Here is a 246605-nt window from a genome sequence, read left to right on the forward strand (position 1 = left end):
TATTGGTGAGGCCACACCTGGAGTACTGCATACAGTTTTGGTCTCCGTATTTAAGGAAGGATATACTTGCATCGGAGGCTGTTCAGATAAGGTTCACTAGGTTGATTCTGGAGATGAGGGGGTTGACTTAGGAAGATAGGTTGGGCCTATACACATTGGAGTTCAGAAGAATGAGAGGTGATCTTAATCGAAACATAAAATAATGAGGGGGCTCAACAAGGTGGATACAGAGAGGATATTTCCACTCATAGGGGAAACTAAAATTAGGGGACATAGTCTCAGAATAAGGGGCCGCCCATTTAAAACTGAGATGAGGAATTTCTTCTCTCGGGTTGTAAATCTATGGAATTCTCTGCCCCAGAGAGCTGTGGAGACTAGGTCATTGAATATATTCAAAGACGGAGATAGATTTTTGAGCGATAAGGGAGTAAAGGGTTATGGGGAGTGGGCAGGAAAGTGGAGCCGAGTCCATGATCAGATCAGCCATGATATTGAATGGCAGAGCAGGCTCGAGGAGCCAAATGGCCTATTCCTGCTCCTATTTCTTATGTTCTTAATTAATCATGTACTATTTGAAGAGGATGGTAGATCTCCCAGTGTTCTGGCCAACACTGGTCACTCAACCAACTCTGTCAAAAATTCATCTCACTGTTTTTTTGCAACCTTCCTTTGTGAAAATTGGCTGTCATACGTGCCTGCTAAACATCAGTGACTACACTTTGAAAGTTATTTAATGACCTTTACAGCACTTCTGCAATGTTCTGGAGAATGAAAGACTATATAAATGCACATTTTCTTTCATTAACATTGTCATTGTGTGGATCAGTTTGGGCAAAAAAGTATGCTGGTGAAATTGAAGAGATGCATACCTCTCCTTTAATATCTCCTGAACTAAGTTGGAAAATCTTTCACAGATTTGCACTTCTTATTTCCTTACACAACTCCTATTTCTCATTTAACTGTAACCTGTGTTTATCCTCTCTTTCCCCTGATGCTGCTGCGGTGAGGAACTGTGTAGACAAACCTGTATCCTGCCATTTATGAGCTAGTGAAATGGGTCACAATGACAATGGGCTTTTTAAAATTGATTTGAATGTCTCATCCAATGCATTTCTACCATAATTAATCACCATAATACCGACATGTCATTGTTTACACGTAAACAGTAAAGCTCTTGTACTTTTCTTTTGTCAGAGGATGTTGGTTCAAACCCCAGTCCAGCACGTGGCAATAATCTAGGTTGACATTTCAGTACATTATCTAGGAAGTTCTGTTGGAGATGTCATATTTCTGAGACATATAAACAGTTTGTTACGGTGCACATAAAACATCACACAAATGGAAGAGTAGTAGGATGTTCTCGTGTAATAGAAGTTATATAAACGATTTGGACTGGGACTTGGAAGTACAATTTCAAAATTTGCAGACACCACCAAATTGGGGGGTACAGTTAATAATGAGGAAGAATGCAACAAAATACAAGGTGTAAGGGGGAAATGGGAAGGCTTCCTCTCCCATGATATAGAGGGTCAACGCTCGCCCCAGCCCACGTAGCAGTTCTTGAAGTTAGCAGACAGAGACGGATGGCAAAGTATAACGATCTTTATTCCGAACGTCCGGGAACACCTCTTATCACAGTCGCCTGTGAGTGGAGATGCTCCCCGAACAGCACAATCATACAACTTTTATACATTTCAAAACCCCTCTGTTCCCGGACAAGACCTCCCTAGATCTCTAATCGAACTACCTTATCAGTGCTACTTCTCTAATTGGACTACCTTATTAGTGCTACTTTGGATTGACAGGCCAAGACCCTCGTGACCGCTTTAGGCCGTGACTAGAATGACTTCATTAGGTCGGAATTTGTTATACATTTCCTTGGTGCCTGTGAGTCGCCTCGAGCCTCTTCGCAAGGTCTTATCAATGTCTGTTTAGGTTCTCACATCGTATCCTGTCGGAATATTATTGAATTGATAACTTCTGGAGCCTTGGTACAAGGCCGAAGAGAGGCCTTTTACCTCCTTATGGGCTATTACAGGAACCAGCACTTTAACCTTTGTCCCGCTGGTACCCCTAATGCCAAATTTCTCTTACACAAGGCATTAATAAGTGTGTAGTTGGCAAATTAATGTTAATATAAATAAGTGTGGATGCTGCATTTGGTAGGAAGAATAAGGAGGCCACATGCTGCTTGGATAAGAGTCTAAATAGGGTAGTGGAGCAAAGGAATCTAGCGGCGCATACACAAATCACTAAAAGTGGAGTCACAGGTTAATAAGGCTATTTGGGAAAAGAAACCCCAGCACGTGTTAATTTCTAGAGGGACAGAATTGAAAAACAGAAAAGTTAATAAACTTGTATAGAACCTTGATTAGACCACACTTGGGAGCCCTGTGCACAGTTCTAGTCTCCATATTATAAAAAAGATTATAGAGGCACTGGAGAAGGTGCAACAAATATTTACAAGGGTGATACCAAAACTGAGAAGCTATACAATTAGAGCTGCTTATTATTTTATGGCCATAGGACCCTACCACCAATTTCATTGTTTTCATTTTTGAGGAATCGGCTCTCAGTACAACATTCCTCTTTTGCTGTGTCAGGCTTCAATGCCTGACTTTTCTCGAGAGCATTAATTAAATCTATTGCCAGTGGTTTTCTACAGCAGGGTGTTTTTCCTTGTTCAATCCAGTTCCGGGAGACAATGAACCAGCTCAGGATGGTCTGGATGGCTCAAGAAAATTGACTGAAGTTGCATAACTAAATTGACTATTTAACACTATGAACATGACTACTTTTCTTTATGATGATTCAATTTCCTATTCTGTTTTTATTCTATGGGGTTTTAAAACCTTTACCAAATTGTTTTGGGATTGATTATTGCAATTTCATCAACTTTTTCATGAGCAACTACAGACCAGGAGCTTTGCCTACAGATGTTTGCCTTCAGTCTGCTCTCACTATGTTGCCACTGGTGGCCAAGACTCTGCAAGAGAAGTAGGCACAAAGAATGGACCTCTAGTAAATCATTGGTTCTTCTAATGTTTCTGTGTGGTAGGTACCCCTAGCAAAACGTGATTTGTTTCTGGGAACCTCCTGCTCTAACTGCCAAAGGACCATGTCAACAATACAAAGAAAAACAGCACTACCATTTGTATAAAAGTAGGAATGTGGAGAGGTTTAGGGTGGGATTACCAGAGATTATGGCTTGATGCTGCTGAAATCTTTGCCACAGATAAAGATATGGAAAGAAGAGTGGGTGCACAGGTGATCTGAGGCAGAGGACCTGGGGACATAACCTAGAATGCAGGACCGCAGGAGGTTGCAGAAATAGGGTGTGGCATGGTATCGGAGACATTTATAAATAAGGTTAAGGATTTTGAATTCAATACGTTAAAGGGGGTGAGCAGGATACCAAGGATGTGCACTGTCTGGTTCAGCCCGAGTGAGCAGGGGAGAGGTGGAGTTGAGAGCAAGCAAAGTTTTTGATGGGAGTCAGATAAGAAGTGTTTGTATCAAATTACTTTGACTGAAATTTTACCAAAGTTGTTGACCCATATATTTTGAATGGGTTAACATTCCCAAAGAGTTTGATAATGTAAGTTAAGGGTTTGCAGAGCACAATTTCCAGACTTAAAACAGATTTGTGCTCAATTATGCAATCAAAGAATGATATAGCAGAGAAGGAGGCTATTCCACCCACTGTGCCTGTGCTGACTCTTTGGTAGAGCAATCCAATTAATCCCACTCCCTTGCTCTTTCGCCATAGCCGTGTAAATGTTTCCCTACAAGTTCTCTTTTGAATGTTACCATTGAATCTGCTTCGACTACCCTTTCAGGCATTGCATTCCAGATCACAACAACTTGCTGTGTAAAAAAATGTTTCCTTATGTCGCCTCTGGTTCTTTTGCCAATCACTTTGAATCTGTGTCCCCTGCTTACCGACCCTTCTGCCACTGGAAACAATTTCTCTTTATTTATCAGAACCCTTAATGATTTTGAATATCTGTATCAAATCTCTTAACCTTTTCCGCTCTAAGGAGAACAACACCAGCATCTCCAGTCTCTCCACAAAGTTGAAATCCCTCATCCCGGGTACCATTCTAGTAAATCTCTTCTGCACCCTCTCCAAAGCCTTGACGTCCTTTCTAAAGTCTGGTGCCCAGAACTAAACACAATACTCCGGCTGAGTCCTAATCGATGTTTTATAAAGGTTTACCATAACTTCTTTGCTTTTGTACTCTATTCCTCTATTAATAAAGTCAAGAATCCTATATGCTTTTTTAACAACCTTCTCAACTTTTTCCTACCACCTTTAAAGATTTGTGTACATACACACTGAGGTCTCTTTGCTCCTGCCAGATAATTTCCACCCTTGCTTCCTTCAGTAACCTAGGATGCATCCAGGGAATGCGGAGTCAGGGTACATGTAGCAGAATGGATAGCTAGCTGGCTTCAAGACAGAAAGCAAAGAGTAGGGGTAAAGGGAAGCTATTCAGAGTGGCCAAAGGTGAGAAGTGGTGTTCTACAAGGATCAGGGCTGGGATCATTGTTGTTCACAATTTATATTAACGATTTAGACTTTGGAATCAAAAACACAATTTCTAAATTTGCAGATGACACCAAATTGGGGAGGATAGCCAATACTGTAGGACTGCAACAAATTACAAGAAGACATTAATAAACTTGCAGAATTGGCATATAATTGGCAAATGAATTTCAACACAGATAAATGTGAGGTATTACATTTGGGTAAGAACAATAGGGAGGTCACATATTATTTAGAAAATAAGAATCTAAATGGGGTAGAGAAGCAAAGGGATCTTGGAGTACAAATGCACAAATCACTAAAAGTATCGACACAGGTTAACAAGGCCATAAAAAAAAAGCAAACCAAACACTAGGGTTTATTTCTAGAGGGATAGAATTGAAAAGTGGTGAACTTATGCTAAATTTGTATCGAACCTTGGTTAGACCACACTTAGACCACCATATTATAAAAAGAATATAGAGGCATTGCAGAGAAGATTTACAAGCATGATATCAGAAATGCGAGGGTATACCTATCAGGAAAGGATGAACATTCTGGATCTCTTTTCTCTTGAAAAGAGATGGCTGAGGGGTGACCTAATAGAGAGGTCTTTAAAATCATGAAAGGTTTTGATAGAGTAGAAATAGAGCGTGTGTTTCCACTTGTGGGGAAGAGCAAAACTAGAGGACATCAATATAAGATAGTCACCAATAAATCCAATAGGGAATTCAGAAGAAACTTCTTTACCCAGAGAGTGGTGAGAATGTGGAACTCGCTACCACAGGGACTGGTTGAGGCGAATAGTATTGATGCATTTAAGGGGCGGTTTGATAAGCATATGAGGGAGAAGGGAATAGAGGGTTAGATGAGGAAAGACGGGAGGAGGCTCGAGTGGAGCATAAATGCTGGCATGGACTGGTGGGCTGAATGGCCTGTTTCTGTGTTGTACATCCTATGTAATCCCATCTGGACTGGGTGACTTTTCTACTTTGAGGATGGCCAACCTTTTAAGTACCTCTCATTATCTATTTTTATCCTGTCCAATATCGATACTACCTCCTCCTTTACTGCTACATTGGCAGCATCCTCTTCTCTAGTGGAGACAGGTGCTAAGTATTCATTTAGTGTCTCAGCCATGCCCTTTGCCTCTACAAGAAGATTTCCTATTTGGTCCCTAATCGGCCCCACCCTGCCTTTGAGTACCCTTTTACTATTTATGTGTTCATTAAAAAATTTTGGATTCTCTTTTATGTTAGCCGCTAATCTATTCTCATACTCTCTGTTTGTCCCTATTCCCTTTTTTAGATCTCCTTTGTACTTTCTATATTCAGCTTGGTTCTCAACTGTATTATGAACCTTATTATTGTCATAAGCCTCCTTTTTCTGTCTCATTTTAACATCTATATCTCTAGGCATCCAGGGAGCTCAAGCTTTGAAGCCCTTTCCTTTCCCCCTCATAGAAATGTGTCTACTCTCCTGGAACAATATAATCTTTGAAGGCCTCCTATTGTTCACTGTTTTGCCTACCAATTTTTGATTCCAATTCACCTGGGCCAGATTCTTCTTCAACTCATTAAAGTTTGCCCTCCTTCAGTTAAATATTTTTACACTTGATTGTACCTTGTCCTTTTCAATAACTCTTCTAAACCTGATGATATTATGATCACTGTTACCCAAATGCTCTCCCACTAAAACACATGTCCCACTTCATTCCCCAGAACTGGTTCCAGCACTGCTTCATTCCTCATTGAGCTGGAAACACACTGATCAACAAAGTTCTCTTGTACACACTTCAGGAATTCCATCCCCCTCTTTGCCCTTTACACAGTTACAATCCCAGTTTTTATTAGGATAATTGAAGTCTCTATTATCAGTACTCTGTAATTCTTGCACCTGTCTGTAATTTGCCTTCAAATTTGCTCTTCTATCTGCTTCCCATTATTTGGTGGCCTATAGTACAAACCCTGTAGCGTAATAGCTACTCTATTGTTCTTTAACTGTAACCAAATTTTTTTGGCACCTCAACGACATCATCTCTCTCCAGCGCTATAATGGCCTAGAAATCCTGGTCGGCTGCTTCCCGCAAGCGATCGGGTAAAAAAGTTAAAAAAGATGCACACTTACCTGAAGCTGCTGCGCCCACGAGAGATCCCGGTCCTGAGGCCTCTACTGACTGCGCGTCAGAGCACTTGCACGTTGGTACATCCGTAGAGCCGGAGCTGCAGTCACATGGCTCTGGGCAGCCATTCCAGATAAAGTACATACTCGTTCATAATAATGGGAACTCCGTAAGTTGGAGTTCCCATTATTATGATTGATAACCCCCCCCCTCCAAACACTAATAAAAAATAGAAAAAATACACCACATATTTTCATTAATTTAAATTAGTTATTTATGTATTATAAAAAAATATATATTTTATTTCCGATTTTTAAAAAAGTTTTTAAATTATGGTTTAAAATAAACTTAATGTAGTGGGGAGGGTTTTTAAACAATAAAATCCTTTTTTTTTTAAATGTTATTTTATGATGTTTTTGTGTATTTTAAAACTCTTACACCTGTAAAAGTAGGCTATGCACCTGCTTTTATCAATGCGCAAGAGTTTTTTAGACATCTGCTGGATAAGATATAGGTAAATACCGCAATTTTGCCCATGCGAATGTCCTGGATGTGGAGATATGGAGGATCTGTCAAGCTCCAGCTTGACAGATCAGAAAAGCCGGTTTTCAGCGCATGTGCATTGCCCACTGAAAACCGGCTTTTGCGATGCCTTCCCGGGTCCGTACACACTCCGTACACACTCTGGGAGGCCGGAATTTGTGGGCCAATAGTTTATTTGATCAACACTGCCACCCCTTTCCTTTTTTTTCTGTTCCTATCTTTCCTGAATACCTTGTAGCCAGGAAAATTAAGTTCCCAAACTTCTCCCTCTTTGAGCCAGGTTATTGCCATCTCTCATAGTCCCATGTGGCGACTTGTGCCTGCAGCTCACCAACCTTATTTACCACACTCCATAACCATCTTACTCTGCTTTGCATTTTCCCCCTGTCTGATCCCTCTTATTTCATACCTTCTAATGTTAACATGTACAGAAAATGTTGATTTGAAATTGGTTCTTTGCATCACAATCTCATCTGAAATATTTAAGTTGCTTGTTATATTTATACTTACAGGGAGCCGATACTCATTTTGAAGGCACACTATATCAATCTAAGCTCTGTCATGGAGTTTTATAACCAACACTTGATGATCGATCACTTTGTGTACAGCTGCTCTAGGGAGCAAGGTTGTGAGGACACATTTGATCAGCAAGTAGCAGCTATAACCATCTGCACTTAACTGGATGTTGAGTGGAGATCATATGGTTAGGGAGAAGTCAAGAGCTAGGGCACGGTTACCCTTTCTACGTGGCTGTACAAGCCTCAGCTCTGTATCAAGGTATATCTGCGATATGACAGAGTTCAATGAACTTATTCTTGGTGCAGTGTTATCAGTTGTTACAATGGCCTGGATTTTGCAATGGGTATGGCAGCGTACTCTCCTTTGAAATCCAATGCAAGATCGAGATTTCCGCATACACTTGTGTTGACAGACCAGGGACACAGCCCATGAGAAAGCAATTGCTGCCACAGAGTTGGGCTATTTACCCTCCAACTGGCCAGCAATTGCGTACGGAAATGTTATGGTTGATGCAAACATGCACAGGGCCTATTGGCATCAGTGTAAGGGGTCACCTCAGGTATATATTAAACATTTCCATCTCGGAAATCATACACATACACTGTATCAAACGTTTCTGTGTATTTAAGAGTTTTAATGATATCAAAATATTAGTGAAGTTGGTGGAATGAAGTTAATTAGGAATGAAATTCCAATCATGTAAATTGTAATTAAATCTGATGTCAGGATTCCATTAAATCTGATTATGGGATTCCCTTCAGAAATGCTTAAAATCTAATTCTGTTTTGTGATTGGGGGACCAGGCCCACGTGATCCCAGGTACGCTTCCGCACCGCCTGCGTCCCTGGGATCCGTGGCCATTATGCTGCCCTCCGCCTCGCAGGGTCAGACCGCAGGTTTACCAAGGAGTGCCGGCATCATGTCGGTGTGTATTCCTTACGCAGGTCGGAGTCATACCCTGGAGGCTTTGGGCCCATTGTTTAAGCAGTAAACGTAGCCTTATTAACAGTGTACAAGACAATGAATATCTCAGGTACACCAAATCAACACAGAGCATATTATTGAAGAACTATTTTTGATATTAATTTGATAATTATATACAAAATTTGATGAAAAAAGATGGAAACAAATGTTTGTCATTACTTGAGGACCTTTGATTGACCTGTTCTGATCGAACAGCTGAGTTGTGATGCCTCTGGGGGTTGTAGTGGAATTTCCAGAATTATTTTTCTCTGAATTGGCCTAGAGTTTTTTAAAACTTGTGTTTTGGTGCCTGTGGCAGGAGATTACACGGTTTCTTGGGAGCATTAATTGCAACATGATTGAATGGGACAGACTCAGATGACCAGCTCCAGTGTACAGGAATGAACTTCTGTCATACCTAACTGACAAAATCTGAATGTTTATTAGACCTGATGTCACTTGATAGTCATACCCAATTGTTCATTACATAGCTTTACGTCAATCATTATTATGATACCATTATTCAGCAGATTCTCATTTTAATTTATTTCCCCACTCCATCATCATCTCTGACACTAGTTATGTGAAGCTCTTAAATGTCTTCAGCTCCAATGTTGAGGCTACCCACTCGGTTGCCTCTGCCCCACCACCGACTCCTATCCACTAAGCCATGAAGCTCTGTTGTTTCTGTCCCCATCCCAGCTCTAAGAAGATTAGTTTTATGCATAAGACTTATCATCTAATTGCTTAATTTCCTCCCAATCCAGGTACTGACTACTCAACTACCTCTCCTCAATTCAATACTGGTAAACATGAAGCGTTGCTCATTTTGTAAAAATAAGTTTTTGTCAACAGTCATAATCTCGAATCATATAATAGTACAGCACAGAAGGAGGCCATTCGGCCCATCGAGTCTGCACCAGCTCTTTCGAAGAGCAATAGGTTAGTCCCACTCCCTCGCTCTTTCCCCATATCCCTGCACTGTTTTCTCATTCAAGTATTTATCCAATTCCCTTTTGAAGGCTACTTCAACTCATGAGTAATTTAAGATCTCAATTTCTAGCTATTGGGTATGGAGATGTGTTAGGAGTAAAACAGTCAACCATACAGGTGTCTGTTTATTGTCACTATATGAAACAGGTTGTCTGTTACTCCAAAGTGAAAATGTGTGTATTGGCAAGCAACTCATTCACATAATCTTCCAACACTCTTTAGCTTGGTTTCTGTAGACTTCCTTAACTGTGAGATTGTTTAACTAATAAATACCCGATATAAGATACATTTTCCTTTAATTAGTTGGATGCCCTTCTTGGAATTTGCTTCACTGCTCTCAAAAGTTCAGTAATGATGCTCCTTTATCAAACATGAACACAGACCAACAAATCATCAAACTAGCTAACAAAGTATAATGTATTAAGCCAAGAACTGTGGATGGTGTTAGCATGTTGAAATATAATCTACACTGATTTCTATAGGACTACTAAGATGCTTTCTTTGTTGCTGATTTGAGTGACATTGTGAAAGAGCAGTTAGAATGGTCGAAGCCACTGCCCCGGGAAGCCTTTTTATGCTGTAAAGTGCAATCACAGCAAACCTATAGTTCAGACTCTTGCTGAAATGGAGCTGGCTTTGATTGTGCTAGTAAGGTAGGATCTGAATAAAACTGTATTGATATGTATTTGAAAGACTGTTTCAATTTTGGTATTGTTTACACAAACATGCAATTTTCTTATATATCTTCTAACAAAGTAGAGTCTTAATGTATGTATTTCAGCAGTTATATCCATCATTAGCACCTGCCAATAATTTTGCATTAAAAAAGGGATCATTTTCAATTCCGTGCTCCCAGCAGGAAACCAAACTCACAAGGAGTGGGGGTCAGAGCTCGGACTACATCATTGTACCTCCAATTCTCTGATCTGCACTCTCTGTGATTGTGGCTCTCCACTAGGAGTGTGGAGTTACCTGTAGGCTGTAGTAATACCCGCCCTCCTGTACGGCTCAGAGACATGGACCATGTACAGTAGACACCTCAAGTCGCTGGAGAAATACCACAACGATGTTTCCATACGATCCTGCAAATCCCCTGGGAGGACAGACGCATCAACGTTAGTGTCCTCGACTAGGCCAACATCCCCAGCATTGAAGCACTGACCACACTTGATCAGCTCCGCTGGGCAGGCCACATTGTTCGCATGCCAGACACAAGACTCCCAAAAGCAAGCACTCTACTCGGAACTCCTTCACGGCAAACGAGCCAAAGGTGGGCAGAGGCAACGTTACAAGGACACCCTCAAAGCCACAGATCCTGACCGAGCCATCCATTTTTAGAACAGGGACGATGGGGCTTGCCCAGTCGCTGAATTCAACGGGCAAAATTATGCCCTCTTTTAGCAACCTATCCAACTCACACTCAATTTTCTCCCGCATCACATGTGGCATAGCTCTGGCTTTGTGGTGCACTGGTGGCCTGCGGCTAAAGAAGTACAAGTGTGTGTTTTTGGCCCCAGAGGTCGAGTTTTTGGGCAGGAGGGTTGCCGCAGACGGGATCCGGCCCACCGAATCCAAAACGGAGGCGATCCGTCGTGCGCCCAGGCCCGGCAACACATCCGAGTTGCGTTAATTTCTGGGACTATTGAACTATTTCGGGAACTTTCTACTGAACTTAAGTACATTGCTGGAGCCGCTACACGTGCTCCTGCGTAAGGGTTGCGATTGGCTTTGGGGGGACTGTCGGGAACGGGCTTTCAATCGGGCGCAGAACCTGCTTTGTTCTAATAAGTTATTGACCCTGTACGGCCCCTGTAAGAAATTGGTTTTGACATGCGATGCATCATCCTATGGGATTGGGTGCGTGTTGCAGCAGAGTCATGATGAGGGCCAACTTCAACTTGTGGCTTATGCCTCCAGGTCGCTCTCCCAAGCAGAAAGTGGGTATGGAATGGTTGAAAAGTAAGCACTCGCATGTGTCTACGGGGTGAAAAAGATGCACCAGTACCTTTTTGGCAGAAGGTTCGAGTTAGAAACGGACCACAAGCCGTTAACATCCCTGTTGTCCGACAGCAAAGCTGTCAATGCCAATGCGTCAGCGATGGACTCTCACGCTGGCTGCGTATGACTACACAATACGGCACCGGCCAGGCACCGAAAATTGCGCTAACGCGCTCAGCAGGCTTCCACTGGCCACCACTGAGGGGGCAGCGGAGCAAAGAGCGGAGATGGTCATGGCTGTCGATGCCTTTGACAGCGCAGGCTCCCCCATCACAGCCCACCAGATCAAAACCTGGACAAACAGAGATCCCCTCCTATCTCTGATTAAGAAATGTGTCCTGACTGCGGATTAGGCTCCCGCACACGGAGCATGCCCTGAAGAGGTCACACCATTCCACAGACTGATGGATGAACTCTCCATTCAAGCCGACTGCCTACTATGGGGCAGCCGGGTAGTCATGCCCCAGAGGGGTAAGGAAGCATTCATCAGGGAACTCCACAGCGAGCACCCAGGCATTGTGCTTATGAAGGCCATTGCCCGGTCACATGTATGGTGGCCGGGAATTGATGCAGACCTGGAACACTGTGTTCGTAGGTGCACGACGTGTGCCCAGCTGGGCAATGCCCCCAGGGAGGCCCCACTCAGCCCGTGGCCCTGGTCCACCAAGCCATGGTCACGAATTCACGTAGACTACGCGGGCCCGTTCATGGGAAAAATGTTCCTCATTGTTATTGATGCGTACTCGAAATGGATTGAGTGCATCATATTGAATTAGTGCACGACATCCACCACTGTGGAGAGTCTGCGTGCGATCTTTGCGACCCACGGCTTGCTGGACATTCTAGTTAGCGACAACGGCCCATGTTTCACTAGCTATGAATTCCGGGACTTCATGTCGGGTAATGGCATCAAACATGTCAGGACAGCGGCGTTCAAGCCGGCTTCCAATGGCTAGGCGGAACGTGCGGTCCAAATCATAAAACAAGTCATGCTCCGGATTCAAGGACCCTCCCTTCAATACCGTCTATCGCGCCTCCTACTGGCCGACAGGTCCCGACCGCACTCGCTCACGGGAGTCCCGCCAGCGGAACTACTCATGAAACGTACACTAAAAACTCGTCTGTCCCTCATTCATCCTGTCCTGTCACACATTGTTGAGGGCAAGCGCCAGTCCCAAAATGAGTGCCGTGACCGTAACTCAAAGGGGAAATGGATAGAAATTGATGACCCTGTATTTGTTCTTAATCAGGGGCCCAAGTGGCTCGAGGGTACTATCATTGGGAAAGAGGGAAATAGGGTCATAGTGGTCAGAATCAACAATGGGCAGATATGCCGCAAGCATCTGGACCAAGTAAAAAAAAAGGTTCAGCATGGACACTGAGGAAAATCATGAGATGCTGCCCACACCACTGCCAGAAACGAGCAACAAGAACCGTCAGCAGCATGCACAGTCCCTGCGGCTAGCCCAGACGAGCTGGAATCACCACAGGTGACAAAGACGCATGCCAAGGCTCAACAACCAGAGCCCCAACTGCAGCGCTCCACGAGAGAGCATCAACCGCCTGAAAGACTCACCCTTTGACCCAAAGACGTTGGGGGGAGGTGATGTCATGTTTGTAACCTCACATAACTGTAACCTTCATGTAACAACACTGTACACTGTATACACCTGAGAAATGCACACCTTGATCACAAGGGGTGAACTTGTGGGAGACACTCCTCACCTGGTCCTCCAGGTATATAAAGGGAGGTCCCACGTAGGATCATCACTTCTTGGTCCTGTGAATAAAGGTACAGGTCACAGAGTGACCTTGTCTCCAGTATGTGCCTCGTGTTGATTTGCTGTAGTGTGTAAGGACACAACAGGAACCATCCCCTGGAAAAGATGGGACACAGCTGAGTAACGTTCTATCTCTGCCTGTCCCCAGATCCATGGTTAACTTGGCAGAGGGTGGGGGAGATAGAAAGTTTAGGCCATGGTATCCATAGTGTTGTAGTTGAAATGATGTTGGATATATTTCATTACAATGGTGATAAACTGCAGAATCATAAAGCAATTGAATTTCTTTCCAGAGTGCAGAATATTGGTGTTCCTGTAGAAAAAAATCAGTATGCAAACCCTTGTCAGCAAATTTATTACATTAAAAATGCTGCCAGTCATGGAGTCCAGATAATGACATTTGACAATGAGATTTAACTATTCAAAGTTGCGAGGAGCCATCCTACAACCAAGTGAGTAAGTTTACTGTTACGGTATTAACTACACCATGTACATTCTGAAGTGCTTAAAATAAAGTTTGAATTAGCTTAGAACAACCTGTTTTTCATGTTTCATTCTTGAATTTCAAACTTTACTGCGTTGACTGGGGTAACATTTATTTCATGATTAATTCTATTGGAAGGAAACGCTGTTTAATCGATTTAACCATAACGATGTATTTGTTGCTGAGAACAGTTAAAAATGTTTCTCTTCTAGGATGGTTCTTTGCATTGGTACATTGCATTATGTTTGGAGCCTCTTTAAACTTGTGCAGGAACCTCCTGGAATTTGCAAGAAGTTGGAGTTAGGTCGGGCCAGACTAACCATCATATAATCATTACGTGTGTGAGTTTGTGTGTATGTGTCACTATAGTTTTCATGTGGGAAGTGGTTGTACTGATCCGAAGACCTGTGATCCAGCAATAGTAGATGCTCGTCTTGTGCTTAATATGGGAGTAAGTTTATATTTTATTTGATATTATTCTACCCCTTCCCCATAAATAAAACTGGAGAGCTAATAAAACAAATATACAATGGTCCATATTTTAAAATATTGGCTTCATTGAAAATTGTGACTGGACATTAATAAAAATCCTGTGCTTGTACTAGAATTTGTTTTATCCTCTGCAGGCTGAAGTTAGACATTATAATATTATTTGCTTGATATTGGAGGTGGTTTTCCTGGCTCTGATAGTACCAAAATTAAGTTTGAAGAGGTAGATGAAATAGTCTGTTCTAAAAATCTGTCTCCATAAAGGAGTTTAAGTTATTGGAGTAAGCTTGTGGAGTTTTATAAAATGTGAAATAACTCTTTAAATTATTATTGTTTTCTACTGTGGTAGATGACAGCAGTGATCAATCCTACACTGGCAATGTACTTTTCTGTAGGCTGTGGGGTGCAGATAATTGCTGATCCTGGTCGGTATTATGTAGCATCATCCTTCGCATTGGCTGTGAATATCTTTGCCAAGAAAGTGATCATCAAGGATCATTCTGACTCTGAAGGTTACTGTCTTCCAAATCTAGCTATACTATTATGAAAACTTCACATATGTGCACACCCACTACCTGTCCATCATACTTCAGCTGTCTGTTACATGCTATCTAACATTTGATAAAGAAACAAATACTACCTTTGGAATCTATAGGAAAGACTCTGCAGGAATACCACATATGGGACTCAGAATTATTGCACCTTTTTAGTTGATTTTCTCTCAAACAAAGGGCCCGAGTTTGGTCAAGCCTAGGTTCTGCCCATGTACTGTTGAAAGGACCGCTAAGATCCTGATGGTACTTTGGGCGGACGTTTGGTGGAAAAATGTGGGGGAAAAAGTAATTCCGAGGATAGAGTCGGGCCCAGGGAGTGGGGGGGCGGGGGGGGCGGGGGGGGGGGGAAACATGAAAAAAAAATTTCAAGAAATGGAAAAAAAAACTGTTACAAATCCTTCAGCCGACTCTATCCACCAAAATTGCTACAAAAGAATGAAAAGTGCACTAACCTTTTCTTGCAGGTCTTCATACTTACCGTTCAGGTAAGACCTGCCTCCATGCGGCGGTCCGTTCTGCTGCTGGAGCGGAGGACTGCCCGGATCAATCTTGTTATGTATCGATGTGTGTATCGTCCTGCGTCCTGGGGGGGGGGGGGGGGCGGGGAGTGAGATGTTATGTATTGATGTGTGTATCGTCCTGGTACATTAAATGTATAATAAGCACAATGGTACACCACAGAGGGCGCTGTGGTGGGAGACCTGAAAGTACCTGCAAGAGGTAGTATAAAAGGCTGACCACCACACCGGAGAGTCACTCTGGAGCTGTTCAATAAAGGACCAAGGTCACAGCAGTTAGATCAACACCAGACCGTGTGGAGTCAGTGATTTGTGTGCTACATACACCACATTGGCGACAAGGAAGCGGACGGATTCCACGCAACCATGGCTACTCTGGGCTCGCTAAAGGATTTTACCGTGGGCAATGATTGGAAGGCCTTTATGGAAAGGCTCGAGTACTACTTCACACCAAACGATCTGACGGAGGACACGAACGCACTGAGAGAGAAGCGTAAAGCGATATTACTCTCCAGTTGTGGCGATGAGGTTTACTGTCTAGTCAGCGATTTGCTGGCACCCGGGAGCGCCAGGGACAAGTCATATGAGGAGCTGACTGAACTCATTCGTGACCAGTTGAAACCGAAGGAGAGCATCCTCACGGCCAGATACAAATTTTACCATCACTGCAGACCCAGGGCCAGGATTTCACCAAATATGCTGCGGACCTCAGGAGACTCGTGGCGCCGTGTGATTTTGGCACACATCTTGACGAGGCGTTGCGGGATGTTTTCGTCATGGAGATTGGCCATGAGGGCCTCCTTCATAAGCTGCTAGCCACGGAACCCACAGACACCCTGACAAAGGCCATCACCATCAGCCGGGCATATATGACCTCGACTTGCAGCACAAACAAATGACCCACACAGTCTCGAACCCGGCAGGCACTGTCCACAGGATAGCGCCCACCACGGACAAAACTGCAGAACGTGGCTCTGCCCGGGGCAGAGAGCACGGACCTCGGGGTCCTGGAACTCAGAGTCCACTGGGGGGGACCAATCAAGCAGCACCATGCTGGCACTGTGGAGGAAGCCATGGGGCTCACCGGTGCAGGTTTGCGGAATACACGTGCAATACCTGCCACCTGAAAGGCCACCTTCAGCGTATGTGTAAAAGAAATCGGACTCACCATGTGGCTGAGGAGATGGGGGATGATCCACTGTTCAGCGAGGAGCAGGCAGAAGATGATGAGATCTTGGGACTGTACACGTGTACCGATGATTTGCCCCCCAGTGGTAATGGGAGTAAAAATCAATGGAGTCCCTGTGAGTATGGAAGTGGGCACGGGCTCGGGTCCGTCGTTGATGAGTCAGAGAACTTTTGATGAACTGTGGATTAACCCAGCTGCATGACCCAAGCTAGTCCCGATCACGGCAAAGCTGCGTACCTACACCAGGAAACTGATACCTGTTCTTGGCAGAGCGGAGGTACAGGTATCCCACGGGGACGAGACGCACGGTTTACCTTTGTGGGTCGTTGCAGGCGATGGGCCAATGCTCCTCGGCCGGAGGTGGATGGGGACGGACCGTGGGAGCTGGGAAAACTTCACCACTCCACATGCTGCTGCTCCCCGGGGTGCTGCCGTGCCCCGGGTTTCCAGAGAGCAGCGCCGACCGAGCTGGAGCTGCAGCCTCAATCCACCCACAATCTCTGGCTGGGGCAAACAGAGCAAGCCCCAGCCGCGGACCTCAAGCCACAGAGATCCTGCAGCCTTAGCCCCCACAGGCAAGCGGCCCTGCAGAGGCGGGCCTAGTGGTGGGGGCGGAGGGGGGGTGAGCTGGTGGGGCGCAGCGGGCGGGGTGCCAGAGATCCAGGATGGCTAGCGGATCGGAGGGGCCCACGCAGAGGGAGAGTCGGGCGGCGGCGGCAACTGGAGGTCGGCGGTCACGACGGCCGCAGAGGAGGCCGCAGGGGAGGCAGCAAGTGCGGCGACTGGAGAGGCCACGACGGCTGCAGGGGAGGCGGCTACGATGGCCACCAGAGAAGCGATGACGACGGCCGCAGGAGAGGTGGCAAGTCAGGTGGCAGCGGAGGGGGGCGGAGGCTGCGGCGGCGGAGGGCATCCGGAGCGGCGGAGAGCAAGATGGCGGCGGCCTTGTGTCCAGAGCAGCAGAACATCAAAAGGTGGCGGCGCCCAAGGAGAAGCCTCGTGGAATCCAAGATGGCGCCTTAAAAAGGAAATGCACCCGGGAGTCTTAAAAGGGCCTTACCACGTGGTGGTCCCCACAAAGTGACTTTTGTAAGGCAAGAGAGAGTCTAAAATGAGCTATGTTAATGTGAGATGACTGATTTATAATAAGAATTAATATTTTAATGCTGAATGGTCACTGTGTTTGTGTAAAATAATGGATATGAAGTACAATTAATGATAAGAGCTAATAAGGAAATCAGGGATCCGTTACCATGTCACTGCACCTCACCCAGAGGAGCTGGGATTTAATAACTATTTAATGTAACTGCTCAGTGTACCCGCAACCCGTTGACGCAACATCTGTACCAGATAACATGTACCATACAAACGCACTGTCTATGCATACCTGCCTTCCGTTTGACAAACAAGGCCGAGATCCCCGGCAACGGCTTCAGGACTGGGGGGGGCGGGGGGGTAAGTGAGATGTTATGTATTGATGTGTGTATCGTCCTGCGTCCTGGGGCGGGGGGGGGGGGTGGGGAAGTGAGATGTTATGTACCGATGTGTGTATCGTCCTGCGTCCTGGGGCGGGGGGGGGGGGGTGGGGAAGTGAGATGTTATGTATTGATGTGTGTATCGTCCTGGTACCTTAAATGTATAATAAGCACAATGGTACACCACAGAGGGCGCAGTGGTGGGAGACCTGAAAGTACCTGCAAGAGGTAGTATAAAAAAGGCTGACCACCACACCTGAGTCACTCTGGAGCTGTTCAATAAAGGACGAAGGTCACAGCAGTTAGATCAACACCAGACCGTGTGGAGTCAGTGATTTGTGTGCTACATACACCACAAATCTGGGGAATGAGGATGGGAGGACTTCTGTCGGCGTTGCACGCCGGCGCACGCTCTCCAATGGTCTTCTCTCCCCGCCTCTGTGAGGACCTCACCAAACTCGTTCGGAGGGGCGAGCGCCCAGAAAACATGGCCGGTGGTAAGGCCACAAAGTTTGCAAATTCCCATGGAGACTTTATGGAGCAGCTCTGGGCAGGGCAGGGCAGAACTAACGGCTGCTCCATGGATGCACTCCTGATCCCAGGGCTAGGAGTATTTTAATACTACTGGCCGGTGTCTGCCTAAGTTTCTAGTCGAGCTCCTGTGGCATTGCACACAGGGAGTCAAGATCAAGGGTAGTCTCAGGTGGGGCAGGGCTAGAGTGCATAAGATAATTGAGCCAAGGCGTGCAGACATAATTAAGTCTCCATTTTGAAATCTTACATTCTGTTTAAAAAAGGGGGCAGGCAAAAGGCGGGTAACTACAGGCCGGTTAGTTTAACATCTGTAGTGGGGAAAATGCTTGAAACTATCATTAAGGAAGAAATAGCGGGACATCTGGATAGGAATAGTGCAATCAAGCAGACGCAGCATGGATTCATGAAAGGGAAATCATGTTTAACTAACTTACTGGAATTCTTTGAGGATATAACGAGCATGGTGGATAGAGGTGTACCGATGGATGTGGTGTATTTAGATTTCCAAAAGGCATTCGATAAGGTGCCACACAAAAGGTTACTGCAGAAGATAAAGGTACGCGGAGTCAGAGGAAATGTATTAGCATGGATAGAGAATTGGCTGGCGAACAAAAAGCAGAGAGTCGGGATAAATGGGTCCTTTTCCGGTTGGAAATCAGTGGTTAGTGGTGTGCCACAGGGATCAGTGCTGGGACCACAACTGTTTACAATATACATAGATGGCCTAGAGGAGGGGACAGAGTGTAGTGCAACAAAATTTGCAGATGACACTAAGATTAGTGGGAAAGCGGGTTGTGTAGAGGACTCAGAGAGGCTGCAAGGAGATTTGGATAGGTTAAGCGAATGGGCTAAGGTTTGGCAGATGGAATACAATGTCGGAAAGTGTGAGGTCATCCACCTTGGGAATATTATTTGAATGGGGAGAAATTACAACATGCTGCGGTGCAGAGGGACCTGGGGGTCCTTGTGCATGAATCCCAAAAGGTTAGTTTGCAGGTGCAGCAGGTAATCAGGAAGGCAAATGGAATGTTGGCCTTCATTGCGAAAGGGATGGAGTACAAAAGCAGGGAGGTCCTGCTGCAACTGTATAAGGTATTGGTAAGGCTGCACCTGGAGTACTGCGTGCAGTTTTGGTCACCTTACTTAAGGAAGGATATACTAGCTTTGGAAGGGGTACAGAGACGATTCACTAGGCTGATTCGAGAAATGAGGGGGTTACCTTATGATGATAGATTGAGTAGACTGGGTCTTTACTCCTTGGAGTTCAGAAGGATGAGGGTGATCTTATAGAAACATTTAAAATCATGAAAGGGATAGACAAGATAGAGGCAGAGAGGTTGTTTCCACTGGTGGGGGAGACTAGAACTAGGGGGCACAGCCTCAAAATACGGAGGAGCCAATTTAAAACCGAGTTGAGAAAGAATTTCTTCTCCCAGAGGGTTGTGAATCTGTGGAATTCTCTGCCCAAGGAAGCAGTTGAGGCTGGCTCATTGAATGTTTTCAAGTCAAAGATAGATAGATTTTTAAGCAATAAGGGAATTAAGGGTTACGGGGAGAGGGCGAGTAAGTGGAGCTGAGTCCACGACCAGATCAGCCATGATCTTATTGAATGGCGGAGCAGGCTCGAGGGGCTAGATGGCCTACTCCTGTTCCTAATTCTTATGTTCTTATGTTCTTATGTATTTTTATATTTGCATTATGAATTCCTATATCCACATTTATAATGGATATTGGCTATGTAAACTTGTCACACTTTAATTACACCCTCATGCCAGTGGTGGCACAGCAGTATCTCTCCTGGATAGGCTATAATTATAGCTTGATGAATTTACATAGTCAGTTACCATTATAAAAGTTGATGGGGGTGGGGGGGGGGGGGGAGCGGTGCAGATATATGATTTTTAATATATCAATAGATAAATATAAGTCATGTCTTGCAAGTGTCTGCCACACACCAGACATCATACTTTGTAACAGATGCTTTGACCTAGAATGCTAAACTTACAAGCAGTTACAACTGACCTTTTTGTTCTCAGCAGTTTATAAGTAGCTACAATTTCTTGGATTTGCCTTCTAACAACCGTAGCTTTAAAGGCACAAGGCAGATTAACAGCTAAACCAAAACCAGGATTATTTGTGTGCAAAACCACTGGAATTCCAGTAGGTTCTAGTAGTATTCAAATATTCATCTTACTGATACTAAAGTACCTACCCTAACATGCGTTTATTTATTTTAATGAGTGTTAGTTATTTTCCTTTCTAGATGAAATGTGTGTGAATGACAAATCAGTTATGTACTATGCAAATGATGGTGTCTGTGACCAGGAACAGATGAAGCCTATCCTGTACAAAGTATGTTAATAGCAAGAATTTCATTCAAAATGCTAAGTCCAAATATACAGGAAGAGAAGATTTTTTTCATTAATTGCAAGCAAAGACTCAGGACTGTGCAGCCACCTGTACAGGAAGTTGTCAGAAACCTATCCCAGCGCAATCTGACACATTCCACCTCATAATCTGGAAATTGTTACACTGACTGGGTTCTGAAAAATCAGTTAAAATGAAACTTTTTGAACATGGCTTGGAGGATATGAGGTCAGCAGTGGGCTATGATAAATTTCTCTGAATGAAACTGAGCAGGTAACTCTCATGGGAAAGTCTTAAATGGGTAATGCCTTGGGTACATCACCAATAGAAGTTGTTCTTTCACCGTGAAATACTCTAAAGTCTTTAAAAGAACAATTTGTCTATTTCATCCCACAGGGTTACATAAATAGATGGCCCTGGTCCAATATATAGTTAGCTCAGCCGGTTCTAATTCATTAGCTGCAATTGCCCATGGAATCCCATCACCGTCCATTCCTATTAACTATTAATTTGAGAAATTACATTTGTGTATTATTGGGCCCAAGTTTCCACATGATTCGCGCCTGATTTTTTAGGAGCAACTGGTGGAGAACGGACTATTTTAGAAATCGCAATTCTCCACATTTTTTTTTCTGCAGTTCTAGTCAGGTAGAACAGTTCTACTTTGGAACAGAATTTTTTCTTCAAAAGGGGGCGTGTCCGGCCACTGACGCCTGATTTGAAAGTTTCCACAGTGAAAACGTACTCCAAACTAAAGTAGAATGGAGCCAGTGAAGATTTTTGTAGAACTGAAAAAACCTGTTCTACACATTAAAAAATCAGGCGCAGGTTACAAATTAGGCGTCCAGAACGAGGTGGGGGAGGGGGGGGGAAGGGAACTCATTAAATTTGACAATAAATCCTTATTTATACTTATACAAATATTATACAAATAAATCCAACCTGAATAAACATTTATAAGCCAAGAAAAGATTAAATAAACCATCTTCCTACCTGTGTGAAAGTGCTTCAGCCAGGGAGAATTCTGCAGCCGTTCGTGTCGCTGAGCGGGAGGGAGGGGGAGAGAGAGAGAGCGAGAGGGAGGGAGAGAGAGAGAGAGAGGGGGGGAGGGAGGAAGAGAGAGGGAGGGGGAGGGAGAGAGAGAGAGGGGGAGGGAGAGGGGGGGGAGCGGGTGTCGGGTCGGGTCTGGTTGGCGGGGGGGGGAGTGGGTGTCGGGTCTGGTCGGCGGGGGGGGGAGTGGGTGTCGGGTCTGGTCGGCTGGGGGGGGGGGGGAGCGGGTGTCGGGTCCGGTCGGCGGGGGGGGGGGGGGGGAGCGGGTGTCGGGTCTGGTCGGCGGGGGGGGGAGTGGGTGTCGGGTCTGGTCGGCGGGGGGGGGGGGGGGGGGAGCGGGTGTCGGGTCCGGTCGGGGGCGGGGGGGGGGGGGAGCAGGAGCTGGCCGTGGGAGGAGCCTTATTCACGCAGCCCCAGTGAGGCCATTGGGCCAGGGCGAGGGGCTGCGTGCTTCGGGCCCCTCCCACACAGTTCGGCGCCTGGAGCTACTGCACTTGCGTGCCGACTGTAGCGCGCATGTGCAGAGGTCCCGGCACTGTTTTCAGCGCAGGGACTTGGCTCCGCCCCCCCCACAGCGCGTGCTGCGCCGAGGGCCAGGGGACCTGTAAGTAGGTGGAGAATACCGAGGATTTTTTTAGGCGCCGTTTTAGGCGCGAAAAACGGGCGCCCAGCTCAGAGGGGCGCCCGTTTTTTTTCTTGTGGAAACTTGGGCCCAATAAGACTACATTGCATCTTTACAGAATCTTAAGTTTAACTTGATTTATTTCAGATACAAACAGGAATACAAGTTTGATCAACAACTGTATATCTCTAGCGTTTGGGGACCCACGTGTGATGGACTGGATCACATTGTTGATCAATGGAAATTGAGTGAACTGCAATGTTGGAGACTGGCTGCCGCTTGAAGAAATGGGAGCACATACTGTGGTTGCCTCAATGGCTTTCAGAAAACTGATGTAAACCATGTAATGTCCAAGACAGCATAGTAAGAACTTGATTTGAGGAAGTGTTATATTGACCAGAAATCCCAAATGTTATCCTATCTATTAAATCCAGGAATCCATTCACTCTACGTTCAATTTACAGGAGTCCGCAAGTTGCTTCTTATACAATCTTCAGCACAGTTCTTAAATCTAGTGTAAAACATTTGCTATAGCAACCTTACTTTGTTAAACTGTCTAATTTGTATAAATTAGAACTTTTTTACTGTTTCCAATTGTAGTGTTGATCTTGCATCAGACAGTCAACATAGCTGGTTGTAATACTTTTTAAAGTTAATTTTTAATGTTAAACAAATCCTATGTCAGACAAACTTTTAATGAAAAAAATTAAAGTTAATGTCAAAGACATCACTGTACCTAAACTGGTATATTAAGATTTCTAGCTATATTCTGACCATCCATTTGTAGAGTTTAAAATATCAGACTTCCACCCCTTCCAAAAATTGCTCTCATCAATTCCTACATTACAACAGTGACGACACTTCAAAAAGTAATTCATTGGCTGTTACGTTCAGAATAACTCCGCAAGACTGTATACTATAAGCTCAAATTGTTGTGACCTTGGTCTCTTTAATGTAACTCCAGAGTGAGGAAGCAGCATGGTGGACTGCCTTTTATACCTGCTTGCCCAGGGTGTGCAGGTGACCCTTGGGTCTCCCACAGGTGCGCCCCCTGGTGGCAAGTCTTACACATAGTAAAGTTTACATACATAACATTGGCTGTAAAGCATTTTGGGATGTCTTGAGGTCGTGAAAAGTGCTATATAAATGCATTCTTTCTTTTTTCTTTAACACATTGTGGTTATCATATTGGCCGCGATTTTACTTACCTCAGGCAGGTCCGTGGCGGGCAATGTCAGTGGCGAGTTGTGGCTATGCTGCTGGCTTCATCCCATTGCGTAAAATGACTTCCCATTGATAGGGCTTGTTAAGCCCGCCCAGCGCGTTACCCGGCCCAATTAGAGGAAGCGGGTCTGGTGACATCATTGCATGACGTGTCATCAACCGATTTCCTTAAAGGGACCATGATCACATTTGTCTTGATATTTGTGCTACCAGTGTTCTACAGCATTGAGGTGTTGCAAACACTGACAATGACTGCACAAAAGCACAGGGCAGTACCCAGGCTCTCCTATGACTCCTTCTACATGCAGGGAGGTCCTCTTCTCTTCCCATGGGTGGAAGAAACCACCCCAGGAGATCAACTGGTTACACATTGCAGAGGTGGGCACAAACAGGGATGTGGTCAGGAGGACCTGAGTGCAGTACCGCAAACATTTCAATGATCTCAGTAGATCATGAAACGTTAGTACAAAGCTACACTCGACCGCATCCTGCTGTGCCTTTCATCACATCCCCATCACTCTGCTTGCCCTCACCTACTCCTGCGCATCCTTACTCACACCAACTTACCTTGGACCTCCATCCATCCCTCTCTGTATTATCACATCCCCCATACTCACCCTCATTCTAGTCCAATCATACCAACTAACAACTAACCACAAGGGTACGCACTGGTGGGTTTTAGCCAATCTTCATGATTTGTGTGCGCCTTTGGAAGTGGCTTAATGAGTTGGTGGTACAGATCCAGTTGTGGCACCATGTAAGTAATATATAACCCTCGGGTAATGTATTGTAATTTAATGCTATTTGAGTATAATATATGAATGATGTAATGTAATGTAATGTAATTAATGCTGGGATCATCAAATCTTATTATAATGCCATGCAATTTCTGTACTTTCTGTTCATGTTAATTAAATGTAAAATCTGTCGGTGATATCTAATGCAGTAGTGTTGCTCCTCCTACATATGCCTGTGCAGTATAAGCGTTCTAATGTCACCTTGGCCCTCCCCTCCTCTTCTACTAACCTCTCATATTATGTTTTCTAGTTGCCCCCTGGAGCGTCGCCCCTTTTAGTTCAAGTAGTGCTCACTACCGGAGACGACACCACAGAGGAGGAGGATCGGATGGTTGACCCTCAGCTATGCTGCTCAACCCAAAATGTGGAGGAGGTTTCACTGTCGAGGGCAAGCATCGACATCGGTCGCGAGCTCCTCCAGGTGATAGGTGGGTTGACCGGCAACATTGCCATGCTTTCAACTCATCATTCGGAGGCCATGGCGCAGCTGATTGCGGTAATGCGGCAAACCGTCGATGCCATGCGGCAGATCATGGATTCGGTATATGGCACTGCACATCAAGGTGCCGTACCACCTATGCCAGCAGATGAGCATCATGAGGAAGCAGTTGCTCCTGACTCTGGAGACGGGTCTTCGGATACCCAGTCTTCTCCGTGATCCCAAGAAGTGACTCTGCCACTGTCACCCCCACCACCACCCCCCCGCCCCCACCGCAGGAGCGCTCGAAGTGCCCTGTGTTATGTCTTTAATACTCTTATGAATGACTTCACGAGGTCTAGTATTGTACTTGAACTGTTGTGACCTTAGTCTCATTTATTGTAACTCCAGAGTGAGGCACAAGCATGGTGACCCTCAGGTCTCCCACCGCAGTGCCCTCTGGTGGCACACCTTATGTGACGATACAGTTAGTATACATGGTCTACATACATGACACCCTGCTGCAAGACGGCTCGGAGTAAATGTGGGTAGGACCAGGGGCAGGGGCAACGTTATGGGGAAAGGGTGTGTTAAGGTATGGGGGGGTTGTTGTTATCGTTATTTAAATTATTTTTAAAATGTTGACTATTGGGGGGGATGGGCGTTTCTATTCTGTAAATAATGTTTGTATTTGTTATTTGTTTTTTCCCATTTAAAATTTTTATATGTAAGTCTAAAATTTAAAAAAAAAAGGTTTTTTTCAATTGTTAAATTATAAAAGATTTTTTATTACACTTACAATTGCTGGGCAGTGTCATTTACCAACAGAAGGTTAACTATCAGTACAAGAGTTGCAAACAATGGCCAGGCCAGGCAAGGATGAAACGTAATGTAATGTAACTGTCACCGTCACTTCACCCAAGCAAAGCGTTCATTTATGAGCTGCTGACGCAACTATTACAGCTGCGTAATTACCACGGGTCTTCTCCTGTGGGGGGGGGGGGGGGGGCAGGCATGGGTTCATCGCCAGGCTGATTGTCCTCCCTGAGGTCCTGCTCCTCTTCCACCTTCTCTCTCTCCTGAGGTGGACCGGCAGTTCCATCTGGCAATTCCTGTCCCCTCCTGATAGCTAAGTTGTGCAATATGCAGCACACCACAATGAACTCAGCGACCTGCTCAGAGTGGTACTGTAGGCTGCCTCCAGAGTGGTCCATGCATCTGAAGCGCTGCTTCAGCACTCCAATTGTCTTTTCGACGATATTGTGTGTGGCTATATGACTCTGGTTGTAACGATGCTCGGCATCTGTCTAGGGCTTATAGAGCGGGGTCAAGAGCCAGGTAGCAAGGCCATATCCTTTGTCACCTAGCATCCAGCACTGACCTTGTGGCTGACTGCTAAAAAGGTCAGAAACAGTGCTCTCAGCAAATGCTCCCTGGAAAATTGGCATTTACTGCCATGATTATTTGCTTGTGGTCAATAACGAGCTGCAAATTCAGGGAGTGGAATCCCTTTCGGTTACAGTAAACCTCTGACTCCTCTAAAGGTGCTCGCATGGCGATGTGCATACAGTCTAATGCACCCTGGACCTTGGGGAAGTTTGCTATTCTCGAGACCCCAATGCCCTCTCACTCTGTGCCTCCTTGGCCGTAGGGGCGTTTATAAAGTCCATCCTGCGTGCGTAAAGGGCTTCAGAAACCTGGCGAATGTAGCAATGTGGCGTGCTGAGAGATGCAGCAAATGTTGCCAGCTGAGGCCTTAAAGGAGCCTGATTCATAGAAGGAAAGTGCCGCAGTAACCTTAACCTCAACGGACAGTGCGGTCCTGATGGTGCTGGAAGGCTGCAGGTCTCCCTTAATGAGCTGGCATATCTCACTGATGACCTCTTTTCGGAAGCGCAGCCTTCTAACGCAAGTTCTATCAGACAGGTTCAGGTATGAACGCTGCTCCCTGTAAATGCGTTAGGTGTAAGGTCTCCTCCTCCTCAGCAGTCTGCCACCTCTTTGATTGGGCACATAATGCTCTTCAAAGAACCTTCTCCCATCTCTATTCTGAAGCATGAGTAATCAGCAATACTGGCTGAGAAATTACAGGCCCCATTACTATAAATGCCCCAATCTGTCTTCAAACGTCTTGAATTGTCCTTAAACAACCACAAATTTACTCAAAATTGACCATAATGTGCTCAGATGATTGTCAAGATTTTAAAACACCCTTAAAATCACTCACGAATTACTTCAATGCTTCCAACAACTTTAAGCAGGTTCAATTTCATCCGATTTAAAACATGGCGTCTATATCACCAGGTTAAAGTCAGGTGAGTGCAACATTTTCTGAGCGTTTGTTTGGGTGGACGGTAATTTGGGCAGTATATGGGCGAAATGTCGAAAGTAGCGCTCGGCGATAATTTGGGCGGTCGTTTCCATTATAAACAATCTTCTGGGCGGTACACGAGTGAGGACGTCAGATTTTAGAAAAAAAATGGGCAGGTGATTTCGCCCATTGCCGGCGGTAATTAAATGCCGAATGTACCGCTGGCGATAAATGGGCAACAGTTTCCATTTATACACACATATGGGCGGTAAAGAGCTTTTTGGTGGTAATATGGGTGGTAAATGGGCGGATGGATGCCGAAAATCGTTTTCTTCCCTGAAGGACATTAAGATTATAACAATCAACATTTTTTTTTTAATGATACCAGCTTTTTAAACTGAATTGAAATTTACAGCCATGATGGGGATTTGAACTCATATTCTCTAGATTACCTGGGTAGTGCAGTATCATATTTCACTATCCTGTACTCTAATACATATAATAGGGGCTGTTTATTCAGTATTGTTAAAACCAGTCCTTTTATATGGAAGTCTGCTTACACCAGACATTTTTATGCTGACCAGGTACATACAGTAGGACACTATTGTATGCCATTTATCAGCTGGTTGTTTTAAACATTTTTTTGCAGCACTTTGCGCCGAATTCAACTCCAGTTTCTCAACTGAATTATTTGCAATGCCTAGCACTTTCTTGACTGCAAATTTCTTGCAAAGTAGACTGTCTAGACAGAACTGCACAAGCAGATTTTCAGATTGGTTGCTTTGAATGTGTGATTTATTGTCTACATGTCCAGAGCTTGTGATTTTAATGTTTCTACTTTTTTATGCTGTTACTATAAAAACAAAGGAAATATTGAAATATACTTAAGCAGGAATCATCAGGTGTGTATTGCTGGTCCTAAGTCTCCGATGTTTTTTCTCTCCCTTTTTTCAACTCTTTCTCCTGCAGGTGATGACTCCTTGCTGGGTACAGTCCCACAATACATGGACCAAATGTCCATAACGTGTAAACTACAGAGGGAGGGGTAGATCTTAACTTTGTGTGATATTGTAAAATGGGTGATAGCGGGTCATCAGTCCGTTTTACATCTCTCCCCATTTTTATTTTCATTGAAGTCAAACGGGCTGGCGACTTGTTATCACCCGTTTTGCACAACCGCACAATTCAAGGTCTACCCCGGAGTGTTAGCAGGCTATTCTATCCTGGGATATCACAGTTTTCCTGTCCTTGCTTAATGTCTAAACATGCACACTTTTAGCAGGAGTCACTGGATAGAAATCAGGAGGTAGAGACCTTCCAAGGGGCACTAATGCCAATTGAAGCACCTGTGTTTGCCAAAATCAGCAAATTCAGTACAGAATGCCTGTCGAACCTGATATCTTCTTGGTCATGGTTACATAAGAACATAAGAAATAGGAACAGGATTAGGCCATACGGTCCCTTGAGCATACTCCGCCATTCAATAAGATCATGGCTGATCTGATCATGGACTCAGTTCCACTTCCCCGCCGGCTCCCCATAACCCCTTATTCCCTTATTGCGCAAGAAACTGTCTATTTCTGTCTTAAATTTATTCAATATCCCAGATTCCACAACTCTCCGAGGCAGCAAATTCCACAGATTTACAATCCTCTGAGAGAAGAAATTCCTCCTCATCTCTGTTTTAAATGGGCAGCCCCTTATTCTAAGATTATGCCCTCTAGTTCTAGTCTCCCCCATCAGTGGAAACATCCTCTCTGCATCCACCTTGTCGTCAAGCCCCCTCATAATCTTATACGTTTCGATAAGATCACCTCACATTCTTCTGAACTCCAATGAGTAGAGGCCCAACCTACTCAACCTTTCCTCATAAGTCAACCCCCTCATCCCCGGAATCAGCCTAGTGAACCTTCGCGGAACTGTCTCTAAAAGTAAGTATATCCTTTCGTAAATATGGAAACCAAAACTGCACGCAATATTCCAGGTGTGGCCTCACCAATACCTTGTATAGCTGTAGCAAGACTTCCTTGCTTTTATACTCCATCCCTTTTGCAATAAAGACCAAGATACCATTGGCCTTCCTTATCACTTGCTGTACCTGCATACTATCCTTTTGTGTTTCATGCACAAGTACCCCCAGATCCCGCTGTACTGAAATCTTTCTCCATTTAAATAATAACTTGCTCTTTGATTTTTTTCTGCCAAAGTGCATGATCTCACACTTTCCAACATTATACTCCATCTGCCAAATTTTTGCCCACTCACTTAGCCTGTCTATGTCCTTTTGCAGATTTTTTGTGTCCTTCTCACACATTGCTTTTCCTCCCATCTTTGTATCGCCAGCAAACTTGGTTACGGTTAGTTGCTCACTGCTTTAAACAGCTGAGCCACTGGATAGGTCTCCTAGTTTCTCATTCTCTTTCCCTGCCCTTCTGGATGCAGCAGATGCAAATTCTAAAGGGAACCAGTGAAGGGATTAATCGGCGAGGAAAGAGGACATGTGCCTTCATAGAAGATCACAAATTTTAAAAAGAAAACTTATAGAACTGTAAAAACAAATCAATTTTATGGGTAAAAAGCGGTTACTGTACCTCCCTATAACATAGTAAATGTTTTCACACATATAGCACCTTTCGCATAATAAAACATTCCAATTATTCACAAAGACTGAAAATATCGGGAGACTGAGAAATGGAGATAAAGTGAAGGATGGTGACCAACAGGAAGATGGAAGAAGTAATTTCTGAGGAGGCTTCTACAGGAGGGAAGGGAAGTAGTGAGTCAGGGGGCCAGGGATGAATGTTCCAGTGTGAGGGGGTGGTAAGGCTGATGCACTTTTTATTTTAGTTCAGTATTCCCTCCTTTTCTGCCATTCTCCACTTCTGATGAATGGACATGCTGGGGTACCATCTGGCACTGTACCCAATGGTCCATTCAAAAACACGAGGGTTAGAGAGTGTAAATCAGTGAGTACTCATGGGGGTTGCATCACAACCAAGCCCAAAACTGCCCCCAGCCAAAATTCACATATGTGCCTTTTCCATCAGGGGTCCAGATCACTGGTGGGAGAACGCTGGCTGATTTTCCATTCTTAACCCAGGGGTGCTGAAGCCTGTGGTTGCACCCCAACTACTACACACCTGCTGAGATTCAGTAACTTAGAATGGACCTGGAATTGAACCTAGAATCTTTTTTGCTCTGTATGGTTCAGTGACATGCTGCTTTTGTTTTCTTGAACACTCAGGTTAGTATCATTTCAGAGGAACCTGTAGAGTTTCAGGTCTTTGCCAATTAACCCTTTCACGCCTACATTTCAAAAGATTTGACGACTGGTATTGGTGACAGTAATTATATTTTGTTCAATGTAAGTGAGACTTATTGTTATGTATGCATGCCTACAATGTTATGATGTACTGTAACACTGAATGTACCCTCACCCTGTACATACCTTACCTGTACACTAGAGGGTACTGCTGCTGGAGACCTGAGGGTCACCTGCACACTGCAGGTAACCCAATATAAAAGGGAGCTCACCTCTTGGTGACCTCACTTTAGGAGCTGCAATAAAGGATTACAGTCTTCACAATTTAAGTACCATACCCCTGCCTCGTGGAGTCATTAACAGAGTGCCTACATACACAATAACTGGCGACGAGGTCATGAACTACACACACGTCGAATCTCAGCAACTTTCAACAATTCACCCATGGGGAAGATTGGGACGCCTTCATGGAAAGGTTGGAACACTTCTTCATAGCCAACGACCTGGATGGGGACACACCGGCTACACTGCTGAACAAGCATAGGGCCATCCTGCTTAGTAGTTGTGGGCCCACCATCCATGGCCTCGTCAGGGACTTGCTAGCCCCAGCGAAGACAACAACCAAGAGCTATGGGGAACTTGTAACCTTAATACAGGAGCAACTAAAACCCAAAGAAAGCATCTCACAGCCAGGCACCGGTTCTACACCCACCAGCGACCCGAAGGCCAGGAAATTGCTAAGTATGCTGCAGATTTATGAAGATTGGCTGCACCGAGTGATTTTGGCGACCACCTTAACGAAGCACTAAGAGACATATTTGTTATCGTAATCGGCCACGAGGGCCTCCTCCACAAACTGCTCTCTGCGGACATCACAGTCACCCTGCAGAAGGCAATTAAAGTGAGCCAGGCCAACATGATTTCGGTCAGCGACTCCAAGCGAATATTGACCCAAACCCAGGACTCTAAACTAACGAATGCAGTGAACCGAATGGCTACTTCTAAAGCCAGAAATGCTGCCCCGAGTCCTGCAACCCTGAGTCCGCCACATGGGGCAAACCGGCTAGCCCCGTGCTGGCGCTGTGGAGGAAACCACAAGGCCCACCAGTGCCGCTACAAAGACTATACCTGCAAAGGCTGCAACGCGAAAGGGCACCTTCAGAGAATTTGCAGAAAAAGCTTTACTCACCGCGTCGCTGAAGAGTTGGCTGATCACCTGGGCTCTGGCACTGATGAAGACGAAGCTGCTCAACCCCTGGAAGAAGAGTATGGAGTTTATACCTGCTCCACCGAAAGTTCCCCGTGGAAGATGGAAGTAGACATCAACAGAGTTCCAGTTTCGATGGAGATCGACACAGGGGCGAGTCAGTCTTTGATGAGCCAGACGACCTTTGAAAAACTTTGGATCAATCCCGCCAAACGACCAAAACGGTCTCCTGTCCAGGCGAAGCTGCTCACCTACACCAAAGGCAAAATCCCAGTCGTTGGCAGTGTGGACGTCCAGGTCTCCCAGGGCGCCGTGATGAACAAACTCCCCCTGTGGATCGTTGCCAGCGATGATCCAATGCTGCTGGGAAGAAGTTAGACGAAGCAGGTCCAAGTTGGTCGAAGTGACGACGGTCTCCGGGCTCCAGCAATCCACATCCCACGCAGTCCCGAACATGGATCCATCGCTGCACCTAGAAATCCTACCGTCCACCTTGACTGCACGGCGACGACGTCACAACTCCGTAGCGAGATCACCAAAACCGAACGTCCAGACTTCACCTGCCGGGCCGTGGCAGTACTCCAAGGGAAGAATATCGTCGAAAAAAGTGGATTCCCGACGTCTGTGGCTAAACCTGTGAAGGAAAAGATCACCACAGCCTACCTGGAGGAGAGTGAGAAGATGGTGGCCGCACCATGAGGCGAAGAACCTACAATCAAAATGTCCAGATCACGAGGGGCAGTGTTGAAGGAGCGGCACGTGGCACCGAGCGGCGAACCGGATTGGAAGGCCCCTTAAAGGAGACCGGTAACCCAAAGAATTTAAAGGGACAGTTTCACTCTAAAGATGACAAGGACTTTAAAGTTAAAAATGCAGTTAGCGAATGCAGGTATGATAATGTAACGTTGAATTGTGATGCCGGAGCAACTGATGAGAAAAATGAAATGAATGTTTGTGTAAGTAATGTTAAGAACAAGTTTGTAATGCTTAATGATGATGATAGAAATTTTAAAATGACAAATGTAACCATGTATGGAGAGGCCGAGATACAAGAAAGTGAAGTAAATGCTGTAAGTAATAATGTAAAGAGAGATAACAGTGTGGACGTGACTATGTATGATCGGAGCCAATGTGTCATGTATACAGAAAGTAGACTGTTAAAGGACACCGGGTTCTACAGGGACAATGTAAATGCCAGTGGAATCCCCTCGTGGGAGACACCCAGATTCAGCGGGCTACCTGACCATGTAGCCTGGACTCTTGGGACAAATGTGATGCCCCAGGAAGGGTCCACACATACCCAGTGGGAGCAGACCCACTGCAGGGACAACGGTCAATGGACAACACAGCCACCACTACTGGCAACTTGCCCCAGACCGGCCCTACACCCCCTGGCCACCAGGGCCAGCACCGGGAGCAGCCCTCCAGCTTTCCTGGCGGACCCTGGGATGACCAGACTTCCACCACCAATGGAGGACAAGGAGCCCACACAGTCCTGTGGCCCTGCCCACCACCACACACTTACCCACTCTACAGAGTGTGTACCCTACCCACTAAGGGATCCCACAACAGTGATACCCACAAGGTCTGTGTGTGGGGGGGGGGGGAAATGTATGTGGCCAGCCTCAAGCACAGGGATCACACCTGGCACCCATGCAATCCTCACCGCAACCTCCCACAGCCCACTACTGATCACCTCCCCAGGTCATGGCAATAAGGACTTGAAAAATGCTTAGGGGGGAGTGTTGTTATGTATGCATGCCTACAATGTTATGATGTACTGTAACACAATGTACCTTCACCCTGTACACACCTTACCTGTACACCAGAGGGTGCTGCTGCTGGAGACCTAAGGGTCACCTGTACACTGCAGGTAACCCAGTATAAAAGGGAGCTCACCTCTTGGTGTCCTCTCTCTAGGAGCTGCAATAAAGGACTACAGTCTTCACAGTTTAAGTACCATACCCCTGCCTCATGGAGTCATTAACAGAGTGCCTACATACACAATAGTTATGTTATAGCATCTAAGCAGTAGTTAAACAAGGTGCAATTGAGATTTATATTACAGGATGAGCGTCCCGAACTGTTTTCATGTTTTTCCGGATTTTGGAAAGTCTTTGAGGGGGTGGGGTTACCTACCGAGGAGCTGTTCCGGCCGTCCGGGGCCCGTCGAGGAGGTGTTTACGTTGGGCGGGACCCCGCTGAGGAGGCTGTCGGGCGGGGCCCCACTGGGAAGGCTGTCGGGCGGGCTGGCCCCGCAGAGGTGGTGTTCAGGCGGGGTCCCGCCAAGGAGGTTGTCGAGCCAGTGGGCCCCGCCAAGGATGTCGTCGTCGGGCGGGGCCCCGCCAAGGAGGAGTTCACGTGGACCGGTCACGCCGAGGAGGGGTTCGCGCAGGCAGGCTACGCCGAGGAAGTGTTCGCGCAGGCAGGCCTGCCAAGGGGGTTGTCGGGCAGGCCCCGCTGAGGTTGTTGGCGTTGGGCGGGGCCCCGCCAAGGAGGTTGTCGGGCCAGCGCGCCCCGTCAAGGATGTCATCGTCGGGCGGGGCCCTGCCAAGGAGGAGTTCGCGCGGGCCGGCAAGGAGGCCCCGAGGTAAGGGCAGCAAGGCAAGCGGCAGCGAGGTGAATCCCCAAGGTCAGGCAGCGGAGAGGCCCCGAGGTCGGGCAGGGTCGCCCGGTGGGATTCCGGAACATTTTACGGAATTCTGGACGACCCTGCCACGAATCGTCCCGGAGTCCAGATTCCGGAACTCCGGATTTTGGACGCTGCACCTGTACCCATTATGCCCTGGATGGAAGACGTGATCACCACGAGTCCAGCCATTGGCCCTAACCTCTAAGCTCACTCGTCCACCCGGTCTGACGTGTGTGGGTCCTCCACCAACCTGATTGCCTCCTTAGCTCATCCGGTGGATGTTTCCAAGCTCTTTGTTGAATGCCTCTACAACCTAAGTGTCTGAGAGACCCCTTCTTTCTCTCATTCAAAACCGATGGAATCCTCTTGAACCAATCACTGGCCTATATTCCAAACTCAAAATCCAATCATAAAGATGCCACATCCACAGCACCTTGGCTTACGCATGTTCTAGTCTTATGACACCTTTACATCATCTGTTTTTTTTACCATCAAGACTAATATCTGAGATAGTTATAGCAACACAAACGGAACATGTCTCCATGGTGTCCTTGCTGTTCACTGTGAAAGGCCTATGTTTTTAACGCCTGCATATATCACAACATTCCAACACAGCTACCCCTGACCTTGCTTCACAGGATAGCTGCCCTCTATGCAACCCTGGCAATGCTCTTTTTCACCCCAGACTATCTGGTTACAGCTTACTCACAGGCTTTTAATTATAAGCAAAAGGTTTACATGTTATATATCTAAAAATCAACTAACCATGATAATCTTACAGTCTCTTTGCCTCTTACCTCAATCTCTGGAATTCTATTAATTCATCTAGTTCTGTTCCCACAAACAAGCTGCCTGTTTTGTCCTGCTAGGAAAGCATCTTTAATTTGGCCTAGCAAGGCCCAGAGGCTTGGTTTCTTCCATTTTAAATCTAATCGGGTCTACCCAGGGCATATTACAACAGGATTTACAAGTATTATAAGTGCAGCAATAACATAATGAAATCTGTAAACTACAATTAATAATAGTAAATTTATTTAGTTCAGGTTAGTTAATAAGAGAATATAAAAATGGAGTCTTACCTGCATCAATATTGCTGTAACTATGTATACAGAGTTAAGTACAGGAAGTTCCTGACTGTTCCTTCAGACCTCCAAGTATTTGTATGATTGACAGCTGTAAGTAGCCTAGTTGAAATGGTTGATGAGTAAACATCACAGAGATGATTTTTATTTTCAGGTCCAAGTCAGTTCTAAATGATTAAGAATTTGTGAAAATCACGTTTGAAAGGTGTCTTGTATGTACTTTTGGGATCACTAGTCACTAGATGGCGTCACTGTTGGAGGCCATTGGGCTGCACGCACATGTGTGCAGCCCAAGTATAAAAGGCCAGCCATTTTATATATTAGTCACTTTGGGCCTTAATAAAGCAGAGCCAAGGTCCTACCGCTTGGAGTTAAACAGTACTCAGTCTAACAGTTATTGCATACACAACATTTGGCGACGAGGCAACAAAAACTTTTGCAAGCAAAAATGAACACAATTGGATCGTTGGAGCGATTTGTGGCAGGAGAAGATTGGGCAGACTTTGTGAGCCGTTTGAGCCAGCTCTTTGTGGCCAACAAAATGGAGAAGGTCGGCAAAGCAGATCGGCACCAGGCGGTGTTAGTCACGGTTTGCGGTCCAAATATTTATGGTCTGATAAAGAATCTACTCCTGCCTGTGAGTCCAACAGAGAAGACGTATGAAGAATTGTGTACACTGGTACTGATACGTCCTTACTATACTGTATAAATGCACACGAGGCCCATGCTTGAGAGAAGGTCAGTCTGTGACCTGTCCTTTATTTCTTAGCACTCAAGTGCTGTAAGTGGGTGGAGCTTCCCCTTTTATATCTGAAGGTCCAGGTTAGGAGTGTCTCCCACAAGTTCGCCACCTAGTGGTCACTGTTCTCACAGTGTACAACTTAGGTCAGATTATACATGGGTTACAATGATGGTTGAATACATGACATCACCTCCCCCCAAAGTCTTATTGGGATCACAGGTTGAGTCTCTCTGGTGGTTTACGCTCCCTTGTAGAGCCCCTGAGTTGGGGCTCCGGTTGTTGGGCACTGGCCTGAGTGTCTGCTGTTTGCAGTGCCTCAGGCCTGTCCGGACTGCCCACAGTGACTGGGCTCTCCTCCCTTTGGTTCCTGTGTTCGGTCACCTGTGGAGGAGTGAACTCTATATCGTGTTCTTCCTCTGCTTCTTCTCTGGGGTTGCTGAACCTCCTTTTTGTTTGATCCACATGTTTGCGGCAGATTTGTCCATTGGTAAGTTTAACTATCAGAATCCTATTTCCCTCTTTGGCAATCACAGTGCCTGCGAGCCATTTGGGCCCTGCAGCGTAGTTGAGGACAAAAACAGGGTCATTTACATCAATAAATCGCGCCCTCGCATTCCTGTCATGGTAGTCATATTGTGACTGGCGCCTGCTCTCAACAATTTATTTCATGGTGGGGTGTATAAGGGATAACCGGGTTTTGAGCATCCTTTTCATTAGCAGCTCTGCGGGTGGAACCCCTGTGATTGTCCTTGAGTGCGCCATTAACAGGTGTTGATGGCCCCATTACTGGCCGCATTGTCCCTTGCAATGGCGTGAAACGCCGTTCAGCTTGCCATTGTCTCTGTCGAACTCCCCCTCTGGGTTCGACTACATGTTGGGGCATGCCCGATTGCCCTTGTCTGCCTGGAGAACTGTGTGCTGCTTTAACAATGCTGAATCTCTGACCCAACCATTCCTGAACACAGTACCTCTCATTTGTTCTGTTAGTGGCCATGCTCGTGTGGTTTAAATCCCAGTTTCTCGTTGCCATTGATACGTCCTTACTATACAGTATAAATGCACATGAGGCCATGCTTGAGAGAAGGTCAGTCTGTGACCTGTCCTTTATTCCTTAGCACTCAAGTGCTGGAAGTGGGTGGAGCTTCCCCTTTTATATCTGAAGGTCCAGGTTAGGAGTGTCTCCCACAAGTTCACCACCTAGTGGTCATTATTCTCACAGTGTACAACTTCGGTCAGATTATACATGGGTTACAATGCTGGTTGAATACATGACAGGTACAGGACCACCTTAAGCCAGACGAAGGCATCATCATCTCGAGATACAGATTTTACACGCACGTTCGCTCAGAGGGCCAGAATGCAGTGGAATTCGTTGCCGACCTGAGACGTCTAGCGGGACCATGTAAGTTCGGGGCTGTATTGGCAGACATGCTGTGGGACTTCTTTGTAATCGGCGTCAACCTCGAGGTGATCCTGCGTAAACTACTGGTGGTGGAGACGTTGGACTTAAACAGGGCCATCACGATCGCTCAGTCATAAATCTAAAGCAGGTATCAGTGAAAAATCAAAACTCAGCAAGTAATGTAAATATGATTGATTTGGCGTTCGGCAGAGCGGCACATGGCAGGGCCTACCCGACTGCGTACGCGAAACTGTGGCTGCCCAAAGTCCGCCAGCGGCAATGCATCCGATTTCTCCATGTTGGCGTTGTGGGGGAAATCACTGGCACCAGCATTTAAGCAATATAGTTGCAAAGGCTGTCTGAAAGTGGGGCATCTCCAGTGCAAGTGTCCGCAGATGAGCAAGTGTGCTGCGACACACCACGTGGAGGATGACAGTCAGACTAGCGTGGATCCGGATACGCAATCTGAGATACCAGAGGAGGAAGTGTATGGACTGTACTCGTTCCTAACAAAGAGCAAACTGATAATGATCAACGTGAAATTTAATGGGGTGCCGGTATCAATGAAACTGGACACAGGGGCGAGTCAATCGATAATGAGCCTGAGGGCATTCGACAAGCTGTGGGATACTAAGGCTGTGAGGCCCAGGCTGAGTCCAGTCAATGCCAAGTTGCGCACGTACATCAAAAAACTCATAACGGGATTGGCAGTGCCACAATTAAAGTGTCATATGACAGTGCGGTTCACGACTTACCGCTATGGATTGTCCCAGGCAATGGCCCAATACTGTTCGGCAGGAACTGGCTTGAAAAAATCAGATGCAATTGGAACGACATCAAGGCGCTGTCGTCGGACAAAGATACATGTGCCCAAGTACTGAGCAAGTTCCCCTCGCTGTTCGAACCAGGCATCTGCAACTTCACGGGAGCCAAGGTGCAGATCCACGTGGACTCGGATGCAAGACCCGTCCATCATAAAGCTCGGGCAGTTCCATATATGATGAGGGAGAAGGTAGAAATCGAACTGAACAGACTCCAGCATGAAGGGATCATATCACCGGTTGAATTTAATGAATGGGCCAGCCCCATTGTTCCTGTGCTGAAAAGTGATGGCACAGTCAGAATCTGTGGAGACTACAAGGCTACAATCAACAGGGTTTCGAAACAGGATCAGTACCTATTTCCGAAGGCTGATGACTTGTTTGCAATGCTTGCCAGGGGGGATGTCGTTCACCAAACTGGACTTGACGTTGGTCTACATGACACAGGAGCTGGTCGAGACGTCGAAGAGACTTACGTGCATTAACACGCATAAAGGACTGTTTATTTATCACAGGTACCCTTTTGGAATTCGCTCAGCTGCAGCAATATTTCAGAGGAACATGGAGAGTCTACTGAAGTCCGTTCCCAGAACCATCGTGTTCCAAGATGACATCCCGATCACAGGTCATGACTCCGAGGAACATCTGAACAACCTGGAAGAGGTTCTACATCGTCTGGACAAAGTGGGACTCAGATTGAAACACTCGAAGTGTGTCTTCATGGCACCAGATGTCAAATTCCTGGGGAGGAAAATTGCTGCTGACGGCATCAGGCCCACGGACGCGAAAACCAAGGCCTTCAAGAATGCACCCAAGCCGCAGAATGTGACGGAGCTGCATTCGTTCCTGGGTCTACTCAACTACTTCGGTAACTTCCTACCTAAATTGAGCACCTTATTAGAACCACTGCACATACTGCTAAGAAAAGGCGACAACTGGGTGTGGGGTGCTCTCAAGACAGAGCTTTTCAGAAAGCCACTAATCTGCTTTGCTCTAACAAGCTGCTGGTACATTATGACCTATGTAAATGTTTAGTATTGGCCTGTGATGCTTCGTCATATGGAATTGGTTGCGTACTCCAACAAGCTAATGAGTCAGGTAAACTTCAACCAGTCGCGTATGCTTCAAAAAGTTTGTCTAAAGCGGAAAGAGCCTATAGCATGGTAGAGAAAGAAGCACTAGCCTGTGTGTATGGGGTTAAAAAGATGCATCAGTACCTGTTTGGTCTTCGGTTTGAACTGGAGACAGATCAGAAGCCGCTCATTTCACTGTTCTCTGAAAATGAAGGTATCAATGCCAATGCTTCATCCCACATCCAGAGGTGGGCGCTGACATTATTCGCTTATGATTATGTCATTCGCCATAGACCTGGCACCGAGAATTGTGCCGATGCTTTGAGCAGTCTGCCATTGCCCACACCGGAGGTGGAAATGCCACAACTAGCGCACCTATTGTTAGTTATGGATGCTTTTGAGAGTGAAGGAACCCCTGTCACGGCTCAACAAGTTAAGACCTGGACAAGCCAGGACCTGATTTTATCTGTGGTGAAGAGTTGCATCCTCAAAGGTGATTGGTCTGCCACACCCAAGCAAATGTGCGAGGAGACCAAACCTTACATTCGTCGCAAAAAGGAACTGTCTATTCAGTCGGATTGTATACTGTGGGGCAATTGTGTTGTTATGCCCAAGAAAGGGAGAGAGAAATTTGTATGTGAGCTACATAGCGCACACCCTGGCTTTGTAATGATGAAAGCCATCGCCAGGTCTCATGTATGGTGGCTGGGAATTGACTCTGAGCTGGAATCATGCGTGCATCAATGCAACACTTGCATGCAGCTCAGCAAAACACCAGCGGAATCGCCGCTGAGTCTGTGGTCATGGCCGTCCAAACCATGGTCCAGGATCCACATCGACTTTGCAGGTCCCTTCCTGGGAAAGATGTTTTTAGTTGTGGTGGATGCATATTCGAAGTGGATAGAGTGTATAATCATGTCATCCAGCACATCCACAGCTACCATTGAGAATCTCAGTGTCATATTCGCGACACATGGTCTGCCTGACATCATTGTTAACGTCAATGGATCGTGCTTCACCAGTCAGGAGTTTCAAGAGTCATGAAACTCAATGGTATCAGACATGTAAGGTCAGAACCGTTCAAACCTGCATCCAATGGGCAAGCAGAACGTGCTGTCCAAATCATAAAGCAGAGTATAAAGCGAGTAACCTAAGGGTCACTGCAGACCCGCCTGTCATGCCTACTGCTTAGTTACAGGACAAGACCACACACGCTTTCTGGGGTCTCGCCAGCTGAACAAATGATGAAGAGAGCTCTTAAGACCAAGTTATCTCTTGTACATCCTGACTTGAATAATCATGTTGAATATAGAAGACAAAGTCAGCAAGGGTACACGATCGCGCAGCTGTGTCACGTGATATTTCTGTAAATGATCCTGTATATGTTCTGAATTGTGGTCAGGGTTCCAAGTGGATCGCTGGTACTGTCATGGCCAAGGAGGGCAACAGAGTATTTATTGTCAAGCTCAAAAATGGGCAAACATGCAGGAAACATATGGATCAGACAAAGCTGTGGCACACAGACGAACCAGAACAATCAGAGGAAGAGACAATCAACGACCAACTAACCTATCCCCAGTCATCAGAGGACTCAGTGGTCATCAGTGAATCGGGACTTTCAATCACCGACATGTTCAATGAAAATGGACTTTCAATCCTTGACATGGCGATTGATACTCCCACCAGGTCAGCCACCCAGCCATCAGTCACAACAGACTGAACACTCACCCAAGGCTGGAGTTGAACTGAGACGGTCAACCCGGGAGCATAAAACACTGGACAGTCTCAATTTGTAAAAGACTGCGTAAACATCTCAGAAGGGAGTATTGTCATGTATGTACTTTTGGGATCACTAGCCACTAGATGGCATCACTGTTGGAGGCCATTGGGCTGCATGCACGTGTGTGCAGCCCAAGTATAAAAGGCCAGCCATTTTGTATATTAGTCACTTTGGGCCTTAATAAAGCAGAGCCAAGGTCATACCTCTTGGAGTTAAACAGTACTCAGTCTAACAGTTATTGCATACACAACAAAAGGTCAACTGCTAATAGCTCTTAATTTTCTGGTGTAAGCTGCTTTTCATGATTATCTACAGCAACAGGTGCAGACTCAGATGGATGTAGAAAGGGCACTAGTTGGTGGAGTCGAAAAATATATATACCCTGTACATGAAATTTAAACGGATGAGGATAATTCAAGTCGGGAGTGTCACAATAGGAAGGCAAAGATTCAGAAAGCCTACTGAGTTCCTCAAAAGACATTTCAACCCATCAGCTGCCTTTACCAAGGTTGAAAGGGCAGGAATTCAGAAGTGGCATCCAGAAAGGAAGGGAGAGGCAGGCATTTGCAGACAAGTGACAGAACAGTCTGTATGCTACCAGCTGTGTGTTGGTAAAGACAAAGTAATGCTGTTTGAGTGGTGAGAAGGCCCTCTGTGCCATTCCACAGTACCATCTCATAGATCAGCAAGCAGGTGCAGCCAAGTTTCAGGCCACATCTAATTGTTAAAGTCACTGAATATGCCAGACCTATGCTGTGTGGCAGCCACAAGTATCGTAGCAGCAGATGGCACAGCTTTGCATCTGCCTCTTTGCTGACCCAGACCCTGAGAAGACAGGTCAATCTGGTCATTGGCAAGTAGGTACTCAGGGCCTGCAGAAATGGTGGGTGGCATTTTGGGAAGTGTGGCCAATTAGACTCTGGATCACATTAGCATGCCGTTTTCATGCAGTATCACATAAAGCATGACAGATTGTGATTGGGTGCTTTTGAAGAACCATCCATCATAGTGGTTAGTCAGGCATTCACATATCCTAGCGATGCCATCAGGAGTTGGTTGGTGTAGGTTCCTTTGGGAAGAGGAACATCCACATGCACTATGTCTGCCAAAGTGAGGCATCTCATTTCTCTTTGCAGGTATGAGTGTGTGGGTACTGACATGAGCACATACAACGCTTCTCGGGCCTTGCATTCTTTTATAGGACTTCATCTTCTTTTGAACACCAGCTTGAAGCATTTCCAACTGGGAAATACATTAGTGCTAGGAAAGGAAGCTGCAGGCAAAAATTAAGGGCTACTGGCACAAAGGCTCATGAAAGATTGTACTGACGTTGATAGAGAACTGATTGGCAGACAGGAAGCAGAAAGTTGGGATAAACAGGTCCTTTTCAGAATGGCAGGCAGTGACATAGAAACATAGAAACATAGAAAATAGGTGCAGGAGTAGGCCATTCGGCCCTTCTAGCCTGCACCGCCATTCAATGAGTTCATGGCTGAACATTCAACTTCAGTACCCCATTCCTGCTTTCTCGCCATACCCCTTGATCCCCCTAGTAGTAAGGACCTCATCTAACTCCTTTTTGAATATATTTAGTGAATTGGCCTCAACAACTTTCTGTGGTAGAGAATTCCACAGGTTCACCACTCTCTGGGTGAAGAAGTTCCTCCGCATCTCGGTCCTAAATGGCTTACCCCTTATCCTTAGACTGTGACCTCTGGTTCTGGACTTCCCCAACATTGGGAACATTCTTCCTGCATCTAACCTGTCTAACCCCTTCAGAATTTTAAATGTTTCTAAGAGGTCCCCTCTCATTCTTCTGAACTCCAGTGAATACAAGCCCAGTTGATCCAGTCTTTCTTAATAGGTCAGTCCCGCCATCCCGGGAATCAGTCTGGTGAACCTTCGCTGCACTCCCTCAATAGCAAGAATGTCCTTCCTCAGGTTAGGAGACCAAAACTGTACACAATACTCCAGGTGTGGCCTCACCAATGCCCTGTACAACTGTAGCAACACCTCCCTGCCCCTGTACTCAAATCCCCTTGCTATGAAGGCCAACATGCCATTTGCTTTCTTAACCGCCTGCTGCACCTGCATGCCAACCTTCAATGACTGATGTACCATGACACCCAGGTCTCTTTGCACCTCCCCTTTTCCTAATCTGTCACCATTCAGATAATAGTCTATCTCTCTGTTTTTACCACCAAAGTGGATAACCTCACATTTATCCACATTATACTTCATCTGCCATGTATTTGCCCACTCACCTAACCTATCCAAGTCGCTCTGCAGCCTCACAGCATCCTCCTCGCAGCTCACACTGCCACCCAACTTAGTGTCATCCGCAAATTTGGAGATACTACATTTAATCCCCTCATCTAAATCATTAATGTACAGTGTAAACAGCTGGGGCCCCAGCACAGAACCTTGCGGTACCCCACTAGTCACTGCCTGCCATTCTGAAAAGTACCCATTTACTCCTACTCTTTGCTTCCTGTCTGACAACCAGTTCTCAATCCATGTCAGTACACTACCCCCAATCCCATGTGCTCTAACTTTGCACATCAATCTCTTGTGTGGGACCTTGTCGAACGCCTTCTGAAAGTCCAAATATACCACATCAACTGGTTCTCCCTTGTCCACTCTACTGGAAACATCCTCAAAAAATTCCAGAAGATTTGTCAAGCATGATTTCCCTTTCACAAATCCATGCTGACTTGGACCTATCATGTCATCTCTTTCCAAATGCACTGCTATGACATCCTTAATAATTGATTCCATCATTTTACCCACTACCGATGTCAGGCTGACCGGTCTATAATTCCCTGTTTTCTCTCTCCCTCCTTTTTTAAAAAGTGGGGTTACATTGGCTACTCTCCACTCCATAGGAACTGATCCAGAGTCAATGGAATGTTGGAAAATGACTGTCAACGCATCCACTATTTCCAAGGCCACCTCCTTAAGTACTCTGGGATGCAGTCCATCAGGCCCTGGGGATTTATCGGCCTTCAATCCCATCAATTTCCCCAACACAATTTCCCGGCTAATAAGGATTTCCCTCAGTTCCTCCTCCTTACTAGACCCCCCGACCCCTTTTATAACCGGAAGGTTGTTCGTGTCCTCCTTCGTGAATACCGAACCAAAGTACTTGTTCAATTGGTCCGCCATTTCTTTGTTCCCCGTTATGACTTCCCCTGATTCTGACTGCAGCGGACCTACGTTTGTCTTTACTAACCTTTTTCTCTTTACATATCTATAGAAACTTTTGCAATCCGTCTTAATGTTCCCTGCAAGCTTCTTCTCATACTCCATTTTCCCTGCCCTAATCAAACCCTTTGTCCTCCTCTGCTGAGTTCTAAATTTCTCCCAGTCCCCAGGTTCGCTGCTATTTCTGGCCAATTTGTATGCCACTTCCTTGGCTTTAATACTATCCCTGATTTCCCTTGATAGCCACGGTTGAGCCACCTTCCCTTTTTTATTTTTATGCTAGACAGGAATGTACAATTGTTGTAGTTCATCCATGCGGTCTCTAAATGTCTGCCATTGCCCATCCACAGTCAACCCCTTAAGTATCATTCGCCAATCCATCCCAGCCAATTCACGCCTCATACCTTCAAAGTTAGCCTTCTTTAAGTTCTGGACCATGGTCTCTGAATTAACTGTTTCATTCTCCATCCCAATGCAGAATTCCACCATATTATGGTCACTCTTCCCCAAGGGGCCTCGCACAACGAGATTGCTAATTAATCCTCTCTCATTACATAACACCCAGTCTAAGATGGCCTCCCCCCCTAGTTGGTTCCTCGACATATTGGTCTAAAAAACCATCCCTTATGCACTCCAGAAAATCCTCCTCCACCGTATTGCTTCCAGTTTGGTTAGCCCAATCTATATGCATATTAAAGTCACCCATTATAACTGCTGCACCTTTATTGCACGCACCCCTAATTTCATGTTTGATGCCCTCCCCAACATCACTACTACTGTTTGGAGGTCTGTACACAACTTCCACTAACGTTTTTTGCCCTTTGGTGTTCTGCAGCTCTACCCATATAGATTCCACATCATCCAAGCTAATGTCCTTCCTAACTATTGCCTTAATCTCCTCCTTAACCAGCAATGCTACCCCACCTCCTTTTCCTTTTATTCTATCCTTCCTGAATGTTGAATAACCCTGGATGTTGAGTTCCCAGCCCTGATCATCCTGGAGCCACGTCTCTGTAATCCCAATCACATCATATTTGTTAACATCTATTTGCACAGTTAATTCATCCACCTTATTGCGGATACTCCTTGCATTAAGACACAAAGCCTTTAGGCTTGTTTTTTTAACACCCTCTGTCCTTTTAGAATTTTGCTGTACAATGGCCCTTTTTGTTCTTTGCCTTGGGTTTCTCTGCCCTCCACTTTTCCTCATCTCCTTTCTGTCTTTTGTTTTTGCCTCCTTTTTGTTTCCCTCTATCTCCCTGCATTGGTTCCCATCCCCCTGCCATATTAGTTTAACTCCTCCCCAACAGCACTAGCAAACACTCCCCCGAGGACATTGGTTCCGATTCTGCCCAGGTGCAGACCGTCCGGATTGTACTAGTCCCACCTCCCCCAGAACCGGTTCCAATGCCCCAGGAATTTGAATCCCTCCCTGCTGCACCATTGCTCAAGCCACGTATTCATCTGAGCTATCCTGCGATTCCTACTCTGACTAGCACGTGGCACTGGTAGCAATCCCGAGATTACTACTTTTGAGGTCCTACTTTTTAATTTAGCTCCTAGCTCCTTAAATTCATTTCGTAGGAACTCATCCCTTTTTTTACCTATGTCATTGGTACCAACGTGCACCACGACAACTGGCTGTTCTCCCTCCTTTTTTAGAATGTCCTGCACCCGCTCCGAGACATCCTTGACCCTTGTACCAGGGAGGCAACATACCATCCTGGAGTCTCGGTTGCGGCCGCAGAAACGCCTATCTATTCCCCTTACAATTGAATTCCCTATCACTATCGCTCGCCCACTCTTTTTCCTGCCCTCCTGTGCAACAGAGCCAGCCACGGTGCCATGAACTTGGCTGCTGCTGCCCGCTCCTGATGAGTCATCCCCCTCAACAGCACTCAAAGCAGTGTATCTGTTTTGCAGTGGGATGACCACAGGGGACCCCTGCACTACCTTCCTTGCACTACTCTTCCTGCTGGTCTTCCATTCCCTCGCTGGCTGTGGACCCTTCTCCTGCGGTAAGACCAACTCGCTACACGTGATACTCACGTCATTCTCAGCATCGTGGATGCTCCAGAGTGAATCCACCTTCAGCTCCAACTCCGCAACGCGGACCGTCAGTAGCCGGAGGTGGACACACTTCCCGCACATGTAGTCGTCAGGGACACTGGTGTTGTCCCCGTGTTCCCACATGGTACAGGAGGAGCATATCACGTGACCGAGCTGTCCTGCCATGACTTAACCCTTAGATACACTTAAATTGCCGACAACAATGTTAAAAGTTACTGATTAATAAAGAAAAAGAAAAACTACTCACCAATCAGCAGCCAATCACTTACCACGTTGGCTGTGACGTCACCTTTTGATTTCTTTCTACTTCTTTTTGACTTCTCTCCCAGCTGGAGCTGCACCGGTACGTCTCTCTCAACTCCCGCCTCTCTCGACGCTCCCCGGACTGCTGAGCCTTTTATAGGCCGCTGTCTCTCTCGACTCCCGCCTCTCTCGACACTCCCCGGACTGCTGAGCCTTTTATAGGCCGCTGCCTCTCTCGACTCCCGCCTCTCTCGACGCTCCCCGGACTGCTGAGCCTTTTATAGGCCGCTGCCTCTCTCGACTCCCGCCTCTCTCTCGACGCTCCCCGGACTGCTGAGCCTTTTATAGGCCGCTGCCTCTCTCGACTCCCGCCTCTCTCGACGCTCCCCGGACTGCTGAGCCTTTTATAGGCCGCTGCCTCTCTCGATGCTCCCCGGACTGCTGAGCCTTTTATAGGCCGCTGCCTCTCTCGACTCCCGCTTCCCGTGACTAGTGGGGTACCGCTAGTGTTGGGCTCAGTGCTGGAACCCCAGCTATTTCCAATATACATTAATGATTTGGATGAGGGAATTGAGTGTAATATCTCCAAGTTTGCAGATGACTAAGCTGGGTGGCAGTGTGAGCTGAGAGGAGGACGCTAAAAGGCTGCAGGATGACTTGGACAGGTTAGGTGAGTGGGCAAACGCGTGGCAGATGCAGTATAATGTGGATAAATGTGAGGTTATCCACTTTGGTGGCAAAAACACAAAGGCAGATTATCATCTGAATGGCGGCAGATTAGGAAAAGGGGAGGTGCAACGAGACCTGGGTGTCATGGTACATCAGTCATTGAAAGTTGGCATGCAGGTTCAGCAGACGGAAGAAGACAAATGGTATGTTGGCCTTCATAGCTAGGGGATTTGAGTATAGGAGCAGGGAGGTCTTACTGCAAGTTGTACAGGGCCTTGGTGAGGCCTCACTTGGAATATTGTGTTCAGTTTTGGTTTCCTAATCTGAGGAAGGACATTCTTGCTATTGAGGGAGTGCAGCGAAGGTTCACCAGACTGATTCCCGGGATGGCAGGACTGACATATGAGGAGAGACTGGGCCTGTATTCACTAGAGTTTAGAAGGATGAGAGGGGATCTCAGAAACATATAAAATTCTGACGGGACTGGACAGATTAGATGCAGGAAGAATGTTCCTGATATTGGGGAAGTCCAGATCCAGGGGACATAGTCTAAGGATAAGGGGTAAGCCATTTAGGACTGAGATGAGGAGAAACTTCTTCACTCAGAGTTGTTAACCTGTGGAATTCCCTACCGCAGAGAGTTGTTGATGCCAGTTCATTGGATATATTCAAGGGGGAATTAGATATGGCCCTTACGGCTAAAGGGATCAAGGGGTATGGAGAGAAAGCAGGAAAAGGGGTACTGAAGTGAATGATCAGCCATGATCTTATTGAATGGTGGTACAGGCTCGAAGGGCTGAATGGCCTACTCCTGCACCTATTTTCTATGTTTCCATGTTTCGATGGAAAAAAATGTCTCAGAAATAGCCTAAAAATACTTATCTGTTAAATTCAATATTTTGAAATGACTGCAAGGCTGATGATCCACTCCTAGTAACTCTGGACACCAGTTTTCCTGGTTATGCTTGAAACTTGGTATGGGAGCTTGCTGTGTGCAAATTGGCTGTCATGTTTCCTGCATTGCAACAGTGACTACACTTCAAAAGTACTTCATTGGCTGTAAAGTGCTTTGGGACATCCGGAGGTTGTGAAAAGCACTATATAAATGCAAGTCTTCTTTCTTTGGTATGCCTGCCAGCTGTGAAATAGAGTGACCCGATATCTACACCACCCCCCCCCCCCCACCCCCGACACCTTCTTAATATTGAAATGAAGATTCTCCTTTGCTTTGGCCGGGAACTTTTACCTTCTATAAGGGGTCTAGATAGAGTGGATGGGAAGGACCTATTTCCCCTAGCAGAGAGGTAAATAACCCAGGAGCATAGATTTAAAGTAATGGGTAGAAGGATTAGAGGGCAGTTGAGGAGAACCTTTTTCCACCCAGAGGGTGGTGGGGGTGTGGAACTCACTGCCTGAAAGGGTGGTACAGGTAGAAACACTCATCACATTTAAAAAGTGCCGTTAACCTACAAGGCTACGGACCAAGAGCTGAAACGTGGCATTAGGTTGGATAGCTCTTTTTTTGGCTGGCACAGACATGATGGGTCAAATGGCCTCCTTTTGTGCCGTTATTTTCTATGATTCTGTCCCAGACATGACCGCAACATTGAGAGGGGCGCAAGATGGGTGGAAATCAGAAATCAGGCGGAGCCCAATTTGGTGGACCATTACGCCCCTTGAGCGGATGGAATCCCCGCTGAGGCACTAAAGTATGGTGGAGAGGCACTACTGGCACGAATGCATGACCTCATTTCTCTCATCTGGAAGGAGGAGAGCATGCCGGGAGATCTGAAATGCAGATATCGTGACCATGTTTTAAAAAGGGGACGTCCGATTGCGGCAACTACAGAGGAATCTCTCTTGTCAGCCACTGGGAAGGTCATCGCTAGAATCCTCCTCAATTGAGGAGCGCCTCCCGGAGTCACAGTGCGGATTCCGACCACTACAGGGTACAATGGACAACTTCAAGAGAAATGCATGGAATAGCACCAACCCTTGTACATGGCCTTCTTTGACCTTACAAAGGCCTTTGACACTGTTAACCGCGAGAGATTATGGAGCGTCCTCCTCCGTTTCGGCTGCCCCCAAAAGATAGTCGTCATCTTTCGCCTGCTCCGCGACGACATGCAAGCAGTGATCCTGCCCGACAGATCCACCACAGACCTAATCCATGTCCGGACCGGGGTGAAGCAGGGCCGCGACAGCGCGCCAACCCTTTTCTCGATCTTCCTCGCTGCAATGCTCCACCTCACATTCAACAAGCACCCCGCTGGAGTGGAACTAATCTACAGAACCAGTGGGAACTTGTTCAACCTTCGTCGCCTCCAGGCTAGATCCAAGACCGTCCTATCCTCTGTTGTCGAGCTACAGTACGCGGACAACGCTTGCATCTGCGCACATTCAGAGGCTGAACTCCAAGTCATAGTCAACATCTTCACCGAGGCATACGAAAGCATGGGCCTTACACTAAACATCCGTAAGACAAAGGTCCTCCACCAACCTGACCCTGCCACACAGCACTGTCCCCCCAGTCATCAAGATCCACGGTGCGGCCCTGGACAACGTGGACCACTTTCCATACCTCGGGAGCCTATTATCAGCAAGGGTAGCCATTGATGACAAGGTTCAACATCGCCTCCAGTGCGCCAGCGCAGCCTTCAGCCACCTGAGGAAGAGAGTGTTTGAAGATCAGGCCCTCAAATCTGCCGCCAAGCTTATGGTCTACGGGGCTGTAGTGATACCCACCCTCCTGTATGGCTCAGAGAGGTGGACCATATACAGTAGACACTTCAAATCGTTGGAGAAATACCACCAACGATGTCTCCGCAAGATCCTGAAAATCCCCTGGGAGGACAGACGCACCAATGTTAGTGTCCTCGATCAGGCCAACATCCCCAGCATCGAAGCACTGACCACACTCGACCAGCTCCGTTGGGTGGGCCACTCGGAACTCCTACACAGCAAGCAAGCCCCAGGTGGGCAGAGGAAACATTTCAAGAACACCCTCAAAGCCTCCTTGATAAAATGCAACATCCCCACTGACACCTGGGAGTCCCCATGACCGCCCTTAGTGGAGGAAGAGCATCCGGGGAGGGCGTTGAGCACCTCAAGTCTCGTCGCCGAGAGCATGCAGAAAGCAAGCGCAGGCAGCAGAAGGAGCGTGCGGCAAACCAGTCCCACCCACCCTTTCTCTCAACCACTGTCTGTCCCACCTGTGACAGAGACTGTAATTCCCGTATTGGACTGTTCAGTCACCTGAGAAGTCACTTTGAGAGTGGAAGCAAGTCTTCCTCGATTTCGAGGGACTGCCGATGATGATGATCATGTACACCCACCTTTGAGGCGTAACATACACAGGTGAACATTGATCCCAGATGTTGAAGTGCTTTGTCATTTGTGACCAACTGAACTTAATGACAAAAAGCGACAGGAGCCTTGAGCTGCTGGGCCTGCAGAGGGCAGGCATTAAGGCTGACTGACCTGGGTTGCGGGTTCTCTCTCTTTAATTCCTTGCTTTCCATAGTGCAGGAAATGACGAGTGAATTTGTGCCTGGTATAAAAGGCCTCTTGCTTGGGCGTGCTCTTTCTCCGTCTCCTGGCCACAGACATTAGTTAATGTGTGTGTGAGTGTGGCAAAAGCTCCAGCAGCGCGCACACTCTCATACTTCAAAAAAAAAATCAAAAAATTAAAAAAAAATTTATAAAGAAAAAAAAACCCCAAATAAAAATCGGTGGAACCAAGTTTTAAAGAGGAAAAAAAAAACGTAAATTTTTAATTTTTTAAAGGCTGTAAAGAAAAGGATAAAAGCCAAGCCACGCTCTGGGGATTTATTGTTCAGAAAAACCTTCCGAAGTTTCTGGAAACAGTATTCGAAGCGGTTTTTTTTTAATTAAAAAGAGAAACGGGAATCCTAAGGGAAACTACCTAGGCCACAGCTTAAGCGTTTGACATCCCCCCCCCGCCCGCCTCCCAAAAAGAGACTAAATCGGTTCGATCATTTCTCGAAAGTTCTTATCCCGGCGGTTTTTTTTAAAGCCCTTTCTCCCGCCCTTGTTTTAAAAGTTACTTGTTGTGGCCGGACTCTCTGGGGGTGTGTGTGTGAGGATGAATCAGACCGGCGCCAGTTACCCCATGGCCTCGCTCTATGTTGGCGACCTGCACCCAGACGTGACCGAGGCGATGCTGTACGAGAAGTTCAGCCCGGCCGGGCCCGTGCTGTCCATCAGGGTGTGCAGGGACATGATCACCAGGAGGTCGCTCGGATACGCCTATGTCAACTTCCAGCAGCCCGCAGACGGTGAGCGCAGTACTTTTATGGTTTTATGCAAACTACCCGCCGCAAATCCACAATCCCTTGGCTCCTCATCTATATTGGTCTACAAAGCGAGGAAGTGATGTCTCACCACGTTATCAATAACTAGGCAAGTGCCCATTTGCAAGCTAAGGGGATGTTTTTTTTTATTCCAGAAAGAAAGACTTGCATTTATATAGCGCCTTTCACGACCACCGGACGTCCCAAAGCGCTTTACAGCTAATGAAGTACTTTTTGAAGTGTAGTCACTTGTAATGTAGGTAACGCGGGAGCCAATTTGCGCACAGCAAGCTCCCTCAAACAGCAATGTGATAACCAGATGATCTGTTTTTGTTATATTGATTGATAAATATTGGCCAGCACACCGGATAACTCACCTGCTCGTCTTTAAAATAGTGCCATAGGATCTTTTATGTCCATCTGATAGAGCAGACAAGGCCTCGGTGTAACGTCTCGTATGAGGACACCTCCGACAGTGCAGTACTCCTCAGCGCTGCACTGGAGTGTCAGCCAAGATTTTTGCGCTCAAGTCTCTGGAGTGGGACTTGAACTCTCAACTTTGACTCTTGAGTCGAGGGTGCTACCAACTGATTCTGTAGACTTCAATTGTAACATCCCACCTTTTAAAATCATAGTTTACACAATGCTTTTCAACATTTTCTATGTGGGAAATTCCCTGTCCTATTTTCTGAAATACAGCATAATTATCCAAAGGAAGACGGTGATATAATTGCAGAAAACAGAAATAATAGGCTAGTAAATGGAAAAGTTCAGAAATCTGAAGAGACAGAAATCTGATGACCTTGGGGATCTCTGTATGTAAACGTATAGTTTACATGTATGAAAGTCAATAGTGATTTAACATTTTCCAATGTAACGGTTGGTAGTGAATTGGCACGAGACACAGTTCTTTTAAGATGTTCTAAAGAAATTGCAGGGAGAACATGGACTCGTTAAGCTGAATATCTAGTAGATGGAACTGCATTTCAGGCATGCAATAACATGTGGCACACTTAATGGGCCTTGTGTCCTTGTGGAAGAAATGTCGTAGACACCCCCCATGGCTCAGTGGGCAGATGCAGCACCTGATGTGGTACTGGACCTAACCGACTAATAAGACGGTTTGTTAGCTGACTTTAGCTGGGGTGGTGGAAGAAACACAATAGCATTGTCTTCAGTGCTCCCTGGGCTAGTGAAAGCGTCACTGCATTGTTTAATAGTGTTTCTCCTCTTCCCCCAAGCCTAGCAATGCTGAAGCAGATTATAACCCAGGGTTGAGATCAGAGAACTTGGCACTACTAGCTATTGAACCCTGGATTTTTCTGGATGTGTGGTTCACTACTATATCAGGTTATCCATTTGCCCAGTAAACAATGTGGGAACATTTTGTTCTTCGGTCACTGCACTGTTCTTGATATAACATAGGTTCTAGTATATTAATCTCCGATCTTGTACTTTTAAAGATTTTTGTTTCCTGTCTGCTGTGTTGAACTAGTTCATTCAATCTAATCTGGCATTGCTTACTTTCTGCACACAGTAATGTTACCATGTAGACCCTCTCCCTATTCCCTGATTGTTGGGTCAAGTTTTGTGTATTTGCAACAATGATGGGGATTATCAGCAGAAGGGTATTCATGTTCACTTTAGAAAGTGCAGTGTTCAGCCATTTCATATGCTACTTTGTTCCCGAATGTGACTGAATAATTGAGGGATCAGCCTCTATCCACTTGCAATCTCTGTATGATAAGGAAAGGTATTTAAAGTATTGTAGTGCACTTTTAAATTCACTTAACAACAGAGTAGCAGCAGATAATGTACACCATCTTGTTCAATAGTGCAAGTTTCAGCACATGAGTGTATATCTTGGCACAAGTTGGAGTGCTTAAAACTGTAACTGGTGTGCTGAAATATGGATAATTATACCGTTTGCTTTCATTGATGCACTTAGATTATTAGTTTCACATTGTTTTAATGTCTGTTAAAATTTTTAAAAAATCTTTTTCAGTTGTTCTGTGATCCCGCTGACATCACAGCACCAGCTCTAACACAGAACAATGAAAGGTTCTGATGCTGAGCGAAACTGTGCAACTATCGTGGGCTTAACCACAGTTCTCAGCCAATCGGAATCCTCCTTTATCTAATTCAGAAATAAATGTTCAACTACCAGCAAGCTACACGCATGGTAAGGAGCAACTCGAGCATTTACACATTATCCATAATGAAATATGAAGCAGTATTCTAATGTGCTCAGCATACAACTTTCTAGTATCACTAATTTTTATTCTCCTCTGTATTAGTGACTTTTCTTGTCACTTGATTTAGGCGAGGTCTTCCATCATGAAATCTGTTTTTATCCCCTTTCTGTCAAGTAATGTAAAAAAAAACCTGCTGCCTTCATAAGCTAATGATAGCAGAGTTGAGCCATCTCAGAAGCCACTTACTAGTAGTATATCCTGCATCAGTGTTGTCGCTAGGCTCCTTAGCATATTGATGCTAATATGCTTTATGGGGAAAAAATAATTTTAATATATCAATATACTTATATGATGCTTTTAATTCAGTTCTTCAAATTGATCCATTACAGCCAACATCTGTAACAGACCAATACTGTGCAGTAGGGTCATAGTTCAAATGCTTTCTCCAGACAACTCAAATTTGCATGACAAAATCCTAAACTATATTTTTGGGTATTTTCACAATGGCACGCCTGTAGTATAAAAAAAAATCAAAGCCACCATTGCACTGTACAAAGTCCCTTTGTGAGTTACAAAAGGTTAAGTCTTGGTCTGATACCTACATAAACCATTTGAGCCTCACTCTTTTCACAACAGATTGATTGTGGCACACACTTGGAATTGAAGTGTATTCACTCCAAGCCAACTGCTATTCTATATGTAAAAATTAAGGTCACACAAATGTCAATTTAACTTCCATACAGCATCAATGCTTTATGGCGTGCATAATTTCAACCTAAGCTTTGTCACTTGAATCACAATTTAAACATAATCACTGCCAGAAACACCGATTGCTACAGGTCCCCGCAGTGGCTCACTAGTTTTGTGAACGCTGTTCAAAATATCATTAATAGGTGAAAAAAGAACCGTTCAATTTTTTCAGTTGGTTATGACTTTGTACCATCAATCAAAGTTAAGATCTGTTGGTCTGCTTTACACTAGTTGATCTCATTAGATCAAGAGCAATATGACACATCCTTGGTAAAATAAAGGTGGACCATCAGCTTTGCTGTGACGTAGATGTTAAAAATGCTTTTTTCATTGGCATTGAAATGATAGAGGCTATAGTTAAATCCTCAAAAGTGGATACATGCTTCTTTGCACAAAACCAGCAAAATCAATAAGGGAGAGGAAAAATATGGTATTGGTAATGCAGAATGTTACAAGAAACAATAGAAATGTCAGAAAGATGAAGTAACTTCTTCCAAATTTGAATGTCCGGAAATGAAGCTTTTTAAAAAAAAAAGTATAGCTTTCACTGGCACTTTTTTTAACCTCAAATTGTTTGTGCAGCAATGTGGAAGATGAATTCTGTCAGAAACATGCAATTACTACATGTCCCCTTAGTAGCTCACTAGATATGTGCACACTGTTCAAAATTTCATTAACAGTTGAAAAAAATATACCGGTCAATTTCTTTCAACTGGTTATGGCTTTTTACGATCCATCAAAGTTAAATTCTGTTGGTCTGCTTTTTAAAAAAAATCAAATGGAATTGTATCTGCAGAGCTTTGAATGTTTAGAATTTAGGACTAAAATGTTTCCTTTTAAGGTTACTTTAATTTTAAATGTCAACTATAGAATTTTTTTCTGAGAACGTAGGTGTGGTAAACTTCAGAAGTGCCTGAATTTTGAGGCTGATTATCATTGTTTACATTAATTGCCATTATATTTTCTTGAATTGAAAGGTCAGAAATGTTCCAGTTTCCCTGGTTCTAAATCAGTAACTTAAATAGTGTCTGTCCATTGAGATTTTATTTTAGCTAAACCCCAGGAAAGGAGATTGGCTCATACCGTGTGGTGAGTGTAATGTTGATTCAGCTCTTTTGCCAGCACATGCCTTTAAAGGACCACTCGCTAAAAATAGCCAGCAATGAAGTACAAAAGAGGTTATATCGTCTATTGATGGTGCTTTTGTGAAATGGCTGTGTATTATCATTTAACTTGACAATGTAGCTTTCATTGGCTTTGAGTCTACATGTAAAGTAAAATATTGTATAAACATTACACATCATTTCAGAATTTACAAAAAGCTTGGCATGTTACAATATAGTTAATGTAAGTGTTCTCTTTAAATACTGGAAAATACAGGACTGCTAATTCTTACAGACATGGACATTTCACCAATGTGAGGAATTTGGAAGTTGAAACCAGAGCTCTTGGGAAGAATGCACATGGTTCTTAGAAGAGTTACATTTATCTATGGTTTAGTTTTCATACTCATAAAACACTAGGTACAGTATTTGTAGCACTGACTGTACTGAGGTCCTGTGCAAGAGAAAAATAGTTTATTTAAACAGGAAAAGTTGCTGCCGAAGCTGAGATTTAAAAAGTTCCAACTGATAATTTCAGGAGTCAAAAATGCTGAACTCAAATTTTAGCTTGTGCTTTTTTTTTGGTTTGAAGGAAGAAATGGAGTGGTTTTTGGCCTAATTATATTAAACATATTCAAGGAACAATACATGGCAGTACAGTTGCATTAGTTTTCTGTCTGTGTCTCTCTAATGCAATAAAACTGGTATCATAGCAATAAACATCATTTTATGAAACTGATTATCTGAAATTCATCTGGTTACTTTAACTGCGCAGAGATAACAAGTCATGAACTGGAGTGGAAGGGATGAATTTGCATGTGCTTAGGTTGCTACCAATTCAAAGTTGTTAATTCATCTTCGGAACTAATCCAAATTCTTTGAATTTTGGTGAAAAATGTTTTTTGCCGTTCAATTTTAAATTGCAATTGTTTGTGAGTTACATTTCTTTGTACTGCTAAAATATTTAAACTACTATGTCAGTGGCTGTAGTCAGTTTACTAGGTGGCTGCTTAATCCAGATACAAGTCCCATTCAATCAAAAATCTTTATAGGAAGCTGTGACTGGTAAGAGGAGGCAGCCATTCAATCAAGGTGACAGTGTGTTCTACTATCAATATGGAAAGGATGAAAAGGCAGTGTATTTACTGTTGCTATACCTAGGTTCCAGCTGTTACTACATTTGCATTATGAATTTGCATCACAGTAATGGCAGTGGAAATGTTCCTCGGAAATCCAATCAGAATAACTCTTGCTGTATGAAATGTCAGGGGGACATATCTCTGTGGACCGTGGGAATCACATTGTCCGAACATTAATAGAATGCAATTTTAACTGATAAAATATAAACTAGGTTGAATTAGTCAGCCTTGAGTGTGACGAAATGTAAGTCGCTATCGCAAGAATGCTTCTTTTGAAATGTCATTAAACTTTCCAGTGTCATTTTATTAATCTTGCTTCCTACCGAACTGTGTAAACTTTTATTTGTTGGGGGTTGGGGGTGGGGGGGGTTGATCATCAGTGGGGTTTATATGTTATTCTTCTGGTAAATGTATTGGGGAGAAAATAGTGCTTCGGAAAGTTTGGCTGAGGAAAAATTGTCGCCCACAAAATCCAATGAATTAAGCTTTTCACAGAATAATACAAAGTACAGGAGCAGCGCCTAAAATCTGGACCCCTCGGGACCGAGGCCATTCCAGATTCCGGGCTTTTCCGGGCTTTCAATCGTCTTCCTGATGTCACAAATCCGGAAACGCCTGAGCCCAGGTTCGGGTGTTTCTCCGGTTTTCGGAACATCAGAAAGGGGGCGGCGGGGGTGGTACCTGCCGAGGAGCTGTTCGGCCGTCTGGGACCCACTGAAGAGATCGTCGGGTGGGTCCCCGCTGAGAAGGTTGTTGGGCCGGGCGGGGCCCCGCCGAGGAGGTCGTCGTCGGGCAGGGGGCGCCGAGGAGGCCCTGAGGTAAGGGCAGCAGTGGTGAGGCGAGTGGTGGCGAGGCTCGAGGTCGGGCAGCGACGGGGCCCCGATGTCGGTAGGGTCGTCTGGTCCAGATTCCGGAACTTTTTACGGATTCCGAACGACCCTGCCACCGATTGTCTCGGATTCCGGAACTCCGGATTCTCGACGCTGCACCTATATTTACAAATGGAGAGCTCAGAAAAATGTGAGCTGGTTCCTTTTGCTGGCTTTCAGAGTCCTGAGTGGATGGCGTAGCAGGGGACTGGCCAATCCTATTGCAAACAGCTCATGGAATCAAAATGTGGAATATTAACATTAAGGTGATTGACTTGAAAATTTTGGCAGATCTAATTCTCCTGACTGCTATTGAAATTTTACTTGCATAGCAATTAAATAGCAGAACTGTAAACAAGCTAATGCGGGCATGTGCCAAGTATTTATTTTTGGAATTTGTTGTTGTAAAATAGAATTTTCTCTCTTGGGATATGAAGCAGTACAGCACAGTAAAATGTTGTTCAGAGAGTTTGATATACCACTTTAACACTTTGATGAGTGTAGTCTATAGACCCCCCAACAGTAGCTACACTGTTGGACGGATTATAAATCAAGAAATAAAGGAGGCTTGTAAAAAAGAAACGGCAATAATCATGGGTGATTTTAACCTTCATATTGATTGGACAAAGCAAATTGGCCAGGAAGGCCTTGAGGAAGAGTTCATAGTGTATCCGGGCTAGTTTCCTTGAACGGTATGTTGCAGAACCAACCAGGGAGCAGGCTATTTTAGATTTAGTACTGTGTAATGAGATAGGATTAATAAACAATCTCCTAGTAAAGGATCCTCTAGGAATGAGTGACCATAACATGGTTGAATTTCAAATTCAGTTGGAGGGTGAGAAAGTTGGATCTCAAGCCAGTGTCCTAAGCTTAAATAAAGGAAACTACAAAGGTATGAAGGCAAGAGTTGGCTAAAGTGGACTGGGAAAATAGATTAAAGTGTGGGATGGTTGAGCAGTGGCAGACATTTAATATATATCCCAATGGGAAGGAAAGACTATAAGAGAAGGGATAACCATCCATGGCTAGCTAAGGAAATAAGAGATGATATCAAATTGAAAACAAGGGCATACAATGTGGCTAAGACTAGTGGGAGGCCAGAGGATTGGGAAACTTTTAAAAGCCAGCTAAGAACGACTAAAAAAAATAATAGAGGGAAGATAGATTATGAAAGTAAACTAGCACAAAATATAAAAACAGATAGCAAGAATTTCTGCAGGAAAAGAGTGGCTAAAGTAAATGTTGGTCCCCTAGAGGATGAGACAGGGGAATTAATAATGAGGAACAGGGAAATGACAGAGATTTTGAGCAACTATTTTGTATTGGTCTTAACGGTAGAAGACACTAAAAATATCCCAATAGTGGATAATCAAGGGACTATAGGGAGGGAGGAATTTGATACAATCATTATCACTATTGTACTCGGTTAAAATAATGGGACTAAAGGTGGACAAGTCTCCTGGACCTGATGGCTTGCATCCGAGGGTACTAAAAGAAGTGGCTGCAGAGATATTGGATGCATTGGTTGTAATCTATCAAAATTCCCTGGATTCTGGATGGTCCCAGCGGATTGGAAAACCTCAAATGTAATGCACTTATTTTAAAAAGGAGGCAGACAGAAAGCAGGAAACTATAGACCAGTGAGCCTAACATCTGTCGTTGGGAAAATGCTGGAGTCTATTATTAAGGAATAGTAGCAGGACATTTGGAAAAGCATAATTAAATCAAGCAAAGTCAACATGGTTTTATGAAAGGGAAATCGTGTTTGACAAATTTGCTGAAGTTCTTTGAGGATGTAACGAGCAGGGTGGATAAGGGGGAACCAGTGGATGTGGTGTATTTGGATTTCCAGAAGGCATTCAATAAGGTGCCACATAAAAGGTTACTGCACAAGATAAAAGTTCACGGGGTTGGGGGTAATATATTAGCATGGATAGAGGATTGGCTAACTAACAGAAAACAGTGTCGGGATAAATGGGTCATTTTCCAGTTGGCAAACAGTAACTAGTGGGGTGCCGCAGGGAATCGGTGCTGGGGCCTCAACTATTTACAATCTATATTAATGACTTGGATGAAGGGACCGAGCGTAATGTAGCCAAGTTTGTTGATGACACAAAGATAGGTGGGAAAGCAAATCTGCAAAAGGATATAGACAGGCTAAATGAGTGGGAAAAAATTGGCAGATGGAGTATAATGTGGGAAAATGTGAGGTTATCTACTTCGGCAGAAAAAATAGAAAAGCAAATTATAATTTAAATGGATAAAAATTGCAAAGTGCTGCAGTGCAGAGGGACCTGGGGGTTTTTGTTCATGAAACACAGAAAGTTAGTATGCAGGTACAGCAAGTAATCAGGAAGGAAAATGGAATGTTGGCCTTTATTGCAAGGTGTATAGAGTATAAAAGTAGAGAAGTCCTGCTACAACTGTACAGGGTATTGGTGAGGCCACACCTAGAGTACTGCGTACAGTTTTGGTCTCCATATTTAAGGAAGGATATCCTTACATTGGAGGCTGTTCAAAGAAGGTTCACTAGATTGATTTCAGAGATGAGGGTGTTGACATATGAAGATAGGTTGAGTAGGTAAGGCCTATAGTCATTGGAGTTCAGAAGAATGAGAGGTGATCTTATCGAAACATATAAGATAATTAGGGGGCTCGACAAGGTGGATGCAGAGAGGATATTTCCACTCATAGGGGAAACTAAAACTAGGAGGCATAGTCAGAATAAGGGGCCGCCCATTTAAAACTGAGGGAAGTGGAGCTGTGTCTATGATCAGATCAGCCATGATATTAAATGGCAGAGCAGGCTCGAGGAGTCTAATGCTCTACTCCTGCTCCTATTTCTTATGTTCTAATAATGAACAATGTAGTGTATAGGTGCAAAATGATAAGATTTAGGTTTATGTTTCTGCTCCTCTGAGTGCGCTCCTGTTTCCAGGCATGTCTCTGTGAGGAGGTCCTGTGTTTAGATTAGTGATTCCTTAGCAAAGAATATTTGAAGAGGAGGGGGAAGAGAATGTTGCCCCAAGCCGTGCTTGTGTACCTCTCAACATCTGTTTTCAGAGTGTTACTGGTAAAGGTTGGGCCATGGCGTGGACAGAGAAATAGAAATAGAAATGTGAAGGTGTAAATAACTTTCAAGGGTTCACTTTTATATATAAACACCCACAAATTTCTCAGCAATTAAAATGAAAACTACAAATACTCTTTCCAAACTATATACTGGTGATAGAGCTTAAGTCTACATTTTGTGATTGGATTAGCATTTTGTGCAGGACTTGATACTGTGCTTCAGTTGTTAAGGAGAGATAAAACTACTAACTTTCTTTTCTGGCATATAAATATTTTGTATAATGGTCCAGTGAAAACTGAGGTAAAAATATCCTGACAGCAGTTAATAAGTCACATGTTATTTTAATTTTGGTGAGTGGTGATCTCAAACCCGGCACCAAGCTCATGGTCTACAGAGCAGTAGTGATATCCGCTTCCTATATGCTTCAGAGACATGGACTATGTGCAGTAGGCAGCTCAAAGCACTGCAGAAGTACCACCAACGTTGCCTCTGTAAAATCCTACAAATCCACTCACCATCTCTGTTCTCTCTCAGGACAACATCTCCAACATCGAAGCATTGACCACACTCGATCAGCTCCGATGGGCGGGCCACATTGTCCGCATGCCTGATTTTAGACTCCAGAAACGAGCACTCTACTCCCGAGCTCTGTCACAGCATGCGAGTCCCAGGAGGGCAGAGAAAACACTTCATAGGACACCCTCAAAGCCTCCTTGAAAAAATTTAACATTGCCACTGACTCCTGGGAAGCCCTGGCCCAAGTCACCTCAAAGTGGAGGAGAATCACTGAGTCTCTTCGTCGGGAGCACGCGGAAGCCAAGCATGAACAGCGGAAGGAGCGTGCGACAAACCAAGCACCCGACCCACGCATCCCTTCACCACCTGTCCCACCCGTGACAGAGACTAGATCCCGCATGGGTCTCATCAGTTACCTTAGAACTCATATTAGTGTGGAAGCAAGTCATCCTCAACTCAAGGGATTGCCTAAGAAGAAGGAGGAATAATTAGTATTAAAAACATTTTTTAAATGATATTTAGTCTTAAAACCTGCAACATTTTACTGCATTTACAGTTGTGTTCTGCTCTTAGCAGAGAAAACCCAAAATGTGCAAACTGTATTTAAACAAGATTTTATAATCCTTTCTCATAGATTTCTTATGCCACGAGTATCCCTTGTCTGACAAAGGCAGAACATGTGTCATGTTACTACTCCGATGAGAAGCCTTTTTGAATCGGACTTAAGTAGCTCTTGTCGTAATTACCCATTCTTCTCTGTACAGAAATGCCATATCTTCTGCAGATATTCTAGTTGCCAAGATTAGGAACTCATTTGTGGGGAATCTTGGATAAAACCTTGCATGATGTCTTTTGTAATACATCAATAAGTCTGCTAGTTGATCATGTTGGCTGTGGAAGTTTTCAGAAGTGAAGCAGAGTATCAACCTATCGGTTCTGTCAGATCTGTGTAATTCCTCTAAAGCATAGGTAGTGAACAAGAACAGGATTTATTATTTTTCATTCCTTGAACCGTGAGTTTGCTGATCTTGTTCAAGATTTCTGGGAAGGAGAGATTTTCTTCCAGTGTTGAAACACATTTTGTGGGTTATCCTAATGCTTTTGGATATGTTTAATGACTGGACCATCCAGCCATCTAGTCAAAAGAATTTGACATGGAAGGGTCAGGGCAGCATTTTTTTAATCTTGTGCAACCTATTTCCATATCTTGATTATAATAGACCCTATTAACTCTAGCTTTGGATGGACAACTATTGAAGTTTTCTTATTGTTGTAGCTGAACGTGCCTTGGACACCATGAACTTCGATGTCATCAAGGGGAAACCAATCCGCATCATGTGGTCACAGCGCGACCCATCGCTGAGGAAGTCAGGTGTTGGTAATGTGTTCATCAAGAACCTGGACAAATCCATTGACAACAAGGCTTTGTACGACACCTTCTCCGCATTTGGAAACATCTTGTCTTGTAAGGTGGGTTAGCAACCGTGACCGAATTAAAGCTAATCTTAGACTTCTTGCTATCCTTTTGTTCCCTGATGCAACAACCTTGTGTAAGTTTTTTGTGTTGGAGATCTGATGACATTATCAGAAAGCCACAACAGCCTTCTCTTGTGAATTCTGCCCCAGGGTGCATGACCTGCAGGAACCTTTGGAACCTGGCTAGCCATAGTAACTCCGTACCAGTGAAATGAACACTCCAGTTACAAATGCTAGCCCAAAGAAAAGTCCATTATTCCTATGGGCCAGATTTTGCTGAAAAAATAATGGCGTTGCAAATTGCTAAAGTTACTGGTCGATTTGTGCCGCTCTGCCGTTAGCTTCATGAAAACGACATCTTGCTCTTAACCGTACCGTGATTTTCACCAAGTTGCTGCATTTGTACATAATTGCCAATTATACATGCCATAAAAAGTTACGTCTAGTAATTATCAGTGTAAGTATCCTTTTAACGATGTGATAATTGTTAATAGCTGCTAATCAACCTCTCTATCCCAGAAAGTGAACAATTAGGAATGTGGAGTCTCATTCCTTGAGGTTGTGAATTGTTTTATTCAAGAAAGAAAGACTTGCATTTATATTGCGCTTTTCATGACTACTGGACGTCTCAGCGCTTTACAGCCAATGACATGCTTTGGAGTGCAGTCACTGTTGTAATGTGGGAAACATGGCAGTCAATTTGTGCATAGCAAGCTCCCACATGGGATATTTTACATCCAAAATGTCTTTTGTTTTACTTTCCTTTTCTGTCTTCTCTTTCTTTCCAATCTTTCACTTTTTATTTCTCTTTCTATACCTGATTTGACATTGAATTCACCCACTCTATAATTCACCTTCCATCTAAGTCCTTCCTCTAGTTATTTATCTGTGGCTCAGTGGGTAGCACACTTGCCTCTGAATCAGAAGGTTGTGGGTTCAAGTCCTACTCTAGGAACTTAAGCACAAAACTCTAGGCTGACACTTCAGGGCAGTGCTGAGGGAGTTCTGCACTGCCAGAGGTGCCGTCTTTCGGATGAGACGTTAAACCGAGGCCCCGCCTGCCTTCTCAGGTGGACGTAAAAGATCTCATGGCCACTATTTTGAAGAAGAGCAGGGGAGTTATCCCCGGTGTCCTGGCCAATATTTATCTCTCAATCAACATAACTAAAAACAACAGATTATCTGGTTATTATCACATTGCTGTTTCTGGGGGCTTGCTTGTGTGCAAATTGGCTGCTGTGTTTCCCACATTACAACAGTGACCACACTCCAAAAAGTACTTCATTGGCTGTAAAGCGTTTTGAGACGTCCGGTGGTCGTGAAAGGCGCTATATAAATCTGAGTTTTTTTTTTCAATCCTTTAATCTCATTGGTTAAGGTGATACCTTGTTTGCTCCGTTATTCACCAAGGTCCCAGATGCCTTGTGACCCTCACTGCGTTGTTACCAGCTTGCACTTCCAGCAACTTTGTGGGCAAATGTTTTTTTAAACCTAAATGTCCAATTGTAAGTCTAATTAACTGGGCACACTCCAGCTAAATCTGACCCAATGAGTTTTTGTTTGCATTTGTATAGATTTACTTTTAAGACCAAAATGCATTCTTGTTTTCATTTATCAAGTCCATGGTACTGGAGGTGAACTCTCAAGTTTTTAGGCCGTCATCCAGATCCTAATGCCTTTTGCATTTGGCTTTTATTTTTAAAGGCACGTGTCTACAGGAGAACCATTTAGTTCTCATCAAAAGCACATGAAAGTGTCGTGCAAGTTGTGGCTGTACTGGTATTTAGACTCCTTAACCTCTTCTCCCCTGTCTCCACCACACTCGCCTCCAACAACGAGTGTGAGGAGCTCATGGACTTCGTTGTCTCAAAGATTGAGACCATCCAATCAGTTGCCTCTGCGAGTTCCCTTCCTTCACCTAGCCCACAGGGCCAAACTTCATCTGAGGCTCCCACCTGCCCTAGCCCTAAACTCACATCTTTCTCCAGTTTCTCTTTGATTTCTCCAAGCTCATCTTGTCCATGAGACATACTTCCTGCTTCCTTGGCCCTATTCCCACTAAACTGCTGACCACCCAACTTCCTTTTTTGGCTCTCGCGTTAGCCGACATTGTTAACGGTTCTCCTCTCCTTCAAATCTGCTGTCATCACCTCTCTTCAAAAAACCAACCCTTGACCTCACTTTGCTTGCTAGCTATCGCCCGTCTCCAACCTCCCTTTCCTGTCTAAAGTGATTGAACGTGTTGTCGCCTCCAAAATCTGTGACTATCTTTTCCTGAATTCAATGTTTGAATCCCTTTAATCTGGTTTTCACCCCTGCCACAGTATCGAAACGGCTCTCAGCAAAGTCACAAATGACATCCTTTGTGACTGTGACAAAGGTAAACTATCTCTCCTTGTCCTTCTCGACCTGCCTGCAACCTTTGACCACTCCATCCATCTCCAATGCCTCTCCACCATCATCCAGCTGGGTGGGACTGTACTCGCCTGATTCCATTCTTATCTATCTAATCGTAGCCAGATAATCTCTTGCAATGGCTTCTCTTCCCACCCGCATTGCTATCTCTGGTGTCTCCCAAGGATCTGTCCTTGGACCCCTCTTATTTCTCATTAATATGCTGCCTCCTAGCGATATCATCCGAAAACACGGAGTCAGTTTCCACATGTACGCCGATGACACCCTGGTCTACACCTCCACCACTTCTCTCGACCCCCTGCTTGGTATCTAAATTGTCAGACTGCTTGTCCGACATCCAGTGTTGGATGAGCAGAAATTTTCTCCAATTAAATATTGGGAAGACCGAAGCCATTATCTTTGGTCCCCGCCACAAACTGCGTTCCCTAACCACTGACTCCATCCCTCTCTTTAGCATCAATCTGAGGGTGAACGAGACTGTTCGCAACCTAGGTGTCATATTTGACCCTGAAATGAGTTTCCAGCCACATATTCGCGGCATAACTAAAGCCGCCTTTTTCCACCTCCGTAACATTGCCCGCCCCTGCCTCACCTCTTCTGCTGCCGAAACCCTCATTCATGCCTTTGTTAGCTCTAGACTTGACTACTCCAACTTGCTCCTGGCTGTCTTCCCACATTCTACACTACCTAAGCTTGAGGTCATCCAAAACATAAATTCACGATCACCCATCACCCCCTGTGCTTTCTGACCTACATTGGCTCCCGGTTAAACAACGCCTTGATTTCAAAATTCTGATCCTTGTTTACAAATCACTCCATGGCCTTGCCCCTCCCTATCTGTGTAATATTTTTCAGCCTCACAATCCCATAAGATGTCTGCGCTCCTCAAATTCTGCCCTCTTGAACATCCCTCATTATAACTGCTCAACCATCGGCGGCCATCCGTCAGCTGTTTGGGCCCTAAGCTCTGGAAGTCTTCTTGAAACCTCTCCACCTCTCTAAGTCTCTTTCCTCCTTTAAGATGCTCCTTAAAATCTACCTCTTTAACCAAGCTTTTTGGTCATCTGCCTTAATTTCTTCTTTTGTGGCTCGGTGTCAAATTTATCTGCTTTGTCTTGAAACACTGCTGTGAAGCGCCTTCGGATGTTTTACTACATTAAAGGCGCTATATAAATAAAAGTTATTATTATTTCTTCTCTTCAGGTGGTATGTGATGAAAATGGCTCCAAAGGATATGCATTTGTTCACTTTGAGACCCAGGATGCTGCAGATAGAGCTATTGAGAAAATGAATGGCATGTTACTTAATGATCGGAAAGTGTGAGTACTTTAAAACTGTAGATTGTTAAATCATGGTTTTAATGTGTATGCTGCCAAACCTTGGAAAGTGCTGCTGATATCTTATATTAAACTGTAATTCATTGTAAGGACACTCTATCCTTCTCCAACGTCTCTCCACCGTCATCCAGCTGGGTGGGACTGCACTCGCCTGGTTTCATTCTTATCTATCTAATCATAGCCAGAGAATCACCTGCAACGGCTTCTCTTCCCGCCTCCGCATCGTTACCTCCGGTGTCCCCCAAGGATCTATCATGGGCGCTCTAAATGGAGGAGTATTACATTGTGGAGGAGAAGAAAGGGAATGAGGTTGTACTGAGCGGTTCAGTTGGGGCCTAAGCCATCAAACTGTTACAAACTAAATGATAGTTCACTTAGTTATTTGTGTATTTTCAGGAACAGATATGTGACCTCAAGGACCAATCTCTCTATGGTTCATGGAAGCTTTTGCTTGATTTTTGAAATTCACTAAATATTATATAACTCTTTAATTTAGATATGTCGGCCGTTTTAAATCTCGTAAAGAGAGAGAGGCTGAACTCGGTGCAAAGGCAAAAGAGTTTACCAATGTTTACATAAAGAACTTTGGTGATGATATGGATGATGAACGACTCAAAGAAATGTTTGATAAATTTGGTGAGTGGATCTCTGGTAAAATTGTGGTTTGAGGTGCAGATAGTATGAACAGGTCGTGCTGTATTTATATTGTCCAATCCCACGAGAGCGGTGATATTATCTACAATACTCCTCTCCAGGACTGTCCAAGTGTCATGGGTAGTATTTTCATTTATCTTTCAAATTATCTAATTTGCCTTTAAACTTTGAAGATCTCAGCACAGTGCTTGAGCATTCTTTCGTGCCAATTTGATGATCTGAATTTTTCCTGTTTATAATTAAATCCTCTCAATGGTCGTTTTCCCCGTTCTTCTGAATTCCTGATCAACTGCTATGCTGTGGGATGATGCTGAGTGAGGCCAGATGCCTTTCCACAGAGAGAATGGATGTTTAACTTCTTCCATATGTCTCCCAGTGAGCAGCATTGACAGAGGCCTGAACTCAATTGTACTGCAGGTGGTCCTGGTGCAGGACATTAGAGGAGAGAATATTGATATTCTTTCTTCAAAGAAAACCATGGAGTGATCTCTTTTTGCTGGAAGCATTCTGTGTTCACTTCAGTGATTTATACGGTGAGTGTATTTTTTGTAAGTGGGGAGAGTGATAAATATCCAACTTTAACAATCGAACTTTCATTTTTTTAAAGTCACAAGGAATGAAACTTGAATTACAATATTCAGCTTACACATTATGGTTTCCTTTATTTTCTCTTCTCATGATTCATCTTCTTTCATACTGTTAAATCTATGCTGCAATAAAACATGATCAATTTCAGTATTATTGGAGACAGTGTTTTAACCTTTTAAACACTGAAATGCAATCATATTACAATTCTTCAGTTTACTTTGAGAATAGCATAGGAAAGTGACTTTTATGCTTCCATAATTGCCACCGTCACAACCATTGGCATTGAAAACAATACTCAAAAGTTTAAAAATAAAAGGTGTTCTGTGCTGATGAAATTGACTAAAGCAACACCCTGAATGAGGCATAGATAGTGCTAAACAAAAGATTGCACACAAAATATGAAGACTTTTTATTAAAAAGAGAGATATAAAGAAAATTCCGTACCTATTTGCCTCGCTTGCCTCTCATTGAAATGAATGGGACCTATCTAAATTTTGGCATACAAGTGGTGGTCAAACATGCTTAACTTTTTCAGATAATGTAATTGCATTCTGCTTTTTGAGACCCCCCAAAGACTTTGGGTGCCTTCTGGAGGGCACGGAGAGCTAACACACTCCAGTAGCAACAAAAAAATATTGACTGCAAAATGGATTGCAGATGTTAACCACCAGAGTACAGAGAGAGGGAAAGGGTGGGCAGGACAAATCTTCCTACCCCAGAAGGAAGCACTCGTGCTGCTTCTGTAAAGGAATGCTAATTCTATTTGCTGCTTAGTTAGTTTTCACATCTGTAGTCTGCTATTCATCTATCCTTTTTCTGTTTCTCTTTGCCCTCTTAGGCAAAACCCTCAGTGTCAAAGTAATGACAGATTCAAACGGAAAGTGCAAAGGCTTTGGCTTTGTTAGCTATGAAAAACATGAAGATGCTTCCAAGGTGTGTATGGTGGTTCACGGGAGCTGTTTACTTTTTGGTCCAAGCTGGAAATGGATCAGAATATTTTTTGGCACGCACTTAGTGTGTAGCTATTTAGAATGCCATTTTTACTAGACAAAGTTAGTCAGTCACCAAAATGAATTCTCTGTGGATGAAGAACATAGAAACATAGAAATTTACAGCGCAGAAGGAGGCCATTTCGGCCCATCGTGTCCGCGGCGACCGACAAAGAGCCACACGGCCCTCGGTCAGCAGCCCTGAAGGTTACATATAAACCTATGAGCAATGACGGAAATGTAAAGAGCATCTGGCCCAACCAGTCCACCCCACACAACTGCGATACCCCGTGTATCGCAACATTTTACACTCCACCCCACCCGGAGCCATGCGATCTCCCAGGAGAGGCAAAAAAACGGATTAAAAACTCAGGCCAATTGGGGGGAAAATCTGGGAAAATTCCTCTCCGACCCATCCAGACGATCAAAACTAGTCCAGGAGATCCCTCTGGCCGTATTAGATTCCTTGAAGTACTTAGTGAAGTATTTGCGCCAGTCAACAAGAGGTTATCCAGCCAAATCCCACTTACCAGCTTTAAGTTTGTAGCCCTGCAGGTTGCGGCATTTCAGATGCTCATCCAAGCACCTTTTAAATGTGGTGAGGGTTTCTGCCTCTACCACCTTTCCAGGCAGTGAGTTCCAGACCTCCACAACCCTCTGCATGAAGAAGCTTCCCCTCAAATCCCCTCTAAACCTTCCACCAACCACCTTAAAACTATGCCCCCTCGTAATTGACCCCTCCACCAAGGGAAATAAGCCCTTGCTATCCACTATATCCAGGCCCCTCAAAATTTTATACACCTCAATGAAGTCTCCCCTCAGCCTTCTCTGTTCCAGGGAGAAACTGATTTCCCCAAACTAAAAATTTAATCTGGAAATGTAACTATGGTAAGGTGAAATAAATTGGTTTAAAAGTGAGGCTTTCCAAGATCTGCATTCTCTCAAATACTTTAGGTGCTGATAATTTTTTTCCAAATAAAATTTGAGGTTCTTTGAGAAGTAATTTTGATATTTTTATGAATTACATTCAGTGATATAAATGCTGATCTGAGAAACGGATTTTGGAATACAAAGTGAACTTTTATTAATGGGGAGAAGTGCTAACAATTCTGGTTTAACGTGTAATAATGGAAAAGAACAGCTAAAGTCAAGTGAGGCAGCCTGAGCTGTAAACATATTTGTACCATTAAATTTTACGAGCATTGTCTGATGTTAGCAAAGACAGGTAATGCAGTCCAAAGAAGGTTGCTGCTATAATGTAACCTAGATCAAGGATGTCAGACTTAATTTGATATGGACTCATATTCAAAATGATCTGAAACACCAGGGTCAGTATAATAATGCTTTGTTACAGAAGCAACGTCACTACATAAACTGTTTGGTTTGTTTTTACGATTTCACATAAGTCATTTTCTTCTCTTGCTCTCAACTCAATATTTTACTTCCTAAAAACTAATTAATCGCTGTGGACTCTTGTTGCCGAATACTGTTCTGTTTGATTCAGTGTCCCATTTTTATAGTTTTGGTGGAGAAGGCAGAGGATGTTGTGCATGGTTTGTGACTAGGTGACAATCTACGGCCATTAAACTAAAAAATCATCCAGAATATTCTAATATTTTTAATGTATGCTGGAAGGACAGTCTATTTTACTATCTTTTTTAGTATCTTTTTTTTCCCAGTTCGATGTTCTCAAAGCTTCTTTGAACGTTTCCTGTCTTGGATGCAGGAATGGCCAGTGCTAACAATTTTATGACTGTCATTGAATTAGAAGTAAGCCTTTTGGGTTGAGAAAGGGGCACATTACAACTATTGTTTGATTCACATCAAAAATAACTGGATAAAGCTTTTTTAAAAAATCATTCCATCTTTTGTAGTTGCAAGTGTAAATTACAACTTTTGCACAAAATGTGAATATTTCATTCATTTTGATGGACAATGCAATTATTTAATTACAAAAGCTAACTTTGTGAAAAGTTTATAAACATCTATTAAGTAGCTGAGCCACAGGGTCTTGGGTCAAATACCTGCACTATGCTTAGTCAGCTAATTTCAGCTAAGGCAGCAGTAGGATGCAACTATTGGCTTTAGTGCCCCTTTGTTTGGGAGGAGAAAATTGGCCAAGATTTCTACTGCTGATTGTTTTCCAGATGAGCCGCCTTGAAGTGCAGGTGAGGACTGGATTGTGCACAACCTGCAACACAGCCCATCATTAAATAACCTGACAATTGTCACATGAATAAGAAAAATAGAAAGACAGACCTTGCATTTGTATAGCGTCTTTCATAACCTCAGGACGTCCCAAAGCACTTTACAGTTAATTAGCTTGTAAAATGTAGTCATAGGAACATAGAAACTGCTAGACTAAAAAAGACCATGGTCTATCTAGTTTGCATTCTACCATCCTGATAGTCACATAATACAAAGCTAATGGAGTTGTTGACTAATCACAGCAATCAATCTTTATCAATGAGTCTACAACAGACCCAGACATGATGTAAGGAACACCCCTGTGGTGCAGAGCTTTGGGAATGATGGGCTCAAAGTCACCTATTCCTCCCAAGCATGCTACACTTGGCACATTATGTCTCAAATTACTCACACACTGTATCCTAAAATGTTATTTTTAAAGAAATCCATCTAATTTGCATAGAATGGATCAATACTAACTGCTTCCACCATCTCCCACAGAACCTGCTCCGTAGATTGACCACTCGTTTATTGAAATATTATTTTGGCAGATAATTTTGAATTTGCCCCCCCTTCAAGGTCGTGTCCTCTGATTCTACTATCTGGACTAGGTGAAATTCCTGGTCGACGTTATCCAGTCCCTTTATATCCTAAAAACGGCAATCTTATCACCCAAATCTTTCCAGTGAGCAGATGTCTAATTTACATAATCACTGTTGTATTGTAGGAAATGTAGTAGCCAATTTGTGCACAGCAAGGTCCCACAAACAGCAATTAAATATATGGACAGACCATCTGTTTTAAGTATTGGTTGAAGCCATATAGCCTACTTCTGCTTCTATTTCTTATGTTCTTATGTAAATGTTGGCCAGAACACCAGGAGAAGTCCCTGGCTCTTGTTCACATTGTGCCGTGGGATCCTTTACATTCACGTGAGAGGGCAGTTGGGCCTTCGGTCTCATCTGAAAGACGGCACCTCTAATAGAGCAGCACTCCCTCAATACCGTACTGATGTGCCAGCCTAGAATATGTGCTCACATCTCTGGAGTGAGGCTTGAGCCTATCACCTTCTGACTTGTGAGAGTGCTACCACTGGAACAAGGCTGAATAATAGCCCTTGGCTGCTGGTATACCAAGGCAAAGAGTTAATACCTTCAGGAGAATAGAGGAGAAGATTGGCAAGGAAGAGGAAAAAAATACTCCTATTATCTCTGATAATGTGGAAGTACATTTCTGAAAAAGAATAGTTGTCTTTATTTATGCTCTGTAGATTGCTCTCTGAATAGGCTTTGAGTTTAGATTTTTAAAATTTTCCTTCAAGCAGCTAATGTAATTCTTTAGAATGACCAACTAATGTAATTCCTTAGAATGAGAGAGTTTTAATGCACACTGCAGTATTTCAGCACTTGAAACATGCACTGTTACAATATGCCTCCATGGGGTTCATTTTAATCTAGCATTGTAATGTATAGTGCCCTTTGAGTAATCCTTGTCTACGTACACTGTAGTAAATGCTAAGTTTTATAAGTGTTCTTGTTTATACCATATAAATGTGTTGGTACTCTTTTCTTGTGTGTATACATAGGCTGTGGAAGAAATGAATGGGAAAGAACTGAATGGAAAGATGCTATTTGTTGGTCGTGCCCAGAAAAAAGTGGAACGACAGGCTGAACTGAAACGAAAGTTCGAACAGTTAAAACAGGAGCGAATCAGCAGATACCAGGTTTGTAATGGAGCTGTTTTGGGATGTCCTCACAATGCATAACCACTTTTGTAAGATACTCCTAACACTATTATTTGACACTTGTTTTCTGTTGAAATAAAAGAATAGAAGTAAAGAAAATACTTATTTAAAAATGCCCTGTAAGATAGACAAGTACATGGGTCATATAATGTCATTTTATTTCATTTAAGGTTGTTCTTAAGCTGATCTATCTGCTAATTGAATGAAAATCCCTTGCAATTCATTGAAGAGCAGGGAACCCATGTGTGTCAGTTTGGGGATAAAGTAACAGACAAACTGGAAATCTCTTGACTAATTTGCTGCAGGACACGTATTGCGTCCAGGAAATGCATTTCATTTCGGCTGTGTTAAAAATCAAACCAAATTATGGAATAGTTACTCTTTTAAGGAACATTAAATTACTGCTGTTTTAATTTGAGAATAGTGTGCGTGCAGCGTGCACACACACAATATACTGCTTTGTCCATATATAGATCTATATGTAATGTAGCGCCTTGTTCCTATAACCAGTTCTGATTGTACAGTGCAGACTCTGGAGGAGCTGTTGTGCCAAAGCATTGCTGAATAAATCCAGATGGGTCTCTTCTAAATTGAGGCTTGTCTCTACAACTTTGCAACAGACATTGTTACTTTTACAGAATAATTTTAGGATCTGTTTCTTTTTCTCTTTTCTTGGCAGCTGCAATTCTGTTTTTTGTGTGTGGGGCAGGCTATTCAATCGACCTATTCCAAGTTTCACAATGCATTTTGTTCCGTTCTGAATCCCATATACACATGCATAATCTATGCCAAGAGATTTGCTATGATGCACTCAATTTCAGAATATTAGCATCATCAAATTTTAAATCAACTTCTTAAGAGAGTTCCTCTTTGTACAGTTGGTACCCCGTTTGAAAATGAGCTTTGAGCTGCCAGGAACTGTAATTGTGTGTCGAGGAATGTGCACAAACCAGAACAGGACTAAAGGCACAATGAGATTTCTTGCATGATTTCCCAATATCACTCTGGCAGCTTTTCAATATTGGAGAGTTCCCAGTAAGTTCATGCCAGATTACTACAAAAGCATGCTAGAGAAAATACTAGTTTTAGAAATTATAGCTATTTAATTGTGATTTCCAGCCCACAAAAATAGTGAAGATATTTTGCTATTGTTGGCTGGTATAGAAATAGCTTTTTCAGTCCATAATTAATGTAGATTTGAAAAGTGGATCAGTCAAATAGGTAATTATAACTTAACACCTTACGATGTAATCTTCTAACAGTCACCTGCGCCATTTATTTGCAGAGCAGTTTCTGAGTTGGAATTCAAACTTTCTGGCTCCAGTTTGGTTTGTGTGTATTGGAGCAGTGATAATTTTATTGCATTAGGTTGGAATTATGCAGCATTTATTTAAGTGCATTTGTTTACCATTTATTTTCCTATTTTTCAGCTGCTAGATTTGAGAACATTAATTTGTGCAATAACTGTATGGTTACTGAACTTTATTAAAATATTTTTAGGGTGTGAATCTATACATCAAAAACCTAGATGACACCATTGACGATGAAAAACTGAGGAAAGAATTTGCTCCATTTGGTTCAATCACCAGTGCCAAGGTAAGTTTATTACTTAGTGGCTTACAAGGGTGGCCGGGGCAAGACAGCATAACAAGTAAGGGTAAAAATTGAAAGGGATGGTGATTGCCTTTTCTAGTTAAGCTTCACTTCAAAGAAAAAGTGTACTATCCAAAATGTTATGAAAGGTCAGTCTCCCTTAATGAGCTGTTCTCCAGTGCGCTGTTTTCAACAAGTCTGAGGAGCTCTTGGACTTCTTTGTTACTAAGATTGAGATTGTCTTCGGTCCCCACCACAAACTCCCTTCCCTAGCCACTGACTCCATCCCTCTTCTTGGCAACAGTCTAAGGCTGAACCAGACAGTTTGCAACCTTGGTGTCATATTTCATCTTCAACTGCCGATGCCATAAGCTCTAGAATTCCCTCCCTGACCCTCTGCCTCTTTACCTCACTTTCCTCCTTTAAGATGCTCCTTAAAATCTACCTGTTGGTCAGTAGCCCTAATATCTCCTTATGTGGCCCGGTGTCAAATTTTGTTTGATAATGGCTCTTGTAAAGTGCCTTGAGATGTTTTACTATGTTAAAGGTGCTATATAAATGCAAGTTGTTGTTGAGCAGTATTTGAAGCATAGATAGCTAGCAGGCATCTACTAAGCCATTTTTGTGTGACTCTTTGAATGCTTCCTTTAACACCTTTTCTCACACTCAAAGTTCGATATAAAAGATAGAGAATAAAATAAAGGATTCAATTAACCACCTTACTTCTGTTCTGATCCAGCCAATCAATATACTGTAAATGATTCACAATGCAAAATAATTAACTTTAACCTGAATGTGGCACCATACCCAGTACGGGGCCTGCCACACATGCCCGGCTCTTGTGCATTTAGCTGGTTCGGAGTCAAGCAAAGTGATACTGCTGCTTCTGGAGACAGAAATCATAAGTCGTTTCTGTATTAGAGAACAAGGCAGATAATATAGGTTAGGTTTTATGCGATTGAGAAAAAGGGAATGAAAGAGGGGAAGGAAAAGGGAGAATAAGTGGTTGAGGCAGGAAGAGAGCAGTGAACAGACTAGGATACTATATTTAAAACTTTTATGACTCTTTTGTCAGTATAATTTTTTGGAAGGTTGGCAATATCTCATCTACAGCAATAAAAACAAAAAATGCTGGAAATACTCAGCAGGTCAGGCAGCATCTGTGGAGAGAGAACCAGGGTTAACGTTTAAGTCAGAATGAAGGGGCATCAATCTGAAACGATAACTCATTATCATTTAACCAGCTGAGGTATTAAGGGATTGTAATGTTGAGAATGATAATTGATATTTGCCAGATACTGTTAAAGTTTTGTTTTCCTGTGAGCATTCATTCACTTTCAAATGGATTGCGATGGACCAACTTCAGTTAGTGCATGGAACACTCAGCAGCTATTTAGATGAGAGGAGACAATCATCTAACACATGCATTTATTTTAACCCAGTTCCCAACTATAAATAGAAAGTTTTTTTAACAGATTTCTACTGTGCAATATTATTTAGGCTGTTTATCTGCAAATGAAATCTAATTCCTTGTTAGAAAGTTGCAACTACTCCATAGGAAGCAGCCCAAAACTCAAATCTTTTAGAAGACAAGCCTCCACAAAAGGCTGAGATCCTTAATGCTTTAGTTTCTAAAATAATATATATATGGGCTGGAGAAAAGCAAGAGTTTATCTTTGGGATAGAATAAATATTGCTGCCTTTTAAAGTTTTTGTTTAACACAATGGCACGCCAGTCTTTTTTGAAGGGGTGGAGGAAAGTGAGAGAGTTCTGTTCTAATATTTTATGTATGCTCCCAAAATAATTCTGCTCTTTGGAAATGTGGGTTTATTTATTATATTTGTAGATTTAAGTAACTGAGAAATGAAAATATGTCAATGCCAAAAGCTGTTTCAAATTTTCTCCTTCAAGCCTCTATACACCTCAACCCACCTGACCCAAATTATGAGTGGGTGGGTGGTTTTCTCCCAAACCTCTGCCATGGATGACAATAGGCCACAAGGAAAGTATAGTCTCGGCTTTCAGTCATGACTGTTCTTTTCCACAACTATATAGCTAAGATTATAAATTTGGGTCATGCCTTTCCCTGTACTTGGTTCCTGCCAACAATTCTGTTGCTAAGATTAGAGACTCTTGAATGTTAGGAACTGCTTTGAATATTACCGCAACTTTGATTTAAGCATGTGACATTTTACTGTTTTTAAAGGTAATGCTGGAGGATGGCCGAAGCAAAGGTTTTGGTTTTGTCTGCTTCTCCTCTCCTGAAGAAGCCACAAAAGCTGTAACAGAAATGAATGGGCGTATTATTGGTTCCAAGCCATTGTATGTAGCTCTTGCCCAAAGAAAAGAGGAACGCAAGGCACATTTAACTAATCAGTATATGCAACGAATTGCAGGGATGCGGGCTATGCCAGCCAATACAATCATCAACCAATTTCAGCCAGCAGCAGGAGGCTACTTTATGCCAGCTGTACCTCAGGTGAGTTCCGGAGGGGAATTTCCATTGCCTTAACACCCCAACTCAGGGAGCTACCAGGACAGTACAGTTTGGGAAATCTGGTGGAATTTAGTTCTTCCAGATTCCTGCTGGTTTTGGGCCCTGCTGTATACCATGGTCAGGCCTAGATTGGGTGTTGAAGCTTCTGCTCAAAGCAGGATAATTAGCATATGCAAAAGGAGGCGGGGAAGAATCCCACATCATTTTCCAGCCCTTAGGCCCCCACCATCCCCAGTGAAACCTGGTGAGCAGGAGGTTAATGACGGACATACAGGTTTTAAAGGCAAGTTGCCCTTCTTGTAATCTTCTGGTGTTTTTTTTAACTGGCACTTAGGCTTCCATGAGCCTTGTGCCTGTTGCTTTTTATATTATTGTCCCACCAATACCATTGTTCACCAACAGCCTGGTGGGATGGTCTTGTGTCATTTTGCATCTCTCACACAGAGAATCCTTCTTAGACAGCTTAAAGGAGCTGGGCTTGAATATGATTCCTAATACGTCATCATACTGTCCTTCGTTGTTCCCATGCCACTGTTTTTCTCTGTATTTTACTTGTGTGTTATTGCATGTTTTTTTTTCTCTTTTCTTAAGACATTAAAACTTGCTGGGGTGAGGTTCTCTAGACACCATAAGTCCTCTGGTGCTTGACAGCCTACATAGGAAAGGGAGCATCACAGCTGAACCAGATCTGCTATGACTAGAGGTCTACACACATGTGCTTTCCAATAGGAGTTCCTGGATAATGAGCCAGTGCAGACATCGCAGGGGTTTTTCCTGTGTAAAAACTCCATTCAGTTTCTCTACCTCTTGCCAGTTTATTTGGGAGTAGTTGAAATCTCCTATGATTATTATTCTGTGTCTTTTACTCATTTCATAGATTTTCTTACATATTTCTTCCTCCACTTCCCATCACTATTAGGTGATTTGTAGAATACCCCTATTAGCGTGAGCAATCCATTCTTATCCTTTATCTCAATCCATTGGTACACAAATAGAGGAAATATTAGTCAGCTGGCAGTTACACATTTAACATACGGCACAAGAGGAGGCAATTTACCCAACACCAAGGTAATGAGTTACAGCTAAGGAAAAGCACATTTAACTATAGAAATAGCAAAGGTTTGTGCACATTGAAAATGTACTGTTATGTGGCTTTGTCCATATATAGGTCTATATGTAATGTAGCGCCGAGTTCCTATAACCAGTTCTGATTGTACAGTGCAGACTCTGGAGGAGCTGTTGTGCCAAAGCATTGCTGAGTAAATCCAGATGAGTCTCTTCTAAATTGAGACTTGTCTCTACAACTTTGCAACAGATATCAAGTTACTTTTCCAGAATGATTTTAGGATGTGTTTGTTTTTCTCTTTTCTTGGAGGCTGCGACTCATGCTGGGCTACGGCTCCATGAGTGCAGGCAGCCTTTCAGTATCTTCAAGTGGCCATTTTTTGTGTATGGGGCAGGCTATTCAATCGTGGGGCATCATAGGTGAGTCCAGTCCTGTTTTTCAACAAGTGTCATTGGAAAACACCTATAGATGAAATTTTCTTCTCCTTCTCTGGCCTTGCAGTGGTTGAGATCCACTCCTGCTGAAGACCATGCATTAAGATAGAGACCATTGTGAGTCTGTAATGCCTTGTAACACCATGCCGTGTAGTTACTTACCAGGCCAGCAGGACCCCACATTTCAGGCTGTTTATTATGGTCCATACAAGTCCATTCTCTTAATTCATAGTAGCCAAAAAGTCAGACTATTTAATGCAGGTATAGTATTGAATAATTTTAGGATTTCATATGGAAAGAATTTGGATTTATATAACACCTTATCACATCCTCAGGAAGTCCCCAAACACTTCACAGCCAATGTTTTTTATTTGAAGTACTGTCATTATTATGTACGTAAACATAACAACAACTTGCATGTATGTAGCGCCTTTAACTTAGTAAAATGTCCCAAGGGGCTTCACAGATTTGACACCGAGCCACATAATGAGATATTAGGATAGGAAAGAGGTAGGTTTTAAGGAACGTCTTACAGGCGAGAGGTGGCAAGCTTTAGGGAGCAAATTCCAGAGGAGAAAGGGAGGTTGGAGATGGGGGCGGTAGTTTGCAAGGACAGAGGCGTAAAGGTGGGTTTTTTTGAGGAGGGGATAAGGATGGCAGATTTGAGGGGGTGGGGGAGAGGTGGAGAGAGAACAGTACCAGAGGAGAGGAAACCGTTAGAATACAGCTAGCATGGGGACCTGGAAGGGAAGTTATGTGGTCAGCAGTTTAGTGGGACTAGAGTCGAGAGAGCAGGTCTCATGGATGAGATGAGCTCAGAGGGCATGAGGGGAGATATGAAAGAAATTCAAGTTCAGGGTTAGGATAGGGGGAAACTTATCAATTGTTTGGCAGATGTTCTAGAAAAGGGTACCTGAATCTGCTTGAATGTATTTGTTCTAAACCTGCTTGATATCTGCACTGCACCTGGGCAGCAAATGTTGAGTATAAAATCTGTCATTGCATGTGTATTTGACAGTAGGAAGTTTTTCCCTTTTGAGGAAATGAATACAGTGTTGACTTTGTTTTGTAGGGAGAGAAACTCAGTCATTTGCAGACGTAGCCTGATAGGGAGGGATACAACTACAGGCAAGCCAATGTAAAACACATTTGTATTGGACCAATCTTGTGAAATCCTGGAACAATTTTACAGCAGTCATTCCTTTCATTACATTACTTTCTTAACCATCTCAATCATTATGAATGTTTCACAGCCGTTACAATGTGTCTGGTCATAGTAACCTATATTTGGTTAAGCACTTTTTTTGCCCCCAAGAATCATCATCGATATATACAGTGCAACTACAGAATTAGTTTGTGCATGTAGCCTGTATTGCAGAATATAATGTCTAGAATACTGTCTAGAATATAATGAAAACATTCCATGTTTTAGGCCTTCTGGGGGGAGGGGAGTATTTTTCATACCGGTTATGATTTTTAATATTCTGCTTTTGGCACTGCATCAGTCAAATTACACTGGCACTAAGCCTGCAGTGAGTAAATTGATCAGAATTAGTAGGTTAAAGTTTATGTAACCAAGTTAGTAAAACAAAGAAACAGTGCGCTGATCAAGTGCCTAAGCAGTTGCTGAAAAACGTACGCAGTGTTAAAGCTGCAGAAGAAATGTATTGAAAGGGTAAAAAGGGTTCTGGTTTTGTTCTAGGCACAAAGTAGAGCTACCTATTACGCACCAAATCATATGGCTCAGATGAGACCCAGTCCACGTTGGCAACAGCAACAAACCAGGCCCCAAGGTAAGCATTGCAGCAGTTGCAGTTGTCATGATTACTTGCTTGAAATTTATTGTATGGTGTGTATGAAAAAGACATTGAATGTTACAAATCCATAAAATTCCAGGGACTGAAGATAATGTTTCTCACTGAAGGCTTTTTAAAAAAAAAATGGACTTTGTCACACTGCTAAGTTGTAAGAAACATTGTTTTTTGGCATTTTTAATATTAAAGCAGAGATTTTCCCAAAATTCAGTGAGTTAAAATGCAACACTTAGTGTGGTACTGATGCTTATGGATCAGGGAAATCTCACATTTGATCCCTTAGTTGATCTGAGGTAGTCTTCCCCCTCCATCCTTGTAGTGAGATTTTTTTCTAAGTTCGACATTTTAGGGTGGGGAGCAAGTGGAGGAAGGTATTTCCTGGCCCAACTCTCAGCAGCTGTTCAACGTGAGAAATGGGAACTGGTAGCCTACAGCTGGTGTGGTAGGTAGCAACAACTTGTGCTAAAAGATGCCAGCATGTTTAGACTTGCTATTGGTCTTCGGCACTAGAGCATTTGACGCATTTACCCGATAAATTTCACCTAGGGATAATGAAATCTGGAATAGGTGGGAGGGGAAGGTACATTCATTTTATTCACAATTAATTCAAATGCTGATCCCATTTACTGGTACGAAGTACATGCAAACAACTGTGTATACCTTCAAGCATTCGTGATTATTATCTGTGTTCCAATTACATATCTCTAGTTTGCAGTTGTAGAATTTTTCTAAATATAATGGCCCGGATTTTCTGGGGCCTATGACTGCGTACATGTTCGCAAGTTCCGGGTTTTCGTGCATGTGTAAACCTGGAACTTGTGATCTTGACAGATCCTCCGCATCCCTGGGAAATGGACAGTCGCTGGTAGAGACACTCTCTACCCATGAATGCCCATGAAACTCTCACGCATGGTAAAATCAGGCATAAGGCCGTTTACCAACATACGGGTGAAAATAAATATTAAAATAACATTTAAAACATTTTAACATTCAAAAACCTGTAAAATAAGTTTGGCCCGTCGAAAAATGTTTACATTTATTTTTCAAAAAATTAATTTTTTGTTTTAAATGTTTAATTAAATTGTATTTTATTTCATTTTAAACATGTAATGATTTTTTTTTAATTTCAGTGCTGTTAAAATGTATTTTTTGGGTGATCCTATTAAGCTTATGGGGATTCCGTACGTAAATGGAATTGCCATAAGCATAATGGGAAACCGCTCTCTGATTGGTTAGACCGGCTCCCTGGGATGCTTGCGAACCGCCTGTGCCCCTGGGATACGTGGGCCTTTACGCATGCGTACGCGTGGAGGCCCAGGAGCGCGAGTCTCCGTGGATCCAGTGCCATCAGGTAGATTTGTAGCAGGCTGGAATATTACAGAAGTTGTGGGGTGATTTGTAAAAATGGACACATGTTTCAAAAATAAGTTGGGAAACGCAGTTTGATGGGGTGAAAGGTAGCCAGAATTTAGTGTGGGACGGGATGTGAGAAGTGGAGGTTTGTGTAAGTTCGAATTTGTGTGGGTCACACCTCAGGAGGAGGATGTTGGGCAACTCGAATCTGGAGTGAATGAGCATGAGTAAAGGTTTCAGTGAATTAAGAGAGAAGCAGCCGTTGTTGCAGAGGTGGAATTAAGCGGTTTTGATTATGGGTAGGCTATAGGGTTTGAAGCTCAGCTCAAGTTAAACGTGCTGCAGATCTGGTATCTACTTCACATGTATTTCCCTCCCTGATTCTGCTGCTGCTATTTTGTTTTTATCCAACACAAGGAAAATAATACCCTCCTATACACGCAATTGTTAACAAAATTCTGAAATCAGCGAGGATGTAGTCATTTCTTGGACTTCTGCACGTGTGGCTGTAATTGAAGATTTTTCATTTCCTACCAAAATACAAACTTAAAATCTCTAATCTCTAATCTTCTTCATTTGTGCATGTTCCAGATGGTGCTGGGCTTCAGAAGCCTGAAGCATATATTTTTTTAAAGGTTAATTTGATTGCTTTCAATGTCAGTTCTTTGCTTCAACAGGGTTCCAAGCCATGCCAAATGCCCTTCGTCAGGGAGGTCCTCGGCCTTCTCTGCGTCACCTAACGCCAACAGGAAATGCTCAGGGTCCTCGAGGTATTCCTGGTGCACAGCGAATGGGTGAGTTTATGTAATATTAGTGCATCTTCCATTATCCTGACAAAATGAGTAAAATAGTTTGCACTGTCCGTTGAGGAATGTATTAATGAAAATGGTCAAATGTACAGACTGTAGATGAAGACCCCCTTCAGGTCTATTCTTACATTCAGGAGATGATTTATTTTAAGCAGCGTTGGATCTTATTTAGGTTCCTTCATTAATTGACTAAAATCATGGTTTTTAAAATTTGGAAGTAAATCGAACATAATATAGTAATGTCTGTCTTACTATTTCATAGGTAATAAAAAAATTGTAAAACTCCTTGCCTTACATCCAGATCTACCATTATATGTTGAGAATAACCTCCTTTGAAGTTGCTGTCCTACAAACAAATTACAATTCTGACGGCATGTAACCAATGTTCCTGATAACCTGGGGGGCCCCGCGCAGGCCGTTCTGGGGGCCCCGCGCAGGACACTCGGGGAGCCCCGCGCAGGCCAGTCACCGGCCTTTGAATGGAAAAACTGCGCACGCACGTAAATTTGAATGGGCCGCACACCCTAAAAAAGAAATTAGAGGGAACATTACATGTAGCCTGCTGCTGGGTTTTTCCATTTGCAGTTTTGAACCATTTTGCAGGAGATGCTGGACACCAGGCTAGTGTTACTTCATAGAATGGTACAGAGTGGAAGAAGGGCACTCGGCCCATCGAGCCCATGCTGACTCTCAGCTAGTCCCACTCCCCCGCCCATTCCCCTTAACCCTGCAATTTATTTCCTTCAGGTACTTATTCAACTCCCTTTTGAAAGATAAGATTGAGTCTGCCTCCACCACCTTTTCAGGCAGTGCATTCCAGATCCCAATCACTAGTTGCGTAAAAAAGTTATTTCTTGCATCACCTTTTGGTTCTTTTGCCAATCACCTTAAATCTGTGTCCTCTGGTTCTCGACCCTTCTGCCAATGGGAACATTTTCCCTCTATCTACTCTGTCCAGACTCCTCATGATTTTGAACACCTCTATCAAATCTCCTCTCAATCTTCTCTGCTCTAAGGGGAACAACCCCAGCTTCTCCAGTCTGTCCATGTAACTGAAGTCCCTCATTCCTGGAATAATCCTCATAAATATTTTCTGCGCCTTCTCTAAGGCCTCCGCATCCTTCCTAAAGTGTGGTGCCCAGAATTGGACACACTACTCCAGTTGGGGCCAAACCAGTATTTTATACAGGTTCATAATTTCCACACTTTTCTACTCGATACCTCTATTTGTGATATTCATCTGATATTCTCTCCAGAGGCACTGATTGGGGGGCCGGGGGGTGGGGGGGGGGGGAAATCACATTTTATATCCTGGCTTTGCTAAGATTGCTGATTTCACTCATGCTTCTTTCTCCTGATTGATATCCAATAAACTCCGATTTTAAAATGCAGTTAATTGACATTAAGTATCAATATCAACAACAATAACTTGCATTTATATAGCGCCTTTAACATAGTGAAACATCCCGAGGTGCTCATAAGCTTGTGTATCTCAGTGAGGCGTTAGTGTCTTCAGAGCACGAGAGAAAATTGGCAAGGAGAAGAAAGTTTCCAAACTTACTGAATGTGCTTATCAGTTAGTTCTTGAATTGGTGTACTGTTGATATTCACCATAAAAAATTGTTTACAGAATCCTGAATTAACCATGCATTTTGTTAAATCCAACTTTTCATAAACCTGACAACAGTTGCTTGGTTTTACTAATCGTGTACCCATTACCTCGTGTGGAAGTTGTCATCCTTACCTTTAGAACATATGAGACATTGATCTTCTTGTTCAGCTCCATGGAAATCTAGCTCATGGCTTTGTTGTTTCAGGATTATCTACGGCCCAGAATCTGGCTCATCGCCCTGGAATAGCTGGCCCAACACCACGGGGTGTTCCACCGTACAAATATGCTTCCACTGTCCGCAACCCACAGCAACCTGTAGTGCAACCTCAAATGGCTGTACAGCAGGTACAATACGTTTGTAAAGTTTCCATTCAAATATTGATAGTGAATTGCCCTGATTGAATACATTATAAACTGGACTAATCTAATCTGTTTTGCATATTTGCAAATTAGTCACAAATGCAATAACTGACCGGTTAGATGCAATAACTGAGAACAAGGGTTACCAAAAATAGTTATTGAATCAATCTTTCTTCCTTTTCAGTAGCCTTTATAAATTCACATAGAAACATCAGCATATTTCATTCAATAACTGCTATGAATTTGTTTGTAGATATGAGAGAGAATACATCTGAACATTAATGTTAACTAAATGTACTAATATTCAGGAAGTAAATGTTGGCTATCAAGATCTCAAGCAGAAACCAGATGTAACCGCAGTGTCTCAGGAAAGCTGGAGATAGAGAGAGTTTGTCTGTTAGCCTTGCACATTCTCTTGGTAACTGATCCAATATGGAAGCTAGTTCTGGTTGCGTGTCTATCTTTTGGTAATGGAATGCTACTGGCGGGGAGTAAAAGAGAGAGAGAGAGAGACCAATTTGACTAACTGGTGATCTTGATTTTTTTGCTTTGTTTTTAGCCCTCTCAGTCTGCAGTGCTGGTACAAGGACAGGAGCCTCTGACAGCCTCCATGCTTGCTGCAGCCCCACCTCAGGAACAGAAGCAGATGCTGGGTAAGTGAAACCTGGAGCACTTCTGCCACCTGATTGAAATCAAAATGGATGAATTAACAAGCATTGCTTTGAATTTCCAAATGTATAATATCATTGGAAATCTTAAATGCGTGACTAGTTAATACATACGGAAAGAGATTACTAACCGCTCATTCATCCCTCCCCTACCCACTGTTGATTTCCATTTAATGAAAGATCTAAAACCTGTTCTCTTGCTTTTTCAGGTGAACGCCTGTTCCCCTTGATCCAGAGTATGCACCCATCCCTAGCTGGAAAGATTACTGGAATGCTTCTGGAGATAGACAACTCTGAACTGCTACACATGCTGGAGTCGCCAGAATCGCTCCGGTCAAAGGTATGCTGATTCAGGCCAGTCATTTAATGGCTGTTGGTAAAGGCTAGTTTTAGCATCCAAATGACTGCTGTAAGTTTAAATAAGTATGGCATTGTGGGAGCTGGGTGGAGTGAGGAAAATCCTTTTCAATATAAAGTACTCCAGCTCTCTGTACCTTAAGGCTGTCTCACGATTTGCTCATTCACGCGGAGGCCTGCCTTCAGATCGTTGTTAACAGTTGTATATCAGTCCACTGGCTATAGCAGAATCCGAAGGTGATTCCACACCAAAACTTGCAGCTGTTGTTTGGGTTTGGCCAGGATCTATCTGAGGAATTGGGCCAGAAAACTCTGTGCCAGCTGAATACACAGCAATATTCAACTGGTTTTAACTTTTGATGATTTGAACTTCATGTAAGTGACATATAGTTCAACAAAGAAATCTGACTACTTTATCACAAATATTAACCAATGTGTGATTGAAAGGATTACTGCACAAATTACATAACCAATAGTGAGTTAAGGATTAAAGTCCCCCTTAAGGTGTGGGGCCGTGCAGCAAATTAAAAAAATCAGAGTGAACATTGGTGAGGACTAGTTTTGGTTCATGTTGGAAATCTGAAATCTGTCTTCTGCAGGTTGAAGAAGCTGTGGCTGTGCTACAAGCTCACCAGGCCAAGAAAGAGGCTGCCCAGAAGGCCGCTGTGGTTGTAGCCACATCCTAAATGCAGAAATGAGATATGCAATGGTAAGTATTCAAATCATTAATTGACCTGTATTCATTCAGTTGTTCATAACATAAACTGGTTGCCATAGACTTCTACTGTGGCAGTGAACCCAGTGAATTGACTATATCTGAATTGATCCTGGTAAGGAATTGGGGACTAAGTGCATCACAACTGTATTTGCAGTTGAAGGTCAGTTGGGTATAATCAGGCCACATTATTGAAATAGAATTTATAGTATTGTATATATATTAAGCGTTTCTAATGCTGAAAAAGGTAAATTTCTAGGTTGTTGGATGAAGATAGTCTGGTTGACCTTGTATACTTGGATTTTCAAGAAGCTTTTGACACACAACAAGCTACTTTATAAGATAGAGTTATGTGGGATTGGTGGGCAGATCTTGGATTCAATAAGGAATCGGTTGAATTATTCTAGGTAGAAGATTGTAGCAGTGGTTCTACCTGGTGACCAGTTACCAATGGGATCGGAGTTAGGGTTATTTCCCATCACAGTCCTTATTAATGATCTGGATGATGACATGGGGGAGCCATCTGTAATTTTGCAGAAAAGATTTGTGTGAGCATTAGGATCATAGATGAGAATGTTTTTACAATAAGATCTGGATGCGAAAGAGGAATAGACTCATCTAGCAGATGTCATTTAATATTGGTAATGTAAAGTGCATTTGGGTAAGACTAAGGCCAGGCACGTGCATATCATACAGGATTCCCAACTAAGGACTGTTGAGCGGGAAAAAGACCTACATGTTATAGTACATGAATCTCGAACGGTCATGACTGGTACTTTAGGGTTAACGAGCTAATAAGAGTATTGGTATGTGTTGTTAGAACAATCCAATATAAAACAAAGTGTACTATATTGTCTTTGTCTTAGACCTCGGTTAGGCCTCATCTAAAATACTGTGTTCAGTTTTGGTCTCCTCACATAATGGGTGATATAGAGGCCTTGGAAAAGGTTTAAAGGAGAGCCACTCAATCGATACCTTGTTTAAAAGTCCTTGGGTGCCATAATAAAACTCTGAGAGCTGGGTCTTTTTGTTTTAAAAGCTGTTTTTATATTCAATTTTTTTTTGCCACTCCCAGGAGATTATGTGGCTGGTGGTGGTTGGGATCTTGGGGATCATGTTCCTCAGTTGCACCATGACTGTATGGGACAGACAAGATGGACCAGTTGGTCTTTTCCTCTCAGTCATTTTTTATGTTCATATTTCTCCTTTTCAGTCACTCCACAACTCAAAAATAATTTGATGTTCAATTTTCACATCCAACAAAACCAGTTCCTACTGTTGTTTTAAATTGATAATTTTGTAAACATCCAAAGCTTTGACCTTGTAACAGCCCAAAATGTTGAAATTACTTTTTAAATCTCGAGTATAAAACTGTTCTATTACTGTAACAAAACACAAGCTACACATGCAGCACTTTGAACTGGTTTACTAACTGGTGTGTTACTCTGGGATTAGTTTCTCCTGGTGATTTAAGAGTAAGCAAATATTAACACTTTTAAATGCAGTTACAAGTTCATTGTTTGTCTTTTGCAGATTGCTAAGAACCAACGATTCCACAAATTTTGATTCCGATATATTAAGACTGCATGCGTGGATTGTGCTTCGCTTTGAGGAAAAAACAAAAAAAACACTGCAAAATTTAAAATAACCAGATTCTGAAACATTTTAAATGTACCGTAAGAATTTAAAAGAAATATATTTTGATAAATCAAACTATAAAATTATCAAGCAGGGCACCAGTTTGATTTAGAACTTGCTTTGTTTTGAAACTGGATATCTGTGGCCAGGATAGATTTATTTATTTTTTCCTTCTCTTCAAAGAACAGGAAATAAAAAGGTTAAGGGTATGAGAATGGAGCTAGATTTTATTTTGCATTGGGTTTTATCATTAAGGTGTGTTTTAATTTTTAAAACTCAAGTTTGCCTAAATCTGGAAGTGTGTTTCTGATTGAGGAAGGGAGAAAACAATAAAAACTCTTTCACTAAAAAGTGTCAGTTGTCTTAATTCATGTTGGAGGGATTCTGATTTTCTGTGGATGATCTATTAGTTATGACAGTATAGCAGACTTTTTAAATTATGGGAGTGGAGCTTTAGAGGTGAAGAAGAAAATCGCATTACATCACAGAAAAATATTGTGGCTGTTGCGGGATGCTGTTTGCAGCTTCTCCGTTCCTCCCCATGTAAGTAGCAGCAGATTCCAGATGTGAGCTCCAGGGGTTCCTTCCTTGCACAACTGCAGTAGGTACAGCATTATCATAGAAGTCTTCTATTGCTCCCTAGAAAACTGATCCATTTCCTTCAAGCCGAGAAAAATCTTTTCATTAAAGGTATTTAAGAGGTGTTTTTTCAAGGGGTGTTTAAAACGTTTCATGGCTATGAAGTGATTTTAGGATGTTGAAGTTCAAAACTGAGTGAAAGGACATCGTTTCTTGACCAATGTGGCTGAGTCCCCGTTTCCATCACGTGGTTGGAGGAAATATTGTGTGAAGACAATGTGTTTTCCCAAGAGGGATAAATGTAATTTGAGTCACTGTGCACCTCCTGATGGTTGGATAAGAGAACAGCATTGGCAGAGACTGCGAATGAATCATCTGGTGTGATCAGCCTGGGCAAGATACATCTGTTTCAGGAGAGAAAAATCATTTAAAATGGTGGAGGAGGAGGGGGGGGGGGGCAGGAAAGAGAACGTAAGACAAGCAAATGTGGTGAAATTGCTTTTGAATTATAATTTTTGCCTCAATAAAATAAATCTTATTTCACACAGTGATCTAATAGCACGATATGTTGGTCTACTAATATGCAAATATAGCAGAATGCATGTTGGGCTTGCATTCCTTATCTCAGCTAGCTTGTTTGGAGGTGTCCATGTAATTCCCCGAGAGAGGAGGACACTATCATTTTTTAGCACAAGAATTGTCGCATAAACAAGAGAATACTATTTTGAGTTACCTTGCTTAATTTTATTTAGTATTTTGTTCATCTGAAGAAACTAATAAAATAGTGCTTTTTCAATCACTAAGAGTCAACGGTCTTGTTCGAAACAAGGTCATATATAATTTCTCTGAGGTAGCAAAAATGGATCTAAATCCAGAGTTCTCAGCTATTGATTCTTATCCATCTCATGTGAGCTAGGAACGTACACTTTGAAATATCTTGCAAAGAGGAGACAGTCTTAGTGCTTAGATTTCTGCGCCGTTGTACGAGCTTGCTAATAATCCAACCTGTCATGGTTTTCAGCTTTATTCAATCATATAGCTACTTGCCAAAAAATAATTGGGTTATTTTTCTAACCCTCCCCTGACCCGAATCCTCACCTCAGACTCAAAATGTGGGGGTCAGTAGATAGATGAAGAATAGGGGTCTGGAGGTGGGAAGAGAAGCTAGTGTTAGAGATGCTCTGGCTATGTTTGCATACAACGTAGAACCGAATAAGGGAATCCCATGGAGCTGCACCAATGAGAAGCACTGGTGGATAGTGTAGTTAATCTTGTTGAAACTCTGGAGAGGAATAGAGAGAAAGCGTCACAGTCATAGGAAATGTTAAAGGTTTGTTTTCAAATGGACATGTTGAGTTCAGTTGAGGAAAGTGGGAGCAAATATTTATAGTGCGTAACATACACGTCGTCAGTTTAAATAGGATTTATATTAATATTCTGCTAATTTCTAGTTTTGATGAATTCTAAGGAGATTTCAAATTTAGTGGAAAACTGGGAAACTCTGAACAATTAGGTTAATTGGAACTTTATACAGATTCAACTCTATTAATATGTAATGTCTCCATTCCATAATACAGAGTTATATGGTATATTTGAATAAATAGAACATAACTATGAATTATAGTATACATTACCTCCACCCCACCCCTCTCCTGCCTGCATTTGGAAGAAACCAATTGCAAAGATGATTGTGTGGGGCATCACCATACATTTAACATAGGCTCCCTGGCTATGAATTGTAAGGCTCTTGATTGTGAGTTGGCTGCTGATAGAGCCAAGATCAAACACTCTCTTCCTCAGGCGACCGAAGGCTGCGCTGGCATAATGGAGGCGGTGTTGGACCTCGTCATCAATGTTTGCTCTTGCTGATAAGCTCCCGAGGTATGGAAAATGGTCCACGTTGTCCAAGGCCGCGCCGTGGATTTTGATGACCGGGGTCAGTGCTGTGTGGAGGGGTCAGGTTGGTGGAGCACCTTTGTCTTACAGATGTTTAGTGTAAGGCCCATGCTTTTGTATGGCTTGGTGAAGATGTTGATGATGGCTTGGAGTTCGGCCTCTGAATGTGTACAGATGCCTGAGGAAGAGAGTGTTTGAAGACCAGGACCTCAAATCTGGTACCAAGTTTATGGTATACATGGGAGGGCGATACCCGCCCTCCCATATGGCTGAGACGTGGACCATGTACAGTAGACACCTCAATGTGCTGCAGAAGTACCACCAGTGCTGTCTCCGCAAGATCCTGCAAATCCACTGGGAGGATAGACGTATCAACATCGGTGTTCTCGAACAGGCCAACATCCCCAGCATCGAAGGATGGGCCACATCGTCCGCAGGCCTGACACAAGACTCCCAAACCAAGCGCTCTACTTGGAACTCCTACACGGCAAGCAAGCCCCAGGTGGGCAGAGGAAATGTTTCAAGGACACCCTCAAAGCCTCCTTGATAAAGTGGAACATCCCCACTGACACCTGGAAGTCCCTGACCCAAAACCACCCTGAGTGGAGCACCTCAGGTCTTGTCGCCGAGAGCATGCAGAATCTAAACATAGACAGCGGAAGGAGCACACGGCAAACCAGACTCACCACCCACCCTTTCCTTCAACCACTGTCCCACCTGTGACAAACGAGACTGTAATTCCCGTATTGGACTGTGCAGTCACCTGAGAACTCACTTTTAGAGTGGAAGCAAGTCTTCCTCATTTTTGAGGGACTGCTTATGATGATGAGAGCCAAGATATCTGGAATCGCTTCTCTTTCGTTTTTAGTCTTATTAGTGTCACACTTCTAAAATAGTTGACAATTTTAAGTCTGTAAAGTTCTTCGGATTACAGAATTGGCTTCAATCCAAGTGCCTTTGGATTTAGAATTGTTTTATTTTTACAGTGAGAATACTTGTTACAAAGAATAAATTGTCACTGGAAATGAGCATAATATGACAACTATAGGCTTTCAATTTTTTAAACTATTAAAAAATATATAGCCCATTGATGCAATAACATTCACATCACCAATTACATCTTATAAATTTTTACAGGTAACTGAAAAGTTTAAAATAAAATTGAAACCACAATGCAAACATTCCTCAGTGACTAACATGGAAGACACAGAACAAAGTTTTCAGAGCAAGTTGATCAATAAATTTCAATGTGGTAAAACTCTTTAAAATTAACCAAAAAAACTCTTTCTTTTAAGCTCAACAGAATGCATTCTGATTTTAAAAAAATGATCAGTCTGTCTTCTCTTATGTTACACTGTATCTCACACTCTTCCAGTATCAGCATGGCAAGTAGGTAACCTGGTTTCCGAAGGCACAATGGTGGGGTGTTGGATTTCACTCTGCTTGTAATGCAACATACAATAACTAAGAATTGAGATTTCTCTGATTATGTGGCATAAATTGCAAATCTAATTAAACTGAATTAACCACGGCCTGTCGTGTAGCTGAGAATGAGAATTCACTATAGGGAATTGAGAGGACATAAATCATTCTGAGTCACTGTGTTGGAGCTGTGACTCACTGCACCAATCTAGAAATGAATAATTCCAATTTATGAAACAATATGCATGAAACCCTATTTATTTTTTCACAATGAACTATTCTACACAGCTCAGATTTATAAAGTGGAGCTGTCCGCATCAGAGAAATGTTAGGAATGAGATTTATGATCAAAATTGTGAGACTGATCTCAAATCCATTTACACAAATGGTTCTGTATTTTTAGGTGTGAGATACATCAAAATAAATATTTTTTTTTCTTCCTAATCTTTGTCGTTGATGTTTTTGCTGGGCTGTTGTTCCAGAGCCACTGAATGCCTTCTGGTATGTTGTCCAAGTGGCCATTATGCTGTATGAACCATATATTAGTATATTAGTAAGCTATTCGACCTGGGTAGCATCACACTGAAGCCTGATCCTGTCCTTGCCCAGTATTGATGTATACACACTTTTCAGCAGAGGACACTCCCTCCCCTCCTTGACTGAACGGCTCTAATGCCAATTGTAGCATCCCGACTCAATGCCCTAAATAAAATCAGCTTAGTGTAGATGAGGAGTTGAATCTGGTGGGACCCTTTTTTCTGGATGGCTCAACCTTAACTTGCTAGACTACTGTTCCTAATCTACATTGAGTAACTTGGATATAGAAAATAATGCAAATTAGGAACAAGAGTAGGCCATTCAGTCTCTCGAGCCTGTTCATTCAATTAGATCATGGCTGATCTAGTTATATTTGCCGATGATACTAAACTGATTGGGACAGTTGAATTGAAGGAAGTGGCTAGGGTCCTACAAACGGTCAGATAAAATCTGTAAACGGGTTTAACAGGTAGATGAAATTTAATGCAGATAAATGCAAGATAATGCACATCAAAAGGAAAAATAGGTAATATACGTATACTGTGGATGGCGTAAAAATAGCTAAAGGTGAAATTGAAAGGAATCTAGGGGTAATGGTATGTTTTACGCTTATTGATAAATTATTGTGCGGCTGTAATAAAATTAAAAGCTGAATTGTATTGCCAAATCAGTAGAGTGCTAAAATTGCATAGTGTTCTGGTCAAATTGTGGCTTAATTCATGTTTAGTGTTGGTCAAAATTTATGGGAAACAGTCAAGCCATGGAGTGGTGCAGAGAAGAACCATGAGGCTTGATCCTTGGTGTTGAAGGATTTATGGAAGACTCAATAAACTGATGTTCCTTAATCATGAAAGGATATGGCTGAGAAAGAACCTTATAGAAGTTATTAAATGATTTATCGTAAATCCGGTGCACAACTTCAAGGTACGCCAAGATATTTCGAGCTGGGGCAGCTTAGGCTTAAACTGAAATGACAATTGTGGTTTAATCAAGAAGTACTTGATGCAAAAAGTAATCAAACTGGAATGGTCTTCCAGGTAAGATTATGGAAACAAATGCATTAAAGATACGTTTGGATGATATGCTGGGGAAAGAAAAAAAGACATTAATTAAAATTTTTGAGGCCCACTGTAAATGTGCGAGTCTTGACAGGTCTGAATAAATTGGAGTCAGCAGCACGTTTCCAAAACAGAGGATTATGGAATGTTACCGCACAGAAAGAGGCCATTTGGTCTGTAAAGTCTGCACTGTTTTGCTCCAAATGAGCCACATACTCTAATCCCACTCTTGCTCTAACGTTAAAAAAGGAGGGAGAGAGAAAACAGGGAATTATAGACCAGTCAGCCTGACATCAGTAGTGGGTAAAATGATGGAATCAATTATTAAGGATGTCGTAGTAGCGCATTTGGAAAGAGGTGACATGATAGGTCCAAGTCAGCATGGATTTGTGAAAGGGAAATCATGCTTGACAAATCTTCTGTAATTTTTTGAGGATGTTTCCAGTAGAGTGGACAAGGGAGAACCAGTTGATGTGGTATATTTGGACTTTCAGAAGGCTTTCGACAAGGTCCCACACAAGAGATTAATGTGCAAAGTTAAAGCACGTGGGATTGGGGGTAGTGTGCTGACATGGATTGAGAACTGGTTGGCAGACAGGAAGCAAAGAGTCGGAGTAAATGGATACTTTTCAGAATGGCAGGCAATGACTAGTGGGGTACCGCAAGGTTCTGTGCTGGGGCCCCAGCTGTTTACATTGTATATTAATGATTTGGACGAGGGGATTAAATGTAGTATCTCCAAATTTGCGGATGACACTAAGTTGGGTGGCAGTGTGAGCTGTGAGGAGGATGCTATGAGGCTGCAGAGTGACTTGGATAGGTTAGGTGAGTGGGCAAATGCGTGGCAGATGAAGTATAATGTGGATAAATGTGAGGTTATCCACTTTGGTGGTAAAAACAGAGAGACAGACTATTATCTGAATGGTGACAGATTAGGAAAAGGGGAGGTGCAACGAGACCTGGGTGTCATGGTACATCAGTCATTGAAGGTTGGCATGCAGGTACAGCAGGCGGTTAAGAAAGCAAATGGCATGTTGGCCTTCATAGCGAGGGGATTTGAGTACAGGGGCGGGGAGGTATTGCTACAGTTGTACAAGGCCTTGTTGTACTGAGGTTGCATGTTCAGCCATGAACTCATTGAATGGCGGTGCAGGCTCGAAGGGCCGAATAGCCTACTCCTGCACCTATTTTCTATGTTTCTATGTTACTCTTTTTCCAAGGAACTAATTCACTTTAAGGAAAAATGTTTTTGTTTTTAAGCAATGTCTTTTTTCAAGTTCGTATAAAATAAAAAAACATTAAAAAAAAAGAAAAAAAAGCAAATGATGAAACCAACCCCCAAGCAAGTTGCCTTAGTGTCAGCACAGCACCTCTGGGCGAAAGGTTAGAGTTGAAGGGGGAAAGTTCGAGACAAGATGGCGTCGACCAAGCGTGTGCTGTATGTGGGTGAGTGCAGAAGTGCAACGAGCGGCTCCTCGCTCTCCTCAGAGTCCTCCCATCGCCTGATACCAGGAGTACATATTCTTGGGGGGAGGGATTTAAGGGGTTCCAGCCCGGGAAGCGCACGGCCACAATCCCGCAGGAAAGCGGAGAAGCCTGCGGCCCACGGTTCATTCACACTTGGGTTGTCCTCAATCAGTTAAAATGCGCAGATTCCCGAGGAATGCCGAGCCTGTGTATGATTTGTACAGTTTGTGTTAATATTGAAATCAGTTCTGGATAAGCAGTGACCATATTGAAACTACATTTATTTTTCAATCTGCCTTCATTTAAAAATCGCGCAAAATATGAGCTGTAGTAATTTCGTCCTTTTTTCAATATTTATCCAGATATGAAACATTATAATTGGACCAGAATGTTGAGCGACTAATCATACATAATTTGGCATCGTTAGTGTAATAATTATCAATATTGTAACCAACAATCTTCCAGATATCACAAAATCTATAACCTGGGAAGCACTCCTGCTATAGTTGTAGAAGGTGGTATTTTGACTGACCAGGTTACAGCTACTGATCCTGACTGTCCTATACTGACTTGTTAGGCTTACTGTCACATCTGGCAACTCCGGCTGTGGAGACAGAGGGACTTGCTGGATTAGTGGATGGATTCCAGACTTATAGTAAATATATATATAAAAACACACTTGTAAAATTTGAGGATATCTGAAATGTATTTTTAAAAAGCATATATTGATCTTTAAACGGTGGCATGTTCCAATAGCTGAGCAGGGAAGTATGTTAATACATTTCACCTTGGAATGGTGGGATGCAGGTTTGTGCATCAAATTGAGTATTTGATTGCAGATGGGCAGTTTGGGGAGGGAAACATTTGAAGGCTGTTAAATTCATCATAGCCATTCATCAAGCAGCCCAGGCAGATGCCTTGAAGTTAGGGAATGGTGCAGAGGGGAGAAAAATCTAAAAATGAGAGGTGGAATAATAAATGTGAAGAAAGTTTTTCATGTCTTTGAGATGAGCAAAAACTGCTGGTGATAATGCAGTCTACAACAGCATTTGGTCAAGAGCTAATGAGGTCTCCATGTGTGAGTGTTTAAATAGTACATGGCTTTATTTTAACTTAAAACTGCTGTAAACTGTAGTAAATTGAATCTTGCATCTATCTCAATGGTTGGCATACTTTGTGGGTGGTATGTTTCCTCCAAGAAGTTGGGCAATGGATTGCAGGGAATCGTTTCAAAGCTGAGCCCTAATCGTGCTACAAACTAATATTAACATTGACCTATAAAAAGTTGCTGTAATAAAAAACGAATTTATATTTAAAAGTCAAAGAGAAGCCATATGAAGGTAATGGATCCCTGTTCTTAAACAGTTGCTGAGCTCCTTGATAGACGCAGTAGATATGTCTTGTCTAAAAGAAGTGCCAGATTAGAACATTCTGTTTAATTATAGCTTGCTGCATTCCATGCACCTTTGCTGATTGCATTGCATTATGTTCAGCAGTTTTGTGTTGCAAGATGCATCACTTTCTTCTGGAGAAGGGGAATATAATGGGAGATGTATTGTTCGAAGCTAAGTCAAATATTCAGTCCTTAGCCTGTTACACTGTGACCAAAAAATAATTTTTGTTTGAGAAATAACAAATAATGAAAATTTACTATTTGTCCACATTATTTAAAAAATGTAGCATTTTCAGTTCTGGTTGGCTGAATGTTGGACATTCAAATTCAGTTGAAGGTACCATCATGAGACATTCTTGAGGTAGCAGGCAATAACTCCCTTCAGCAGCAATGGAGAGTTTGTGACTATGATTTGAGCCAGTACAGAGTTTTTGTATATACACAATGATCTTTTAAAATTTGCACTTTTCAGGATACACAGAAGAAATTATGGGCCTCGATCTTCTGGGTGCAGTATGCTGTAATTAGGGACAATTTTGTTAATCCTGGACACCATATTTCATATACAGCATATATAATGATGTAAATTTCACTTTATCAGAGTCTTGGCTTGCTCATAGAAACCACTTTTTGCTGTGAAATTAAGACTAAAATGTCGGAGGGGGGGGGGGGGGGGAACCTGACCTTTAAAAAGGACATTTATGTGAAAAGAGCAATTGCAAGAGGTTTGGGAAATCAGAAAAGACAGGGCGAGGTGAGTCAAGTGGAGATTGAAGTCACTGAGAACGACGAGTTGCTCAATGCAAAGATGAATGAGGACAGGAAGGAGATTTTATTAGAGAATGTGCCCTATTATATTTTGTGATTAACATAATACTTAGTTAAATATTTTTGTAATTTTTTAAGAGATTACATTTAAGCCGTTAGTTGAATGCTGCCATCCCTTATTCTCCTAGTGTCTAATATGCTTGTCAGCAGTCTTGTTGATTTGAGTGAGTTATTTATTACTTAGAAACCCTCGATGTTACATTGTTACATTGGATGTGATTTTGTGTTACCATATGTAGGTGGCCTTGCTGAAGAGGTCGATGAAAAAGTGCTTCATGCAGCTTTTATTCCATTTGGAGATATTATGGACATCCAAATTCCACTGGATTATGAAACAGGTGAATACTTTTAAAATTCATCTAATTGTTTGTAATTGGGCCAGATTCAGAGTAAATGCCAAGTTCTTTTTGATACACAAATCTTTGTGCTCCTTTACACAGAAAATTATACAACGTCCTAATAGTTGAGTCCTGGCACTCTTGTTTTCCAAAGTTCTTGCGTTGAAAATGTTTTCAAAAAAGAAAGGTAATTTAAAATTTGTAAAGAATTGGTAACAAAGCCTTCAGCATGATTTTCCAGATACAGTGCCAGCTACTCTGGTGTGACAACTATTGAAACTCGCTACTTTTATGTTGATAACTCAGTAATAAAGATTATGACATGAGTAAAAAAAATCTAAATTCTTTATTGTATCCTTGTGCAGAAAAACATAGAGGCTTTGCATTCATTGAATTTGAGAACGCTGAGGTGAGATGCTTGTTTTTATCTTGTTCATAGGTGAAGAAAGAAATTCAGCTTTTCTTTCACAGTGGGAGTGTAGTGAAATACAATTTGGGTACTAGATACAGTTAATGTAACAGTGAGGAACCAATTTGATAATTTTTATGTTATAATCACTGATCGAATAACATTTTATTTACAGGTGACCACATGAAAACATTATTAATAAATATTCCATGGTTGAAAGATATGAATGTCAGCTACCAAATAGTAAATTTTTTTGACCAAATGACATAATAAACTGATCTGTTTTAGTCTTTATTTACTGTTTGTGTACTGAAAGTCCAACATGGCATGTTGTGGTCTTCATCCTTTTATCTGCGGTTGTGTTGAATACTCTGAGAATATTTATGGGAAGTTTCGGAGAAGCCTGAATAACAATGAGATAACAATTGGTTTCTGGTTCCATGTTCTGAGGAGGACAATGATGAGTCATTTTTGGACTCTAAGGGAATCAAGGGATATGGGGATAGTGCAGGAAAGTGGAGTTGAGGTCAAAGATCAGCCTTGATCTTATTGAATGACGGTGCAGGCTCGAGGGTTCGTTTGGCCTACTCCTCCTAATGTTCATATGTCCAGTCAGGGCTCCTGCTTGTATTTGTTGCCCAGTGACAACAATTGGAAGTGTAGATTTTGAATGAGGTCTTGCCTGTATCATTTCTTCCTTCCGCCCCCCCCCCCCCTCCATCTATGTATCTGTAAACGCCCACATACAACCGAAATTTAAACAACACCCTCATCATTGAGTGCTGGTATTCTTGTCTTCCAAATTCTTGTGGTGAAAATTAAGTCCCTAAGTTTTTTTAAAAGAAAGGTTGAAATTTAAAATTTGTAAAGAATTGGTAACAGCCTTCAGCATGATTCTCCAGATACAGTGCCAGTTACTCTGGTGTGATAACTAAGAGAGACTTTACATTCTTTTAAAATCTGTGAACAGGGCTATGAAGATTAATTGGTCTTGATTCATTTATTTTAATGGCAATGTGATTTTTCAGATTTCTTCCTCAGCTGCACTGAGGCTGAGCCACTGATAATAGAAATAAGTCCATTGTGCTGCTTATTGATAATTCATAACTTTTCACATTTTCTTCCAGGATGCTGCAGCTGCCATTGATAACATGGTAAGTGGCAAATGATCTGCGAAAATTGTCAAACTGACAACTTTAAACCTTTTTATTATTAAAAAGTGCCATCTTTTTTACAATAACTGTTAATAAAGTCAGATTCTTAAAAACACAATCAAGCTTTTATAATTACCAAATGAGCTAAAATGTAGGAGATATCGGTGCTAAATGAAAAACAAAGGTATAAAATGTGAGTGTGCCATAAAGAGTAGTGTCCTAATTGCCCTTTATCTTCGTTCCATTTATCAGAATGAATCTGAACTTTTTGGAAGGACAATCCGAGTAAATCTAGCAAAGCCCATGCGAATTAAAGAGGGATCCTCAAGAGCAGGTGAGGAATGAAAGAAGCTTTTATAAACGGCAGGCTTTAGATGTTGACCCATAGCCTCATGCAGGTTTAGGTAGTGAGTAGCTCAGCTATATCAGGAAGATCCCAGGTCTGACCTTTGGTCCATGCTGTCAGTACTTGATCACTCTCCCAACAACCCCGACTTGAAGTGCCTGTGTGTGGGGATTAGGTGAGGAAAGTGTTGAATAGCTGTCAACACTGTGAAGGTACACATGTGAATCATGGCTACTTGAGCAAGGTACAGGAGAGTGCCTGGTGTCTGTGGAGCATATCCTAGTAAGGGATCAATGCCTTCAGGAGGGAAGAGGAAATTTGGTCAGAAGGGTAAAAGGAGGCCAATGTGATTAAAAAAAATATATATATATTTTTGGTATTTTCTGATTGCTGTTTATTTGGCTGTTTGTGAATAAAAGTGGATGTGAACCAAAGCTAACAATTTGAATAGATTTTGAACAATATTTTGAATCCTTCAAGAACAGAGCTTTTGCTTATTCGTGGGACTTCCATTCTGAAATGGGGTATCACAGAATATAAGAAAGACAATTAACTTTTGACAAGGGGCTTCAGTTGGCACAATGTGTGATTATCGTTCTCTTAACCTGTTTTCGTTCTGTGTCCAACCAGTTATAGACAGACTCTGTGTGCAACATCAGTCCAACACTAAATTGCAAGAACTTCTGCTCAGTAAGGACAGAAGTGTTGGAAACTTGAGACATGGTGTTGAAATAATTTATTGGAGGTAGCAGCTGTACATCTGATGTCATACCTTAAAGTGGACGAGTATAGTAATTGAGGGAATGAAATTTAATTCTGCCACATCGGGAGGAAATTGGTATAAAGGCACAGAGCATTTGTGCAATGCTAGACTGCAGTAGAGATAGTTTCCATGTTCCACCCTCGCAGCGTCCCATATATTAATAAAGATGATTACATCTTTTCCCCCCTCTCTACGCTTCGGTTTAGACGATGCTGCTGAGTTTTATTCTGAGGTGCCTTGTGGGTGATTTGACATTGATAGAATGCTCTCCGAATAAAGTGGCTGCCAGTTATAACAGCTGACATTACCAATTCAAGCAACATTTTTCTTTTGCAACTTTATAATATCACTATTTGATATCCATGGCATTGGGCCCCAGGAGACTAGACCAATTGCACTATTCCGGTCAAGCTGGGAGCAAGGTTCGCGGGTAGGAAGATAATTAGACCATGGTGGGGGAAGGAAGAGAGTCAAAAAGGGGTTCCTTGGGCCACAAAGGTCTGTCTGGGGTGGGGGGCGGGGGGGAATACCTGCATCCCGCCCAGGGAACAATCAACAGCTGGTGGGGGGAACCTTGAAAGATTGCAAACTACTGAGAGGGCGATAGGTGGGGGGGAAGGGAGCAGGGGGTAGAATAGCATGAAGATTTGTGGGCTGCTGCTTGTACTGTGGCTTAACATTCCTACTCTGGGAGGGAGGTTTGATCCACTGTCCTTGTGTGCAGTACCTGTGGAGGGGGTACAAACTATGGCCGACGATCTAGCGATTTCAAATCACACACAAGGAGCACTAGAATAAAACTCAGTTGCCTGGTCTAAAGTACAGGGGGAGATGATGGAGGATGTTGGGTAGGAGTTGGAGGCAGCCTGAATAAATGTCTTCATTAAAGAACAATTTATGCAGACTTTGAACTTTTACAGATTATTACATTTGTTCCATAGCTAAAAGTTTTTTTTCTACAAGTTACAAACAGGTTAAAAAGTGACCGTCTGCATTTCTGGAAAGCCACTTGCTGGCTTCAGTGGGAAACCTCATGAGACTCATTTCACCAATGTACTGTTGGGCTGGGAATTAACATTTCATGGCGGGTTAACAACAACAACAACTTTCATTTACATAGCACCTTTAGCGTAGAAAAATGTCCCAAAGCGCTTCACGGAGGTGTAATAATAAGAAAAATAGACGCCGAGACAGAGAAGAAGAAATTAGGATGGGTGACCAAAAGCCTAGTCATAGAGCTAGGTTTTACAGCAGTTCTTAACGGAAGAGAGGGTGGTGCAGGGGAAGATGGGTTTAGGGAACGAGTTCCTGAGTGTGGGGCCCAGATGGCTGAAGGCACGGCTGCCAATAGCAGGGAGGAGAGGATGCACAAGAATCGGAAAGTTTGGGGGAATTGTAGGGATTAAAGAGGCCACAAAAGGATTTACAAATGAGGATGACCATTTTAAATTTGAGGCATTTGGGGGATAGAGAATCAATGTAGGTCAGTGAGGAGGGGAGTGATGGGAGAGCGGGACTTGATGCTGGATCAGATACTGAGTTTTGGATGAGTTGAAAATGACAGAGGGTGCGATGGAAGGCTGTTTAGGAAAGTGCTGGAATAGTCGAATCTGGAGATGACAACGGTATAGATGAGGGTTTCAGGGTAGATGGTCTGAGGTAAGGGGCGAAGGCAGGCAACTTTATGAAGGTGGAGATAGGCAGTCTTTGTGATGGAGTGGATATGGGGCTGGAAGAACAGCTCGGGTGAATTAGGATGTTAAGGATGCGAAGTCGGTTCAGCAGGAGACGGTTTCTGGGGAGGGGGATGGAATCGATGGCACGGGCAAGGAGTTGTGGCGGGAGCTGAAGGCAATGGCTTCGGTCTTCTGTTTAACTGGAGGAAATTGCGACTCATGCAAGAATGGATGTCAGACAAGCAGACTGAAAACTGAGGCAGCAGATGTCATTAGTGTACACGTGGACGCTGACTCCATATCTGCATTTAGATGAGGATGGGGCTAAGGATAGACCTTTGGAGATAATGAAGGGAAGCCATTGCTGGAGATATTGTGGCGATGATCGGATAGATAAGTGAAACCAAGCAAGGGCAGTCTCACTGAGCTGCATTATGGAAGAGAGGCATTTTGAGAAGGACGTTGGCCGACCATGTCAAAGGCTGCAGAGAAATCTAGGATGAATAATGCACTACAGTCACAGAGAATGTTGTTCACAACTTTGCTTAAGAGCCGTTTTGATGTTGTGAGAAGACTCAAAAACTGATTGGAGACATTCAAACAGGGAGTTGCAGAAGAGATGGGCACAGATTTGGGAAGCGACAACACGTTCTAGGACTTTGCAGAGGAAAGTAAGATCGGCGATGGGCTGGTTGTTTGCAACAACAGGTCTTTTTGAGGAATGGAGCGATGGCAATGGTTTTGACGTTGAAACAGCCTATTCTAGCACCTCCGATAGGTGTAACTGGTGCTGTGGGTACACGTGGACATTAAATTAAATTTCCTATTGACGTTGCCTGTTAGGAGTTTTCAATGCATTTTGAAATGGAATATTGTGACCGACCTAGCAATTTTAATATATAATAGATAATTCTAGTGTTATGCTGCAACTTTTGAGTGAAACATAAGTGGTGTCTTTTTCTAGTGTGGTCAGATGATGACTGGTTAAAGAAGTTTGCTGGAAAGACTCTGGAGGAGAATGAAAATGAAGAACACGGAGGAGATGCTGGAGAAACACAAACACAGGAGGTGAGAATTTTTATCATCATGAATGGCCTGCGGTATTTCCCTACCTTTATAGGCGCTATATAAATGGAACTTGTTGATGTTGGTCAGAACTCGACTGCATTTTAATGCTAATTTTGATTCCTGATCGCTTAGTTTACTATCTGCGGTATGATATTAGGGAAAAGCCAAAGGGAACTAAGTGGTACAGTGAGTTAGACACGCCTGTGCCTCTGGGACGTGGGTTCAAGACCCACCCAGATGATGGGATGAAAGTCTGCTTTATTGACATTAATAGCCCTGTGTGAAATATTTAACCAGTTCTAGGTCCATTGTACAAAATTGCATTTATTTGGCAATCTTGCTCAGAGAGGTGTGAGACATTGAAACGTGACACTAGTGCAGTATGGGCAGTATTGTTTTGGAGGTGAGGCCTGGGCACAGTGTTAGTGGGGCAGAATAGGGGAAGCTTGGTCTGTGTCTAACTACGCATGATGCCGACACCATGTTCCTGAAATGACACATGTGCAATTTCCCCTGACTAATCATTTATTTTGACAAGCAGAAAATTCACACAAAAAATATAAAGCTGTTTAAGGCATTAAACTGTTTAATAGATTGGACTGCTGCAGAAAAGTCCGATTAGTTATAGGTGTATAAACCCTCCTCTCCTATCCCATCTACATTTTACTGTGCAGTTTTTGAATAGATACTTTTATACTTGTATAAATCTTATCCCGTTCATTACGTATAAAAATGATGCTATGATATCCTGGAATCATCGGAGAAAATGAATGCAGTACTGATTTTTAAGCTTCATTTTTTTCTGTGTTCACTGTATTTGCTGTTTCATAAAATGTGAGAGAGACTGGAAACAGGCTGGCTAGAAAACATGCACTGGAATTCTTGTTACGGGGTGGAGTCCATTTGCTCCTTGTGAATTTCAATATTTCCACTTATCTGAAATGGTTGACTGTGGGATTAAGAAAGGAGTTTTCTAAATCGATCTAGGTCAAATGGATCAAGAAAATAAAAGCCATCAAAAAAATCATCTGGGATTTATTTAAGGGAAATTAGACACTATTTTTGTGGTTTGTACTTGAGCAATACACTAAAGTTCCTCTTCAGTGAATAATAAAGGACAGTTTCTATGAAGTGAATAACCTGTTTTCCCTCAGAACTTTATTCACATTTTTCTTCCTTTTTTCTGTCAATTTTTATCTGCTCCTATCCTCTTCTCCTGAAGATGTTGACTACTTGATGGAGTACAATTCTTTGGGTACAAGCCAGCCTATGGTACATTGCTCAAACAGCCTATTCTTCATGTATTAGCCTAGATAGCGAGGCTCGCACACGTTGTTTTACCATGGGAGGCATCACAGCTGAGCCTGATTCTGATGTCCACACAACAGTTGCTGAATGGCATTTCTAAGCAGGAAACCTGGCTGTCTTCCTTTCCCAAGCCCAATCAGGTACAGTAGTCCCCAGCTGAGATCAGGCAGCTGAGCACAGACACAAAAACAAAATACTGCCGGTGCTGGAAATCTGAAATAAAAACAGGAAATGCTGGAAATACTCAGCAGCTCAGACAGCATCTATGGAGAGAGAAACAATTGACATTTCAGGTCGTTGACCTTTCGTCCAAATTGAGCACAGACCATGGACCAAACCTGGGATCTTCCTAATCTGATTGGTTCAGCTACTCACTGCCATACCTAGCTAAGCCACTGGGGGGGGGGGGGGGGGGGGGGAGATTTGTATCAAATAATCTAATATTTAATGAAATATTGGTACACATTTGTGTGTTCTACAGTTTCTTGAAGATGTGTGATGGTTTGTGAATTATACTTTAAAAAAAAAATGCCCCTTTCTATCACATATAACCCATGAAATATTTAAGATAAGTGATTAATTAGTAAGTATAAAACTGGTAAAGAGTGAAAGCCTAGCAAAAACATGAATAAATTATATTTATAAAATGATGTTCTCCCAGCTGTTCACTTGTCAGATACTCATGTCACTTTTGTGGGATCAGAAAAATCTTTGTGGCTTTAAGAATTTTTATACTTAGTTGTGTTCTTTTGCATAAACGTATGTGAATTCATTTTATTTGGGATTTTTAAAAATGTTTTCTTTTATCCTTTAAAAAAAATCATTAAAAAATAATCTCTTTGCCTTTAGGGTGAGCCACCAGCCAAAAAAGCAAGATCCAATCCTCAAGTATACATGGACATCAAAATTGGCAATAAGCCTGTTGGCAGATTACGCTTTTTATTACGAGCTGATATTGTTCCAATGACTGCAGGTAAAGAATAACTTCATACACAGGTGTGACCTTTCTAATTATTGAGAGCAAAAACCAGAAAAATCGTGTTAATCACTAATGGTTTCCCCCTTTATTTACACTTGTCTTCCATATAAGCCATCTGTCTCTGTATCTTTCATCTGAGAGTACCATGAGTGGCTTCGGCCTGGTTTTTCATTATATAATCGTGGGCCATTTGAGGCAACTCATCATATTTCTTACTTGAGACTTGTCCCTCTTGAGTTTCATGGATCTAGAGATTTGATGCCTCATTGGTGGAAAAATCCTAAATCAAAACACCAAGATCGGTTAGTATGCACAGCTTGAGATAATGCGAACATTGAATTCAAATGTATATGCGGCTCACCATGATAAACTCCAAACTAGCCTGTGAAGACAAAAAGCTTGGACGCTCCTCGTCTAGGGCAGAAAGTTATCCTGCTCCAAACTTTCTCCCCTTTTCCTGTGAAGGTTGTGACTTTATCAGAAAGATCCCAGTTGAGAAACTGATTGAACTACCGTTTATTTCCAGCACTTCCTGATTTTATTTAAGATCTATAACTATCTGGTTGTGAACTAAGCATTCTTTGTCACACGCGGATCCACTTATAACTCTGAGATCCTTAATATTGATTATAGTTTATTAAGATTACACAAATTGTTCGTATGTGGATATTTTAAAAATACATTTTTTCCAGAGAATTTCCGTTGTCTCTGTACACACGAGAAAGGATTTGGGTTTAAAGGCAGCAGTTTTCATCGTGTCATCCCACAATTCATGTGCCAGGGTGGCGACTTCACCAATCACAATGGGACTGGAGGGAAATCAATCTACGGCAGGAAGTTTGACGATGAAAACTTTATCCTAAAACACTTGGCGTCAGGTACAGTGATCTCCACCTTTTGGAAATAGTAGTCAATTCTAGATTAAAACGTAAACTTACATATAACCTGCAGCTTCCCATCCTACAGAAACAGTTGGCCACAGTTATAGCAGTGAAATATGTCGTGCTGAGCTTGGTCTGCTCCCCAGTTACTTATCTCCTCTGCCAATCCATTGATCTGTTTACCGGCAAACAGCAAATGAGAGGCCTGCCTTTCTGCTACTGAATAGTAAAGATAATGGAAAGTTATATATTATTAAAGTGGGCTTATTTATAGATGTAAGTTGGCTATAGTTGCATATCAGTTTATAAAATATATAATATATATATCTGCTATAAAAATAAATCCTGACCTTTGCATAAGCTGCCTCAGTGAGTAGGTAAAGTACTTAACAAGAATTGTATTGCAGCAGTTTCTCAGTTTGGTCAAATTGCTATTGTCCACAATTTTTCCCCCTTTAAGCTGCAGCAGGATACTGCAGGTGTGAGAAGCCCTTTGATGCTGTGCCCACGTGGCCAGTATTCAGGGTAATCCTAGATGGTCAACATTGGCAGGCTTTGATTGTGGGGAGGCATCACAGCTGAAGCTGATTCTCCTCTCGCCCAGTGTCTTCTCAAATGCGATCAAGAGCAGGAATCCGGGTTTTTTTTCTCACCTGAGCTCAGAGGACACTGCAGCCACTGGCAGAGCCCCCACCACTGCCCCAGCTGTGATCACCTAACTCAGCACAGTCCAGGGATTGAACCTGTGGCCTGTATGGCTTAATGCCACACAAGGTGGTACCTTTACCATCTTAAACTCTTGGAGAAGCCCGACATTTAGCATTTTTAATTGGAAAAAAAAAATCAACCATTCAGTTTGAGTTTTACTTCAGTCTTACTAGGTGATGGTTTTACTAAATTCTCTGAAGGATATTTTATTAGCATCTGAAATGTTATCATTCCAGCTGCAAATATCTTCATACTATAACTTTTCAATCTAAGGAGCTAATCGAAAAAAAGGACCATATTTTAGCAGATGGGGAAATTATGTTAAGTCAAAATTGCTGAATTTCAAACTCATTAACATTGTACAGTTGTCATAACCTGTTTTTTTGTTTAGGTTTGTTGTCGATGGCAAACTCTGGAACAAACACAAATGGCTCTCAGTTTTTCATTACCCTCGACAAGACAGACTGGTTGGATGGAAAGCATGTAGTATTTGGGGAAGTGGTGGAGGGAATGGATGTTGTCAAACAGATGGAAGTGAGTATAAAAAAGGAACGTGCGACTTGTTATTTCTTTCCACTTCGCAATGCTTACCTCTGCCATCCACATCTAAGGAATGTTAAATGTGGTCTCCTCCCGACACAAATTTACTTTGTGGGCAGCATAGCTGGGTGGACAGTGTCAATTTTCCCTGTGATCTTTATTGCCATTGTTATACTGGAACTGTGGCTGATGGGAGTTCACCATACCTGTGCAACAGAGTATTGGTTATTGGCAGAATTTTAAATCTGTGATCAATTAAATGCAAAATGACGGCCTTCCATACTAGAAAGTAAACCCTGAAGCTTAATTTTTAAAAATCCTAGCTGTTCATGTACTCTTCGATCTCCTGTCGCATTCCTCATGGTGAGTCAGAGGATGTGTGGTTTTATAACAGGAGCATTATACTATGTAACAAAGTATTACATGATATAGTTGATTTCCCACAGGTTACAAACATGGTGCATTTATTTCAATTTAAAATAGAACATTGTAACAAAGGAACCCACATTTTTTTTTCCATTTGAATTACTTCAAATGAATAATCTTTGCAAGAAATCTAAAAATTCATATGTAATTGAACCTATTGAGTATTTTCTAAAATGTTTTTCCAAATCATTATATGATGCAATAGAAAGGGTGGATAAGTAATACTTGATGGTAGTGAATGTGGGGAGGAAAAGGGTGGAACTTAGAAAAGACACTGGGCCACCAAAGGTACTTGGGATGGGGAGCCAAAGTACGCTCTAGCAATGTGGAACAGGACGGTTTTGTGCAGAAGCCAGAAAAATACAGCACATGCAGGCATCACGAAGGAGAGGGAGGGAGGGAGGGAGGGAGGGAAGGGCAGTGAGCTATCAGATTGCGTTTTAGCAAAGGCGTGTTGGAGGATGTGACCCAGGACCCAACTGAAGTGTCCAAGATTTGGGGAACCAAGTGGAAACTAAACCCAAAGAGGGAAATCCCGTGCAGGTGAAAATTATTGGAGGTATTGAAAAGTGACATGGTTGAGGTTATGGGTTAACTTTATGATGGTCAAAACATGTTGAATTTTTAATGTTGTTTAGGGAAGTGGGTGAGTGGAAAATCAACATTGCCACGTATTTAATTGGTGCGATTGTTCTATTCTTTAAAAGGAAATTGTGGATTTTTTTTTGAGTTGGTTGCTTTATTGTGAATGTGAAATTTGAGCCAGTCTTTATTTGACAGACATCATACCGATTTGCGCGCAGCAGGCTCTCACAGTCAGCAATGTGATAATGATCAGATATTGGCCTAGAAATTCGTGGCTGCCACAAAAGCTGCCAGTGCCACTGCGGCTGGGGATTAATGGCCACCAAAAATGGTGACGCTGTTAGGACCAAAATATTGGCCTGGGGACTAATTGTCATTAATACTTTACTCACCATAGTCCTCACCAAAATGGCAGCCGCTGAGTCCCACGGCAGAGAAGGGTGCTAGAGTGGCGGTTGCCATTTTTCGACCAGATGGCGGCGATAAATTGGTAGGAAGAATAGAAAAATACACTTTCTTAAATGGTGAGGAACTAGTAAATGTTGGTGTCCTCGTACAGGAAACACAGAAAGTTAGCATGCATGTACAGCAAGCAATTATCATCATCATAGGCAGCCCCTCGAAATCGAGGAAGACTTGCTTCCACTCTAGAAGTGAGTTCTCAGGTGACTGAACAGTCCAATACGGGAATTACAGTCTCTGTCACATGTGGGACAGACAGTGGTTGAAGGGAAGGGAAGGGTGGGTGGGGAGTCTGGTTTGCCGCACGCTCCTTCCGCTTGGTTTCTGCATGCTCTTAGCGACGAGACTCGAGGTGCTCAGCGTCCTCCCGGATGCTCTTCCTCCACTTTGGGCGGTCTTTGGCCAGGGACTCCCAGGTGTCGGTGGGGATGTTGCATTTTATCAAGGAGGCTTTCAGGGTGTCCTTGAAACGTTTCCTCTGCGCACCTGGGGCTCGCTTGCCGTGTAGGAGTTCCGAGTAGAGCGCTTGTTTAGGGAGTCTCATGTCAGCAAATGGCATGTTAGCCGTTATGGCAAGGGGGTTGGAGTACATGAGTAAGGAAGTTTTGCTAAAATTGTACAGGTCTTTGGTGAGACCACACCTGGAATACTGTGTACAATTTTGGTCTCCTTATCTGGGAAAGGACATACATGCCTTAGAGGTGATGCAACAAAGGTTCACTAGATTGATTCCTGGGATGAGAGCGTTGTCCTTTGAGAAGATATTGAGTAGATTGGGCCTATACTATCTGGAGTTTAGAAGAATGAGATTAAGATTCTGAGGGGGATTGACAGGGGAGATGCTAAGAGGTTGTTTCCCCTGACGGGAGAGGGGGTATAGTCTCAGGATAAGGGGTCGGCCATTTAAGACTGAGTTGAGGAGGAATTTTTTCACTGAGGGTTGTGTACCTTTGCAAATTCTCTGCTGTGGATGCTGACTTGTTGAGTATATTCAAAGCTGAGATGGGTAGATGTTTGGACTCTAGGGGAATCAAGAGATATGGAGATCAGGTGGGAAAGTGGGAGTTGAGATCGAAAATCAGACATGATCTTATTGAATGGCGGAGCAGGCTCGAAGGGCCGTATGACCTACTCCTGCTTCTAATTATCTTCTTATGTTCTTCTTCGCTTTACCAGAAGCAAAGCATTTATACGTATACTTCAGTTCCTTCAATGTCCATGCAAAGAAACTTAGATTTTAAGTAGTCCATCCATAATATTGTCTCTATATAGCAGATAATCTGGGTACAGATTGGCTGTTCTTTGGGGTCTGTATGATGTATTCAGAGCTTCTGGCAACGGCACCATTGCACGACTGACTAAATCAAACTTAACCATAACTGTACATGACTTTAATCCTTCAGCCTCTGCTTTAAAAATGACCCAAATTAATGGATGTTGTATTCAAAAACAGAAGAAATTGTGAATGAATAATTGAGTTTTCTCAGGATGTTTAGCTTGAAACACATAACGAATGTTTTTATTTTCCAGGCTCAAGGTTCTAAAGATGGAAAACCAAAACAGAAAGTGATAATCTCAGACTGCGGAGAGTATGTGTGACTCCAACGGCCGCTCCAGATTTCAATCCTTTTCCGATTTTCACCCTTATCTGTAAAGTTTCCTAACTGAAGAAGATTTTTGTAAATACTTTTCAACATGCAAAATAAAATACTCTTTTTAAAAAAAAAGTTAGCTTTCTTTTTACAGATACTCTTAATTAAAAATTGTTGATGTAACATTTTCTAATGCTTTTAATGTGTAAAAGCTAATAAAATATCCCAGCCAAGTTTCTTGTCAATTGGGCACTTATAAGCTACTTTAGGACTACAGAAGGGCAGTCTGCAACAATTATACATGGAGAACCAGTCTCTTGCATTTGAACTCTTCTGAGAATAGTTCTCCAGTAAGATGGCACTGTGGCCTGTGATACCCCACCAGATTCAAACAGTGTGAGGATACTTCTGTTTGATTTTTTTTTTAAGGATTATCCTTGACTGTGCAGTTTGCAAATCATGTAGAGTATTGAATTAAGAATGTGCTCCCAGATCTACCCTAAAATGTCCTTTTTTTTTAAAAACAGATCAAAATTTGTGATCTAAATTTTGTTTTGAAACATTTTTATAAAGTCAGGAACAACAAAGACTTTACACAGATAATTGAGGAAGTCTTTCCAAAAAAAATATAACAGCAAGTCAATTTGAATATGTTTATTGCTTTATTGGGGTAAATAAAATTTGAACTAACCAAAAATTCAATTAATGAAAATATACAAAAACTATAAATTGGGTTCTATAACAGTCTACTGTCAAAAGGCACTAATCCAGACCATTAACTACAAATTATATACATATGGAAGCATATGTATGGACACGGAACAAAGGACAGGATATACAAGCACAGAATACAAATAAACCAAATTCTTACAATTCCCTTTTCCTTTTATTTCCAGTCACTTTCCTGGGACAGAATATACGGAAGGGCATTTTTCTCCACTAATGTGCCATCATGCATTGCATGATAATAGTTTGTGACTCTGTCCCTGTAATGTGTCACAGATGCTTGGTTTACAGATCTGGTGTTGAGCACAAGTCCTGGATCAGTGTATTTCCAACATTCTCTGCTTTTATTCCAGTACTCAGCTTACTGCTCAAATCCACGAACCAAGCTTCTGATGAACTCCATCAGCTCTTGTCTCAGCCACAGGGTGCACTGTTTTGCAGTCGTGTTTAGAGAGAAAAGAAAAACTGATATTGGCCATCCTTGCATCTACACCCACCCATGTGTACCCCCCCCCCCCCCCCCGCAAACCCCAAAAGATCCTTGTCCTTACAAAAAGTGCACCTGTTGGCTGAGTACAGAGTGACACAGGCATCAATCACTGAAACCCATGGCTGGTTCACCTGCACTATCAATTAAAGGTGAAAGACCACATGTGGGGGGCTGGGGAGAATATAATTTAAAGGGTATTAGTAAACAGATGACGGCTATTGTTATAAATTCCACAATATTATAGACACATCAATAGCTGATAGTTCAGTAGATCAATTTTCTCTTGCATATTTTTGTACGTATGTAGATACAGTTAACCTCTGGACACAACGTAGACACTAAACCAGTGCCCTCAAGTGGAAAATAATCCAAACATTAACTATTATGGCAGTAGATTTGTCAACAAATTAGTGAACACACATTCATAGTTGGCCTTGCTGAATTTTAGTACAAGCTTAACTGAAAACTGTTTTCAAGCATATGTTGCTACAATAGTTTAACAGACACTATTCAATCTATAATTAGACTTTTGTACAATTGAAGTTTAGTTAAACAGATACAAGATGTCCTGTATTTCCTTGGAACGAAATAAAAGAACGTGTGAAAAGTTACTTAAATACAGTGCATAAAAAGTAAGAGTAATTTTAACAGTAATGATTTTACAGTGTACAGTATTTCAAAGGTTACTTAAAAATAACTCACAGCAAAATTACATGTAATGCTTGTAAATTGTACAGAAAAACATTTGGATGCTCCCCTTACACACCTTTTTAGAAGCCACGTTTCTTTTATTTTGAAAGCTGGTCTAATCCAGTCAATGAAGAGGTCTCAATGGGCATTGCTGTTACGTTGTGCTATGGGCAGTGTAATTATGCACCTTATATAATTCTCTTAAGTATGCAACTGATCTGCTACTTTTATACACTAAAACATACTGGAGTACAAAAAGTAATTTATTTAAAAAAGTGCTTTTAAAAAATATTTACAATAATTGGATGCATTTGGACTATCTTTAAAGTCCTTAGAAGTATGACATTTACACTGGCTAGACTCTTGCTGGTTGGTGAAAGATGAAGTATTACCGTTATGTTCAGATAACATCTCATTAGGGATTGGAAAGATGATGTGGGTAGCATTAATATTTTGTATATGTATATACATATATATCTTGCAAAACTATAGACTTAAAACCTGTCTTTGTTATACACATAACTCAACAGTCTTTCACAGAAATTACTAGCTGGGAGAAGCCCAAGTTTGTCTTTTAAATAACCAGACAATAAATAGGATACAAAGTTAAGTGCAATACACTGCCCACAGTACAGTGGGTACCCTTTAAGTCTGGCAGAATTAATAGAATAATACTGTACCTTTTCTATTGGACAATAGTGCAATTTTTTAAATTCAAGGTTCACCACTCCCAAGTCAGATTTCTCAATTTTTTTTTTGAATGTCAATTCTCCATGTTGATTTAATAATTCGCCAAATTTTCACGTAGGTGCTACTGTAATCTCTTACACTGTCAGCCATCTCAATTAGATGGCGCATACAAATGGATATGGTGATCATTTGTACAAATCTCACCTAAAATAAATGAAACCACATGAAGTCATACAATTAGGCATGCCATAATATGTTATTTTAACTATTTGAAAGGTATATGGCTAACATCTAATTCCCCCATAAGGTTTTTGATAGATCAACAATAGGCAGTATTCCAAAAAAAATAATGTATCTATCTACATCGTGGAAGTTTTTCTTGAAGTGCATAGAATTAATGATAAACTTCTAGTCTATTGCTATTATCACCAGTTATATTAAATTATTTTTTTTGGGAAAAAAAACACATTATGTCCACAATTTCTGATCCAGCAAATTGGGTATTTTACTCAATATTTATAATTGTGAATCTGTGGGTAGATTATTCTTAGTTTACAGTTTTAATTGTCCAAGACATTTAGTCACAAATTTTGTAGGTTGTAGATACAATTTGAAAAACTGCTTGATTTTTAAAAAATGAACAATATTTTGAACATTTAACAAATATCAACTAGAGTCATAGTGATACCATAAATCAAGATAGTAATAGTACAAACGCCTATTTTAACTTCATTGATATATGTACGTTTTTAAATTGATGTCCCTGGCTTAAAACTTTAAAACCCAGCTTCTAAGAAATGCAAACTCTACTTTCTAATCTCCATGGGTCCCCTACATGAAAGAAAGAAACAAAGAAAGATTTGCATTTATATAGTGTCTTTCAGGATGTCCCAAAGCACTTTACAGCCAATGAAGTATGAGCGGATTGTCAGCTAACCTGGTCCCAGACTTCCTCCAATGCCACGCTGAACCAGCTGCTGGGAAGTCAGGTATAGCATAGACGAGGTGTAAAGGAAAGCCCCTATTACTTTACTGCAACAATATGCTTCTGCCTGGTTTTCACTCCTTTCCTCACTGTACCATTCCAATTGTTGCTATCTTCATGCCTTAACTGAGAGATTACTCATTTGTTTTAGAATTATAGACCTATGCCCATTTATGAGAATTTATTTAAGACTGCCAATTTACATTTTATATAGGACCCTTGCACTTTTCAGGAGATTGGATATTGAGTCCACGTCCCAGAAGTGAAAGGAGATTGTGCTAATCCACTGTACTACTTCAGTCCACTGAAAATGACCGAGTCCATTTAGAAATGAAACACTTTGAAAATGGAAGTATTGCATGGCCATCTAATGGCTATGTCAGAAATGAACTAAATACACTGGATGTAGTGTGCAAACCTGCCTTTCTCCCCAAATACATTGTTCTGCAACTGCAATCCAATTAGATGAATGTTGATGAAATTATGTTCCAAGTTAAGCGGTATTTTAAAACTAGTCCTTTTCATCGATGAGAATACAGGGTATCCTCAAATGATATTGATGTATTATTGCTGCTTGATTCCAGTTGTGAAAGGTTCTGGCTTTATTCAGCCAATAGTCCCATTCCATCATCTTACCAGCAAACCCCAGTAAAAACAAGAAATTCCATTAGTTATTAAGCTGTAAGAGGAAGGATGAGCCCAGTATAATTTAACCAGAGTGTACGCATGCAGCATTTAGTAATAGCTTTTGAAAACATAGCTCGGAATCAGTCTAGACAGGGCCTGTAGACTATTCGTAATTAACAAAAACAATCAGCTGTCCAACTCAAACTCTGATTGTCCCCAATTATGTTGCCTGCAGACATCTGGAACAATTTAATGGGCTAAATTGCTTCTGGTTTCACTCACAACAAAGTGATGATTTGATTAAATTTATCATTGTAAATCAAATATGAGAAGCTTGATGTTTACTCATCCCATTACTAAAACTACCACATATTTTGAATGCCTTAGGTACAGGATCTTTTCATATCTATATGTATTCTTTTTCCACACTAACAGAATTCTAACTTACCATAACTATTGTACCGTTTATCAGGCAGCCTGTTGGCAAATTTAGTCTGGCAGTTTCTGGAAAAAGTGGCAACATTTGTCACAATACAATCAGCTCTAATCTTGAAATCAATACATCAATTCTGGTTTGGAATTTGTCTGTCAAAAACTCTGCCGGTATAACTTGCTGTATGTTGCTATTGTGTCCGACAAAACTGACATATCTATATATATATATATTTGACTGCTGTTTTTACATTACTGTGGCTCATTGATCCACTTCTAGTTTCAAGCCTGCAGCCTATTTAAACCAAAAAATAGGATATTGTGACTTGCATTTACTTATAAATCCATTGATGAGTATATATTATACTGACACATCATCATGTTCTATTTGAAAATGTTAACCTCTTTCCCTTATCTGCTCCCTTCTCAAGAGGTTGAACAAACATGTATACAATAGTCTAACAGGCTAACCTCAGATCAGAGTTTGACTTCCAGTCAGACAAGAACTGTAAGGTTCAATGATTGGAGCATACAGATTCTGATGAACCTCAAAGCATTTGAAAAATGACACATTAGTATTAAAATTTCCAAACAGCTGACATTTCTAAACATACATTTTGTTTTGTACAATTCTGATTATTCAAATGAGAGCTTTAAATCAATTCTGAAATAAACATTTTGTAATTTGCCAGAATGTGGGTTTACTGCCCTCCCCCTAGCAGAGCACTCGTGAGCTTTAATACCTTGGATCTCGAGGCTGCAAGCCAACTTTAAAAAAAAAACACAAAATGCTAGAAATACTCAGCAGGTCAGGCAACATCAGTGGAGAGAGAAACTGAGTCAACGTTTCAGGTCGATGACCCTTTGTCAGATGAAATTCGGAAGAAAGGTCATTGACCTGAAATGTTAACCCTTTCTCTCTTCATGGATGCTGCTTGACCTGCTGAGTATTTTGCAGCATTTCTGTTATTTCAGATTGCAGCTCCCGCAGTATTTTAGAAACATAGAAAATAGGTGCAGGAGTAGGCCATTCGGCCCTTCTAGCCTGCACCGCCATTCAATGAGTTCATGGCTGAACATTCAACTTCAGTACCCCATTCCTGCCTTCTCGCCATACCCCTTGATCCCCCTAGCAGTAAGGACCTCATCTAACTCCTTTGTGTTTAAAAAAAACATAGTTTTCCTCTCTCCTTGCCAAATGTAATGACTCAAAAGACTTGTTACTGTAAACTGCCTCAGGTGTAAACCTGATTCGACTTTATTCGCGCCCAAAGTAACCTGCGTGACATGGTACCCGCGCTTATATACCAGTGACCGCGCATGCACGCGTACAGCCCGATGACCTCTGACTATGGCATCCCCTGGTGTCTGGTGACTCCAAGCATAAATACATACCACTCTTGAAGTCAGGATTCCTTCAATGGGGTATTGTTCTACAGTTGGTGGTCACCCTCTGAAACCTCACCCAAGCAGCTGTTATTCATATATGAATCTCGACAGTGAATGAAATAGGCAGACTATTCCACGTTAGAGATCAACACAGTTGAGCCTGATCTTTTCCTCATCCAGCATCCACATGCACACATTTCCATTAAAGACCACTGTATAATGATCAGGAACAGGAATCAAACCCAGGGCATTGCAGACAATTGAGTAACTACTACTTACTGGCAGCCATTAGCTAACTCATCACAAACCTGGGATCAAAAACGTTTTTAGCTGCCCCCACCTGGCGGCAACCAGGGCGGGGGGAGGTTAACATAATGTTAATCATTTATCCCCTCTGATCCAGCAAGTATCCAAATATTAACCTGCTCTTTTGAGCAGGTGAGCAGCAAGCGAGGTCCTACTTTAAATATGCAGATATATAATCAGGACCGGAGCTGAAGCTTGAGTGAGGAGCAGTGTCGGGCAAGCCTGTCAGGAGCTGGATCCTCGGCCAGAAGAGGCCCAGAAGGTACGTTTTATATTAAGTTTCCCAGTGGGCCAGGAGTGCTTCCTCTCTTGAGTATTTCTGGCTGTTATTGATGTTATTTTGAGGCAAATATTGAATAAAAGGTGACATGTAACCAGCTACCTAAGTGTTAGGGAGCAAAATGGACACCATTATCCTATAGCAAGCAAACTTCTTGTTAATGGAGCATGGAGCAATGATGGTGTAGAAATACCCAGAATTTCATTTTCCTTACCATCCCGATACTTGGGAGGTGTGTCATTGAGGGGGGAAAGGCAGCTTTTGAAGTGTTTTATTTGAAAACAATAAATAGGATAGATAATACTTATTTAAAAAAAATCATTTTACACTGTTCCCCTGAATTCACTGTTTAACTGACAGCATCCTTCAACATCTTGCAGAGTAAATGTTGAGTATATGTATCTCAGTAAAATAAAATAAAGTGCATAAAGTTAGTAGTTCTAGTTAGTTGTAGTAGAACGCTAGTTGTGACATTTGAAAGGCAGTACAGTGAGTGTGTAGTTGCTTGCAGCATTCCTTTTTTAAAAAGGATAAAAAGGCAACTTATGAACTTGTTTGGTGAGTCCAGAGTTTTAAGACCCAAGTTTCAAGAAATTTTAACCCAATAGAAAAAAAAATCACCACTTATGCAGCTTCCTACAATCTTTCCTGTAACTTCAAAAATCTCTTCCTAAATAGCATCTTTCAATCATAATCAAAGTGTAACCGGGCACCAACAATTTTATTTTACATTCCAAAATGTTACTGTCACATTGCTAAAAATTATTTTCACTTAATTAAAATGTTGCTTTTTAAGCTTCTTTTTCAGTTTATAGTATGAGGAATTCCATTTGTTTTTCACTTTGTTCGAGCAGTTGAGCTTATTTTTCATACAGTTTTCTCCCACTCACTGACATCCACACACATGCGCACTTTCCAGTTTGGTTAACTCGAACCCTGGCTTATTATCTTGCCTTCCTTGGCCCGGGCCATTGAGACCAATTGTACCATCCCAATGGTCAGTCCATTTGAAATCAATTAACTAACACAGTAATTAAGTCTTCATTTCACTTTTTTAAAAACATTTTCAATTCATTAGCCAAGCACATGCATAACAGCAAACATTTCTCTTTTCTTACAATGTCGGGGACATTATAGATGTGCAATGGAGCTTTTTACAGTCCAACCACCACCAAGGCAGTGAATTTAAATCAATAAATGCCAATTGTACATCTAAATGTTGCGATTCTCGGGTTTAACATTTTAGAAGCTTAACTGCCGCTTTACTGATGTATGTAGGTTCCAATATAAAGTCTACAGTAGAGGATTTAAACAAGGCAATGGTTAAGCCACTGTTAGAGACTATTGCATGCAGTTTTGGACACCTCATTATAGAAAGGACTTTAAAGACAGAGAGCATATAGTGTAAATTCATCGGGATAATGCCAGGAATGTAAAACTATAGTTATGACGAGACTAAGAAGGGATTTAATAGATGACCATTGAAAATTTGAAGGGTTTTGACAGATAGGGTGACCGAGGAAAGACAATTTCTTCTGGTTGGGAATGACTAGGGAGCTGATTATCTCTGTCTACACCTGGCGTTAACAGGACAATCAGAGTTGTAAAATGGGTTGGCAGTCTTACCGCCCTGTTAACACCGACGATACAGCCACGCCATTTTGAACAGGGCCTACCGCTGGGTGTCTAACGCGCCCAGATGTTTTGGGCAGTAGGTCCCTTTTTTAATACGCAAACTGTAGACCTAGGACCCCGATTGCCGTCTTCGGTCATGCACATCCAACCAGTTTCACAGGGCGATGTATTCGAAGAGACTCAGCAATGGTAAGTTTGGAATTATTTCTGTGCCTTCCCCCCACCGCCCCAACCGCACTTATCTAGCTGTCGGGCGGATATTAGCCAGCCCATTTGTTGCCCTGCAGCTTGCTGCCCCGATGTAAATGAGGCCAAGGCCTCAAAATTTCAGCCGCCTCTTCGCCTCCTAGGACTCATCAATTAAAATGGTCACCGAGAGCAAGGAGAGATGTTAGAAATTTCTTAGTGCAAAATATTGTTTGAACATGGAATGCTTTGCTCCTGGGAATGATTGAGGCAGAGATCACTGCATCTTTTAAGGGAAAAGTGGTCAAGAGAAGATACAGGGCTATGGGAGAACAGCAGCAGAATTAGTTTTGGATTTCTCTAGGTAAGAGCCGGTACAGACTCAATGGTCCAATTTGTCTCCTTCTGTGCTGTAAGCATATATGGCTGTAAAATAGGGTGCGTCATTGAATAGCCTTACATGCTAACAGAATACCTGTCAATAGGAATATCACTTCCACATGGAAACACATGCTATACTTCCATGGTATGCGAATCCATGTAAAGTATAGTGGGATGGTAAATGGTTGTGCTTGCAAAATGGAAGCCATGCACCAGAGGGTGCTCTTGTCTCAATGTACTCCATCACACTTTGGAAAGAATCCTTAAAAATACACCACCAGAAGTAATGATGGCAGCTGCAAAGTTCGACATCAGTTCTGGAAGTTAACTGCAGTGCAATATGATGTACTATGACATACCTACTTATGAAATACTTATCTGTATCAGTGCAATTAAGATTAATTATCTGCTTGGCTCAGTGGTAACACTCTTATCTCCGAGTTGGAAAGTTGGGGGTTCAAGTTCCACTCTAGGACTTAAACACATAATCTAGGCGGTCACTTCAGTACAGTGTTAATAGTGACAGAGGCTCTGTCTGCCAGCTCAGATAAAAGATCCCATGATACTATTAAAGAAAGGCAAGGATGCTCTCCTGGTATCCAAACCAACATTCCTCCCTCAATCAACACCATCAAAAACAGAGTAACTGATCATTTATGGCCAGTTCTAACTAAGGGTCATCGACCTGAAACGTTAACTCTGTTTCTCTCCACAGATGCTGCCTGACCCGCTGAGATTTCCAGCATTTTCTATTTTTATTTCCGATTCCAACATCCTCATTATTTTGCTTTTGCATTTATCTTACTGTTGCTTGTGGCATCTTTCTTTGTGCAAATTTCATGCTGTGTTTACCTACAAAACAATCGTGATTGCATTTCAAAAAGTAATTGACTGCAAAGTACTATAGTATGCCTTAGGACATGAAAGAAGCTATGGAAATTTAAATTCTTTCCTTAATCATGCTGCAGTCTTTATGTCTGATAATGTTTTAGCTGCTAACAGTTATTCATTCCAGATATGCTCAGTATGCTGATGGTATCCTGTGTCTTAGCTGATAATACTGTATTTAATCCTGAACAACCTGCCTCCACCTTACTCTTTGTGACTTGTTTGTTATCTCATTGTGCCCTTTCCTGAAGACACTAACTTTAATGGTGCACAGTTCAAAAAGCGCCAGCAGCCCTTTGGGATCTCGCCCAAGTAGCAATTCTTCATACTGGCTGACAATGGGAAACCAATCACAATCAAACCTGATCCTATTTTCACCTGACATTCACAAGTATGCACTTTAATTGTTTACTTTTTTAAAGTTAGCAAGTTTCTACGGTCAAATTATTCAACTCAATTGCTAGATAATTGCTAGTACATGATTTCAGAGACCAGTGTAAATCTAGCATGTTTGTCAATGGGCCCAGGTCACACATTCTTTAATATACAAGTGGTGTGTTTTCAAAAATTAAGACCAAGTATTCTAACCCCCTCCCCACCCATCACAACCTATACATTTCCTATCTTCCGTTCAGCAGGATATCCTCACCTCTAAAGGTAGAAAATCGGTCTGATTTTTTGTTTTGTTCATCATCTTTCCTTATCAAAGAGTTTACTTTGAAACTATATAATAAGTTGTTGAGAATATGGATGGAGAATTCGCAAGCACACAGTGGGTGGCTTATTGGAAAATTACGGGAGCATTGCCTATGATTTTTTTTTTGCCCGTTAATGTTATGTGGCACGGGACTTCTCAAAGTTCCATCCTATATTTGTTTTGAACGGTGGGGGAGGAGGATGGGGAGAGACAGTGACAGAGAGCGAATTCTGTCAGCCCATCACCAATAATGAGCTAAATTTGTATCATGATCCGAAATTAGTGCCAGCCAATAGTTTCTAGCAGCACATTACTAGAACATTTTGTTCAGATTGCTGCTCCACGTAAAAACACACACTCCACATGGTGAAATTCCTCTTTTCCTCTTAGTACACAGACAATGCATTAAATGGGAACTACATCTCTGCCCCTTTTTTTGCACAGAGGAATGAGCAGTTTTACTCTGTGTGCCTTCTGGAAGTTCAGGTGCATTACGGTACATTAAAAGTAACAAATAACCGAGTGGACAATCCAAAAACACCTTTATAAAACTGCACAGATAGTTAAACCCTTTTAAATATTTCTCTATGGGTCAATGTAGCTGTGGAGCGCATAATTTCTGGGAGAAACGGAGGAACAGCACAGATAACAGAAACTACAATTTACAGATAAAGATGCGCAGATGTGAGGCCAAAGGAGAACCATCCTGTACAGCAGGCAACACTACTACCACTGTGCTAACTCTCTACAGCAGTGCCAGTGTCATCCAGACATCAGAACCAGCCGTTCAGCATATCCAATATCTATTCGCTGAAGCTCTTGACTCTCATGCATGCTTCAATGTAGGTTCTTTGCTGAAGGATAAGGGGATGCGTAGCAGTGTCAGTAGTTATGTTTCAAATGGGTAGCCTGGATCTCTGCAGAGCCAACTGTTTAAACTGTACTAATCATGGGATTTACAATATACATTAATGATTTAGACGAAGGAATTGAATGTAATATCTCCAAGTTTGCAGGTGACACTAAGCTGGGTGGCAGTGCGATCTGCGAGGAGGATCCTAGGAGGCTGCAGGGGGACTTGGACAGGTTAGGTGAATGGGCAAATGCATGGCAGATGCAGTATAATGTGGATAAATGTGAGGTTATCCACTTTGGTTGCAAAACAGGAAGGCAGATTATTATCTGAATGGTGACAGATTAGTAAAAGAGGAGATGCAATGAGACCTGGGTGTCATGGTACATCAGTCATTGAAGGTAGGCATGCAGGTACAGCAGGCAGTAAAGAAGGCAAATGGCACGCTGGCCTTCATAGCGAGGGGATTGAGTATAGGAGCATGGAGGTCTTACTGCAGTTGTACAGGGTCTTGGTGAGACCACACCTTGAATATTGTGTGCAGTTTTGGTCTCCTAATCTGAGGAAGGACATTCTTGCTATTGAGGGAGTGCAGCGAAGGTTCACCAGACTGATTCCCGGGATGGCAGGACTGACATATGAAGAAAGACTGGATCGACTAGGCTTATATTCACTGAAATTTAGAAGAATGAGAGGGATCTCATAGAAACATATAAAATTCTGACGGGATTGGACAGGTTAGATGCAGGAAAAATGTTCCCGATGTGGGGGAAATCCAGAACCAGGGGTCACAGTCAAAGGATAAGGAGTAAGCCATTTAGGACCGAGATGAGGAGAAACTTCTTCACTCAGAGAATTGTGAACCTGTAGAATTCTCTACCACAGAAAGTTGTTGGGGCCAGTTCGTTAGATATATTCAAAAGGGAGTTAGATGTGGCCCTTACGGCTAAAGGGATTAAGGGGTATGGAGACATAGCAGGAATGGGGTACTGAAGTTGCATGATCAGCCATGATCATATTGAATGGTGGCGCAGGCTCGAAGGGCCGAATGGCCTACTCCTGCACCTACTTTCTATGTTTCTATGAGTCAGGAATCCATGATTCTCTTATGTTGTGAACATTACCTTGAAGCCATCATTGATATATCAAAAGTTATTTGGCAGTGGTTTCACGCCATTTGTATGTTCCTAGAGTAATATCCCTTTTCCATTGATAAATACTATGTGACATTGCAAGGGTCATTGACTGGCAGTTTGGGTATAGTCAATGTAATCCTGGGTACAGGGTAATCCTGTACCCTGGAAATACCATATCTTTCCAAAAACCCTGCATGGCTCTGTCTCCTACTGGTGCTGAATTCAATGTAGCCCCATATGTGCTAAAAGGGGATATCTTGGTTATGTGGTGGGCCCTACCACATCTATTGCTATTGCCTGGAAATATTGTTGATTTTTCAGACACTGGCAGTACAATCCCCTAGAGGATGAGACTAGGGAAGTAATAATGAGGAACAGGGAAATGGCAGACATGTTGAACAAATATTATGTATCGGTCTTCACGGGAACAAAGGGCTATGGGGAGCGGGCAGGAAAGTGGAGCTATGTCCATGATCAGATCAGCCATGATCTTATTAAATGGCAGAGCAGGCTCAAGGGGCCAAATGGCCTACTCCTAGTTCTTGTGTTCTTATGTAATCCTGAAGTTGTTCCTTGCCTGAGGGCACAATTCATCAATGGCTTCTTTGATGAAGTATAGCCTTCTCACATCGTGTTCCTTGGTAAGGTAATTCCGTTGACTATATTAGATACAAGCCTGAGGTATGAACAGGTCCTGGTGGCCTTTCTCCTATGGCCTTGGACCTAAGGAGGCTCTCTTCTGCTGGCACACCTCCTCCAATTTGTCTCGCGAAGTGAAACCAGCTGACATGCCGATATTGCTGTGTGGATTAAAAATATTAAGTCGCTCCTTACAATATCTCTACACGACTCCATGCTGGATCTCTCCTGACTCTCCCGCTGGAATAATACATCTTTTATAGCGGGCATGAGTGGAAGGCAAACACGAGCACATCTGCCTTTAGATGGTGCTTAACAAAGTCTTAAAAAGGTAGAAGAATTTTAACTGAATTACTGCATATTAAAGCACACTGAAGCATCTTGTGGTAGCTGTACCACAGAGGCATTTTGCCCACTAGTTTAATCACTCAATGGTCTAGTCCTTGTCCTTTGGCCCATTTAATGTTACATCTCTCCGGTCCAGAACTTCAATGTTTTCAACCTCTCAAAAGCATACGGTTGATCATTTGTTTCACAGAATACCTTTTTTCTCCCTATTATCCTTTTGTGGGCTGCCTGTCAGCATATATTATCTTTCAACTGTTATGTTACTACATTCTGAGTCACAAGCTTTTCTGTGACCATTCATTTGGGGCTCACTCTTGAATCATAATTCCCACATGAACTGTAGTCCAAGAGTGAGCCAGATGTTGTTTTTTTCTCCCACCTATGATGAGATGGCTCACTATCACGTGGAATTATAGTTAACACCCATACAAGCAGCTGATAAATCTGACCCAATCAAGACAATTGTTCAAAAGACAGACGACCCATCAGGTAGCCAACCGCTTGAGTTACTGGGCCCCACAGAAAGATTAGTTTGAATTCACTTGCTCATTAAAACGTGTTATTTCTTAATTTGGTTACTTTCATAATTTATCTCAATTTATTTATTTTCAAACCAGAAGCTGCAATAAAACTACAAATTAATCGTAAGTTTGATACACTGTCAACTAAAAGTCAGAGCCCTCTAGGTTTTGCTCACAATCCAGCTTCTACTTGATGTGAATTGTTGTTTGATAGAGACCTGCAGCAGATTATTGCAGATTTCTATTGGTTGGTCTGTCCGACTTGATATGCTATTTGCAGTATCATTGCTGGTTACATGCACCAAGTTGGTCTGGTGTATGGTCTTATCATATACATCGGCGCAATGATCCTATGACATTTTTTAAAGTGACAGAATGTAGTGATATCATTGCAACATACCGGCAACATATGCACGTGCCACTGGTTGTAACTGTGAAGCAGCTTAAACAAGAATTCATGTGTGAACAGATTCAACACTGATTTCAACCACTTGCACATCCCAAAAACATAATTTTGGGGGAAGAAAAGAGTGCCTTGTGTCAATAATTTCCCATATTTGTAGGTTAGGTTCCGTAGTAGAAATGACCAAAAGAATTCTGTCATACTTTCATCCTGGACATTACTGTCAGTAGGTTATTAATGCCTCTGAGGATATAGAGATCCTACACATTAAACTGCAAAATACTGTTTTCATTAAAATGAATATGCGTGACTTCATATCTTGTGAACAACAAAGTCATGAGTTATAGGCCACCCATTCTCATTTCTTAAATTACATTTCATGGGATGATGGGCATGATTCTGTTTTACAACTTCATTAAAACAGTTTACGATTTTTTTTCCTGTGGATGAACTATGATTTCAAAACCCAGTGCCCCCAAAGTCTCACAGTACAAATATTAGTGTTTGTATGACATATCTTTGTCCACTGTTTTTTAATAAGGACCTAAGCCCATTAAAAATAAATAAATGATTTAACATGTCCTTTTAAAACAGTGTACTAAAGAATGTATTGTGGTTTCTACAGTATTAGTGGCAAAAAACATTAAGGCATTCTTTATATCATGGTAAAGGGCAACATCCGAACTATGAGATAACCAGAATATTCAATAGAAAAACAAAGATTGTTCTGTCTCAGTCCATCTCCACTATGTAAGTCTGAAGCTGATAATGGCTGTAACACTTTACCTACACGGGTGAAATTAGGTGACTCCTTAGATTAATGCTGCATAAATAAAGATCAGAATATATAGAATACTGACTACGGTAATAATCAAAATAACACTTAAAAGTTTTATCACTTTTTTTTCTGTGCCACAGGCATAACAGCCAAGCAAATTAATATATGCAACATTTATATCATTATCTTACCAGCAGTGTACAAGGACAGTATTAGGAAATTGTTAGCTTAGCAACCAGCATCATTATAGACTGGGACTGGACCAGCTTGTTTCTAGATTCTCTGCTAATTTGGCAAACCCAAGGTGGTATTGTTTTTACTGAAGTATTTCACAGGAAGTAGGAATGCTTGTGAATCTGAATGATTAATTACAGTCTAGAATTAAATCCATGGATATCTCATAGGTTTTTTTTTATATATATATTTTTTTTTAAGTTTCTGCTAGGATTAGCTTCATTCCTTTGAAGCTTTCTTCATCAACAATAGCTTCAAGGGGAACAACATTGATCTCTCATGGTGACATGAACCAGAGTCTCCAACTTTGGGTGAAGAAAAATTTGCAAAAAGATCACCAACGGCAAATTTTCCCTCAACTTTAACTTCGGGAGATGTAGAGACACTGCACCATAAGGTAAACTCCTGGCTGCGAAAGTTTTACAATATTGAAAACCCACTTATGAAGTCACTTGGGTTTCTTCTTCTGTAGGCACCCAGATTACAAATGAGCACAAAGTTTGAATCTGACATTCCTCAATACTGCCAGTGTTCACCCACAGATCCATCCCATGTACACTTTAGTTAACCTCATTAAACTAGTGTCCTCCTGGGTGGGAAAATACAGCCAGGGCGTCTTTATCTATGGGATGATATTCCTCCGCCAATGCAAGAGAAGGTAAGCTTCAGTAGCAAATTGAACTGTTGCAGCTACTTGGCTATCCCGGTTTGGCCTTCCTGGTAAACGTAACTGCTGTTTTGTTACCCCACCAATTTCCAAATAGCCAGAAGTGTAATTTTTGAAACAACACTGCTGTTTTATAGATAGTTGTTACAAGATCCACTAGCATCAGATAGAATGAAACCTATGTGTCATTGAGAACATTTCTCTAGCTGTGGGTAGATCTTCAGCACGTAGTTTGTGAGCAGTCTGCGTGTTCAGTCTTTGTGCATGACCTCTCCCCACAGTAAAACAGCTATTAAGTTACCTTTTCTGACATCAAAATTAATACTGAATTAACTTGTGTAACACACTTCACTCAGTACAAAACCTCCTCTATATAAAAATGATACTGTGCTGATACCGACCTCAATTACAAACACAATGACTGTAAGACTGATGAGAGCATTGTAAGAGTGAGGTTTTTTTTCAGATCTCATTAAATATAACCTTGCTTCTGGGGAAATGGAAATTGGCAGAATGCACCCAGTGACAGTAAATTGTCTCTTATAGAGAGCCTGTCAGATCCAAACATTTTGTTCCTTCTTAACCTGAGATGCAAATTCCAAAGAGTACTTTTTAGTTATTGTAAGTTTCACCATCTAATTGCACATACACAAACAGACATGAAGAGAGGGTCGAAGGCTCATCCAGAGAATGCTTGTAGGCTGAAGAACAACCAAATCTTCTACAATTAACTTTACAAAGAAAATTTTAAAATTAAAATTGACCAGAAGGGAAATGATTTGATCAGGGAATGGCCACAACAGGATTTGACTGTACAATGTCTACCCTAGACCTGATTTAAAAACATGCTGAAAAGTAGGAGCAAACAAACAAAGCCCAATCTGAAATACCCAATGTAAAATCTGGTATGGGTGTGTATGGAACCACCTGTTTCTCAGTTTCAACAAGTTGGAACCTTGACGAAACTGCAGAGTGAGAGTTCAGGGCCCATACAACTCCCGACTTTGGGCCAGTTTGGTCTGGTTTGACTTTTTGTTCGTACCTCCCTAATAAAAAACTAGCTATGTAAAATTTAGAAAATAGAAACCGTTTTTCTTTTGCTTCCAGCTAATAGTTTGAACTGTATTGGGTAATGTGCAGTAATACATTAAAAACATGGTTGTTGAGTTCACAGTCAGCCGTCAGCAAACCTTAGCACTAGTCACACCTGACAACTTCTATTCACTGATATGTTAATATGAGATGATCACATTGGCAGCTATAAAAATGATATGAGAACTTTTCTTTCAATTTAACGCACAGCGAACAAACAAATGATAAATATACATCTAATAGTCTGTTGCGGAACAGTACATATAATAGGGAAGAAGGTGGCTATAGTCTATAACATTATATAATCCTGATTGCCTTCAGCCTTACGTTCAATCATCGTCGATTGCTTCTGTCTTGATCTCGCTTCCACCCTGGCCGGCCAAAGCTAGGACCGAATGATTGACAGCTGCCATTTCGACAGCCAATGAGATGGGGTCGTGCTGATGGTCACTATGGCAAGTATTTTCATCCTATGGAGGGGAGGAGGGGGGAAACAAAAACTGCCATATAAGTAGCACTGGATTTAACAAAAATCAAACATAATGTTACAGGTCAGTATTGAAATATGTTGTGTGTCAGTCTCTACAGAGGTACAGGTGTGCCAGCAGTCTAACTTGCACAGCCACTCACCTATGAGAAAGTCTATCCAAGATATCCACAAAAAACGAGGTTTCCCAAACATATATTTTATAATAATAATTTCATACTAGTTCCCATCATTAAAGAGGATAGTTTTAACTGTGAATATTCTCTCAAAATCCTTTAACATTCTGGTCTGATATAACCATGTTGCACCCATTGTAGTCAGGTGTTAGAATTATCAACAGTGAGAATTTAGGTTGTCATAAAATTTCCCTGGGTATTTACTTAAAGTTTCTGATTTGAATACATTTGTTTTAAAAACAGAAAGTAATTACAGAAAATATGTCAACCACCATTTCCAGCCAGCTTTTTTTCTAAATCTCACTCGAGGTATCCTCTCGGGACTGGAATGAATGCCTCTATGAAGCACCTTCGGATGATTTTCTATGTTAAAAGCAAGTTGTTGTTCGAGACAAAGGCTTCTTTATTTTACGTAAGCCAATCAAACAATAAATATGCTTTTTTATATATAAAGAATGAACCGTGAGGCACCATTATTACAAATCTAATCCATCATTCACAGACCACCTTATTCACCAAGCACAGTACTACAAACACGGTTTCTAATGAGTACTCGGGGGTGGGTTATAAGATTGTAAACTAATCTTGCAGATTTGGACAACACATCCTCAGTTTACGAGATACTGTGTCTGTGGTGTTGTTTTATTCCCTGAAAACTGGCTTTGAATTGCTGTGCTTTGAAGGGAGGTAAACATAAGGGTATACTTGCTAAAAAATTTTTGAGGATGTAACAAACAGGGTGGATAAAGGGGAACCAGTGGAAGTGGTGTATTTGGACTTCCAGAAGGCATTTGACAAGGTGCCACATAAAAGGTTACTGCACAAGATAAAAGATCACAGGGTTGGGGGTAATATATTAGCATGAATAAAGAATTGGCTAACAAATAGAAAACAGAGAGGAGGGATAAATGGTTCATTCTCGGGTTGGCAATCAGTAACCAGTGGGGTGCCGCAGGGATCAGTGCTGGGACCCCAACTATTTTCAATCTATGGCGGAAGGGATTGATTGTAACGTAGCCAAGTTTGCCGACGATACAAAGATGGGAGGAAAAACAATGTGTGAGGAGGACACAAAAAATCAGCAAAAGGACATAGACAGGCTAAGTGAGTGGGCAAAAATTTGGCAGATGGAGTATAATGTTGGAAAGTGTGAGGGAGAAAAAAAATCAAAGAGCAAGTTATTATTTAACTGGAGAAAGATTGCAAAGTGCTGCAGTACAGCAGGACCTGGGGGTACTTGTGCATGAAACACAAAAGGTTAGTATGCAGGTACAGCAAGTGATCTGGAAGGCCAATGGAATCTTGGCCTTTATTGCAAAAGGGATGGAGTATAAAAGCAGGGAAGTTTTGCTACAGTTATACAAGGTATTGGTGAGGCCGCACCTGGAATACTGCGTGCAGTTTTCGTTTCCATATTTACGAAAGGATATACTTGCTTTGGAAGCAGTTCAGAGAAGATTCACAAGGTTGATTCCAGAGATGAGGGGGCTGACTTATGAGGAAAGGTTGAGTAGGTTGGGCCTCTACTCATTGGAATTCAGAAGAATGAGAGGTGATCTTATCGAAATGTATAAGATTATGAGGGGGCTTGACAAGGTGGATGCAAAGAGGTTGTTTCCGTTGATAGAGGAGTCTAGAACTAGAGGGCATAATCTTAGAATAAGGGGCCACCCATTTAAAACTGAGATGAGGAGAAATTTCTTCTCTGAGGGTTGTGGATCTGTGGAATTTGCTGCCTCAGAGAGTTGTGGAAGCTGGGACATTGAATAAATTTAAGACAGAAATAGACAGTTTCTTAAACAATAAGGAAATAAGGGGTTATGGGGAGCGGGTAGGGAAGCGGACCTGAGTCCATGATTGGATCAGCCATGATCGTATTAAATGGCAGAGGGGCTGTACGGCCTTCTCCTGCTCCTATTTCTTATGTTCTTATACTCAGCTCTCATCACTCTGGAAAGTTCTTCCTCTTGCTCCAAATTTTCTCTCTCCTTTCTGAAGATGCTGACTCTTGCTGAGGGATGGGTCCTTAGAGGCTGGTTGCCCTCCAGTAAGTTGCCAAACTGGTTATTCTTCATGTTCAACCCTAGACTTTGAGTGCCACGAGGCTTTCCAGTCAAGCCCAATCTTTTCATTGATCTGATGGTCTTACTCGCATACTTTCCAATAAGGTTTCCAAGATAGCAATGAGTAGAAACCTTGGCTACTGCCCCCTTCTCCTCTCCTAGTTTTCTGCTCCTTTTGAGCAAGGGAGCTGATTTTCAGATGCAACTGTTGCTCCAGAGAAGATTACAGACCTAGAATTGAAGCTGGGAACCTCCGCTCTGTATAATTTAGTGCTACACTGGAGAGTGCTATTTGGTAGCTTCTTTAAAAACATTCCTTTCACACTGATGCTTGTTTTTTGCTGCTTTAACACAACTGTAACCTGAATAAACATCTCCCCTGGATTGATAGTGAGCCTTATTCACACTGTATATTTTGGTGATTGTGAAATCTGGACAAGATAGCAGAAGAACTACTCTGCTTGAAATGTTAACCACATATTTTTAATTGCCAAGTGATTGATTGCAAAAAGCTCAATTCTAGTTAGAATCATGGAATTTGCAGCCCATCAGGCTGTTGGTCATCGTGTCTGTGGCAGCTCTTCAACTGGAACGATCCTCTCTAATTCTAATTTTTCACTAATTCAGGAGTGCCATTACTTTAATAGCAGACTTATATTTTATTAATATTAGTTTAAACAGTTTTTTTTCATTTAAATCAGATTGAAGGTTAGCATTTCATTTGCCTTCGATCTCAAAATGCAGTCTTGTGTTGCAGAAGAATCTCACTGCTGAGTACACAGTAGTAACTGGTCATGTGGGGACTACGCAGTAAAATCTCCACATCCAGTGATTGCTGAACCATCCTTTCTGAAACCCAGCCTTGTGGACTGAAATTAAGTACCTTAACCCTTAGACTGCCAACAACTCCTGGAAAATAAACTGTCCCTGGGCTGGCCACTGTGATGAAGAAACAAATAGTATTGCAGTAATAAACACACTCCAGCATCAGCAGTTTGCTACTTCAATATTAATCTCAAACTATAAAAATAACCATTCAAAATATAATTTTGGTTAGAAATCACTATCTTCCCTTTTCTCTCCATTCTCCTTTCTTCACATTCTTTTTTTATTTTATTGAAAATCTAATCTAAGCAACTAAAACCCTTTAAATCTCGCAATAACAATAAAACATATTTTTTTTGTTTCCCATTCTGACTCTCACCATGAATTTATGAGGCCTTTAATTGACTGAAAACTGACATTAAAAAGGTCAGTTTTCAGCCAATCCAGTGCCAAACTGTGATAGTTAACCTGGCTGTGTCATCGATGTGGTCAATCAGCTGAATCTTTTAGGAGTAACACCTCAAATCAGGGGCAGCTGCCACTGGACGAGTAAACTCATTGTTTTATGGCACCCGCCGTGTTAACTGATCCACCGTGCAATCAGGATTCGGTGCAGTCAAAAATGCAATTTTAAATACAGTTAAGGGAATGAACGGGGAGGTGCGAATCAGGTTCGAGGTTGCAGTCTATTGTTAATCAATAGATCTGTGGACACATTAATCAGCAGTTGCTGGATTCAGATGCAGGTTCTAATTGCTTCAATTAGAAACTTGTTGTTTAATGAAACCATGGCTGATTACTGAAAATGACCAGGGTCAGTTTTAATGCAGTTTTTATATGCTAGTGTATTTCAAGAATATATTGTTTTGTATTTACCACTGATTTAAGCAAGACTCAACCACGCCAGAGCATCTACAGCATCCCCCTTTGGAGGAGGGGCACATTAAACAAAAAAAGGATGGTATTTCCAAATTAAAATCAATATCAAGTAATTCAAATGACAATCATTAAATCCAAATTGATGAGATGGTCAGTCCCATGTGGCGTCCACTGGTTGCTGAAGATTCCAAGGATGCAAGGTCAGATGTTTCTAACTTGTTTTCTCAGTCTGCCAAAGGCTTATAAAGTCAGTGCTCTTCAACACAAAGACTGACTTTTAAAAATCCTAAACAGTGTCACTAAGTTTTTTTCAACCAACTGCTCTTTTGACAAATTCATGTCAAATTATTGAATCCACATTGGGTAACTGCTTCAATTCATTCATAAATAATACAAAAGAACCAAAAACAATGTGAAAACTGACATTCAAAAAGTATTCAGAATATTGTTACACACATACATGATACACCAGGTCTGAGTTATTTCAAGGCCTTAATTACTCAACAAGCAACCTGTGAGTTGGCACTCCTCTCCTCGAAATGGCGTATATCAAATGTTGGTGTCAATGAGGAGCTAATCACACACGGTGTTAGTGATTCAGCTGCACAAATTGAATTTATTGGAGTAAAAAGAAAGCTTTGTATTTACACAGCGCAGTGAAGCAACGCTAAACAGAATTTAATGCTACTTGATTAGTAAAATTGTGGAATTTCAGTTTTGCTAGTTAGCTTTATAGAATCATAGAAATTTACAGTTCGGAAGGGGGTCATTTTGGCCCATTGTGTCTGCCTAATCCCAATTTCCAGCTCTTGCTCTGTCGCCTTGTAGGTTACGGCACTTTAAGTGAACATCCAAGTATTTTTTTAAATACTGTACTTTTGTTTAAAAAAAAAGATGGACATGCCTACTATGTCCAAATTATCTCAAAAGTTTGCAATAAAAATGTTCTTAGTTCCTCCTTCAACAAGTCCCTCTTCCCTCATTGCCATGTCACAAGTGCCAGCAACTACTTGAACTGTGATTCCTTCATGGCTTTAATGAGCAGCATGAGGTTGCCTTTAAGAACAACATAGTGAAGACCTGCACAAATCATGTGGACACCCACCGTCAAATGAATAATTTAGACTTGACCTTAAATAGTCTATAGTGACTAATGGTTGTTAGATGGCATAGACTAGCAGTTTATAATTAACTCTGAGTTTATAACATATATATTTATTCAACACACCTGTTTTAGACAGAGAAAAAAAAGATTTAAAGAAGTAACTTTTGTCGTTCTAACCTCTAATAGTCGTGACTCACTTGCTCACAGTAGTCATTGCCCTCAATGTCGTCACTATTGGAATGTCCACCAGGACTCTGCACGTCGATCCCATGACTCTCCAGGATTGCTGCTTCTTTGAAAAGAAGATTGATCAGAAACTAACTAAACTTAAACAACCTACATCGTGTACATTTCAAAAGTAAGCCCAATTCTGTTCACACAAGTATGCTTTGCTGCAGAAGTCATTAAATAGCAATCATGAGTAGAAGTACAAGATAATGTTCTCCTCCCTATCCCAAGGGTATTGAGACCAACCACTGTGCCCTTACTGTCACCTTGGCTGAAATTAGGTAAGTGCAAACTGAACATGGAACCTTCTAATCAGTATGCCTTTACCAACTGAGCTATCGGGGGTGGGGCCCTTGGTTCTATTTATAATCTCTTTAATTTAAGAACAAATACATTCAGTATTTATTTATTTATTTAAAAAGGTTTACAAAAATTAGGCGTACTGCCAAGCAAAAACACTTTCTGCCACGTGGTCACTTTTGGCAGGATAGAGTCGGCTACAGACAGAATGGCATCAGTTCTACTCCACATTTGGTCAATGTAGCTGTGTTTTCAGCACTGTGAGCTGAATGTCTAATTCTTGCCCTGCCACAGTGTGGTGTTTCATCTAGAGGTCAGTGGAGAGCTTCTGGAAGTAGCTGAGGCCAGAGACTGAATTGCAAACAAGTTGATATTCAAATCCACAACTGTTTAGTGTGAAGCTGTAAATTTTAAAAAAAAAATCATACCTGCAGAGGTTTCAATAGGTACAAAAAACACTTAAAAACTAAAAGCCTTACCTATATTTGCTCTTCTCTTCATCTCCTTCCGACGATTAGCAAACCAGTTATACACTTTCAGAGGGGTAACTCGCTCAAACTCTGATAGCTTTTTACCTTTGTGAATAAAGAAAATACAGAAACTGTTAATAAACTTAAAAATATTTCACCATACATTTATGCAAATGTAGTACAATAAGTATCTGGTACCACCATTTTTAATACATATTTAGTATCTGCAACATGGAAAAATTGATTACAGTGAGGCCTCTCTTAATTGTGCTGTTGTATTAGCTCCAGGAAGCCGACAAAAGCAGCCCATACTGACTTGCTGGACCCTTTTAAAAAAATATATACATATCGTTTTTAAAATTCCCCCTCCCTCCCTGAAAGAAATGCTCCTGTCTTTGTTCTGTATTTCTCAGCAATAGCCTGGCTGAGATCAGCAACTTGCCATGTAGAAATACCAAGATGCAGCCTACTGCTCCATAGCACAGCATGCTTGAGCACCAGCACACCATGGCACCTTGGCATGAATACTTTCAGAAAACACAAGTGCACACTATCCAAACAGATGTGCTAATCTAATCTTCCACTCTAATATTTTAACCTGCTGTTGGCCAATTTTCCCATCTTCAACGCCCGAACACAGTACAGGCCAAGAGTTTTTCATTTTCTTCCAAGCAAATAAAACCATTTTTCATGCACCTCATAACCAACCATGCCTGACCCTTGTACATTTAAAGTTGATTCACAACTGTCAGGTTGGACCGGATACTCTTATAAGACAGGAGAATTAACTAAGCTCCTTCTTCAGTGATAGAAAGTTCTCTGTTATTTGAGCAGGACAAGAATTCATGAAAGTTGCCAACATTTATTTTTTTTTAAATAGAGGCTTGACTTGCAGCAGAAATTCACCAATTTGAGACACCAGCCTGTAATCTATTGGGGAATAGAGGATGGCAGCTTGATTGAAAGTCTTGGCCAGTCTTTCCTGTTCTTAATTTCCCCAATAAAGTAGATTTTAAATGGCTGCCCACTTTTAATTCCATAATCATTGGATTCTATAATATTTGTGTTTGAGAATGTACATTTTTTGGAGCAAAGGGGAAGCTTAAAAATACTCAAAAGGGTTAAAGAACTGCAGCTTTAGTGGTGGGAGTTCACTGCTTTTTGTGTAAAGGTTTCATAGATTAAGATACTAGCTGCTTAGTAATAACCCATGGATCTAACAACATTTTTTCCCAACATGCTCATTTCATAACTTTTCCAACAAACAATCTGTGTACCCCATTTGCAGAGTTTGAAACTTAAATATTATACAACTGATTAAATATTGTACAACAGGCACTGCTGCACTAGCCACATTTTCACTAATAAGGAATACTGTTGTATACTTTAACAGTGTTTCCAACATCTAATGACAGAAATCAGGTACAGGTGCAGCTTCAAGAATCCGGAACCCTCGGGACCGACCGGGCCGGACAATCCACGATAACATCCATCTGGTCCGGGACCTCATCCATTGTTCCCAGGAGGCTGGTCTGTCGGTCGCCTTCCTATCCCTCGACCAAGAGAAGGCGTTCGACAGGGTGGATCACGACTATCTGCTCGGAACTCTGCGCGCTTTCGGGTTCGGGACGCATTTCGTCGCCCGGATCCGACTTTTGTACGCCGCCGCGGAGTGTCTGATTAAGGTTAAAGGGTCCTTGACGGCGCCCCTTCGCTTTAGGAGAGGGGTGTGCCAGGGATGCCCCATGTCCGGCCAGTTATACGCCGTTTGCGTGGAGCCTTTCCTGCGCCTCTTGCGGACGAGGTTGACGGGACTGGCTCTGCAAAGGCCGGGCGTGGAGGTCGTCCTCTCGGCTTACGCCGATGACGTGCTCCTCGTGGTAGAGGATCCCGCTGACCTGCGGAGGATGCGTGAGTGCCAGGAGATTTACTCGACCGCGTCCTCCGCCAGGATCAACTGGGAGAAATGTTCCGGACTCCTGGTGGGTCAGTGGCGGGTGGACTCCCTGCCGGAGGAGCTCAGGCCTTTTGCCTGGAGCACGACCCATCTCCTCTATCTGGGAGTCTATCTTAGCCCCGACGAGGGAGCCTGGCCGGCGAACTGGCAGGAGCTGGAGACCAAGGTCACCGCTCGCCTAGGGCGCTGGACAGGACTGCTCCGAGTGCTGTCCTACAGGGGTCGAGCGCTAGTCATAAACCAGCTGGTGGCCGCAATGTTGTGGTACCGGCTGGTCACTTTGACCCCTCCCCCTGCGTTTGTCGCCAAGATACAGAAGAAGCTGGTGGACTTCTTCTGGAACAACAGGAAGCACTGGGTCTCTGCCGCGGTCTTGAGTCTCCCGCTTGAGGAGGGTGGTCAGTCGTTGGTGTGCGTCAGCGCCCAGCTCGCGACTTTCCGTCTTCAGACCCTGCAGAGATACCTTTACGTCGAGCCCCCTCCTAGGTGGTGCGCTCTGGCGAGGTATTTCTTCCGCCAGCAGCGCGACCTCAATTATGACACGCAGCTCCTGTTTGTGAACTTGGGGGGTGCCAGGACCGCCCTCCGGGAGCTGCCTGTCTTTTACAGGAACTCATCAGGGTCTGGAACAAAGTCTCCACCAAGCACAGCTCTCCGCCGGCTGGAGTGGCGGCCGTCCTGCAGGAACCGCTGCTCGGGAATCCGTACGGCCGAGGTTTTATGTGGCGGTCGGAAGAGAGGGCTGTGGCTGGTGAGGTGACCAGGGTCAGGGACCTGCTCGATGGCGGAGGAGCGGGCTGGATGGCGCCAGACACGCTGGCGCGGCGCCTAAATTCTGCCAACGTCCGCCACGCGGCCGATGCCATCGAGTCGCTAAAAACAGCTCTGGGCCCTGACTCCGTTAGGTGCATCGAGGAGGCTCAAGCACGTGGGGAGATCCCGTCCGAACTGACCCCCGTCCGGACGGAATTCCTCATCGGCGCCAAACCCCGGAACCTCCCTCGGGGGCCGGCGCCTCACAACTTGAGCCGCCTCGGGGAAATCCCCTCCGTGCCTTTCAGTTCCGCGTGGAGGGGTTTCCTGTACGGGCTGCTCCTGCACACACCCTTCAACTTTGCCATCCTCGCCGGCCGTCCGGACACGCCATGGCGTACCATCTTGCCGTCCGGAGGAGGCGGGGGTCCCCGATGGAGGGCACTCTACGCAGGGGTTCTCCCACTATTCATCGGGGACTTGGCCTGGAGGGTGGTGCACGGAGCAGTGCTGTGCAACAAATTTTTAAGCCGGTTCACGGACTCCCAGGCCGCCTGCAATTTCTGCGGTCTGGAAGAGTCCGTGTTCCATGTTTTTATGGAATGCACAAGGTTGCAGCCCCTGTTTTATTATTTGAAGGGGCTGCTCCTGAAATTCTGGCTGCACTTCAGTCCTACTCTCCTGATCTTTGGGCACCCTGTACGGAGGGGAGCGGGTAGGTCCGAAGGCCTCCTCGTAGGACTGCTCCTGGGCACGGCCAAGGGTGCCATCAGCCGGTCCAGGCAGCGGGCGGTCGAGGGGGTCGTTCAACCTGACTGCCTGCCTCTCTTCCGCTCTTACATCCGGTCCAGGGTGTCCTTGGAGATGGAGCACGCGGTGTCCACCGGTACGCTCGCGGCCTTCCGCGAGAGGTGGGCACCGGAGGGACTGGAGTGCATCATCACGCCCGGCAACCAAATTTTAATTTGATTTTACGTTTTAAAGTTTAATTTGTTTTAATTGCCGGTGCTTTTAGTGTCGCCCTCCCCTTTTATAGGGGGCACTGGAAAAATTTTTATTTTAGCGCCCCAAAAAAAAAACCAAAAAAAGAAAAACACAAAAAAACCCTCGGGACCGAGGCCGTTCTGGATTCCAGGCTTTTCCGGACATTCGATTGTCTTTCTCTGACGTCATGAATCCGGAAACATCCGAGTCCAGGTTCGGGTATTTCCGGATTTCGGAATGTCGGCGGGGGGGCGGTGGGAGGAAGGGGGCAGGGGGCCCGAGGACAGAGGGCCGGGGCCCCACCATAGAGGAGGTGTCCGGGTGGGCCCCGCACAGTGAAGGTGCTGTCTGGGCGGGCCCCGCCGTGGAGGATCTGTCTGGGCGGGCCCCGCCGTGGAGAAGCTGTCTGGGCGGGCCCCGCCGTGGAGAAGCTGTCTGGGCGGGCCCCGCCGTGGAGGAGCTGTCTGGGCGGGCCCCGCCGTGGAGAAGCTGTCTGGGCGGGCCCCGCCGTGGAGGATCTGTCTGGGCGGGCCCCGCCGTGGAGAAGCTGTCTGGGCGGGCCCCGCCGTGGAGGAGCTGTCTGGGCGGGCCCCGCCGTGGAGGAGCTGTCTGGGCGGGCCCCGCACAGTGAAGGTGCTGTCTGGGTGGCCTCCGCCGTGGAGGAGCTGTCCAGGTGGGCCCCGCAAAGTGAAGGTGCTGTCTGGGCAGGCCCCGCCGTGGAGGAGCTGTCCGGGTGGGCCCCGCACAGTGAAGGTGCTGTCTGGGCGGGCCCCGCCATGGAGGAGCTGTCTGGGCGGGCCCCGCCATGGAGGAGCTGTCCGGGTGGGCCCCACCACCGAGAAGGTGTTCGGGCGGGCCAGCGGCGAGGCTGCGAGGTATGGGCAGCAGCAGCGAGCGGGGTGAAGCCCGAGGTCAGGCAGCGGGGTGAGGCCAGAGGTCGGCATGCCTGGATTACGGAACATTTTACGGATTCTGGATGACCCTGCCACCGATCAGTCCGGAACATTCCGGAACTCCGGATTTTCAACGCTGCACCTGTACTTCAAGAATCATTGTCACGGATTTCTTGCTTTTACAATAAAGATCCAAACCATTAATGATTCCAGGCATTGCTTACCTGGTTTCTGTATGACTGTATTGCAGGCGTTTGCAATTTCCTCGCGCTTTGCCTCATCTGGATACTGATTTTCACCAAAATAACTAAGGCATTGAAATCAAATAAAGTTCATACTTAGTATTTAAACCACTGCGATATAACAATATTTTAAGTCACTCGTGTGTAAAATCGGGTTACACATTAACTTTAAAGGTTAGGTAGTATCAACTGGACATGAAGCTGTGAGCTAAGGCTCAACCCATGATCAGTGCAGTCACCAGCTGGGACGTAAATTGAGTTCCCATCTGGCTGTCCTGGTAAATACGAGTTCTGAGGCACGAATGATATACAGTAAAAAATGACCATGGTATTCTGACCAGCATTTCTCTGGAAACCCTCCTTCAGGCTCCAATGCAAATATGGTTTGCTGTTTCATAGGGATGCTCTGATTATTTATCTTCAACTGTATAAAGTGATAGAATCTCATTACAAAAAGGCCAACTGGTTGCCGAGCCAAAAGGATTGGTGTTAGCAAGGCGTCATGGAAGCCAGTACGTCAGTCAGACAAATGGTGCATATAGCTGCCACGTTGGTCATTTCGAGTTAGACTTTGGTGGTCAGTTGTACTATTTTATAGTCTCTCCCTCTGCATTTCCCCTTTAGCTCTCCTCTCTTGGTGGTAAGCGCCACATGCTGTTGCATGATTCCATGGGTAGTACCAGCCCTTCAATACCTCATTTCACTTGCTGTTCTATATGGAAATCTGGACAAGAGCCGGTGAAGGCAACCATAACTAAGTCCATGCCTATATTCACTCTAGTTCCAAATATGCAATCTTGTACCAGGGCTCGCTGGTTGCCAGTTGGGAGCTATTTTCCCTTCACCTCCAGCCCACCCCAATCTAGGAACACAAACTAAATGTGCACTGAGGTAAACAAGTCTTTGGAATGCACACTACCCCTCCTCCTACCAACCTTTCCATGACAGACAGGCACTCTTTGCGCCAGGTAAATCTACTTCCTCTTCGGAGACGAAAGTTTCCAGTCACCGGGCTGACATTTGACCGCCACTCCGGGTCCTCTGTTGTTGTGGTTGAAACGGGCCTCATACTTAAAGTAGCACCTAAACAGGTAAAAATATAAACTGTATTGATAGAGGGTAATGCTCATATTGGTTTTATTAGAAAATTATTTGTTTTTATCATTGAGCTATGCATTAAACTCAAGTCCTAACTCTGCATATTATTTCAAACATTGTCTATATGGGTGGGAGATAGTTAAATTAGATGTAGGGAAAAATTGGAAAGCCGAATCCATGGAGGAAGATGTAATGCAAAATAAACTGTGTTTACAGGTAAACAACAGTACTGATTCAGGTGAAATGCAAGGCTCCTACATATTTTTTCTTTTAAAAATCAATAGTATGCTTGTCTCCGATTGTCAAGCAGGAAGTGATTTTGTTTACACAATTATGGAAATACAGTTGCTTTGTATTTTTATGTGAGACTACGCTCTCTAAGTGGATGCATCTGTTTCCTATGTTTCACCCGCTGTTGCTGTCTCAATAGTCTGAGATAACACTGATTGACGAATGAAGGTCTTTGCAGTGTGCCGCTTGTGCAGGGCATTTAAGGGTTATTTCCACACTCCTATGCTCCCAGTAGAGAAACTAGTTTGAAGGAGCACAGGCCAGAGATAGCCCCAATTCTCCAATCTGCACAGAGAGCATAGCTCCCTGCTGAGAGTGCGAGTCATAGCATTAGTACACAACATACAGGTAGTCTTTTTCATGTTAATACAGGTATTTTCCTTGTGGTGGTAGAATGGGACAGATTTTCAGCTGCCAGGCTGAGCAAGCTGTGATTCTGTCCTACATGTATTCAGGATGAGCTCTCAGCACTACGTGCACCTTGCATTGGGAGTCCAACACTGTGCAGAAGGGATATCCTGTAGAGCTGTAGTGGTTCACTCACTGCAGGTGCTTTAAAGAGGCAAAAAAAACTCAGTAAAATGGTGAATCCCCCTAACCACTGCTTCGTTTCAAATAATGTTAATGGGAAGAAGCAGGAAGGAGCGGGACAACACCAGAAAGTGAAGAATATTGAAACAGGAGTAGGTCATTCAACCTCTCGAGCCTGTTCGGCCATTCAGTTAGATCATGGCTGCTATATACCTCGATTCCATTTACCTGCCTTTGCTACACATCCCTTGATATCCTTACCGCACGGAAATCTATCAATCTGTCTTGAAAACTGCAATTGACCTAGCATCCACAGGCCTTTAGAGAAAAGAGTTCTAGATTTCCCACTAACCTTTGTCTGCATCCTGATTTCACTCCTAAATGGCCTAGCTCTAAATTTAAGATTATGCCCCCTTGTTCTGGAATCTCCCCCCCTCCCCCCCCCCCCCCCCAAGAGAAATAGTTCATCTGTCTCTACCCTATCAAATCCCTTTATCATTTTAAAGATGCCAGTACGATCACTTCTCAACCTAAACTCTTCTAAACTCAAGCAAATATAAACCAAGTTTACACAACCCATCCTCACAATTTAACCCTTCCATGGCCAATATATTTTTCTTAAGGTGTTGGCCTTTTTGATTGCTTTTTGTACCTGTATATTAACTTTTAATGATCTGTGTTCATGGTCAACTAAATCTGTTTGCCCCTCCTCTCTTACCATTAAGAAAAGATTTTGATTTGTCTTTCTTGAATCCAAAGTGGATGGCCTCACACATGCCCATATTGATCTTTATCTGCCACAGTTTTGCCCACTCACTTAGTCTGTCTATGTCCATCCCATCTACACAACTTACTGTGCTCCTAACTTAGAGTCATCTGCAGACTTGGATCTACAACTCACTATTCCCTCATCTGTCAATATATATGGTTGAAAAGCTGAAACCCTAGTACAGATATCTGGGGAACACCACTCGTCACATCCCGCCAATCAGAGAACACTCTCTACTCCTACTTCCCAATCAATTACCCACCATTGTCATAAGGTTACCTTGAACTCCGTGCACTTTCAATTTTGCTAATAATCTCATGTGAAATCTTATCAACCATATATATGGACAGATGAGGGGATAGCGAGTTGTAGATCCAAGTCTGCAGATGACACTAAGTTAGGAGCACAGTAAGTTGTGTAGATGGAATGGACATTGACAGACTAAGTGAGTGGGCAAAACTGTGGCAGATAAAGATCAATATGGGCATGTATGAGGTCATCCACTTTGGATTTGAGAAAGTCCAGATAGACAACATCCATAGACACTCCCCTATCTACCGCACTAGTGACCTCCTCAATAAATTCAACGAGATTAGTCAGACATGACCTATTTTTCACAAATCCATGCACACTCTCTTTGATTAGCTCATACTTGTCCAAGTGCTCAGTCACGCTGTTTCGGACGATAGATTCCAGGAACTTCAACACAAATGGAGTAATATTTGCAATTTTCCAATGCAAAGGCACAATTCCTAAATCTAGAGAGCTTTGGAAAAAGTACAATGGATACATCTGCAATTTCCTCACCTCCTGCTTTTAATACCCTACGATGTAAACCATCAGGTGCATGGAGATTTGTCAGTCTTAAGTACCATTATTTTCTCCATTAGCATTTAAAAAAAAACTTATATTAAAGTCATTAAGTTCCTCTCCTTGACTTATTTTTAGATATCCTTGTTCTGCTGGTATTTTGTCCTCTTCCTCCACTATGAAAATGGGTACAAGTACTCATTTAACAAGTCTACCATTTCCTTATTGTTCATTATAGTCTCACCTGCATCTGTCTTTAATAATGGACCCATATTCCCATTTACCACTTTCTTTCTCATAATATATTTATAGAAACATAGTCAGCTCCTGCAATCATGCTCACTTCTCAGTGCCCACTATCAAAATAATCCAAATGCCTTATCCATTGAGGTGTTGTTCCTGCAAGGCAGAGCTGGGACAAGGAGAGGAACAGTGAATCAAATCCTGCCCATCCTCTGTCATTTGTATATGGCAAGGGGGTAAGTGGTGGGTGAAGCACTATACATACCTGAGGGGCGAGGGAGAAAGAGGTGGAGGAAAATTCTGGCATCCAATTTTAGGGATGGGATATTAGCAAATCCTTCCTCATTTGACCACTGCCTCTCGTGAAGATGGTATGCAAGGAATGTTGGATTGCGGAGGTATGATTTGAGGAGGAAAAGATGGTCATTTGCTATACCGATAAATTCAGTGTTGTGAGGGACCATTTAGTACAGAATTATAGTCTAATTGCTGCTAATATTGCCTCTGTCTGTTCTAAGTTTGCTGATATTTCTATTGAACTGTGCCTGCTTTGTTGTATTTCATTTACAGAATGCCACCTGGGTATGGAATTTATCACAAGGCTCCTAATCTAGATGCACTAAGGCCAATCGTGGTACCTGTACCACTTTTCTACTTTATTTTATTGTGTGTTGTTTAATATTTAAACAGCGAGTAGTGATGACTTCAAAAGAATTGGCTCGGTGGAGTTACTGAGGAGCCTGATCAACACATTCTGTTTCAGAGGAAATTGGTTGAAATACTCTGCTTAAAGCAGAGTTAAGTGTTGATTTTAATTCTGCTCCCAAACACTGACATGCTCATTTGTTCCTTCAGGCTAAGAATTATTTGTCATCAGTACTTGATGTTTATTGTAAGCTCAACAAGAAAAATTGAAGTTTTATTTTAACAGTACTTGACTTTGACTCTTTAACTCCACAGAATCCTAATCAGAACATTGCTCACCTGGACTATTTTTCTCTAGAAGATACCATCTATAAAATGCCCTCTTCTTGGGTTCACTCATATCAAGACCTTGCTGCAACAGCCACTGGGATATATAGCTTTGGCTAATACCTGCATTCAAGAAAATACACAAGTTATTAGGGATTTCAGAATAAATAAGTGAAGCTAACAAGGTTAATATTTCAATTTCTTTCCTTGTAAAATGTACATAAAATGTTGCTCCTGGGTACCAAAACTCTTTGCAGCTCACACTGTAAATAACACTATCGAAGCTTATAGCTCAGAAGGATGCCATTAACTTTAATGCGTCTGTGCCAGATCTTTGCCAGGGCAACCCAAAACTAGCCCTGCTGCTCTGCTCTCTCTCGCTTCATAGCCCTGTATTTATCCAATTTCCCCATAAAAGATGCAATGATCTCTGCTTAATTAAACCCAATGGCAAAGCATTCCGTGCTCCAACATCCCGCTGCATAAAGACTGACACTTAACTGCACTTTAATAAATGTCCATCTGCCCAGTTAGCCCCTTAACAGTACTGCAGGTATTTTCCTGACTGGCAGGTGGCTGCATTCTCAACGCCAACCCCATACACCACTTCATCCAAGAGTCCACTGACATGCCCCTATTTTAAAAAGCACTGTTGCATCCTATTCTCACTCTCCTATACAATGAATCCCACCCATTAAACATAGTAATAATAAACTGATCTAAGAGCACAAGTGAGGTTTACACAGCACACCTTCTCGATAGCACCTGATCAGTGTCTCAGTGCAAGGGTAGGCCATGCAATGCTGTTTAATACGCAGACATACAGGGAATGGAAAGAAGGGGAGGGGGACAAAGTAACAGTATAACGAGGCTAGAGAGAAGAATGAGGACAGGGGGAGGTGGGTGGTAAGAAAATAGAGCACAATTAAAGTGTTATCCTTTGGAAAAATGAAAACGTTTTCAGTGCTTGAATTCTGTCTTACTAGTCGAATTAATCAGTGGACACACTGTCCAGTTTCCCCCAATTATTAGAAACTTAGGATTCAAATCTGCTGCCGGACTATTTGGGTTAACTGAAGTCACACACTATTGCTTCCTTGAGGTTGCAACTTAGATTTTTGAAATTTGTTGGGTTAATGTCATGCACTGAGTAACCAATGTCGACTGCATTGTTTTTCCAAATGTCTTAATTTTTTTAATTCATTCATGGGATGTGGGTGTTGTTGGCAAGACCAACATTTATTGCCCATCCCTAATTGCCTTTGAGAAGGTGGTGGTGAGCCGCCTTCTTGAACCTCTGCAGTCCGTGTGGTGGAGGTACTCCCACAGTGCAGTTAGGTAGGGAGTTCCAGAATTTTGACCCAGCGACGATGAAGGAATGGCGATATATTTCCAAATCCCAGAATTCGAATCACTATCATCTAGGGATACAATGCAGTAAGCTGGGAAACCAACAATTTCTTTATATAGTGTTAAAAAACACTTTTGTAAACAGAATAGGGGTAGGGGAGGTGATGGAAGCAAGGGGGTAGTGCAAAGAGAAGGGATAACGGGGAAGGGATGGAGGAAGCAATGGGGAAAAAGGGGCAGGGAGGAAGCAAGAGCGACAGGGTGAGCAGGGTGTAGATGGGAAGGGGGGTACCGAGGGTTGCAGGCTGTATTTTCCTTGCATTCGTCACAGGAAAGTGTTACCTGCAATGCTGAGCAGCCCCTTGCCTCATCTCACCATACCATCCACCACCTCTCACCAGAAAGGAATGAAAAATAAGGCAGAAGAGGAGACAGAGAGTAAAGGCAACTGGAAGACAAGAGATAAGATAGACTGTATGCTCCAGCTTACCGTGAGCAACATCCAATGAGATCCACTAATATAGATACATTGAAGTCTCACACCTACTTTGTTGCCCACATTAACCCTTTAGCGGTCACATTTAAAAAATCTATATATTTTTTTAAAGTAGAAAGAAAGACAGTTATTTTGTGCTACTTTCATCTGATCTGGAGCCAGGAACTTACAAGCACCTGCTAATTTACAAACTACCACAGATCCACTAATAAGTATAAATAAAGTATATACCAGCAGTATTCGTGCTCATGTTTCTAATTTCTTAGAGACAGCTCAACAAGCTAGATGCTTTACATCAACTGGTAACAATGAACACATACCACCTCGCTGAACACCATACACACCCTCTTATTGGCTGAGCACAAAGGGCAACTGTTATTTCAAGCTGTGCTAATATCCATGGCCTATTTATAAAATTGTCAATGAAAGAGAAAAACTGAGGAAGTTCAATACAGGGGGTTCTATTCGAAATTGACAGCAGGATACCTTACCCCTAAGATAAGCAGTTAGGAGGTGAAATTCTGTTTGGGGGCAGTAACATTTGGGAGACTGGACATTTTGCGCCAGGCGTGGAAGTCCCGCCACGCTTGTAAAATTCGGGATACCACCCCAGATAGGCCACGTAGCACTGCCACGTAGGAGGGGCTCTTCCCTTCATTAAAGGGAAGGGCCCAAGCTGAAAACGCTGCAGGGATGAAACAGGTCTCCAAATATCCACCAGGGAGCGGAGGTGCCGTGCCAACAGCCGGAACTGAAGCAGAGTGCCGGGCTGATCGATCGCGTTCAGTACAGAGGGACCTGGGGGTCCTTGTGCATGAAATACAAAATAGTTAGTATGCAGGTACAGCAAGTAATCAGGAAGGCAAATGGAATGTTGGCCTTTATTGCAAGGGGGATAGAGTATAAAAGCAGAGAAGTCATGTTATAACTGTACAGGGTATTGGTGAGGCCACAGCTAGAGTACTGCGTACAGTTTTGGTCTCCGTATTTAAGGAAGGATATACTTGCTTGGAGGCTGTTCAGATAAGGTTCACTAGGTTGATTCTGGAGATGAGAGGGTTGACTTATGAAGATAGGTCGAATAGGTTGGGTCTATGCTCATTGGAGTTCAGAAGAATGAGAGGTGATCTTATTGAAACATATAAGATAATGAGAGAGCTGGACAAGTTGGATGCAAAGAGTATATTTCCACTTATAGGGGAAATTAAAACTAGGGGGCGTAGTCTCAGAATAAGGGGCCGCCCATTTAAAACTGAGATGAGGAGGAATTTCTTCTCTCAGAGGGTTGTAAATCTGTGAAATTCTCTGCCCCAGAGAGCTGTGGAGGCTGGGTCATTTGAATATATTTAAGGAGGAGATAGACAGATTTTTGAGCGATAAAGGAATAAAGGATTATGGGAAGCGGGCAGGGAAGTGAAACTGAGTCCATGATCAGATCAGCCATGATCTTATGAAATGGCGGAGCAGGCTCGAGGGGTCATAGAAACATAGAAAATAGGTGCAGGAGTAAGCCATTCGGCCCTTCGAGCCTGCATCACCGTTCAATATGATCATGGCTGATCATGCAACTTCAGTACCCCATTCCTGCTTTCTCTCCATACCCCTTGACCCCTTTAGCCGTAAGGGACACATCTAACTCCCTTTTTAACGAACTGGCCTCAACAACTTTCTGTGGTAGAGAATTCCACAGGTTCACAATTCTCTGAGTGAAGAAGTTTCTCCTCATCTCGGTCCTAAGTGGCTTACCCCTTATCCTTAGACTGTGACCCCTGGTTCTGGATTTCCCCAATATTGGGAACATTCTTCCTGCATCTAACCTGTCCAATCCCATCAGAATTTTATATGTTTCTATGAGATCCCCTCTCATTCTTCTAAATTCCAGTGAATATAAGCCTAGTCAATCCAGTCTTTCTTCATATGTCAGTCCTGTCATCCCAGGAATCAGTCTGGTGAACCTTCGCTGCCCTCCCTCAATAGCAAGAATGTCCTTCCTCATATTAGGAGACCAAAACTGTACACAATACTCAAGGTGTTGTCTCACCAAGACACTGCAGTAAAACCTCCCTGCTCCTATACTCAAATCCCCTCGTTATGATGGCCAACATGCCATTTGCCTTCTTCACCGCCTGCTGTACCTGCATGCCAACTTTCAATGATTCATGTACCATGACACCCAGGTCTCGTTGCACTTCCCCTTTTCCTAATCTGTCACCATTCAGTTAATATTCTGCCTTTCTGTTTTTGCCACCAAAGTGGATAACCTCACATTTATCTACATTATACTGCAGCTGTCATGCATTTGCCCACTCACCTAACCTGTCCAAGTCACCCTGCAGCCTCTTAGCATCCTCCTCACAGCTCACACTACCACCCAGCTTAGTGTCATCTGCAAACTTGGAAATATTACATTCAATTCCTTAATTCCTTCGTCTAAATCATTAATGTATATTGTAAATAGCTGGAGTACAGCACTGAACCTTGCGGTACCCCACTAGTCACTGCCTGCCATTCTGAAAAGGACCCATTTATTCCTACTCTTTGCTTCCTGTCTGCCAACCAGTTCTCTATCCACGTCAATACATTAACCCCAATACCATGTGCTTTAATTTTGCACACCAATCTCTTGTGTGGGACCTTGTCAAAAGCCTTTTGAAAGTCTAAATACACCACATCCACTGGCTCCCCCTTGTCCACTCTACTAGTTACATCCTCAAAAAATTCTAGAAGATTTGTCAAGCATGATTTCCCTTTCATAAATTCATGCTGACTTGGACCGATCCTGTCATTGCTTTCCAAATGCGCTGCTATTACATCTTTAATAATTGATTCCAATATTTTCTCCACTACCGATGTCAGGCTAACTGTCTATAATTCCCTGTTTTCGCTCTCCCTCCTTTTTTAAAAAGTGGGGTTACATTAGCTACCCTCCAATCCATAGGAACTGATCGATAGCCTACAGAATGTTGGAAAATGACCACCAATGCATCCGCTATTTCTAGGGCCACTTCCTTAAGTACTCTGGGATGCAGACTATCAGGCCCTGGGGTTTATCGGCCTTCAATCACATCAACTTCCCGAACACAATTTCCTGACTAAAAAGGATTTCCTTCAGTTCCTCCTTCTCGCTAGACCCTCGGTCCCCTAGTATTTCCGGAAAGTTATTTGTGTCTTCCTTAATGAAGACAGAACCAAAGTATTTGTTCTATTGGTTTGCCATTTCTTTGTTCCCCATTATAAATTCACCTGATTCTGACTGCAAGGGACCTACATTTGTCTTCACTAATCTTTTTCTCTTCAGTATATGTAGGTCTTTTTCCCACCCAACAGTCCTTAGTTGGATCTGGGTCCATGATCATGTTAAATGGTGGAGCAGGCTTGAGGGGCCGTATGGCCTACTCCTGCTCCTATTTCTTGTGTTCTTGTGTCACGGACCCCGCGACTGAAGCAGAAGAAAGTTGCCAGATTTTTTTTTTTAAATGGTCGCCGTCTCCTCTTTAAGTGTCGCCTCACGAGCGGCCTGCAGCCTGGCTCACGTCCCCTGAAGCTGTCGCTGGCAATGCCCGGCGCAGCTTATGGGGTCACTCCCCAATTTTTGTTCCAAGGCAATAATGGGGCACTGCGCATGGTGATGAAGTTGTCATTGCCGGCGCAGCGGAGCACTACGGGTTCCCGCTGCCGCCAACCCCCTGGGAATTCAGCGTGAGTCGTTAGCGGCACTGCGCACGGGCAAAAAGTCGTTTGCACTAACGGGAGTCGCAAACCTCCCAAATTTCAAGCCTTACTTAATTGTAAGTTCATTTTATGCCTGATGTCAGGAACAGTACAAAGCACAGATACTACAATACTTCATAGAATAACTGACCTCATAAGCAATTTCCGCCCTTTCTGTCTTACCTGTGACTTGCCCCACTACAGCCTGAGAAATCCTCCGATTGGCTAAAAATGCTTTGATTTCTTCTTTTACTGCATTGCTGTCCCTTCTGGAAAAAAAGGGAATATGCACATTGACTTTTAGTTTGCTTTATTATTTTTTCTCATTTACCCTTCGCCGTTTGTTCAGACTGCTCATCCCCATTTGGTTCCATGCAGCCAGCAACCGAGCTGGTTCTGTTCATGGATTCCCTCTAATATTCGGCCACCATCAACGCTGCCCCTTCATTGGCCAACAAGAGTTGCAATTCAGACAATGCCTTTTTTTTCTCCCACCCGAAAATGGCAACACCTCTTTCTGCAATGCAATCCCTCTAAATAGGCTAGCCAAGAAATGAAAAAACTCAGACTAAGATGGATAGATGCAACTCAATCAATGACCTTTTATGAGCTGGGGAAGCGTGAAGTCCTGTAACTATCCTTAATATTTATGTAACTACATGGGCTTTCCACATTACCTCATGTACTCCTCCACTTTCTCCTCCAAGTCTGCATCATCTTCTCCTGTGTCAAAACTATATGACCTCTGACTCCCACTGTTCTGGTACCGTGGAGACAGTGTTCCGCTGGCCACAAGTCTCTCACTTGCTGTGCTTTCTCGCCCTGTGTGGCTTGCATTATAGGGTGGAGGCGATGTGTCATAGCTATTACTAGGCGACGGTGATTGCGCTATACTTTGAGTCTGTGTAGCAGCAGAAGCAGTTGAAGAGGATGCTGAAACGTTGTTGCCATAGTTACTGCTGTAGTTGGGTCGCCTAACAAATTTGTCGTTTTGCTCCTGGTCGAGCCGTTCCATTGTTTCAAGTGCATGAATGATTTCGTGTTTCGTCATTCCTGATCGGCGCAGGCGCTGGAGAAGATCAATTTGTTCAATAGTGTATCGGGGCTCGTCATTGTAGTAAGACATGATGTCATCTATAAAAGAAGAAAATGTAACAGATCAGTGATCAAGTAGAGATATGGAGCCTGGGGATGTCCAATAACAACATTCTTTCCACTCTTCTTGATCAACATTTTCATTACCCAATTTCTTTGCTCTTCCTTCTCTTCTTAAGATGTTGACCTTTGCTGGGCTTTATCACTCCATGGGCGCAGTCACCTCAGCCAAGTGGATATTCTCTATATCTGAGTCCAGACAATGAATGCTGTCAGGCTCTTCGCCACTGCGGGACATTGCAGCCAAATCCATTCCTATCCTCAGCTGGCATGCGCACACTCTTACTTTCTCACAAGGCTGGGTTACTGGATAGTGATCAGGAGCAGGAACACTGACTTAACTTTCCCTTCCCAACCCAACTACTAGCCTGGCTGAGATCAGCTAACTCATAGAACAGGAATTTTATCTGGGATCTTTTGGTCTGTGTGAGTTAGTGTTGCATCTGGGGGAGCCTTCTGAAATGTGAACCTTCTGTTCTATTTGCCTCCGCAACACTTTGCCTTTATCAACTGAGCCTACAGGGGAGATAGACTACTCATTTTATATCAATGTGAAGCACACTCAGCTTCGCATCGTTGAAAGAAGTGCAGTGCAATGAGTAAAGTTTGCCAGATTGCATTCTGGCAAATGGTGCAAGTCTACTTTGAAGAGGTAGTCACACACCACTTCAGCTGCAGTACTACTAAAACCAGTGCAAAATCAGCTTTTAAACTGCAGTTTAAATTGTTCAGTCTTGGCATAGAGCCGACTGCCCCATCAGCTCTTCAAGAAAAGTTTAATTGACTCTTGCAAATAATAAGCACACACATACAGAATTCTGCTTTGCCTGGCAAAAAAGCGATGCAGAGCTGGAGTATAATTCAAGTCTGCCAGCTCCGTGTCCCTGTAAACAGGACCTGGTCTGTAGTATAACTGCACTATTCCAGTCCTCACATGGGGGAACAATACATAGCAACTAGATTGTATAAATTTGTACACCTCTGATTTGGTTCTTTTCTTCCCTTCTCTCCCCACTCCTCCAAATTTTATACCAAGAGATTTACAACAGATACTTTCTCTTTCAGAAGACATTTGAACAAATTAACGTCTGTGAATAAAGCTTAAAATGAAGAGTAGATAATAACCTGCAATTCTCCACACAGTGAGTTCCCAATCTCAGCCACAGTATCTGTGACCTGCATATTCCAACTCAGATACAAGTAACAAACCAATAAATTTCTGTTCTGATGAAGGGTCATCGACCTGAAACGTTAACTCGCTTTCTCTTTCCACAGATGCTCCTTGACCTGCTGAGTATTTCAGATTTCCAGCATCTGCAGTATTTTTCTTTTGAAACCAATAAAGTTGTTTTATCTGATATCCTGTTGCCAGTAGCTAGCTTAAAATGAAGGCTGCAGAATTCTCACACAGCAAGATCAATGGTTGATTTAAGTGACTGCCTGCCAACATAATAGAAACTACCCATGTTCCGGTACTTCCTGTATCTTCATATACAGGCGTTTGGAAGCAGTCTGCAAAAACCCTTAACAAAGAAGCTTCCTGCTTGTGGAGCACAGTGCAGCTAGCAAGCATCAGCTAGGATGCAATTACTGGCCCAGATCTAGTGAACTAATATTAAATATCGAATCAGGAAATGGGAAGGGCAGAGAGCAAGACAAACATCCCAACTCACAGTATCTAGTTGGTCACCAACCTAAAATATCTCTTGGCCATATCCTTTCAAAATAGCCTTTGTGAAGCTATTCCATGTAATACCCATTTTCATTGGTTTAATATTCATCACTTTTGCCCAATTATCATGTTAAGGTTGTCACTAGCTTGCCCTTAAAAAGTCTAAATTAGTGCTCAGGTTATGAGAAAAATCCAATGTTGGAAGTGACTCTTTGCACCTGCTGTATTCTCTAAACAAGCTACCAAGTTGTAAACTTGTCAGAGACTGTGTGCTTCTTAGCTGTTCAAACAGTTTCACAATTTTAAGCCTGTGGTTTGCAGAGCAATGCAGGTTTGATTCTGTTGTTCCCTCACTGACTTGTCCGCTTCACCAAATCCCTAATCCTAGTTACAGTAAAAGCTAGCAACTAAGCTTTCATTTTGTCTCTTTCTCCCATTTAAAAAAATGTAAGTTTCTAAGCGAATTGCACAAATAACCAAATGCAAAGAACTGAATCAATGTGTGTGTGTGTGTGTGTATTTTTGGCTGGCTGCCAATGGGGTCTTTCTACTGAAACTTGCAATATTACCGTGCCTATTTCCTAGGTTTCTCCATAAACGTAGACTACACCCACTCTCACTAAAATTGTGTAATTGCTGCACCCGCAGAATGACTCACAAAATGAGTTTAACATTAACTGTCCCTTATAACTCTAAACCTGATCAAATATGACACTCCTAAAATGACTACCTTGAAAGTACATGCCACAACTTCAGGTGTCTGTTGTAGTGGCTGCTCACTTCATAGAGGGGAAGTTTTGTCCAGCTGTGGCCACTGTTGTGTGTTACGATATACTGTTAAGTTTGAAGTGGCTCCTCAGGCCACATCACACTACTGTCCTCATACGTTTTCATGGTACAAGTCAAGGTGCATCAAACCATGCAGCAACTGATGCACTGGCCATGCTCCATTAGTAACTGCCGTAATGGTTCCGTTGAAAATAAATACTTCAGAGGAAAATGGGTGACTAACCTGAAGTGCAGGGGCTCCAGTTACTACAACTCTCCACATCTGGACCTCCTCGAATTATAATCTGCTTCTGTCCTCTTGGCCCTTCTTGTGCAGCACAGGGAAATCCACAAAGGAGGAAAACAAAATAAATCCTGTTTAAATTTGAAGACCAGTCCACAACCAGAAGTACTTGGGTCCTCGCCATAAACCCACTGCATTCTCTCCTCACCACTGGGGCTTCTTACAAACCTGACCAATCTTAAATCAGCAGACTAATGTAAACACTAGTTTAGACTAGTGTCGATTTCATGAGATTTCACAGCTGAAATTTACCAGAGAGTCTCTGTAGGAAAATCATCTCATTGAATCTATAATCTAAGAAAGAAATGGCTGGTGGATGTGGTTCACATTATTTAGTGTTAACATGATGACAGCAAAAACAGACATTACACTTTGAAATTAAACCAATCAGAAGTAACCTTCTTGCAAATGTCGATGGGGCTAGACTTTCCACTTGGTGGCTAAGGCCGAAAAAAATGGGCCTTGTTCCAGCGATGCGGGACGTATCGCCCGTGCTGATCGCCGCTCGAAGCCCATTTTTTTTTTTTTTTTGCGATTTTCCACTCGGCCTTAACCCAGCGATGTCAAATGGGCGATGTCATTTCTCAGCGATCTCACGATCGCCCAAAGAAAACAGACGTGAATGAAAAAAAAAGCTTCCCTAGCAACGCACTACTGCGCTTGTGCAGGTTGATTTTTTTTTCCAGGTTGAGGCTCCTCCCACGTTTTGAGAGGTCAAGGGTCTTCACACATGCTCAGAAGCTCTGTGTAGGTCTGGGGGAGAGAGAGAGAGATAGATAGAGAGAGAGAGAGAGAGAGGAGAAAGGAAGCAGGTATTTTGACCAAGCCTTAAATCAGATACATTTAAAGAATGGAGGGATCTGCAGGAAAGCGAAGGGCCAAGCCCTTCAGCGAGGAGGCCAATGAGGCCCTAGTGAACAGTGTTAGCGCGAGGTGGGAGGATCTGACATGGGGTGGGCATGGGAAACCTCCACCCCGTGCATATCGGAGGATTTGGGCACGTCGGCATCTAATGAAGCCCGGACACCACCAGTGCCGCAAAAGATGGAACAGTCTACTGGTGGCTGCAAGAGTAAGTTGAAATTTAAATTTGAAATCATCCATATTTATTATTTAATGATGTATGGAAATTCTAATTAGAATCTGCAATGTTATCTCATAATTTTTAAGCATGACTAAGTAACTAAATTAGGATTAAATTGTGATTACATTTATGCACCGCAACATAAATTTGAATGTTACAGTATGAAATATCTTATTCCTATGCAATGTAGTGCAAACTTGTAATTGAATTTATAAATCTGTCAGTCCTAAATGTTTTTTGCCAAATCAATCTGCTTATGCCGTGCAATGTTACCTTATCTATTACAGAAGATATCCAGCAACCAGCGAGAGCAACGCAGGACGGGCGGGGGCTGTGCCATGTTGCAGACGCTCACCGCCTACGAAGAGCTTGCAGTGGCCTTGGTGGGGCCAGAAAGCCGTTCGGTTACAACCCGTGGTATGGCCAAACCCACCCTAGAGTCACGTGAGTAATGAGAACTGTGCATTGTGTAATGTGTGAATCAATAGTAAATATTTGTTATGCGGGTAATCCTATGCAATGATACTTTAATTTGGTATATAATTGAGTTATACTATTGAGATGTATTATTGATCTTCAAATGAGGTCATGTTAGGCCTGGTGAACGCTTGTGCATATGGGTTAATGGTAATGTTTTGAGTTCTTGAAAAATTGAGATGAATTGATTTGCATTGTTAAACATTGTTTATAACTTCCATTTGTCTTTCAAAGGTCAACAAGTATTACTGGAGTCAACGGACACGTCCACTGAACAATCAGGAAACTCCCAGGAGGAAGAGCCAGAGGAGGAACCAGTGCAGACTCCTGCTGTCGCTGTGCGTGAGCAGGAGGAGGAGGAGGAGGAGGAGGAGGAGGAGGAGGAAGAACAGGAGATTTTTTTCGTGGGGGGGAACAACCTGCGACCATCTCTTTTGAGACAGATGAGGCACCGGGACCAAGCGGTGTGCGGGTGGTGACATTGCAGACGCTGACCCCACCGCGGTCCGGTCAGCGTGATATGCACTCGCCTGCCACGGAGCACCAGATGGAGAGCTTACTTTCCCTGTGCAGGGAGATGGTCGCGATCAGTCGCGACCTTATCCAGGGGTTCGCGGGTTTCTCAGCCAATTGGAGTCAGTTCTCCACAACCTGGAGTGAGTTCTGCTCGCGCTTCTCCAGCCGGTCTTCTGAGCAGTCAGACTGCTCGGGAGACGTTGGAGGCGATCAGGGAGCAGACAGCCGCAACAAATGCCCTACGGCATGTGTTGCTGGCTGGACAAGGCGCCGCACCCCAAGGTGTCGTGTCCACTCGCAGAGAGACCCCAAGCACACAAGCGAGTATGGAGGACACAGTTCCTCCTGACTCAGAAGTAGATGCTGAGGCTACTGCTTCCACTCCGTTACCTCCACCATGGCAGGAAGTCTTGCCGTCCCACTCTGCACGACGTCTTGGTGTCAGTTTGCGAAGACAAAAACGGGCAGGTGGGGTGCGAACACGGGGTTGGACAGGATCTGGAGGGAAACGTGGCTGCAGGTAGGGAGAGGGTAGTGCTTCTCAATAGTTCACTTGTTTCAAAAATGTTCACTTGTTATTATCACTTTATTATTCTCGTTATTGTTACTAAATTGGGCATTTGTATTCAATACTTAAATGTTCACTTGTTATCATTACTTAACTGTTCACTTTCCATTCTTTCGGAAATAGTCACTTGTTATCATGACTGAAATGGTCACTTGTTATCATGACTGAAATGGTCAATTGTTAGCATGACTGAAATGGTCACTTGTTATCATGACTGAAATGGTCACTTGTTATCATCAATGAAATGGTCAATTGTTAGCATGACTGAAATGGTCACTTGTTATCATGACTGAAATGGTCACTTGTTATCATCAATGAAATAGTCAATTGTTATCATCACTGAAATGGTCACTTGTTATCATGATTGAAATGGTCACTTGTTCTTTAAAACTTAAATGTTCAATTTCTTCTTTTTCTAATGTTTTGGGGATTTTGAAGGAAGGGTGGGTTGGTGCGGGGGTGGGGGGTTGGAGGAAGGGTGTTGTTTTTTTTTAAAAAGTGTTACTTAATAAAGAAAAAAAATTTCTACAACTTTTGTACCTTCTCTCTTAGTTACTTACAACGTACAGTTTTTCATGCATATTTGTTTGTTTATTCTGTTTCCTCACGGAAATGAAACTTTTGATTAACCGTAACTGTAATTGAACGTTTGAATATCAACAATAATAGTTCATGCGAAGTGTTCATTATTGAGCTGCTGACGTAAAAGCTTAGCGGCCGTGTAACTGCCACTGGCTACTGGTCTTCGGGAAAGGTGTGGTGGTGCCAGTGTTAGATCGCCATGCTGATTAAGCTCCCCTATGTCCTCTCCCGCCTGTTCCTCCTCTTCATCCTCGCTGGCTGCCTCTTCTGTCTCATCTCCTTCTGGAGGTGGACCTACAGCATGATCTGGCATTATTTGTCCTCTCTTTATAGCTAGGTTATGCAGCATGCAACACACCACAATAAACTCTGCTACCTGATCAGGGTGGTACTGGAGGCTGTCTTCAGAATGATCCAGGCATCTGAAGTGCTACTTTAGGACTCCAATTGTCTTTTCAACGATGTTGCGAGTTGCTATGTGACTTTCATTATACCGTTTCTGTGCTTCAGTGACAGGATTACGCAGAGGGGTCATGAGCCAACTTCCAAGGCCGTATCCTTTATCCCCCAGCGTCCAACCGTGACCTTCTGGCTGATTGGCAAACAGGTCAAGGATAGCACTTTCACGTAAGATGTGCGCATCATGGATGCTGCCAGGAAATGTAGCATTTATTGTCATAATTGTTTGATTGTGGTCGACAACAAGCTGCACATTTGGTGAGTGGAACCCCTTTCTGTTACGAAACACCTCTGCGTTCTTTAAGGGTACTTTCAGGGCAATGTGTGTGCAGTCTATTACTCCCTGCACCTTGGGGAAGTCTGCTATTCGAGAAACCCAAAGCCCTCTCGGTCTGTGCCTCCCTGGCCATTGGGAAGCTTATGATGTCCATCCTGCGAGCGTAAAGGGCTTCAGTCACCTGTCGAATGCAGCAGTATGTAGCGTGCTGAGAGATATGGCAGATGTCGCCAGCTGAAGCCTGAAAAGATCCCGATGCGTAAAAGGCTAGGGCAGCAGTAACCTTCACCTCAACGGATATTGCGGTTCTGATGATGCTGGAAGGCTGCAGATCATCCTTGACGAGTTGACATATCTCATTGATGACCTCCTTCTGGAATCGCAGCCTCCTCAGACAAGCATTTTCAGACAAGTTCAGGTAGGATTGCTTTTCCAAGTACCTTCGTTGGCTGTACAGTCTCCTCCTCTGTCTTCGTCTCCGTCTACGCATTACTGTGCCACCTCTTCGATTGATCCTTTCAGTAACCAGTGTGTGAGCAGTTGCAATTAAAGGCAGGGAAAGCATGGGCCCCATCACTATCGATAATTACTTTCACTAATTTTAATAATCTCTCTACTCTCCAATCACAGTAGTCTGCCCTCTCTGTACTCTCTAAGCTGTATAAGTTTGATAGGCCCCAACAATATCAGTAAATAACTTCACTATGTAAAAGCTATTTACAAAATTATTCCAATATATGAGCTCTATTTAGCATAAATAAGTTGATGATACCTATTTATATTCCCTGTCCCAAATTTCAGAGTACAATTTTCTTCAATTTTACTCTCTAAATGACTCACAACTAATCCTCCACCCTTCCTCTGAAGTTAAAAATGGCGTCCGTAGTGCCCATTTCCTTCTCTTAGGCCCTGAAAAAGCAACTATTTTTCAGCACTCTTTTGGGCCTTGCATCGGCCCAGCGAAGTGCATGCTAGGTGCCGAAACTTGGGATGGGCCTTGTGTGGGCGATCATCTCGGCGATCAAAGTGGAAACTTAGACACCAGTTTTTCTGGTGATGTTTTGGGCCTAGTTTCCACTTTTTGCTCAAAATGGTCGATAGAGGTCAGTTATGGATGATAGATGGGCCATAGATGGGCGATGTGAAGTGGAAAGTCTAGCCCCATGTGTCTTTGTGAATACTGTATTGCTACAGTAACATGCTGTGTGACAACGATAGCACATGTTAACTTAGTGAATTTCTTGCCAGCCTCAGATCTGCTCTCATAAAACATTCCTTTTGTTAACCTTTGCTGTCATTTTTTTTTTTACATTGAATAGGACAAGAATTGATTTCAAGAATATACAAACACAGAATACTTATCATTAACTGTATTCTCTTAACAAGCTACCAAGTTGTAAATTTGTCATAGACTGTGCTTCTTAGCTGTTCAAACAGTTTCACAATTTTAGGCCTGTGGTTTTCAAACTGGAATCTGCAAAAGGCTGCCAGGAAGTCCCGGGGTTATTACTCCTAAAGGTGTGAAGGTGGAGTGAGAGATGAGGCAGTGACAGAGGGAGGGAACAAATAGGAACAGTGCCTCAAATGAACCCTCTGAAATATATCAAAGGCTGGTGGAGAGAGTCTAGCAATGGGCATCATCATTGAGCTGATGGTGGATTTTGAGAAGTGTTTGAAGGACTCCCCATCATTCAGATCGGCCACTGTATCAGTTGATTTATTTCCATGGCTTGCACCATAATATTAGGTCTTTCAGGATGAGACGCACCAGACATACAGCAACACAATTCTCTCTTTATGATACCCCTGTTTGATACAATCCAATCCCTTGAACTTAAGCTGGCAGACTCTGATAAAATGCATAAATAAAGTGATCACAGATCTGCTCCTTGAAGTCTTGAAAGCTGTCAAATTACTGCACTTTCAGCATCATCATACTGGAATTGCGCTAGTTTTAATTCAGTGTTCTTTATTACGGGGATAATCCTTGGAAGTTACAGTTCAAACAAGCACAACACAGTGGTGCTGATTGTACACGTTTATTTAATACTTCTGTAAATAAACAGCAGTAGCAATAAAACATCTCATTACAAGGGGATGCCAGGTTGCAGGTCACAATACATTCCATTGCATCCTTTTGTAAATTTCAGGACAAGCAATGCATCAATATTTGTAGGGGGTCCGCCCTAGTTTTAGTTTCCTCTTTGAGTGGAAATATCCTCTGCATCCACCTTGTCGAGCCCCCTCATTATCATAAGTTTCAATAAGATCACCTCTCATTCTTCTGAACAATGTGTATAGGCCCAACCTACTCAACCTATCCTCATAAGTCAACCCCCTCATCTCTGAAATCAACCTAGTGAACCTTCTCTGAACAGCCTCCAATGCAAGTATATCCTTCCTTAAATACAGAGACCAAAACTGTACGCAGTACTCTAGGTGTGGCCTCACCAATACCCTGTACAGTTGTAGCAGGACTTCTCTGCTTTTATACTCAATCCCCCTTGCAATAAAGGCCAACATTCCATTTGCCTTCCTGATTACTTGCTGTAGCTGCGTATTAACTTTTTGTGTTTCATGAACAAGGACCCCCAGGTCCCTCTGTACTGCAGCAATTTGCAATTTTTCTCCATTTAAATTATAATTTGCTTTTCTATTATTTCTGCCAAAGTGGATAACCTCATGAGGGAGAAGTGAATAGTGGGCTATGCTGATAGAGTTAGATGAGTAAAGATGGCTGGAGGCGCAGATGGAGCATAAACGGCAGCATGGACTGGTTGGGCCGAATAGATTCTGCGCTCTATATTCTATGTAATCCTAATGACTACTTAGGTAAGACTGTTGTGTGTTAATATTTAAAAGCTGGTCCCATATATGTAGCAAATTCTGGAACACCAAATAATTTTAATCTTACCATGATTAATGATTTTATTTCTTAACGCACAAAACAACATTCCACATAGGATGAATGCAGATTGCCATGCTGGTTTTGAAAATCCCCCAACAATAGCATGAGAGGATAGAGAATTGCTGAATGTCATATTGCTTCGCAACTTAGTACTGAGATTTCCTCATGAAACTCTAATGAACCACTGGGAGTGTGGTACTCACAAAATTATTTGCATTCTGTTCTTGGCTCAGTGCAGGAATTCTAGAGTTGGCTTCCAGTGTCGTGCCGTGTCATCGCTGGGTGCTGGAACTCTGAAAATAAGCAACAAATCTTGCGATGGCCATATTCAACTCTAAACCATTTGTGACATTATAAATTACTCACTCAGGGAAGCTTAAATTTATTTTTTAATTAAGAAACTGGCAGATGGTCTCCCTCAGTGGCTCAGTGAGTTTATTCAGTGAGTAGCTAAGCCATATGAACCAGAACAGTCCAAGGTCAGGCAGTGAAGTGGTACGGGAGCTACAGTTGACCATAGCATTTTCTGTGCGGCGGAATAAGGGGCTGCCCATTTAAAACTGAGATGAGGAGAAATTTCTCCTCTCAGAGGGTTGTATGTCTATGGAATTCTTTGCCCCAGAGAGCTGTGGAGGCATTGAATATATTTAAGGCAGAGATAGACAGATTTATGAGCGATAAGGGAGTAAAGGGATATGGGGAGCGGACAGGGGAGTGGAGCTGAGTCCATGGTCAGATCAGCCATGATCTTATTGAATAGCGGAGCAAGCTCAAGGGGCCAAATAGCCTAATCCTGCTCCTATTTCTTATGTTCTTCTTATATATCCTTCCTTAAATATGGAGACCAAAACTGTACGCAATACTCCAGGTGTGGTCTTACCAACACCCTGTACAGTTGGAGCTGGACTTCCCCACTTTTATACTCCATCCCCTTTGCAATAAAGGCCAGCATTTCATTTGCCTTCCTGACTACTTGCTGTACCTCCAAGCTAACGTTTTGTGTTTCATGCACAAGCCCCCTCAGATCCCTCTGTACTACAGCATTTTGTAATTGCTCCCCATTTAAATAATAATTTGCTTTATTTTTCCTACCAAAGTGGATAACCTCACATTTTCCCACACTATAGTCCAGAACCAGGGGACACAGTCTAAGGATAAGGGGGAAGCCATTTAGGACCGAGATGAGGAGGAATTTCTTCACCCAGAGAGTGGTGAACCTGTGGAATTCTCTACCACAGAAAGTTGTTGAGGCCAATTCACTAAATAAATTCAAAAGGAGTTAGATGAAGTCCTTACTACTAGGGGAATCAAGGGGTATGGTGAGAAAGCAGGAATGGGGTACTGAAGTTGCATGTTCAGCCATGAACTCATTGAATGGCGGTGCAGGCTAGAAGGGCCGAATGGCCTACTCCTGCACCTATTTTCTATGTTTCTATGTTTCTATCTGCCAAATTTTTGCTCACTCACTGAGCCTATCTATATCTCTTTATAGATTCTTTGCATCATCCTCACAATTTTCTTTACCACCCATCTTTATATCATCAATAAATTTGGCTACATTAAACTCAGTCCCTTCATCCAAGTCATTAATATAAATTGTAAATAGTGGAGTCCCCAGCACTGATCCCTGTGGCACCCCACTAGTTACAGTTTTCCAACTGAAAATGACCCATTTATCCTGACTCTCTGTTTTCTGTTAGTTAGCCAATTCTCTATCCACGTTAATATATTACCCCCAAACCCATGAGCTCTTCTCTTGTGTAGTAACCTTTTGTGTGGCACCTTACAGAATGCCTTCTGGAAATCCAAATATACAACATCAACTGGTTCTCCTTTATCTACTCTGCTCGTTACACCCCCAAAGAACTCCAGCAAATTTGTCAAACATGATTTCCCTTTCATAAAACCATGCTGAGTCTGCTTGACTGCATTATGATTTTCCAAATGTCCTGCTACTACTTCCTTAATGATGGACTCCAGCATTTTCCCAATGACAGAAGTTAGGCAAACTGGTCTATAGTTTCCTGCTTTCAGTCTCCCTCCTTTCTTAAATAGAGATGTTACATTTGCGGTTTTCCAGGTCCGCTGGGACCTCTTCAGAATTCAGGAAAATTTGGTAGATTACAACCAATGCATCCACTATCTCTGCAGCCACTTCTTTTACGACCCTAGGATGCATGCCATCAGGTCCAGGGGACTTGTCCATCTTTAGTTCCATTAGTTTGCCTAGTACTTCATCTGTAGTGATAGTGATTGTTTTAAGTTCCCCCCGCAATAGCTCCTTGATTATCAATTATTGGGATGTTTTTAGTGTACTCTACCGTGAAGACCGATACAAAATATTTGTTCAAAGTCTCTGCCATTTCCCTGTTTCCCATTATTAATTCTCCAGTCCCATTCTCTAACTTTAGCTACAGTATCCTTTTTATATACCTGTAGAAGCTCTTACTGTCTGTTTTTATATTTCTTGCTAGTTTACTCTCATATGCTATCTTCTACCTTTATCATTTTTTAGTCATCCTTTGCTGGTTTCTAAAAATGTCCCAATCCTCTGGCCTTCACAACATTGTATGCCTTTGTTTTCAAATTGATACCTTCCTTTACTTCCTTAGTTAGCCAGGGATGGTTCTCCCTTCTCTTGGCATCTTTATTTCTCATTGGAATAAATCTTTGTTGAGATTGAAATATCTCCTTAAATGTTTGCCACTGCGTTTCTACAGTCTTACCCTGTAATATATTTTCCCAGTCCACTTTAACCAACTCTGCCTTCATACCTTTGTAATTACCTTTATTTAAGTTCAGGACACTAGCTTGAGACCTAGCTTTCTCAACCTCAAACTGAATTTGAAATTCTAACATGTTATGATCACTCTTCCCAAGAGAATCCTTCACAAGATCATTAATTAATCCAGACTCGTTACACATTACCAGATGTGTAATGAGTCTGGTTGGTTCCACAAGAAACCATCCCGCATACACTCAATGAACTCTTCCTCAAGGTTACCATTGCCAATTTGATTTTTCCAATCAATATGAAGATTAAAATCGTCCATGATTATTGCTGTACCTTTTTAACAAGCCTTCATTATTTTTTGATTTATATTCTGTGCCACAGAGTGGCTACTGTTTGGGGGCCTGTAGACCATTCCCACCAGTGACTTATTTCCCCATTACTTCTTATCTCCACCCAAACTGATTCTATATCTTGATCTTCTGAACCAATATAATTTCTTACTACTGCACTGATCTCATCCTTTATTAACAGAGTTACCCCACCTCCTTTTCCTTTCTGCCTATCCTTAGGAAATAGCTAATACCCCAGAATATTTAGTTCCCAACTTTGGTCACCTTGCAACCACGTCTCTGTAATGGCAATCAGATCATACCCATTTGTTTCTATTTGTGATGTCAACTCATCTATCTTGTTACGAATGCTTCGTACGTTCAGATATAGAGCTTTTAATTTTATCTTATGTGTATATGTCTATCCCTACTTGTCCCACTTTGGTTATCATTACCCCTATCGCTACCCTGCACTTTTGCCTTCTCCTTTCTCTTTGACTTTTTAAATTTCTGCTTACTGGATCTTCACCTTCCCCCCCGGCACTATTTGGTTTAAAGCCCTATCTACAGCCCAAGTTATTTGATTCGCCAGTCTCGTGGCTCAGGTAGTAATCCAGAGATTATTACCCTTGTGGTTCTGCTTTTTAAATTTAATTCCTAGCAGAACCTCTTTCTTTGTTCCACTTATGTCATTAGTACCTGCGTGGACCATAACAACTGGATCTTCCCCCTCCCACTCCAAGTTCCTCTCCAGCCTGGAGGAAATGTCCTTAACCCTGGCACTGGGTCGGCAACATAGCCTTCGGAACTCATGCTCTCGGCTGCAGAGAACAGTATCTATTCCTCTAATGACACTGTCCCCTACCACTACAACATTTCATTTTATTCACCCACTTGAATGGCCCCCTGTACCATGGTGTTGTGGTCAGTTTGCTCATCCTCCCTGCAGTCCTTGCTCTCGTCCACACAGGGAGAAAAAATCTCATACCTGTTGGACAAGAGCAAGGGTTGAGGCTCCTCCATGACTATCCTCTGGGTCCCCATACCTGCCTCGCACCTTCCTGTCCCTGACCACGGACCAAATTTGAGTTAATTAATCTAATTGGTGTGACTGTCTCCTGAAAGACAGCATCCGGGTAACTCTCCCCCCTCTCTGATGTGTCGCAGTGTCTGCAGCTCGGACTCCAGCTCATCAAGATGGAACCGAAATCCCTCAAGCTGCAGACACTCGTCGCAGATGTGGTCGCCTTGGACCTCAATAGTGTCCACCAGTTCCCACATATAACAGCAGAAACACACCACCTGCCCTGCCATCTCTAATGTATTCAATTAGTTAAGATTTGAAGTTTTGAACGGTTTTGTTTATAATCCCAGCGTTGTGACGCGTCAGCGCGGCACGGCACATCCGCGTTACGTTGATGTTATCAGCGCTGATGACTTGGAGCGATGGCAGCTCCGACCACCCCCACTTCCACCCCTCTCCCAACACCAACATCACTCCGACCGGAAACTAGAAATAAAGTGCTGAAAATCGCCGGATTGCCGCCCCAGGAATTGGGGCGGACGGTGCACTTAAAAATCGGTGGGTGCGCCCCGTTTCGGGCAGAGGGCAATTTCAGCCTCTTATTTTCCCGGTAAAATGTAACTTCCCTATTTTTCTCACCAAAATGCAATACCTCACATTTTATCTGTGTTGAAATTCATTTGCCAATTATATACCCATGCTGCAAATTTATTATTGTCTTCTTGTAATTTCTTGCAGTCCTCCTCAATATTTACTATCTCACCACCCCCCTAATTTGATGTAATCCGCAAATTTAGAAATTATGCTTTTGATTCCAAAGTCCAAATCGTTAATATCATAGAATCGTTAGAATCATAGAAAGATTACAGCCTGTCAAGCTCTCTGCAAGAGCATCTCAGCTAGTCCCACTCCTCCCCCATTTCCCCGTAGCCCTGCAAAAAAAAAGTCATATAATTATCCAATTCCCTTTTGAAAGCCGTGATTGAGTCTGCCTCCACCACCCTTTCAGTCAATGCATTCCAGATCCCAACCACTCGCTGCGTAAAAACGTTTCATCTTATGTCGCCTTTGGTTCTTTTGCCAATCACCTTAAATCTGTGTCCTCTGGTTCGTGACCCTTCTGCCAATAGGAACAGTTTCTCCTCTAACTACTCTGTCCAGACCCCTCATGGTTTTTAACACCTGTATCAAATCTCCTCCCAATTTTCTCGCTCCAAGGAGAACAACCCCAGCTTCTCCAGTCTATCCATGTAACAGAAGTCCCTCATCCCTGGAATCATTCTTGTAAATCTTTTCTGCACCCTCTCTATGGCCTTCACATCCTTCCTAAAGTGCGGTGCCCAGAATCGGACAAAATACTCCAGTTGAGGCCGAAACAGTGTTTTATACAGGTTCATCATAATTTTCACGCTTTTGTACTTGATGGGCTAGATTTTCGGTTTTCAGCAAAAACGGTAGTTTTATGCCAAAATTACCATTTTCGCTGTGCTACCATTTTTAAGCCTAACTTTCAGCCTTTACGTCTGCGCCATCGGTAAAATCACCATTGCACGAGGATTCGCGGCACAAACCGCGAGTTTCAGCAACTTTAGTCCGGGGCTGATAGCACTGTGAGAGGCCTTGGGAGGGGGGAAAATAACATTTAAAAAAACATTCAAAAAACCCTTACCTGCTAAATCACTGAGAAATAATTAAAATATAAAAACTTTCACTTACCTTTTTGCAGCTCTTCATAGTTTGGCGCTGCTGGCAGGGCTGCACCGACAGGTTTGACCCTGTCGGTATTCTAGGCGTGGTGTATGGTTCCGGAGAGAGCCGAAAGTGCGACGGTAACGCAATTTGCATCGTTGCATGTTGGTGCACCTCACCCCGGCAGTACGTGGAAGCGCCGCCGCAAAGAGGTCATCGAGCATCCCGCCGACCAGGTTTTCGCCGCGGAGGGTCAAATCGCATCGAAAACCCAGTCACAAAGTCGGCGAAAATCCAGCCCTATTATTCATGAAGCCCAGGATTCCGTAAGCTTTATTATCTGCTTTCTCCACCTGTCCTGCCACCTTCAACGAGACTTGAGCACATATACCCCTTGGTCTCTGTGTTTATCCACCCCCTTTAGGATTGTACCCTTTAGTTTATATTCTTTCTTCAGAAATGTATCACTTCATACTTTTCTACATTAAATTTCATCTCTCTTCTGCCACTCTGAATTGCTATCCTTTACCCCTACTCTCTGTTTTTGTGTTTTGCAGCCAGCTCGCGTGTCCCCGCCTCCGCATGCTCTTAGTTATTAGCCTGTTATGTGTCACCTCTGTACTGAGTTAGTTGCTCTCAGCTGAGCAATACTAGGGGGCTACTATCTGCCTCAGTTTCACAGGATTAGGGAACAAGGGGGGAAAACTGCTGGGGTTTCTTCTGCTAACTACCATCCAGTGAAAACTGCTAGAGGTGTACAGTTGGACATAGCATGAGGATAGAATCTGGCTTGGCTGTGATGCCCCTTCCAATCAAATAGTCTACTGGCATTTGCTGTCTCAACTCAGGCATAAACAATAATCACTTAGTTGAGGTACCAGAGAACTGCTAGCACTCTCTGAACCTAGCAAGAGTCATTGCTTTCAGGGGAGAAAATTGTGGGGGACAGTTGAACAGGAGGTTAACCTAAGCCATTACTTGTAGCTACCTTGGCTTAAATAACCATAGCAGACAAAAGGCAGGTAACTATAGGCCGGTTAGTTTAACATCTGTAGTGGGGAAAATGCTTGAAGCTATCATTAAGGAAGAAATAGCGGGACATCTAGATAGGAATCAAGTAGACGCAACATGACTGGAATTTTTGAGGATATAACGAGCATGGTGGATAGAGGTGTACTGATGGATGTGGTGTATTTAGATTTCCAAAAGGCATTCGATAAGGTGCCACACAAAAGGATACTGCAGAAGATAAAGGTACGCGGAGTCAGAGGAAATGTACTAGCATGGATCGAGAATTGGCTGGCTACCAGAAAGCAGAGAGCCGGGATAAATGGGTCCTTTTCGGGTTGGAAATCGGTGGTTAGTGGTGTGCCACAGGGATTGGTGCTGGGACCACAACTGTTTACAATATACATAGATGACCTGGAAGAGGGGATAGAGTGTAGTGTAACAAAATTTGCAGATGACACAAAGATTAGTGGGAAAGCGGGTTGTGTCGAGGACACAGAGAGGCTGCAAAGAGATTTAGATAGGTTAAGCGAATGGGCTAAGGTTTGGCAGATGGAATACAATGTCGGAAAATGTGAGGTCATCCACCTTGGAAAAAAAAACAGTAAAAAGGGAATATTATTTGAATGGGGAGAAATTACAACATGCTGAGGTGCAGAGGGACCTGGGGGTCCTTGTGCATGAATCCCAAAAAGTTAGTTTGCAGGTGCAGCAGGTAATCAGGAAGGCGAATGGAATGTTGGCCTTCATTGTGAGAGGGATGGAGTACAAAAGCAGGGAGGTCCTGCTGCAACTGTATAGGGTATTGGTGAGGCCGCACCTGGAGTATTGCGTGCAGTTTTGGTCACCTTACTTAAGGAAGGATATACTAGCTTTGGAGGGGGTACAGAGACGATTCACTAGGCTGATTCCGGAGATGAGGGGGTTACCTTATGATGATAAATTGAGTAGACTGGGTCTTTACTCGTTGGAGTTCAGAAGGATGAGGGGTGATCTTATAGAAATATTTAAAATAATGAAAGGGATAGACAAGATAGAGGCAGAGAGGTTGCTTCCACTGGTCGGGGAGACGAGAACTAGGGGGCACAGCCTCAAAATACGGGGGAGCCAATTTAAAACCAAGTTGAGAAGGAATTTCTTCTCCCAGAGGATTGTGAATCTGTGGAATTCTCTGCCCAGAGAAGCAGTTGAAGCTAGCTCATTGAATGTATTCAACTCACAGATAGATAGATTTTTAACCAATAAGGGAATTAAGGGTTATGGGGAGCGGGCGGGTAAGTGGAGCTGAGTCCACGGCCAGATCAGCCATGATCTTGTTGAGTGGCGGAGTAGGCTCGAGGGGCTAGATGGCCTACTCCTGTTCCTAATTCTTATGTTCTTATGATCTAAAGTTCTTCACTCAGAGAGTTGTTGACGTGTGGGATTCCCTGCCGCAGAGAGTTGGTGGTGCCGGTTCATTGGATGTGTTTAGGAGGGAGTTGGATGTGGCCCTTGCGGCTGGGGGGATCGGGGGGTGTGGAGGGGGGGCAGGAGAGGGGTGCTGGGGGAATGATCGGCCGTGATCTTGTTGGATGGCGATGCAGGCTCGAGGGGCCAAATGGCCTACTCCAGCACCTATTTTCTATATACTAACCATGAGATCAGCTGAAAAACACTCACAGTAACAGCTAGGAGTGATGTAATGAAACAGATTATGTTGAAGATTAATTTCCCGTTTGAGAGTCTGTGCAACGTAAGCTGTAACACTGAGACATGAAACCTGACCTAATTCCAAACCAATCTAACTAACGCTGAATTACAATAGAAACTACAATGTTTTGTTACTGAAATCTACTATACCCAACAGCATGTATCAAAAACACAGCAGAAAACTCATTCTGACTTTGAGGGACTACAAGACTCAACGAAAGTAACTGGAAAATTGCTAGTTTAACTGTAACCTTCTGCCTCACCTTTACACAGACTTTTTAATGTCTAATCTGAACCAGCAAAGCAAACACATTATTTTCTTAAATACATGCGGAATTTTAGATTTGTTCTGCGATTGCATTAGAAAGTCACTCTGAGGCAACTTTAATTTTGGAGAAGACATGCTACTAATGAATCATTTACAGATGTTTGTCCATTTTAACTGTTGGTTTATCCTTAGAAGCTCCTACAGTCAGTGTTTAAATGTCATGTATATATTCCATAACAACAGAATAAGATTGTGCAACTTTTAATAAAAAATGTTAGAATGATATTTTCTGCATAATTAACTCCCTGAGAAAAATAACCCAAATATATCTCATTTTATGAATGGCTCATTTTATTATTTTCGCAGATACTCTGCCTCTTGTGATTATCTGTTACTGATGGCCACAGCTGTAATTCTTGATAATGTAAACAAGCCTAATTAACTGAACTGTAATATTAACCATTTAAACGCCTCTTAAAATGGATGTTTGTGTATTGTATAAAACAACAGATGCTGGGGAAGATGTTAAAGGTATTTAATCTCTGGGTTCAGTTCTTAGATTTGTCTTTGGTTTACAACAACGTAGTTCATTAAATTGTGTCAAGGGCCATAATCTAAACCAGTAGTTTTCCTGAGGGCCACTCTCTGGAATGCTAAAACAATCTGTATTCAGGAATAATGGGACGAAAGTCTGTGTCCACAATTCCTCCCGCTGTGTTCCTGATTTCAACTGTGTGGCAGTGCACAGACACCAGATGGCCCTTTCACTTGTGCTAATGATACCGGGATTTCCCACCCCTAGTAGCATTCCCTTGTCTTTTCTCACTGGAACACGAGGAGAGGGAATAGCACTGAATCCCGGGAACATAGGAACAGGAGTAGGGCCATTCAGCCCCTCAAGCCTATTCCACCATTCAATTAAGTCATGGCTAATCTGTAGCTGAACTCCATTTACCCGCCTTTGTTCCATATCCCTTGATATGTAACAAAAATCTAACAATCCCAGTCTTGGAAAAATTCAACTGACCCAGCCTCTTGCAGGAAGAGTGTTACAGATTGTCATTCCCCTTTGTGTGAAAAAAGGGTGAACCACTCCAGAATGACCAAGCTCTAAATTTAAGATTATGCCCCTTCTTCTGCATTCCCCAACCAGAGGCAATAGTCACTTTCTATCTACCCTATCGAATCCCTTCATCATTTTAAACACCTCGATTAGATCCCCCTCAAACAGCTAAACTCAAGGAAATACAAATCAAAGTTTATGCAACCTGTCCTCATAATTTAAACCCTTTAAACTCTGGTACCATTCAGGGGAATCTGCACTGTACCCACTCTAAGGCCACTACACCTTTCCTGATGTATAGTGCCCAAAACTGAATGCAATAATCCAGAGGGGATCTGACTAAAAGCTCTGTATGACTGAAGCATCACTTTCTATCTTTTGTATTCCAACCCCTTGAGATAAAGGCCAACATTCCATTAGTCTTGTTGATTACTTTTTGTAGCTGTGCACGACCCTATAGTTGGTGTACATTGACACCCGAATCCCTCTGCTCCTCCACAGCTCCTAGTCTCTCTCCATTCAAAACAATATTCTGATTTGTCTTTCTCAGATCCAAAGTACATGACTTCACACTTCCCTACATTGAACTCCATCTGCCACTCGCTTAGTCAATGCCCCTTGTAACCGCCTGCTCCCAGCAACATAACTTTAATTTAGTGTCATCTGCAACACCCCACAAATGACAGGCTGTGAAAAGAGACTCAAAGATATCAAACATCAGGTCTAGTGAGAGATACAGGTGACAGGACAGTGGGCTATAAATTGCTCTGCGGCTGACATGTACGAATGACATGTCATGGGAAACCTTAACAGCATTCACTAATCTGTATTTAGGAATAAAATATCCTGATTTACAATCTATTGACGAGGTGACTGGGCAGTGGTTGGTGGCTGCTAATTTAATGTTTTTGGATTAACTATAAACCATTAGATTTTGCAAGAATGAGTTGAGAATTGTAACCTGCTACTTGGTGTGTCAGCGAATGAACTGTACAATTAAATTAAAATATCTCCCCAATACCTACTGTGTACTCCAAGCCTTTCTAGTAAAAATCAGTGGCAAGCACTTTTAATGTAACACAAGCACTAACGTGAAAAAACCCAATGAACCTCAGTAAATCAGGTTTATGTATATGGCCTGGTTTTTTAAAATCACAATGATTTCAGGATATGTTTCTGTTTAATAGACTGAATGGAAATGAATTTTTAAAATGATGCCAGCAAATATGATTATTTCACAAAATGCTAGAAATAGGCAGCAGGTCAAACAGCATCTGAGAGAAAGGTAGGCTGTGACCCATTATCATAACAGAACCAGTTTCTTTTCAGATCCTGATTGATTTGCTGTGCATTTTTACAGTGTTTTCCATTTTCATTCTATTGCCAGTGTTCACAGTTTTCTTTTTACTTCTATCAATTATTGTATTTAGTTACACGAGACCTCACTATTACCCTGCACTTTCTATCTGCTACTGTGTCTGCAACAGTGTTGATAAAAATGAAGGTCTGGTTTGTACTTTTAATGCCTCTGAATCAAGTCTCACCCATTCAATGTAAAGTCCATGTAAAGTGTGTGAAATAGGCCTGCAGTCAAGCAGCCATTGGCGTGTAGTATCTCAGTAACCCAATGACTCACTTTCTGTCGATGACAAGAAACCCGATTTAAGTACAATCCTTAGGCGATTTTACCATTCAAGACCATTTCATGGTCCTCAACCTCTAACAGACTTATTGGTTTTATAGCTAGTGGCACAGAATACAAAAGCAAGGAGATAATGTTGAACTTGTACAAAATCTGAGTTAGGCTGCAGTAGAAGTATTGTGTCCAATTTTGATGAGTCGATTCCAGCAAAGGTATAAAAGCAACAGAAGAGTAGAAGTATAGATTCACTAGTTGAAGAGTTATTGTTATTAAGAGAACTTGAGAAGTTAGAACTTTTTCACTGTAGTCAAAATGGTTAACAGACTTTTTAAAAATTCATTCAAGGGATGTGGGCATTGCTGGTAAGACCAGTATTTATTGTCCATCCCGAGAGTATTTTATGAATAAGAATAAGATTATGAAAAATATTGCAATAAGGTATTGTTTCCATTGGTTGGCAAGATGGTAATAAAAGGACACAAATTTAAGAAAATCGCAAAAACATTTAAGGAGAGTTTGGAATGAGTACAGAGGATGGTTAGAATGTGGAATTCTTTGCTGCAAACCGTTATTGAAGAGGAGTCCGTAAATGCTTTAAAAAGGGTATCAGATAGCTTCTTTAAAAAGAGGAATATTAAAGGGTATGGAGAGTGAGTGAGAGAGTGGAATTAGATTAGGTCACTCGTGGAGAACAGTGGCACATACTCGATTTGTTAAATGGCCTGTTTCTGTGATTCATTCTATTGGGCCAAAGGTAACGAGGAAGAGCTACAATAATTAAAGCAGAGCAGGGCAAACCAGCAGCCAGAACTCTTTTGGGAGGAAACGAAAACATTAAATCGTGGCCCCCCGTCTGGGGGACGCACCAAACATTTACAAGGCTCTTTTTTGGGGGGTTTTTTGTATTTTTTTTTTGTGTTTTTTTAAAAGTTTTTTTTTGGGCACTAAAATCATATTTTTTCTCCAAGTGCCCCCTATAAAAGGGGAGGGGGACACTAAAAACACCAGCAATTAAAATAAATTAAACTTTAAAACATAAAATCAAATTAAAATTTGGTTGCCGGGCGTGATGATGCACTCCAGTCCCTCCGGTGCCCACCTCTCGCGGAAGGCCGCGAGCGTACCGGTGGACACCGCGTGCTCCATCTCCAAGGACACCCTGGCGCGGATGTACGCACGGAAGAGAGGCAGGCAGTCAGGTTGAACGACCCCCTCGACCGCCCGCTGCCTGGACCGGCTGATGACACCCTTGGCCTTGCCCAGGAGCAGTCCTACGAGGAGGCCCTCGGACCTACCCGCTCCCCTCCGCACAGGGTGCCCAAAGATCAGGAGTGTGGGACTGAAGTGCAGCCAGAATTTCAGGAGCAGCCCCTTTAAATAATAAAACAGGGGCTGCAACCTTGTGCATTCGATAAAAACATGGAACACGGACTCTTCCAGACCGCAGAAATTGCAAGCGGCCTGGGAGCCCGTGAACCGGCTTAAAAATTTATTGCACGGCACTGCTCCGTGCACCACCCTCCAGGCCAAGTCCCCGATAAATACTGGGAGGACTCCCGTGTAGAGTGCCCTCCATCGGGGACCCCCGCCTCCTCCGGACGGCAAGATGGTATGCCATGGCGTGTCCGGACGGCAGGCGAGGATGGCAAAATTGAGGGTGTGCAGGAGCAGCCCGTACAGGAAACCCCTCCGCGCGGAACTGAAAGGCACGGAGGGGATTTCCCCGAGGCAGTTCAAGTTGTGAGGCGCCGGCTCCCGAGGGAGGTTTCGGGGTTTGGCTCCGATGAGGAATACCAGCAGCCAGACCTAGAGTATTTTGACTACACCTGCAGAGACTAACGTGCCCACAAAGTCGGTAAACTGGTTGAGTGTACTTTCAGCTTAACCTGCAAGATCAATGGCAGACAATCGGTTATGTGAGGTCATGCAGGGCTGGCAGCTGGTAAGGTAGTCACCTGGTATTGGAGTACAAAGTTGGATTGCAATGTGAAATAAAGCTGTTGGAATAATAGATCATTGGTCACCTCTTTTAAAAGGTGAAATTCAGAAAATATTGCTTGAAGGTCATTTATAAATCTCAGTACAGCCATGTTTTCATTATTGTAATAAATTCTATTGCCTCACTACTGAGGGGGCAATTTCTTAGATGATGGAAGAATAAAGTGGCTGGCATGTGTATGGAGAGGTTACACCCCCACTAACCGCTCAAAAATGTGAAATATTTCTAGAAACAGTCATATTTTGAAATCAGATTAAATCTAAAATGGTATAAATGTGTGGGGAACAGTTCCACTGATCCAATATATAACTGACCGCTTGTTTTCCATTAGAGATGTTGACCAATTGTAACAATAATACAACTGTACTCCAGACTGAATCTTATTCAGGTCAAGATACTGATTAGATCTTTCTTGAAAATGAGTTTCAAATCAGATCCATCCCTTTGGTGAGGTAGGGAGGGATCTGGGGCCTTTTTCCATTTAACCTGGGGCTGCCCTATGATGTCAGCGGCAAGAGGCAGCCTCTGGATTTAGTAAACTGAAGGTTTTGTTACCTACAATTCTGTTCTCTTCACCTGGATATTTTGGGAAAGTTGTCCCTGTTATTGTGCCCTAAATCAAACTGATGTGATCAAATCAAAATGCAAATGAACTTCTGAGCTGGTGAGTATAGAAAAAATCAAACAAGCAAAAAACATTGGCCAGGGTTCCCACTCCTGGTCTCTATCCTGTGACACTTGCTGCAAAGAGCATTGTGTGGATATCTAGTGAGGACATTATTGGGCTCACACATGAAAACTCGCTTTTTGGCCAAAGTACCCAGATGGCTTCTCCTGCCCATGGAAACTCATCCCAGTTAGAGTCAGCATCATGAGGAGAGAGATTGGCGTCTTCACTTGTATTTTTTCGATTATAGAGGCTGATGGATTTTTTTTTTAAATGTCAGGAAGACATATCCCTCAGAAATGGCCCGTAAATGCACTCCTGTATCTGTCCCAAGATAGAGCCACTTGCCTTTGAAGTGAGCTGCATTTACAGCACCTAATCACAAGGGACACTCACAGATGGGCTGGCTGGATGGGCTCGGAAGTTTTATAAGTGTGCTGCACTTTACAGGTGATGTTGTAGATCATTTTTTAAATTCATTCACGGAATGTGGGTGTCACTGGCATTTATTGCCCATCTCTAATTGCTCTTGAGAAGGTGGTGCTGAGCCGCCTTATACAACTGAGTTTGCTAGACCATTTCAGTAGACAGTTAAGAGTCAACCACATTGCTGTGAGTCGCATATAGGCTAGACCTGGTAAGGACGGCGGATTTCCTTCTGATACTAGTTTTTATTCCAGATTTGTTTAATTAACTGAATTTAAATTCCTCAGCTGCAGTGGTGGGATTTAAACTCTTATCTCCAGCATTAGCCCAGGCATCTGGATTACTAGTCTAGTAACATAACCACTATGGCCCCAAGTTTCCACATGATTTGCTCCTGATTTTTAGGAGCAACTGGTGTAGAACGGAGTATCTTAGAAATCGGAATTCTCCACATTTAGTTTTCTGCAGTTCTAGTCAGGTAGAACAGTTTCACTTTGGAACAGAATTTTTTTTTCAAAAGGGGGCGTGTCCGGCCACTGACGCCTGATTTCAAAGTTTCCACAGTGAAAACGTACTCCAAACTAACTTAGAATGGAGTAAGTGAAGATTTTTGTACGCTTGAAAAAACCTTATCTACACTTTAAAAAATCAGGCGCAGGTTACAAATTAGGCGTCGGGAACGAGGTGGGGGGGGGGGGAAGGGAAGTCATTAAATTCTACAATCAATCCTTAGTTATACTTATACAAATATTATACAAATAAATCCAACCTGAATAAAAATTTATAAGCAAAGAAAAGATTAAATAAACCATGTTCCTACCTGTGTGAAAGTGCTTCAGGCAGGCCTTTCAGGCAGCGGTGTGGCGTCAGTGTCTCGACGGCAGCGGCAGCAAGCAGCCTTCGAGCTGAGCTGCAGTGCTCGAGGCAGGGGTGTGGCGTCAGTGTCTCGTCTCGACGGCAGCGGCAGGCAGCAAGCAGCCTTCGAGCTGAGCTGCGGTGCTTGAGGCAGGCCTTCATTCCCCGCGAAGATGCAGCACCCGGACGGACTTGAGGCCATTCGGCCATGGGATTGCAGCGGCGTCAGTGGCTGGCCAGGAGCCGAAGAAAGAACAGCAGCAGCCTTCGAGCTGTGAGGGGGACTGACTGACGCCATTTGGACAGGGAGAGGCAGCCACATCGACATCTTTATATTTAAATTTGCAGAATGGGTGCACCACATATTATGCAATGGTTTGCTTCCTCATGCAAGAAATTCTTTGTTCTTGGTGGAAGTTGATCCATTGCAAAGTTGAATTGGCACTTTTATTTCTCCAAACACACAGTCCTTAATTTGCAGGCACCGGTTCTGCAAGTTTAGCAGTGAAAAGCTGAACTCACTGATTTCAGCAGGTGATTTATTCAGCAGTGCTGCTAAAAGCACTCCCTCACACACAGAAATATCAAGAAAATTAAAATACAAGCCTTTGCAGGGGTCCAAGAAACAAATCTTCACTTTTTCTGCAGTACTTTTAAAAATGGCCGAGTGCCAATGTTTACTTCAGACTGCGCGTGCGCGACCGCTCCAACGCGCACGCGCAGGGTTGCCGGCACCAAGAAGCCTCATTTCAATTGTACCCACCCCCTCCTACTTACAAAATCGGTGCAAGTGGTAGGCTCCGCCCCGTGCGCCACGCCAAGCAGACATTTTTTTCCTGCGCCGTTTTCGGCGCGAAAAACAGGCGCCCAGCTCTGAGGTGCGCCTTTTACGCCGCGTGTGGAAACTTGGGGCCTATGTTACTGTACTGTAACAGGTACTTTGTGCAATATTTTCACTGGCGACCTTGATTATTTTCATAAATATATCCATACATGAAAGTTTATCAAGAAACCTAGAAAAGAATTAAACTACTTTGGTATTTTACTAAACAGTAAAAAGTACAACCTATTACTGTCCCAATGAAGTATTTATTTGTTTAAAGAGTTTCACAGCAAATTTATTCAGTACAATATTATAACAAGTAACTAGTGGATTTCCCACTTTCCTGTGATATTGCAGTGTTGCTGGTGCTTTTAGCAGCTGGTAGAAGTGTAAGTAAAAACATTTGCTGAGTACCCGTACTATTTTTTACATTAAAAAAAAATTCCACTATAAATAATGGTGCAATTATGTAAGTCAGAAAACCCCAAACCGCAAACAACTTCAGTTTAATGCACCGTGCTTCATCAGTATCTAGATCCTGCCACTAATTCATAATTTATATCAATCAGTTTTGCAGTTTTGAGACTCAGAAACCAAAGCATACCACAGAAATGTACTATTTTTAAGTTTTGAAAGTTTTTTTTGTGTTTCAAATGAAACATTACAGCACAGAAGTTTTATGCAAGGGTTAAGATTAAGAATTAGGGTTTGGACTGCATTGCAGACTATAATATACATACTTATACAGTGGTAAACTTGCTAACCAATTCAAAATGGGTTCCTTATGTACCTAGTGACATACATCTAACTTTAAAGGAACTCCTCTCCTAAAATCATCTGGAGATAAGGAAGGGTGCAGTAAGAACTGATGCAGTACCTTTGTCAGTTCACTGTCTGATGCTGAACCAGACTGTTTGCAACCTCAACATCCTACTTGACACTGATCTGAGCTTCCGACCCTATATCTTCTCCATCACCAAAACTGTCTACTTTCACGTCCGTAATATCGCCCGTCTCTGTCCCTACTTCAGCCCATCTTCTACTGAAACCCTCATCCATGCTTTTGTTACCTCTAGACTCGACTATTCCAATGCTCTCCTGGCCAGCCTTCCACCTTCCACTCTCCATAAATTTGAGCTTATCCAAAACTCCGCTGCCCATATCCTGACTCGCACCAAGGCCCACCACCCTTGTGCTCACTGACTTACACTGGCTCCCGATCCAGCAATGCCTCGCTTTTAAAAAAAATTCTCACCCTTGTGTTCAAATAGCTCTCTGGCTTTTCCCCTCCTTATCTCTGTAATCTCCTCCAGCCCTACAACCCTCTGACAACTCTGCATTCCTCCAATTCTGGCCCCCTGTGCATCCCTGATTTCTTTCACACCTTCATTGATGGCTGTGCCTTCAGCTATCTAGGCCATAAGCTCTGAAATTCCTTCCTTAAACCTCCCCGCCTCTCTCTCTCCTCCTTTAAGACACTTCTTAAAACCTACCTCTTTAACTTGATTACCTGTCCTAATGTCCCCATTTGTGGCTTGGTGTCAAATTTTGTCTGATAACACTCCTGTGAAGTGCCTTGGGATGTTTTACTATGTTAAAGGTGTTATATAAATGCAAGTTGTTGTTGATGTTAAAACGCCAGACCAAACATTCAAAACTTTATGTTGCAGATAATGATTTTTTTTTTGATTCTGCAGTAGAGATGCTGAATAGGCTACTGCTCCCCAAGATCATGCCAGTTCTGCTCTATAACCAGATACAAGATGTTGAGAAAGACTTGGTGTTTTTCTCTGCTGTGGGGAAACATTTTGTCTCTGCTGAAATTTTCACGGGAGGAGATTGTGGGATTAACCCAGATCTTCTTGCTCCACTGATGCAGGACCCTTCTGATTTTTACCCACTTCCTCTGGTCAACATTGGTTAAAATGGCAGCAGAAAGTTACCTCAGTAAAGCTGAGTGGATATCAGTAACCAAAATACTTCGTTTTTTCTCATTGTTCATTGGTTAAAGTAGGCTTTTACATTGGTGAGTTCCTAATCTTATTTAATTGTTAGCATCTGTTGTCCCTCAGTTCCATAATAACATTTTTTAAATTTGCCCAATCTCACTCTAAAGCGATTAAAGACTGAATTTGCAATCTGATGTCAATTTGAAAGCTGACACTATTTTAATATTAAAGAAAGATCAAATCACATTTGCTCTTTAGGGATTACAGTAACACAAGGGAATACAGTAAGTAGCGTATGTGTTTAATCATTTGTGATTCACAGGTGAACTTAATGTGATTCACTTTATGTACAAAGACCACCAATCACTATCACAACAATACATTTAAAGGTTTGAATCTGCAATAGGGCGGCACCTAATAAGGCCAACCCAAAATGTGGCTGTTACACATGGGTTTAACTGCGCTAGTGGCTAAACTCTAGTCTTGTGCGGAATTTCAGAAAAGGTACTGTGTTCTTCAAAATGTGCTGTTTTATGGTGATACTCATACTCCTTTACAATGTATGCGCAATATAATGAGAAACTAGTTTTATAACCGAAAATCTAGCACCTTTGCATAAACTAGCCTTATACACTATCCTGTGATCGTGCCTTGTATTATTTGCTATCGCAATCACCGTCTCACTTGCTTGGTTTATAAACCATACCTGATCATATCATAAGATACAAATCTGAACCATTAAATTTAGCTGTGGGGGCAGATGGAAACAGAAACATATGCCACCGGTTGGCGGTATTACTGGAAGATGCAAATCTATGGTTTAACCTAGACCACAGAATATGAGCACAAATCCAAAGATTGTGCATATGGTATGAAACCAGAATTGTTTGAGAACGTGGAAGCACAATTTTAGGGTTTTAATATAACACACGGAAAGACCAGCTGGTCCATCAAGGCTGCCCCACAATCATGATGGCTGGAGCATAATGACTAAACACTTCCTTCCTCTTCTCCACCCCTCCACCCCACCTCCTCCCCTCCACCATTCATTTTCCTGGGAGAGGGGGAAAAAAACAGAGACACAATGTTTCAATGGTTTATCTTGTACGCACCAAAGCTGCTTCTGCTCTAGTAAAGACATTAACACTTAAAAACCAGAGAAGAAATGCATAATAATTTTAAATAAAAAAACAAGTTAACAAGTTGGATAAGCTGGGTTTGTTTTCTTTGGAACAGAGGAGGCTGAGGGGAGACCTTATTGAGGTGTATAAAATTATGAGGGGCCTGGATAGAGTGGATAGGAAGGACCTGTTTCCCTGGGCAGGGGTGTCAACAACCAGGGGGCATAGATTTAAAGTAATTGGTAGGCGATTTAGAGGGAATTTGGGGGGGGGGAATTCTTTTCACCCAGAGGGTGGTGGGGGTCTGGAACTCATTGCCTGAAAGGGTGGCAGAGGCAGAAATCTTCACCACATTGAAAAAATACTTGGATGTGCACCTGAAGTGCCGTAACCTACAAGGCTATGGACCAAGAGCTGGAAAGTAGGATTAGGCTGGATAGCTCTTTGTCAGACAACGCAGGCACGATGGGCAGAAATGGACTCCTTCCATGCTGTAAATTTCTATAATTTAACATTCTCAAGCAAGACGTTCAATCCCACCATCTCGGTACAGCGAATGATTAGGAAACATCTGGTTGTCATATAACAAAACACACCAGGGGAAACTTTCCAATGGGTTATCTCAATTTTTGGGTGTAACGGATCAGAAAAAGGGGCGATCTGTTATACTGGATCTTAAGATCATTTGGCACATTTGTGTGCATTTCCAATCATGAATTTGATGGCAGTTTCATTTCAATAATGATGAAATTGCCCTCAATTATGTAATTTAATAGTTCAAGCAATTTCCTAGCATTCAGAAATACTTGTTCCTGCTATTTAAATTGGGTATCTAGATTTGTAGGCACAGAAGTGGATTTAAAGAACCCCACTTGAATATTTCAGCAACATGTTCAATCCATTTCTGAGCTCTTTTCCTTGCTTTTTTTGTTGCTATTGTCACTTAGTTGTTTGGAAGCCTTTACGGTAATTGTTGTAGCACAGCCATTTTTTTTGCAACACTAACAATGGGTTTCCCCGTGGGAATCACCCTGTACTTGTGCTTTTTACAGGAAGATGAGGAGGGCCAATGGAAAGAAGCCAAGCAGGTCAGCCTGCACTTACACATCAGTACCCAGAGACCTGCATTTACACAAGGGTGCAAGTACTTTCTTTTATCATGGAGCAGTGCATATCCAAAGGGAGGACATAACAGCAGACCGAATGTCATCAATGCAATATGTGAAGCTTTTATTAACCTTAATGCTGGGGGTTATTTTAAATCATCTCAATCATAGTACTCATGCTTTTAAGTGCTACTGAATGACAAAGGCATGCTAGGGAAATCAAAAGCCAACAAAGCTTGATTGGCCATACCTGCCAGGATGTCACCAACCATATCGACAGACCAGGGCACACCTACTTGCAACAACCATAGAGAACACTCTTCAAAGGCTCCAGAAAGAACTTGTATTTATATAGCAGCTTGCCTCGCTTCAGGATATCCCAAGTGCTTCACAGCAAATTGGCTGCCACATTACTGTTGTAATGTGGCAGCCAATTTGCACACAGCTAAGTTCCACAAACAGCAATGAGATAATGATCAGAAAATCTGTGCTTAAAGGATAAATGTTGGCCTGGACACTGGGAGAACTCCCCTGCTCTTCTTTGTACAGTCCAGATCAGTAGAGAACCAGAAGCAGGGCTGTTACTACACACCACAGGGCTAGCACTGCCAGTTGCAATAATAGTTAGCTGCAGCCTCAACTCAGCCTACAACTTTCCAGGCATGACGCAATGCTGTTCTACAGAATGTCTGTATCAAACTGGGTCAACGGTTTTGCAACAACCTCATTCAGTACCACCTTTACTTCACCAGGCACTAAAAGGTGGATCTGATGCTTAACTGCTAAATCATTTGCCTGTAAATTCTGCATTGTGTATTCACATTTGGTTTCTTTTCCAGTCATTTTTGCTTGCTGCTTACCCATCTCCCCATAATCTTGACCATGGATGCTAATGGATTGAAATGTCTCTTAAACCTTTCCAAAGGCTCTTAAGAATTTTTCATCCCGATGCAGCTACTTAAGAGCCCCATCCCTTCAAATATTACCAGGGCCAGAAAATACCCTAGCTTCTCTAAACTACAATATTGTATTTTTAGAATATAAAAATCATATTAGATACATTGATCTACATCACATGCAACTGTACAGAACTCCTGATAGATATTTGAATGTATTTTCTTAACCTTTGTTTATAGGTTCTCTCACATTAAACATTCCCTTGCCAATACCATTCACTACAGCAGACCCAGCTCTGAATCTTCTTTCCCTTTCCCTGATCTCTGCTCCATGCTACCTCCTGAAAGGAAGGATAGACCAGGAACTCCCTGCATGCAGCAACTCTGGGCCCAAGTCTACCTCTTCTTAAGTTTGCTTAACTCCTTTCATCTCATCCTCGGGACTACAAATAAAGTTCAAATATACAACTGAGGGTGCAGAGCATTCGACAATATATCACCTTTTAGTTTATTTGTGCTCTAAAACAATACACACAAAGGACCTCTTTTTCTTTTCGTGCCTAAAGTTGTAACAAATACAGCACCTGTCTGTGGCCTATCAAACACAGCTGCTTCTATAGTACAACATCAACTTGCATTTATACAGTGCATTTAATGGAGTAAAAAGTCCCAAGGCGCTTCACAGGAGCGATTATCAAACAATATTTGACACCGAGCCACATAAGGAGAAATTAGGATAGGTGACAAAAGGTTTGGCCAAAGAGGTAAGTTTTAAGGAGCACCTTAAAGGAGGAGCGAGAGGTAGAGAAGCAGAGGGGTTTATGGAGTGAATTCCAGAGCTTTTCCAGTTATCTTATCAACTGATAGTAACAATTCCCCCAACAACATATACTCATTTGATCCGCACTATATTTCCAGTAGAATATCAATCAGTTCTCTTGCAGCTGCTTTTTCTGACGTGACTGTAAACTGTACAGAGTACATCACTCTGGAAAATGACACCCGCACAATGTTTTTATTTCCAGGATTCTGCTCCAACTGTAGTACTTGCATTCAAAATCAAAAGTTAAAATTCACATTCCTTAAGCAGAATTCAAGGATTATACCCCTAAGTGTTGATCAACAATCATTTATTCTTGTACACCATCTTTTACTTGACTTCTCCATCTCCATGACACAAATCATTTACCTGTGGAAAGGCACTCCAGTGACCTGACCCAGACCTCTCTGTGTGCCTCTGTAACTTGCCACAAGCAAATGCAAGACTGATGGAGAAGGATTCAATGGTCAATCTTCCATCCCTCCATATTAGAAAGTGCCTCAGTGAAGTGGGCTGGCTTACCACTTGGGTTAGCCCTTCATCTCCAGTTAGTTAATTATCATAAGCAAGCTCATCATGGAAGCTAATAGACCTAGTCATCACACCCATTTCTCCCTCTATCAGTCCCTCCAGCTTGTTGACATTCAGCACAAATATCTACCATCTCATCACTGGTCTCCTATGTAGTCTTTTTCCAACTAGAACCCACACCATCACCTTTCAATCTACCAATGTACAGCCATGTTTCCATCCCATCACCAGCTTTTCCAATTATTTTTGGACTACTCACTAAAATATTAAGTTGCTGGTTAAATATAAACAGTTTGAAGAAAGGTTTTATTGTTTTGAAATTCTAGCTTCACCGAGAAGGACCCAATTTAGTCTTGATCCAGCCTCACTGGAGCTCCAACATACTCTGAGTCATGGCGCAGTAAGATCCATGTCTCTGCCCTCATCTCATCCTGCTTAAGAATGAGAGGATTTGGCCAGTCTTACAAAACCGAAGAAGAAAATGTTCAAATAAAATAAAGTTGATTGAAGGCCTTAAATGGCACTGTGCAAAATTGGAATATGAATACCTAATGTGTATGAAATTATATTGTCCATATTTTAATGGAGGTGGTTAACCAGTTTTAAATAGGCTAATAACACCATTAAAATAACAGTGAAAGCAATCTTGTCTAAATATGAAACTGCATAATTTCAAGCCAAAGTGTTTAAATTAAAGATGTTATGATTGTACTCGGGAGTTAATTTTAATAAGTATTCCTGTTTTTTTTTAAAGTGGTCCGATTGAGCACATTGTTTATGTAATATATAGTATAGTGACAAAGACATTAACCAAATTAGACAACTCATGTATTCAACATTGTAGATCTAAAGAATTATATGTCAAACAACTGAACTCGACTATGTTTTTCAACAGGTTTTTTTTTGGGGGGGGGGGTGCGGGGGACTCTATACAACATAATCAATTTAAACATTCTGTATTATAGTCAAGCCTCATTCATTTGGTGTCCCAACACCAATTTTGCTTCAAACATGTAATCTCTTGAGCCGGAGCCAACTCCAATAAAAATAGATATGTAGCAGAGGTTGGCGTGTCTAAATTATTTTGTAATCTGTCCAATATTTTTGACCTTATGAATCGCACATCGCTGAAAATTAATGGCTGTAGAATAAATCCCAACCTCAGTACAAGATCAGACATCTCAGATATTTAACTTTACACTGCCCCGTATCTCCTTGATGGCGAATACTGTTTCAGAAAAACTGCTGTGCGAAAAACGATAACCGAATGGGACAGATCTTAAAACAGGAGCATTCAAAAAAAAACTGTAAACAATGCACACCGAAAATCTCCGGCTAGCGGGTGACCCGCACTGTATGGGGATTGTTTTATTACAGTTCAGTTCGCAGGAAATTATGTACAGTGAGAATCTGAGAGAGAAATATCCGAGCGTTGCACAAAAGATCTATTTACATTTAAACTGTCCGTAAACTCCGCGCAGAGGAACCCCCTTTGGATGCAACACGGGAGTATTGTTGTCCTGAAAACTAGCGACCAAAACACTGCCAACAATGTGGATCTCACAATAATAACCTCCCCCTTCTCCCGGGGAGATCCGGCGGCCACAACATCCTTCCCGCAGCTCGGGCTCAGAACTCACCGGTGTCCTGGCGGCTGGAGCTCGGCGGCCCGTCCGTTACAGCCAGAGCTGCGAGTTATAGGAAAGCCAAAGTCTCGGCTCCATCATTCGCCATGACAGATTGTGAGGAGTTCTCACCTCTGACCTCTCACCTCCCTCCCTCCCTCCCTCCCTCGCTCGTCCCCGCCCCCCTCCCCGCGCGCTCAAACCCACCGGAACTGCATCCGGCGCGAGGCGAGAGTGCGCGAGGCGCCCGTGCAGCGTGCAGGCGGCCTGCAGGCTTGTCCCAGTGCAAGAGCGCGGCCAGTGCTGCAGGCTTGTCCCAGTGCAAGAGCGCGGCCAGTGCTGCAGGCTTGTCCCAGTGCACCAGTTCCAGTGCAAGAGCGCGGCCAGTGCACCAGGCTTGTCCCAGTGCACCAGATCCAGTGCAAGAGCGCGGCCAGTGCTGCAGGCTTGTCCCAGTGTTCCAGTTCCAGTGCAAGAGCGCGGCCAGTGCTGCAGGCTTGTCCCAGTGCACCAATTCCAATGCAAGAGCGCGGCCAGTGCTGCAGGCTTGTCCCAGTGCAAGAGCGCGGCCAGTGCACCAGTTCCAGTGCAAGAGCGCGGCTAGTGCTGCAGGCTTGTCCCAGTGCAAGAGCGCGGCCAGTGCTGCAGGCTTGTCCCAGTGCACCAGTTCCAATTCCAGTGCTAGAGCGCGGCCAGTGCAAAGGAGTATTTAGCAATCCTTTCAACAACAGAAAGTCAGAAACATCGGCCTTTTTTTTTTTGGGGGGGGGGAGGGATTTTTTTGTGACAGCCGGAGTGTTTGACAGCCGCTTATTATTATAACTGCCAATTCCCACTGTGCTTGTAGTGAGGCTCACTCACTCACTTTGGATTAAACATGACCTATTTATGTAGCTTCTAATGTATTAAACAATCCTCCTGCGCGTGCATGCATTTTGGCTGTCAGCATTTTCAATTATAAATGTCAAGGTCCCAAGTTTATGATGGGAACTGATTATGCCAACTTATTATTCTGTAATTGCACCCTCCCACATTACGACAGTGACTACACTCCAAAAAGTACTTCATTGGCTGTAAATCGCTTTGAGACGTCCGGTGGTCGTTAAAGGCGCTATAGAAATGCAAGTCTTTCTTTTCCCCCCATGGAGACACTGCAGACCCGCCACTGGCAGGAGGGTGTAATTACATTGTAACAAGTTTACATCGTTTTCATTATAAATGTGGATATATGGGAATATTAAAATTGTGCCGGCATTACAACTGCGAGTTATGACATGGGCTGCGGAATTTTGGAGTTTACGTAGGGTGGAATGTGGTAGGCGAGCCAGGAATAACTAACTGACAGAAAATAGAGAGTCGGGATAAATGGTTCATTCTCTGGTTGGCAATCAGTAACTAGTGGGGTGCCGCAGGGATCAGTGCTGGGACCCCACTATTTACAATCTATATTAACAACTTGGAAGAAGGGATTGAGTGTAACATAGCCAAGTTTGCTGAGATACAAAGATGGGAGGAAAAGCAATATGTGAGGAGGACACAAAAAATCTGCAAAAGGACATAGACAGGCTAAGTGAGTGGGCAAAAATTTGGCAGATGGAGTATAATGTTGAAAAGTGTGAGGTCATGCACTTTGGCAGAAAAAAAGTCAAAGAGCAAGTTATTATTTAAATGGAGGAAGATTGCAAAGTACTGCAGTACAGCGGGACATGGGGGTACTTGTGCATGAAACACAAAAGGATAGTCTGCAGGTACAGCAAGTGATCAGGAAGGCCAATGGAATCTTGGCGTTTATTGCAAAGGGGATGGAATATAAAAGCAGGGAATTCTTGCTACAGCTATACAGGGTATTGGTGAGGCCACACCTGGAATACTGCGTGCAGTTTTGGTTTCCATATTTACGAAAGGATATACTTGCTTTGGAGACAGTTCAGAGAAGGTTCACTAGGTTGATTCTGGAGATGAGGAGATTGACATGAGGAAAGGTTGAGTAGGTTGGGCCTCTACTCATTGGAATTCAGAAGAATGAGAGGTGATCTTATCAAAACGTATAAGATTGAGGGGGCTTGACAAGGTGGATGCAGAGAGGATGTTTCCACTGATGGGGGAGACTAGAACTAGAGGGCATGATCTTAGAATAAAGGGCTGCCCATTTAAAACTGAGATGAGGAAAAATTTCTTCTCTCAGAGGGTTGTAAATCTGTGGAAGTCGCTGCCACAGCGAGCTGTGGAAGCTGGGATATTGAATAAATTTAAGACAGAAATAGACAGTTTCTTAAATGATAAAAGGATAAGGGGTTATGGGGAGCGGGCGGGGAAGTGGAGCTGAGTCCATGATCAGATCAGCCATGATCTTATTGAATGGCAGAGCAGGCTCGAGGAGCCGTATGGCCTACTCCTGTTCCTATTTCTTATGTTCTTATGTAGTACATTAGAGTAGTCAAGTCTAGAGGTAATAAAGGCATGGATGAGGGTTTCAGCAGCAGATGAACTGAGGCAGGGGTGGGCCAGGTAATGTTATGGAGGTGGAAATAGGAGGTTTTAGTTATGAAGCGGATATGTGGACAGAAGCTAATTTCAGGGTCAAATTAGGTTGCGAACAGTCTGGTTCAGCCTCTGACAGATGCTTGGGAGAGGGATGGAGGCTAGGGAACGCAGTGTGTGGTGGTACCAAAGACAATGGCTTCGGTCTTCCCAATATTTAATTGGAGAACATTTCTGCTCATCCAGTACTGGATGTCGGACAAGCTGTCAAACAATTTAGAGACCGCGGAGGAGTCGAGAGAAGTGGTGGTGAGGTGGAGCTGGGTATCGTCAGTGTACATATGGAAACTGACGCCGTGTTTTTGGCTGATGTCGCCAAAGGGCAGCATATAGATGATAGGTCCTTGGGGGACACCAGAGGTAACGATGCGGGATTGTGAAAAAAAGCCACTGCAGCTGATTTTCTGGCTACGATTAGACCATGAGTGTCTCAGTGAGGATTGTTCAAACTGATTGGTTGAAGAGCCTTGCTGACTCTTTTTTTTTATCACATACACCACAGATGCCCTGTAGAGGACAAAGTGCTGGATCAGACACTCGATGACAGCAAGTCCACATTGAAAAATCCGCAAAAACTCTGTGGGCAGCTGTCAACATAGTGAACGGCGAGCGATGTTCCTTTGTCATTGACCGCAAAGTCCAGGCCAATAAAAAAATCTTAACATCTGTGTGTACATTCTGTCAACTTTCTATTCTAAATTCCTAAGTCCATATTTATAATGGAAACTGCCTATGGAAGCATGTCACATTGTATTCACACCTTCTCACGCTCTTTCCACCCCCACTCCACCCCACCCTCCTAGTGGAGGCACTGTAATCCCACCACTGGATGGAAGGTGAAATCAGTGACAAGTTTATATAGGCAGTTCCATTATAAATATGGAAATGGAAATATTTAAAATAAGGGACAGAATGTACGATTTTAAAATGGCGTCTGAATTTCATCAGTGCCCCCCCTAGCCTAATTGCCCTTCATCTTACCTGAAAGCTGCACTTGGTTTTGACTTCTCGTAATCTCAGGAATTGACCAAGGGCCTGACACTTGGATACCCAACCCATGCCATGGGACCCTCTCATGGCGGGCCAATCTTGATTAATTGAACATAGCTATAAAGGTAGGGCTATCTCAGCACTCAAAGCAGCACTCCATGACCTCTATTCAAACTACAGGACTACGTGGCTTATAATTAATCCTTGAATAACCGTGGCTCTATAGTGATCCCTTGCTCAGGGGAGCGATTATGACCTTCCATAGATTTAGTTATTGGGGCTCTCAACAACCTCTCCAATGACAGATTGTACACCACAGAGATACCATTGCTCTTGGACACATACTTCAACAAAAAAAAAAACAGCTTGTCATTGGCACTGGCAGGGATTTGGTCACAATGCTGTAAGCACTGATAAAATAATACTTGGACTGGAACCACTTGTTAATAAGAATTTCAACACATATATTTTTGCATCTTTTTATCCAATACGATGGGTGTCCAATACATTAGCCACGAGGAGTAATTGGGAATCCAGATGTGGGTAATTGTATTTCTGATTAGTAAATAAGTAATAGACACTGTCATTTGGCATGTAATCTCAATACTCATATTTGCATGGCATTTGCATGTGAACTTTAACTTTTTTGTGCGTTTGTTGGTAAAATGTTAAGATGAAAAGCAAAGTGTGTTGTGTTTTTGACTGATGTGAATGCTTTTCTTCCTTGGTTAGTGAATGGTGATAGATGTTTGTTAAGTAAATATACACAAGTGAAGTACATTTACCTGTATAGTATGAGTGTATCTAAAATGTTTTCTCATAAAATTAATGCATGCAGCTAAAACCATGTTGCCATCCATCTGTGCTAGTCAGCAGTTTCTATTGAGCAACACTGATCTAATATAATCTTTCCTCTCACTTTCTTTGGTTTTGATTTATGTTTATGAATTTTCCAATATGATGGAATTGATTTCCTCTGAAACATTTTAGAATTTTAATTTATGATATTTTACAGTTTCCACCCCAAAGACTCTCTTAATTCATTTCCATCAAGCACATCAGGCACACTTGAAAGTGTCACACACGCACAGTCTCTGTCATACTTGCACTTTCATCATTTCACCTACCATGTTTCTAAAATAACTATAAATATAAATGAACCAATAGAGTAACTATCAATGAACTGGGAACATCTTAAAAAGATATAAAAACAAAAGTGAGAAAAACAGTAATTTTCTGCATTTATTTTCTAAGCTGGCCTTTCCCCAAAGGTAGGAACCAGGGATTTACAATCAGCTGCCAATTGCGAGACAAACTTCCCTTAGCAACAGTAATGAATACAGGATGGAATCTTAAATTGATGTACCAAATTAAACAGAGCCACTTTGGCAGAGGAATAATACATTGTGTGTTATGTGATATAACACTCCTCTCACTTTAAAACAATGCATCCTTAAACTTGCCATCAGTAACGCAATGGAGGTCAGCCTATAATTTCCCTCTCTGTTATTGGTTTGTTCTCAGTCAGACCTCTTTCTTCAAAATTTGATGTCCGTTCTCTTCCTATTTGAGTTAATTGTTGGGGCTGGTAATAGTATTCATCAAAAAATGTAAATCTGGTAGCAGAGGAGCTCTGTGAAATTTCAGCAATAGTCAATGGGCTGAGCAGCTTTTAATGGTTGGACTCATTTGTTCTGGCCGAAGTTAATGCATTAATTCAGATAATAATATTTGTTGGACTCCGTTGAGTCTTTTGCATCTGAGGGAGGATTAGTTCATTAGGGGGCACATCTCAAAAACGTCACCAAGTTGTTTATGATCTGTATTCATTTACAGATTGTTGCGGTCAACAATCAGATATGTGATGGACTGCTGTTAAAATTAAAAATGAGGTACCATGGACAAATAACTGAGTGTTGTGGTACCAATCTCACTGATCCCATGATAAAATTGGCAGATATCATTCAGGCTTGGACGCAATGTACTCTGAAAAGCTTCTGTACACTCTGGTACATAAATAGAATGGAGTCTCTGAATCTGTGTTTGTATAGTTCTGTTTGACCAGTCTTGGGTACATGAACAGATAGAGTTCATTGTTATTCCTATGAATATTCGCTCAGCCTGGATTAAAAGAACTGCTTGACAATATACTTCTAGCCCCTAATGCAAAAGAAAAGATTATGTTCACTAAGGCTACCAATTTAGTGAGAATGTTAAATCCCCAAACCTAGCTAATGTGGAATAGAATTTTGATCACTGTCCCATTGATCCACTCGTAGTGTTGAAAACTTCAATCAAATCATCTCAAAATTTAATCTTTTCCAAAGAAAATAATCCCACCTTCCTTAAACTTTCTTCATAACAGAATGTAGCCCATGCTGATAAAATATCCTTAAGCAATGACATCATGGGAAAAAATAAAATAGAGGACAAGACAATTAATGGGGAATGCAATATTTTGCTACAAAATATCTGAAAGTCTAGTATTTTAAAGTTGCTGAAGACTATCTTTATGAACAATTTCACATGTTATGTACATTATCTAATGAAGTACAATAAGCTTTAATTAATCTGTGAATCGTCAAAATTTACTGCAGTTCCAAAACTGATAAATATTTGTATTATTTCAAGTAATGCACTGTACCAAGAGGTACAATGTCAATGTTTCAATCCATTTGTTTGATAGTACAGAATTTCCAACCATTTATTATAGTATTGAAATGATCAAACAAAAAATATTGCGTTTTCTAAACATAGATTAGCTCAGCTATATGGAGCCATATGCATAGAACAGCATGCAGTTAGACACAGAACAAACACACACAAAGCCATATGCACAGAACAGCAAATATACATTAATATAGTAACATAAACATAGTATGTAATAAAGAAGTTATGAGTACTGTTTTGCAACGTGAACATGAACCAATAGCAACAACAATAGCATATCTTATTCATAAATATAAATTCTAAATATTGAAAAACTAGAGTCGCATACAGAATAATGAATGGTTTATAAATATATTGATTTTGATCTGTTACCTTCTATATTGCTTAAAAGCTGCATTTTCACTTATTGGTGAAATATGGCCAAAATTATGTCAGTATATGGGTTTGGACACTGAGCTCAGGATTGAATAGGATGCCTAGATTGCAAACAGTCGGGTTCAGCCTGAGACAGTGACCGTGGCAGGAGATGGAATTGGTGGCAAGGGTAAGTATTTTATTGCTGGAGCAGAAGCCAATGGCTTCAGTCTTCCCAATGTTTAACTGGAGGAAGTACTGGTTTATCCAAGACTGGATGTTGGACAAGCAGTGTAACAACAGAGATAGCGGAAGGCTTGCGAGAGGTATTAGAAAGGTAGAGCTGACCCCATGTCTGCAGATGATGTCACCAAGGAGCAGCATGTAGCTGAGGATGAGAAGGGGGGCAATGATGGATTTTTGGGGTCTCTGGAAATAACAGTGTAGGGGTGGGAAGAGAAGCCATTTCTGGAGATGCTCTGGCTATAATTGGATAGGTAAGTGGAACCAAGCAAGGTCAGTCTCACTGAGCTGGAAAATGGAGAAGTGTTGGAGGAGGATGATGTGGTTGACTGTGATCAAAGGCTGCAGAAAGATCAAACAAATTGAATCTCCTGGAAAAGATGAGCTCGAGATGGCATGAAGGGAGATAGGAAAGAACTAGAGAAGGATATAGGTGGGGGAAGTTTGGGGGAAGTTTTTTTTATTGGGCAAAGTGAAGGGGGTAAGCAGCAGAGGAAGCTGGACAGATGGTCTCAATCTTAAATGACAAAGAAGACCATGAGCTCTTCATACTTGTTGATGGTGAGGATGGAAGAGGCATTTTCAGCTGCTTCATCAAAGACTTATCAATCTGTCATAGGGTCAGGACTGATGTTGCTTACTGATGATTCCAGCATTCAGTTCCATTCGCAATTGCTCTGATGTTGAAACAGATAATGCCAGCCTACAGCAGGACCTGGACAATATCCAGGCTTGGGTTGACAAATGGCAGATAACATTTCCACCATGTAGGTGTTAGATGATGACCATTTCAACAAGAAAAAGCTCAATCAACTCCCTGACCACCACTGCCGAGTCCTCCTCCATTCACAATTTGGAAATCACCCTTGACTAGAAGCTTAATTGCATCACCCATATCAATGCTACATGAACAAGGCAGAATCTGGGTACTCTGAGACATGTCTTTACGTTCTGATCCTTCAAAATTTCTCGACGATCTATCAAGAGTATGTTGGAATACTCACTGCTCACCTGAATAGTTGCAGCTGCAACAAACTCAAGAATCTCAACACCACCCTAGATAGAACTTGATCCTGCTCCTGGGCTCAATATCCACTACTCCACCACCAGTGCGCTGTGGTTGTAAAGTAGGCATACTACTTCAGGGAGCAGCACGAGCTGGTGCAGGAGATCGACGGCAGCGAAGAATGATGTCATCAAGGTCCAGGTCGGTGATTGGAGCGTGAGCAGATACAGCAGGAGCGGCGAAGGAGCAGCGAGTAGAGGGACGTGATCGGGGCCCAGGAGAGGCGTGAGTTCAGGGCCAGGGGCCCAGGGGCAGCACAGGCCAGCCCACACTGCGATATGTGTGCGCACTAGGTCCGAGCAGCAGAGCTGGTCTCCAGTTGTCTTGGTTAACCCTTGCCACTGGACCATACCTAGCTCTGTCAAGCCTGTGTGGTGGCTGGTGTGCAACAGCCACCCCACGTTAAAAAAATCCATGCACAGGCATCTTCCACCCTTCAGGATGTAGTTCGGGTCCTTTTTTGGCGTGGAAGCAAGTCATCCTCGTTTCGAGGGACTGCCTATGATGATGATGGTCGTTGTAAAACATACTACCTACATGATACATCTTCCTTTCCCTCCACTATTGTCAGCACAGCCTTATTAGCCATCTCAACTCCATTCTTCAGAACTCCCTCTCTGAACCCCCTTCTTGCTTTACTTATCTTTCCTTTTTTAAACATGTTCTTAAATTGCATTTTTTTCAACTGACTTTTGGCCATTTCTGTCAACTCTCCCAATGGTTAAGCATTCATTCATGTAATCCGTTTTGAAGCATGTTTTCTCCCTTCTTTGTAAAGTGCTTGAGATGTTTTCTAAGTTAAAGGCGCGACTTCAATGCTAGTTTTATTGTTATTGATGGCGTGTCAGGAGAAATACTGTTAAAGTGGCAATGCAAGCATAACAGATTACCCAGATCTGTCAATGGAGTGGCATTTCGACTGGTTTTAAAATCTAACCTATCTCTGTACAGGTTATAGCTAAAAATAAATGCAGTTCCATTTGTTTAAACAGATCTGAGATCTAGATCTGTTTCATTTTTTTGTAATCTTAAATCTCACTCCGCAATTTTCTGAGGGCGGCGGGGAATGACATTTGGTGCAAAGGCAAACATTGGATCGCATTTGGCAACAAACCAATGTGTCTTTTCACCGCTTCCTCTCACAGCTGCAGAGAGATTCCTCTCAGCACCCACAGCTCAGGCAATCTGGGGCCAAATGCACCCAGTTCACCGAGCTACAAGTGCTGCATTTTTCATGGGGCACGACGAATGAAACTGTAACTTAAACAAAAATTAAAAGGAAACTTAACAAATTAATCCAAAACTTTATTTTCCGGGGTGATGACGAAACGAATGTGTCCTTGCAATGTTTTTTCCTTCCCATTCATTGGCTGTAAAACATTTTGAGACATCCGGTGGCCGTGAAAGGCGCTATATCAATGCAAGTCTTTCTTTTCCGCCCCTTGGCAGGGCTCAGAAACCACGTGAGGTCCCCCCCCCACTCTCACTTTTTTGACGTTGCTCATACGCGCTTGCGTCACTTCCGATGACGCAGCACGCAGCCGCCACGCGACGTCAGTCGGCAGTCAGTCAGTGAGGTGGTTGGCGGGCGGGAGAGCGGCTGTGAATATCTGAGCGGATCGTCAGTGCAAGTGGTGACCCGGGCCGGCCGGCGACAAAACAGGTAACTAAACAAATCAGTCAATGCGTCCCGGGCTTGTCCTCGGCAGCTTCGGGAATGCAATCTCCCGCTCGCTCGGTTTCGGCTCGGAGACATTTGCTGTGTAGGGGGAGAGCCGAACGCGAGCGCTCGCCATTGACGACGGACGGAGGGAGATTGCGCAGTGGTTCGTCATGAGACCGTCAGCTGGAGCCCTGCGGCAGGCCACACGCCGCAACTCGGGGGGGGCCCCGGGGTGGGCCCTTGGTGCTGACCGACTGAGGTCATAGGCAGAGTTTGTCGGCCTTTCCCGCCCCCCGATTCTGGTTCAATTGCCGCTTTAACCCGGGGGTGTTGGCTGGGAGAGGCGGCATAAGCTGCTGGGAAAAGCAGTGCGACTCTGGGTGTTGTTGGTACATTGGCTGCCATAAGGCGAGAGGAATTGGGATAAGGTTTTTTTTTTGTTCAGTAATAAACTGGCAAATAAATAATAACCTAGCTTAGAATAAATGTCGATAGCTCCGTTATATTATGCAGCTCCCTCATGGAGTGACTTGAATTGCATTTCTTCTCGCGGATGGTATTCTGCCATTTTTGCCTCACACTGCCTGTACAATTGCAGTGGATGTAAAGTGAAATTTAAATGGTTTACGTAGACTTCATGGACATAGGAACAGGAGTAGGCCGTTCATCCCCTTGAAACTTGTTCCACCATTCAGTTAGGAACTGGAGAAAAATATGGCTTAAAGTAAAAGAAAAAATTAGACTTGCATTTCACGACTCTGGACATCCCAAAGCTCTTTATAACCAATGATGTACTTTTGAAGTGCAGTCACTGTTGTAATCATCATGGGCAGTCCCTCGAACGAGGATGACTTGCTTCCACATGGGTTCATAGATGTTTCAATGAAGGACCCAATATTCCAGTCCTGAACTCCAATTGAAGGGGTGCAAGATGCCTGTGTGTGCATTTTTTTAACCGTTGTACATCAACTACCCTACAGGCTCGACAGAGCTAGGCCTTTATCCAGTGACAAGGATTAACAAGGACGACTGGAGACTTGTAAGAAGTATGGCAGCCGATTTGCAGACAGCCAGCTCCCACAAACAACAATTAAATGAATGATCAGGACATCTGTTGGGGGGTGTTTGAGGGATAAATGTTGGCCAGGACACTGGGACAACTCCCTTGTTCTTCGAATAGTGCCGTGGGATCTTTTCTGCTGTCGAAATCTCGACCTCCGAAAAGAATGACTCTGACACTTACAGCTCCGGCAGAAGTTTTTTTTAATTTACTTGCTAGCAAGGAGCAGGTCACACTCAGTCAAGGGCTAAGTAAACACCTCCGAAATGGTACAATTTCACAAGATATTTATACAGTAAAACCCAAGTTATGGCCTCTCCCTGTGTATTGGCTCTGTCTCACAGTCAGTGAATACAGATAGTTAATTACTACATCCTTGTCCTGACATGGTTTCCAGATATTTCCTTTTGTCAGGGTTATTAGTTGGCCAGCCGGCCATTACTCCATGAGAGTGTGGTAATGAGCTATTACCTGTCTTGCATTGTGTCAGGATTGTTCAGTTTCCTAGTTAGTTATCTGTTTGCATCAAATGGATGAGGTCTCGACAAGAGATAATGGCTGGTGGTTTGAGTACAAAGAAAAGGGTGGGGTGACATGGAACTCTTGTCGTGTAGACAATAGGAGAGCACCATGGGGGGGGGGGGGTACTTGTCTTAGCATGACTTGTCTCCTAGCTGTCTGATGGCCATCAGCCATCTCAAACCAGGTTTAGCTGTTTATGCAAGCTGACTGATTTTATGCAGAAAGTTCTGGAAGGACCAGGACTCCATTTTGATATATATATATTACAAAGGGCACACAAATACCGTATGGTATCAGCTTAGATAAAAATACATTTCCACACTGCCTACCTGAGATGTCTCATCCGAAAGACAGCACCTTGAATAGTGCAGCACTCCCTCTGTACTGCGTTGAAGTGTCATTCTAGATTATGTGCTGGAATGAGACTTGAATCCATGATCTTCTACAACTGAACCAAGTCTGGCACTTGTAAAGTACATATAAAGCTCCTCTGTCCCAAATTTGTACTTGATATGCTATTCCTTTAGGTTTACCTGTATCTGTTCCACCTTGTTCCACCATTCAATTAGGAACTGGAGAAAAATAAGGCTAAAAGTTTAAAAAAAAATTAGATTTGCATTTCATGATTCTGGACATCCAAAGCTCTTTATAACCAATTCAAGACCCAAAGACACAGCCCTCTGGGGAGGCGTGATTGGCAGAGAGGGGGTAGGGAAAGCCAACTCCAGCAGTAACCTACTGACAAAATGTCTAGAACATGAACTCCTCATCACCAACACCCTGTTCCGCCAGAGGGACAAATACAAGGCATCGTGGCAACACTCTCGCTCCAAACACTGACACCTGCTCGACTATGCCATCGTCCGAGCCAGGGATCGCAAGGATGTGTGCATCACCTGTGCCCTGACAGGAGCCGGTGACTGCTGGACGGATCACTGCCTAATCTGATTCATCGTTGACATTAACATAGCCCCAAAGCAGAGGAGACAGCAGAAGCAGTGCTGCAAAAAAGGGCAATGCCGGGGCACTTAAAGACCCAGCTAAGAGAGCCCGATACAGCCAGCATTTCACAGCTAACGTGTGCCTTGATGACCCTGAAATGCTGAATGCCCAGAGCGCTTGGTCTGCCCCCCCCCAGGCCTCCATAACCAGTGCCTGGTCACTCAACTAGAAAACACCAGGACTGGTTTGCTGAAAATGATCAGGAGATCCAAGAACTAATAGATCGCAAGCGCAGAACATTTCTGAGCCTCAAGCAACAAACCAACTTGGGAGCAGCAAAGCAACATTACAGACGGCTCATGGCTGAGGTCCAACAAAAAATCCGGGACCTAAAGAACAGGTGGTGGATGGAGAAAGCACAGGAGATACAACAACTGGCCGACAGCAACGATAAGCGAGGATTTTTCATCGCAGTCAAGGCTACCTACGGTCCAGACTCACAAGCCCCACCCACTGCTGGCTAAGAATGGGGAAACACTCTAAGGACACCGAGGCTGTCGGGGCCCGCTGGAAAGATCACTTTGAAGATCTCCTCAACCGAGACTCTGCCTTTGACTCGAGTGTTCTCGACTCCATCCCACAGCATGCAACCCGCCACCACCTCAGTGAAACCCCAAGGCTGCATGAGGTAGGAAAAGTCATAAAACAGCTCAAGAACAACAAGGTTACGGGAGCGGATGGAATCCTTGCTGAGGCGCTAAAGTATGGCTGAGAGGTGCTGTTGGCGCGGATACATGACCTCATCTCTCATCTGGAGAGAGGAGAGCATGCCGGGAGATCTGAGATGCAGTGATCATGACCATCTTTTAAAAAAGGGGACAAGTCCGACTGCGACAACTACAGGGGAATCTCCCTGCTATCAGCCACTGGGAAAGTTGTCGCTAGAGTTCTCCTCAACCGTCTTCTCCCTATGGCCAAGGAGCTCCTTCCGGAGTCACACTGTGGATTTCGTCCCCTACGGGGCACAACGGCCATGATCTTTTCAGCATGACAGCTGCAGGAAAAATGCAGGGAGCAGCGCCAGCCCTTATACATGGCTGCCTTCTACCTTACAAAGGCTGATGACACTGTCAACTGCGAGGGTCTATGGAGCGTCGTCTTCCGTTTTGGATGCCCCCAAAAGTTTGTCAGCAACCTTCGCCTGCTCCACGACGACATGCAGGCCGTGATCCTTACCAACTGATCCATCACAGACCCAATCCATGTCTGGACCGGGGTCAAACAGGACTGCATCATCGCTCCAACCCTCTTCTCAATCTTCCTTGCTGCCATGCTCTACCTCACAGTCAACAAGCTCCCCGCTGGAGTGGAACTAAACTACAGAACCAATGGGAAGCTGTTTAACCTACGCTGCCTTCAGGCCAGGTCCAAGATCACCCCAACCTCTGTCGTTGAGCTACAATACGCAGACAACACCTGCATCTGCGCACATTCTGAGGCTGAACTCCAGGATATAGTTGATGTATTTACTGAGGCATATGAAAGCATAGGCCTTGCGCTAAACATCTAAGACAAAGGTCCTCTGCCAGCACTGCCCCCCCCCTGCCAGTCATCAAGATCCACGGCGAGGCCCTTGACAACATGGACCAGTTCCCATACCTCGAGAGTCTCTTGTCAACAAAAGCAGACATTGATGCAGAGACTCAACACCGCCTCCAGTGCAGCCCTTCGGCCGCCTGAGGAAAAGAATGTTCGAAGACCAGGCCCTCAAATCTACCACCAAGCTCATGGTCTACAGGGCTGTAGTAATACCCACCCTCCTGTATGGCTCCAAGGCACGGATAATGTACAGAAGACACCAGGTCGCTGGAGATATATTACCAAAGATGTCTCCGCAAGATCCTGCAAATCCCCTGGGAGGACAGGCGCACTGACATCCGTGTCTTCGTCCAGGCTAACATCCCCAGCATTGAAGCTCTGACTACACTCGATCAGCTTCGCTGGACAGGCCAAATAGTTTGCATGCCAGACACGAAACTCCCAAAGCAAGTGCTCTGCGGAGCTCCTTCACAGTAAACGAGCCAAAGGTGGGCAGCGGAAACGGTACAAGGACAACCCTCAAAGTCTCCGTTAAAGTGCAACGTCGCTGACACCTGGGAGTTCCTGGCCAAAGACCGCCCTAAGTGGAGAAAGTGCATCCGGGAGGGCGTTGAGCACTTCGAGTCTCAATGCCGAGAGCGTGCAGAGGTCAAGCGCAGGCAGCGGAAAGAGCATGCGGCAAACCAGTCCCACCCACCCCTTCCCTCAACGACTATCTGTCCCACCTGTGACGGGGACTGTGGCTGCTCGTATTGGACTGTTCAGCCACCAAAGAACTCACTTCAGGAGTGGAAGGAAGCAGGTCTTCCTCGATTCTGAGGGACTACCTATGATGATGATGATGATGGATCTGTTCAATTTTTGTCAGGAACAAGTTTGCTTTATATTTTCAGGGTGTAGTAAGATGAAGGAAAATTATGTACTTATTTGTCTGGGATAATCGTAATACACTTGTCTCGTACTACAGATAGCAAGTCATTGCAAAATAGAAATCTCTCCATTTCCTGGTCATGTATTTGAAGTAATGGTGTGTGCCCCTCTCTTTCTGTTCTGGGTGGGTATACAAAATAAGATGTCTGTGTTGTGGATTAAAATCATAGCATGTTTCATGATAGAAACAGGTCATTGGGACCACCGCAACAAAATAATATGACTCCCCACAATCGTCTTCGATGCCCTCCGCAGTGTCACTCAGATCTTCCTCTTCTCTCTCTCATCCATTTCTTCATTCTCTCCTTCCTCCCAGCCACCATGAACTCTATTCTCCTCGTCCACTCTACACATGCAACCTAATCTGATCCTACTCTGCATACACTGCATACCTTTTAATCTGTTTTTCAAGTTGCTATCTAATTCTCTTGAAATATAAATTATAGACTTTGCAACAATGGCTTGTAACAGAGAAATCCACTTTCTAACCACATTTGGTACAAATGTTTTTCTTATGCCCCAGCCCTTAATTTTTTTGTGATCTTTAAATTTATGTCCTTGTTACTGTCCAATGATCAGTGAAAGTAACCTATTTTGCCCTATCACTGCACTGCATAATCTTGACTACCCTGTACCTGTATCATATCGCCCCTCAACCTCCTCTGGCTTGAAAGTCATAACTTCATGAAAACCACACTCTCCCGCAAATGGCAGTTGATGCTAGGTCAATTAATTTTAAATCGGAGATTGATAGATTTTAGTTAACAAAAGGTATTAAGGGATAGGGGCAAAGGAGGGAGGGGTATATGGTGTTGGGTCATGGATCAGCCATGATCTCATTGAATGACGGAATTAGCTTGAGGGAATAAATGGCCTACTCCTCCTCCTGTTCTACGTTTCACAGTCCCTGTCACAATTTACCATGTCCCTAATTTTATCATATTGATATTGTTCCCTCAATTCTTAACTTCAAATATTTATGTATATAGTAACAGCTATCCCAACACATGTATCTTTCCAGTTTGAGAAACTTTCTTCACTTGCTATCTATTCTCCTTCGATGTTGATGGGCCAAGAATTGTGGTCACGGGCTTCCCGCTGGCGGATGCCTCCGACCAAAATTTTTGTAACAAAAATAGAAATTAATTGAAATTGAATTAAATTAAATGTTTGAGAGAATTTGCTTTAGTATTTAAAAAATGTTTGAATAAAAATAAACGTACCTTCATTGACATGGTTTTTCATATCTATTAAAACTCTTGCGCTGGTAAAAGTAGGCTATCCGTCTACTTTTACCAGGCGTAAGAGTTTGAAGGATATTTGCTGGACAAGAGTTGGACAAATAGCCCACATCTCCACAGGCGAAGGCCCTTCTCCTGCGGTTGAATTGGAACTGTCACAAGAAATTTTGACAGTTCTTAAGTGCCTGATTTCAGCGCATGCACATCGTGTGGCAAGAACTGGCACTTGCAGGACCTCTACTGGTGCGTGAGCCCATCGTACATGCCTGGAGAGACTGCCATATTTAGCCTGTTCTCAAATGGTACCGTATCACATCATTGGAAAATCCATATGAATCACACGTGCTTTTCCTTTTGTTTTAAATATTTAATGTTTGGTCAGTTATAAGATGCCCTCCAGAGATCCATGCTGACTGCTCCTGATTTCATTCATATTTCTGCAAGTGTTGAGTAATTTCACTCTTGTATTCTATATTCCAGTAGTCTACCAAGACTAGTTGGCTGATAATTTCCTGGTTTCTGTCTATCTCTTTTGAAGAAGATTGTCACATTTGCCAACCTGCCATAATTTTTGTCGCATAGAATTTTGGAAAATTCTATCTTTGGTCTTCACTGTTTTCCCCCCCACCCCCCACTCACCTAGCATTCTTGGGATCTTCTGCTGTCAACCATCAGATCCTGTGATTTTGTCAGTCTTGAGTTTGAGTAATTGTTTCAGCACCATTTCTGTTTGAAAGTTTTACACCCACCTCTGGTGCATCTACAATGCCAATATTCACCTCCTGTATAAACTGGCAAAGTTAGTATTTCTGCCATTCTGCTGCTCTCCGCTGTAAGCTTTATCTCTAGTGACCCCATCTTGACTGTCCTCTTTCTATTAATATGTCCGTAGAAAGCTCTTCTGTTCTGATTTCCTTGCATATCCTAAGTCTTTCCAATGTTTTGTAGTTTTCTCATATACATTAAAAATCTTGCAGAGTGTGCTTTTTCTGTCCACAAAATGTAAGTCCTGTTAGTGATTTACAATGGTAAGTGTCATCCTTAAATTTAAAAAATTGCCTCTTGGAATGAGACTGCGCAGTTTATTGTTTCTTTTTTGGGTTGGGGAAGTTGATTGGTATTGCAGGATCAGAAATCTCCTCATTATAAAGGCACTTATTCTGTTAAATACGAGCCCTAACTTTCTACAGAGTTTAATTGGCAATTAATGGGCAGTTGCCGCAAATTGATGAAACTCACAAGTTGAGGTGAGCTGTTCACAATTCATGGAATATCTCTGATCAAGTTGCTGGATGATTTATACATTAATAACGTCTAGCATCATTACCATTTGGCAGGAAATTCTGTGCGTATACATTAAAGTGTTTGAATGATTGACAGCAATGCCATAGGTAATTTACTAATTCTTTGTATTCTTTTTGTTTTTATTGTCTACCCTGTATGCATTAAATACTTTTTTTAGTTTCAAATTTGAACTAATCTATGGAACTGCAGTGTTCAGTGCACTTAAGTTTTTTCCTTACTCGAGTGACTGATTTGTACCGTTTTCATCTCTCTCCCATTTGGCTCTCAGCTGCTGAGGAATGCTTCACTTTTGCATAGGATGCCTAAAAGTGGTTCTGCTCAAATTAAGTTGTTTTGATGTACCCTGCAAGTGTTCTGGTAGCTTACTTCTGTGGTACCTGTGGTGACTTGTTACGTCATTATCCAGTACAATAACTGAAGTTTTTCTTTTTTGCTAGATTTCCTGAATTTCATCATGGCTCGTGGACAGCAGAAGAAACAAGCCCAGCAGAAGAATGCCAAGAGGCAAGCTGAAAAGAAAAAGGGAGGATCTGATCAAAAAGCAGCAGCAAAAGCAGCACTTGTGCACACATGTCCTGTCTGCAAGGTAAAGGAATAGGCCCTCAAAGGAATGTCAATACTGCTGTAATATTATACTGCAGTACCTGGCGTGCTGTTTAGATCAGTTGCTGTGAGCTGTTGTGTTCATATAGTGTCAGGTCTTGGGTTTTTTAAATTGAGGCAAAGTTGCCAGACTAATTCCAACAGTATAAAAAGTTAATTACAGTATTTACACCAGATTAGTTAATTTAAGAAATTATATTCATTGCCAATTTGACAACTTGTATTTCTATAGTGATTAATTGTAATATCAGAAGCTTCATTAATGCCTCAGCCGATTTAAGATAGTAAATAGCTGAGCCATGCAGGCCAGGGAGATCTCTGGTTTATACTTCTGTCGATACTGAGTTAAATGCTCACAACCAGGTTGCAGTAAGGGTCTACAAATGGTTTCACTGCCCCAGGTTATAGGCCATAGTAGTACAGTGCATTATGTCTTTCAACTCTGGGTCTTGGGTTTGAATCAAACACATTAGGATAAAAGAATTGTTACACCTGTACTACTACCCAGGCTCAGATCAGGACTGCTGTATATATGTGTGATGTCACACCGTGCAGTGCAATTACTCAGCCATTGGGTAAGTCTCAGATTCTTATTGCTGTTTCTTTTTTGAAGTTGCTAGACAGTGCGATAATTGTAGTACTACTTACTTACCTCTATGATATATTGGTCTTAATTTCTTTTTCAGACACAGATGCCAGATCCTAAAACTTTCAAACAGCATTTTGAGAGTAAACACCCTAAATCTCCTTTGCCTCCTGAATTGGTAGACGTACAGGCATAAAAAAAAGCACAACTTGGATTTGGGTGAGAAACTTTTCAAACTACCCACAACGAGAAAAAAGATCGTTAGGCTTCAGAGAATGAGCTGTCATTTCTGTCTTTGCCAATTTTGCTGAATTATCAGATGAGAGGCACTGTCAAGAACTTGTGCAGTCACAATTATTTATGGGTTTGAGTCATAAGTAATTGAGACTTGAATCTATGGCTGTGGGTTGTTAATTGTTTAATTCTGATGCTTAAAACTGTACAAAGTGTTTTTATATAAATGTAGAAATATTGGGCCCAAATTTCCACACGATAAAAAACGGGCGCCCCTCCGAGCTGGGTGCCCGTTTTTCGCGCCTAAAACGGCGCCTAAAAAAAACCTCGCAATTCTGGAGCGTTCTGCAGCTCCTTGTCTGCCTGGCACGGCGCTCGGGGGCGGAGCCTACACTCGCGCCGATTTTGTAAGTGGGAGGGGGCGGGTACTATTTAAATTAGTTTTTTTCCTGCCGGCAACGCTGCGCGTTGGAGCGTTCGCACATGCTCAGTGTGAAGGAAACATTGGCACTCGGCCATTTTTGTAGTTCTTTGTAGCTGTTTAATTTTTGAACATTTTTTAATAAAAGCACATTGCCATCAGCACATCAGCACTTGCAGCCTTCTCACTGTCTCCTCCCTCCTCCCCCCGCGGGAACGAAACGGCTGGCCCCCCCCCTCTCCCGCGGGAACGAAACGGCTGTTCCCTCTTCCTCCACCCCCCCCCCCCCCTCCGCAGGAGCGAACACCTGCAGCATTCTCCGTGCCTGAAGCACTTTCACACAGGTAGGAAGATGGTTTATTTAATCTTTTCTTTGCTTATAAATGTTTATTCAGGTTGGATTTATTTGTATAATATTTGTAGAAGTATAAATAAGGATTGATTGTAGAATTTAATGATTTCCCTTCCCCCCCCCTCCCCCCCCTCCCCCCACCTCGTTCTGGACGCCTAATTTGTAACCTGCGCCTGATTTTTTAATGTGTAGAACAGGTTTTTTCAGTTCTACAAAAATCTTCACTTGCTCCATTCTACTTTAGTTTGGAGTACGTTTTCACTGTGGAAACTTTGAAATCAGGCGTCAGTGGCCGAACACGCCCCCTTTTGAAGAAAAAATTCTGTTCCAAAGTAGAACTGTTCTACCTGACTAGAACTGCAGAAAAAAAAATGTGGAGAATTGCGATTTCTAAGATAGTCCGTTCTCCACCAGTTGCTCCTAAAAATCAGGCGCAAATCATGTGGAAACTTGGGCCCGTTAAGCTGAACCTAAAGCAGAACAGGACTAACATCTAATATAGCTAGAATGTTTTACAACTCTAACTAGAATTTTAAAAATATTAAGTTTTGCAGCTTTATTGAAGAACTGACGTCATTTTACACTGCACTTTTATCAATTTTGAAGTGTTTGTTTTCCCTCATTTAATATCTCTTTGTACGTGCCTAGCTAAAAGGCTGGAAGGTGACTTTCTCTCTGGGTCATACAACCAATACATCACTAGGAATCGTTAATTAATGTGGCTTGGCATATCGTTGCCTTTCCCCCCTCCAATAGGAAATGCCTAGCTTCTACTTGGTGCCTCTTTACTACAACAGGTCTAGAAATTTAGGTACAAGTAATTGCTGGAAGATCTGCATCTTGCCACATCATAGCAGATTTTTGCAGTTACAAACAGGGTCCCTGGAATTCGGCAACAGTTAAATACTAATTTTATAGTGAAGCTGACATTGTACAGCACAAAAATGTAGTCTCTGGTAGGTTTTTCAAATGCTCCTTCAATATAATATAACGTGTTTAGAAAATAGGTATTTTAAGCTGTTCAATTTAAAACTCATTCACTGCTCAATTGGCTGCCACATAATAGCTAGCTGCCAAACATGACTCTTCACCTATCCAGGGGAGACAGCTAGGTGTTGAGCAGTAGCTAGCCAGGCTTGTGGTGGTTTGTTTTACAGGGCTGCTATTTACAGCACTGTGCAGTATGGTACAGTATAGAGCCAGAGCACTAATAAAAGTGCTGTTCAAACTGTGTTCCAGTTTCAAATTAGTTGAATTCGCAATTCAAAGTGCTGATGAACCATGTTGAGGCACAGTAACAGGTTGATGTTGCATTCAACATTCAAACTAGGAAATATATTATTACAAAAGCAAAATACTGCAGGTGCTGGAATCTGAAATAAAAACAGAAAATGCTGGAAATTACAGGCGGTCAGGCAGCATCTATGGAGAGATACAGTGTTAACGTTTCAGGCCCATGACTCTTCGTCAGAACTGAAATATATTGTAATTTTGAATATAAAAAAATTGCTGAAACAGCTCTTCATATTAAGACTTTGTTTAAAATTCAAGTACTTAAGGCCTTGGCAGAGCATCAGGCTCAGACTACTTAATTAAGGAACTGAGATATGGGGCTAGGTAACCCTTTCATTTGGTCAGCTGTGTGTCTGCATGGAAAACCCATCTCCTGCTCAAGAATCACCAAAGCTATTTTTAAAAAGTATTTAAAAATCCATGCTATTTAAAATATCCCTGCACTTTGTTTATAGATTCTGCCACTGAGTGACTTGGTTCCAATTTTGCATCATCAAACGTGCCTTCGTGAAGCCATCTTCTTGAATCCAACTTAACTCCATAGTGATCTTGTCTAACCTTTTTGTTTTCGTTCTCTCTCCGAGGATATGCTAGTTGGTCATTGGGAAACTAATGCTTATATAGCAGCTTCAACATAGAATATACCAGGGTGCTTCACTGGGGTTGGGGAACAGTATGGACATTGAGGAAGAGGTAGAATTAGAGGAAATGACTGAAGGTGTGATTTTTTTTTTTGGAGTCTAAGGTAGGGATAGATGAAGTAAGAATTAGAGTGCTGGGATGTGAATGCTTTGCTGCGCTGGGGAAAATGCATAGCATTGGAATATTGGTACGTAAGCTGAGATGTAGGGCTGAATGACGTTGCACTTGCACAGGGTAATGGAGAGATTTATAGGTGAGGGTTTTGATATCGATGTGCTATGGCAGGGGCGATGGGTAAGCAAGACAAGGTACAGGATAGGATGCGTGCGGAGTTTAGGATGAGTCTGTATAGGGTGGAGTTTGAGATTGGCAAATTTAAGCTGGATGTGATGTTTTAATGGAGGTGGAAGGTCTCCATAATGGATAGAGTTTGGAGCTGAACTCGGGATCAAACCGACTGTTGAAGTGGCAAACAGCCAGGAAGAGAGATGAATGATGGGATGATTGGTTTTCCAGCTTGTGAAGTTTTGACAGTTTCCAAAGACTTGAGGCTGGAAAAAGCTATGGCTCATCTGCAGTTTGATATTGGATCAGCAATGGGACAGCACTCAATGGTTGTGTAGTTGAGGGGGATTGTTCATTCGTGAGGCTAGGTGTCATCAACATACATAAAGAAGCTTACAAATAATGTTACTGTATTGTAACTAGACAAGGAACAGATGGGAACCAAGAATGAAGCTTTGGGGCATGCCAGAGTTGACCATGCAAGTGTGGGAGGCATACTGTTAGAGGAAATGTGTGTGCAACTTAAGGACGGACAGCATTGAAATGATGGGGCTGGAAGGCAAATGTGGACCGGGACAACTGACTGGCATTGATTGAGCCTCTGCTAGAGGGACAGCAGCTACTAGTGTGTCATGATGAGCAGCACAACCTACCATAGAATGTGTCCACCATTCTTAATATATCATGGGCTCGTATCATATTCCATTGCATAGAATTTGCAGTAGGTGAAGGTGCTTATTTCTCTGATAACCGGTCAACCAAATTCTGGATATAATGAGTATTTTCCACACAGCTTTGAGGTAATGCCTTCCAGCAGCTCTCTTCCCAATAATATCTGCCTTCAGCATAATGGAAGGACCCGCACAGGACAGTTTGCAATATGCCAACCACCTGAATCTTCTAGACATTTGAAGTCCAATGTTGCTTACTCATCAACTGGTTAATCTAGCTTCTCCATGTGAAGGGCTTTGGCAGGATGTATCCACTGTGAGGCTGATTGATCACCGTGGAAATGAGAACATTCTGATTTTTGACCATTAATTTGAAAATTGGTAGAGGCAGGAAAACCAATTGTGCTGGGATATTCTGCCATGGATTCTGTCCGTGCTGAGTCATTGTGCTTTTTTTTTAAAAAAAAAGGCACTTTCCTTGGATATGGACGTTAGTTCTGTCCCTGCTTTGATTTGGCACATGCATACACTACCCTTTCCATCTAACCTATTTTTTTCCCCACTGCTTTGTGTGTCACACGCCAGATATTTTACTGGAAGGTATGACTTGTCTCAACATATACAGCTGAAGTTGGTGTAACCATATTGAATGCTTTTGCTAGCGAATTCATTCCAGATTGATTTATATGGATATTATTGTAGCCTACATTTCACATTGTAAGGAAAATTCTTTAGGGTGTTAACACATTGAAATAAATTCAAGTCAAACAATGTTGAATTAAAATGTTGTCTTCCATGCTATTACCAAAATGTACATTTTTCAAAGTGAATAAATAAATGAACAATTATTACTATTAATAAAAAATGAGATTTTGTAGATATTTGCTGGTGGAAGGCTAGAGTTTGGTTTTATATGGCACTTTTTTCTAACTACTTTTGTGCTTACTTTTAGACTTGGAATTCTGCTGACATGATGCACTGAACCTACTACAACAAGGCCTGAAAAGATGAAGAATATTTGATTCTTCAACCTTTTCACTTTCTACTTACTACTGAACTGTCAATGTTTATTCCTTTCATGTTTTGGGGACAAGGGAGTATTGGAGTGAAGATTTTTTTGTTCAGACATTACAAAGCTGCCAATTCTTCAAGTGATGCTGGGTGAGAAAGTGGTACTGATCTTGGTGATCGACCAGTACTAATATTTACTTATCTCTTCCATTCACTATTAAGCACTGGTGTCATTGTAATACTGGTAATGCTGAAGATGCAAAACTATAATGTGGGAGTTGGAATCTGTGGCTTACAGCTACAGTGGTTTTGCAGGAATCCCTGTACTGGTGAATGCTGTATTGCTTTTACGAGTTTGTTTTAGGTTAGTGTACTGGCCTATCACTAATAAAATTCCTTAACCTCGCTAAGCACAGCCCAGTAAGTTACATTACGGTATGTATCCATTGTACAGCTTGTGTTCAGCACCTTCTTTATAGAAGGTATGTTGCAATATATTAAAATTGTACCCCTGTTCCAACCTTAACTTAAAAATAATTGTGATCAATCCATAAAGAATTCTGAAGATGACAATAGGGTCTTTCTCACTGGACAAAAAGTGGATGTTTCCAGATGATTGCAGGACAATTTAAACTCATGACCACTTCTTGTTTTAAAACCATTTATTTTATGAAGAGTGCTTGCTTACCTGAAAATAAAATTTCATGTGAGCTCCATGATTTTTCTATTGCAAATCATATTGTAGCATCCCTGACAGTTTAAAATACATTAATGTGGAGCAGACACTTAAAGGAACAATCTCTTGATGCATAAATGGATGTGTCTTTGAGTTTTGCTGACTTAATGTTTTCAAACTATTGCTTTATAGCTTAAATTGTAGAGTTAACACCTTATTGCAAAAATGGCAGGTTTGTATATAACAGGTCTATTAACTAATCTTGGTTTTTGTGTCTAAAACTTAAGTTGAAGGGGTTCCTCGGATAGAAATAGAGGGAAGCTAATTCTCAAATTGACTTGAATTCCTATTTGAAATCACAATAACTGGGATTGCAATAGCTTGTATATTTCACCTAGTCCTACTAATCCTTTAGCCCTATTTTGTGTCTCAGTTCTGTAGTAATCTTGCGTAATACTCATATGAGGCAGTATTTTGTGATTTATCTGGAGCTCATTGCAATTTCTTTAATAAATATCAAAAGCACATTTTCTTGTAAATGGAATGGCTCAGCATCCCTTATTCTTCCTAGTGCTGAAATTGAGTCTAACATTGCTGCCGATGTGATGTATTGTTTCCTACAAAATGTAGCACTTGATTTCAATCTTCAATAACATTTCTGGATTAAAGTAAACCTGTACTGTAACCGTTTGGTGTAGTCTAACACTGAGTTTCTTGTAACTACTTTGGTACAAGTGAAAATATTTCTACTGTTATGTATGGTGTGCTGTTGGTTTAAGTAAAATAGTCTTTATATCTTGAGGTATGCAGTTAAGAGGAGTTGCTATAAGTGGGTACAAATAGATAACGTGCCCACATATGAGTCAAGTACACATTGAGAACTGTCTTCCAGTGCATCAAGGAAGAAATCAGTTAAAAGAAACTTTTGAGTACAAGCTAAATCAGATACAAGGAAAACTAGTTTCAGAACACTACTAAATGGGCAAAAGAATACAATTGACTGCATGCGGGCAACATAACTAATTTGCCAGGTTTTGTGTAAGCCTAACATTTCAGCAATTAATGTTTTGATGCGCCTATAAAAGAGGTTAAACTTCATATTGTGCCAGTAGGTTGGACTAAATAATTTTGTGCCAAAATGGATACAGGTTAAGAAATTGAGGCAAATAGCAAGATCCAGATATACAGGTCACTTCTGTTGCCTAGACCCTGAGCTCTGGAATCCTCTGCATAAACCTCTCCACCTCTCTACCTTGCTTTCTTCCTTCAAGACGCTCCTTACAACATACCTCTTGGACCCAAGCTTTTGGTCACCTGCCCTAATTTCTCTCTGTGGCTCGGTGTAAAATTTCTTTGTCTCAATACTCCTGTGAAGCGCCTTGGGACGTTTCACTATGTTAAAGGCGCTATATAAATACAAATTGTTGAGTGGGGAAGGGATGGAGAAAGAAATACTTTCCCTCTAGTTGATAGAAGATTTAATGGAAACTGGCTCAGATTTTCAGCCTGGTTCTGCCAAATTACAGGTGTAAATTTGATTGGAAATTGGGGTGGAGATCTGTAATGCTGCATCTCTGCCTAGTCTGACATGTAAAACCGGCCAGGAAGGGCCCAACTGAAGTGGGCAGGAGCAGAGAATGCTGTTTCCTGAAATGTATGGTAAGTACACATAACATAGTAATAGTATTTCAGCAATGTAACTTTTTTTTCTGCCGGCACTTAGGTTCTTGTGACCATTTGTGCCAGTTGTTATCTTTGGTTAAAGCTGTACAACAGATTGATTTTTAGCATGGTTTCTGAATACCTAAATTTGGAAAACTCTGGAAATTTGTAAATGGACATGAATAGAAAGTATGCTGTACATGAGACAGAAATTTGTCTGAAATTAGTTTTGCCGTATGACCTCTACCGATCTTGGAATGTGGGAAATTTAAAAAAAATCTCGTGGCAATTGCTAAACTTTTTTTTTAAAGTGTGTTTCTGTGCATTTTTAAATGAGTGTTTCTGTGCATTTTTCAAAAATATAATTTTTAAACTTTATTTTATTTTAAAGTTCTTTTAAAACAAATGGTTAAAAATTTGTTATATTTCCTTAACTTCACAGATCATCAAATGGTTGATTGAAGGCGGGCTTGATTTATATCCTGCGTTTCTGTTCATTTTTTAACTTTACTTTTGCTGGCTACAGAGTGCCTTCTGCAATAGTTTTTTTTTTGTGTGTTTTTAAAAAAAATATATAGAAGATTTTTAAAGAAAGGACACTCTCTGGAGAAACAATGGAATTTATACCCTGTAGAAATACAGGTGCCCTAATGGGTCAGCTGGTGAATAATGAGTATAGGAAGATCTTTGTGTTCCTACTAAAAGCATTTTATGCTGCATCAACTCATTTAGAAATGTGTAATATATCCATAAAGCTATATCTCCCCTGGTTATGAACATGATTCAAAATAAGTAAGTTGAGATCAAATACTGTGTAAAATATTACTGTGCTGTTGTGACCATTCTGGGAGCTAACTTATAATTTGCAGTGAGTTCCTAATTTAATTTGGCTCATTCCTGGAGTTCTTTTTTGTGCTTTTGGCTATTTAAAAGAAAAACTCAATCTTCAAACTCAACATATTTCATACATCAGGCACTACTGTAATATATGGCCCCAATAAATTATATTTAATTTACATTATAAAAGCTAATTTTCACTGAGCAGTTACTGCATTATAGAGCTTTATTGGACTTTTATCAAGTTGCACTGCTTTGGCCCCTTTAAATATTTAGGGAAAATGTAAGTATTGACGAGAACTGTTCTAATCACATTTTGTAAAAGCATGTTTAAGTTTTTGTGGGCATCCATTACCTTTTATAAAAGGCAAAAAACACACTTGTAATTAAACTATAGAAATGCTGTATAATTCCAGCAAATTGAGCCATCTGGTGGTAAAAGGGATCTTTACAGATGGCTTTTAGTAAAGAAAGAACTTGCATGCTTGTAGCACCTTTTATGTCCTTTGACCATCCCAAAGTGCTTCACAGCCAATGCATTACGAGTGAAGTATTGTTTCATTAAACAGTGACTATCTACTTGAAACTCTTTCTTGAAATAATTTACTACTAGCTCTAATTTAAGTTATGCATTATGTTTAGAGCTGGAGATTTTTTTTAAGCAAAATTGTGGTGTGACTTAACAGCTCCATTTACTCTTGCTTTCATTGGTGAGGAAATACTTGATAACTAAAATAATACAAATGAGTTCCAAAAATGTTTGTTTACACATCAAAAATAAAAGACCCAGAGATCAAAGCTGGATGTATGACCTCCATGATAGCCCATTTCTAATATTTGTTCCTGGAATGTGGGTGCTGTTTGCAAGGCCAGTATTTATTGCCCATCCCTAATTGCCCTTGAGAAGGTGGTGGTGAGTCGCCTTCTTGAACTGCTGCAGTCCGTGTGGTGAAGGTACTCCCATAGTAGTGTTGGGGAGGGAGTTCCAGGATTTTGACCCAGTGACGATGAAGGTGATATATTTCCAAGTCAGGATAGTGTGTGACTTGGAAGGGAACTTTCAAGTGACAGTGTTCCTGTGCGCCTGTCGCCCTTGTCTTAGGTGGTAGAGGTTGTGGGTTTGGGAGGTGCTGTCAAAGTCTTGGTCAGTAGCTGCAGTGCATCTTGTAGATGGTACACACTGCAGCCACGGTGCACTTGTGGTGGAGGAAGTGATGTTTACAGTGGTGGATGGGGTGCCGATCAAGTGGGCTGTTTTGTCCTGGATGGTATTGAGCTTTTTGTGTTGTTGGAGCTGCACTTATCCAGGCAAGTGGAGAGTATTCTGAACTTGTGCCTTGTAGATGATGAAGGCTTTGGAGAGTCAGGAGATGAGATACTCTCCACAGAATACCCAGCCTCTCCTGCTCTTGTAGCTACTGCATTTGTGTGGCTGGTCCAGTTAAGTTTCTGATTAATCGTGACCCCCCAGGATGTTGGTGGGGGATTTGACGTTGGTAATGCTGTTGGATATCAAGAGGCAGTGGTTAGACTCTTGTTGGAGATAGTCATTGCCTGGCACTTGTGTGGCGCAAATGTTACTTGCCACTTATCAGCCCAAGCCTGGATGTTGTCCAGGTCTTGCTGCATGTGGGCATGTACGGCTTCACTGAGGAGAAGCAAATGGAACTGAACACTGCAATCATCAGCAAACATCCCAATTCTGACCGTATGATGGAGGCAAGGTCATTGATGAAGCAGCTGAAAATGGTTCGGCCTAGGGCACTGCCCCGAGGAACTCCTGCAGCGATGTCCTGGGGCTGAGATGATTGACCTCCATCAACCACAACCAGCTTCCTTTGTGCTATGTATGACTCCAGCCAGTGTAGAGTTTTCCCCCTGATTCCCATTATGTATTAATGCTTGGGGGGGGGGGGGGGGAGGGGTCACCAGACATCAGAGGGCACCACGGTCAGAGGTCATCGGGCTGTACGCATGTGATGTGTGCTTGGTCACCTGTATATAAGCTGGGTGTCTTTGTCACGCTGGCACTCTTGGGCTGGAATAAAGATGGATCAGGTTGCACCTGAGTGAGTTTACAGTAACCAGACTCGAGTCATTACACCCATTAACTTCAATTTTACTGGGGCCCCTTGATGCCACATTTGGTCAAATGCTGCCTTGATGTCAAGGGCAGTCACTCTCGCCTCACCCCTGGAATTCAGCTATTTTGGATCAAGGCTGTATTGAGGTCTAGAGCGGAGTAGTCATGACGCAACCCAAACTGAGTATCAGTGAGCAGGTTTTTGGTAAGTGCAGCTGGATAGCATTGTCGATGACACCTTCCTGCTGATAATTGAGAGTAGACTGATGAAGTGGTAATTGGCCGGATTGGATTTGTCCTTTTTGTGGACGGAACATACCTGGGCAGTTTTCCACATTGTGAGGTAGATGCCAATGTTGTAGCTGTACTGGAACAGCTTGGCTAGAGGCGTGGCTAGTTCTGGAGTACAAGTCTTCAGCACAACAGCCGGGATGTTGTCTGGGCCCATAGCCTTTTCTGAATCCAGTGTGCTCAGCCATTTCTTGATAGCACATGGAGTGAATTGAATTGACTGAAGACTGGCTTCTGTGGTGGTGCGGACTTGAGGAGGAGACCGATATGGATCATCCACTCAGCGCATCTGGCTGAAGATAGTTGTATTATATGGTTTTCCAGTAATCATGGATCTATTATAAATTGAAACTTTGCCGCCTTGATAGACAAACCAGGAACCCAGATGAGTACCATAGGGCTATATGGCCTATTCCTGCTCCTATTTCTTGTGTGCATTTGCCTAATGCTTGCATTTGATGGGTAGTTATGATGAAAGATGAAATTGGTGTGATTTCCTATGGAGCTGCTTAATGGCCGACCTTTGATCTCCACAGAAGACAAACTAATTTCAAATATCTCCCAATAGAATAGACTCTGGTTCATTTTTGTCACTATATAAAAATGTTTCTTAAAATTTATAATAGTGAGATTACTGACCAAGGGGTCAGATTTTTACCTGTGGTTGTAGCTACAAGATGATTATGTTGAGAGTACCTTGCAAAGTAGTCCTCAAACAATGGAAGGCAACTCCAGTTTCCACTTGTGGATAACTGACCTCAAAAGCTAGAGGTAACCCTCTTGGTTGGAGAATCTGTAATAAAATGGTTTTAGATTTGGCAAAGAGCTTAAGGGCTAGAATTTTGCCAGACTCTTGTTATTTGACAAACCATGCTATTTTTGTGAAAAAAATAAGAGAAATGTTGCCATTTTTAATGGGGTAAGCTTGGCCAAAAAATACCCCTGTCATTTAAAAAAACGGCACTGCTGGAGGAATCGTGTTGGGAAACACCGCCCTCTCCAACTTTACCGCAAGGCTGATACTGTGGGAAAAATACAGGGGGGAAAAACAACCCCCAAAATTTTCCAAAATAAAAATTGAGAAAACATTCACAAAAGCATTAACAGAAAATGGCGATTATTTTGACAACGCCATCCTTAAGGTTTGTGAAATTTTAAGCAGTTTATTTTTAAGACAATTTATTTTCACATGAAAAAAATCACGTTACAATGCACATTAGGATGGCAAAACTTTAGCCCTTAGCTTCTCTTTATCAACACCCTCACAAAAGGTGATCGAAACATAGAAGATAGGTGTGGGAGTAGGCCATTTGGCCCTTCGAGCCTGCACCACCATTCAATATGATCATGGCTGATTATGCACTTCAGTACCCCATTCCTGCTTTCTCTCCATACCCCTTGATCCCTTTAGCTACAAGGGCCACATCTAACTCCCTTTTGAATATATCTAACGAACTGGCCTCAACAACTTTCTGTGGTAGAGAATTCCAAGTGCTCACAAATTTGAGTGAAGAAGTTTCTCCTCATCTTGATCCTAAATGGCTTACTCCTTATCCTTAGACTGTGACCTCTGGTTCTGGACTTCCCCAATATCGGGAACATTCTTCCTGCAGCTAACCTGTCCAATCCTGTCAGAATTTTATGTTTCCATGAGATCCCTTCTCATTCATCTAAATTCCATTGAATATAAGCCTAGTCGATCCAGTCTTTCTTCATATGTCAGTCCTGTCATCCCGGGGATCAGCCTGGTAAACCTTTGCTGCACTCCCTCAATAGCAAGAATATCCTTCCTCAGATTAGGAGACCAAAACTGTACACAATATTCAAGGTGTGGTCTCACCAAAGCCCTGTATAACTGTAGTAAGACCTCCCTGCTCCTACACTCAAATCCTCTCGCTATGAAGGCCAACATGCCATTTGCTGCCTTAACCGCCTGCTGTACCTGCATGCCAACTTTCAATGACTGATGCACTATGACACCCAGGTCTCGTTGCACCTCCCCTTTTACTAATCTGTCACCATTCAGAAAATCTGGCTTCCGGTTTTTACCACCAAAGTGGATAACCTCACATTTATCTACATTATACCACATCTGCCATGTATTTGCCCACTCTCCTAACCTGACCAAGTCACCCTGCAGCCTCTTAGCATCCTCCTCACAGCTCTCACTGCCACCCAGCTTAGTGTCATCTGCAAACTTGGAGATACTACATTCAATTCCTTTGTCCAAATCGTTAATTTATATTGTAAATGGCTGGGGTCCCAGCACTGAATCTTGCGGTAACCCACTAGTCACTGCCTGCCATTCTGAAAAGGACCCGTTTATTCCGACTCTTTGCTTCCTGTCTGCCAACCAGTTCTCTATCCAAGTCAGTACATTACCCCCAATACCATGTGCTTTAATTTTGCACACCAATCTCTTGTGTGGGACCTTGTCAAAAGCCTTTTGAAAGTCTAAATACACCACATCCACTGGCTCCCCCTTGTCCACTCTACTAGTTATATCCTCAAAAAATTCTAGAAGATTTGTCGAGCATGATTTCCCTTTCATAAATCCATGCTGACTTGGACTGATCCTGTCACTGCTTTCCAAATGCGCTGCAATTACATCTTTAATAATTGATTCCAACATTTTCCCCACTACCGATGTCAGGCTGACCGGTCTATAATTCCCTGTTTTGTTTTCTTTTTTTAAAAAAGTGGGGTTACATTAGCTACCTTCCAGTCCATAGGAACTGATCCAAAGTCTATAGAATGTTGGAAAATGACCAACAATGCATGCACTATTTCTAGGGCCACTTCCTTAAGTACTCTGGGATGCAGACAATCAGGCCCTGGAGATTTACCGGCCTTCAATCCCATCAATTTCCCCAAGATAATTTGCTGACTAATAAGGATTTCCTTTAGTTCCTCCTTCTCTCTAGACCCTAGTATTTCCGGAAGGTTATTTGTGTCTTTAGTGAAGACAGACCAAAGTATTTGTTCAATTGGTCTGCCATTTCTTTGTTCACCATTATAAATTCACCTGATTCTGACTGTAAGGGACCCACATTGTTTTCTCTCCTTCCTTTGCTCTGTCCTCATTCCTTGAGCACTTGGACTGAAAATTTTACTAATCATAGCATTGGCTCTAATCACTTTACTTCTTTCTTCTCACTAAAGGTTTTAATTTATTGATCTGACTGAGGCATAAGTCATACAATAGATTTTTGTGCAAACTAATCATGGAGCTTATTTATTAGAGTTTTAAACTGAGCTGCTGGGGCCATGGTGCTGTGCAAACAAACTGGTATAATTTATTAATAGGTTTTATGAATTGATTTCCAAAAACATTTGCAAAATTCCACACCGGTCTACTACTAAAGCTTGGAATGTTAAAAATGTGAGATGAAATATAGGTATGGATGAGAATTTGTAGAATGTGATGAAATATAGGTATGACTGAACAGTAAGATTAAGGGGTATTTCTGGTTATGATGGTTGGGGGCATATGCTGAGTGTTCCAGGGATCAGTGTTGGGACTCTTAATTCACAGTAACAACTGTATATAAATAAGCTCTGCAAACTCAACAAACCAAACTCAGGGACAATTGAATCTGTGGAGGCATTTTAGGCACTACAAAATATGTAACTTGCACAAGAAGGAATAAATTGGTTGTGAAAGACAAAGTTTTGGAGTATTTACATAGAGGGTTATTTGAGAGTTTGAACAGGTTATTATGTATGGGGAAAGAGTCAGACTGAATACTGTGAGCTCAAAGTAATGTCTTTTATTGCAGGTCTCCAGAGTGCCCCTCCAACTTATGAGGCCTCCTTAAATACCTGTGCTCCCAAGAGATTATGGGATCCCTTGGGACTCCAGAGGATGAGCCCTCTGGTGGCTGTACAGAGTAAATACAAGTTTACATATATAACAGTTATCATTGAAAAGTGATTGTGGCCAAAAATGTGGACTTGACTGAGAAGCAACCAGACAGATGGTACAGCTGGTATTTATTTAAAAAAAGATTAAATGGGCTGAAGGGCTGCCTTGGTCAGGTTGTATTTTATGAATAGATTCAATGTGTTCAATACTGCAAAGCAGTAATCGACAAAACAAAACAGAAGTACAGGTTTGGGAAAGTTGTGCATGAACAATACAGTTCCCTGTCTAGACTATACCTTGAATGCTGTGCTTAGTCTGGTTACTGAGACAAAGGGAAACATTCAAGTTCTGGAAGCAGTTCAGAGCAAGACAGCTCTTTAGTATCAGAGGATTAAGTTATGGAGAAAGACTGGAGAAATATGGGCATTTCAACATTGGGGGGGGGGGGGGGGAGAAAGGCAACGGAGATTTGACCTTGTAGAGGTATATGATGGTAAATGATAAATCCAGAACACTACTACAGACTAAACTGTAACAGGATTAGATTCAAGCTAGCACGATGTAATGCAGGACAGATGTAAACTTTTCCATTTTTGGGCACAGGAGTGCAAGCAACAGAGAATTGGAGTCATTTAAGGAACATTGGATGCTGTGATTAGACTAGTGTTCTGGATGGAGAGCCAAATGGTCTTGCCTATCTTGTGATTCAACTAGGGTGAATGGGCATGGCTTTAACTTCTGTGATGACTTATGTCTTGGGGTATTGCTTTGTGTCTTTAAAATGTTGGTATTCTATGATTCATTACAGTGCAAGAGACGACAATTTGGCCCATCATGCCTACATCAGTTCACTGAAGAATCTATTCACTTAATCCCGTTCCCCTGCCCAGTCCCTATAATTTGTTTTCTTCAAATGTTCATCCATTTCCCTTTAAAAGTTATGGATTCTCCTATCTCTATTTCTGGTCGAGTACTCCATATGCTAACCATGCTCTGTTTATATATTAAATTCTCCAAACAGCTTTGTTCTTTTGGTGGTGATCTTGTCTGTGTGCCCACTAGTTACTTGACTTACTGACCAGTGGAATTCGTTTTTCTTACTTTACTGTTTCAATGCCCCTCAATTTTGAACATCTCTCGGATCTCTTAGTCTTTTTTGCTCTAATGAAAGATGCTTCGGACTTTATAGACTTTACTCATAATTAAAGTCTCATCCCTAGTATTAACTTAGTAAATCTCTTTTCTACACCCTATCTATGCTCTTGACATTTTACTTAAAGGCACCCAAAACTGGACACAAGGTTTTAACCAATGATTTGTATAGGGTTAGCATTTCATCTGTTAGTTTCTATGCCCCTATTATAAATGTGCCCAAAAGCTTTTTTAATGGCTTTATCAACTTCTCCTCCCACTTCTATATTTGAATATCTGAACCCCGAAGTCTGTTCCTTCCTCTTAAAGTCTATCAGGCATCGATCAAGCTAAACTGTCTACTTAAGATTACTAATGATCCTCTTTCAGTTAACCATGCTCCCTACTTTAGTGTTATCTGAAAATTTTGATTTTGTTCCCCCATACCCAAGTCCAGATCATTTATGTTTATTGAGAAGAGCAATGACCTTTTTTGGGGGGGGTACCACAGTTTAGAACATAATAGGAACAGGAGTAGGCCATACAGCCCCTCGTGCCTGCTCCTCCATTCAATAAGATCATGGCTGATCATCGACCAACTCCCCTTTCCCACCCGTCTCCATATCCATTGATTCCTCTGGACTCCAAAAATATCCCTCTCGCAACCTTGAACGTCTTCAGAGACTCAGAATCCAAAGCCCTCTGGGGCAGAAAATTCCAAAGATTCACAACCCTCTGACATTCCAGCCAGGGGAATCAACCTCTCTGCATCTACCCAGTCAAGCCCTTGCTTCTTTCCAATCTGAAAAACCTTCATTAACTGTTTTCTATCCTTTAACCCACACTGCTACATACCTTTTTTTAATACTGTGACTTAATTTTATCAACAAGCTTCTTATGAGGCACCTTATCAAATGCCTTTTTGAAAATCCATACACACAGCATCTACAGCAATATCACTTTCAATACACTTTGGCCCAGAATTTGCAGTGGGTAATCATCATAGGCGGTTCCTCGAATGCGGATGACCTGCTTCCACGAGTTCACAGATGTTTCAATGAAGGACCCGATGTTGCATTCCTGAACTCCAATTGAAGGGGTGGATTTTTTTAACGTGTGGTGGCCGTTGGACATCAGCCACCACATGGGCTTGACACAGCTAGGCCTTTATCCAGTGGCAAGGGTTAATTAGGACAACTGGAGACCTGCTCTGCTGCACGGACCTAGTGTACACACATATCGCATTGTAGGCTGGCTCCTGGACTTTTCTGGTCCTAACCTGGCGACTAATTTTCCAATCTGCACTGTTCCATCACAAAACAATTAGACGCTGATTGACTGGAAGCTCCATTTACTTAACAATTGAAACTTTGTGCCCTTGAACTAACACACCTTCACTTTAGCCGAATATCTTGTGCCTTACATGGTAACATACTCCCTGCCCATACAAAATAACGCATCATTTGGCTTACTGCACAATGGCATGCAAAATCCTCTTGCCACCAAAATGCCCTGTAGCTTATATTCAAGGTTCCCAGAAGCAAGTTTAATAAGGCACTCCTCAAAATGGTGAAAAGCACCACAGTTTCTTCAGAATTATTAACTAAAAACATGATTGAATCTAAAGCATAAAACAATTATTTTTCTACTGTGGAAAAATATTTAACAAAATCAAGACTACCACTGGTGAGCGCATATTTTGAAACCATAGCTATATTGTTCGTCTATATAAAAAAAAATTCTGTCAGGTCACTGTGCTTCATCAGGTCAGATCATCTCCCACTGGAAGAATTGCACAAGGCATAACTGTTCTGTCTGTATCCCTTTGACACATGCTGGGGACAAGAGAAGCCAGCAATGTAAGTCTACCTGCCTTCAAAGCCTGCAAAAAGAATGATACAAAAGGTCCACTTGGGGTTAGGTATTTTTTTTTATATAGATTTGAACAATATAGCTATGGTTTCAAAATATGCGTTTACCAGTGATAGTCTTGCGGTGGGTAATAACAGCGAACGAACAGTGTTACTACCCCTTTAAAACTGACTGCAGCATCAGGATATAGTGCATGTGCATCCTAACACGGAAATCCTGAAGTTGCGGTCATCATTCACTGCTTTGCTTTGACACTGGCTGTGCAGTGCATCCTCATCCCTACCCCCCATAACAGGCAATCAATGAAATCAGTAAAACTGACAAACTTGGGCTTTTCCGCAGTAATGTCGCTGTTAAAAGTTAGATCTTGTTGGATTAGGTGTAACTGGGATTTTAACAGCATATTGACTGCTAAGCCAAAAGGTTTTGGACCTGAAAAACTAATTTTAATTTTGTGGAGTGTCAAATTTCTCCATTATAATAGTTACAATTTGAAGGAAACCTAAAATGTTTTTAAGGTTTGTTTGTATTTATTTCAGATGTATCTTTTCCCCATGTGAGAGCCCCAATATTTGTTTTGCTCTCTCAACATTTTTTTAAAGTCAGAATAAAAGCAGCAACTTCACCTCCTGCTTCCCTGTTTGAGAATTCTGCATTGTAATTGGCTGCATAGGCAGCTTGTTGCCATCACTGGGATTCCCACTACACTGATCTCAATTGCACATCGAAAAAGGCAAACTTTTCGCCATAGAGATCGTGAGATCTTTGTAAGCAACTTTTTTGGGGGCCAGCATCAAATGCCTTGGCTTTGCTGCTGACTGCAAATTCCAAGCCTTTAATTCCATCAAGAGCTCCATTGGGTTCTTCATACATGACTTGCCTTTTACAAATCCATATTTGCTGTCCTTAATTATCCTATGTCTCTAGGATAGTATTAGGTTTAACCTGTATTATGGCCTCAAGAAGCTTACCCACTAATGTTAGGCTGATTGGTCTGTAAGTTATCTGATTTAATAGACAGATCAATCTTGCAGTATGCAATTTTTAAAAAATTTTGCTTGCACTATGAAAGCTAGTTTTAATGGTTTACTTACTGACAGCGGCTATTGCTGTATTTGGATAGAATATTTAGTGGTCTTTTTGGGAAGAAGGCTCACTTGCTTTATCAGGTATATTATTTTAGGGAAATTGTGTTGGGGAAATTGATGGGATTGAAGGCCGATAAATCCCCGGGGCCTGATAGTCTGCATCCCAGAGTACTTAAGGAAGTAGCCCTAGAAATAGTGGATGCATTGGTGATCATTTATCGACTCTGGACTGGAGGGTAGCTAATGTAACACCACTTTTTGAAAGGGGAGGGAGAGGGAAAGCGGGTAATTATAGACCGGTTAGCCTGACATCAGTAATGGGGAAAATGTTGGAATCAATTATTCAGGATGAAATAGCAGCGCATTTGGAAAGCAGTGACAGGATCGGTCCAAGTCAGCATGGCTTTATGAAGGGGAAATCATGCTTGACAAATATTCTGGAATTCTTTGAGGATGTAACTAGTAGAGTGGACAAGGGAGAACCAGTGGATGTGTTGTATTTGGACTTTCAAAAGGCTTTTGACAAGGTCCCACACAAGAGATTGGTGTGCAGAATCAAAGCACATGGTATTGGGGGTAATATATTGACGTGGATAGAGAACTGGTTGGCAGACAGGAAGCAGAGAGTCGGGATAAACGGGTCCTTTTCAGAATGGCAGGCAGTGACTAGTGGAGTGCCGTAGGGCTCAGTGCTGGGACCCCAGCTCTTTACAATGTACATCAATGATTTGGATGAAGGAATTGAGTGTAATATCTCCAAGTTTGCAGACGACACTAAACTGGGTGGCGGTGTGAGCTGTGAAGGGGACACTAGGAGGCTGCAGGTTGACTTGGACAGGTTAGGTGAGTGGGCAAATGCATGGCAGATGCAGTATAATGTGGATAAATGTGAGGTTATCCACTTTGGGGGCAAAAACGCGAAGACAGAATATTATCTGAATGGTGGCAGATTAGGAAAAGGGGAGGAGCAACGAGACCTGGGTGTCATGGTTCATCAGTCATTGAAAGTTGGCATACAGGTACAACAGGCGGTGAAGAAGGCAAATGGTATGTTGGTCTTCATAGCTAGGGGATTTGAGTATAGGAGCAGGGAGGTCTTACTGCAGTTGTACAGGGCCTTAGTGAGGCCTCACCTGGAATATTGTGTTCATTTTTTGGTCTTCTAATCTGAGGAAGGATGTTCTTGCTATTGAGGGAGTGCAGCGAAGGTTCACCAGACTGATTCCCGGGATGGCTGGACTGACATATGAGGAGAGACTGGATCAACTGGGCCTTTATACATTGGAGTTTAGAAGGATGAGAGGGGATCTCATAGAAACATATAAGATCCTGACGGGACGAGACAGGTTAGATGCGGGTTGAATGTTCCCGATGTTGGGGAAGTCCAGAACCAGGCATACAGTCTTGGGATAAGGGGTAGGCCATTTAGGACTGAGATGAGGAGAAACTTTTTCATTTAGAGTTGTTAACCTGTGGAATTCCCTGCCGCAGAGAGTTGTTGATGCCAGTTCATTGGATATATTCAAGAGGGAGTTAGATATGGCCCTTACGGCTAAGGAGATCAAGGGGTATGGAGAGGGGCAGGAAAGGGGTACTGAGGGAATGATCAGCCATGATCTTATTGAATGGTGGTGCAGGCTCGAAGGGCCGAATGGCTTACTCCTGCACCTATTTTCTATGTTTTATTCCTTCTCAGTATGAGGGTGCTGCTGGCAAGGCTAGCAGTTATTGCCCATCTGTAGTTGTCTTGAAAAGGTGGTGATACAACTGAGTCACTTCAGAGGGAACTGGACTTGCATATAGACCAGACCTGGTAAGGATGGGAGGTTTCTGTCCCTAAAGAGTATTCGTGAACGAGTTGGTATTTTATGACAGATTAATTGTCACTTTTTGCTAATACAAGCTTTTAATTTCCTTTTTTTTTTAAACTGAATTAAAATTTTCCAACTGCCATGGTGGAATTGGAACTCATTCTCTAGATTACTAGTCTAGTAACATAATCACTACACTACTGTACCATAATATATAATGAATATATCTGTGGTTATGGAGTCTGACATGCTATCTTCTGTTAACAACTTGCATTTATATAGTGCCTTTAATATTTTTTTAAAACTCCAATCAATGTTTCACAGAAGCATGATCAGAGAAAAATGGAAAACCGGGTCAAAGAAGTAGATATTGGAAGTAGCTAAAAGCTTGGTTAAAAAGTTTTAAGGAGGGTCTTAAAGGTGGAGTGCGAGGTGCAAAGGTACAGCGATAGAATGCCAGAGCTTGGGGCCTAGCCGACTGAAGGCACATCTGACAATGGTGGGGGAAAGGGAATGGTGGATGCACAAGGGGCCAGATTTGGAGGAATGCAGAGTTCTTGGCAGCTTGTAGGATTGGAGAAGGTTAGAGATAGAGAGGGGGATAGTCTGTGAAGGGATTGAAATACTAGGATGAGAATTTTGAATTTGAGGCTTTAGGGATTGGAAGCCACTGTAGGTCAGCAAGGAAGACAGTGATGGGTGTGTGGGATTTGGCTCTGGGATGGGATATAGACAAGAGTTTTGGATGAGCTGTAGTTGTTGGAGGATGTTAGGCTGGCCAGAAGAGCACTGGAATTGTCAAGTCTGGAGGTAATAAAAGCATGGATAAGGGTTTTGGCAGCAGATGGACTGAGGCTAAGGTGGAGACAGCTGATATGGCAGATTTGGAAGATGCAGATGGAGTGTTGGATGGGTGGTGTTGGGGCAGGGGGGTGGGGGGGGGGCGTAAGTTCAGCTTGGAGCCAAACAGGATGGTGAGGTTGCAAACAGTCTGGTTCAACCTGACGCTGTGTCTGGGAAGGGAATTGGTGCACAGGAATTGGCAGAGGCTGAAGATGATGGCATCGGTATACCTGATGTTTAACTGGAGTAAATTTGGGCTCATCCAGGACTATGTGTCAAATAAGCAGTCTGACAACACAGAAGCATAGAGGGCGTCGAGGAATAGTTTACCTGGGTGTTGTCAGTGGGCATGTGGATGGAACCTGATTGTGGATGATTTCGCCAAGGTGTAGCATGTAAATAAGGAAGGGCCTGGGCCCAGGTCCCCAAGGGTCTCGGATATGTGTTGAACAGATTTCCTCTTTCCAAATATATTTTCTCTGTATAGCCTGTTGAAAAACAGTACATGCTACAATATCAATCTTGGTTTAAAAAAACTATATTAAAATACTTGCAAAATTAAAATATTTGACTTTAGCCATCACTGTGTGTCATTATATGAATAAAGAGTGTAAGGTTTTTCCCTGTGGATTCAGGGAAATCATTGAATTGAAAGTTGAACAAATGAGAATTTAGTGATTCACTTAATGACATTTTATGAATTACACTCTCTCACCTACCCTGACTAGTTCAATTTTTGTAAGTAAGTCGGTTAGGTTTCATATGTGAACCTAGGCAGTGAGAAGTGGCAGGATGTTTGATTGCGAGACAGCAAATGAAGCCCAATTCTGTTCTTAGCCATCATTCACATACACACTTTTTGGCAGAATAATGATTAGGAATAGGAGCTGGCTGATCGGTTACCCGCCCTACCCCACAAGTGAAGAGGTCAATTGTCGCAAACCTCCTTCTACATTGGCTGAGAACATAAGAACATAAGAAATAGGAACAGGAGTAGGCCATACGGCCCCTCGAGCCTGCTCTGCCAATCAATAAGATCATGGCTGATCTGATCATGGACTCAGCTCCACTTCCCCACCCGCTCCCCATAACCCCTTATCGTTTATGAAACTGTCTATTTCTGTCTTAAATTTATTCAATGTCCCAGCTTCCACACTTCTCTGAGGCAGCAAATTCCACAGATTTACAATCCTCAAAGAAATTTCTCCTCATCTCTGTTTTAAATGGGCGGTCCCTTATTCTAAGATCATGCCCTCTAGTTTTAGTCTCTCCTGTTGTGTATCTGTAAAGCATGCACTCCCATATTCTGCCACCAGAGAGCGCATCCCCTGAAGTCCCAAGGGATCCCAGCATCCCTTGGGAGCACTGTATATAAGCCAGCCCCGAAGGCCTGTTACTCACTCTAGTGCCTTAAAGACTTTAACCTCCCTGTGTGCAGTCTCATCTGTGTTAGGAACACAACAACTGGTGACGAGAATACGAATCCAATGCAAAGATGCAGCAAACTGTGGGCATCCTACAGAAGTTCTCGGAGGGTGAGGACTGGGAAGCCTACGTCGAACGGCTACACCAATACATTGTGGCCAACGAGCTGGATGGAGAAGGAAGCGCTGTAAAAAGGAGAGTGGTCCTCCTCACGGTCTGCAGGGCACCGACCTACAGCCTCATGAAGAATCTTTTGGCTCCAGTGAAACCCACAGATAAGTTGTATGAGGAGCTGTGTACACTGGTTCGGGAGCATCTTAACCCGAGGGAGAGCGTGCTGATGGCAAGGTATCGGTTCTACACGTGCCAGCGATCTGAAGGTCAGGAAGTGGCGAGCTACGTCGCCGAGCTAAGGCGACTTGCGGGACAATGTGAGTTTGATGGCTACCTGGAGCAAATGCTCAGAGACTTTTTTGTACTGGGCATTGGCCACGAGACCATCCTACGAAAACTTTTGACTGTAGAGACACCGACCCTCAGTAAGGCCATTGCGATAGCACAGGTGTTTATGTCCACCAGTGATAACACCAAACAAATCTCTCAGCACACAAGTGCTAGCAATGTTCATAAATTAACTGGAACTGTGTTTGCGAGCAGAAATGTACAGGGCAAAAACCATGAGTCTGCAACTGCCAGCAGGCCTCAGGTGACCCAGATGACTCGGAGTCTGCAACAAAGGATGAATGCAAGGCAATTCACATCTTGTTGGTGTTGTGGAGGCTTCCATTCAGTCTATTCATGCCGCTTCAAAGGGTATGTTTACAAGAGCAGTGGAACAATGGGGCACCTCCAACGAGCTTGCAGACAAGCTGCAAGCTCTGCAAAACCTGCTAACCACCACGTGGCAGAGGAAGATCGGTCCATGGTGGATCAAAGCAATTTCAAGCCTCAGAGAGGAGGCAGATGCTGAAGTACATGGGGTGCACACATTTTCGATGAAATGTCCACTTATAATGCTAAATGTAAAATTGAATGGCTTACCCATAGCCATGGAACTGGACACTGGCGCTAGCCAATCCATCATGAATAAAAAGATGTTTGAGAGACTGTGGTGCAACAAGGCACGCAGACCAGCCCTGAGCCCCATCCACACGAAACTGAGAATGTACACCAAAGAGCTTATCACTGTCCTGGGCAGCGCCATAGTCAAGGTCACCTACGAGGGCACTGTGCATGAACTGCCACTCTGGATTGTCCCGGGCGACGGCCCCACATTGCTTGGAAGGAGGTGGCTGGGCAAAATCCGCTTGAACTGGGATGACATCCGAGCGCTATCACATGTCGATGAGGCCTCATGTACCCAGGTTCTAAACAAATTTCCATCCCTTTTTGAGCCAGGCATTGGAAACTTTTCCGGGGTGAAGGTGCGGATCCACTTGGTCCCAGAAGCACGACCCATTCACCACAAGGCGCGAGCGCTACCTCGCATGATGAGGGAAAGAGTGGAAATCGAGCTGGACATGCTGCAATGCGAGGGCATCATCTCCCCAGTGGAATTCAGTGAGTGGGCCAGCCCGATTGTTCCAGTACTGAAAAGTGATGGCATGGTCAGGATTTGTGGCGATTATAAAGTAACTATTAATCATTTCTCGCTACAGGACCAATACCCGCTACCTAAGGTCGATGACCTATTTGTGACGCTGGCAGGAGGCAAGACGTTCACCAAGCTCGACCTGACTTCAGCCTACATGACGCAGAAGCTGGAGGAGTCTTCGAAGGGCCTCACCTGCATCAACACACACAAGGGACTGTTCATCTGCAACAGATGCCCGTTTGGAATTCGGTCGGCTGCAGTGATCTTCCAGAGAAACATGGAGAGCCTACTCAAGTCGGTACCACGCACGGTGGTTTTTCAGGACGACACCTACAAAACCTGGAGGAGGTCCTCCAGCGACTGGATCATGTAGGGCTGCGGCTTAAGAGGTCGAAATGCGTCTTCATGGCAACAGAAGTAGTTTTTGGGGAGAAAGATCGCGGCGGACGGCATTCGGCCCACAGACGCCAAGACAGAGGCTATCAGGAACGCGCCCAGACCACAGAACATCATGGAGCCGCAGTCGTTCCTGGGACTCAACTATTTTGGTAACTTCCTACCGGAGTTAAGCACCCTCTTAGAGCCCCTACATATGTTATTGCGTAAAGGTGAGAACTGGGTATGGGAAAAAAACCAAGTAATTGCTTTTGAGAAAGCCAGAAACATTTTATGCTCCAACAAGCTGCTTGTATTGTACAACCCGTGTAAAAGATTTGTGCTAGCATGTGATGCATCGTCGTACGGCGTCTGGTGTGTATTACAACAAGCTAACATTGCGGGGAAGTTGCAACCTGTCACCTATGCCTCCAGGAGCTTGTATAAGGCCGAGAGGGCCTACAGCATGATTGAGAAAGAGGCATTAGCGTGTGTGTTTTCGGGGTAAAGAAAATGCATCAGTACCTGTTTGGCCTCAAATTTGAGCTGGAAACCGATCACAAACCCCTCATATCCCTGTTCGCTGAAAACAAGGGGAAAAATACTAATGCCTCAGCCCGCATACAAAGGTGGGCACTTGTGCCAGCGTATAACTATACCATCCGCCACAGGCCAGGCACCGAGAACTGTGCGGATGCTCTGTCGGCTACCATTGCCCACCATGGGGGTGGAAATGGCGCAGCCTGCAAACTTGTTGATGGTGGTGCAGCCTGCAGACTTGTTTTTGGTCATGGAAGCATTTGAAAATGATAAATCACCTGTTATGGCCCGCCAGATTAGGACTTGGACCAGCCAAGATCCTCTGCTGTCCCTAGTAAAAAACTGTGTACTGCATGGGAGCTGGGCCAGCATCCCTGTTGAAATGCAAGAGCTAATCAAGCCGTTCCAGCTGTGAAAGGACGAGCTGTCCATTCAGGCAGACTGCCTGTTGTGGGGTAACCGCGTAGTGCTACCCAAAAAGGGCAGGGAGACATTCATCTCGGATCTCCACAGTACACACCCGGGTATGATGAAAGCGATAACCAGATCCCACCTGTGGTGGCCCGGTATCAACTTTGACTTAGAGTCCCGTGTACGGCAATGCAGCATGTGTACTCAGTTGAGCAACGCGCCCAGAGAGGCACCACTAAGTTTGTGGTCCTGACCCTCCAGACCATGGTCGAGGATCCATGTTGACTATGCAGGCCCGTTTCTCGGTAAAATGTTCCTGGTGGTGGTGGATGCTTTTTCAAAATGGACTGAATGTGAAATAATGTCGGGAAGCACCGTCACCACCACCATTGAAAGCCTGCGGGCCATGTTTGCCACCCACAGCCTGCCTGACATACTGGTCAGTGACAACGGGCCATGTTTCACCAGTGCCGAATTTAAAGAATTCATGACGCGCAATGGGATCAAACATGTCACCTCGGCCCCGTTTAAACCAGCCTCCAATGGGCAGGCAGAGCGGGCAGTACAAACAATCAAACAGAGCCTCAAACAAGTCACAGAAGGCTCACTCCAAACCCGCCTGTCCCGAGTACTGCTCAGCTACCGCACGAGACTCCACTTGCTCACGGGTGCGCCCGGCTGAGCTACTCATGAAAAGGACACTTAAAACCAGACTCTCGCTGGTTCACCCCAACCTGCATGATCAGGTAGAGAGCAGGCGGCAGCAACAAAATGTAAACGATGGTCACGCCACTGTGTCACGGGAAATTGATCTGAATGACCCTGTGTATGTGCTAAACTATGGACATGGTCCCAACTGGATCGTGGGCATGGTGATAGCTAAAGAAGGGAGTAGGGTGTTTGTAGTCAAACTAGACAATGGACAAATTTGCAGAAAGCACCTGGACCAAACGAGGCTGCGGTTCACAGACTGCCCTGAACAACCCACAGCAGACACCACCTTTTTCGAGCCCACAACACACACCCAAAGGATCAATGACACTACCCCGGACCAGGAAATCAAATCCATCATGCCCAACAGCCCAGCAAGGCCAGGCTCACGCAGCAGCCCTGCAGGGCCAACAACAAGCCAGCCCAGCGAAAGCACAGCCAACACACCAGAACAGACATTTGTACCGAGGCGGTCCACCAGGGAAAGAAAGGCTCCCGACCACCTCACCTTTGGCCTTCCTGATCACTTCCTGTAACTGCATACTATCCTTTTGCGTTTCATGCACAAATACCCCCAGGTCCCGCTGTACTGCGGCACTTTGTAATCTTTCTCTATTTAAATAATAAATTGCTATTTGATTTTTTTTCTCACACTTTCCAACATTATATTGCATCTGCCAAATTTTTGCCCACTCACTTAGCCTATGTCCTTTTGCAGGATCAAACCCTAGGCATCTTGTTTGTCTCAGTTCCACACTTGTTTGCAAGTTTACCAACTGAGCTATGGGGATGGAAGTGCTCCCACAGCAATTTATAATGTTGATTGAGCATCTCTGCACAAAAAAAACACCTGCTGCATCACAACAGTACATTCAACTAAAAAGGAGGCCTTGAAAATGTCTGGAGTGTCACCCAGGTCGGGTGGCACCGTTTATTGTTTTTATGTTTTCACAGGTGAACTCAAAAGAGTTTCAACTAAAAAGGAAAAAAAAGGGCCTTGTAAATGTCTGGTGTGTCACCCAGGTCGGGTGGCACCGTTTAATGTTTTATGTTTTGCAGGTGAACTCCAAAAAGAGTTTCAACTAAAAAGGAAAAAAAAGGGCCTTGTAAATGTCTGGTGTGTCACCCAGGTCGGGTGGCACCGTTTAATGTTTTATGTTTTACAGATAAACTCTAAAAGAGTTTCAACTACACTTCAGGCCTTGTAAATGTCTGGCGTGTCATCCAGGTCGGGGGGCACGGATTAATGTTTATGTTTTTCAGGTAAACTCCAAAAGAGTTTCAACTACACTTCAAAAAGTAGCTGCAAAGCGCTTTGGGACGTCCTGAGGTCATGAAAGGTGCTATATAAATGCAAGTCTTACTTAAAAAAAAATGTCTGAACATTAAATGCACAATTCAATACCCATTTGGATGAGTCAGGTCAGTCTGCAGCTTTGGTCACTCATTGACGTCAACCTTACGGGGCGGGTAGGGGGAGGTGAAAGCCGCGCGTGCGCAGACGGAGTCTACGGGAAAAAGAGCTCAACCGCCATTTGGTTTCGCGGAGAAAGGACGTGAGGGAGAAAGCGAAAAAAATAGAAAGCTGCTCCTTCGGTCTTGAAGAATCGCCCAGGGTTGAAATAAAGTGAGAGGTTCGCTTGGCCGGAAAGAACGAATAGAAAAAAAAAATAATTACCTAAAGCACAGGGGGGGCCATGGACAAGAACGAGCTGGTGCAGAAAGCCAAGCTGTCCGAGCAGGCGGAGCGCTACGAAGACATGGCGGCCGCGATGAAGGCGGTAACCGAGTGGGGCGAGGAGCTGTCAAACGAGGAGCGCAACCTGCTCTCGGTGGCTTACAAGAACGTGGTGGGGGCCCGCCGCTCGGCCTGGAGGGTCATCTCCAGCATCGAGCAGAAAACCGGCGAGGGCGGTGGTAGCGAGAAGAAGCTGCACATGGTGAAGGAGTATCGGGAGAAGGTGGAGGCTGAGCTCCGCGATATCTGCAATGATGTGCTGGTAAGGAAACTGGGAGGCGGTTTACAGCCACCTTCAATTCATCAAATCTGCAAATCGGTTCAGTTGTGGGGGGTTTTTTTTAATGGGAAAAGGGGGCAACGAGCTGCAGGATCGGCTGTCACTGGCATGCCCCCAGGACATTTGGAAACCTGGTTTAATAACCATCTGCTGTTTGAAAGCGGTTCCTCTCCATCATCATCTCCCTCTCTGTGTACCAGACACGAGTAACCTGTAGAAAATGGAGGAGGACAACCTTTCCTCTGCATTGAGCTGCGGGTATCGGGCGGGGTGGGCGCTGATCAACGCCAACGTACTCCATGCAAAAACATTTCGCTCAGCGTCCTATGTATTCACATCGGTCTTTACCAGAGAAAGATAAATGATATATTCCATTTAAAAAAAAAAAGAAATAAAATTGACATTCATCAACCAGATTTGTAATTGTCAAGGCGTGATACCTTTCATTCATTCATTTGGAATGAAATGTTAATATTTGAAAATGAATGGACGTATTTTTAATATAAAACGATTTAAACGGTGCTGCAGTTTTTTTGGTATGAAATTACAATCTTGTTAAAGACACCCTTTGATGCCTCTGCCTGATATTTATCAGATTATAAGCATGGGAACATTGTGGAGGCTGGTCTTTAGGATAGGGGAGACTGTCATTAAATCAGCAAATTGCCATCTTTTTATGTGGCAAAGAACACCTTGCTTTCTGAGCAAAGGTGGAAATGGCGGAGTTGACTATGGCTGATGGTATAGGAATGATGAACTATATGAATATTTTCTTGCAAATCCTCCCAGTTACTGGCCACCGACGCATGTAGGTGACCTGTTCCGAGGTCAATAATCGCTAGGTGTGCAAGAGTGGGCCTGAGGGTGAATTGCTAATTCAATAAAAAAACATTTTTTATGTGGAAATGCATAGTCACCATTTAAGCACCATCCCAATGATCTACTGAGATTAGAAATTTACCAGATGGGATATCCTGTATTGTAATTAATTAGTAACATTTTATTATGCTTATTAGAAGTAACCATACACACAAAGCAATTGATTGTATATTATATACGAGTCTCCAAATAAACTGGCATGCATTTTTTGTCCAGTAATGTACTGTTTGAATAGCCAAGCCCAAGACTATTCATGAGAAAATTCCAACCTCTTGTCAAATTTTTAGTCATTCAGACTTTCAGGTTGTATAGTGAAAAGTTCAGTGTTCTTCGAGTGAAAGCAAATTGACAATGACTCACTTATGTGCACTTGCACAATGTTATAAGACTTGCCCTGTATTAAATCATGAGGAGCCCCTATTTAGCTAACTGGCCATACTTTGAAACTTAATACACGGAGAGCTAAAATTCAAATACTAGCAATTCTCATTAATTATATTTGCAGTAAGCAAGGCTTTGTGTCTTTGTGACTATTTTATAAGAAAGCTATTTTACACAAGATTTTTGGGTATAAAGAGTTATCTTTTATAAAACATTTAAAAATAAAATTCCAATAATTAACACCAGCTAAATGTAGCAGGGGCAACTAACTGCTGCTTGCCTTTAACATAGCCAAGTTTAGGATTTGATCCTGGTTGGAAGGGGAGTAGGAGATGTGGCCAAAGGTGCTGTTGAAATCTTAGGATTTATAGAAGAATTTTGAACGTGGGGAGAGATGTAGCAAGACAAAGATGCTTAGAGAGGAAGATCCAGAGTTTAGGGATTATTGAGCAAATTGGGCCTATGCTCTTGAGTTTAGAAGAATGAGAGATGATCTAATTGAAACATAGGATTCTGAGGGGGATTGACAGGGTAGATGCTGTGAGGTTGTTTCCCGGGCTAGAGAGGCTAGAACTAGGGGACATAGTCGCAGGATAAGGGGTCAGCCATTTAAGATGGAGATGAGGAGAAATTTCTTTTGTCGGATTGTGAATCTTTGGATTTCTCAACCCCAAAGGTCAGAATGCTGAATAGTTGAGTATATTAAAGGCTGAGATAGATAGATTTTTGGATTTTAGGGGAAATCAAGGGATTATGGAGATCGGGCAGGAAAGTGGCATTAAGGTTGAAGATCAGCCATGATCTTTTTGAATAGGCTCTCGAGGGGCTGTATCGTTTATTCCTGCTCCGAATTCTTGGTTATATGGCTGAAGATTCTGCCACTGATGATAAAGCAGACAGAATGGGGAACACAAAATGGAGTAGCTTTGGAAGAAAACGGTGCAGGAAGAAATCTTGGCTTGAGGAAGTTGCAACGGTCAGGAGGTAGTGAATTGTAGTAGAGATTTTCAAAATGAGAGAGAGTTTTGAAGTTGATAAAATGGGGAGCTAGGATTGGGTTGATTTTTAGTAGAATTTTGAATGGTATGGAATGCAGGTAGCACGGGGCGGGGGGACATTGGAAAATTGAAGTCTGGAGGTGATAAAGGTGTGGAAGAGACTTTCAGCACTAGTGGGGTGAGTTGAGGGCAGTTGGTAAGGACATCTGAAATGCTGTGCTCATAAGATGATTGTCCTTCCTTGTTACTATATAAATATGTACTCGAGAAATTGGTTCACCTGTGATTTAAGGTGGGGAATGAGTGACTTTGGGCATCAGATAATTAGTAACCTTTCAAATTGTTGATTGTACTTTAATTAGAACTAGTTCAACACTTCTTATGTACAATTACTGCACACCTTAGTTAAGGTGGAGGTAGAAGTTAAGGAGGAAGAGAGTGAAATATTGGATGGGATAAACATCGTAACAGAGGAAGTATTAAGAGGTTTGGTATCTTTAAAAGTCGATAAATTGCCAGGACTGGATGAAATATATCCTAGGCTATTAAAAGAAGCAAGAAAGGAAATTGCGGAGGCTCTGACCATCATTTTCCAATCCTCCCTGGCTTTTGGAGTGGTGCCAGAGGATTGGAGAACTGCTAGAATTGTACCATTGTTTAAAAAGGGAGGAAGGTGTAAACCGAGTAATTACAGGCCAGTTAGTTTAACCTCGGTGGTGGGCAAATTATTGGAATCTATTCTGAGGGACAGTATAAACCTTGATTTAGAAGGACAGATAGCATGGATTTGTTATGGGAAGGTCGTGTCTTACTAACTTGATTACATTTTTTGAGGAGGTAACGAGGGTCGATGAGGGCAGTGTGTTTGATATAGTCTACTATAGCATTTGCTGAGGTCCCACATGGCAGGCTGATCAAAAAGTAAAAGCCCATGGGATCCAAGGGAGAGTGGCACATTGGATCCAAAATTGGCTCAGTGGCAGAAAGCAAAGGGTAATGGTTGACTGGTGTTTTTGTGACTGGAAGGCTGTTTCCAGTGGGGTTCCACAGGGCTCGAAACTTGGTCCCTTGCTTTTTGTAGTATAAATGATTTAGACTTGAATGTAGGGGGCATAATAAAGAAGTTTTCACAGATGATACAAAAATTGACTGTGGTTGACAGTGAAGAGTTGGGTTGCAGGAAGATATCGATGAACTGGTCAGTTGGGCAGAAAAGTGGAACATGGAATTCAATCCGGAAAAGTGTGAGGTAATGCTTTTAGGGAGGGGCAACAAGGCAAGACAATAAATGAGAGGATACTGAGATGTGGAGGAACAGAAGGACCTTGGCGTGTATGTCCACAGATCCTTAAAGGTAGCAGGACAGGTCGATAAAGTAGTTAAAAAGGCAAACTGAATGTTTTCCTTTAATAGCTGAGGCATAGAATATAAGAGCAGGGAGGTTATGCTTGAACTGTATACAACACTAATTAGACCACAGCTAGAGTACTGCGTGCAGTTCTGGTCACTACATTACAGAAAGGTGTGATTGCACTAGAGAGGATGCAGAGGAGATTTACGAGGATGTTGCCAGGACTGGAAAAGTTTAGCTATGAGGAAAGATTGGATAGGCTGGGGTTGTTTTCTTTGGAACAGGAGGCCAAGGGAAGATTTAGTTAAGCTGTATAAAATTATGAGGGGCCTAGATAGAGTGGATAGGAAGGACCTATTTCCCTTAGCAGAGGGGTCAATAACCAGGGGGCATAGATTTAAAGTAATTGGTTGAAGGATTAGAGGGGAGATGAGGGGAAAAAAATTTGCTGAGGGTGGTGGGGGTCTGGAACTCACTACCTGAAAGGGTGGTAGAGGCAGAAACCCTCATCACATTTAAAAAGTACTTGGATAGAGCTCTGACTTACAGGCTACAGACCTAGTGCTGGAAGGTAGGATTAGGCTGAGTAGCTCTTTTTCGACCGACACGGACACGATGGGCCGAATGGCCCCCTTCTGTGTCGTAATCGTCTATGATTCTACCTAAAAGTTTAAAAAAAAACCAATACAATATTTTATCATTTTATAAAGCTAGCTTTAAAATATTGAATATGGTAAACAAGATGAAATTCCTTCACCTCGAATTCTGCTCAAACAATTTGTACATTTGCAGACTTAGCAAGTCTGAACATTTTGCTAATCTGGGTTGATGGTTCCAGGATTTGAATCTCTTTACCCACCTTTTCTCACTAGTGTTGGGCTGCAGTTTCATAGACGACTCAAGTATCTCACCCATATTGTTCATGTGTGAGCCCCTTGTTCATGTGTGAGCCTAGTCTGTGAGTGCTGACGAGTTGTACAACTGTGAGGGCATTACAGCCATGCCAGATCCTGTCCTCCCCCAACACACACACTCTTAGACTTCCTGGCAAGTGATACTGGATAGTGATCAGAAGTGAGCACTTCGGTTGACACTCCTTCCCCAGCCTGAGGCATTGCGGCCAATTGCAGCACCCCTACTGCTGTCCAGGCTGAGATTAGTTGGCTCTGCATAAACTAGGGACTAAACCTGGCACTTTCCTGGCAGATTGTATCTGGATGTTGATTTCACAAGTAGATTTAATACTTAAAGAAAATACGATGTAACTGGCACCCCCCTAGGGATGAATTTGGGATATATGGTGCCTGCAAGTAATGTAGACTCCCGACACATTGTTTTGTCCCCATTTTGAACTTTTTCTTTGCTTTGTGTCTCCTTTAGCCATATTTTATTCTTGGCTGAGAGGTGGGCGGATAACCCACTCTCTGGCTTCTTCAATGCTTCTTTGTAATTCCCCATTAGTCTGCACAAGAGGCCTAGGATGACTCAACTGATTGAAATTTTACTTAAAAATTTGTTTAGTTGGAAGTGATTAGCATCTTTGTCCCTACTATGATATCAGACTCCAGAGCTTAAAACTTTGGGATCTTTCTGGCTTCCAGAAGTTGTAGATCGACATACCACATTGAAGAATTAACGTAGAATCTGTACTTGGGTCTTGTTTGAACTGGATTCCACTGTGCCAGTTTTGAATATTTTAAGAATATGTAGTAGGCCACAATCCCAATATCTGTTAATTTTTCCGTTAAAACAAGCTCAGGCATGCATTTTTACTGGCTGTTGAGCTGGCAGGCTATGGAACGATGTGCCTGTTGGGGGCCACAATTGGGGTGGGGAGGGAGAATGTGGTCTACAAGTAACCTCCAGTAGCACTGCATTATAGAGCATATACATGTAAATAGGTGTGGTGTTGCTATTTTTCAGTGACTGTATTTAGTTGCTGAAATTCTAAACAACAGCATTACAATACAAAATGCCCTTGTCAAATGTCTTAAATATTCGATGTCTGCTCCGGACCAGTTATTACCAAAACATTGAACTTTCCTCCTGTGACATGTTTAAATTAAATCAGCAGTATTTTTAACGAAAGACAGACCTTGCATTTATATAGTGCCGTTCACATCCTGAGGATGTCCCAGAGCACTTCACAGCCAATGAATTGCTTTTTGAAGTGTAATCACTTATGTAGGTAAATATGGCAGCCAATTTGTGCACAGCAAGGTCCCAAAAATGGCAGAGATAAATAAGCAGCTGATCTACTTTTTGTGTTGGTTGAGGAGTAAATGCTAGGCAGGGCACTGGGAGAACTTCCCAGCTCCCCTCAGTTGTGTCATGGGATCTTTTATTCCCACCCGAGAGGACAGATGGGCCTTGCTTTACTGTATCCTCCAAAAGATAGTACCTCTGACAGTGCAGCACTCCCCTACTACTGCACTGAAGTGTCAGCCTAGATTATGTGCTCAAGTCCTGGTGAGTGGATCTGAACCAACGATCATCTGACTTGGGCGGTAATACAGTATTACCACTGAGATAAGGTTGCAACTTTACTGTGTATGAGTTATAATTTTAGAACTGCTGTTTCAGCATCAAGACAGTACTCCTAAAAGACAATGACAACAACAACTTGTATTTATGTAGGGCCTTTAACGTAGTGAAACATCCCAAGGCACTTCACAGGAGTATTATGAGACCATAATTTGACACCGAGCCACATAAGGAGAAATTAGGGCAGGTGACCAAAATCTTGGTCAAAGAGGTAGGTTTTAAGAAGAGCCTTGAAGGAGGATAGAAAGGTGGTGAGGTCTAGGCAGGGAGTTCCAGAGCTTGGAGCCGAGGCAACAGAAGGCACACCCACCAATGGTTGAGCAATCTATAATCAGGGATGCTCAAGAGGGGCAGTATTAGAAGAGAGCAGACATCTCGGTGGGGGGGGGGGGGCGGTATGGGACTGGAGGAGATTAGAGATAGGGAGGAGATTACAGAGATAAGAGGGGCGAGGACATGGAGGGATTTGAAAACAAGGACGAGAATTTTGAAATCTAGACAATTGTTTATTCCTTCCATCAGTTACCGAATCTGAGAAATTCTTCGCTCTTGCTGCTGAGTGTAGGGGTAGTTTTGGTGAGCTTTGAGCTGCTCTTGTAATAAGTCAGAAGTAGTTGGAACATTTATATTTAACTCCTCTATCTTTGCACAAAGTGAATAATCTCAAACTAGGTTTTTTCTTTACTGTTTGCTAAATATTTAGTTGCAATTTACAGATCAATATTTTAAACCATTCAATTTAATACAAATGAAACATAAAACAAGTTAAAAGAAATGCAGTACTGAATAAAATGAATATTGATCTGTTAATGGTCATATTTAATGGTGAGAAGAGTTTTACTCTGTGTATAAAATATTTAACAATGCAGTGTACCAGAACCTGGAGGTGAAGAAAACTGCTGTCATTGGACAAGGCCTATTTCAAGCCTGGGCATTTTGGTAATGTTAAAGATCCAATGTGCAACACACTGCAAGGGTAACTGGATGGTTGGCAGATCAGAGCTGTTATACTCCCTTTTCTAGTTTTGGCACCAAAAATCAGTTGAGTGCAGACAAGGAGATTCCAGCTCTGTATTGTCCACTTCTGGTATAAAAATAACATCTGGCTGAGTCTTGAATCTGTAACTTGAAAAATATCACTCACCTGAGATATGTTTACATGATTATGAACAAGCTTTTCTTTTCCATGGCCAAACAAAAAAATATCAGCGTCAGCCCCAAAAAATAATATTCGTACTTCTCAGCTGTTTGACACTCCCTGATAAAGTAGATAATACCAATCGACTACAAAGCATTCACATTTACACTTTGAACCTTTAATCTCTCTCGTCTATGCCTGTTTGCATGCCCTTTCAAATGATCATTATCAGCTAATCATAAATGCAAAAAAGACATGGTTCAAGATGTTTGTAATTCCAAAGTTTGTTAAAGGTGTTGAAATTGCTGATGGCTTTATGGGGATAGGGGGAGAAACCATCGCTTATCTACCGCCTAGGGAGAGGGAGGCCCAGTACTTGGAGCTGTAGAGCAATGCGTTTCTAACCCCCAAATTAGGAATTTGAATACCACCCTCAAAAAAAGATGTAAAATTCACTTATTTTTGGCGATTTCCAGATGGTTTGGTAAAGTGCCTTGCAGCATGTCCTTGTCACAAATGCACTTCCTAATGGGTAATTCTGCATAAGTCAGTGGCCCAGATTGTCCTGTTGTTCTTGCTGAAGTATGTTAGTTGAAAAAGCAACAGTGATGGAATAGGGAGCTATTCTATGGACATTGTCTCCTGGTCTGATTATCTCCTGCCCTCTATCCCACTTCACCTGAAGAGTACACGTTTTGATTCTCCATGTGCAACATCACAAAAGATCAACTACGTTCGTTGGTTTAACTATCCTCAACTGAAAAGATTTTAAGATGTACTGTTTGGCTATAAAAGGCATGCTCTTGAAAAATAAATAGAACAATAGCACCTGAATTGGTGTTGATGCAAATATTTGACAGCCTTCATTTTACACTTCCATCTGACTGCACATTCTATCTGCCTAGTTTCAAACCCCAGGAAATGTTATGAGCTATTCTATAAATGTATCCATTGCACGATTGAAAAGTGCGTTAAAGGAATTGTTTTAATGGATAACGCTAATATAACCGTGAACACTTGTGGGGCTGTGATTATGTTTTAATACACTGGACTGTATTTGGCGAGTGAGCCCCATCACAATATGTACACATTTGGAGTCAGGAATGCCATAAATCTAATAGAGACCAAAAATTCAAAACCAAGATCACATCACCTGAACCTTGAGATTAATCCCATTTGATATTCCGTAGTGTTGTATAATTAGAACACTTTTTCTTTCTTCACAGATGCTGCCTGAACGACAGTGTTTCCAGCTATTTCTGTGTTTATTTCTGCATCTGCGTTATTCTGCTTTTTGTTTCCAGCAGGGGTTATTGGATTGGGAATGGGAACCATTTTTGATTTTTTTTTTTCTTCGTGTCCCCGCTGAAGAAAAATCTGAGACACATATGCCACATGTACTGCCCCACACAAGTTAACTCAGCAGAGGCCAGGAATCGAGCCTGAAACCTTCCTGATCTCCATTTCTCATTACCCCACTGGATGGTGCATTTATCTAATAAGTAATCAACAAAAAAAGAACTTGCATTTATATAATACCTTGCATATCCTCAGGATATCCCATTGTGCTTCACAGACAATTAATTACTTTTGAAGTGAAATCATTATTATGTGGGCAAATGCAGCAGCCAATTTGCACCAACAAGGTTAAACAAACAGCAATGAGATAAATAACCTGTGTTGGTGGTGGTGATTTGAGGGATGATACCTGGAGGACACTACTCCTTCAAATATTCCTGTGGAATCTTTATGTCCATCAGTTTCAATGTTTACATAGCAGATCCCACACAAGAGATTAATGTGCAAAGTTAAAGCACGTGGGATTGGAGGTAGTGTGCTGACGTGGATTGAGAACTGGTTGGCAGATAGGAAGCAAAGAGTAGGAGTAAATGGGTACTTTTCAGAATGGTAGGTAGTGACTAGTGGGGTACCGCAAGGTTCTGTGCTGGGGCCCCAGCTGTTTACACTGTACATTAATGATTTAGACGAGGGGATTAAATGTAGTATCTCCAAATTTGTGGGTGGCAGTATGAGCTGCGAGGAGGATGCTATGAGGCTGCAGAGTGACTTGGATAGGTTAGGTGAGTGGGCAAATACATGGCAGATGAAGTATAATGTGGATAAATGTGAGGTTATCCACTTTGGTGGTAAAAACAGAGACAGACTATTATCTGAATGGTGACAGATTAGGAAAAGGGGAGGTGCAACGAGACCTGGGTGTTACGGTACATCAGTCATTGAAGGTTGGCATGCAGGTACAGCAGACGGTTAAGAAAGCAAATGGCATGTTGGCCTTCATAGCGAGGGGATTTGAGTACAGGGGCAGGGAGGTGTTACGACAGTTGTACAGGGCCTTGGTGAGGCCACACCTGGAGTATTGTGTACAGTTTTGGTCTCCTAACTTGAGGAAGGACATTCTTGGTATTGAGGGAGTGCAGCGAAGGTTCACCAGACTGATTCCCGGGATGGCAGGACTGACATATCAAGAAAGACTGGATCAACTGGGCTTGTATTCACCGGAGTTCAGAAGAATGAGAGGGGATCTCGTAGAAACGTTTAAAATTCTGATGGGTTTAGACAGGTTAGATGCAGGAAGAATGTTCCCAATGTTTGGGAAGTCCAGAACCAGGGGTCACAGTCTAAGGATAAGGGGTAAGCCATTTAGGACCGAGATGAGGAGAAACTTCTTCACCCAGAGAGTGGTGAACCTGTGGAATTCTCTACCACAGAAAGTTGTTGAGGCCAATTCACTAAATATATTCAAAAAGGAGTTAGATGTAGTCCTTACTACTAGGGGGATCAAGGGGTATGGCGAGAAAGCAGGAATGGGGTACTGAAGTTTCATGTTCAGCCATGAACTCATTGAATGGTGGTGCAGGCTCGAAGGGCCGAATGGCCTACTCCTGCACCTATTTTCTCTGTTTCTATGATTCATTGACATTACTGCAGATTTGGAAAAGAAAATAGCTGATTACCATTTTCATACCTCTAGATAATCACCATCAGTGCCCGTATTACTCATTGAGGCTGATCAGTTACCTGTTTTTCTCCTCAACCCCTTGCCAAGACTAGCTGTTTCACTTGGCAGTGCAGCAGAGAACTAAGACGAAAGCAAAAGCACTGACTCAGCCAATTTAGACAGTCAGTAGCTAAGCCCTGTAGACCCAGGTTTGACCTTGGGACTGTACTGAGTTAGCTGGTTATAGCTGGGATTGCAGTATAGGTTCTACAACTGTCTTCTGTGCCCTGGGCTAGTGAACAGAAGGTAGACCAGGATTCCTGATTCCTACCCAATGACCCTTGCTAGAAGAGCTAGTACATAGATGTCCGGTGAAGACAGGGTTAGTTTTGCTGCCTTTGGGTGAATAGGCTGCCAACACTGACTCAGGATTCACTTGAAAAGTGGTTACTTGGCTGAAGTATTGATGGCATCTGAGGAACCATTTCTCCACAAAGGTGCAGCTTCAATAGAGGAAGGGAGAGAATTTGTGGGAAAAGTGAAGCAGGCAATAAAAGCAGAGGGTATTTCAAAATTAGAACAAATGATACATAACCCAGCTCTTGTGCAGATTGAATCATTCAGTCAACACTCTAACCTTATTAATATACTTGATCATAAGCTAGGACTTTGAGATCACTAATTTATAGTTTTAAATCAGCATTCTTAAACAGGACTTTGCAATTGCAATAAGGATGGTGTGTTCTTTGAATACAGCCCAAGACAATGTTAATTGAAGACATTTTTGGATTCCTTACCCGCAACACTTTTTAAAAGCAAGATCGACACATTTTTTTAAAATTGTAATTTCAAGATCTTCCCCCACCCCAAATGTAGATCATTACTGCATCAACTATATGTTGTGATTGTCTGGCAGCTTGGCCGTGTTTCCAAAATGGGGGTTCTGACCATTTTAAGGACAGATCGGGTCAGTAACTGGGCCGAATGGTAATTTCCTGTTACTAAAAATCCCTATCTTTGTTTTTAATGGAGGTACTTGTGTTGTGAACAAAAACATAATTTTAAACAAATCATTTTTTACTAACTGTAGCTTGTTTATATTGCCCATAAGTTAATAAACATTATGAAGATTATTTGATCTTATTTCTAGTGCTTTTGCTACAAGTACGTATTTACATCGCCTTCAGCTTTAGAATAATTTTTTCTTTCTTAATTAAATGAAGTAGCAGAAGTATATGGGAAGTATTTTCTGCGAATGCCAGGATATAATGGATTAACCAAATCCTTTGGGAAATTCATTTCTAATGTTATCCTACATTTAGTATCGCTGCAGAAACAGCACTGCAAAATACAAAATTGCTTTGTAACAAATAACAAGCAAAGTAAGCAGATCAGCTGCCCTTTAACTCTCTTGGGTCCCATCTGTTTTAAAATCTCGATGTCAGTAAAACAAAGCATCTGTGCTACATGCTATCTGGATGCAAAATGATCCTATTGATTATTTCAATAATATTCTGTTTGCTAAATATGTATCGATCTGTTCTAATTCTATGCAAAGTCAGTTCTTAATATGTAAAGTGTGGTCACCTGCTTCCTTATATTATGTGGGTTCTATATTTTTAATGTATCTACTGCACAAGTTCTAATTTAAATAGTGCTCCAGGGCCCAAGTTTCGGGCTGCGCCTAGAACGGCGCAGTCCCGACCTGGATGCCTGTTTTTCGCGCCACAAAGTGCGCCTTAAAAAAAATCTCCAGATTCTCCACCTCTCTGCAGGTCCTCTGGCCCTCGGCGCAGCGCAGTATGAGCTGTAGGGGGCGGAGCCAGGTCCCTGCGCCGAAAACAGTGCCGGGACCTCTGCACAAGTGCGCTACAGTGGGCGCGCAAGTGCAGTAGCTCCAGGCGCCCGAAACTGTGTGGGAGGGGCCCGAAGCACGCAGCCCCTAGCCCTGGCCGAATGGCCTCACTGGGGCTGCGTGAATAAGGCTCCTCCCACGGCCAGCTCCTGTTTCCTCCCGACCCGACACGACTCCCGCCTCCGGACCGGACCCGACACCCGCTCCCCCCGGACCCGACCCGACACCCAAACCACACACCGCCCGCCCCCCCCGCCACCCGGGACTGGATCCGACCTGACCTCCCTCCCCCTGACCCGAACCGAATCGACCTCCCTCCCACCACCCCCCCGTCCGACCCGACCCAACGCCACCTACCTGTAAATCTGGCGCTGGGGACAGGCCCTGCCCGAAGTCTCAGACCCGGCCTGTTCAGCCTCCTTCCCCCTTCTCCTCCTCCCCACCTCCCCCCCCCCCCCCCCCCCGCAATCTCCTCCCTCTTCCCACCCCCCTAATCTCCTCTCCTCCCCCTCTCTCTCCTCCCCCCCAATCTCCTCTCCTCCCCCCCCAATCTCCTCTCCTCCCCCCCCCAATCTCCTCTCCTCCCCCCCCAATCTCCTCTCCTCCCCCCCAATCTCCTCTCTCCCCCCCCAATCTCCTCTCCTCCCCCCCCAATCTCCTCTCCTCCCCCCCCAATCTCCTCTCCTCCCCCCCCAATCTCCTCTCCTCCCCCCCCAATCTCCTCTCCTCCCCCCCCAATCTCCTCTCCTCCCCCCCCAATCTCCTCTCCTCCCCCCCCCAATCTCCTCTCCTCCCCCCCCAATCTCCTCTCCTCCCCCCCCAATCTCCTCTCCTCCCCCCCCAATCTCCTCTCCTCCCCCCCCAATCTCCTCTCCTCCCCCCCAATCTCCTCTCCTCCCCCCCCAATCTCCTCTCCTCCCCCCCCCAATCTCCTCTCCTCCCCCCCCAATCTCCCTCTCCTCCCCCCCCAATCTCCTCTCCTCCCCCCCAATCTCCTCTCCTCCCCCCCCAATCTCCTCTCCTCCCCCCCCAATCTCCTCCTCCCCCCCCCAATCTCCTCTCCTCCCCCCCAATCTCCTCTCCTCCCCCCCCAATCTCCTCTCCTCCCCCCCCAATCTCCTCTCCTCCCCCCCCAATCTCCTCTCCTCCCCCCCCAATCTCCTCTCCTCCCCCCCAATCTCCTCCTCCCCCCCAATCTCCTCTCCTCCCCCCCAATCTCCTCTCCTCCCCCCCCAATCTCCTCTCCTCCCCCCCCAATCTCCTCTCCTCCCCCCCCAATCTCCTCTCCTCCCCCCCCAATCTCCTCTCCTCCCCCCCCAATCTCCTCTCCTCCCCCCCCAATCTCCTCTCCTCCCCCCCCCAATCTCCTCTCCTCCCCCCCCAATCTCCTCTCCTCCCCCCCCAATCTCCTCTCCTCCCCCCCAATCTCCTCTCCTCCCCCCCAATCTCCTCTCCTCCCCCCCCCCAATCTCCTCTCCTCCCCCCCCCCAATCTCCTCTCCTCCCCCCCCCAATCTCCTCTCCTCCCCCCCCAATCTCCTCTCCTCCCCCCCCAATCTCCTCTCCTCCCCCCCCAATCTCCTCTCCTCCCCCCCCAATCTCCTCTCCTCCCCCCCCAATCTCCTCTCCTCCCCCCCCAATCTCCTCTCCTCCCCCCCCCAATCTCTCCTCCCCCCCCAATCTCCTCTCCTCCCCCCCCAATCTCCTCTCCTCCCCCCCCAATCTCCTCTCCCCCCCCCAATCTCCTCTCCTCCCCCCCCAATCTCCTCTCCTCCCCCCCCAATCTCCTCTCCTCCCCCCCCAATCTCCTCTCCTCCCCCCCAATCTCCTCTCCTCCCCCCCAATCTCCTCTCCTCCCCCCCCAATCTCCTCTCCTCCCCCCCCAATCTCCTCTCCTCCCCCCCCAATCTCCTCTCCTCCCCCCCCAATCTCCTCTCCTCCCCCCCAATCTCCTCTCCTCCCCCCCCAATCTCCTCTCCTCCCCCCCCAATCTCCTCTCCTCCCCCCCAATCTCCTCTCCTCCCCCCCCAATCTCCTCTCCTCCCCCCCCAATCTCCTCTCCTCCCCCCCCAATCTCCTCTCCTCCCCCCCAATCTCCTCTCCTCCCCCCCCAATCTCCTCTCCTCCCCCCCCAATCTCCTCTCCTCCCCCCCCAATCTCCTCTCCTCCCCCCCCAATCTCCTCTCCTCCCCCCCATCTCCTCTCCTCCCCCCCAATCTCCTCTCCTCCCCCCCCAATCTCCTCTCCTCCCCCTTCTCCCCCAATCTCCTCTCCTCCCCCCCCAATTTCCTCTCCTCCCCCCCCAATCTCCTCTCCTCCCCCCCAATCTCCTCTCCTCCCCCCCCAATCTCCTCTCCTCCCCCCCCAATCTCCTCTCCTCCCCCCCCAATCTCCTCTCCTCCCCCCCAATCTCCTCCTCCCCCCCCCAATCTCCTCTCCTCCCCCCCCAATCTCTCTCCTCCCCCCCCAATCTCCTCTCCTCCCCCCCAATCTCCTCTCCTCCCCCCCCAATCTCCTCTCCTCCCCCCCCAATCTCCTCTCCTCCCCCCCCAATCTCCCCCTCTCCTCCCCCCCCAATCTCCTCTCCTCCCCCCCCAATCTCCTCTCCTCCCCCCCCAATCTCCTCTCCTCCCCCCCAATCTCCTCTCCTCCCCCCCAATCTCCTCTCCTCCCCCCCCAATCTCCTCTCCTCCCCCCCCAATCTCCTCTCCTCCCCCCCCAATCTCCTCTCCTCCCCCCCCAATCTCCTCTCCTCCCCCCCCAATCTCCTCTCCTCCCCCCCCATCTCCTCTCCTCCCCCCCCCCAATCTCCTCTCCTCCCCCCCCCCAATCTCCTCTCCTCTCCCCCCCCCAATCTCCTCTCCTCTCCCCCCCCAATCTCCTCTCCTCTCCCCCCCCCAATCTCCTCTCCTCTCCCCCCCCCAATCTCCTCTCCTCTCCCCCCCCAATCTCCTCTCCTCTCCCCCCCCAATCTCCTCTCCTCTCCCCCCCAATCTCCTCTCCTCTCCCCCCCCCAATCTCCTCTCCTCTCCCCCCCCAATCTCCTCTCCTCCCCCCCCAATCTCCTCTCCCTCCCCCCCCAATCTCCTCTCCCCCCCCCCCAATCTCCTCTCCCCCCCCCCCATCTCCTTCCTCCCCCCCCCCATCCTCCTTCCTCCCCCCCCCCCATCTCCTTCCTCCCCCCCCCCCATCTCCTTCCTCCCCCCCCCCATCTCCTTCCTCCCCCCCCCCCCATCTCCTTCCTCCCCCCCCCCCATCTCCTTCCTCCCCCCCCCCCCCCCCATCTCCTTCCTCCTCCCCCCCCCCATCTCCTTCCTCCTCCCCCCCCCCCATCTCCTTCCTCCTCCCCCCCCCCATCTCCTTCCTCCTCCCCCCCCCCCATCTCCTTCCTCCTCCCCCCCCCCATCTCCTTCCTCCTCCCCCCCCCCCATCTCCTTCCTCCTCCCCCCCCCCATCTCCTTCCTCCTCCCCCCCCCCATCTCCTTCCTCCTCCCCCCCCCATCTCCTTCCTTCCTCCCCCCCCCCATCTCCTTCCTCCCCCCCCCCATCTCCTTCCTCCTTCCCCCCCCCCCCCCCAATGTCCTTCCCCCCCCCTCCCCCTCTCTCCCCCTACCCTTGCTGTCAGAAACACAGACACTGACAGACAGAGAGATAGAGACACTGACAGAGACACACTGAGGGGGGCATCCCAGCACGCTGTTGGAGGGCTCCCGGTGCTGCAGTCGGTAAGTAGAAAATGTTTTATTTATTGATTTAAAAAAAAATATATTATTAATTTTTTTTGATTGATTTATTGGTTGATTTATTGATGTATTTATCATTTATTTGTAAAACTGAAGTGTTTAATGTTTGTAAACTTCCCTTTAAACACCCCCCCCACCATTCCCTACACCTGATTTGTAACCTACGCCTGATTTTCTAAAGTGTAGACAAGGTTTTTCGAGCGTACAAACTTACT

General features: G+C 43.1%; 5 protein-coding genes, 2 non-coding genes and 1 pseudogene across 16 annotated transcripts in view; 7 read left to right on the top strand and 1 right to left on the bottom strand.

Annotated features, from left to right (window-relative positions):
* The first annotated feature begins 2902 nt into the window (after nucleotides 1–2902).
* Nucleotides 2903–25408, top strand: LOC139279582 (ornithine decarboxylase-like; annotated as a pseudogene).
* Nucleotides 25409–51265: 25857 nt separating this feature from the next.
* On the top strand, nucleotides 51266–88282 carry pabpc4 (poly(A) binding protein, cytoplasmic 4 (inducible form)). 3 transcript variants are annotated; one of them, XM_070899054.1, is made up of 16 exons: nucleotides 51882–51964; nucleotides 53985–54161; nucleotides 62901–63094; nucleotides 66719–66834; nucleotides 67349–67488; nucleotides 68933–69027; nucleotides 72856–72993; nucleotides 74515–74610; nucleotides 76815–77087; nucleotides 80308–80398; nucleotides 82450–82566; nucleotides 84399–84538; nucleotides 85113–85206; nucleotides 85431–85561; nucleotides 86178–86287; nucleotides 87827–88282. In XM_070899054.1, exons 3-15 carry the CDS (start codon nucleotides 62921–62923, stop codon nucleotides 86262–86264), a joined length of 1692 nt encoding a protein of 563 aa, XP_070755155.1. In that variant the 5' UTR covers nucleotides 51882–51964; nucleotides 53985–54161; nucleotides 62901–62920; the 3' UTR covers nucleotides 86265–86287; nucleotides 87827–88282. The 3 variants fall into 3 exon arrangements, 2 of the variants coding, with proteins under 2 accessions (XP_070755154.1, XP_070755155.1); XM_070899053.1 differs by lacking the exon at nucleotides 53985–54161 and having other exon boundaries at nucleotides 51266–51964; XR_011596532.1 differs by lacking the exons at nucleotides 53985–54161; nucleotides 68933–69027; nucleotides 76815–77087; ... (5 more) ...; nucleotides 86178–86287; nucleotides 87827–88282 and having other exon boundaries at nucleotides 51266–51964; nucleotides 74515–74604.
* LOC139280448 (small nucleolar RNA SNORA55) lies at nucleotides 73504–73636 on the top strand. Its single transcript, XR_011596700.1, has one exon. It is a non-coding gene; the product is annotated as a small nucleolar RNA SNORA55 (small nucleolar RNA).
* LOC139280447 (small nucleolar RNA SNORA55) lies at nucleotides 78290–78422 on the top strand. Its single transcript, XR_011596699.1, has one exon. It is a non-coding gene; the product is annotated as a small nucleolar RNA SNORA55 (small nucleolar RNA).
* Nucleotides 88283–94817: 6535 nt separating the features above from the next.
* ppie (peptidylprolyl isomerase E (cyclophilin E)) lies at nucleotides 94818–110481 on the top strand. 3 transcript variants are annotated; one of them, XM_070899055.1, is made up of 10 exons: nucleotides 94818–94869; nucleotides 97351–97449; nucleotides 97815–97858; nucleotides 98986–99012; nucleotides 99265–99346; nucleotides 102762–102865; nucleotides 105023–105146; nucleotides 105845–106030; nucleotides 107133–107275; nucleotides 110285–110481. In XM_070899055.1, the coding sequence occupies exons 1-10, from the start codon at nucleotides 94839–94841 to the stop codon at nucleotides 110351–110353; spliced, it is 909 nt and encodes a 302-aa protein (XP_070755156.1). In that variant the 5' UTR covers nucleotides 94818–94838; the 3' UTR covers nucleotides 110354–110481. The 3 variants fall into 3 exon arrangements, with proteins under 3 accessions (XP_070755156.1, XP_070755157.1, XP_070755158.1); XM_070899056.1 differs by lacking the exon at nucleotides 94818–94869 and adding an exon at nucleotides 94984–95099; XM_070899057.1 differs by lacking the exon at nucleotides 94818–94869 and adding an exon at nucleotides 97552–97636 and having other exon boundaries at nucleotides 97367–97449.
* A 12205-nt stretch (nucleotides 110482–122686) lies between these two features.
* LOC139279817 (homeobox-containing protein 1-like) lies at nucleotides 122687–184211 on the bottom strand. Of its 6 annotated transcripts, XM_070899060.1 has the most exons (11): nucleotides 184102–184211; nucleotides 160026–160115; nucleotides 152892–152972; nucleotides 149730–150186; nucleotides 149236–149321; nucleotides 143508–143618; nucleotides 139717–139864; nucleotides 138764–138846; nucleotides 133962–134057; nucleotides 133152–133246; nucleotides 122687–127889 (listed from the first exon to the last, which is right to left on the bottom strand). In XM_070899060.1, exons 4-11 carry the CDS (start codon nucleotides 150176–150178, stop codon nucleotides 127749–127751), a joined length of 1209 nt encoding a protein of 402 aa, XP_070755161.1. In that variant the 5' UTR covers nucleotides 150179–150186; nucleotides 152892–152972; nucleotides 160026–160115; nucleotides 184102–184211; the 3' UTR covers nucleotides 122687–127748. The 6 variants fall into 6 exon arrangements, with proteins under 6 accessions (XP_070755161.1, XP_070755160.1, XP_070755163.1 ...); XM_070899059.1 differs by lacking the exon at nucleotides 160026–160115; XM_070899062.1 differs by lacking the exon at nucleotides 160026–160115 and having other exon boundaries at nucleotides 133152–133240; nucleotides 152892–152975.
* A 9291-nt stretch (nucleotides 184212–193502) lies between these two features.
* LOC139279819 (zinc finger protein 706) lies at nucleotides 193503–208671 on the top strand. Its single transcript, XM_070899064.1, has 4 exons — nucleotides 193503–193613; nucleotides 201650–201798; nucleotides 202502–202620; nucleotides 207252–208671. Exons 2-3 carry the CDS (start codon nucleotides 201667–201669, stop codon nucleotides 202595–202597), a joined length of 228 nt encoding a protein of 75 aa, XP_070755165.1. The 5' UTR covers nucleotides 193503–193613; nucleotides 201650–201666; the 3' UTR covers nucleotides 202598–202620; nucleotides 207252–208671.
* Nucleotides 208672–230008: 21337 nt separating this feature from the next.
* Nucleotides 230009–246605, top strand: part of LOC139279820 (14-3-3 protein beta/alpha-1-like) — a 43584-nt gene continuing 26987 nt past the window's right edge. Inside the window, exon 1 of the mRNA XM_070899065.1 lies at nucleotides 230009–230525. Coding sequence (XP_070755166.1) covers nucleotides 230223–230525 — 303 coding nt within the window. The 5' untranslated portion in view covers nucleotides 230009–230222. The remainder of the gene's footprint in view (nucleotides 230526–246605) is intronic.

This window comes from Pristiophorus japonicus, chromosome 14, assembly GCF_044704955.1.
Source record: "Pristiophorus japonicus isolate sPriJap1 chromosome 14, sPriJap1.hap1, whole genome shotgun sequence".
NCBI classification, from domain to species: Eukaryota; Metazoa; Chordata; class Chondrichthyes; family Pristiophoridae; genus Pristiophorus; species Pristiophorus japonicus.

Bases quoted from the DNA above. Each gene is read 5' to 3' on its own strand.
- pabpc4 (XM_070899053.1), top strand. From the start codon at position 51,772: ATGAATCAGACCGGCGCCAGTTACCCCATGGCCTCGCTCTATGTTGGC. The intron at 80,399-82,449 runs GTAAGCATTGCA...TTGCTTCAACAG, and splicing joins GCAACAAACCAGGCCCCAAG to GGTTCCAAGCCATGCCAAAT. The intron at 82,567-84,398 runs GTGAGTTTATGT...TTGTTGTTTCAG, and splicing joins TCCTGGTGCACAGCGAATGG to GATTATCTACGGCCCAGAAT.
- ppie (XM_070899055.1), top strand. From the start codon at position 94,839: ATGGCGTCGACCAAGCGTGTGCTGTATGTGG. The intron at 99,013-99,264 runs GTAAGTGGCAAA...TCCATTTATCAG, and splicing joins CAGCTGCCATTGATAACATG to AATGAATCTGAACTTTTTGG. The intron at 107,276-110,284 runs GTGAGTATAAAA...TTTATTTTCCAG, and splicing joins ATGTTGTCAAACAGATGGAA to GCTCAAGGTTCTAAAGATGG.
- LOC139279817 (XM_070899061.1), bottom strand. From the start codon at position 150,178: ATGTCTTACTACAATGACGAGCCCCGATACACTATTGAACAAATTGAT. The intron at 149,322-149,729 runs GTAATGTGGAAA...CTTTTTTTCCAG, and splicing joins AAAGTGGAGGAGTACATGAG to AAGGGACAGCAATGCAGTAA. The intron at 138,847-139,716 runs GTTGGTAGGAGG...TCAATGCCTTAG, and splicing joins TGCCTGTCTGTCATGGAAAG to TTATTTTGGTGAAAATCAGT.
- LOC139279819 (XM_070899064.1), top strand. From the start codon at position 201,667: ATGGCTCGTGGACAGCAGAAGAAACAAGCCCAGCAGAAGAATGCCAAG. The intron at 201,799-202,501 runs GTAAAGGAATAG...TTTCTTTTTCAG, and splicing joins ACACATGTCCTGTCTGCAAG to ACACAGATGCCAGATCCTAA.